General features: G+C 40.3%; 15 protein-coding genes, 8 long non-coding RNA genes and 3 other non-coding genes across 32 annotated transcripts in view; 17 read left to right on the forward strand and 9 right to left on the reverse strand.

The window, feature by feature from the left end:
- Positions 1-325: 325 nt before the first annotated feature.
- On the forward strand, positions 326-19,218 carry ngfa (nerve growth factor a (beta polypeptide)). The gene is made up of 3 exons (XM_087782370.1): positions 326-491; positions 17,262-17,364; positions 18,081-19,218. The coding sequence occupies exon 3, from the start codon at positions 18,092-18,094 to the stop codon at positions 18,920-18,922; it is 831 nt and encodes a 276-aa protein (XP_087638496.1). The 5' UTR covers positions 326-491; positions 17,262-17,364; positions 18,081-18,091; the 3' UTR covers positions 18,923-19,218.
- Positions 19,219-23,220: 4,002 nt separating this feature from the next.
- On the forward strand, positions 23,221-36,954 carry LOC148059279 (tetraspanin-2-like). The gene is made up of 8 exons (XM_087782371.1): positions 23,221-23,424; positions 31,793-31,895; positions 33,427-33,524; positions 33,609-33,683; positions 33,753-33,836; positions 34,911-34,967; positions 35,035-35,118; positions 35,178-36,954. Exons 1-8 carry the CDS (start codon positions 23,356-23,358, stop codon positions 35,241-35,243), a joined length of 636 nt encoding a protein of 211 aa, XP_087638497.1. The 5' UTR covers positions 23,221-23,355; the 3' UTR covers positions 35,244-36,954.
- A 2,459-nt stretch (positions 36,955-39,413) lies between these two features.
- Positions 39,414-46,186, reverse strand: LOC148059280 (mitochondrial glutamate carrier 1-like). Its single transcript, XM_087782369.1, has 10 exons — positions 46,118-46,186; positions 45,094-45,200; positions 44,029-44,154; positions 43,177-43,232; positions 43,026-43,116; positions 42,839-42,957; positions 42,578-42,773; positions 42,362-42,519; positions 39,824-39,899; positions 39,414-39,751 (listed from the first exon to the last, which is right to left on the reverse strand). The coding sequence occupies exons 2-10, from the start codon at positions 45,114-45,116 to the stop codon at positions 39,592-39,594; spliced, it is 1,005 nt and encodes a 334-aa protein (XP_087638495.1). The 5' UTR covers positions 45,117-45,200; positions 46,118-46,186; the 3' UTR covers positions 39,414-39,591.
- Positions 46,187-46,324: 138 nt separating this feature from the next.
- On the forward strand, positions 46,325-115,628 carry camkvl (CaM kinase-like vesicle-associated, like). Of its 2 annotated transcripts, XM_087782368.1 has the most exons (13): positions 46,325-46,396; positions 47,872-48,224; positions 64,918-65,014; positions 96,480-96,586; positions 99,464-99,595; positions 99,684-99,758; positions 101,333-101,471; positions 108,942-109,062; positions 109,343-109,418; positions 110,186-110,322; positions 110,456-110,534; positions 110,630-110,717; positions 113,957-115,628. In XM_087782368.1, exons 2-13 carry the CDS (start codon positions 48,073-48,075, stop codon positions 115,160-115,162), a joined length of 2,409 nt encoding a protein of 802 aa, XP_087638494.1. In that variant the 5' UTR covers positions 46,325-46,396; positions 47,872-48,072; the 3' UTR covers positions 115,163-115,628. The 2 variants fall into 2 exon arrangements, with proteins under 2 accessions (XP_087638494.1, XP_087638493.1); XM_087782367.1 differs by lacking the exons at positions 46,325-46,396; positions 47,872-48,224; positions 64,918-65,014; ... (7 more) ...; positions 110,630-110,717; positions 113,957-115,628 and adding an exon at positions 105,213-107,982.
- A 4,265-nt stretch (positions 115,629-119,893) lies between these two features.
- uba1 (ubiquitin-like modifier activating enzyme 1) lies at positions 119,894-129,794 on the forward strand. The gene is made up of 26 exons (XM_087781029.1): positions 119,894-120,097; positions 121,310-121,426; positions 121,512-121,570; positions 121,758-121,926; positions 122,621-122,755; positions 122,838-122,944; positions 123,023-123,113; positions 123,333-123,465; positions 123,541-123,638; positions 123,711-123,857; positions 123,941-124,117; positions 124,201-124,308; positions 124,390-124,470; positions 124,752-124,904; positions 125,168-125,333; positions 125,490-125,686; positions 125,793-125,857; positions 126,316-126,511; positions 126,813-126,887; positions 126,966-127,155; positions 127,219-127,301; positions 127,364-127,456; positions 127,528-127,719; positions 127,782-127,883; positions 127,963-128,063; positions 128,972-129,794. Exons 2-26 carry the CDS (start codon positions 121,310-121,312, stop codon positions 129,105-129,107), a joined length of 3,171 nt encoding a protein of 1,056 aa, XP_087637155.1. The 5' UTR covers positions 119,894-120,097; the 3' UTR covers positions 129,108-129,794.
- On the forward strand, positions 124,534-124,638 carry LOC148059283 (small nucleolar RNA U6-53/MBII-28). Its single transcript, XR_015709518.1, has one exon. It is a non-coding gene; the product is annotated as a small nucleolar RNA U6-53/MBII-28 (small nucleolar RNA).
- On the forward strand, positions 126,594-126,698 carry LOC148059284 (small nucleolar RNA U6-53/MBII-28). The gene has a single exon (XR_015709520.1). It is a non-coding gene; the product is annotated as a small nucleolar RNA U6-53/MBII-28 (small nucleolar RNA).
- A 1,756-nt stretch (positions 129,795-131,550) lies between the features above and the next one.
- Positions 131,551-138,061, forward strand: arhgef3l (Rho guanine nucleotide exchange factor (GEF) 3, like). The gene is made up of 13 exons (XM_087781827.1): positions 131,551-131,705; positions 131,779-131,818; positions 131,889-131,939; positions 132,492-132,545; positions 132,654-132,761; positions 132,992-133,147; positions 133,919-133,981; positions 134,035-134,131; positions 134,192-134,268; positions 134,322-134,579; positions 136,172-136,342; positions 136,406-136,592; positions 137,505-138,061. The coding sequence occupies exons 1-13, from the start codon at positions 131,674-131,676 to the stop codon at positions 137,726-137,728; spliced, it is 1,518 nt and encodes a 505-aa protein (XP_087637953.1). The 5' UTR covers positions 131,551-131,673; the 3' UTR covers positions 137,729-138,061.
- A 1,086-nt stretch (positions 138,062-139,147) lies between these two features.
- Positions 139,148-144,642, forward strand: usp21 (ubiquitin specific peptidase 21). Its single transcript, XM_087781435.1, has 12 exons — positions 139,148-139,336; positions 140,356-140,412; positions 140,497-140,614; positions 140,667-140,781; positions 142,429-142,548; positions 143,404-143,468; positions 143,530-143,711; positions 143,767-143,845; positions 143,927-144,034; positions 144,090-144,204; positions 144,266-144,383; positions 144,500-144,642. The coding sequence occupies exons 1-11, from the start codon at positions 139,148-139,150 to the stop codon at positions 144,351-144,353; spliced, it is 1,236 nt and encodes a 411-aa protein (XP_087637561.1). The 3' UTR covers positions 144,354-144,383; positions 144,500-144,642.
- A 735-nt stretch (positions 144,643-145,377) lies between these two features.
- LOC148059287 (tripartite motif-containing protein 16-like) lies at positions 145,378-146,937 on the forward strand (the record flags this gene model as incomplete). Its single annotated transcript, XM_087781436.1, has 1 exon — positions 145,378-146,937. A coding segment is annotated over exon 1 (1,560 nt), but the record flags the coding sequence as incomplete, so codon positions are not given.
- Positions 146,938-146,986: 49 nt separating this feature from the next.
- On the forward strand, positions 146,987-147,364 carry LOC148059288 (uncharacterized). The gene is made up of 2 exons (XR_015709352.1): positions 146,987-147,049; positions 147,245-147,364. It is a non-coding gene; the product is annotated as an uncharacterized LOC148059288 (long non-coding RNA).
- A 621-nt stretch (positions 147,365-147,985) lies between these two features.
- LOC148059289 (uncharacterized) lies at positions 147,986-150,805 on the forward strand. Its single transcript, XR_015709351.1, has 3 exons — positions 147,986-148,109; positions 150,392-150,456; positions 150,619-150,805. It is a non-coding gene; the product is annotated as an uncharacterized LOC148059289 (long non-coding RNA).
- Positions 150,806-153,710: 2,905 nt separating this feature from the next.
- Positions 153,711-155,674, reverse strand: LOC148059290 (uncharacterized). The gene is made up of 4 exons (XR_015709365.1): positions 155,614-155,674; positions 154,034-154,190; positions 153,900-153,973; positions 153,711-153,829 (listed from the first exon to the last, which is right to left on the reverse strand). It is a non-coding gene; the product is annotated as an uncharacterized LOC148059290 (long non-coding RNA).
- A 5,538-nt stretch (positions 155,675-161,212) lies between these two features.
- On the reverse strand, positions 161,213-165,310 carry LOC148059291 (uncharacterized). Of its 3 annotated transcripts, XR_015709385.1 has the most exons (13): positions 165,171-165,310; positions 165,033-165,068; positions 164,652-164,754; positions 164,274-164,376; positions 163,928-164,053; positions 163,702-163,851; positions 163,543-163,630; positions 163,320-163,474; positions 163,205-163,237; positions 163,116-163,142; positions 163,001-163,043; positions 162,800-162,900; positions 161,213-162,435 (listed from the first exon to the last, which is right to left on the reverse strand). It is a non-coding gene; the product is annotated as an uncharacterized LOC148059291 (long non-coding RNA). The 3 variants fall into 3 exon arrangements; XR_015709383.1 differs by having other exon boundaries at positions 161,213-162,900; XR_015709384.1 differs by having other exon boundaries at positions 161,213-162,910.
- Positions 165,311-169,848: 4,538 nt separating this feature from the next.
- LOC148059292 (uncharacterized) lies at positions 169,849-170,603 on the reverse strand. Its single transcript, XR_015709428.1, has 3 exons — positions 170,258-170,603; positions 170,099-170,186; positions 169,849-170,030 (listed from the first exon to the last, which is right to left on the reverse strand). It is a non-coding gene; the product is annotated as an uncharacterized LOC148059292 (long non-coding RNA).
- Positions 170,604-172,799: 2,196 nt separating this feature from the next.
- LOC148059293 (small nucleolar RNA SNORA70) lies at positions 172,800-172,932 on the forward strand. The gene has a single exon (XR_015709514.1). It is a non-coding gene; the product is annotated as a small nucleolar RNA SNORA70 (small nucleolar RNA).
- Positions 172,933-173,901: 969 nt separating this feature from the next.
- On the reverse strand, positions 173,902-177,653 carry LOC148059294 (uncharacterized). The gene is made up of 9 exons (XR_015709395.1): positions 177,326-177,653; positions 175,730-175,812; positions 175,106-175,208; positions 174,882-175,007; positions 174,656-174,805; positions 174,497-174,584; positions 174,277-174,428; positions 174,166-174,194; positions 173,902-174,015 (listed from the first exon to the last, which is right to left on the reverse strand). It is a non-coding gene; the product is annotated as an uncharacterized LOC148059294 (long non-coding RNA).
- Positions 177,654-188,759: 11,106 nt separating this feature from the next.
- Positions 188,760-191,461, forward strand: LOC148059295 (uncharacterized). The gene is made up of 4 exons (XR_015709492.1): positions 188,760-188,852; positions 190,926-191,071; positions 191,132-191,205; positions 191,283-191,461. It is a non-coding gene; the product is annotated as an uncharacterized LOC148059295 (long non-coding RNA).
- A 5,602-nt stretch (positions 191,462-197,063) lies between these two features.
- LOC148059296 (uncharacterized) lies at positions 197,064-197,529 on the forward strand. Its single transcript, XR_015709451.1, has 2 exons — positions 197,064-197,189; positions 197,271-197,529. It is a non-coding gene; the product is annotated as an uncharacterized LOC148059296 (long non-coding RNA).
- Positions 197,530-199,063: 1,534 nt separating this feature from the next.
- On the reverse strand, positions 199,064-252,908 carry LOC148059297 (arf-GAP with coiled-coil, ANK repeat and PH domain-containing protein 3-like). Of its 2 annotated transcripts, none has more exons than XM_087781063.1 (25): positions 252,753-252,908; positions 229,874-229,931; positions 227,442-227,561; positions 225,780-225,833; positions 218,340-218,398; positions 217,935-218,118; positions 216,199-216,243; positions 216,020-216,115; positions 214,876-214,950; positions 213,762-213,773; positions 210,155-210,267; positions 208,585-208,636; positions 208,348-208,448; positions 208,160-208,271; positions 207,346-207,554; positions 206,132-206,201; positions 205,980-206,074; positions 205,703-205,920; positions 204,843-204,934; positions 204,669-204,759; positions 204,390-204,610; positions 202,934-203,043; positions 202,732-202,842; positions 202,607-202,668; positions 199,064-199,584 (listed from the first exon to the last, which is right to left on the reverse strand). In XM_087781063.1, the coding sequence occupies exons 1-25, from the start codon at positions 252,797-252,799 to the stop codon at positions 199,478-199,480; spliced, it is 2,514 nt and encodes an 837-aa protein (XP_087637189.1). In that variant the 5' UTR covers positions 252,800-252,908; the 3' UTR covers positions 199,064-199,477. The 2 variants fall into 2 exon arrangements, with proteins under 2 accessions (XP_087637189.1, XP_087637190.1); XM_087781064.1 differs by having other exon boundaries at positions 199,065-199,584; positions 204,669-204,752; positions 204,845-204,934.
- Positions 252,909-257,916: 5,008 nt separating this feature from the next.
- Positions 257,917-261,132, reverse strand: LOC148059298 (PHD and RING finger domain-containing protein 1-like). 3 transcript variants are annotated; one of them, XM_087781789.1, is made up of 6 exons: positions 261,083-261,132; positions 260,310-260,473; positions 259,958-260,029; positions 259,752-259,900; positions 259,588-259,679; positions 257,917-258,063 (listed from the first exon to the last, which is right to left on the reverse strand). In XM_087781789.1, exons 2-6 carry the CDS (start codon positions 260,442-260,444, stop codon positions 258,026-258,028), a joined length of 486 nt encoding a protein of 161 aa, XP_087637915.1. In that variant the 5' UTR covers positions 260,445-260,473; positions 261,083-261,132; the 3' UTR covers positions 257,917-258,025. The 3 variants fall into 3 exon arrangements, with proteins under 3 accessions (XP_087637915.1, XP_087637916.1, XP_087637914.1); XM_087781790.1 differs by having other exon boundaries at positions 260,310-260,464; positions 261,083-261,104; XM_087781788.1 differs by lacking the exon at positions 261,083-261,132 and having other exon boundaries at positions 260,310-260,907.
- Positions 261,133-261,566: 434 nt separating this feature from the next.
- On the forward strand, positions 261,567-264,220 carry LOC148059299 (lysophosphatidic acid receptor 6). Its single transcript, XM_087781848.1, has 2 exons — positions 261,567-261,719; positions 262,449-264,220. Exon 2 carries the CDS (start codon positions 262,510-262,512, stop codon positions 263,476-263,478), a length of 969 nt encoding a protein of 322 aa, XP_087637974.1. The 5' UTR covers positions 261,567-261,719; positions 262,449-262,509; the 3' UTR covers positions 263,479-264,220.
- A 150-nt stretch (positions 264,221-264,370) lies between these two features.
- ints11 (integrator complex subunit 11) lies at positions 264,371-271,967 on the reverse strand. Its single transcript, XM_087781847.1, has 17 exons — positions 271,813-271,967; positions 271,508-271,605; positions 271,348-271,421; positions 270,421-270,649; positions 270,255-270,353; positions 270,146-270,180; positions 269,105-269,243; positions 268,961-269,025; positions 268,687-268,876; positions 268,544-268,627; positions 268,389-268,478; positions 267,549-267,711; positions 267,365-267,475; positions 267,235-267,296; positions 266,548-266,690; positions 266,352-266,481; positions 264,371-264,535 (listed from the first exon to the last, which is right to left on the reverse strand). The coding sequence occupies exons 1-17, from the start codon at positions 271,838-271,840 to the stop codon at positions 264,473-264,475; spliced, it is 1,803 nt and encodes a 600-aa protein (XP_087637973.1). The 5' UTR covers positions 271,841-271,967; the 3' UTR covers positions 264,371-264,472.
- A 260-nt stretch (positions 271,968-272,227) lies between these two features.
- Positions 272,228-274,158, forward strand: cptp (ceramide-1-phosphate transfer protein). The gene is made up of 2 exons (XM_087781555.1): positions 272,228-272,546; positions 273,102-274,158. The coding sequence occupies exons 1-2, from the start codon at positions 272,413-272,415 to the stop codon at positions 273,622-273,624; spliced, it is 657 nt and encodes a 218-aa protein (XP_087637681.1). The 5' UTR covers positions 272,228-272,412; the 3' UTR covers positions 273,625-274,158.
- Positions 274,159-274,654: 496 nt separating this feature from the next.
- Positions 274,655-279,164, reverse strand: ddx19a (DEAD-box helicase 19a). The gene is made up of 11 exons (XM_087781554.1): positions 279,006-279,164; positions 278,787-278,850; positions 278,521-278,713; positions 277,075-277,167; positions 276,854-276,956; positions 276,673-276,787; positions 275,960-276,137; positions 275,658-275,895; positions 275,403-275,565; positions 275,151-275,342; positions 274,655-275,025 (listed from the first exon to the last, which is right to left on the reverse strand). Exons 1-11 carry the CDS (start codon positions 279,066-279,068, stop codon positions 274,964-274,966), a joined length of 1,464 nt encoding a protein of 487 aa, XP_087637680.1. The 5' UTR covers positions 279,069-279,164; the 3' UTR covers positions 274,655-274,963.
- Positions 279,165-283,773: 4,609 nt separating this feature from the next.
- Positions 283,774-288,358, forward strand: part of vwa5b1 (von Willebrand factor A domain containing 5B1) — a 19,248-nt gene continuing 14,663 nt past the window's right edge. The window contains exons 1-5 of the mRNA XM_087782192.1: positions 283,774-283,923; positions 283,999-284,160; positions 285,683-285,902; positions 287,247-287,401; positions 288,216-288,347. Coding sequence (XP_087638318.1) covers positions 283,785-283,923; positions 283,999-284,160; positions 285,683-285,902; positions 287,247-287,401; positions 288,216-288,347 — 808 coding nt within the window. The 5' untranslated portion in view covers positions 283,774-283,784. The remainder of the gene's footprint in view (positions 283,924-283,998; positions 284,161-285,682; positions 285,903-287,246; positions 287,402-288,215; positions 288,348-288,358) is intronic.

Consider the following 288,358-nt stretch of genomic DNA (forward strand, 5'->3'; position numbering starts at 1 on the left):
ATCTAAGAGCAGCAGGTCATGAGATCAAACATCTTGAAGGAAAGTTTCAGATCCCGATGAGGAGAAGTGTTTCAGATCCGGGTCTGACGTCAAAGCCCGGACGCATCTTTGACTCATCAGAATGGGAAAGTTCTGGTCGGAGAATGAGAAGCAGTCGGCGAGGTGTAAATTATGAGCAGCTGTGCGTGTTTTTCCACGCCGGCGGACGGGTCGGCACTAGGACCTGCAGTCGAGCTCCAGCAGGAGGGAGGGAGCAGCCCTGGGACTCCTCTCACTAAACTTTTTTTTTTGAACAATCCATTTCCCAAAGAGTGAGGGAGGAGGACAGACTGGAGCGGATTGGGCCCAGGACCTGGAACCTTTGAAAAAAAGAAGCGGGATTTGGGAGTAGCTGGAAAGACGACCCCGGGACTGGACTGAGAGTCAGGTGGAATATAAGAGTTTCTCTGGAGGTTTTCAGACACCGGAGCGCAGGAGAGGAGACAAACCAGGTGAGTGCTGCCTTCAAGGGATCCACAGAGAGAGGGTCTACCTGGTATTAGGTGAAAGTGGAGCCTCTCATTTGGGATTGAGCGGCTGGTTAGTCCTGAGCTGCAGGGGGTAAGTGAGGGGGGCGAGTCAGGGGGGTGCATTCCAGCTGACAGTAAAACTCTCAAGACAATAAAAAGTTTTTGACATGGACTTATGGCTGCTGCTGAACTGAAGACAGAATAGATGTCAGCAGTTCCTCAAACTTCAATGAAAACCAGTTCTCGAAACTCCTGGGACATCAGGTTACCCCCCACCGCCCCCCCACCACCACCACCACCACCTCCACCTCTCTTTTTCTATCTGTCCGTCTCCCCGCTCAAGTTACACAACCCTCAAAGGACGTGTAGGATCCGATCGGCTCCGATGTCCGACGCGAGAGTCGAGGCGTGGTCCGGCCCCCGAACATGCGTCCTTGTTTTGATGATGACAATATTCTCATGGGTTCATTTGTGCGTTGAAGTCGCCAGTGTGTGTGTTTGTGTGTTTGTGTGTGTGTGTGCGAGCATGTGTTCTAAACCTCATGCCTGCCACTCCTACCAGGGAATTCCATTCGGGTGCTTTGACAGCGGAGGAATGTCGCCACATATCAACATTTACGCGCACAAACGATGGGGTTTAAATCCAATATTGAACTTTCACAGTCAATTTAAATCATCACCAGCGATACGGAGCTCATGTGCGGCTACATTTGGAAACGATCCAGACCAGGAATCCACAGGAGAGGAACTTTGTGTTGTGGGTCTACAGGGCATCAGTGACATTAGAAGTATCAGTAAAAAGTAAGAGCTGATTTTATGTGAACGAAACTTACTCATTCTGCTTATAAATGACTCCAAAATCAATGATTTGAATATACTTTTTAAGTAGCCATTAGTCACAGGCTTGTTTAGCCAAATAAGTTAAGCAGAAATATATTCTTCATACTGTAGCCATTAGTGCAAACAAAAAAAGAAAACAATAAAATTCGCTGGATACTTTCTGTGTACTTAAAAAAATAATAATAATAATTGAATTTAAATTTGATTGAACTCACCAACTAAGACGAGTGAATCCTCTTTATATTTAACTTGTGACATTTGATGCGTTCTTAGCTCGAAATGCACGAGTCAAGCTTCATGTCGGATAAATGCTCTTCAGGAAAATGGGATCTGGTTGTTTTGTTTTCTTGAGAAACAGTTTGTTGGGTCCTAGACAAAAATATTATGTCATTCTGTTTACGTTTTTATTGTTTTCAAGCCTCTTAAAAAAGAAAAAAAAATATACCACTTGAGGGTCAGTTGTTATATATTTATTTATTTAAGACTTTCATTCCAGAATAAACTTGATTTTTATCCAGTAATGATCCTTGTCCAGTTTCCTTTTCCAAGTTTTCACACTTGGGTGAGGAACCGAGGCTAGTTAGAGGGAGACGTTGGATTCGTTCATTCAATCTGACTTGCTTTGACGAAACCGCTGATCCACTGCCAGGTCAAAGGAGGTGTTTGTTTTCCTTTTGAGATACTGTTGTGGTCATATACAGAAGATTCAGTAGATGTTTGTTTCTCAAATGACTTCCCCCAGAAGAGCTTCTCCCAATCTTACTTGAAATATCCGCACAACGTTTTTACAGAGGTCAAGTAAATGTCATTTAAAAATATATATATATATATATATATATATATATATATATATATATATATATATATATATATATATATATATATATATATATCATCAATTTCTTGTTGTTAGCCAAATCTACTTTGGGCGACAAAAAATCTTTGATTTAATTTGACCTCACTTCTATATTGTCTATAGTATCAATTAAAGTATGTTTTAATGCTTCTGTATAATCAGTTAAAAGTTTAAGTCGCGATGATTTTCAGACAATCTTTTCTACAGTAACACAATTTCAGTTTCCGTCACTTCAGAAGAGACAGAAATGAAAACAAGTTTGTTCACTCAGTGGCTTTTAAAACAGAACGTATGGGGTAAACAACTAAATGTGTGTGTTTGCGTGTGTGTGTGTGTGTGTGTGTGTGTGTGTGGCAGATGGACAGTGCTGGTTTCCACACGCAGACAAAGATGTCTGTGATTATTCATGACCCTCTCAGGTTTCCCTTTGAAGCTGAATTACAGCTTTCCCTATGTTAGCAACAGTGTGTATGTGTGTTTGTGTACGCGGTGTGTGTGTGTGTGTGCGTGCATACAAACACAAAACGACAAAAGTGAAACATAATCCTCCCGCGAAGTTTTATCTTCGGGATAATCGCCGTCATGAAAGTGCCGCATTATTTGATTTTTTAATAATAGCTTGAGCGTTTATTCGTGCAACAGTAAACGATTCTCATGCGTCGTGGATCAGGAAGTTCAACTGTATCCTCTGGTCCATGGTGGCTGAACCCCCTTAAACAGTCTATGTGCAGGTGATGTTAAACTACTCACTCTGAAGCCTTAGAAAGTCAACAGTTTATTTGTTTAATGGGTCTTGAAGTGTTGCGATTCACATCGCCTTTTGATCAGACGTGACCCGGATGTAGGACCGGGTGCAGGTCCGGCTCAGACTATGCTGGACACCTGGACCTTCGATTTAAAGATCCCTCAGGGAAGAGCCGGTCCTTATTAGACGTCCATTGTTACACTGCGGTCCAGAACCCACCTAGTCTAGGTTTGTGTGTCAGAATATGGGAAAATACTAACCTACAAGAAACCCTACCTTTCTTTACTATCTTTACATGGTATTAGTACTTTTAAGAACTTTCTAACCAAACCCTAACCCTAAGAACTGCAATAGCTTTTCCACTCAAAACTCAAACTCATCCCTAAACAGGATACACACTTAGCATATAGTGATGTACCCCTGAAATTAATTCAAGATCTTATGGCTGTACATTGGTTTTAGATATAACTTATAATTCCATATATATATTATTTGTAACTTCTTTATTCAGTTGCATGTTCAGTTTTATCTCTGCACTTTACCTGACTTTGAACGAGCAATATAAAAAGTAATTTGGTACTGTATAGATTCTTGAATGACAACAAAGTGTGTAAAAATCCAAGTAAGTCTAACTTTTGGCAATAAACTTAAAAGTATTTTTTTGGGAGCCACATTAGTGGTTCAGAATCCAGCTCAGCAGATTCAGAACAATAGACCACATCCAGATCGTGAAATAAAGTATAAAGTCATGGATGAAATCCACAAAAAAACACTGGATTTTCTCAAAACCCTTTGACCCAAAGTTTCCCTGCAATCTGGACGACATACGAGATATCGTGGGGGACGTGGAAAGTTGATCTACAGTTACACGTGTGTGTTGACCGTGGCAGTAATCTTAGTGTATTTACGTGATCCTTCCAGAATACACAACAATTTCCAGTCAAAACTTCAAATTCCACAGAGTGGTCTTCGGCCAAAGTGGCGATCAGGTTCCATCATCTGTTCTTCTTCAGAGTTCTCAGGTGGAAGGAAACCATCGACATCTACCTGAGACGCTCTGAGTAAACGCAGTCGGAGTTCAGTAGGAAGACGTTACGTTCCGTCAGCAGTTGGATAGTTCAGTTCAGGAGCTAATGCATCGCAGCTGCTGAAACTTAAGTCAGTTGTGGTGAATTAAGTTATTTCTTTTCTGGATTGCTTCGTGTTTTAAGATGCCACGACTGAGTAGAGACATGTGAGAAGTAGATCAAGACCTCGTGGGACGCCAGACCGATTATTTTTGTGAAGTTGTTTTCAGATTACTTCTTAAATATTGTCAACGCTGATACCATCCAGGTCGTTTTCCAGTTATTACGAGGTATCTGGAGGGTCCGAGCAGAGCCTGGGCATTAGATCTGGATGCCTCGCTGGTCAGGTGTTCAGGTCAAGTCCCAGCAGAAGGAGACCGCGGGGGAGACCCAGGACACGCTGGAGATACTTTGTCTCTGACCCTAGATAATTGTCAGACAAATGAGAAACAACTGAATAGAATGCATGAGAACAACACTTGGAATTTTAAATAAGGTTTATAGTTTTAAAAAGCAACAGAAGTTTTATATTCATCAAATTTAAGCAAAAATGAAAGGAACAGATCTTTAAGATTCACACTTTCATTTAACTTTAAGTCCACCAGAGTTAATCCTGGTTATAATCAGGTAGATTTTCGAAGGTTTTGTTCTGGTACAGAACCTAAACTGAGTATCAGTAGATGTTACTTTAATGTAAACTTCAGGAGGTTTTCTTCGTCACAAACTATTGAACGTTGAAAGGATCAAAACTATGAGATCATTAAGCTCCAGAAAAGTACATACAATAATGACTTGATCACCACAAATAATACATTGAAATTGAATAAAAATTTGACACAAACTGGGCCTGATTTTCCAACTTCCGACTCCATGAACCACTTTAGTCGTCATTTTTGTATGATTACATTTTATAAAACTTAAAAATAATGAATAATTTGGCTGTTTCTGTTCAAAGATTATCCTCTTCCCTTATAATCTCGGTATTGTTGACTAAAATGTCATGTATTATGTGTTTATTTGAGGCAATTTTATTTTACACTTACGTACTTTTTTCTGTAAAATATGGCCAAATTATTAGTTTTCTAATTCAATATTTAAAAGCGCTTTCAGTAAATCTTATCTCCCGTTTATTCTTAATTGCTTCGGCATTCTCAAACTTTTAATAAATACTTTGGTGTCAGAAACTGCTGCTCTATGATACTTGAAGAATAGATGAAGGTGTGAGAGCAAAATAAAGAAGAAATTCCACTTTAAAAATTCTGCAAAACTCCTAATTTACACCCTTTTTAACTCAATATCATTGATTTAATTTGTATAACTTGAAACTTTTTTAGCACTTCATAGACAGGAGATGGGAGATATTTTCAGTAACATCTGTTCAAACATGATCATAATGAAGACAGTTTCCTGTGAAAGTGTCGACTCTGCGTCTCTCAAAAGCGTTTGTTTGGGGAGAAAACATGGAAAAGGATAATTCACAGGGTGAAAACAAACTCGGCGGCTCCTCGAGTTGTCTTTCGGGGTCACGGGAGCAGCAGGTTAGCACCTCAGAACGGGGTCGGAACATCTGGTGTGAAGCGAACCAGCCGACGTGTTGGGTGAGAGGTCGGAGTTTGAACCCGGGGTCACGTTTGTGTTTGGCAGCGAGAGACGGGGATTTCTGGATCAGCGAAGGTCAGCCAGAGAGCCTCGACAACGTGTTTGCATCCCCGCTAACTCTTTGTTGATGTGGACCTCTCCAAACATCCCGTCATGTTTGTTGAGGAGGATCACGGCTGATGTTGTTTGACAGTCGCCGCGTAACATATGTGTCAAAACTACACATGGTCTCAGTTTGGGCCTCAGCAGGTTCACCGAAGACACTCAGAAGTGGTTAGTCGGTGATTGACAGCTACATTGTAAAACATTAACCCTCAGATCGTGAGACTTTACTCTTAAGTGTTGCATCAAAGTCAGCGAAGAAGACGTTCTTAGCCTGAATCAAAACCAGCTTCAGTTTGTTATAATGAAAGTGTGTTTTTGTATTCTTGTACAAAACAAACCTGCTTTTTATCAGCAGTTCTACTACGACAACACATTATCACGCGCTGAAAACTAACTTGTTTAACATGTCCCACGATATAAACTGGGGCTGTTTATTGGCACGAATCTGCCGATACAATACTCATGACGATACGATATATAGCAATATATTGGTTTTGTCGAGTACTTGACTCTGGTGTTGTAGTATTTACAGACCACATGACTTTTGACGAAGTTGTAACTGATTTCATTTGTTTTTAAACCAAAATATGTCCAAACATCAGCTTTAAAAGCTGCTGGAGTCACTGTATCCTCTCGACCTCAGTCATCGCCAGATTTAGCGTGATTTCATTGTTCCTTTAAGTGTGGAGGAATTAATGACAACTGCCACCTAGCGGCCTGGGGTTAAATTGCAGCAGAAAAATGATCAAAGCTGTGAATATTCACATGTTAAAAAAACGGTGATAAAAATTAAATATGATTGGAAAGCCACTGCTGGTCAATGTTGATACAGTATCTTGAATAAAAATGTTGCAAAATATATCAGTGTAACAATATTTCCATTCACCGCCTCTCGTCCTCAGTATTCACCAGTGCTGTGTCTCAAATCGCATACTAGCGTACTAAAAGTTAGTATTTTTAGTACGTTAGTGTGTCTCAATTCTTAGTATGCGAAATTTAGTGCGCCATGCATACTAAATTGGCGTACTAACACGCCCACAAAACTAGCATGGTTCGATGGATACTAACCATACTAAACAGCCGCCATTTTAGTGACGTTTTAAACGGAAGTTACGTCATATATAAATGCATATATATGCATATACTTAAATGTGTATTTTCAGCAGCAGTAGGAGGATAAACACGTCTTCGCTGCTGATACCAGCTTAAATATCTCGCGATTATTTAGATTCTCATATTTTTTCTTTATTTCTTTTTCCAAAGTTGCAATACGTGCTGCCAGCAGGTGTCGGCGATAGCGTTCAAACAGCTGCTTGAAACATCGTTAAATAGAAGTAGAAGAAGAAGCTGTCATGTGATTTCCGGTTAGTGTGTAGCTTCAGGGTTTGATTTGAGACATACTATCTGCGGAGAATTTGCGTACTAGTTAGTATGCATACTAAACTGATGCATACTAACTTCTAGCATACTAAGATTAGTATGCGATTTGAGACACAGCACAGGATTTCACAGGATTTCATTCTGAATAAAATGCTGCCAACTAGTGGCCGGGAGTTTAATTTCAACACAAAAACGTCGCCGCGACTACTTGCATGTTGATTGTAAATACAATGGTGTTAAATATTGAAACAGTATTATTGCGATGTTTAAGTGCATCAATATTTTCTTACAGCCCTATTATAAACCCAGTATAATCCGGTTTTACCTGAAATTATAAACTTTTCTGTGTAGCTTGATCCGGCTCCAGACAGTTGGAATGATCCATTTACAACGCACAATACAAGAATGTCGACCCACTGACCGAAGCAGTTCTGAAAGTTGTTGTTGTTACTGTACAGGCTCCTGAACTCAGTAGCTGCTGCTGTCGTCTGATGAGAGTATTGTGTTGCTGCAACACAACTGAACGTGTGTGTGTGTGTGTGTGTGTGTGTGTGTGTGTTCTTCTCAACGTCGGTGTCGATCAGAAAACATGTTGTAATGACAAACATATTGTTTATGTGAACAGAAGTCGTAAACCACGCAGCAGGAATGTGGTCCATGTGTGTGTGTGTGTGTGTGTGTGTGTGAGTAACGCTGCTGTGTGTGTGTGTTTACGTTGGATACCCATCAAACACACCTTGGCCCCCGAGGACATGAGAGTTGACACGTACGTGCACTTATTCGAGAACATGTTAAACAATCAAAAGACACGCATCTGCGTCCGACACGAAGCTAGGAAACGACCACGAGGCCCGGCGGAGACGTCGCTCCGTCGCGAGGGGTTCACGGAACGATGACGCCGTCGTAGGAAGCCATCGCTCACAGCCGGACGCCACGTAAACATCAACTCACGGACACACACACACACACACACCACCCTCTGCTCGACATGGAATGCTGCTAAAAGACGGAGGATGGGTTTGGGAGGTCCCAGGAAGACAGGTGGTCCACGTCGGTTCGCAGGACAGAAATGATGGGGGGTTGGGGGGGATCAGAAGGAGACGACAGACCGATGCTCAGACCACACAGAATAGATGCATGACGAGAGGCTGCGACCACGTTTGGAGGCTCGATTAAATCATCACGGCGATGAGTCGCTTCCAAAAAATGAACCGAGTAGAACGTCAGGAATAGACGAGAAGATCCACAGTGAACGCGATGTCTCGAGTACTTTTTGTGCTGAGTCTTTGTCTCTTGGTTCAAGAAGTGGTTCAATCTGGAGACGGGTCTAAAGTTAGTGGAGAGTCATAATGGTAGTTCAGAGAGGCAGAATTGCAACTTTATATAATTTGGAAGTTTGTTTGTTGTTTGACCATCAGCTGCTCACATCACCATCAAATCTGCGCTCTGATTGGTCCATATGTCTCTTTTTTTAACCGTAAAATAATATTTTTCAGCTAAACGTTCAACTGGACCGGATCCAAGAGATGTTGCTTCAAAGAAATACATTTAAAAAAGCATATCATTTAGTTTCTTTCGATTATTATCTTCTGGAACTACGAGAAAAATGATGATATTTTCTCTAAAGTAACATTAGCACCCGACTCTAACCCTGTAAACTAGTAAAAACCAACTCTATATGAATCACTTTAACTGTTTATATTTAAGATCTCGGAGTATAACACACAGATATGTTGCTTTTTGTGAAGGCGTCAATCATCTCCAAGGTGGAGAATGTTTTTTAAGATATGCGGTGACGGACTTAACTCCTGCACGCTTCATTTGTCCGCCCCGGCTCGTCGCCGCGGAGCCGCAGTTAAAAACTCCTTTAATTCCCAGCGAGCGGGCAATTAAAACGGCGAGGAGTTTTGGCCAGAAGTTACTGGAAGCCGTTTAACGTTGTCTTGTTTCGACTTAACGAGTCTGCAGTTGTCGCCGCAGCTTCGCTCGCTCCGGACGTCAGGCTCGTCCCCGCAGGGGAATATTTAGGGAGCGCAGTAAAAGAAAGAAGTCCAAGAATGTGCAGAGCCGTCGCTACATAGCGCCGCGATTAGCATCAGTTGGACTTTTGCAGGGAAAAGATTTTGAATTGAAATATCACTTTCTTTTATTTACTCATAAATATGCAATTGATTATTGAGTTTTCATATGTTTTTTATACATCTTATCCTATAGAAACAAAACTGTATATGGAAGTGGAAATAATATATTTTCGTTATTTTATCTTAACTTTACACAACCAAGTGATTTAAGTTATACATTTAAAAAACAATATTTGGGGTTATTAACCGCCAAGTTTAAACTGAGAAACCACAGCAATGGAAATGTGAGAGACTCATAATCCTTCCCCCGTTGGCGCCGACAACGCACGTGCTGCCTCGTAAACGCACACTTCATGATTTGTTGTATTATTTTTGAGATTTTTCGGTTCAGGTGAGGAGCTCGGTTGCCACAACAGAAAGGTAAAAAACAATGTTCAAAGTACTGTAAAGGCTGAATCTGTTGGGCGTCTCCGGTGTGTGACACAAAAGCGTCACTGGAAAAATACGTTATTAATATTCCTTTCACGGTGACTCATGCCTCGCTTCAATCAAAGGCGCACACTCAGGTGAGGTGAAGGTCAGTCAAGGTCAAGGTGTTTGACGTTTGAGGTCGCTGAAATATCTCCTCTCGCCTCGTCTCTTGTTAATACTTCGGTGGGCTTTCGTCCACGAGATTGAACAACAAGTCTTGTGTCGTAAAACTTGAAAACATCCTGGACTCCCACGTCTGCTGGTCCCGGGGCGGGGGGGACGGGGAGCGGCGACTGGGAGTGGACCAGGATGTTACGGTGCGTTCCACTTCATCTCGAGAATTCCCATCAGGATCTTCTTCCCGGTCCGACCGGAGAAGGTTCGAGTATTTAGAAATTAGCGTCGGTAGCTTCTGGTTTACATTTTCGTTAAGACATTTGAGGATAATCGTGGATTTGTGGGGATTTACGAGGATTTCGATGCATCTCTGGAAACCTTCAATGTCGCCTATGATCCGCTGTAGGAAAGCAGGAATTGGAAAGAAGTTAATTGATGAGTGACTCAACGTTTTGACTCAAACCAAGGAAAGAATTTTACAGTAATTCGTGCCTTTGGTATTCGTAATGTGATTACCGGAGAGTCCTGCCGTCAACCCAGACCCTGTTTACTTTGGACGAACCTCAGCAACACCACAGAGACCCAGTCTTTCCAGGATGACAAACTATTGTTCGACCGTCTGCTGGGAAAGTCAGTCATGAAGTCATGAAGAATCTGGTTCATCTCAATATCTTCGGGTAAACGAAAACCCTCCAGGACCGCGAGTCCAAGACGTTGGTATCGTTGTGTAACCGGATTATAGGATGAGTTTTCAATCAGTTTGAGGATCTTCTCCATCTCCCGACGGGTTCCCAAATTCCTTCCTCTGGGAAGAGAAATCCGGCAGCTTCACTCTCTGGCACGTCTTGAGAGAACAACCCGTCGCCAAAATATTTGCTTTTTCCCGCAACAAAAACGTCTGATTTCGAATCAGCAGTTATTTGAAATCTGTCAAAACACTTTTCCACGCGGAGTAAAGACTTCTATAATCCTTCCCCCGATGGCGCCAACCACACACACGCCGCCTCGTAAACACACTTCTTGATCCCCCCCTCGACCGAGTGGCACCAGGTTCATTGGCGCGTTCATTACAGGTGAATTTGTTTGAACTGCCTGGTCATAAAGAACGCACGCTTCGCTTTACAGGATTTGCTGGCAGCGTGTTCCTCGGCTAAGTGGATGTGTGGAGAACATACCTCAGCGAGTCGCTGCCAGCCGAGGTGAATAAAAGGTCATTTTATTCTCGCGGCGATAAGTGAAAACTAACCGAAAGTATCTTTTAATTGTTGCAGTATTTCGAGAGTTCTATGGGGAACATCTGTATCTTTATCTTTACCTCTTAATGTTTTTTTCTTCTCTGCAAAGCTATCAATATTTCATAACTTTTAAATCTAAATTTATTTTCCTTTAATTATCTCATTGATTGTCATTGATATTCTCTACACTTCTTGTTTACGATGCATACATCTAAAAGCATGTCCATCATCGTGACTATGTTTTGAACTTATTACTTTATAAAGTTTGTCTGAAATCTGGGCGAACGAGAGGTTACGAGAGCAGAGTCCATTACGACATAATAATGGCTTCACCTGTTTTGTTTATACAACCAGTCCCTTGGTATCAGCGACTTCCATAGGATTGATGATGCGTGTGACAAACCTCAACATTTGACCAATCACAGCAGAGTGAAGATTTTATCTCCAGAAAACCACTCAAACACAGGCCCCTACAATCATTTAACAGTCATGAATAAACCTGTGTATGTTTGTGGTCTGTGGGAGGAAACCAGAGTACCTGAAGAAAAAAAAAAAAAGTTTCCTGGATTTCGAACCTTCTGCTTAAAAAATATCTTTATAAACTTCACAATGAATCCAAAAAAGCTGAGCTACAACTGATCCATATTCTCAGCTTCTCATTAACGAACAGTTAAAAAGTGAGGAAAAATTAATTTCAATGAAGATATGCTGGTCCTTACTTGAAAAAAAAAAGTTTTCATCTCGAAATTTATTTTAATCAATACATATATTTCTCATTCAATGTCGTGTTTATCAGTTGGATTTCTGTATAAAAAGTAAAGATTTTATTTGGTACTCGAAATTAAAAAAAAATTAGATTAACTTAGATAAAGATAGTTTCTCTGAACTGTCGTTTATTGACATCAAAATATAATTTATTTACTAAGACACGTCAAAGCCTCACATCCATGAATTCAAGTTGAAGAAAATAAACTAAAGATGAGTTTTTGACACAATTACGAGCAACAATTTAAACTTGACGTGTCATGGAGTGGAAGTGTCGAAATGTGAGTCCTCCTACTAGAGCGGTTTTCTATTATCTACAGGCGAGACAGCTCCTTCTTGTTTGGTCTAAACGCAAAGACTATTCTAAACTTCAAAATCTTGTACCTGTGAAAGGGTTTCTTTGTCTATCGACTTTCCAGGGTGTCCTCTGCTTGTACAGCCACTATTTTCCCCTCTTTAAAAGCGTGTAACTGCAGGCGAGCGTGGCGTGATAATCATCTCGGCGACTGACAGAAGTAGGAACTGAGCTCCAGCGTCGATGAGAGACGTCGTGAAACTGTTTACCTTCCTCTTCCCCCCCAAACACAGCTCCGACAGGCCCTCGTTCTCACTCCCTCATCAGCCGCCGCTGTTGTCATCGAGCGTTTGTTTCTGTTGTCATACGAGCGTGACTGATGCGCCGCAGAGATACGAGAGTGTAAACTCCCGGTGACAGCAGCCCCGACGCTGTGCAGAGCCGCTGGTGTTCTCTTGGCCTCCTGCCTCGGTGTCGACGCGACGATCCTGCACTTGATCGATGGGCCGGCGGTAAATGAAAACGGGCTGTAATAGTAGCGTATCGCTTCCAGTGGAGGCACGGCAGCTTCCGCCGCCTGCAGCCGAGTAATTAGTCAACGACGTCTCTCTCTCTCGTTTGCTAATTACTGCCTTTCCAGGTCGTCTCTCCTTCCCGCTCCCTTCTTCTGAATCTACTTATGTACCTGTTTACAATTGAATTCCAAGGAAAAATGGAAGTCAATGCTAATGTAGCGACCGGCACTAACTTGTCTACGTCTTTATCTTCGTCCATAAGACACTTAAAAACATGCAAATATTGCTGGTCTGTCACATCCCTCTTGTATTGAAGCCTCGAAGGAATTTTTCTGAAATAAAACATTAAATAAATCTATTTTTTAAGCTTTTTGTGGCGGAAGGTCCCAGGCTTTGAGTGTAAATCTTACTAACTGACACACACGTTGGTTTAAATGAGGAAAGACTTGACAAACAAACTTAAACTGTACATATAATAATGAGCGACTAAACACAAAGACCAACCCCTGAAAGCTGGGATAAACTCTGGCTTTATCCCCAGAAATTCACTTTGATTCTTTGAAAAAGTGGCGTCGACATGAAACCATTGATAACGATGTAGAGCCAAAGCCTGTATGTGGCGCTATAACGCTCAGAAGACAGGGGAGTAAAAAAAAAAGGGAAAAGGTTGACAACAATTAAAGGATCGTGGAGGTTGTATACGTCTTTATCTCCTTGAGAGACCAGACTAGATCTTTATCTGTCCCGGTTCTGTTGGTTTGTATGTCTTGAGTTGGTCTGGAAGGAACAGTCACACGCACTTTGATGACATCACTTCCACTTTGACCTCAGCACAAAAAATATAAAGAAAATTAAAATACATTACAAAATATTTATCTATTTACTGAACTTCAAGTGATTTAGCTTCAAATTAAATCAAAAATCTTGGTCTCAACTTATACATGTAACAACAACAACACAATTGTGTCAAACTGTTGTCACGTGAAACTCAACAAAAGATCCACATCATAAATATTGTATCAAATATAAGGAAAAAAAGTATTTTTATTCGTGTACAGTATGTCTTAATATAAGTGTACATAAAGGTCAAAATGGTTGTGAGTCGCCTGCTACACATGTGTTTGCTTCAGGTCCAATTTAGTTTGATTCTGGTTGATTTAATAAAATGTAAAGATTACACTTGTGCTGTTTTAATGTGGATCGGATATTTTAAGTTTTACTTATATTTACTCAGAGTTTTTATTGACAACTACAGATGTAAAAACACAGTGAAAAATACTATATTTGTGAGGGTTTGCTTCGAAAAAGTCCTTTGATTTTTTTTCACATGAGACGTTGAAAAGAACATTTTTAAAACACTAAACACGTGGCCTTGAAATAGTGTTTGTTCTCAGGTGAGTCAGCAGGTGCAGGGAAGGTGAGTAGATCAGCTCTGTGTGAACAGCTGAAGATGATGATGGTGATGATGATGATGATGATGATGATGATGATGATGGTTACAATTATCTGCAGCTGACAGCAGATCATCAACCCACTCGTGAAACGGTGTGATTTAAGGAGAACATATTCTTTTGATAAATATAAAAACCTGTGTTTGTAACTTCAAGATTTTGTCTTCATGTCTCAATTAAATCAGCAACTCACGGCTGTCGCCGAGTTTTCATTTTAATGTAAAAAGTCAAAGGTTAAAGAAAAGTGTCTCCAAATATCACTGACGGTCGAAAACTAAACTAGAAAAAACACTTTTTCTCATCCCCCTGATGTGACTATTACTCGATTCAATCGCTGAAAACGCCAACAAATTACGAAACTAGAACTCAGACCACGACAGGAATCATTCATCCATTCCATCATCAACGAGCTTTATCGTCCAAAAACAACTTTGCTTTCCTCTTTTAAATCTACGGTCCCCATGTTGCTATAAATTGTAAGCGTCGCTATGGTTACAACATCTCTCGCCGATGATTGATGTCCGTTTCAACACGCGGGACTCGTGGGAGCAGTTCTGGTCTCTCCTGGTCCACCATGTGGGTTTGGTTTGTCTGTGAAGAGCCTCTTTATCAGAACCACATGGAGGGTTTTTTATTTTTTTATTGTCCTGCTTGTTTGAACATGTGTGTTTAGTGAATGTAATCTGCGCTCGAGTCTCACAGAGATCTTCGCCAACACAACCCAGAATAGATTCGCACGACCAACACAAACCCGGAACACAACGTGGACTTTTTTCTTTTTTTTTACTAGAAATCTTGCTCATGTTGAGCTAAGAATCTGAGACTCAGTGTAGAGCCAGGTTTTCAGGACAATCCCTGATTCTCGACTCTAAACAGAAACTGGTGGTTTTTTAATATGTTTTTTAATCATTTTCAAGTCGTTTCAAAAGAGGATCTGGATTTGGTTTCTGAGATTGTTGAGGAAAAATCTGCAGTTTTATTAACTAATTAGTTTGACTTGTATAGAATCAGACAAGAACAACTTTTATATTAACATTAATTTATCTTAAACATTGACAACCATCCGACAGGCCACATAAAAACACTTGCCAGGCCAGATTTGGTCAAAGTTTTTGATTAGATACTAAAAAGAAAAAGTTTTTCTACTGTAACAAGTGGTGACGAGACTTGTCGTTTCATTGTCGAAGCAGGTTTGACATTTTCTTTTTAAACATGTACGTTTCTATTCTCTGGTCCAACATGTTTCTTTAAAACCAGATTTTCTCACTTTTGTTGGAACCTGTTGTGATATTTGACTAAAATCCACTGCTTCAGTCAAACAAATGTTTCTCACGATTGCATCACAGACACACACATGCCACGACTTAATCCACAGAAAAACGTCTCCAGAATTTGTCCCTGAAGCCAAATTAAAAAGAAAAAAAAAGAAACTCTTGATCAGGACACGCCCGGATGGATCTGTTGTTGGTTAGTCTCGGAGCTGCATCATGTGAGCGAGAGCCACACGTTTCCCATAAGTCAGAGGTGCCGACTGAACCTTCCTGACCTCGACACTGTTTACGCTTCCATCAAACACCAGCCTGGTCTTTCCGACTCGGAGATCCTCCTGCTGCTGCTGGTGCTGAGCAGCCGCGATCCATCCACCCACCGCTGGTCTGGACCTTCTGTGGGTGTGTGAATGTGTCGAGGACGGATGCCCAGACTGGTGGGTCAGCTGGTGACCCAAAATATGTTGATGACATCTTTTGATCCAAATGAACATGGACAGACTTATGTAAGCTTCGTTCTCACTGCAACAGTTTTCTGTTGGGCCACTGACCACTGCAGGGAAACCCTCAAGAATCTAAAGCAGCACATGGACAGGTGGTCATAATGTTTTGGCTATTGGTACTTATTTCACACACCTGAGATTAATAATGATTTGTGAGGCGCTTGATGACTGGAATTTAACACCTGCTGCCATTGAAGAGTTTAGGCTGCTGGAGTAGTTTTGCGGGCGGCACCGCCCCCTACTGGAGATGGTTAGAAATACCACTTCTAATCTATTGAGTCATAAATTGACTTTTCGTTCATTTTATTTCTACGTTTCTGAGTGATCCTATCACAGCCACTTTATCTCTGGTAATGAGAATTCATGTGACCTTACCACCTGGTCCCAGCTCTCTAGGGTAGTGTCCTGCTATGACTATGTAAGAGAATTGATCAATTAATTAAAAATCACGTTTTTTTTTCACGATTTTTAACTACTGTAACAGTTTTAAAATGTACAATTAACATTAAAATATTCACTGCGTTTGTTCATTTTTGTGTTGCAATGAAACTTACAACGGCTAGATGGCATTGGCATTACTTCTCAATAGCTGAAGGAAAAATTAAATCCTGGCGATGACTGAGGACAAGAGGATACAGTCAACTATAGAAGCTTTCAAAGCTGATGTTTGGACATATTTTGGTTTGAAAACAATTTAAAGCAGTAACAACTTTGCCATGTGGTCTGTAAATTCTGCAACACCAGAGTCAAGTACTCGACAATACTACACATATATACTTGTTACTGCAGTATCACAATATATCCTATTGTTGCCGCTGTATCGTGATATGAATTGCCAGATTCTTGCCAATAAAGGAAAGCTCTACGCAGAGTCTCAATGGTGGATGATGAAGCCATGATCTCCCCGACATTAAACCAACCTCTCAAAAATATTCTCATGACTCCTGAGCAAGTTTTCCAGTTACATAAGGAGCTCTTGAAGGACAATTCCCATGTAAAAATACTGACCCCTGCGACCTCCTGAATGCTCCGGATTGCGCCTCTGTAAGTGTGCGCTCACTAGGGAAGCATGCAAACCATCTCCGACATGCACACGTTTGACACGCGTGTCTAAGAATGACACTGGTTTGACAGGCGGAGGAAAAAGAAATGAAATGTGGAGGTAACGAGGAACGTCGTGTCAGGTGCTGCACATTCCTGTGGAAGGTCCGGCTAAACCCGGCCGGAGCGAGTGCGTTCTTACAGAGAGATCATGTCAGATGAAGGGAAATTGTGTTTGTCTGTGTGCGCGACTGTGTTGTAGGAAAGAGTGATGGAGAGCAAAGAGTTTTTCCAGAGAATGTATTTCCCGTGTTCGTCAAGTCAGAATCTAAATGCTGCACAAAATCGTAGATTATGACAAAATAAACTAATTTCTGTTCATAAAGACAAGCGTTTAAGTTTGTTTTTTGTGTTGCAGAGGTTCAGGGGGTCCAGAGGGCAGGCATGAGGGGCCCGGCCTGCACTGGAGTCTGGCTCTAGAGTCCACGAGGGCTCCCACTTCAACTGGACACATTCCACAGGTAAACACTAGGGGTTTGGACGATTGTTTCTACACGTGTAATGGAAGCTTCTTCTGTCGCGTAACCAGGTACACGACGGAGATTTAGGATCTTTCTATCGCAGTTGCGCAATATAACCACTAGAGGGTCCAGGTCCAATCAAACACCTTCTAATCCCATGATAGCAAAGCCCTTCCAGTAGCTATTAGACAACACTTTACCACTTTAAATAGTTACTAAATTATAGCCAACATAACCGATAAATAACAGAACTTTTACCGGGTTTTTCTTACTATAATTCGTACATAACATCATATTACTTTCTCAGAAATCGACAGTGTCAATGACATCGAACCAATTTTATGCGGTACATGGAACTTGTGGAACATGTTAAAATGATGGTTATCTACAAAGCTGCACTACAAGTCTCAAGCGGTATTACTCCGCAAGTCTCAGTAGTATTACTCCGCAAGTCTCAGTAGTATTACTCTGCGAGTCTCAGTAGTATTACTCCGCAAGTCTCAGTAGTATTACTCTGCGAGTCTCAGTAGTATTACTCTGCAAGTCTCAGTGGTATTAGTGGCTTAAACAGATTCTTCTAAACTTTTCTGATTTGATATTCGTGTTATTTGTGTTGACAACCCCAGTAATCATACCTTGAGTTGCTGCTGTTTCACGTGGTCATAATGTCAGTTCACTGGACAAGTCTTCTCACAGTTTCTTCTGTCTGGACCCAGGACGTGTGCCCATGAGGTCGTCACCACTGGTCCTGGTCCTCCTGATCGGTGTCCAGGCTGTGCTGAACATGGGAGGTGGACTGGCCCAGCACTCCGGGGCGTCAGGCCACAGGGCGGCGCAGCAGCTGACGGGGGACCAGCTCTCTGAGCACCACTCTTCCCACCACAGGACCAGCCACCACAGGACCAAGCGGCCTCATCGGGGGAACAAGCAGGACAGGGAATCTGTCGGCTCCGTCCCTGCCCCGGACCCTTCCAGTCCGGTGGTGGACCCCAAGCTCTTCTCCAAGAGGAGGTACCGATCCTCACCGAGGGTGGTCTTCAGCGAGGTCGTCCCTTCTCACGATGCTCTGGAAGGTGAGGGGTACGAGTCCGGGGGAGTAAGGGGGGCCCGGATCCGACGCAGAGCGGGGTCCCACACCATGCACAGAGGGGAGTTCTCGGTCTGTGACAGCATAAACTCCTGGGTGGGCAACATGACCCGGGCCACGGACATGGCCGGTAACGAGGTGACGGTGCTTCCCAACGTCACCATAAACAACGTGGTGAAGAAGCAGTTCTTCTACGAGACCACGTGCCGGTTGCCCACGCGCAGGGGCCCCGGGTCCTCTGGCGGTGGCGGGGGGCGACAAGGCGGGAGGGGAAAGCAAGTCAAACCCGGCAACTCAGGCTGCCTGGGCATCGACAGTCGCCACTGGAACTCCTACTGCACCAACACGCACATTTTCGTCAGCGCCCTCACCACCTTCAAGGAACGGACAGCCTGGCGCTTCATCCGCATCAACGCCGCCTGCGTGTGCGTCCTCAGCAGGAAGTCGTGGGCGGGGCGGGTGGGCCGCTGACGGGGTGAGGACCATTTCTGACCACATCCTCCTGAACCACCACTGCAGCTTTTATTGCCAATACTGTACCCCCCGCCCGGCCGCTAGGAAGACACACACACAACTCTGACCCCAGACCCCCTCCTGACCCTACCTCAGTCCGAGTCCTGGTCGTTTTAACTTATAAGGACTGCATGTCATATTTAAGGTTTATACAGTCGATATATACAGAAGTGTACATATACAAATGAGCTTTTAATGTTGTTGTGTTTTTGTTGTTGTTCATGCTGTTATTTATTAAACACCTCAGTACTTGCCTCTCGTGTCCCTTCAGTCTCTCCTGCTGTGAGAAACAGCGACACCCTCAGGTGGATTAGAGAATTAAAGGCTGAAAAACAATTACAATGTTTTGATTAAATAATGACATGTACAGTGACTAAAATAACACAACTTGAATACGTTTTTAGTATATTCTGATGCCAAGTTGATCATTTATTGTTTTTTATTCCATTTAAGATGAAACTTGAAACCATTTATTGCAAATTGGAAAATTTGGAGCCATTTCCTCCGATTTTCGGAAAAATAAAATTGTATTTTTGAGGGTTAAATTGAGTCTTGGCTAGACCAGTAATGTGAAATTAGTGAAAAATATTTTTTCTCAAAGTACATTTTTGATTAGTTGAGAAGTCAATAATATGTATAAATATTTTTTAAAAACCTTTCCACCATTAATCCAAGTTTCAATTTAAAGTTAATTTTTTGATAATATCACTTAATATTGGAGAATATTTAGATCAAACTTTCATGTACACACTTTATTCAAAAGGATGTAACACTTGGTTTCTGTCTGTATGTTCAGAAATGAAATGTTTATGAGAAATATATAAGATTTTTTGAATGTTTAAAAGAGAGTTTGTGGGACCATATTATCGGGGGCAGTGGAGATTGGTGTTGGATCTTCAAAAAAGCTGCGGGCTGGAATGCTGTTCCGACACTTGTACCATCCTCTGCAAACCTGCTCAACCATAACTGACGCAGGAATGTTGCTGTAAAGCTGCGTCGACCTCAACTTTATACAAACTGAGGAAGATGGATTGAGTGTAATGTTTCCAGCAGCGTGGCAGAATTCCTCTCATATTGGAGCGCAGCTGTGGAAGGTGTGTGTGTGTGTGTGTGTGTGTGTGTGTGTGTGTGTGTGTGTGTGTGTGTGTGTGTGTGTGTGTGTGTGTGTGTCATAAAAACTGATTTATTGCAGCAACATTTTCTCGTGTCGTTGTTAATGTTTACAAAGAGACTCGTTCCTGACATTCGTTCCCATCACAGGTCTTCTTCACCTGGTACTCCTCCATCGTAACACTCTAGTGTTTATTTGACTCCAGAGTTTAGAAACACGAGGCGTTTTATTAAACAACACTGACCTCATGTGGTGAAAATGAACGCTGCATGTACATTGAATACATGAATAATAATAATAATAAACTTTTTTTTATGAATAAACCTAATAGTAAGTAAGTAAGTCATGGTTATTTGTAAAGTGCCTTTCTAGACCAGGGTCACAAAGCGCTTTAACAATCATAAGCAATACACAGTTAAAATATATTCTATAAAAGATCAACACAAACACAGAGGGAGAGGAAGATCGTTCCAAAGCTTAGGAGCAACAGTCTGGAAGGATTTCTCTCCTCTGGTCCGGAAGCGTGTTCAGGAACCATCAGTAGATTCTGATCCACAGACCTCAGAGCCCGAGCTGGGGTGTAAGGTTGGATCAGATCACTGATGGAAGGTCTGACCATGAATAGATCTGAAAGTAAGAACCAGAATTTTTAAAGTTGATCCTGAAAGAAACTGGCAGCCAGTGAAGAGTTTTAAGGATCGTGGAAATGTGAGTTCTTCTACTAGAGCGGCTCAGAATTCTCACTGCAGAGTTTTGTATAAAGGCGAGACAGATCCTTCTTGTTAAGACACCAAAATAAACTGTTACAATAGTCTAAACAAGAAGACACAAGCGCATGGATTATAAGCTCCAGATCGTATTGTGACATAATTTCCGAAGTTGAGAGATTTCTCTCAGTTGAAACAGTTTCTTGTCAATTTTCTGCAGTGTTTTTAATAGATTAATAACTTTGTGTGGATAATAAAAAAAGGATTAACAATAATTATTAAAAACAATTAATACATTTTTTAAATCTTGTATGAAAAATATATATACTATATACCATTATTAATTTATCATTTTTTGGTCATAAGGTTTGTTGTGAGTCTAGACGAATGTTGTAACATTGATATAAAAAAAATATTTTCTCTGTTTGTCATCTGACAACAATGTTTTCTTTTCTCAATTTAAATGTAATTTTTTAACTTATTGATCAAATTTAAGTTTTATGTGTTAATTCTGGTTTCATCTTAATATATGTTTGTATTTTGGCACCTAAAAAGTGTACTTTTATGATTCTATCAGGATAAATAAACGTGATTGTTGAAGAGAAACAACCAACGATACGTTTAAGGTTTAATCAAATGGGTTTGTAAGTAAAGACGGAGTCAAGCGAAGATGTTACTCTGACGTGGGAATGTTACACGACGCCGGAATCCTTCGGTCTTTTGTTCACCGACACCAAATGTTTTCTCAAACCTGAGCCACATTCCAGCCGACTTACGTCCAATCACGGCGTCCAATCCCGTCTCCGTGCTGGACGGCGTCCAAGCCGTGGCGACTGCTCACATATCCCGCCTGGAATCAAACGTATAAATAGCTGCTCTTTTAATCTTCCATATATGTGGGTTAGATTCGCACCGTGATGGACGGCAGCAGCATTCCTGTCCCGCAGACGAGCTCTACAAGGACATCGCCGAGCAACAGTCACAGACTCTCAGGAAAACATTTGTGTTGAGAGTCCACAGATGGTGGCCGACCAGGCGTTGAACTTGGGGGACGTTTTTCAACTGTTCGGCTCCACATTGAGTCTGAGAAAAGTTCAAAGTGACATGTTCAATACTTTCTTATTGTCAATATTCCTGGTTTGTTCTCTTTCTCGTTGTTATTCCCAAAATAGTCAAAATACGTCAATACTAATCAATAGATAGTCATGACATCAATCATATAGTTAAATGTAAAATGAAATATTTAATGTCAAAATAAACAATTAAACTAAAATCACTCTCTCTAAGTTATTAAATCATGTTTTAAAATATTATTTATAATGGTAAAATGTAATGTTTACTTCACTGTGTTGCTAACAATGCTAATATTAGCCCTTACCTTCGAGTTTCCTGTGTCCTGTATATAATGTTCTGCTAAATTTAAACTAAAAACGCCTAATAAACGAACTTAACAAACGTATTGTTTTCAAATGAAATATATATTTATATACTGTATATACGGAAAATACGCTGCACTTGGTCCGTCAATATTTATGGTCCGTGTATAAACATTAACCGAGAAATAGTTCCGTAGGTCAAGATTTAAACGTTTTAATCCAAAACCAATAAATGTTAATGATAATAATATAATTATTACTTTAATATGTTATTTTATCGTCTTTTGTTCCTCTTTTCACTCATAAATTCTCATTGAGATTCATGAAATGGGCTCTTAAATACATAGATTGTTATTGTTATTATTATTATTATTATTATTATTATTATTATTATTATTATTATTATTATTATCATTATTATAGAGCATATTTCAGACATTCAGTGAAACTCAGTGCTTTCCAAATTTATAAAATAGCCCAGTACATTTAAAAAGCACAATAGAAACAACAATATGATGAAATACAAAAATAGCATATTATAGTAAAACACAGTAAACTTGTTGAAAGAACCGATTGAATAATTAAGTTAAGAGTTAATTATAAAAAAAATATTAATGATAGCAACAATTATTATTATTTTCATAATAACTTTGAATATCTGAATGTATTAAAATATAAAAATATATTTCACTGATAGTTTAGTCAATGAAAAATACATTTCGGTTGACTTCGCAGTACAGAAGTTCACGTTTAAAAATATAAAGAAAGAAAAAGAAAAAATGTTCTTAAATAAACACTTTATTCCACGATCACCTTTAAGTTAATTCACAAAAACCTGGAAAATGTGTCAAATTCAACTTTTAATTGTTCGTTCGTTTTGGTTCGTGGGAGGAAATCGGAGTTCCCGGAGTAGAACCGCCAACTTAAAAAAAAAAACATAAATATCTGACACGAGTTTTTGACTTTGGGGGCAGCAGAGAGCCATTGTCGTGCGGTCCCTCTCCCCCCTGCCTCCCCCCCTCAGGGGCGGTCTGGAAAAGAGTCTAAGCGGATCCTGTGGTGAGTGGCGTGTGCACGCGCGCGCGCCCGCGGCCACCAGACGGGCGCGAGAGGGAGACGAGTGGCAGTTGTTCGTGGACCGTTATCTTCACCCTCCACAGATCATCTCGTCCTCGAAAGCAAACCTGAGCTCCAGAGATGGGTAAAGTGGAAGGAGGGATGAAGTGCGTCAAGTACCTTCTGTTCGTCTTCAACTTCATATTCTGGGTGAGTTTCAAGTTCTCTCTCACCCGCTTCCACTTGTTCTTTTTTTTCGGGTGTCGGACGAGACTCGACCCGCTTTTTCGCTCCTGGTTTTTTCTCTCCCGTGCGCGGCAGTGAAAGGGTGACACGCGCGCTCGTCCTGAGCTCACATCACTTTTTCCACAGAAGGAAACAAACGCCCAGTTTCCTCGCGAGAGCGTGTTTTTGAACGGAAGACTGTGAATGAAAAGAGAGAGAGAGAGAGATGGAGGGATGGAGACACAGCGTGGAAAACACTGTTTCAGCGATTTCACTCTTCCATTCATTCACCCAAATATTTGACCGAGTGGTTCTTGGTTCGAATCCCACGCTGGAAGTGTTTATGTTCTACTTTCAAGAAGGACTTCACTCGCTGTAACTGTTCCAAGTGTGGGTTTATAGTTTGATTTACTGAATCAAAGCTTTTAAAAGAAATATTTCTAAAGATTCCTTAGGTTTTATCACGACTAAAACTTGATATTTACTTCAATATTTAAGTTTAAATTATTCGATGTAAAGTGGAAAAGACTAGGAAAAGTGTCAGGAGAAATAAATATAAGACCTTAATGAAAACAAAGTTAATACTAGTATTAAAAACATGCGTCTAAACAAAGTCAAAACACATATACACTGGTGATAAAATTGACAATTATTTAACTTAATTGTAATCAATTATAAAACCACTTAATCCATTTAATTATTTGGATCAATGATGCTAAAATATGTGTATACTTGAAAAAAAAACAAGCTAATATTGTACCTAACCACAAAACAAATGATGAATATTTAATGGTTTTAAATACATCCTGCTAACCTTCACTACGGCTTTATTGTGCTTTTAATTTTCCTTTAGGTTTTCAATAAACTAACAGAGAAAATAACATTGAAAGAAGAAACATTTACATTAGCTAACGTTTAAATGCACAGCACTGACACAACAATGTTGTTCCTTTACAATTTAGTTTTGAGACAAACAATGTAAAGCTGCATTACCGCCACCTACTGGTATGGAGTGTGGATCGGAATGAAATGTTTCTTTTAATTTACGAATAGTCGATAATGACTCATTACTATATTATATTTATTAATTTAGTTTTCCTAAGATAGTGCAATTACATATTTTACTAGAATTTCCAATTAATATGTCTTTTAAATCCAAATTCTTTAAATTATGAAACAACGTTTTCACGTTTTTTAACTTTTTCCCGATCTGTGCTTCTTCCTTTTAATCATATTTCAACCTTGACATAACAGTTTCTTTTCTTCGGGTTCTTGCTGTGTCCAATTTGTTTTTTGTATTTTGCATTATTTTTCAGTCTTTTCAAATAACTATTACTTACATACTTACTTGCTTTTTTTCTTCCTAACTTTTTGCCAATTTTCCTTAATTTTATTTCCTTAATCTTTGATTTTATTTCTATTTATATTAATGACAGTATTTTATTGTCCCAGGCAGAAACGTGCTGTCGTTTTCTATTAAAATAAACAAAAAACATGAATAACTTAATTTTTTTTTAAGTGAAAAAGAAGTTTTAACCTAAAAGATAAAAAACCTTGAAAACCAATATTCCTGGTGCAACGTGAATCTGAACAATTTATTGTCCCGTATCTTTTCTTCAAGACAAGTTTACAAGTTGTCATATAAAGATTTAACCGCGTTAATTTTGAGCAAACCACGATAAATGCCCCCTTGATTGACACATGTGCTCTAAAGCTAGCCACAATAATGCTAACGCTACACTGGGCAAAACCAGCGCTTATTTCAAATAAAGTTAAAAAACGTATTTCCAACACAAAAAGGACAAACAAATCTACTTTGCACGCTTGTTATTTTGTAATATTTCACGAACAACTTTTGGTTTTGAGTGAGCTAGGAGCAGTTTTCTGTGACGAACATTTTAAAAAGAGGGCGTAGCACGATGCTAACGAGGGTAAACCCAGATGTTTTAGAAGTTTTTATTCACAACTAATTACATTGTAATAAAAGATGAAAACCTTTAAAAAGTGATGCTGAGTTCAGGTTTTTTTTGGGGGCTCCTATCTGAGACAACCTGATGTTTCCACTTTAAGGTCCTTGAAGGCAACACAAGAGTCGCTCCAGACATCTGCACGTGAAAGGTGTCCAGCCTACACACACACACACACTCACATGCACACTCACATGCACACTCACACGCACACCTCGCACGAGTGTGTGCAGCCGACACTGGATAACCTTTGTGCTTATTTACGAGCGTTCCTCTCCGAGGGGGGACGTTCCTTTGTGTGCCTGAGGAGGGAGATTTTCCGAGCGGCATCTGTGGAGTGGATCAGGCCCGAGTGAAAGGATCCATTGTGACAGCGGGACAATAGCATAACTTCAGTCTCGCTGCGGTCTCAATGCAGGCGTGATTTATTATCTTTACTGGGGAGTCGAACCGGCGACCGCGTAGTTTGGTGACGAGGAAGGAAAAAACGGCGAGGGATGTTTTCGTGTTTTGCGCCGCACTCGAAAATAAGGACAGTTGACCCAGATAAGGATCGAAACTGGATCAGTGACGGGATGTTTCATCCGTGTCACAAACAGAGGGCGGCCGAGTTAAGAGGTTGTCATGGCAACAGCATCCAGATGCCTCCGGCGACTCCGCAGATGGGGAAGATGCTGGATCATGTTTCACTTTCAGAAGGGTTTTAAAAACTTCTCTGGTCCAGTTTTCATGGCCTGCAGGAGCTTTGAATTCAACACATATTTATAAAGTATCGGAAACGAACTTGATGTTGTGACCCAGAACTAAATTCAACCAGATAGTTAATGAAAAAACTGATATATATAAATATTGAAACATTTGTATTGATATTCAACAGCACTGTATCGATCACATTTTAAGTTTACTACATTGTTTTATCGTTTTTAAAATGTGTATGAAATTATATAATTTTAATCAATTATATATGATTTTTTTAACATTAAATATTTGCATGGTTTTTCCATTTTTCTATTGCAATTAAACTCCCGGCCTCTAGATGGCAGCAGTCATTAAGTCCTCCACCGCTAAAGTAACAATTAAACCTGTGAGATCACGGCAATGACTGAGGACGAGAGGATACAGTTGACTCCAGCAGCTTTCAAAGCTGATGTTTGGACATATTTTGGTTACAAAACATATTCTTCGATGGTTTATATTTCAACAAAGTGTGTGTATGCGACAATTTTATTTTAATTAACAATTTACATGCAAATATTTGCAACGTTTTTTTGTGTTACATTTAAACTTCAGGCCACTAGATGTCCGCAGGTCCTCATTAGGTCCACAACTTATTAAATCCTGCAAGATCCTTGCAATGACTGAGGACGAGAGGATACAGTTAACTTTTTTTGACATTTTGGTTTGAAAACAAATGAAAGCAGTTACGACTTCGTGAAGAGTCATGTGGTCTGTAAATACTACAACACCAGAGTCAAGTACTGGACAATACTACAAATATATACTTGTTACTAAAGTATCACAATATATTGTATAGTTGACGATGTATTGTAATCGCCAGACGATAAACCACCATAGTCATAAACACATGGAACTGTTTTCCTCAGAGTTCCCACTAAAGCTGGAGATTTTATTTCATCAAAACAAAATCAATCATCATCATCAGAGTGAGTTCAGAGCATTTAGTGCGTTGAGCCTGAAGCTAAGAGCGACAACACATGTGCGTGTGTGCTGGTAATAACCGACCCATTTATTAGGGAACACAGGCTTCAGTTTAATGTCAATATTTAGCCTCCACGGCAGGTGCTCGTGTGGTCGCTCGAGTGTTGAGTGGAAAACAATGAGATCATCCGCAAATTTTATTTCTTCAGATAAAATCTGATCCTTACGTGAAGCCAGAATTGTTTTTTCACCAACTTCCTCCCCACACACTTCCTCCATATGTCACCCCTGGGGCTACTTAGTCCTCTGCGACCTCGGGGCTCTCAGCGCACACACAGTCCCTCTTTCAATCCTCCAGTGAAATGAAAGTGTCATGTTCCATGCCACTCTTTGTCTGATCCTACATTTGTACCTTCACTCTCACTGACTTTGTAGCGTTCAAAGGCTCCTGCTCCAGTCATGGACCATCCTGACCCTACTTATCTTCACCCTACATCTCTAATGAAAGGTCATGATGAAGGTTCTTGATGTGGGGTTGAAGGTTCTGAGCCGACAGAGACCAGGAGAAGGATGGAAAAGGTCATGAGTTTTCAAGTGTGGAGAGTAATTGTTGAAGGTAAATCCATCAAACAGCTCCGGTGATGGAGGGATGATGGAGTGAGAAGCACTTCCAGGACCAAACATTTCCTTCAAAAGATGGAAAACAACCCCAACCCACATGAAGCTATAGTGCCGAGGTCGACGTGCATTTGTGGCTGTGGTGGTTTCGTTGCTGACTGAGGAAGTAATGAGTCTTGACCGTAATGTTGACGGATAGTTTCAGCATCATCGCACTAATGGTTCAGTATAATGTGAAGAAGCTGCTCGATGACTTAGACATCGTCGTTTTTTTGGATATTATTGCAATAATGTAGGGGATTAAGAAAATATCAATACATTTAAAAATCGCAATGGTTTTTGTTCATGATACTGTATCAATATTTGGCTTTAAAATCACATTTTTTCCTAGTTAATATCACAATATACTGTGTAATAAAATCATTTTTGTGTTGCAGCTAAACTTGTAAGATGGCAACAGTGATTATCCAGTAAGATTTTAGGGATGACTGGGGATGAGAGGATACAGTTGACTCGGGCCGCTATTCAAGCTTATGCCTGGATCACGTCCTCCTCAGATATCGCAAGATCCCGGCGGTGACTGAGGACGAGAGGATGCAGTCGACTGCAGAAACTTTTTAAAGATATATAAAAATTATATTTTGGTTTCAAAACAAATTAAAACAGTTACAACTTTGTCAAAAAGGCAAAAATGATATAATATTGAATATTGCAAAATAAATGCAAATATTCACGATGTTTTTTTTTTGTGTGTAAACCTCCAGACGCTAGATGGCAGCATTACATCCTCCGTTGCTAGTGGAACAATGAAATCCAGCGAGACACCGGCGATAACTGAGGACGAGAGGATACATTAGGACTTATTTCGGTTTAAAAACACCGTCAAGAGTCATGTTTTCTGTAAATTCTGCAACACCAGAGTCAAGTACTCCACAATACTACACATATAACCTTGTTACTACAGTATCACTATATATCGTATCGTTGCGTCTGTATCGTGATACGTATCGTCAGATTCTTGCCAATACACACCCCTGCATAAAAGTCGTAAAAAAGTTTGGTTAAAATCAAATAAGAAACTTAACTTAAATTTAACAAGAAAAATTCTACGACTAAATGACGTCACTTCACTTCATCAGCCGCTCTAACATCTGCTCTCCACGTGGATATATTTATGGAAAAACTCCTCCCACGACTTCATTTACAGTCACAACATCATTTGGAAAAAAAGATTTAACAGCCCTCATAAAAAGTGCTTCATTAGCCGAGCTTGAAAAAAAGTGTCAGGAAAGGACACAGGAAAGGACACTTTCTTCATCTTCCAGTGTTGTTGTTGTGTTGTTCTATTGTGCGTTGCGTGGAGAGCGCCGCGGAGACAGTCGAGTCTTTGTCCTCTGGGTGAAGTTGGAGAGAGCAGGGGGGTTAAGAAGAGCAGGAGGTGGTAGTGGGGTGTGTCAGGGAAGATAATGACGGCAGACAAAGGAGTGGGTGGAGGGCGGGGTGTAAGTAGTGAGGGGGTTAATGGGACCTCTGGGATGATCAGAGTAGAGATCTGGATGTTGTGTCAGCGAGTGGATGCTTCTGTTGGGATAAATCAACCCAATTTGTCTTGATTTGACTCTCAGTGGGTTCGATTTCCTCGTCCGCTGTATTAGCAGGAGATCAACCTCAGTTCTGATGTGTAAACACAGTTTTCACCAAATAATGAGGTCGAAAAGTTGTTGTTGTTGGTTTTAAATAAAGTTAAAATACTGTTTTTGAATTCATATTTGTACAAATGGTTCAGAATATTAAGGATATTTCACACAAAAGCTTTCTCTTTATGTTCTTGTTCTTATTTTATTTTGATTGTTTTTTTTTATTTATTTAGATTTATTTTTTATGAAAAATTGCTGCATTTTCTGTGGCTGTTGGAAAACAACAAATTCCTCCTGAGGGATCAATAAAATTTACCTTACCTTAAGAGGACATTAGAGGAAACAGCAGGTTTATATTAGTGGCGCTAGTGGCTACAGTGTAAACAAAGCATTTGTTCGCTTCTTTTTGCCATTCTGTACATTTTAATACGACACTGATATTAGTGTTTCTTTAATCTGGAAATTTATTATTCGTTCTTGAGCGACTGGAGCGAGTGGATTTGTGTGATGTCAGGTGGGATTTGGTCTTTGGCGAGCGTCGTCTTTTTGAGCTCTACGTGTTAGCATCAGTCCGCCGCTAATCCCGGGCTCGACTGTCACTTACGCGGTGACACACAAATCCTCGCTCCGGGGAGGGCGGGCGGCTTCTGTGCTCGGGCGCTTAACCAGGCGAGTCGCCGAGGTGTGAACTGGGATTTGAACAATCCGATTGAGTTCACAAAGATGCAGCTCGACGCCTGATTTCAAACTGAGTCATGCTGGTCCAGAAATGGAGTTAAACCACCACTTGTAACATTATACAATATACACTCAACCTTAACTAGGGGCGTGTATTGGCAAGAGTCTGGCAATACGATACGTATCACGATACAGGGTCAACAATACGATATATCGTGATAATGTAGTATAGTATTGTCCAGTACTTGACTCTGGTGTTGTAGTATTTACAGACCACATGACTCTTGAAAAGTCGTAACTGCTTTCATTTGTTTGCAAACCAAAATATGTCCAAACATCAGCTTCAGTCGCCTGTATCCTCTCGTCCTCAGTCATCCTCCTTGCGATTTCTGAGGAGGACGTAATGTCCAAACATCAGCTTTAAAAGCTGAACGAGTAGACTGTATCCTCTCGTCCTCAGTCATCCTCCTTGCGATATCTGATGAGGACGTGATGTCCAAACATCAGCTTTAAAAGCTGCAGGAGTCGACTGTATCCTCTCGTCCTCAGTCATCCTCCTTGCGATATCTGAGGAGGATCTAATGTCCAAACATCAGCTTTAAAAGCTGCCAGAGTCAACTGTATCCTCTCCTCCTCAGTCATCCTCCTTACGATATCTGAGGAGGATCTAATGTCCAAACATCAGCTTTAAAAGCCGAACGAGTTGACTGTATCCTCTCGTCCTCAGTCATCCTCCTCGCGATATCTGAGGAGGACGTAATGTCCAAACATCAGCTTTAAAAGCTGAACGAGTTGACTGTATCCTCTCGTCCTCAGTCATCCTCCTCGCGATATCTGAGGAGGACGTAATGTCTAAACATCAGCTTTAAAAGCTGCCAGAGTCGACTGTAGCCTCTCGTCCTCAGTCATCCCCTGGATCTCGCGGGATAATCACTCTTGCCATCTTACAAGTTTAATGCATCTTAATTGTACATTTAAAAAAATGAATTGTTATATTTTATACACACTTTATTGAAATATAAACCATGAAAGGACAATAAAATAGAATTTCAAAGCCCAGAACAATCAAAATCAATACAATTGTGTTGAATGTCGATACAGTATTGTAAAAGAGTATCGCGATGTTTAAGTGTAAAGATTTAGAGAAGAAGTTTTTAACACTAATAGTTTTAGCAAGACTTCCTTCAGGGTCGCTGTCGTCTCTCATTCCAGCGTTCGGCACCGACAGCTCCTGGAAACAAACATTGTTCCAGGATGACTACAGGTTGCAATAAGGCCAAGACTGCACTGAGCGCCGGAGATGCTAACAGAAACCACATCGCTATGGAAAAGCTGTGACGCAGCCCTCGCTCTAAACCTCCTTTAAATACTCTCCTGATTTATCAGAACCTTTGTCTGGATCCTGGTTTCAACCTACGTTGGAGGGAAACCCCCGGGGCGACCGCATTTCCAAACACAGCGGAGGGTTCCGTGGAGGCTGGAGGTGCCACATCTACTGGTCTCCCTGGAACGTATTAGTCCCAGTCATTAATGTGGACACGCAGCACTTTCAAGTCAGACTCCATGAAAGCGCCGGTGCCAGCGTGGAGGCTGGAAAAGTCGCCGTCATCTCTTTTTTGGTTCTTTGGTCGTGGAAATGTGTACTTTTATACAAACGTCGTTAAAGACACAAAACAACGGCTGTTTTAATGAGTTCCACTGACGCTCCGTGCTTTATAGAGAATGGAAAACATGAATAATAAATAAAAATATACGCATTTGTTTGAGCTGACTTTACTCTGGGTCTCTCTGCAGCTGATGGGCTCTTTTGTTCTGGCCGTGGGACTCTGGCTTCGCTTTGACCCGGAAACCGTGTCGCTGCTCAACGGAGATAAAGCTCCGGACACGTTCTTCATCGGTGAGTGATGGAAACACAAGAGGTTTTCTGATGATAACAACAAACACCTCCTTATGAATGATAATGAAACAATGTTCATTGAATCCAGTTTCTTATCAGAAACTTACTATTTAACAGTAATTTAACTATATTATATATAGAGAGAGAGACCACATGACTTTTGACAAAGTCGTAACTGCTTTTATTTGTTTTGAAAACAAAATATATTTATCATTAAAAGCTGCTGGAGTCGACAGTATCCTCTCATCCTCAGTCATGGCCGGATCTCTCTGGATTTCATTGAATTTCATTGAAGTTCTGAAGTTTATACGCAACAATTAAACAATTAAATGAAATGTTGCTAATATTTGAATTTATTTGCAATATATTCAATATTATATCTTTTTTTTTTGCAACATAGTTTACAGACCACATGACTCTTGATAAAGTATTGACTGCTTACATTTGTTTTTAAAATAAAACTTTAAAAAAGTAGCTTGAGTCGACTGTATCCTCTCGTCCTCAGTCATCCTCCTTGCGATATCTGAGGAGGACTTAACGTCCAAACATCAGCTTTAAAAGCTGCAGGAGTCGACTGTATCCTCCTGTCCTCAGTCATCCCCTGATTGAGGATTATTTATATCTTTATTTATATATTTAACACAAAATCCGAGTTAATCAGAACGATCATGTATAAATATTTTCTATTTTATTTCTTCATAATTTTCATAGTTTTTACTTTCAGGAGTTGTTTTTTTTCATCATTGTTTTATTGTGTCACTTTCAATAATTGTAGTGGATTTATAATCTCAATACTTTTAAATGCATGTTTTTACATTAATAAAAGATAAACAGATCATTTACATCTTAGGATATTTAGGTTTATTTTATTTATGTCAGAGTCAGAGTTGATCAGAACTTATCATTTTATTTTCTATTTATTTTATCCAGAATTTTGCTAGAAACAAAATAATAATAATAATAATAATAAAACTTGTGTTTATTCATTTTTTGGGGGAAATTTGAGTGATTATTGAGCTTTTTATATATATATATATATAAAGAGTTGGTATATATAATTGAATATTTTTACAATTTAGGATATTATTTCTATTTTATTTAATACATAACTCCTTGTCTTGCTCTAAAGAGCTCGTGCTTCACGTCAGGTCCTCACAGACTTGTTTGTTCCACGTGGATCTGACATGGAGAGAGTCCCAGCAGACAGTGAGAGCCTCTGCTGTTTTGTTGCGTCGCCATAGCAACAGCCTCACACGGGAGGAGAATGAAAAATCACTGCGGACACATTTATAGACATATATATATATATTTTAAACTAAACTTCTCAACCTCAGACTCACCCTCGGTCACGGTGGCGACAGTAGCCCAGGACCGGGTCCAGACTGAGATTAATGACCTAATAAAAAGTCTCTGATGTTTCTCTGCTTCCATCTAGTGGCAAACTGTGGAATCGCATCAATTTTCAAAGTTATTTTATTAGTGGCTTCTTGTGTGTGAGAAGTTTAATGATTTTTGAGAGTGATTTTCTCAGGCGTCTACATCCTGATCGGCGCCGGCAGTCTGGTGATGCTGGTGGGTTTCTTCGGCTGCTGCGGGGCCGTCAGAGAGTCTCAGTGTCTGCTGGGCTCGGTGAGTGTCCACGAAACAAACGTTCATATTTAAAGATTCAAGACATTTGTTCTGAACAAACTCATTTGTTTCTTTGGACTCTAGTTCTTTACTTGTCTGCTGATCATCTTCGGCGCTGAAGTGGCTGCTGGAGTGTTTGGATTCTTGAACAAAGACAAGGTAGAAATGTTTTTCCTGATGTGACGATGTTTTTTTATTTTTATTAACGCCTTTATTTTCCTTTTCCAGATCATAGAGGACGTTCAGAACTTTTATACAACATCTTACGGTGAAAACAGCAACAGCACCATGATTCTCACCTACCACAGAGTCGTGAGTCACACTTCATTTGACTTGATGAAGCTCCTTCTGTGCCTTAAATCTCTTGATGATTTTTTTTATTTCTTACTTACTTTTTACATCCTACTCTTATTTAGTTTTGTTTTTTTACTCTCTTAAACTTTATTTTCATTCTATTTTGGATTATTTATCAATTTATTAATACATATATTAGTATTTATTTAGATTTTTAGTGCAATTGCTTTTATAGTTGAGGTTTAAATACAAGACCTTTTTTTTTACCTCAACGGCAAATTTTTATTTTTCATAGTTTGCTTTTTTTTAATATAATTGTGCAAATAAACAATATTACTTTACTGAATATTTATAGCTATATAATACATATTCACACATATAATAATAATACATATTATTTAACGAACAAATATGACTTTTAGATTTATTAAAACACATTTTCTATTTTAATAAAATAATTATGTGTTTTTCTTTTGGATTTAATTCTTATAATATATATATATGACTGATATTTAAATAAATAAACAATTATCAATATTATATCATGAAAATTCAATAAATAAAAAAGGTATAAAAAGATACAATTATTAATTATTTATTAATCATTTTAATTACAGCGGATCACCACAGGACTTGTAGGGAATATGGGGGGAAAAAACAAGTGATTAATAAAGTTTTACCTTACCTTACCTTACCTTATATTCCAGTAACTGCGCTAATGGCTACAGTGTAAACAGAGTTTTTTGTAGCCTTTTGTGATTCAGTTAAATTGATTATGATATTAGAGTTGCTCGAATCCGAAAATGAATTAATTTAGAAGATTTTCTGGGCAAATTTTTGGGGAATTGATTTTCATTTAATAGCCAGAAAAATAATAATGAAATAAAATAAAATAAACTTTTATTGTCACTGAACTATAATAAAATGAAAATAAATCCAGCAAAAAAGATATAAAAACATTACAAATGAAATAATGGTATTATTTAAAAAAAAACATAATAAAATAATTATTATAACTCAATACATGTTTTAAACACAAAAATAATTACCTTTAAATAACAGAATTGACGTCAATAAACTGTATACTTTCAGCTCAACTGTTGTGGGACTGTGGCCAACCCCTGCCCCGACCCAGAACCAGCAACCAAGGTGAGAGTTCTGTCTTCTGTCCTTGACCCCGTCGTAGCCCGTGCTGACTCTCCACTGCCCCCCGCAGGACTGCGAGAGCGGCATCAAGGACTTCTTCAACAACAAGCTCTACATCATCGGCTACGTTGGCATCGGCATCGCCGGCGTCATGGTGAGTCGAACGATTCCCCGTCTCGCCTTTTTTTGCTCAAGCACGGCCTCTGCCCACAGATCATCGGGATGATCTTCAGCATGGTCCTCTGCTGCGCCATCAGAAACAGCCGGGAGGTCATCTAAGCTCCGCCCCCGGACCCCGACCGCCCCCCCCCCACACCCCGGACCCCGCGCCCGCCATGACTGTAAAAGCCTTCAGTGTCCAGAGACGCTGTTTTTCTTCTTCTCTCTCTCTTTTACTGTACGTTTCATAAGTGATTGACGGTGTTGGCCAGAGGATCGTGACCCAGATACTTTCGCACTCGCCCGCGACTCTGACCCCGGGCTGTGGGAAACCCGAGGCGGATCAAAAACTGGTGGTTGTGTAGATGTGTGTAGACGGTTTGTCGCAGGGTCTGTAACGTGCCTTTCTTCTTAGACGAGCGACTCCGACGTCCCAAACAAACGTACGAATTCTTAGAGCACTTTTATCGCCAGAGTCTCTTCATCACGGTTCACCAACGACAGATCCGACTGCAGCATCCTCACAACGTTTTGAGGGGCACCTCTGCCCCATTGCTTTTTATTCGAATTAAAACCGAATTAAACCTACTTTTTAAACAGTTTATTTATCAGATTAGGGTAAAAAATGTTCATTCAAAAGGTACATTGGGACAAATAAATACATTTACTTTAGTGAAACTCTTTAATACTTTTAATGTTTTAATTTTTCTGGAGCAAAAACAACAGTATATTGAAAGGTAGAATTCGATTTCATTGACTAATTCTGTTCAATAATTCATATATTTGAATGTTGAATTTGTTTTTATTCAATACTTTAGCCAAATTACTTATATTTTGAAAGGTCACATTTGTTTTTATTGAATAATTAAATGCAATTATTTGCATATTTATAGGTTGGATTCGTTTTTTTAAACAAACAAAAAGACTTAAATAAATAAAAGCTAAATAAGAAAAATTCTTTGAAGAATTTTCTTTTTTTTTTAAATGCAAAAGAAAAAAAAATGCTTCAGTATCACAACCTTTAAAATTCTACTTTCAATAAATGTTGTAAATTTTTGTGTCGTTTTCAAGTTAATTTTCCACCTGGTACTATTAATTTTTTTAAATATCCTAAAAATAAAAGCTATTTTTTTAATGATCAATCAAATTCCTCTGCATTTTTTCTTTATTGGTTTTAATATTCTCAAAGAAAAAAGACAGTTAAACACTAGAAAAGAAATACTTTAATAACAAACACCATCATTAGGTTAAATTAAAACAAGTTTTTAAACATTACGTTTTATTTAATATGAAAGAAGAAAAAGATTTCTCAAGTTATCCTCTCATGACCTTTCGACCTTTACTTTGCATTATAATTGGCCTCCAGGTAAAAATAAAACACCTCCAAATGACCTTCAAAATAAAAGCCTCTCCATTTAGCAAACACAGCTGGAAGCCTCAGTTCCAAGAGTCTCAGCTGTGGAAGCTTCTGTGGATTTTCTGAACCATTAGCAAACACGATGAAGTGACTCTCGTCATGAAGTCAGTGTGTGATGTTGTCTGTCGTGTTACTTGAAACGCCTCAGAGTCGTTCACCGAGGCGAACACATGGACTCTTGTATTTATTCCAGCGGTTGGAGTCAGAAGACACTGCAGGTGTGTTTGTTTGCTCCAAACTTAGACGAGGATCAAGAGAAACTCCTGCAGCTATTGGAACAACGTCGTCGTGAGCTCTCGCTGTTTACACGCTTCCGCCTTTCGTCGTTCGATTGTGAGCTTATTTATTTTTTAAAGACCATTCCAGACTTCTCAGGAAGATCCTGTAGCTGTTAATAAAGTGTTTGAATCTCCACTGGCTCTTGATTTATTTTCAGTAAACTGGTTTCAAATGTTGCAACTTTTTTTTTTTACTTGTAATGTTTTTTTTAACGTTATATTTATGTTATTTTTAATACTTGAATTCAATAATTTGTGTATTTAAAGGTTGAATTAGTTTTTATTGAATAATTTTAATAAATAATTTGTATATTTAAAGTAAGTAAGTAATTTATATTTGTAAAGGTTGAATTTGTTTTCATTTTAATCAATTATTTATATATTCCAAGGTTTAATTTGTTTTTATTGAGTAATTTAATTCAATTTTTGTATATTTTAAGATTGATTTTTTTATTTATTGAATCATTTAATTCAATTATTTATACATTTCAAGGTTTAATTATTTTTTTATTGAATCATTGAATCCATTTTTTGAAGTCTGAATTATTTTTTATTGACTCATTTTAATTAATAATTTGTATATTTAAAGGTTGAATTATTTTGTATTGAATCATTTAATTCAATTATTTATACATTTCAAGGTTGAATCAGTTTTTATTGAATAATTAAATAATTTGTAAGTTGAAAAGTTTGTTATAATTAAAATATGTAATTTGTATATTAAAAGTAATCGAAATTGATTTGTTATGTTTTTTGTTTGTTTTTTATAATTACATTTTAAAAAGAACATTTTCAAAATGAATTAGTATTTGGTATTCCACTTCCAGTAATCCAAGAAGAAAAAATATATAAATATATAAATATATATATATTTATATATATATATATATATATATTTTAGTTGAATATTTTTCATTCACAGCATTTAAATTCAACAGAAAAAAGGTTAGAGATGTAGTAATGGATACTGACTGTAAAGGAAAAGAAGAGATTGAAACCAACAATAAACAACAACAGACATCTTGAAACATGTCTCCTCACTAACAGAAACATAATTCACCAGAAGGATCAGTAAATTAATCTATGTTTGATAATAATAAGTCCAATAATTTAAAAATACATTTTCTAAATGCAATATTTTTTAAATCATATTCTATTAAATTCAAATAATAATGTTAGTATAATACTGCCACTGGACAATAGCTACTACTTGAATTAATGAATATGCAATAAACTAATTAAATGCTTAAAATATATAATATTGTAATATTTGATTCCCTTCTTCCTGCTGGTGGACGAGAGGTGATGCAGCTGAAGTCCTGCACGTCCGGCTCTGAGGAGACGAGACAGCTGGACATTCATCTGCAGGACTATGTGTCCATGCAGGCAGGAGAGCTTCAGGTGTAGAGTTTCCTCCTCACTGCAGCTCTTCAACCACCTCTGCTGAACCAGTCAAACTCTGTTCACCAGATCCTTATTCAGAGAACATTCAGCGCTTTGTTCTCAGAAGCATGAAGAAGGAGAAGAAGAAGAATTCTCAAACGCTGCACTTCGGGGTGACGGAGCCGATTTATTTTTAGAGCCTGAGGCGTGAAGTGAAGTCGGATGGAAGTGCATTTATTTAATCCTCCCAGAGACTCGTTTGACCTTAGAGTCATAGTTCAGCCAAAATTCACTCGTTTTTTTTTACTCACTTCTTTTCAGTAACTTCATCTCCGTCTAAAAAGAAACACTTAAAGTCAACCGATGTAACGTCCATCTTTTATTGAAGCCTCCACGTGTCGAAATTGTTGAGATAAAAACCTATAATATATATTTTCTATTTTATAAGTTATTTTGTAGCGGAACATCCAAGGCTATCAAGCGTAAAACTTGCTGACACTTGCAATGAGTTTCAATGAGGATAAACAAAATTAAAATATAGACTTGTTTTAGGTTTTTTTCTGAACAATTCCTTATGTCGAAGCTTCAATACAAGATGGACGTTACCGACAAACAATATGGAGGGATTTGGATTTTATTTTTAGTGTCTTTTTGGACAAAGATGAAGACGACGACAATTAGCGCCGGTTGCTACATTAGCATTGACTTACATTTTTGCCTTCAACTCTACTTTTTTACGAATTACTCTATAAGAAATAACTTTAACGACAAAACAGCTTCATCTATCTGTATAAACAGTTTTGATTACGATCCTCAGGAACCGTTAAACTGGTCTGCACGATCGCCTCACAGCAAGAAGGTTGTCGGTTTGCTTCCAGGCAACTTGTGACCCTTCCGTGTGGAGTTTGTATGTTCTTCCTGTGTTGCGTGGGTTTACTCCGGGCACTCCGGTTTCCTCCCACGGTCCAAAAACATACAGAGGTGGATTGAGAACTTGGAAAATTGACCATAGGTTTGAGTGTCTTTTGGTTTTGTGTGTGTGTGGTATAGAACATTAATAAACTTCATATACTCTTCGGTTCTCAACCTGAAGACTCTTAGGATCGAACCACTAACACTGTACTCCTCTTACCCCGTCGTCAATATTTGCTCGGCGACTCTCCGTGTGAACAGCCGAAGGAGAAGCTCCCGCGGATGAAACAGGCAGGAAGATGCTGTGATGCTTTTTTTATTTCTTCAGCATGTTCAGTGCGGTGGTTTCACGCTTGTAAACATTTGAAATAGAAACGACATCGCTCTGGTCCCTTGAGCGTCTTCATCCGGTGGGAGAGAAAACGTCTTGCAGTGAGTTTCCCGGCTGCACGGTGGAAGGTGTTCTCCAGGGTCTTGTTTAAGAAGAGAAGGTCTTGTAGGGGCCGCAGCCCAGCAGGAACTCCCCGACTCCCACGAAGTACACGACCTGAGCGATGCCAAAGAGAGGAGCGATGACCAGAGCTCGACAACCTGCGCCTTTGAGGAACGCTCCGGGGCCCTCCTTCCGCAGGATCTTCCTGCCATTCAGTCATAAAAAAAACAGATTATCTTCTACTCTTCATGGTGGGACATGTTTTTAAATCGTTCACCTGATGCAGTCCACGATCCCGGTGTAAGTTTCCTCGTTGGCTCCTTTCCTTATAGACTGTAACCTCGTCTTCACCACTGGAGGAAACAAGAGGTTTGGTTTGAACTCTTATTCAGAATTGTCCACTGACATGACTTGAAGTTAGATATATGACACATAATGATAGCATGACACACATAATAATCTCATGACACACATAAATGATAACATGACACACATAATGATCTCATGACACACGTAATAATATACAGACACACATAATAATATAATGACACACATAAATGATGACATGACACAAATGATCGTAAATGATGACATGACACATAATGATCTCATGAGACATAAATGATCATATGACACATAATGATGACCTGACACAAATGATCATAAATGATGACATGATACACATAATGATTACATGACAAACATAAATAATCTCATGACATATAAATTATCTCATGACATATAAATTATCTCATATCATATAAATTATCTCATGACACACATAAATTATCTCATGACATATAAATTATCTCGTGACACACATAAATAATCTCATGACATATAAATTATCTCATGACATATACATTATCTCATGACACACATAAATAATCTCATGACATATAAATTATCTCATGACATATAAATTATCTCATGACATATACATTATCTCATGACACACAACAATTATCTTGTGACATAAATTATCTCATGACACACATAAACTACTTTATGACACACATACATTATCTCATGACACATAAATGATCTCATGACATGCATAAAATACTTTGACACACATAAATGATCTCATGACATGCATAAATGATCTCATGACATAAATGATCGCATGACATAAGTGATCTCATGACACACATAAAATACTTTGACAAACATAAATGATCTCATGACACACTTAAACTACTTTATGACACACATAAATGATCTCATGACATAAAAATGATCTCATGACATAAATGATCTCATGACAAACATAAATGATCTCATGACACACTTAAACTACTTTATGACACACATAAATGATCTCATGACATATAAATGATCTCATGACATAAATGATCTCATGACATAAATGATCTCATGACACAATTAAACTACTTTATGACACACATAATTTATCTCATGATATATACATTACCTCATGACACACATAAATGATCTCATGACATAAATTATCTCATGACACATGTAAATGATCTCATGACACATGTAAATGATCTTATGACATATAAATTACCTCATGACACATGTAAATGATCTCATGACACACATAAATGTCGACATGAGACATAAATGTTCTCATGACATATAAATGTTCTCATGACATATAAATGATCTCATGACACACATAAATGTCGACATGAGACATAAATGATCTCATGACACACATAAATGTCGACATGAGACATAAATGATCTCATGACACACATAAATGTCGACATGAGACATAAATGATCTCATGACACACATAAATGTCGACATGAGACATAAATGATCTCATGACACACATAAATGTCGACATGAGACATAAATGTCGACATGAGACATAAATGATCTCATGACACACATAAATGTCGACATGAGACATAAATGATCTCATGACACACATAAACTACTTGACATACATATAATGATCACGTGACACACATAAATGACCATGTGAAAGACAAACTATCTTATCACATACGTAATGATCTAATGACTCGAGACGAGAACTCTAACGGGCAATATTAATTTCCAACTATTAACAACAACAAAAAACAATAGCAACAAAAATCTTAACTATATACTATCTATAACTACAATAATTACCCTAACCCTAGTTTTCCCAGGGTATAGATCAAACTTTATCTCCTAATCCATCATTCTATGGTCATTCACACAAATCAATATCTTGCCAACCAATACAACAAGAAGGAAACTGAGAATCAACGTTCAACATGATCACTGATAAACTCATTGACACTTAAATAATTGTTGTCTGTCAAAAGAAAGACGCTCAACCTGAGCGATTGTTTCCAAAGGGCGACAATGGAACATGACTAGTGAAGACAAATGTTGACCTGAGCCACAGATTGACGACTGTATTTAGGTCAAAGCACAAGAACACTTCATGAGTGTGAAGGCCTCATGGTCAACGTTGATTCCACTGACACCTGCTGTGGCAGATAGAACGGAGAAACCACACAGCTGCTCACTCACGATGCTTCTATGCTCAGACTCCACAACAAGAACACACCAAGATAATTATTTAACTGCACCTTTCTTGTTATTTTTGTAAATATGATTGTGTATATATAATATAGTGCAGATTTATTTTCTATTCTATTTAGATTTTTTTTTTTCTTTTTATTATTTTATTTCTGTGTGTTTTATTTTTTTTTTTGGTATATTGCTCTTGCTGTTGTTAAACCGAATTTCCCCTCGCGGGACAAATAAAAGGATTCTGATTCTGATTCTGAGACAGTTGTGGGTCTTCCCCCGAATTCTGTGTCATGTACCAGATGTGTTCACTGACCGTCACACGGGCTCACGGCCACAGCAGCAACACAACCGGCCGTCAGTCCGGACAGGAAGGACCAGTAGAACGGGACCGTTGTTCCTCCCGAAGAATGCGGTCCAAGTTGGTGGATGTGGGCGAACAGTGGGAAGTAGATGACAGAAAACGGGATGTCCCTGTGATAAGGAGGTTTTGAGTGAATCCACGGACTGATTTTAAACACGGACTTCTCACCTCATCAACGTGGCGCCGAGTCCCCGGTACAGTCCTGTGACCCCTTTGGTCCTCAGTAGCTCTGTTGCGATCTGTGTGGCCGACACTCTCCTGAGGACCGGTGCGGGGCTGGCGTTGTAGGCGCGACTGAGCACAGCACTGGTGCCGCCCATCTTCAGGGCAGCGACCACGCTGGGCATCACCCTCTGCTGGGCGGCTAAGCGATCCGCATCAAAGTGATTATTAAAAAAACTCTCACCAGCGACGGATGGGAGATCTTACCCAGCCTGCCGGCGTCCTGCATCTGAATCTTCAGCATCTCCATCGGTGTCGTGATGGAGACCTGACACATGCCTGCGAGACATCCCGCGAACATCTCCTTGAAGACCGTCAACTTCCCCCTGGTGGACAAACACGCGACATGTTACACGGAACCAGAAGTCGTGTCGTTGGCCGTGCTTGGACTCACCCGTCTTTGCTCAACTGGTGGCGGAAGAAGTCGTTGGCGGCGAGTTTGATGGCCTTCTCTGGGGTGACCAGGGTGAGATTGACAGCAGCACCTGAGACACAAGAAGAAGCGTCACTTCCTGAGCACCCCAGTGAAGAGATTGCGTTCTCACCTCTGTACATGCCGAAGTATCCATCGGATTTAAACGTCTTTATCAAGCAATCCATCCTGGAAAACAGACATGATAAGCTCCAGATCCTACTCTGATCTATCTTGGTAATAACCTCAACTGATCGATGCCGAATCTTTAGTTTTTCAGATCACATTTTCAACTACATATAATTGGCTAAATTAAAAGCTTGTCTCTGAATTGTATTTACAATGAGTTGCTTAATCCTTTGTGTCAATTTCTCCTCAGATTAGGACCTGGAATGTGTCCAAGCCCTCGAGAACCTTCTGAGCTTTTATGCAATACAAACTTGTTTGTTTTTTAACTGTTTACCTTTTGACTTATGTGGAAACTAAATGTGAAAAAATTGCTTTGTCAAACCTTTTTTCAGTCAGAATTCTTGACCAGAAAAACTTGCCTTTTGCCAAAGTAAGTCCTTAAACTTAGACCATCTCGATCCAAGTCTAATAACCATATATTTAACTCAATGGTTTTCTTCATTTCTTACGTTCCATTTGGTGTCATAACCCTTGTTCTCCGATTGACGGATTTCTGATCTTGCACTTTCTAGTTATTCTCATGAAAAATGTCAGTGTATTCATCTGAGTTCCTGACATCAGCGACTGCACTCTCTTCTTCACCTTCCTCACTCTGTCCATTACTCAATACTCCGTATTCGCTCGTACCCTTTTGTAAGTGTAATACATTATTATAAATACAGTTAACTCAAGTTCAAAACATGTTGCATCACATCGAGAAGATCTGTTTCAACGGCTAAACTATTCAAATGTATGATTGATAATCGAGGTAACGATTTGATTCATGACAAACTGAGCCGCGGGTGTTTTTCCTCACATGTTTCTGTAGAGTTGTTGCCCGTTGCGTTGGTTCTGAAGGCGGGTCTTTGCCAGGTCGATCGGAAACACGCAGGTGACTCCGACCATACCTGCCACACCTCCGTTGATCAGTTTGGCAGGAAGGCTGCGCGGAGACGAGCAAACATGTCAGTCATTATCCATTTAAAAAAAAAAAAACTTTTCAAAGAGGTTTTACAGCAAGACATAACCTGCGGGGCTTTTGTATATTACATAACTCTGTTACTAAAGAATAGGGCGTAGAAGAATATTTTATTACTATGGTTGCTCGTGTAAAAAACAGTAAAGTGTTTATATCTAGAGTTTCAATCTAGATTCTATGCCTGCAATGGTTACATGAAACGGAATGCACTTGATGTTTACACATAAAAACTGCTGAGTCATCATGAGGGATCCACAAATACACTGACGTGAAAAGGAAGTTACACATGATTCTTAAATGATCATTTTATATTGTATTAAACAGGCGTCAAACCTATTTCCTACTAACAATTTATATACATATTTACTCTAAAATGAATTAAATACTAATTTAGTAGTCAATGAAAAACCAAAACATCTATAATACTTAAATAGGTATTTTAAAAGTTCTTACGAAGTTATTTTGTTTGATCACTGTGACACAGACATTCAAATTGTTCTTTGGTTTGTTTATTTTTCTCTTTACTAGATGCCCTCAAGCTTTTTTTTTTTTTTAATCCTTCTCTTTGTGTTACTCACTTAAAATTTGAGAAAATGAATGACTTGTTGACGAATTCCACTCTCTAAGATATTAATTTAACTAGAATTATGTAGCAAATATTCTGTTCTGTTGCTGATTCCCTCAGAGTCCAGGATCAGACATTTCTGAGAAATAATGGAATAAAAGAATGTTGTTGTTTTCTTTAACTTGCCATGAACAAGATTCAACAAGTTCAAACTGGAAACTGAAAGTGTTCAAACAAAGAAGCTGCAGAATTGTTAAGAAACTAGTTTAAAATCCTTTGGAAGGAAAACAACACGATCAAACCGTCATTCTTGAGTCGATATTTCAAGTGGTTTTTACCTGATTTGCTGACGTTGAGCCATGGTTTTCTTGGTTGTTGGGTTTTCAGTTCAAGGTCAACGTGAAGGCTGGAGATGGAAAATCAGCCTGAGAGTCCCCGAGAGACACTGAGCAAGGCAAGAGGAGAGACCGGATCAGGGTTGTATATATAGACCAGTCCAGCTATGCAGATCCGAGGGATGAATCCGACTCCAATCATCCTCCCGTGCTCCCCCTTCGCTGCCCGCCAAAATATCAGTTATCACTCAAAGCTGCGCTCGCAAGAAGATCTCTTGGAGGGTGAGGACGACCAACTCACAGGGGAGGACATCAAACACAAATGTTATTGATCTCCACCGTTTGAGATATAAACACTGTTGCGGCGAATGAATGAATGCATTGTTACAAAAATACATCTATTATCATTCATGGTTTATTCGTTTAAAATGTTTTGAACCAATAAAACCCTAATAATAATGTTAATATCAAGAATAAATAAAACAAACAAGACTAAGGAATCCATTTTAAATATTGTGTAGAAAAGCATAGCAAATAAAACAATAAATAAAAATGTATTCCCTCCCTTCATTTCATACAATATAACCACAAATAGTTTTTTCATTACTTGCAAAAGTTCCCCATAACTTCAAAAATAATATTAAAAAATGTAATGTATTTCCACAAATTCAACTAAAATCGAAAGCACTTCTTAGTGAACCTCATATATATGAAATAACCAGTTAATTCTGCGTAAAAACAAACAAAACATAATAATAAAAGGAACTTTTCTGTGGCTACACTAACATAATTATTACATTATTACGTTTTTCTTGTTATTTTGCAGCAAAATGTATTTTTTTAATGCGTTTATGTTAATGCAGACTCGTTCAGACAAAACGTTCTAAAATAAAAATGTTTTTTTTTAATTATTATTAATAATAAGGTTATATATTAGTTATTAAATGGCGTTTATATTGTAACGTTATGCAAAAACAAGATAACAATAAAATGCTTATTTTTTTTAACAACAAAGTTTAAAAAGTACCGGCAAAGTCCTGGTTCTGCAGTTGTTAAGCGGACCCGCCTCTGTCTCCGGCTGCGAGAGGAACTGAAGCAGCGGGAGAACTTTTAGAAGCCAAACAGTGCACACCTTTTTTACCTGCAGCCAATCGCTCACCTGGAAAAGAAGGCAGACCCACTGGTCGACTCAGGTGAGTCTGATGTAATCCTCATGGCTGCTGACACCACCCACGCCCACCCGAGTGTGACGTCACGAGGCTGGCTAGCCAGGTCGCCTGATGTTTTTCTTGCATAATTCAAGCAGGTAAATATGAATATATTTGGGCTTTTATTCGTTTTATTTTTATTATCAATTTATAAATGAACCAAATGGGCCCTTTTTTTTGCAATTAATTTAAAAACAAACATGTGGCTAAAACGTTAGCAATGTTAGCTCAATGCTGGTACTTTATGGTGCATCGTTAGAAATATATATATATGTTTTAATACCTTTTTAATATTTACGAATCTAAACTATTTTTATTTTAAAACATTCTTTATTGGTCTCTGACGAAAAAATATGCATCATTTTAGCTGCATAATTATTTTACTCTAAAGTTGAAGTAGTATATTTTACTTTTGCTGGACAATAGTTCACAAATACTACACTGATGTACTCATATATAATATATATACTTCATATACTTCATGAAAAGTTCAGTATACTGCTATTTTCCTTTGGCAACTGTATGATCGTGTTAATCCAAAAGTAAACAGTATGACAAAGAACAAACTCATAACTGTGTACTTTTCTGTCTTGTCTTTGATACAGATTTTAACAAACTGTTTTTTTTACGTCCAAATTTCAGAACCATATGACCAGAGTATTCTTTAATTTACCAAAATAGATTAGAAGTGTATACGCAGTAGGGGTGTGTATTTGCAAGAATCTGGTGAAAATACATATCAAGATACAGGAGCAACCATTCGATGTATTGCGATATAGTATAATAGATTTATAGATAGATAGAATACTGTAGGAATGAGGATTTATTCGTAGTATTGTCGAGTACATGACTCTGGTGTTGCAGAATTTACAGACCACATGACTCTTGACGAAGTCGTAACTGCTTTCATTTGTTTTCAAACCAAAATATGTCCAAAAATCAGCTTTAAAAGCTTCTGGAGTCCACTGTATCCTCTCGTCCTCAGTCATCGCCGGGATTTAATTGTTTCTTTAGGACGCAATGACTGCTAATTGGTCGAAATCTTAATTGCAAATCAAAAGTAAACAAATGCTATAAATATTTGCAAGCTAATTGAAATTAAACAATTGATTAATTTAATTTTAGACACACTTTTGAACTGTAAATCATTAAAGTATTCAAAACCACTGCTGTCGAATATCGATAAATTATTGTGAAAAAGACTATCATGATATTTCGCCGTAACAATATTTTTCAACAACCCTATTACATGTTAAATTTGTATTAAAGAGAATAGTGCGTATACAAATAAAGCTTACTTACTTCCATTGAGTAAACTTGAGAACATTTTTGTAACTAAGCTATAGTGTGTAGTACACTTGTAGTATAGAGATGATAGTTTTCTATCCTGAAAGTAATCAATCTGTGATCTTAAAATGTTCCAGTTTAGTGCAAAGAACTATCAAACTAGAATACTTTTAGTACACTACAAATACATATACCTTTAGTTCACTTACACTACTTATACTTTATCTTCAGGTATACTACTATCTGCTAACAGTATCTTATCCATTCTCTTGTAACTGGATCTTAGGGATTTGACGCCCGCGAGAATCAAACGCTAAGGTCACCATCTGAAGACACCAAAGTACTGCTGGAAGAACCTTCTTATTCTTATTAGAAGTGATCCTGGGTTGGTTCGTTGCCTCTCTCTGCTGCCAGATACAACCCAACGACTCCGTCACCAACAAGCCCAGTCGTCAAAACCATCAACTTTGTATTAAGATAAGTATATATGAATGCTTTGGTCAGAGAAAAACTATTTTTGTATTTTGGTTTTCCAGGTTTTCAACCAGTCCAACCAGTCCATCTGGATGGAGAGTCACAGCAGCAAAGATCAAGATGGAACTGGAAGAGTCCGACCTTCTCAGATCTTCTTCTGACCCGGCAAGTAATGTCTTAATTTACTCACATGCTATTGATTGTTTACAAAAAGTTAAAATCCCCTCAGTATCTCATATCTATGAAATTTCAAATTGTTCATTTAACGTGAGAAGCTTTTTACTCCCAGTTAAAGTATAATTAAATGTCACGACACAAAAATGAATTGAAAAAATAATTTAAAAATGGCGATTCTGTTTGTTTTATTAATATTTATGGAAATGTTTATTTTATGATCATATCAGCATTTGTTTTTTTTTGCAATCATTTCTATTATCACACTTTTATTTGTAAATATAATAAAAATAACGTGAATTAGCGCAAGTAACAAATACAAGAGTTCTTGGCGGAACCAACAGGGGGCGGTATACGCGTGTGCGCAGTGTGAGCGTAGAAGTAGAACCTCTTACGTATTCAAAACAAAGGCTTCTTAACATACAACATCTTTTTTTAATTAATGGTATCGAATTACTTTTAAAAATATATCTTAACATATATTATGATTAATTATACATACATATAATATGATTAATATTATGATATTATGATATATGACAATGTAAATGTCGTGAGAACCCTATATGGACCAGTAATAGGCCGCAGTATCAGGGAATACAAAGAACTACAAATATGTCTGCGTTACGTAATTAAGGTCATCGCTAATTTCAAGCATCAATATTTGCATCTGACTCGAGACACACTCGCGCTGTCGCTCTACTGTCACGTCAGGCCGAGTTAATCCCAGTCACAGGTTCGGGTTGTACTTTATGTCGCCTGGTTCAGACACGAGCAGGTGATAACTGACATTTGGGAGAGTACACTTTACTGTACAGTGCAGCGTGAACTCCAGAACATATTTGTAGTACAGCAACAAAAACATGCTTTGGGGGAATGGGTTCGAATCCTTGACCCAAAGGCCCGAAAAAAAAGTGTTTCTGGTATCCCTTGTGTCGTTTCTGGTTCAAGGTGAACGACCTCTAGTATGGCATATGCATTTATGGAAGCCGGGGAGGTCGTTCACCTTGAACCAGAGACGACACAAGGGATACTACAAACATCTTAAATTTGTATTATAGAGAATAGTGCGTTTACAAATAAAGCTTACTAACCTCCTTTGAGTAAACTTTAAGAAAACTTTTGTAAACTAAGCTATAGAGTGTAGTACACTTGTAGTATAGAGATGATAGTTTTCTATCCTGAAAGTAATCTATCTGTGATCTTAAAATGTTCCAGTTTAGTGCAAAGAACTATCAAACTAGAATACTTTTAGTACACTACAAATACATATACCTGTAGTATACTAACACTACTTGTACTTTATCTTCAAAGGCCCGAAAAAAAAAGTGTTTGTGGTATCCCTTGTGTCGTTTCTGGGTCAAGGTGAACGACCTCCAGCATGGCATATGCATTTATGGAGACCCAGAGACGACACAAGGGATACCACAAACATCTTAAATTTGTATTATAGAGAATAGTGCGTTTACAAATAAAGCTTACTAACCTCCTTTGAGTAAACTTTAAGAAAACTTTTGTAAACTAAGCTATAGAGTGTAGTACACTTGTAGTATAGAGATGATAGTTTTCTATCCTGAAAGTAATCTATCTGTGATCTTAAAATGTTCCAGTTTAGTGCAAAGAACTATTAAACTAGAATACTTTTAGTACACTACAAATACATATACCTGTAGTATACTAACACTACTTATACTTTATCTTCAAAGGCCCGGAAAAAAAGTGTTTGTGGTATCCCTTGTGTCGTTTCTGGGTCAAGGTGAACGACCTCCAGCATGGCATATGCATTTATGATAGCCAGGGAGGTCGTTCAACTTGACCCAGAGACGACACAAGGGATACCACAAACACATTTGTTTTCAGGTCACTTTGACCCTGAGATAACACGAGGGTAAAAAACACAACTTGAGATAATACCGTCTGGTACATACTTAGTGTTGTAGCTCATATACTACATGCAGCCAAAAGGCAACATGTTCAAACCTGTAGTCGTGAGGTGATGCATCTGAATAGAACAGTGATGTGTGTGTGTGTGTCGAGTACATGTAGTTGTTGTGAGTCTTTAGTACCTCATTAAGTGCGATGCAACCTCACGCAGATGTTCCCAGAGGCGAAGTGTTCACCCTCTTTTTCCGCAGAACCATTGTCCCTGAAAGTCTCGCTGGAGATGAAAGCGCACGATTATTGAACGCACCGAAGTGGCCTTGAGCAAGTCAACCTCTGATTGCGTCTCATGACTGCACTGCAGCACCGCGAGTGTGTTTTCAGTGAAGAGGTTTGGAGACGAGTCACGGTTCCTTCCAGAGAAGCGTCGTTAAGAAGGCTTTTTAAGTGCCGTCGCAGGGATCGTCTTGTTCAGGAGCAGCGAGAGATGTGGAGAAAATAATCATATCTGATTTTCCTCATAGTTTTGTAATGCTTTATATTTCAATTAATACTTAAAACTCTACAATCTACAGCCCTAAAAGCAGCTTTAGGAAGTAAAACTGCTCATTTTCTTGGGTGTTTATAAATAATATTTGAACAATCACCTTGAACCAATGATCCTTGAAAAGTCTTAAAAGTTAAAGAATAAATTACATCTAAAAATAAGGCCTTAATTGACATTGAAATGCCAAATTTTCAAAGGTGATATTTCAAGTAATGATAAGTAAGTTTAAAAAAATACATTTATTTCATTTTTTGTATAAGTAAACGACTTATTTGAGCAGGAACATTTTCAAAATCAGCACAATGGGAGCAAAGTTCTTCAGTGGACCAAACATTCATGTTTATTTTATATTAAAATAAACATTTTTGCCAATTTTTCTTTAAATCTTAAGCTCTAATATCCTTGAACGTTGGCTTAGTAAAGTCAACTATAATTACGGTACGTACTATAAAAAAGGTTGATACATCTATAATGAACCAAATACTAGGGGTGTGTATTGGCAAGAATCTGTCTATACAACACATATCACGATATAGGGTCAACGATATATTGCGATACTGTATACTATATACTATACTGTACACTGTATACTATATACTATACTAGATACTATATATTTGTAGTATTGTCGAGTACTTGACTCTGGTGTAGCACAAAATTACAGACCACATGACTCTTGACGAAGTCGTAACTGCTTTCATTTGTTTTCAAACCAAAATATGTCTAAACATCAGCTTTAAAAGCGACTCCAGTGACCGTATCCTCTCGTCCTCAGTCATCTCAGGATCTCAAAGTTGCTTTAGCCTCAGAGGTCTGAATGACTGCGACCAGAAGTTTAATTGCAACACAAAAATTAAGACAGTTGTTTTATTTTACACACTCTTAATTGAACTATAAACCATCGGTACAGTAGCGTGGAAAAAAACATTGAGATATATTGCCGTATGTATATTTTTCTAACACCCAAACCAAATACACTTTTATTATTATTTAATACATAGAAACACTTTAATGGCTATCCTGTAAAAATAATATAAGATTGGAAAAAGAAAGTCAAATTTTTTTTACGCTGCAATTGAGAAAATATTTCTAGTATAATAAATAATAAATATACACATCATTCAAAATTGTTTTGTCACAACAGATTTAGTACTTTTTTAGATCCTTGTTTGCCCTGCACGTCCCTCTTTGTCCACCAGATGTCGCGGTGTCAGCAGGAGTGAGCGGAGTCTCTCCTCCAGGCGGCAGTAAAGCGAGCAGGATCAGCAGCAGCAGCTCATAACGCTGTCTGTGCAGGGATGTCATTTACCTTCAGACTCAGTGGGACTGGAGTGAAGTGAACATGGTTTGATGACACAGCGGCGTGAAGGCCGTCTGCCCACCAGGAACTTTTTATTTCCATGAGTCCAAGCTTCGATAGTTTAATAAAACACCTTTAATTACAGTGATAAGAAAACTTGAATTGGCTAAAAAACGTTGTTCTGCTTTGATTAAATCATTAAAAACACGTCGGAGGATTGGACCGACACCTCGAGAGGAGGCAGGAAATAGTGCGACCCAAAAAGATTCTCTGGTTAATAACCTCTGGAATCTTGAGACTCTTCCTCATTCTATCACTTTTGACTACTTTTTTTTTTTTGGGGTGTGCGAGCACCTTCGCCTTCCTTCACACGCTCGCTCATCCCCTCAGGACCACGAAAATCAATCTCGCAGACCTTAAAATAATAACCCAGTTTAAGCGGAGTTGGGATTTCGTTTAACTGTTTCATTCACTGAACTAGTGTTGATGGTGGTGAATGGACTGCGTTGATTGAGGAAAAATGAGCAGAATCATCAGATGAAGTCTCTGCTGACCTGCTGCTTTTTTTTGGTAAATCTCAAACCACCGTCGTCGTTTCTCCTCCATTCTTACTTCTGCTCGGCTCATTGAGAGTGTGGCCGTCGCTGTGCTGACCGACGGAAATCAGAGTGGCACATTACTGTCCACGGAGTCAGCAGATGGGGGCCAGCGTTTCGCCAAGTGCACAGTCTGTTGAAGCTGTTTCTGCCTCGTCTCCTTCTCCAGTCTCTCCGACCTGAATTCATTAGAATTGAAGGGATAATCTTTTTTTTGGGTATGTTTCCGTCATTACCGGAAGATCCACCACCAGTGACATCAATAAATAGGGGTTTGGCTGTAACATACTTCATCACGATACAGGGGAAACGATACAATATATAGTGATACTGTAGTAACAAGTATATATGTGTAGTATTGTCCAGTACTTGACTCTGGTGTTGTAGAATTTACAGACCACATGACTCTTGACGAAGTCGTAACTGCTTTAATTTGTTTTCAAGCCAAAATATGTCCAATCATCAGCTTTAAAAACTGCTGGAGTCAATGTATCCTCTCGTCCTCAGTCATCACAGGATCTCAAAGTTGCTTTAGCCTCAGAGGTTATAAAGACTGCTGCCAAATCGGCCGGCAGTTTAATTTGCAACACGAAACTTAACAAAGTTATTTTATTTTAAACAGTCACGATCATACTTCAGTCGATGGCATCCTCTCGTCCTCAGTCATCGCCGGAATTTATTTTATGCAGCATTTTTCAGAGACCACATGACAAAGTTTTAACTGCTTTCATTTGTTTTGAAAACCAAACATTATACAATATACACTTAACCTTAACTAGGGGCGTGTATTGGCAAGAGTCTGGCAATACGATACGTATCACGATACAGGGTCAACAATACGATATATCGTGATACTGTAGTAACAAGTATAGTATTGTCGAGTACTTGACTCTGGTGTTGTAGTATTTGCAGACCACCTGACTCTTGACATAGTCGTAACTGCTTTCATTTGTTTGCAAACCAAAATATGTCCAAACATCAGCTTCAGTCGACTGTATCCTCTCGTCCTCAGTCATCGCCGGGAACTCGCTGGATTTCATTGGATTTCATTCATTCCTTTAGCTGCGTATGACGTATTGACTACTGCCATCTAGCGGCCTGTTCTCGTCCTCAGTCATCCTCCTTGCGATATGTGAGGAGGACGTAATGTCCAAACATCAGCTTTAAAAGCTGCCGGAGTCAACTGTATCCTCTTGTCCTCAGTCATCTTCCTCGCGATATCTGAGGAGGACGTAATGTCCAAACATCAGCTTTAAAAACTGCTGGAGTCAATGTATCCTCTCGTCCTCAGTCATCACAGGATCTCAAAGTTGCTTTAGCCTCGGAGGTTATAAAGACTGCTGCCAGATCGGCCGGCAGTTTAATTTGCAACTCAAAAATTAACACAGTTATTTTATTTTAAACAGTCACGATCATACTTCATTCGATGGCATCCTCTCGTCCTCAGTCATCGCCGGAATTTATTTTTTGCAGCATTTTTCAGAGACCACATGACAAAGTTTTAACTGCTTTCATTTGTTTTGAAAACAAATATATATTTTTTAATATCTTTAAAAGCTCCTGGAGCAGATTGTATCCTCTCATCCTCAGTCATGGCCGGGATCTTGCTGGATTTGAATTTCATTGTTTCTTCAGCTGCATAGAATAAATAAAATTAATTTAGCGAATATTTGCATTTAATTACAATATTAAATTTAATATTTTTCAGCTTTAAAAGCTGCTGGAGTCGACTGTATCCCCTCATCCTCAGTCATCACATGATTTCAAAGTTACTTTAGCTGTGGAGGACATAATGTCTGCTGCCATCTAGCGGCCCCAGGTTTATTTGCAACCCAAAAATGAACATGTTTTTGTTTTTTTTACACACTTATTTGAACTATAAACCATAAAATAACTATGTTAACGCCAAAATTGAAAAAGGAAATGATACAGTGCTGTCAAATATCGATACAGTATCGTGGAGAAAGAACATTATGATGTATCACCATATCGATAATTTCTAAGACTGTATCCTCTCGTCCTTAGTCATCGTTTACTCTTGAGTATTTGATTGTTGCGTTTGCTGCGGAGGATATAATGACTTCGGCTGGAATTGCAACACAAAATATTTTCACATTAAATAATGAATAATAAAAAAATCGAATTAATTTATTTTAAACTATAAAACATTTAAATATATATATATATATATATATATATATATATATATATATATATATATATATAAAAACAACTATTGAAACACATACCATATTATTTGAAAGCCAAACATGTATATATAGTTATGATATTTGTATAATTAGTTATATTTAAAAAAAATGTTTACAATGTAATCCAGGCCAGGACTGAGGACAAGAGGATACAGTCGACCCCAGCAGTATAAAAATATATAAATTAATTTAATTGTTTTGAAAATTAAAAAAAAAATCAATATAGTGCTGTTGAATATCGATATCGTATCAAAGAAAATAATATTGCGATATGTGGCAACTATGTCCAAACATCAGCTTCAGTCGACTGTATCCTCTCGTTCTCAGTCAACGCTGGGATCTCGCTGGATTTCATTGGATTTAATTTCCTTCTTTAGAAGCTAAAATAAAATAACATAAAATAAATGTGAATATTTGCATTCAACATTATTTTAAATAATATTGAATGTATCAGTACTTTCTACCTCCCTTATTAATGAAGCAGTTTTCATACAAAGTTGCCTAAAGATGACCAAAGAAAGAAAGAGATGAAAGGAATGCAAAACTATTTCCCTGCCGTTCTTTTTCAAAGGTTGTCTTGATGTCTCATCCATCTTTCATTCAATTCCACTGTGTCACCATAATGGACGTCTGAATGAAAGACTCTTCACTTCCTTCCTCTTGTACAAGTCGTCGACTTGACAGCCCGGTTGTCACGTCTGGTTAGTTGTTGCTACTCTGGACTTTTTTATTAATATTCACTCTGTGTCTCCGACGCCTTTTCCTTATGCATCGCTCCGTCTTTACTGTCAGGGGTTTGAAGTCGGGAACCACAAGGCTGCACTCAGAGCTGAGGGTTGACCACCGGTATCTGAGTTGTTCTGCCATAATTACGACTGAATGGTCTGAACAAAGTTGATGGTGATGTAAGTAAGTAAGTAAATAAGTAAGTAAGTAGTATTTGCCACGGCTTGCTCTGTTGCAAGTCAACACTTAATGTAGCAAACGTGGATTTACTTTTGTTACAAAATATAAGTTGATGATACAAAATAATTATTGAAAACCAAGTTTCCCAGCATGCAATGCAGGACGAGTTCAGGTACTTAGCACATATGGTTGTTGCTAGTGATGGTATCAGCAAGAATGTAATGGTACGATACAGGGACAACGATATATATTACGATATATTGCGATACTGTAGGAACAAAGATATATTTATAGTATTTTCGAGTACTCGGGAGTCCACTGTATCCTCTAGTCCTCAGTCATCATGTGATTTTATCATTATTTAGCTACAGAGGAGGAATGACTGCCGCCATCTAGCGGCCGGGAGTTTAATTGCAACACCAAAATGAAGAAACCCTGTGAATATTTTCATGTTAATGTCTCTTTATTTTATTTTCAAGACACTTTATTGAACCGTAAATGATAAACAATTATGATTTGAAAGCAGAAAATAAAAAGATGTCGAATGTCGATACAGTATCATTAGAAACAAAAGTCGCCGTATCGAAATTTTCGAATCCCTAGATGTTGATGTAATACTTGATATCCGTTAAATACATATTTGTTTAAACAGAAACTAAATGTTCAAATGTGTTTAGTAATCAACTGGTTTTTATGCCATTTATTATAAAGTCGGTGCTAATTAAACAAACGTTTGGCTTTTAAACCAACTGTAAAGAACCACGCGACCTCTCGTGTGACCTTTAAGACGCGGCTTTTAACTTGACATTTCCACATAAACGTGGGATATTTCCGCGACACCTGAGCAGAGATACGACTCAATTTATTGCGCGTAAAACGTCGCTGCGCAGCGAAGGAAATAAAGGTAATGGTCGCTTCCTAATTGGTGGCCTTGTCTGGGTGGGTTGTGACCCTGAGACGGATGAAGAGCTCGCATCGATCAACGGAGATAAAAATAGAGCCTGAAGGTTGACGACGATACCTTCGCCGCGCCGTCTTAAATTGTGTTGTTTTTTTGTGCGGTCGGAGTCAAATTAAAAACCAGGAGGCATTAAACACCTGAGAGCTCTCGACTAAAATCTCCCGTCACCTGCTGTTTCTTAATAACCCTCGGCATCAATTTTTTAAGCTCTTGAAATATGCAGTGACGGGGTCAGGAAGTCATTTCCCCTCTTAACTGGCTCCAGCAATTAATGCTGTCCTTCCCATGCTGCGCTTAAGACGTTTCTGAATTGATGTCTTGTTTATTTCTGGATGTCGGACACGTTGACACGAGCTCTGTCAGGAGGTGGACGCCAACCAGTCATTAGAAAATCACGGCCTGACACTCAAACAGGATTCATGGTCGCCGGGTTGAATTATCTGGAAATTCAAAAAATATTGTTGTCACCATCTTTATGAATTATTTTTAACCAGCGGTTTGGGTTCGACTATTTTGACACATGGTTCCATTAGATCAGGTTAGAAACATAGAGGGGGTTTGATTTCCGAGTTGTTCTGTAGCTCCATCTGTATTCAGAAGGTGTTGCATAAGGATATTAAAAAATATTGATATGGTGAAATATCACAATACTGTAATGATATTCGATCGCACCAAATCGATTTTTATAATTTACCTTCAAATCATATTTTATTCTTGTTTACAGTTCAATAAACTTTTTAAAATAATATATTTTTATTTATTATGTTTAAATTAACAATTAAAAATGAACCAATGCTGTGAATATTTGCATGTTGTTTTGGAAATTAAACATTTCGGCCACTAGATAGATAGTCATCACATCCTACAGCTAAAGGGTAACAATAAAAAATCTTCAAGATTCAGCCATGACTGAGGACGAGAGGATACAGTCGACTCCAGCAGATTTTAAAGCTGATGTTGAAATATTTTGGTTTGAAAGCAAATTAAAGTATAGTTGAATTATAGAGATACAAAAATAGTTACTTAAATCAAGAAAATGGAAGTTTTTCATTTATAACTTAAAATAAAAAACGTATATTTAACGTATGTCTGTATATGTATATCTATTGATACAGTATGTTTTTTTTCCATGATACTGTATCAATATTCGACGTCAGTGCACGATTTGGTTTTCTCTTTTCTTTCAAATCCTATTTTATTTTACAGATCAATAAAAATAGCTTAAAATCAAATTCTATTTTTATTTACAATCAACCTGCCAATTTGAACAGGGTTTGTTCATTTTTGTGTTTCAATTAAACTCTATACCAGTATATGGAAGCAGCCATTATGTCCACCCCTGGTAGATTAATGTTAAAACCCCGGGCATGACTGAGGACGAGAGGATACAGTGACTCCAGCAACTTTTAAAGCTGATGTTTGGACATATTTTGGTTTCTAATGAAAGCAATTACGACTTTGTCAAGAGTCATGTACTCGACAATACTACAAATATATCCTTGTTACTACAGTATCACTATATATCGTATTGTTCCTCCTTTATCGTCATACAGATCGTTTCTCCACAATCGTACTAATACACACCCCTTGTGTTGAAGTCATTCACTTGTATGGCTTCACACTGCTCTCGCTCACAAATACATCTTCATTCAGAACTAGAAACAATGAAAACCTTCTTGGTCACTTCAAATATAGTAAAAAAAAACAGAAGTCACCGTTGGGTTTAACTCTTGGTCGGAGAACCTTTCCCATGAGCCAACACGATTCTCAAGTCACAGTAGATGTTTGACTCATTATTGCTTTCATGAAGAAGAGAGCTTCTTGATGGTGGTATGTGTGTCTAAGTACTTTTATAGCTCCACTTGATGGTGTTCAAGGCCGGAGGTGAAAGCAGGAGCGAAGAATTGACAAGTGAAGGAGAAAATGTGTGGATGTAGGAACATCTCAACGGAACGTTCTTTGAGCTCCACTGACATCACTGACTTGATTGTACGTTGGGTTTGTGTTTATTGATTTATCAATGCGGAGATTCAGTGGTTGAAGGCAACGTGTTCATGAACATTAAATCAGCGAAGACACAGTTTTAGGCCTGATGGTTCAGATCAAAAGTCCTTTATGCTTCTATAAAACTACTCTGGTCGTGAATACACCTGGAGGTTCACCAGCAGGATACACTGTTTATTTATTTACTATCTTTGAATTGATAATCTCGTTGTTTTTCTATGTCTCGAAGGGAAACATTTGCAGTTTAGAAAAGTAACTTTTATTTCTATTTCAGATCATTCTTTGTGTCCATCTTTGTCGATGTGTCTGATCTGTGGATGTTGAGATGTTGAAAGTTGAGTGGCTGCAGACACGGAACTTCTTCATTATATCTTCCCATTAACGTCCAGAGTAAGTGCACTTCTAAGTGCATATAATGGCACCACCGGTGCTTCAAACAAAAACGTAGACAACCTCACACTACACACAGACGGAACACAGTGTGTGGAAAATATCTCTGCATAACTCTGTTTCTATGCCGGATCAAAGTTAAAGATCAGTGAAGAATAGGGGTTTGAGAAATAAGATAATACATCGATATATATCATACTGAGATTCAACAGCCCTTTTTATATTTAAAGTTTGTTTAAACTACACAATTATTATTCATTATTTGATTTACAATAAATATGCAAATACATATACAGTGTATTTCTTTCATCTTGTTGTTGCAATTAAAAATCATCAGTTTACATCAAACATCAACTAAAGGGCCAAGATGTTGGTGATAACTGAGGACAAGAGGATACAGATGACTTAAGCAGCTTTTAAGTTGAATTTTTTACATATTTTGGTTTTTAGTCCTATTTATTTAACCACAATAGAGGGGAATTCAAGTTGAATTATATCGTATCATGAGCTGGATATTAAATTGTATTGTGAGATGTGTGTATCACTATAACCCTGGAGAAGAAATGTTGATTCTTTAAAGTTTATTTAAACCACAAAACTATTACTGATTATTTAATTTAAAATAAACATGCAAATACCGTTGTTTTTTTTCATCTTGCTGTTTCAATTAAAAGTCAGTAGTCATTACATCCTTCAGCAATTTAAGGACAAGATGTTGGTGATAACTGAGGACAAGAGGATACAGATGACTTAAGCTGCTTTTAAAGTTGTTGTTTTTTTGGACAAATTTTGGTTTTTCGTTCTATTCATTCAACCACAATAGAGTGGAATTCAAGTTGAAATATATTGTATCCTGAGCTGAATATTAAATTGTATCGTGAGATGTGTTTATCACTATAACCCTGGAGGAGAAGTATTGATTGTATACTTGTCGCTCCACAACTTTACTCGCACTTCTTACCTACTTTACTTCTCACATCGCGTTAAACTTCTTTGGTCAAAAATACAGAAAAGAAAAATGTGTCTTGCCCTCTTGACTGCAAGAACTAACTTTTTTAAAAAGATGGCAAGTTTCCCAGAAAAATAATCTTGACCAGAAAATTATATTTCAGGTGTGAATGGTGGTGAGATGGTAGCTCTCTCGTGACCTCGGGTCAACATCCCTTCTTTTTCCATCCTCTGATTTTGTCGGTCCGAGCATCCGTGGATGGGAGTGATCGCCACCTGTTGTGACTCCACTGCAAAAGCTGAGGTTAAAAAACGGGGGTGAAAAAAAAAGCAAAGGTTCAAAGTGTCTTTTTGTATCACGAAGCGGTGACGCTGAATGAAGGGAGGCAAGAGGGTGAAACGACGAGGCAGAAGGAGAGAAGGAGGGTGAGCTTCCGACAAAAGGAAGCTGGAGACCATCCAGTCAAACACATGGCGAGCGAGTGTGTGTTCCTGTGCCGTACACACACTCCGTGCAGGGAGAGCATTAGGCTGCTTGATAACAGCTTGTTAAATAGACCCAAGATAGATGTTTGCTGTAGGGACTTGAACACATGTATGTTCGTCTGAAGAGGTTGTGTGTGTGTGTGTGTGTGTGGCAGGAATACAGCTCGACGTGTCTTTTTGTCTTGCAGTACTTCTACCTGCTACTTGTTCGATTTTATCTAGTTTTGGCTGTTTTTTATTCAAAATACTTGTTATATTTATTCAGATTTCAGTGTGTTTTAGTGTGTAGTGTGTCTGTTCTTTGAGACATGAGTGTGTTTGTGTGTGATGTCAACATCCTCTCGTCGACTTCTATAGTGAATACAAGTGAAAATACAGCAGAAAAAGACTGGATATCATTTTTTTACTTGGTTTGAGTGAAGAACCATGAACCAAATCCTGATGATCAGAGATTTTCTACTTCACAGCCATGGACTCCATAGCAAAGACGTGCAGCCTGTGGGCCAAATGCGGCCGTCTAAGTGTATTTATGTGGCCTTCATGATGTCCCAGTAAAACTATAAAAATGATCAAATATAAATGTTTCCGATGGGTAAGAATTGCATTAGTTAAGGTCATTAAACATCTTAGTTTTAAGACTTTTTTTGAATTTGACCTTTTACAAGGCAATTAAAAAAAAAGAAAACAAGTTTAATTTGAATGTATTTAAAAGGAGCCTCATTACACCTTATCTTTTGCATTTTTTGTTACAAAATGTATAAATATTAAAAGTGTTCTTTTTCCTAAAGATCTTTAAATTAAATTAATTAGAAATTACAAAATGTGCGGTCAAATTACAGTTCAAGTTTATTTTATAATGTACTCTTTTTAAAAATATATATATTTACGTTTTTTCATCATATTAATGCCATTTCTGCTGTTCCTACTTTACTTTGGCGCCTCACGATATATGATTTATTGGACAATTACATTAAGTCTTCAAGAAGAATTCATATTGTATTCTCTCGATTATATGAAAACAAATCCAAGTTGTTTCATCCAACAGAGTTTCAAAACATGTTTTAAAGAACTGTTGAAATGGTCATTTGTTAATTTATTGAAGCTATATTGGTCTAAACATGTTAAAAGACTTAGTTACCAGTTTACATAAAACCCCTTCTTAACAATCCTTGCGTCTGTCAAACTTCACTAAAGAGTTTCTGACTGACCGTCTTCCATGGTTAATCAAAAGAGCAGCACCTTCTGTCGTAAAATCATCTTCATGCGCGACAATGTGTCGTCTGATGCTGCACAGAACACCGCCTGCGTCATGGCTGCGATGGGCATTGAACTCATGGTGTGGCCTCCATCTTCCCCTGACCTCAACCCTCTTCAGAACCCTTGAAACATCCTCCGGCGAAAGATCTATGAGGATGGGAGGCAGCTCACGTCAAAACAGAACCTCCGGGCGGCTTTTCTGACATCCTGTGAAGAAATTCAAGCAAAAACTCACAATTTTAAATAGCAAAATACAAAAAAATAGCTTTTCATTTCAATAAATAGCACCTGCTAATGCTGCAAATTGAATAAATTACTATTTTTATTTATTCAAAACCTAGGATGAAAAAGCTCTGTTTGGCGTAATAACAGTGCATGTTGTTTTCTTATTTTTTAAAAGAAAGTCTGATATAATTGAGAGGTTTGTTCAATAACATTTTATTTTATAATAAAATTGAAAACCTGTGTAGAATAACAACCCAAAATCATTGTTGTATTTCCCACTTCACCCCTGAGTTCCTAAGCTCTGTCTTAGTGTATCTATTGTATCTTAAACACAACATTAACAAGCTATAACATTATGACCCTGTCTACTGTCATTTTGACTGAATTAAACACATGAATCGGTTAATGACGTATTACAACCGTTAAAAACATCTATATTTGAAACTTAAAAGGCCACAAACGCTCCTGAAGATTTTTAGCCCAATGACAAAAAAGCCTCAAAGTCCAAGAATAGAGATGAAAGACGCGTCAAGTCAGAGCGAAGCAAAAAAAAACAAAAAAAAACTGTGACTGAGTGAGTGAACAAGTGCCAGAGCCGCCGCGTCGGCCTTGAATCCTGCCAGCTCTGAATGGCTCAAGGATGTTTGCTCTTATTCCTTTAAGCTACAATGAAGTTTACTTTCATCGCGGCAGCTGCGTCGCTCTCTGCCATCACTTCGCGTCACCATCGTCGTCACTTTTTGTTCGACTGGAAACATCGAGCGCTTTTAATGTCACGCGACTACGGCAATATTCAGACGTCATCTTTTCATCTCCAGAAAATGTTGATGAATTTGTATTTTACGAGTTGTTGTCATCGATGTTGAAGATTGAAGTCCTTGTTACTTCCTGTTGTTTAATGGTTGTGCTTGTAAACATTACATCCCAGTGTCCGCTCAGCAGGTCATAGGTTCCAACATCTCAGATGTTGTCTCTAGATCAGGGGTCTCCGACCATTTTCATACCCAGAGAAAAACTACAATTTTCATACTTTCCTGAAGGAACAAAGGTTGCTTTTTCAATATTACTAATGCCAATTGTTTATTAATACTCATTATGGATGAGGAAACATACAATCACGTCTTAAAAGTGTCTTCATTTCAAACAACGTGTTAAAATGTATCTCATTTTATCCTCATCCTCATGTCGACTAAGGGTCGGGATTATTTTCAGAGTAATCTGTTCTTTTTTTGGAGTTATAGACACAAATGAATGACCGTGCTAATGTAGCGACTGAAGCTCTTTATCTTCCACTCAAGATGGATGTTGCAGACGAGCAGGATGGAGGTGTCGTGTCTTTTTGGACGAAGATAACTGAGATCCAGTCGCTTCATTACCATGAATTCACATGTTTGCCTATGACTCTAAAAAGGAACAGATTACTCTGAAAATAATCCCAAATCGTCGAGATGAGGGCGAATAGACAACGAGTGAGATTTTGGGTGATCTGTCACTTTAAAGTTAGAAGGCCGCTTGCTACTCTCATGGGAGGCAATCCGTTGGTGACGAGCTTTTTGAAATGACTGTCAAGATAAATCAGACGTCACTCAGGCCAACAGCACATTGGACTCAAGTCAATGTGTCAATTAAAATCGATTATCGCTGTGAAGTCTCTCAATGAAGTCTCTTAAAGTCTCCAATAATGTCTGTGGTTTGAAATCATTTCTGTTTCAAGACCACAGACTTCATTTTGATAGTTTGATTTTTTATAAGTGTATATTTGAAGTCACCTATTTCACCTCTAAAGATTAAAAAAAAGTCTGTCTTTTCCACAATTGCTGCTTTGATGATTCCAAATTTGAAATTTCGTTGACAATACTTCTGCAAACTATTTTATCAAACGGCTGCAGCTATGGCTAATCTCACGATACTATATTCTATATATTTCGATACTTTTGCATGATTTTCGGAACGATTTCAGTTGGAACACTGAATTGTAATGACATAATCGATTGAATTTAAGAAACTGAAATCCAAAATATGTCCAAACATCGACTTTAAAAGCTGCTGTAGTCGACTGTATCCTCTCATCCACGGGGCGTAATGACTTCTGCCATCTGTTGGCTGGAGGTTTAATTGCAACACCAAAATACACCAACGCTTGTAAATAAAAAAGCAAATTATTTTATTTTGAAAATACTTTGAAACCCATTAAATAACTGTGATAATAAAATGTGATCCGACAATAAATAATGAGGTTGTTTTTTTTCCGCACGCCTGGTTGATGCTCGTTATATATCCCAGTACAAGACCAGCAACAACAGACACACAAAGACAGCGTTCTTGGAGTCACAGGAACCCTGTAGCTAGATCCTGCGTCATTATATCGGCCATCTGTCTGAAGGCTCATGCACCGGACATCAGCTGTTCCACATATCTACAAACACACACTTTCCCCAGAGAAGACCCACACAACTCCCAGCCTTCTGCCCCATCAGTGGCGTCCGTCACTCTGGGAGGTTAAAGGTACCCTCGCCCTACTTTCCCGTCCTCCAGCGTGAATCTGTTCACTGCTGCCAACGGCTGATGTCATTGTCCACCCATGTTTGGGATGAAATGATGAGGTATAATCCCACCGTTTAATCCCGGCCACTCCCAATCTGCTGCCTGCACAGAGATGCCATGACTGTCAGAAATCAGAATTGAAGGTTCGGATGGAGGCAACCACTCATTTCGGAGCTCCGAGTCGCTTCCAAAAAAACCATCTGAAATAGACTGGGAGATGGAAATGGAGCCAGTGTGAGACATGAAAGATTATTTATTTCTCCTGGGTGGGAGACCGTCAGTGAGTGAGTGAGTGGGAGGGACGGAGGGAGGGAGGCAGTCGGAACAAGCAAAGTAATTCTCACTACAGAACAGACAGTCGTGCCAGAGCTGCGCTCCACTTCACCTCTTTAACAACCTCATCACTGTCGTTGTTTCTCTCCCCTCCAGTCAAAAGGATCCGGAGCCGGACCCAGAGTTTCCATTTTGGATAAGAAGCTGCGCACACACACGCTCCTGCCGTTCTCCATCACAGCGGCCACTCCAGGTAAGACCCGGCCAACACCAATTGATTTTCCACAGCTGGCTCGGAGCGCCGCCGGCGTTAAGTAGCAACGTGCAGAGATAATGTTTTTCTTTTGCCGCTCGGCTCCGGATGATGGTGATGAGCTTGTAAAACAGCTGCACTCACATCCTCCATCTGGCTGCCGAGCGGGAAGAGAAAGTGTTTCCGCAGCCAGAGTCGAGTCCAGCGGAACTTGTTGATTTGTTTGCGGAACTTTTCCAAAGAGAAACGGTGAAATAAATGGGGAGCATTTAGATCTTCGATCCAAGTTTATTTTCACCTTGAATTTACATGAAGATGAATACACACCGTACTGAGGTGGATCTTAGATCAGCCACAGAACCAACTACCAACTGTTGGATAATAATCACTTACTAAAGTGACTTTATAGTATGAATATATTCATCAAAACCTCTTTCTTAATTTAATAATTTGCATCAACGAGGAGTTGAGTTTGTGCACACTTGTAACCATAAACTTCAGAGAGAACCTTGACGTTAGTAAAACATTCAACATCGTCTGGTCGAAAATTAATATTTTCTTAAATTGCTTTAAATAAAAAGAATGAACAGTCGGAGCGAGGTCATGGAAATATCCCTGAAATGCTGTTAAAAAAAACTGATAAACATCTTCTCAAAAGAGTCGAGCGTCATTGGAGTTTATTTTCATGTTCTCATTTCGTATTTTCTGTTGAAAGAAGTTCGACCTTGAAAGTTTTTCTGACCTCGGGAGAATTTCAGAGACTCTCACGGAAATATCAGATAATAAAATAATAATATTAGTAGAAAAATATTGCAGAAAAACACAGATAAAAAATAAAAATAATGGAGAGAGTGTAAATACAAGTCATTAACAGATGACTTGATTGATTCATGGTTGGAATTTAGCCTTAAAGGGAAACTAAAGTGAAAACTCTCCTGACTCACATCTGCAAGATCCAGTAAGTCCCTCATCGTAACCATGTTTTGAACTTAATACTTTGTAAAGATCATCTGAAATCTGGGCGAACAAGAGGTTACAAGAGTGCATTATGACGTAACAATGGCTTCACTCCTCCTCCAGCCAGCTGTAATCACGCCCTGCTTTGTTTATACAACGAGTCCCTTGGAGGTGGAGACTTAGGGGATCGATGACGGTCAGTGACAAACCTCCTTGCTTGACCGATCACAGCGGAGGGACTGTGGTTATGGTAAACAAGATTTAATCTCCAAAAAAACAAAGTGTTCTCAGTGGGCGGGGCTTAAGATCATTTAGTCAATATTTCAATTAAAAGAGTTTTGTACAAACAGACACTGATGATACAATAGAGTCAAACATCTATTTAAGACTCACTTGAATCAACACATCCGTTGCCCTTTAACAATAAAAAAAATATCTAATTTAAACCAGGGGAAATGTTATTCAAATGTATGCATTAAGTCACTTTTATTGGGTTTTAAGTCTCTATACTAGTTGACATAAACGATCTCTGTTACTTATCTTATCTGAAACATATATTTATAGGTCACGATATCAACACGAACACCCTTAACGTGCACGTGCATGAATCTAACTCGGAGGAACTGGGTCGCAGGAGGGGTTGTGAGTGTGTTCATGAGGGAACCAGGATCGAGCCTCATAGTGAAGGTAAAGTCGGGCCATCGTGAAATCACTTCTATTCTCGGAGTATAAAAACGAGAGGAAGTGCTTCCTGAACGTGTGTTCGATTAAACCCGAAATGATTTGTTCGTCTACGCGCTCGTTTTTTCGGTGAAGCTTACTCACCCCACCTCCCTTGGGCGTGGAGTCATACAAGCTGTTGTTGGCCTCTGACGTCACGCTTTCACATCACTGGAGGCTACAGTATATTTTTTTTCACAATAGCCAACGTGTGCGTGCAATCCTGTCGACGACACCGTCGTCTGTTTCATAAAACTGGTGGCGTCATATCATCGCACGCGTAAACAACCCCATCTTTCCTTTTTATCTATTTCCTTCCCCTCTTTTATCATCCTCAGCCTCCTTTCCTCGGACTCACTTTACTTTCTCAGTTCAGCAACCTCCTTCACTCTCTCTCCCTCCCTCCCGCTGAAGCGTCTGTGCTAGTTTTTTCCGTCGATGTTCTCTCTGCCTTTTTTCTCGGCTGCTCTCCGTGTTTATCAAATTGCTGGAGCTCCTATAAAACAAGTTAATGAGGCCAGTAGGGGGACGACTGTGCTCTCGCAGCAAAATAAAGAAATATGAGATAATCCGAGAGGCAGATTCGTAACGGGCTCCAGCTCCATATATTTGTGTTGATTGACTCGGATTTTTAATTCACCCCGGGGGTGTCGATAACTGACTTGATGTTACGTTAAATCATATGAAGGTGGAACAAACCTCGGCTTTAATTCACTTCCATTATGGAGGGGAAATGAACATGTAACGTTTTCAAATGATGAGGCTCAGCATGTTTTAATGGAGGCCTCGTATATGACTTCACCAAAACCGTACCCCTTTTATGAAAACAATTGTAAGTAATTGAAGAATTCATTTCAAATAAATAAATGTAGAATTATTTAAAAGGTGCTTTGATTGAGTGGAAGATAAACACCGTTTTAATAAAGACAAAAACTAGATTTTTCAATTTGTAACACGATACCAGCATTTTAAATTATTAAATTGAGAAGATGCATTTTCAATCGTGTGAAATATTTACAATAATAAACTGTCAATCCTTTTCACTAATCAGCATCCAGGTTTTATTTTTAGCTCACGTGGTGAAAACTTGAAACAAGATTGTCTCACAACCTTCTAAATAAAGTAGAGTAACTTTCTGACCCAATAAAAACTTTTTCGGACTTCAAACTTGCGTTTCAACACCGCTCGTATTTATTCTCACTCCCTCTCTGTGAACTCATCATGGCAGCTTCCTGATTTTTGAAAGACTCGTGTGCTTTTCTATTCTCTTCAGTGAACCCAGTGAAGTCTTAACTCGATCAAACACACGGCATCAAAGACTCGTCTGCCGGACTAATACATCTTTTATCCAACATTAAACAAAAGTAAGGTGTTCTTTCTGCTTCTCCAATTAAAGTTTTCTTGCTTGAGAATCGAATCCTCCGTAGTTTTACAGTTGGATACAAAAGTCAGTTGTTCAAGGTCACATTGTCGGTACCTCAGATGTTTCGCCCAAGTATCGATCCATGCAACAGAATCCATAGACTTTCATGATTTGAATCAGATAAGTTACCTGGAACAGTCTTCGTCGTCCTCATGTTTTTGTTACCACTGTCCCCCCGAAGCAAACCTGTGTGTTCCAGTGTTCTCAGATTGAACTCGTCTCTCGAGACCTCATTTAGAGCATGTGGAAGAACTGCAGCCTTAAGGATAAAATGCTCTTAAATCATTTGTGGGCCACATAACTGTGCAGTCCAGCGACTGGAGGGCGAAAGATCCACTGGTCTTGGACTCGCTGTGCTGTAGCTGCCAGCCACGAGGATCCATATCAGTGTATGTTCAGGTGTGTTTCTGGGCGTCCGTGCCATGTTTAGTTGGCTCTTTAGGTCGTGGACTGCAGCGACAGTTTTAATCTGGTTTCTGAAAAAGGGGACGACGCAAAGAGAGGATGAAAAATTTGCTTATCCAGCTTATGGATCAAAATGAGTTCTGTCTGGTTTCTCAAAACGTGTCTGATGTGATAAATCTGATGATGTGGTGATTTTGGATTTGTCATATCTGTCACTGAACATGACTCAGATGCTTTTGACATCAGGACCATTTGTTAACTCACCCATCGGATCAAGTCTGAGACCATGGTTCTCGACAAAGAATGTGTCACTCTTGTTGCATCATGTGTGCTTGACTACATAAATGAATAAGAGCATTTACATCAAAATTATCCTTCGCATTGGAAGACATTTTTCTTTGTAGAAGGTACAATCTTTCTGTGTCAAAGATGATTACAGAAGACCTGCTTCTCATAGTTCCAGTGTGTCGGTGCGATGAATGGTCAGTAAAGTCATCATGTTTGAACTCAATTTAATCTTGACTTCTTTACACAGTACTTGCTTGATGTATTCATTCATCCTTACGAAGGTACCGGACGAAGAGATGGCTCAGTTTTCAATTCATTTTCCTACCAACAATAGCCGGGTTTCCCAGAGTGGTTAAGAAGCTCTTAAGTGCTACGATCTTCTTTGGAGCGCTCTTAATAACGCTGTGAAAGAAGGATGTGTTTCCCATAGTCGCTCTTAGGTTAAGAAGATCTATCACAATAAGGAAATGTAAGATCGAGCTGACCCACTCTCAAGAGCCTTCTTAACCAACTTAAGTTTATATCCAAATAGTAAAACAATGCCCAACTTTTTATTGAATTACAGCGATGACTTTTCCACACACGTCTGCATATATGAGTTGATAGTACTACTACGACTAAACCGTTAAACATTAAATATCTTTGTGTGACTAAATAATCCATTTAAAAAAATAATCTCACACTTTAGCGTTCATGCACTGAATTAAATCAACAAATATGTGTATACGACTGGAAGAAAATGCCTTAATTCGCCGATAATGCGTTCCAGGGCGTAGGAATTTGTATAAAGAAATGAGAAAACACATTATATATTCAAGAAAAAAATAAAACATTTGGGCTTTCTCATAACTCAACACACTTAATTTAATTGAACTCAGTGGCAACAACTTAAAAAGGTTTTGCCAAAGTCTTGGCGCTTCTTATGAAGCATCTTTGGCTTAATCCGAAGATGGCAGTTAAGAAAGCGTCTGGGAAACACCTGTATCTTAAGAGCCTTCTTACGTCCTTTAGAACAATTAAATCTGTGAAAACCGGCCAATAATAAGATACTTTAAACCCTCATAGAGGTCAGTGACATTAAATTATTTTTACAAACTAAAATGAAATCAGTTTAGATGCAGTTTCTCATATAAAGCTGTAATAAACTTCTCTATTGAAATAGTAGTGTGTGACATTCGGAACCCTGAGCACAACTTTGTATTAATAAAAATTGATCGTAACTTGAGTGCACGGAACATTCTTACTGGGCCGCTTTTGAGATTTATGATTTGATCAATAAGTAACCTAACACCGTGATTGTGTGGAGGCTGCTGCGATGTGAACATCAATATCTCATTATAATCTAATGTAAAAGTAGTTGTAATGGCAGCCCAAGAGTTTTGGTGCAGCAGAAATATTGAAGTCCTCTAAAGAGGCTTCTCCATCTTCAAACATGTGAGGTTTTTTCCGAAGGTTGCTGCAGACTTTAAGCCGCGTACATCCGTCACTATGACTCCCCAAAAAAACCCTCTGTGCACTGTAACACAGCAGTCGCTCTGTGACACCACATTTGTCGGCCATTAATGATCTTTATGTGCCCCGGGGGCTTGGCGATAATGCTGCGGCTGCCAACCATGTTAGTGGCAAACGCTGTCTTGGAAATGAGAAAGAAATGAATAAGTGTTTACCATTAGTAAGACGACAACAACAAAATCATCCACAAATTTGCGTACTTGGAAACATGCGTTTAATGTTACATAAGTGTCAGCTCCAGGATAAAATGGCGCACACAGCATCTGTTTGCCGAAGTGAGTTCGGCGCCAGAGGTTTCTTGTGTCCTTCCCTTCCTTCTGCTTTCTTCCCCCCTTTCCTGTTACCCTCACACACCACAACGTTTACCCCAGGTCCCTCAAACATACCTCGATTGTTTCACCGAGCTCGATCTAGTCAAGGCGCCGGGCTGATGTTTCAGCGAGAGGGTCACGGCTGATGGAGCCGATGAGACTCTTCACACCTTGAAGCACAAGGATTCTTTTGAAAGATGTTCTGAACTTGGCACAAAAGGGCAGTCGGAGTGCAGTTCTCACTAGAAATAAATCAACTTTGAGAATCATCTAGAACAGGTAACGCTTGCAGAGGCAGAGAAAGTAGTCGGAGTGGTGGTGCAAACTCATGGAAACCCAGCTGAGAGCGAAATGTTTCTCATTCCGTCTTAAGAAGCAGGAGAGGTTGGTGTCTGTGCTGATGGTTTTCAATTCATATTGATGTTTCAGCGTTAAATTCTATTCATTTTATTGACCTAAGTTGGCATTTCTTTTCATTGACTGATCTATTTCTTGATCGAAGAAATTGATCAGTGTGTGAAACCAGTCGATGCTCTATTCAAAATTGATAGCTTTTTTTTTTTCTATTTCTGGGACAATCGGTGGAATCAGTCGGATAAAAAATAAGACAGCAGAACAAACCAGTGTCAGGTTGGGAAAATTACTTGGAGCTGAAAACTCATTGAACTGACTTGTTTTAAAGTTAAGATCATTTTACTTGTAAGGAGAAATCAATACAGAACATACTTACTAGTCTGGTTGATTTCTCTCTGAAGCACAGAGCTGTTAGTTCGCTGTTATATCTTCAGTAAAGTTTCACAAGCCGTTAATTATCTTAATCCAAAAGTTTCAACGAAACACAAACTCGAGTTATTATCGCTCAAGGTCAGGGGCTAGTACTTCTTTAACACACAGTGAGAGAATAATATTATATATGGTTAAGAACATTGGATGAACATACTGTAGTTCAGGTCTTTCCTATCAATAAGAAAAATCACTGAGTCCTGCAAGTAGGCTCCGGTCTGCACAGAATAGTTGTAGGCCAACGAAAAGTTCGTCATTCGGTAGATTCCATTACTCAGGTCTGCATTTATACGGCCGTTTCTTGTTGGTGGGATTGAGAAAACATCCCTGCTTTAGTGTCCTGGCATCACGGACGAGGATGTCTTGGCCTTTTTGTTAACTTTTGTGCAAACGTGTGGAGAAACCACTTCACTGCTCACTTCCCACGGACGAGCTAAGCAGTACTTTCTCATTACAGGTCATTTTATTCTATGGTTGCACATCTTATTGAGGGCCGTCATAGACGAAGATGACAACACATATATGAATACATCCTATCTATTTCTAATCCTACTTGGTTATCTTTGAAAGTGCCTCACTCTAACTGACGGGTCTAAGAGCTGGTATATGGCGCCTCAGATGTCGGATAAGTGCATGATAATTGACATTTAAACTCATGTGAGATAATACAGACAACATCGAGCCTTCGCATTAGCAGAGTGTTGGAGACACATTGCTGTGGGATCATGTTGCAGTTAAAAATAAACGTTTTCTTGCTGCTCTTCAACATGAAGGGAAACTTTTCTGTCTTGAAACGTATGCGGGAAACAAGACGGTTGTAAATTTCCGCTGCGTCACAGAAAAAAACAAACATGAAGGCACCGTTTAACTTACGCCTCTTGTTTGAGCGCAGTGTGGCGAGAGACACAATCAGATGAGTCAGATAAAATTGCTTTTCTGATACAACATAAAAACAGCCCAGATTCTTCATTCTTTTTTTTCACGAATCATGATGTATTGTCCATGAGGCGAAAACAAACCGATCTTGAAGGAGAAAATCCACCAGCGAAGGTGAAGCCACTGATGACGACAACCAAGCACAGTCGGAATAATACTTTTGCACTGCTTCACCCGTGTGATTCAGAGGAATAATAACAACCGTAGCCCAGCCGGGAACAAATCTTAAAACATTAATTATTGCAATAAATCAAGGTCTGCCAATGAGCGTGTTTGGCTCCCTGAAGGTGCACGAAAACAAGCCTGCACAGACTTAAGATTCAAATATGAGGTCTGAAAAAAATACTCCAACAAATCTGTTGGCCTGTTTTCTAATTATTTATGAGAAGAAATTAGAACAAAAACACTTCACTACTTTTTTCCAGTGTCAGTCCAGATAAATAGAAGTGTTTTGATATCTATCTTGAAAATAGATTAATAATGCAAATATTCATAAAGTTAATTCTTCCACAAGAAAAATAAATTATTCTCATCTACTGAACTGAACTTTTTATTGCGTGCAGTGGAACCAGGCACAAATGAGACGCCCGATCAATGTTTTCATTTCACATGAGAGATGCAGCCAAAGGAAACACTGGTTCTCCTGGTTTGAGTGACACAAACATCGTCATTCTACATTCATGACATGCACATCTTATCTCAGGTGATACAGAAAGAACGCACGTTGAAATAATTTTCCACGAGGAATATCTCAGAAGCCTCTTTAAAGCATCACAATTGATCCTTCTGACCTTCCTTAGCTCAACCACAACTTTTACTTAATGGCTCTTTGTAGTGTAACAATCGGTGTATTTTCCTCTGGAGGTTGGTTGCTGCTTTAAAGACAGAAATTGATTCTCCCCTCTGCACTTTTCCATATTCAAGGCTTCCTATATACATGTAGGGTTGTAGGGAGAAACAATGAATTAGTAATGAGTTTTACCATCGTCTTGACTCTGGAGTATTGGAGGGAGGAAGACACAGAGGAAGATGTGTGAAGGGGAAAAGAAGCTGAGCATTGAGAGTAAAAATGGTTACGGGTAAAGAAGCAATATTTTTAGCCTGTTATTTCATTGCTTGTACACTCTAGCCAGGAAATACAAAACCACATTCAATTGATTGTTTTTGGTCCCTCCCTTTCGTTACCACAATTGTCTGGACTTCCCAGGTTTTGCTATGTCTCAAATGTAGCTGAACTTGTGTCTAGCAGCAGTGAGAAGCCAAAAGGGTGAATGATGAAACCACAACATAGGTTTTTGTCCCATCATCAACGTTTCCTGGAGTCACGTTGAGTGGTTTTGCTTAAAGAAATACAGACAGCGGTTGCAAGTATCAAAAGCTAGCGATGTAAAATTAGAAAGCTAAGCCTTCATTTATCCACATTCCATCTTTGATACCTTAGTTCTGTGCATGTGTAGCATGGATTAAGTCTTTCTTTTTCCCATAAATGGTCAAAGAAACTGACCCTGACTAAACAGATATCATAAGAAATTGTACGAAATGCAAAATGATACTCGGATACCTGCACGTTCCTGGAGCAATGACTTAGCAATTAGATCGAAATAACTGAACTTCTCTTAGCTCGACTACTGACGTAGATTTCCATGCGTGCACACTAGTTTGTAAATGTTTTATACTGGTGGGATGAGCTACTTATGGCTGCCAGGAGTGGGAATTCAACGCTAAGAAATCCTGAAAGTTGTTTCAGCAAAACACATTGGAAACAGGCTCACGATCGATTTCCCCACATGAATGAAAGTAAAAACAATTGATACACAACCCTTGTCATTCCTCCTGCTATATTGCGCCCCTGAGCCTTTTCATCTCCGTATCACCACCTCTGTCTTTTCCTCCAGACAATCTTACACCTCCACCTTATTTATTTGTGTCATTAGACCATTGTGGACTCAAAAGGAAAAATGAAACCGGCTCTTCGTCTCGTAAATGCTTCTCTTGAGGGCGAGCGCCGCACTCCACCAAGAGCAATTTCCAATGCTGCGAGTCAACTCACTTCTGAATTGGGCATTTTATTTCCCACTCAACAGACTGGGCTGCCTTGGCTCACGTGTAAAAACTGGGCTAGAATCTGGGCCAGCAACAGAGATCAAGAAGAGATGAAACCCGCTCTAATCCCGCTTAGTGTTGTAATGGCGACGATAAAACATAAAAAGCCTGGGTATCAATCCGGTCATTATGCCAGTCACTTATTGCCGGCTTTCTATATTTGTATTCGGGATTCATTATTTGCTTCCCCCGCACAAGCCATCGCACAATTTGCTCGAACGGTGGATCCAACATGTCAGTGCCTCATCCTTGACAACCATGAAACCATCGTTGCAACGATCCTCTTTATTTCCCCTAGAATATAACATGTATACTTCATCTAAGAACACCAAGAGTGATACGCTTTACCATCAATTTAAAATAAATATGTGTACTTCATTAACAATACATTAAACTGAAATGAAAAAGAAAAGAAAGACCAACAAGAAGCTACTTTTTTTTAGCATTGATTTGACAAGACAGAGGTCGTATACCTGGCATATTATGAATAATATATTTAAAATAACATGAGTAATGCAGCAAATGTATGGAAATGTAGTCCAAATTATTAATGTGAAGAGAATTGATGAGGGTTGCCGTTTGTACTTGGTTGAAGCACAGCTACATGAAAATACACTCAGATAAATGCATATCAATAATAGTTTGAGTACATGTTCAACGATGACACGTTGTTAATTCGTTCCTCAGTGCTGCACAGAAAGAGAGCAGAATCCTTGACAGAACCAGAGAGAGACCGCACAAAGAAACAATACGTAAACAAGGATCCATAGAGATTCTAAGGGAAAATGTTAATATTTTAACTTAACATTCTTCGCATCATTGAATCCTGGGTATATTAGCTCTGTAAGGAAAAGTCCAATTAAATGATCAGAAATAGAAATCAAAAGCTCTTCGCTTGGATGACGGTGGAGAAAAGATTGGGATGAAGAAAACGAGGTCAGGACAAATCTGGATTTATTGGCTCAGCTGGTCATAATGGAGGCTTTATTCTGGCTTTGCATTATGCAAGCGGAGATCTCTGGCAGCTACAGGTGAAAGATGACTGCAGCCAAAGATTGTCTCCGTCTCTCCTCCATCCATCCCGTCCCTGCAATTCCTCTCTGGTTAATTCTGTCTCTTTGTCAGGATGGATGGCTTTAATACCGAGCTTGAGGAATCTTGTCCACCTCGGAATCATTTCCTCATTTCTTTAACCTTTACTCCTGTTTTTATGAAGCCGCTCTTCCCGCGGATGTTTTTCCCGTTGATTGCTCGTACGAATCGAATCAAAAACACAAAGATTGAAGCTAATAAAAGCTCATCCTCTGTAAGTCGTATCCCTGTTAGAATCAGTGGATTCTGCAGCTGCGCTGCAGCGAGGCTTATAAATGGCTGTTAGACAAGTGCTGCGACACATTAGACCAGTGGTCCAGCTTCTCTCCTCAGAAGTGTTTGGAGCTGGAACTTGAGTAAGTTAAACAGCCACGATGAAGCCACGAGGAAGATTAAACCTGCAGAGGGAGGTAGAGAAGTATATTACTTTTCTTTGTTTGGTTTTCATCAAGCAGAATCTTTTTATCCCGTATTTGCTCCCGGTGTCGTCATAGGGCTTTTGTTTTATCTTCTCTTGTGAATGTTGAGGTTATCTCAGGATTCCATGTTTTTTTATTGTATTTTGTAGAATTAGATCTAACACCCTGAACACTTGATTATTTATTTACACAAGTGTGTCGTCATTAGCCGTCTTTTTTTATTTGATCTCCTCACTTTTGAACATTCAATAAACATGGCTGTAGAAGAGAGAAGTGGATGGATGGATGGATGGATGGATGGATGGATGGATGGATGGATGGATGGATGGATGGATGGATGGATGGATGGATGGATGGATGGATGGATGGATGGATGGATGGATGGATGGATGGAAAATAAACCTGTAACGTGTAAATCACTTGAAAAAACCATGGCTGGCAGGCCAAATCCAGACGCCAAGTCAATTTGTGTGGCCTGCTGGATGTTTGGCTCAAGAGCAAAGATGTAAAATGTAAGATAAGATAAAGGCGCAAAGATTATTAATCTCAACAACTGCAGTTATTACAAGTAAAGGTATTTGATAGAGTCTCCAAGACGATATCACAATCAGACTATAGACGGTCAAAATGTTTTCCATCATGGGAATGACTCCCAAAACAATTATATTGATAAAGAACGTTTGATTAATTTTAAACTACATGATGAGTCTGTGATGACTCACTTTCAAATGATAATGGTAGTTATAAATGAAATTATTTGAATCCCCAAAATTGTTTATTGGCTTGTAAAGAGTGTTTTCTTTGCGATTGGGTTTGATTTTTAAAGTTCACATGGTTGTTTGTGGAGAAGCTCTTGAGGCAGAATAAGAAAAAGGTTCCTTGAGTGTCTTGGCGTGTGAGAAAGTTTTGCTTTAATCTCTTTATTGATGCACTGAAGTGTCTTAGGGTTGCAGTGGACTACCACACAGTGATGGGAGGGTTTGTTTAGCGACTGCTGTGCTAGTTTCAATGCATCCATGCTATTTTAAAGTGTAGTAAGGAAGCGTTGGAAAAAAAAGGATTCATGGTGGTATAAGAGACACCAAGTCAGTCAACGTCATCAGAAATAACTTGAGTTACGGAGACAAAAATATCCGTAGAAGCCGTTAAATAGGAGACGAGCCAAGGCTCGCTCTGCTTGTGCTCTGACCTGGTTCCACAGTAAATCCGCCTACTTTACACGCTTGCCATTACCTCCACACTGTATTTATAGAGCACTTTAGTGTGTAGAAGCCAGCGGGGATGAAGATGTTTTCTTAATCGGACTAAGGAAGGTATACAGTTAGTGTTGTCTGACAGGTGCGGCAGGTCTGATAACCTGCACAATTAAAGGAGTGAAACAAGTCTTCTTGGAGCCCTTTTTTTTAATAAGTATGGGTCCTGAAGGCATCGTAATAAACCCCATTGTGGAGCACGGCGAGCTTGCTTAACACCCACAGCTGCAGCAATGAAATCCCTAAATTGAAATGACTAACCAGGAAATGCAAATTTTTCGTGTGGGAATATTTCTTTTTTCAGGTAGCAGCCAAAAAAAAGAGTCTAATGCCAGTGTTTTGTATGGTTATTTCGCTTCCAAATCTCAAGCTGCAGACACACACCTGTCAGTCACGGCGCAAGCAGGAGTCAGTCCTGTGCCACTGTTAAGAGGCTAGTAATGGAAGACCGGACTGTGAGAGAAGGAGAGGTCAGACGGTTCGGTTCGTTTCTCCAGTAGCAGATTCGTCTCCAAGAGAAATAAATGGTGTATTGTACTTGAGTGAATGTGTCTCGACGAGAACTTTGATACCTGGCCTTGACTGACTCAGACACGTTTAAAGTGTTTTTCTGTGGGATTATTAGAACACTAGAGTCTGCTCTGCATTTAAGAGAACGACATTTATATTAGCAACATGATAATGGAAAAAAACAACAAAAAAACTATTTTATTATAGGTTTGAGGTTCATTAGGATTGTGCTACAAATGGTTTAACCATGTATCTGTCATTTATATGTTTCTGTGGAAACAATGATTTAAGTAAAGTGATTTCATCTCTTCGTCAACAGTTCCTCATCATGAGCATGTTTTGAACTTATTACTTTATAAAGTTGCTCCGAAATCTGGGCGAACGAGAGGTTACGAGAGTCCATTATGACGTAATAATGGCTTCACTCCTGCTCCAGCCAGCTGTATCACTCCAGCTTTGTTTATACAACGAGTCCCTTGGAGGTAGACTTTTGGGATTGATGACATGCGGTGACAAACCTTGATGCTTGACCGATCACAGCAGAGTGGGTGTGGTTATGTTAAACAAGATTTAAACTCCAGAAAAACTAAGTGTTTTCAGTGGGCGGAGCTTAAGATCATCTTCTAATGTCAATATTTCAATGAAAAGCCACCGACCGAAATCCTTCATGAGTATTAAAATAACTTTTGGTGCCAAGTTTCAGTTCAGATAAGTGATGAAGGAAGTAAACATTGGATTGATTTGTTCGTTGTCAGCAAATGATTTGTTAATTTTTATGTATAAATATATGTAATAACGGCTCAGAGTGGAAATTTAGCAATGCTAAAAAAAGTAACTAAAGATTTAAACCATGTGTGATGTTATCTTCTTTTTGGTAAAATCGATCTTTGGTATTTGAATTTGGAATTGGTTTAGAAAAAAAGTATTCACAGTGAAAGATTAGTATCAGTACTGGTACATTTTCCATGGATACCAGTAGCTATAACTTTAATATTTGCTTAATTTCCTGGTCACTTATTTCCAGCGTGAGTTTGAGTGTGCTGTGAGGATCTGTCGAGTTCGGGAAAAGTTCATCCAGTTCTTTGTTGTCACTCATTAATTAGGCAGTTTTAACAGCTCGTCCAATGGTTCCCTGCCACACTGGACAGCTTTTCATCATCTTGAAACTAAAGCGACGTTTTTTTGGCTATAGTCTCCCCTCCACAGATCCCCCCACCGAGGGGACCAATAAAGGATTATCTTATCTCGCCATTAATGAGGAGAGAAAGGTTGGCGGCTCCTTGTATTTCTCATCATGGAAAACATCCGAGGACGGCGCAGCAGGACCGTGTGAAGGAAGGTGACTGGATGGTGGAGCGAGGAGCGAGGGCCGGGCTTTGATTAAGATGTGCTAATTGCTCGCTAACAGGAAGTCCCGGCGGCTCCGTCGCTTTTTTTATGAAACGTTGTCACGTTTTTTGTGTCATTATCCGAGGCATCTCTGTGCACCTGCGAGCTCCACAGGTACGTTAGATATGCTATAAGGTGAGAACAGTGTACCCACACATGCTTTAAAATAGACGAGCCTCAACAGTCCCACACGAAGCTTCACAGCGAAGACCTCTCAGTGTTCCGATGGGCTCACGATCCTTATCCGAAAACTTCAATCAGTTTGGCTTTCTCTTGCTCCTCCGCCCATCCCTGCCTCCCCATTCTTCTCCACAGGGAGGGGATTTTGGTCCTGCAAAGTCTTCTATCTCGCTGAATATTTTACAGATTATTTTATCGCCCGCTCACACACCGCTTGTCTATCCCACATGACTTTGCACTCTAATTCCCAGGTGCTCTTCACGTACGGCGTCCGCCGCGCTCATCTATTCCCTCCACCTTATCTTTTTTCTGACAGAGACACCTTTATTAGAACTTCCTGGAGGGTTTTTCTCGTGAAGTCAAACCGTCCACTCGCTCGTTCTGCACGATGTCTAACGTCTTGCTGACGTGGTCAAGAGTGAAGACATGTGGGTCCAGATCAAGCAGGAAGATGATGATGATGAAAAAAAAAAAGAAGCGGTAAATAAAGTGTATCGCTGTGCAAGGAACGGTAGTGGAATTATTCATGTATTTATGCTGCAAATGTTGTCTTGTGCGTCTCTGTATTTGTTCCCAGTTATGACTCCGCCGCCGTTAGAGGTTTTTATATTGTGTTCGCTGTCGGAAAGATCTCCCAACGTGCCTCTTAGGAATCTAATCAGACCAGAAAGCCGGCGCTCCAGAATGTTCCGAGGCGTTAATGGGTATCTCATTTACACATCCTCCCTTTGACTTGTCGGGATATTATTACATTTTCTAATGCGCCTCATTTAAAGATACTTTTTTTTTTTTTTTTTTAAATAAGATCTACTGCACGTGTTAGCCTTAAATATGAGTCACAACAACAAGTTACCCCAATCTGAGCAGGAATTTAAGTGTGATAAGAAGGAGCTGCTGTAGAAGTCTTTTGCTGACATTCCTGCCCTATGGCCTCTTCATCAAATGGGTGTAATGTTGTGATATCACACCAACATGGTGTGTGTAGTGTCATGGAGTTGATTGGACTCGTGGAAGTCATGTTGAGACTCAAGGGAGCGTCAGAGTAGGTCCATGTTGGAGACTTCCTTCCTTCTCATTTTCTCCTTGTTGGTGCTAACAAGTCAAGTGTGTTGCATGACACCAGGAAGACTCGCGGGTTAATGGACTGTTAAGCTATCAGGGTTTGAACCAGCTGTGCCGAAGGGACCTTAGAGCGACGGAGGGTCTTTGGTTCACAGTCTTTGATTCATTTCCAAATATTCTCAGTTGATGATAATGCTCGATGACACAGGTTTCCTTCTCTGGACCAGTTTGACACCCCTGCTCTAGGACCAGGAGGTTGACATCGAAACTCATTCTCAAACCCCGATCGTAGAACCTTGATTATGAAAACAATGTGACACCAGATCTGTGACCAAACAACGGTTTTCCAGATCAGAATGAGGACGAACAAAGTCTGCTTTGTGTGAACTAACAAAATAATGGAAGCATTAGTGGACAATCTGTTTGTATAAAACAAACACAGATGGAGTTTTACTTTTGCAGTTTCCAAAAAAAGTTAAAGGTAGATAATTACCACATCTGCCAACTCCCTACTTTCCCATTTATTTGTCATAAACGCTTTTGCGAAATTCCCCAGGCTTGTGTGCTGAAATGAACCGGACCGACCATATGTGCGGAACGTGTGAGAAAAATCTCTGAACTTAGGAAAATGGTGTCACAACACGATCTGGAACTAATAATCCATACGTTTGTGTCTTCTCGTTTAGACTATTGTAACAGTTTGTTTTCATGTCTAAACAAGAAGGATCTGTCTCGCCTGCAGTTCATACAAAACTCTGCAGCGAGAATTCTGAGCCGCTCTAGTAGAAGAACTCACATTTCTCCGATCCTTAAAACCCTTCACTGGCTGCCAGTTTCTTTCAGGATCAACTTTAAAATTCTGGTTCTTACTTTCAGATCTATTCATGGTCAGACCTTCCATCAGTGATCTGATCCAGACTTACACCCCAGCTCGGGCTCTGAGGTCTGTGGATCAGAATCTGCTTATGGTTCCTGAACACGGTTCCGGACCAGAGGAGAGAAATCCTTCCAGACTGTTGCTCCTAAGCTTTGGAACGATCTCTGTGTTTGATGATCTACTGACTCCTTCAAGAAACATCCTTTACATACATTTTATTTGAGCTTTTTCCTAATTTTCTGGGACTCCTGGGTTTGTCTTAAGTTGTCTTGGCCTTTAAATTGTTTTTTAACTGTATATTGCTTTTGTTCGTTAAAGCGCTTTGTGACCCTGGTCTAGAAAGGCGCTTCACAAGTAGCTATACTTACTTGCGTACGTGATACAGTAGTTTCAGTTGTACCAAAGACCTAAAACTTGCACTGTGGAGTATATATAAAGAATTAGGAACGTATTGGGATATAGGGCTTATAGCATCGCTCTCACTGATGGGTTTAGAATAGAAGTTTTCATCCATGCCTTAGGAACGGCAGCTGTTGTATGATGTGATCAACCGTACATTTATACGTCTTCAGCGAATCTGCCGAAATAAAACTCGCCATCACACCTATTGAGCGCTGCCGCCTGCAGTCACCTGAGTGCACTCGCAGCGCATTCCACGACATAAGTTTGTGTTTGAAATGTGTAGCCTTTTTGGTTACATATTGAGTGTTGTGTTGCCGAGTGAAGCGTTATTTTTCGAAGACGTCTTCTCTTTGTCCTTTTCGTTAACCTTCCATCGCTCCTCCATCGCTCATACTCCAACTTTCCCACAAGACCAAATGACCTAATTTGCTTCCAACTCCAGCAGACGTCTTCTCATCACACACATCGCCCACGCGTTCGGTCTGGCTGTTGCTGGCGCTGGAAGATCAGAAATAGAAGTACAATACAAGTTTAATGGAATCAATGCACCGTCGGAGGAGCTCTTTATACATATTTGAGGAGCTAAATTTGATTGAGATGACCTCGTTTTAGAACAATAAAATATCACCGTGTCATCCTTTATTGACGATTCCTGTCAGCGGTCTTCGGATTTGTTACACGCACTTTAATTTACATCAAAGGATTATTATTAAAAACCATTCAAACGCCATCTCAAAGCAGATAATTGAGTCTTTGTGCTGATGTCATTACAGTGGGCTCCCAATAATCTTCTGCAGGGGGAATCACAGACCACCTACACGTTTGTCAAGCCTTGTCGTTCTAATAACACCTGGAAGATCAGGTCCGATTCAAAAATTCTAACTGTTTCTGGAAGCAGAAAGTGACATTTAACTAATGATGGCAGTATAAATAACAAACACAGCTGCAGAGATGAGTTCAATGAGGGGGAGTCAGACGAAGAGAGAGCCGTGTTTGATCTTATTATTAATCTTTATTGAGTTAGAAATGTAGTCGAGAATTGTATGTTATGTAATCGTTATGAGGCTTTTTTCTTCTTTATATGTATTTCCTTATTTAATTTATAGAATAAAAGTCATATTTCCAAAAGAGTTTACAATTAAAAGTTGTTTGTTTTGGTCGGTGGTCAGAATGTTCATAGAATCTTATCACGCCAGCAACAGGTTGTTGTTGTTTTTATTTATCACCAAGGGTGATAGAAACCCAATTAAATACTTTTTCATGTCCACACACTTAACTTTTACATTTTGTAATTATAAAGATAAAAAACCAGTTGAATTTTTGGTCTTAATTTGATTTAAAACGTCGTTGCACACACTCCTGAATACAAGCTGACAAAACTGCAATTCTACAGCAAGGTCGTCAAAATAGAATTGTATTGATAAAAGGGTTGGAGTGGGAGTTTAATAGATTCTACGTTGATAATCTATTCTATCACAGGTGTTTCTCTTTTTCCACTCGTTCAACTTTGATGTAGTGTTTGCATAAAAGCCGAGGTCCGGAGGTGTTTGGACGGGTTTCAATCCCACCATTGAAGTCTGGCGCTCGGCGCGGCTTCAGCAAAGACCCTGGACCACATGAATGCGTTCGTGTTCGTGCACACATGCAGACGATCCTATTTATCCTCGATGGTAACAATGAGACCAGTCGCATAATTCTGTTTGTGTGTAGTGGTGGATTTTTGGAAAATGCATTAAGGGGTTCCACATGTATGACATATCACACTCACTTTAATAACCCCGAAGTGGTTTAAGTGGAACTGATTGTCATGAACAAAAATGCTTATTTAGCTGACAATTGTGAGTTTTTGATACAGTATATGGAGTTTCACACAGTTTTCCAGGATTAATAATGCATTAAACCCGTTCATGCTTTCAGCGTCAGTCGTGTCAATTGTACGCGATGCAAGTTTAAGTCGGAAACAAGAGAAACAACTTCCATAAGTTTCTTTTCCCCTCGTCTGACTCGCGAAGGTACTCGTGTCTCACGTGACAGCGGACTGTCAATCCTCCATCACGGTGTATCTGCCTGGCATGACAATTATTTCCGCGTTACGAACTCTTCATGTTGCGTCTGCACGCATGAGTGAAGTGTGAAACACAGTTGTTGTCTGTGGCGATGAAGAAACACAACAAAGACATTAGAGGGAAGATCTTCTCCAGAATACATCTGCAGAACCTCAGGCTGTTGCATCTCCAAATTATCCAACAACCGATGGAGGGAATTGAGCGAAATAAAAAAAGATGAGTGGACTCCTGACACACCAGCTAAAACTTCACATGCTCAAGATGATTGATTTGACCCGCGTGACCTCTCGTGTTTACTGAACTCTTGACTGTCCACTTTCTTCCTCCTGCTGGGTTTGGAATCTCAATCCGAACCCGAGTCATCTATAATTCAGCGGCTTTTCTACGTGAGGAAATTGTTGTTGAAGGGTTTTTGAAGTGACTTGCTATAGATGGAAAAAAACATATGAGGGTCGTGCCTCTTGTCGCACACACGACCTCACACTCTGAAGGTTTTAACTGATGATATCTATCAGATATAAATCTTGTTGTTTGTTTTATCCAAATATTTTTAACGAAATTGTCATGTATTTCCGAAATAACTCCTTTTTATTAAACTCGTGACTCGAGCGGCTTCTGCCGTCGTGTGTGTAAAGCGGTGTGTGTGGCTTCCAGCTCTGCCTCGAGCGATCATCGTGTCAGAGAGCATCGCTGTCAGCGCTCGGTTGCGTCATCCTACAGAAACGGCAACAACACACGCTCAGGTCGGCGTCACGCACGGTGACCCTTCTGCCGGAGACGCCACCGACTGTGAGGGACCCAGACACATCCTCCTAATGAGAGGACCGCCACCGGAGGGTGCTCCATGTTAAATATCCTTTATTATACCACGAGCAAGTGTGACCGGTTCGAGGGAAACAGCGTGAATTTGAGGCTAGAAAAGATTTGTCATCAATTATTACATACTTTTACTATTAAGCCTGTTGAATTTGCTTCGTACAAACTTTTTTAATGTTACAGGTTTAAGTTATTCATGAGCAATCATAGAAATGTCACTGAAGAAAAACCTTATTTTTCCTTTATTAGAACAAGATTCTGAGGGAATATTAGTTTTAATATCTTTTGACACGCAAGCGTCGCAAATGCCAACATTTATTTGTTGTTTGTATAAAGTTTGATTCTTCTTTTTTTTTAGCATTTGAAATGGCAATGGTGTTCACTGAGTTTGATTGTACAACAGGCGGGAACTAGTACTAGGGAGTGAGAAATCCTTAAGAACATTTGTGGATCCAGATGGTAATTTACCATCCGAATTTTGCCATCAATCACAACAATATTGATATTTTTATACATATTAACTTGGTGGAGTAACAAGAAGGTTGGATCGAAAAGTGAAAAGAACCGTTTTTGTGTAGAGAAAGATGTGTTCTCCACTGATGTGTTCTCACACCGATGTGCTCTGAGGTTCTACTAAAGAAAGTGGAAGAGCCGGTGCAGTCCCACTTTTTATTTTTAGCTGTTCCACATTAATGTCTGTAGCTGTCGGTGTGAACCTCCTCTCTGCTAAAACTCTACCCCCCGAAAAGTTGATAAACTCCAAGTCTTTAAATAAGTTCCCCACCTATTCTACCCAGGACAATAACATGACGTCCCCCCCCATCTCAAAATAGACTTTTTAGAATTTTTGTGGAGTCAACTAGTAAAACGGCTGATCATCATACTATTGTGCTCTTATACTGTGAGAATTCTGCTCCAGGTTCAAGTATTTCTGCTCTTATTGGATGGTCTTATTAATGCATTTAAACTAGGAAATGCTGTTGCAACCGCTTTGTTACATCGTGAAAGATACAGACTTACTTCCTCACTGTGACTACTTTTGAAGAAAATGGTTTGTTCCTGAGTTTACACACAAAAAGAACCTTGTTTTTATGGTGGGCACCACTGGTTGAAAACAATATAAAAGTCTTCCTACTTGTGTGTAGAAGCAGAAAACCCAAATTATTTCTTTGAAATTAGCCAAACCAAAAGCTATTTTCTATCTTCATGTTAACCTCACAAGCAGCCATTTAAAGCGACATATAAATAACCTTGTGCTGTAAACCAGAAGCATCATCTTATAGCTACATGGTGGTCAAAGTGTCGGCGGTGGTTTCCTCGCCAAGAAGCTCTCGACTGACCACATGTTAACAAGGATCGACTTCGGCGACCTTCGACCCGACACTGTCCAGGTTCAACACTTGACGGGGAAATGACCCGTGAGACCTCGGCGTGTCGGTCCATCTTGATGTGTGACTCGAACCGGCGTCGACAGCTGAGGTCGAGGGCGCCGCTGTCAACCAGGAGGCGTTTTAATGAGCTCCTGGTGTTCTCTTGATCCCCCGACGCCTGTTTGACCGTCAGTGAAGGAACGCCTGGTGTTTTTGAACTTGTCGAAACGAGTGTGGAAATCCCTGGTGGAGCCGTCATACCTCGGTAGCTAACTGACAGTCGAACTGTTTGAAACCAGGCCTTTGAAAGAAGAAACATTTTGAACTTATTTTAAAAGGATTAGTTCCCCCCAAAGTTGTTCTACTCACCCTCATGTCATGTGAGGTTATTTTCAGAGTAATCTGTGTCTTTTAGAAGTTATAGGCTCACTTTTATTTGTCCATTTTAAAACATCCAAATACCTTTTTACTGCTCGTCTGTAACGTCCCTCTTGTATGGAAGCCTAGACAAGAGAAAATGTTCTGAAATTATTTCAATAAGTCTATCTTTTAAGACTAAATGCTAACATGCTACGTACAAGGAAAACACTAAGGGTTAGTCCCGAGAAAGCTCCAAGTGTATCTCACTATCCTCATAAGAATATGCATTTACATATATGTACATGAGGGGGAATAGAAAATTAGTAAAATTTCAATATTTGGATCAAATATAACTCTAAGCATTTAGCGCAATTACTGGAAAGGCAAGAAACGAGATCCACGAAATAGTGACATGCTTCAAATACATGTTGAGGCCTCATTAATCTTTCCAAAAATGTCCTCACCGAAGTTTATCTATTCCCAAAAACCCACATCCTTTAAACAACATGAAATGATTCACCCTGTAGAAATGACAGCTCCTCTGATCGCGCTGCTTCCCCACCTCCTTTTAATACACCTAACCAAGTCCATTTATTTTGAAGCGGTTAAGTTCAAGGTTTTTTGTACGTGGGTCAGTGAAGGTGTCGTGAGACTGAGCCACTGACTGACAGGCTGAGTTAGAAGAAGTGTGCGCTGGTCATCCAGGTGAAGGGGAAAGAGATTCGTCGTTGAAAAGCGCTGGACGAAAACGGCGTGTCTGCGTTTTGACGTTAGCTTTGGCTAACAGCAGCCTTAGCATCAGTTGCCATATAAAGACAAGTTGTAAAAACCAAAAGACGTGTCAGTCAGGAAAACCACCATGAAAATATGCAAAAAATCTACAAAAACACGGAAGGTGAACTGAGTTATGGCCACTGTACACGCTTATCTATTCCACTAAAATGATTGAAGATGGTTTTGTAAATGGTTCAAATTGTACTCGTGACAGTCAAACAAAAACCGTTTGATTGTATTTTCTTTTGACTTCCCATGTTGACCTCTTTGGGCCTAGAGTTTGTGCTCTCTTAAGCTCCAATCCTGTTATGTAAATCTTCATATGTTGCCGTAACAAAAGTAGGGGTTTATCTCGCACAGTTTCCACTCGGTTCCGACAGAAATCGGGTCCAGAGAATCTCTCCCCTGAAGACGTGGGGAGGTTGACCGGTCGATCAATGGACGTCTCGGGGATCAGTCAATTTAAAACAATATGCTGCTGTCACAGCTGGTTGGACACGGATGAGAGGCTTGATGCGGATTTAGAACAAAACCAAACGCACTCCAGTGGTCGGTGCGGAGAAAAACAAATATGTGGTAATGGTTGTTGATAATCTTATTAATCACTCCTACGTGAGCCTTTCAGCTGCTGAACATTATGTTTCATTTCAACACACGGTGCTTTTCTTTCTACGTGACAAAACCAGAGAGGACTATTCTGACTGTATCTGTCGATATCGTCGCATGTCGGCGTTCATGTGAGTAGCTCAGGTGCAGTGTGTTCCTCTGTCACGTCAAGCCTGCAAACCCTGGTGTACGGAGGCGGAAGTAAGAGGAGCGAAGAGGGATTTAGACGCTCCCGGGCTTCATTTAAAGACACAAACGCACCTTGTTGTCGACGCATCCGCCGGATCTGAACGACATCATTGATGTGACAGAGTCGAGGACGCGCCGCAGATGAAGCGGCTCGGCCGACAGTGAATTATTAACATTACATTTATCATCGCTAATTGACAGACAGGGCCTTTCTGGAATGTTTTTATCGCTCCATCGTTTCAAGTCCTGAGACGCTCGAGGGAGATGTTTACATACTCTGAAGTGAAAGCGTGAGCTCGACTCATTAACAGTGGCCGCACTTTGACAGACAAACAATGGAAGTCGAGCTCAAACGTTTTAAGTCGGTCAGCCAGCCAAAAAAAACAGGTAACAATTATTATAAAGTTGACTCAACTTTTTTTTTTAAGTTGCCAAAGTTAATCCAGGGTTTTATAACTATCCATCCCAACCTTGTTCTGTCAGTTGTCAGAAAAAGTGTGATTTTTACTCCGAATTCTGAGTTAAAATGGTGTTGACCTTACGTCCGTCATTCCCCGGACAGTCTGTCCAATCGCAGACAATTGTAACGTGGTGAGCTTGAGTAACCATGACGACAAGCAGATTGAGGTTTCACTGCTTTAAATCCAGCCGAGTAGACAAAATGATTTATTTTATTAAAGCTACAACTTGCATGTGAGGTTCTATATGAAGTCAGAACGGGTGCATAAGTCCCACATACCCTGACATGAAATGTGTACTATTAAGTTGCACTGACATAACTACATATTCAAACTCGTAATCCCGAAGGTACGCATGCGTAATTGATGACTTGTAGTCGTAAAAAACAAAAAACAAGCTTTGATTATATTGTGTAAGTGTACGAGTACAAGTTACGAAACACGACCTCTTGAATGTGACCTATTTTAGCAGTGATTGAAGTGCAAAACAAATCTGTGACTCACACCTGCAGATTCAAGAGGTTGTGTTTAGTAACTCGTACTCGTACACTTACACAATATAGTCAACGCTTGTTGTTTTTTTTACGACTACAAGTTTTAAATTACATGCCTACCTTCTGGATTATGAATATGTAGTTACATCAATGCAACTTACTAGTACGAGTACACATCTTATGTAACGGGTCTGTGGGTCTTATGCACCTGTTCTGACTTCAGAGTTCCATCCCTTCTCAAGGACTCTCTCGTAACGGTGACACAAAAGTAAACCTTATTTATAAACACAAGTTCTCACAGAGGCCTGATTCACTGAGAATATATGTTTAAAAAAAGTGTTTTACTCAGATATTACGGAATACTTTCACTGGATCCGTCAGAGCTACACTCCTGCAACTTTCATTTCTTTCTTTTTTCAATGGCTTTATGAAGCGAGTTGAGTCATTGTGACAAATGTTCAATACAAAAGTTTACCTGCAACAACTAGAATAACTAACACAAACCTTATCAAAAAAAAGAGTTAAAGACACATTATAGATCAACTAAGTGTGGCTGTGAGTTTTAGAACGATTTCTAAATTTAATTTATTAAGATTTTCTTAGGTCGGTTTGAACTTGATCGTGTCAAAACCTCTCCTAATTTCTAAAAAACAAACATTTTGATTATTAACTACTCGCCTTTGTATAATCTGAAGTGAATTGTGAATGGTTTACATGTACTTGACGGTGTAAAAGTGCACATTTAAGACACTATTACAGATATTGGTGTCGATCACTTCTTGCCTATAAGTAGTCGTGACTATAGAATTAAATGATATATAGTCAGAAAACCACATCTAATACTTGCTTAAAATCATTGATTATTTGTCGTTTGTGAGTTATTTACTACTCTTGGAACGTGTCATTTATAATGTAGGCGTAAGAATCACGTTTCATTATTTGGAAGAATCCGAAAATACGTTTTGAAAGATCCAATTTAAGTCAAATAGATGCTGAATTGTTGACAACACAACAACGATCGGCGTCTCAGTTTATTCCGATAAGCTACAAACAGGATTACGAGCGTTACCAGACAAGAGATTGAGGTTTCCCCTCGTCTTCCGCTGCTTCAGGAAAGTGACAGCTCGAGAAAAAAAAAAGAGATGTCAGTGAATAGCAAAGATTCTTAGAATAACCTTGACACCAAAACCTCTCAAACACTTTCCTTCCGAGCTGATGAAAAGATTGCCGATTGAATTTGAGTCGTATAAGGCCTGGTTGCTGCGGAAGCTTCACACTTGTGAAGAAGCACAAACACACACAGACGTGCACCAGACATTTGATGTGAGGTGGTGAAGATGAAGTGAGACGTCTGCGTGAACTCGGAGTGCGTTCACACCTCGGTGTCGATGCTAACAGATGTTTTTTTGGGGGGTTTTTCAGTTTCATCGTGTGTTCGTTGCACAGTGTTTCCTGTTGAATTGGTCATTTTTTTCTTGAGTGTCGTGTGTGAGTCAATGTTTGTGTTGAGCACATACTAGACACACATAACATATGACATAATGAATTTTTAGCCTTCAGTCATCATTTGTGTCAGTAAGTTCCTGGATAGACCAGTGTCCTTTGTTTACTACTGTATACTTTCATATTGGATTTTAAAGAAACGTATACTGTATGTTGGCAAGTCAATTTCCAGTTGTTTTTGGTTGCTGTGGTTGGACTTTTTTGGAAAAAATCTGGTGATACGATATGTCACGATACAGGCACAATGATACGATATATTTCCATATATAGGGATACTGTAGTAGCAAGTATATATGTTTAGTATTGTCGAGTACTTGACTCTCGTGTTGTAGTATTTACAGACCACATGACCCTTGATGAAGTCGTAACTGCTTTCATTTGTTTTCTAACCAAAATATGTCCAATTATCAGCTTTAAAAGCGAATGTGGTCGGCTGTATCCTCTCGTCCTCAGTCTGCTAGGATTTTGTAGTTCCTTTTGCCGCGGAAGCCGTAATGACTGCTGCTATCTAGCGGCCAGAAGTTTAATTGCGACACAAAAATGAACAAACGCTGTGAATATTAGCAGGTTTATTGTTAATAAAAACCCCTAATGGTTTATTTTCAACACACTTTATTAAAATATAAACTATATAAGAAATCTTGTAAAAACATGATTTCAAAGCACAAAGATATATGTGTAGTATCTGAGTACTTGACTCTGGTTTATCAGAATTTACATACCACGAAAAATCGCAAAAATATCGATTCAGTATCATGAAATAAAGTATTGCATGTGATATAACGCTGTATCAATATTTTCCAACATCTTCTACTTTAAACCTTTCCTAAACCAAAAGTTAGTAATAATGCTTCATGCATGGCTTTAAATGAGACTGAAAAATAAACTCGACTAAAATAACTTAGTGACTCACCCTTTTGTGGGTCGTGACAGATTAGTAAATAAAGGGTTAAGGTCTGGGAACAGCAAGACTGGAGTTCGACCCTGAACATACACTGAGTCCTTTTCCTGATGATCCTTTTATGCAAAACTCTTATATGTTAAAAACTGTTTTATTTGGGTTTTTATCAGGAGGAAGAGCAGGTCCTCAGATTCATCTTCAGGACCAAACTCTTCTCTGGAATACATCCAGTTTTCCAAGGCAACGCCGAGGCAACATTCGTATAATCTTCATTCACAAAATCCTAGACAAGCCTCAGCTGTCAAGAAGCGTCTCAACCTCACTCTCACTCTTTCCTGCAGACACTCCTCCAAACTGTACGTGGATCTCTTTCCTTCACTCATTCCTTCTGTCGAAAGTATCCAGAGCAAACTCTTCTGATGGACGCATCAGGAACGCGTCACTCGCCGGCGTCATCCTGAGGCTAACCTGACCATCAACGCTCCTTAATCCCAGACTTGATGAATAATAGTCCGATGCTAAAGTGCTTTTCTGTGTGACGCTGCAGCCGCACTTTAAATTACTGATGTGGTCTTGGAGTGCTTCCTGGCTTTGGGAACAACCCTTCATCAGCTCGCCAGGAGTCTTAACAAATCCAAACACATGCTCCTCCACACACCAATCACCTGTGAGATTCCTGTGGAGCTGCGAGGTTGAGAGGTTCTGCCTCTCCTGTGCCTGGAGTCGCACTCCATCCACCTTCTTCACCTGCAGTGTGACTCTCTCTTCTTTTTGCATTGTTTATCACCTCTTTTTATGTTCCCACTCCTCTGTTTTTATCTCCTTGTCTGCCCGTCTCCTCCCATACTTCCTCCTACCTTCTGTCAGCTTCAAGGTTCCTCCAGACTCAGTTTTTGGTGTGTTTTCTCCAGAATGTTAAGTTGTTTTTTACATAATAACGAAAATCTGTGAGACACTGCAGGCTGTTGCTGCTGAATTCAAATTTCAACATGTTTTCAGCCTTAATAATAAATCATTTCAGATGATATTAGATGGATGGATAAATAAATAGATTCATAGATAGAACGACATGGTACTAAAGATACGATCCGAAAGTTATGATATGAGTGATGAGATTAGAAACGATACAATTGATACAAGTCAAAAGACACGATACACTTGATACAAGTCAAAAGACACGATACACTTGATACAAGTCAAAAGACACGATACAATTGATACAAGTCAAAAGACACGATACAATTGATACAAGTCAAAAGACACGATACACTTGATACAAGTCAAAAGACACGATACGATTCAAAAGACACGATACAATTGATACAAGTCAAAAGACACGATACGATTCAAAAGACACGATACGATTCAAAAGACACGATACAATTAATACAAGTCAAAAGACACGATACAATTGATACAAGTCAAAAGACACGATACGATTCAAAAGACACGATACAATTGATACAAGTCAAAAGACACGATATGATTCAAAAGACACGATACAATTGATACAAGTCAAAAGACACGATACGATTCAAAAGACACGATACAATTGATACAAGTCAAAAGACACGATACGATTCAAAAGACACGATACAATTGATACAAGTCAAAAGACACGATACACTTGATACAAGTCAAAAGACACGATACACTTGATACAAGTCAAAAGACACGATACAATTGATACAAGTCAAAAGACACGATACAATTGATACAAGTCAAAAGACACGATACACTTGATACAAGTCAAAAGACACGATACGATTCAAAAGACACGATACAATTGATACAAGTCAAAAGACACGATACGATTCAAAAGATTCGATTAATACGATTCAAAAGACATGATATGATTAATTCGATTGAAAATATTCAAGTGCTACGATTTGAAAGATACGTTACGACTAATACGTTTTGAAAGATACCATAAGATTGATACAATTCCAAAGATACGATACAATTCAAAAGATACGATACAATTCAAAAGATACGATACAATTCAAAAGATACGATACAATTCAAAAGATACGATACGATCTGAAACAACAGACACAATGGATAAAATATTATAAGAAGATTAGATAAGTTAGAAAGATGGACTGATCCTTTTGGGAAAATTCCATTAGAAAATGGATTTATTATTTAGATACTATTTAAATATGTTACTTTTCCTGAATCAACATATATGTTAAACACAATCTCTAGCAGATGACACCAAATATATTTCAGCAGTTGTTTTTTTTTTTTATAATTATTGAATTCAAGCTTTTTTATATTGAAATGTTGAATTTGCGTTTGAATAATTCAATAGACATTTTTATAACAAATAGAGTTGGATATTCTTATTCCAATAATTAAAAAAATAATAAAAATTAATTCGATAATTCGTAGCCATTTTAATTCAATATGAAAATGTTGCTGTAATTCGTACCAAAAAGCTTCTCTCTTCTGGTGCATCAACATCTCGGGCGATAATGTTTCGTGATAACGCAACACAGTTTTAATGCTACACCGATGGGCTGTTGACTCGACACCTTGGCTGCCTCCCTCCGGGCACAGATTGTTCCCATAGTGACTCACGTCTACCCAGCATCACTTGCACCGTCCGGGCCGACATCATGTCGTGATGCTTACATAATCTAGAAAAAAAATGTTAATATTTCTTCAACCTCAACATTCCCCGCACACACACACACACACCAGACCCCTTGACATCACATGCACACACCAACCTTGCACTCACTGGCACTTTTTATGCGCGCACACACACACACACACACACACATATCTCAGTGCTCTAATCCAGATTACAGATTAGGGCCAGCATTGAGATTACATAGTATTTGACCGCTCCACCCCCACCATAGTTCAGAAGCACCTCTGGCCTGTCATCTGTATCACTGGTACACACACTCACACACACCAACACACACACACTGTTTGTAAGTGCTTAAGGGACAACAAAACAAAAGTTGTCCTAGTTATTCTGTAATAGCCAAGTTGGTTGTGTAATCACAAAAATAATCACACTTTAAAAAGGAATAATTGAAATCACGAGCGATGACGAATCGTCGGGCGTTAATTGGTTTTCTAATTGCCCGAGCGCTCCGCAATCAAAACCTGTAACTCATCCAAAGAAGCTGTTTGTTTTGCTCGGTGAGTAATAATTATTTGATTAAAAAGCTCCATCTGAAACTTGCTCATTAACAGTCTCATAATCTTTAATGAGCCGACGCCTTAATGTCTCTCCCTCCGAGATCCATCCTCGTTTTCTCACGACCGATTACGACGCTTCGTCGACGAAGACGTTCAGAACCTCCGTGTATCGCTTTCCTGAATCAAAGCCGCGTCTCAGATGTCCCTCCTACTACATCGTTTCCTCGCTTGTTCTGCTCGCTGGAGTGGTTTTTGATGTGGTTTGAAGCTCCACGGAGGCCCCGCAGATAAACGGAAGGCAGAGTTTCTCCACTAAATGAACGTCAGTGGAAACAATAGGGATGATCTTCTCGCCGGGAAAGTGTTAAATGTAGTATTTTAAGACGGGAAAGAGGCTGGAGCTGCAGCGTAAGAGGATGTGGGTGAGGTTTGCCTGAGGATGGCATCGATTGCTGATTCACTTTCTGGATTCTTGTGTTGTTTTTTTTTTCCTACCTGGGCCTTTGGAACCTCCTGTGGGGTTGAGCTCTATTCTCGCGGAGACATCATAACATCATGTCTGTTCTCGTGTTCGACACAAGCTGTTTTTAGCCGCTGAAGCAAATAGACCTTCTACACAACAGAAACACAACTTGTTGGTAAAGAGACGAGAGATGGAGTTGGTTAGAGATGCAGTGGATGGATACAATAAAAAAGATGGAGGGATCATTAGTAGAGGTGTAAGAAAATATCAATACACTGATATATTGAAATTCTCTTCTGGTCATGATACCGTATCTATTTTTTTTCCTCGCAAATCATATTGTTAAATATAAAATTAATTAATAAAATTAAATAATTCAACATGTAAATATTCACAGCGTTTGTTCATTTTTTTTGTGTTGCAATTAATCTTCCAGCCACTAGATGGCAGCAGTTATTTCGTCATTTTCCTTGATTTTCTGGAACTCCTGTGTTGTTCTCAGTATTATCTTGATCTTTAAAGTATGTACTTTTTTGAGTATTGTTTTGATTGTTAAAGCGCTTTGTGGTCTGGAAAAGCGCTATATAAATAAATATTACTTACTTACTTACTTACTTACTACTCAGCTAAAATCACAATAAAAGATCCTGGCGATGACTGGGGCTTTATATCAATAAAACAATATATATTTATAAAAATATAAATAATATTTTATTTTATGATAGTTTTGTAATGGTTACAGTTCAATAAAGTGTGTTTAAAGTAAATAATTCGATTTTTATTTACAATTAACATGATAAACAATATTCACAGCGTTTGTTCATTTTTTTGTTCCAATTAAACTTCCAGCTACTAGATGGCAGCAGATATAATGTCCTCCGCAGCTAAAAGAAAAATAAGATGCGACGAGATCCTGGCAATGACTGAGGACGAGAGGATACAGTGACTCCAGCAGCTTTTAAAGCTGACTGTTTTTACATATTTTGGTTTGAAAACAAATGAAAGCAGTTACGACTTCGTCAAGAGTCATGTGATCTGTAAATACTGCAACACCAGAGTCAAGTACTGAACAATACTACACATATTCTTGTTACTACAGTATCAATATATATCGTATTGTTGCATCTGTATCAACAATACTCAACCCTAATAACTAATGAGATTAATATATAAGTGGATGAAAGGTATTTGTAATGGATGCTTTGTCTAATTAATAAACTATTTCAGATTGATTGATTGACAGGTCTGATTGACACATGGTCATGGATCTATGGAAAGCTTGTGCATACGATCCGGGGATCAGCGTCGTTCAGGGGACACCGGGGGCCACCAGTAATTGCTGAAAAGCCGATCTTCCCGCACAAAGTTTCACTTGAACTTGCCAGACGTTGGACAGAATGTGCGAACGGGAGTGCAGCTTAGAGAGTAGCTTAGTATCTGTTGACAAGGTTGGCACGCAACCAGCTCCGCTCACTCCTCTGCACCGTTCTCAGACGAGCTGGGATGTTCTTCTCCAGGATCCCGTAGACGTCCCGACAGACAAACATCCCTCACTCGTCTCTTATTCGACAGCCCTGTCAGTGCAGAGCGTCGCTCGCGTTTACATCTCGAGCGCCGACACGTGTCGTCATGCGTGTGCCGGTGCGACCCCCCTGAGGTCACGTGTGTTTGCTTTCATTTCCAGGTGAATGCTGTCATGCCATTTGGGTGCCTTGCCCTGCGAGACGGGCGGACGTACAACACCTTCGCGGACGTCACGGACAAGTATGAGATCGGACAAGTTTTGCGAGCGTAAGTAAAGTCACGACTTCGCTTCTGTTGATGAATGAGTGATGGACAAGGTTACGTGCAAGAGAAAGTTTGTCCCAAACTCTCGGAATTCTGGTGTCAAGGATTTTCTCAGCGTTTCTAAACAAACAAACAAGGCCAGCTGAGACCAGAAGGACCTTGGATATCCAGACCTACTCTCTTTATAAACCTCTAATGGAAGTGACCGGATCAACCCTTGTTCTCCCGAGCGACCTTACGTTTCTCATCACGAGCTCTTCATCACCGTCGTGTTCGGCAGCACTCTGAGCTCACAAAGGCAGCAGGAGCCTCGTGAAGACTCCATTACATGGTTTACAAGTCCCTGTCCTGGAGTGTTGTTCACGACGCATCAATCCAGCTCCTACATCAGGGATCGCCAAACTTTTGTCGCACCAGCTTAATGTCGCCATTAAAGACTCCAACTCTGCGAAAGTTTATTCCATCTAGAAAAGTCAAACATCAGGGTTTTCAATGGACAAAAGCGCCGTCTAAACATAGACCAGATTCACCTGCACCTGCATCAAGTCCTTCTCAGTACAATAAGTCCTGAAAAATTGCGACATTTCAAACTTTTAAATGGTTTTAATGGAAGAGATTCTCATCAATATATGGGATGTACCTTTGTGTTGATGGTAATACTGAGCTTAAAAAAGTGGAATGAGTTCACTGAGAGGGAATGAGACAGAGACTGTCTTGGTTATCAGGTTAGACGATAGTGGGTTTATTTAGTTAGATGAGTAGTTGAGGAGTGTTGTACATTTTTGATCAAGATGTTTTTCTGTATTATCTAAACTCTTATACCCCAGTGCTAATAGAATATTGATTATTGAATATTTAGTTTTAGATCTCAAATGTTGAAATTATCTTTTTATGTTGTTGAATTCGATCATTTGAATCAAATAAACATAATTCAATTGAAAAAGTCAAATATTTTCTAAATTAATGGGGTTTTTTTTAAACATAGTAGTTGATATTCTAATTCCAATAATTAAAAATACAATTTCCTTGTAGATCCCGTCTAGTTTTGCTGCTATTATTATTTAATATTATTAATATTTTTGAAAATATCCACCTTTTCAATTCAATTATTTAAAAAAATATGTAAATTAATCCACCGTTTAAAATAGAAACTATTACATTTAATTGTTGCTTTAATAAATAAAAAAACAATATTACTTATTATTCTGATGTCACTGACATACTTCCATATGAAGCGCAAACACACTACAATAATTCCCCAAACAGCAGGAAAGCGAGAGCTTATTTTCACTTGCAAATATTCCAGATTGTAACGGTATGATTTATCTCGGGTGTGAAGACCGGAGGAGTCGTTTCTTCTTCATTCCTCAGCGACCAACTGAGCTGGTTTACAAAACAGCGATAAGATATTCTCTTTAATACGTCGGTTCCAAGAATATCTTGACGAGGAAGCCACAAAAGTCGCTCTGCTTCATGACCAGATGATCGGTGTTCTGCTGAGAACACACACACACACACACACACACACACATGCACAAAGCGACACACACCAATCAGCGAAAGAGGCCATATGGCGCATCAACATCTGCCCGGACCCATTATATAAGACACGCATAGCAAATTAAAAGGAGATGTGATTGTGAAGACTCTTAAGGAAGTAATCCCAGTGAATTACATATATAAATTCACAGAACCGTCAAAATGACACGTTTAAAATGGATATTATGAGATGAATTGATCCGAACCTTGTGTTTTTATTAAAGATCAAAAGGTTTCTATGGTCCTACGAGGAGTTACGTCCATTTGAAAATGTAAAACCCTTAATAAAGATTTAAAGATCGTCGTCCTTCTTAAAGCATGGATGTCATCAATACATTACGTCTTATTAGAGGTACTGACAAGAATCTGGCGATACAACGCGTATCACTATCCAGAGACAATAATACCGTATATAGTGATAATGTAGTATATATGTGTAGTATTGTTGAGAAGAATTTACAGACCATGTGACTCTTGACGAAGTCGTAACTGCTTTGATTTGTTTTGTAATCAACATTTTATCCGGACTTCACCTTTAAAGGTGCTGGAGTCGACTGTATCCTCTCGTCCTCAGTCATCGCTGGGATCTCAGATTAGGATTTCATTGTTGCTTAATTTAGGAGGACGTAGTGACTAGTCTAGCGGCCGGATGTTTAATTGCAAACACAAAAATGAACATAGGCTGTGACTATTGTTTATTATGTTAATTGTAAATAAAATATCGAATTATTTACTTTAAAAACACTTTATTAATCTGTAAACCATTACAGAACTATGATAGAAAAAGTTTGATTTGAAGCCAAAAAAAAAGTTTTCGAACATATTTATTTTTATTGATATAAAGCTGTGGAATATCGAAAAAATAATTATTGCCGCTACATTTAATGCAATTTAACCTCGTATAAATCTGAAAGCAACAGGATCATCTCTAGGTCTCGCTACTTTAGATGATGTGTTTTCTTAAACTAAAAAAATACTGTAGATTTCAGTTAAAGTCGTTGTAATATTATATGTATTTCCAGAGAGCGATCTGTTAAACTGACACCACTTCGACGTAAAGTAACAGACGTGGAAGTTGTAATTAAAGTCTGAGTCCGTCAGGAGAAAGTCGTCCACGCCTGTGAGGCAGAACCAGATCGTGTCCAGCTGTCGACGGCAAACAAACCCATTTGCTGTCGTCTGATATTTGCTGGCGTTTTATTCTCCCCAGCAGCTTTCCAGCTAATTAAACATGTCGGCTTCACACCATTAAAAACAACCTCCGCTAATCTAAACTTTACGATACGTCGTGTACATCCCGAAGTCCCAGAAGGTTCACGGACTCTCTCCGGGTCTCCGCAGGAAGGAGTTCTGCGAGCTGTGCCTGGTCAAGGAGCGACAGACCGAGAAGGTGTTCGTCTGCAAGAAGTTCCTCAAGAAGGACGGCAGGAAGGTCCGCAAAGCTGCCAAGAACGAGATCATGATCCTGAAACTGTACGTCAAGGAAGTGAAAAGCGTCTCCCTGGTGTGTGTGTGTGTGTGTGTGTACCACTAAAAACACACAACTGTCTCGTGGTTTCAGGGTCACACATCCGAACATCCTGCAGCTGATCGACACCTACGAGACCAGGAAAGAATACTTCATCATCCAGGAGTTGTGAGTTCTACACACACACACTTGCGTACTGAAAACTGTGAAGTACTGAGCATTTAAATATTATTTTTCCTTAAATTAAAAACATGTTTTTATACTTGCACGTGAGGTTCCATCGCTCTCAACCACACTCTCAGTAACGGTGTCCTGAACAGCCGTCGTAATGCTTTGCCGCCCAGCCAACCAATCGTCCTTGTCATCGCATAGACGTAGAATTTAAATAAAGTACTGTAGCGACCAATCAGCCGTCACTACATAGAGCAGTGTGAAGAAAGGCATCATGGGAGTTCACCGCTTTTTTGGCACCATAAATAAGGAGGGTGTATAATAAGTGCTTTCCACTGAGTTCTGTGGTTGTTTTGAATGAAAGTATTTCATTTAATACAATTTATTTAAATATGCAGTATAAGAAAAAGACCGTTACCTTTGATCGTCGGCCCCTGACGGTAGCGAGTGCTCCTGGAGGCGAGAGCGGCCTCTACAGGGAGCCGGGGATCGATGCGCCCGAGCGTGTCCGACGGAAATTAATTGCCTGGCGGAACAAGTGTTGACGTGTAATCCCGGCGCACAATTATGTCCGCAGCCCTCGGAGGAGGCTGGAACCGGGCCCTCGTTCTCCGAGTCAACAGGAAAAATGGCCCTCGCTGTAATTCCTGATTGCTCGCTGGAGCCACCTGAAGCCCTGAAGATCGTCTCGCTAATGGACAGAAGGAACAGAGTAGATCTTTTTTAACTTTATTACGGCTCCGTGAGGTTTAGTTTGCTGCAGCACGATAACACTTCGGTCTACACTTGTAATAAACACCAGAAACATCATCTTGGAAGTAAAATATTCTCCATTTGTTTATTAGAAATGTATATATTTATATGCTACGATCGTTCTTTTCTCAATTCAGCTATTGTTATTGAACTATTAAAGGCTAAATCCAGAACAAACAGATGCTAAATGTATTAAATTGTAAAACACATTGAAGTCAATATTAAATAGACAAAAATAAACAAACACTTTGAATATTTCAATTGTAAATAAAAAACTGAATTTATATGAGTGTGTGTCTGCAAGAATCTGAAGATAAAATGTGTATCATGATACAGGGGCAACAAGACAATATAGTGTGATACTGTAGTAACCAGTATATATGTGTAGTATTGTCCAGTACTTGACTCTGGTGTTGTAGTATTTACAGACCACATGAGTCTTGACGAAGTCGTAACTGCTTTCATTTGTTTTCAAACCAAAATATGTCCAAACATCAGCTTTAAAAGCTGCTGGAGTCGACTGTATCCTCTCGTCCTCAGTCATCGCGGGGAACTCTGAGGGTTTTTTATTGTTCCTTTAGCTGCCGAGGACGTAATGTCTGCTGCCATCTACAGGCCGGAAGTTTAAATGCAACACAAAGTGTGTGTCTCCTCCAAGATTGTATCAGTAAAAACGATTTGGCATAAGAGCTCAATCTGCTGCTGTGGTGGAGAAATCAAGCTCCTGTGGGTGTCTTCACTCCACTCGTGAGAAACTAGCAACAGAGCACAGAAGTAAAGAAAAACTCAAAAGTTAAAATATCTAAATATTCATGCAGTGCCACAGGAGGAGACGTCTTCGACTGGATCCAGGATCAGGGAAACTACACAGAAAAAGATGCGTCCAACGTCATCCGACAGGTGCTGGAGGCCGTGGCGTACCTGCACTCTCTCAACATCGTGCACAGGAACCTGAAGGTGAGTCTCTGCAGGGGCGTGTCAGCACCATCAGCACCATCAGCACCATCAGAACCATCAGCACCATCAGAACACAATGTGTCTATGCGTCAGTTGTTTGAACGTGACCTCGGGTACTAATGGTACAACAAGCCTTTCACCATCTGGAATGTTTAGATCTTCTCTGCAGCGAGTCATAAATGCATTAGAGGACCATCTTAAGTTAATGACTCAGCGTTTGATAACATTTTTGTCGAGGGAGTAAACACCGTCTTTATGACTTAATGAAGTCTCCAGTGATGCAGCTCCCTTCGACACGTTCACACCTCTGGCTCCCTCTGCTGGCGGAAACTGTAGCTTTCCTCTCATTTATCTAAATAAGAGTTTTTAAAAGGGTTCAAATTGACAGAATGCAGTGTTATTATTATTTTCCATTAAGATCAGAATCAGAAACGTTGTTTCTGGTGACTTTTCAGAATAAAAGAATTTAATAAATAAATGAAATAAAATAGAATAAAAAACTGCAATCCATAAAGAAATAAACTGAGACTCTTGACATAGTCGTAACTGCTTGAAAATGAACAAACGCTGTGAATATTGTTAATTATGATAATTTTAAATAAAAATCGAATTGATTTATTTTAAACACACGTTATAAAACTGTTTATTATGAAAAAAAAACTTTAAAATTAAATGTGATTTGAAGCCAAAGAAATGTTGTCAAATTGATATAAAGTGTTTTAATAAAATAAATAAATAAAATAAAATGATATTAATAAAATACAATTCAATTAAAATAAAACAAGATAAATAACTATAGATGTGTTTCTATTTCGTCCCTACTGACCGCCAGAGGCGGTGCTTCAAGCACTGAATGTATCCATCTCGCGCATGCGCAGTTCGAGTTTAATACCAACAAAGTCACCTGTGACCCCTGATGACCCCGGAAGGGGTATAACTTCCGGTGACATCAGAGGATCTGTTCCTTTTCATCTTCTCGCTGCGCAAGTAGCATGTCACCGGGCTAGCTCAAGGACTAGCTCTTTCGTTGCCGGTAGTCACGCGACTTCTGTCGGAGCTGCGAAACTTTCGCCCTCCAGAGACTGCAACGAACTTTCGACCCGGAGAAGTTGTAGCGGTTCGCCGTGGAAACGTCCGGAGATCGTCTTCGTTTGGCTGAGTACCAATTTTCTTTTCATTGAATATCATTACAACCTGTTGTGCTCGCCATTGGTTGTATTTTGTTTTATTTCGGTGACGAAGTGGGTTCGCTCCCTCTCCCGACTTTGTACTCTTTATTATATAGCTTTGAATATCAGTACAACCTGCTGTACTCGCCATTGGTTGTATTTGATTTATTTCGGTGACGAAGTGGGTTCGCTCCCTCTCCCGACTTGTACTCTTTATTATATATCTTGAATATCAGTACAACTTGCTGTACTCGCCATTGGTTGTATTTGATTTATTTCGGTGACTAAGTGGGTTCGCTCCCCCTCCCGACTTTGTACTCTTCATTATATATCTTTGAATATCAGTACAACCTGCTGTACTCGCCATTGGTTGTAGTTGATTTCTTTCGGTGACGAAGTGTGTTCGCTCCCTCTCCCGGCTTGGTATTCTTTGTTTATATATCGGTACAAACTGCCCTTGAGTGCCGGTGCAACTTTTTCACTCTTGGTTCCTTACATTTGTTGGTCAAGACAGTGTTTTCTCTTCCAACATTTGTACTGCTGCCTTCAGCTACCGAAGTGGATTCCTCATATTTGTTGGGGACGACTGCGTATTCGCTTCCTATCCCAGCATTTGTGCTACTTCATCCCACATGTGTAAACACTCGTTGGTGAAGGCTGTGTTTTCGCACCCGCTCCCAGCGTTTGTAATACTTCTCACATACATGTAAACACTCGTTGGTGAAGGCTGTGTTTTCGCACCCGCTCCCAGCGTTTGTATACTCCTCTCATATATGTAAACACTCGTTGGTGAAGGCTGCGCTTTCGCCCCCGCTCCCAGCGTTTGTTGTTTTTCTCTGTGTGGCCTTCGCCTGTTGCTAACATGCTTGGCGGCCACTCCTGCTCGGTCTGTATGGCTTCTCTGCAGCCCGAAGACGGCCACGATATGTGCCCCTCATGCCTTGGTCTCGAGCATCTGAGGGAAGGTCTTTCAGAAGATCCCTGCATGAACTGCAGCTTCATGCCCCGGGGAATAAGGGCTGCCAGACTTGCTGAGGTAGAGCAACTGTTGGGCCTCGTTTCGTTGCCCGAGCAGTTAACCTCAGCCCAGCGGCAGACTCCAGCTCAATCCCGCCGATCTAAACGGCGGGCTGCTGAGACTAGAGGCCCCACTTCTAGGAAGAAGGTTAGAGAGTCCGGACTTGCTTCCAAGGTGGACCAATTAACGGAGGAAGTTGATCAAATGAGATCCTTCTTCCTGGCCTTCAAGTCTGGGACTGGTGAAAGAGAGTTGGGTGATCTTGCTCCTCCTCCAGCCATCTTGGAACCGGAGGAAGATATAATCTCCATGGCAGCTTCAGCCACTGAGTTCGCCGAATATGGAGAGGAGGTGGTACCACAGCGTGTAGCCTCCCACGCCTCTGCGGCGGCCTCCCGTTCTTCAGCCCACAGCTCTACTGTCGGTTCTGGAGACGGCTCTATGGGGGCCATCATTCGTACGGCCCTGGCTCGCCTGCAGTTGGATATCCCGCAGGCTCAGCCAGCTTCGGCCAGTGCCTTTTTCAGACGCGGATCAGCTCCCGTCAACTTTACTGTGCCTCCATCTAACGAATATTTGAGAGAGTTGCATGCATGCTGGAGGGACACTAGAGCCCTCTCTCGTGCAAACTCAGACGCCCGGACCCTGGCAGCCATGCAGGATGCACCCAAGTTTGGGTTGGGCCGCATACCAGCCGTCGAGCCGGCAATAGCTGCGTTAATTGTCTCACCCGATGAGGCGCTGAGACCGGATGTGAGGTGTCCTCGTTCCCAGTGTCGGGTAACAGATGACCTGCTCTCCAAAACCTATGACGCAGCGGCACGCATGGGACGCATAGGTAATTCTATGTCCCACCTGATGCTTGCTTTATCAGCATCTATACAGGAGACCCCACTGGATGCTTCCGTCCATAATTTCAGCGACGCTTCCCTGCAGGCATTCGCGCTGATGTCTAGAGAGCTGGGGCGGTTGATGTCTACTCTTGTCCAGGCTCGCCGCCAGGTCTGGCTGGCACAATCACCTCTGACAGAGGCATGCAGGAGAACCCTCCGCAGTGTTCCAGTGGAACCGGGGGAACTGTTTGGACCTGCAGCGCTAGAGGCACTTGAACGAACTGTCCAAGCCAGACAGACTCAACAGCAGCTGTCCGGGCTTCACAGGAGTCGGCCTCCTCCGGGCAGACCTAGGGGATCTTCAGCTCCCCCCCAGCGCCGTTCTCAGCCACAGGCTTACCCCAGAGGCTACCTCAGGTCTCAGCGCCCAAGCCCACAGCCTGCTCAGCAGGCGGCACAGACCTTTCGAGCCCCTGAGCGGCTGCCCTCTAGGCAACCTCAGGCCCCACATACTGTCCGTCGTACCCCCAGAGCCTTTCGAGGCCGGGGGACCCAGCGCTGAGGCATTGGGGTCGGCCGTCGGCTGTTTTTCCCAACAGCAGCTCAGCTATTGGGCTGCTTCCACCCGGGACCCTTGGGTGCTCTCCACCTTGACCAACGGGTACAAGCTTCAGTTCCGACGCCGGCCCCCAACCATTGGCCGGGTCAAGATGACCATCATATGCGACCCGGCAAAAGCCCAAACCCTCACCCAGGAGTTGTCCGTCCTCCTGGACAAGGGTGCAATCGAGCAGATAGATCCCCTGTTACAACCAGGAGGGGTCTACTCGACTTATTTTCTGGTTGCAAAGAGAGATGGCGGACTCCGCCCTATCCTCGACCTAAGGGGAGTCAACAAGTTCTTGAAAGTCTTGAGATTCCACATGCTCAGCCCTGCAGAGGTTCTGCGCACTGTCTCCAGGCAGGAGTGGTTTACTTCAATAGACCTGAAGGATGCTTACTTTCATGTGCCCATAGCACAACACCACAGACGGTTCCTGAGGTTCGCCTTTCAGGGACGTCATTTTCAGTTCAGGGTGCTCCCGTTCGGCCTCTCCCTTTCGCCACGGGTATTTACCAGGGTTGTAATGGCAGCCCTTTCGCCCCTGCAGTCGCAGGGCATGAAGATCCTGCCCTACCTAGACGATTGGCTCATCTGTGCTTCGTCCCGGTCTCGGGCGACCCTGGACACCACAAGCCTCCTTTCCCATGTGTCTCGACTAGGTCTCAGGGTGAACTCTACAAAGAGTTGCCTAGTTCCCTCACAGAGGACAATTTTTCTCGGGATAACTCTCGATACAGTTTCAATGAAGGCCTGGCCTTCACCACAGCGGGTGGACGACATCCTCCGCCTCCTTCCCCTCTTTCGCAGGGGCACGTGGTTGCATTACGTGGAGTTCCTACGACTCCTAGGCAAACTGACGGCTGCCGCCACCGTGGTCCCTTTGGGGCTGTTGTCGCTACGCCCCCTTCAGAGGTGGCTGAACGACTTTCATTTGGATGTCAGGTGGCACCGGCACAGGAGACTCAAGGTCTCACACCGTTGCCTTCTTGCTCTGGCTCCATGGAGAGAGAGAGGTTTTCTCCTCCAGGGCGTGCAGATGGGTTTGGTTGCATTCCGCCGAGAGGCCATCACAACAGACGCCTCCCTCTCAGGGTGGGGTGCAGTGTGGCAAAACCGTACAGCCCAGGGGCTGTGGTCTGCTCGAGACTGCTCGGTGCACATCAATGTTCTAGAGCTACGAGCTGTGTATATGGCCCTGCACTACTTTCTCCCCTTCCTGAGAGGGCGACATGTGCTTGTGCGGTCAGACAATGTGTCGACCGTATCGCATATAAACCACCAGGGGGGCACCCGGTCTGCACAGCTGTTGCAAGCATCCCGGGACCTCTTGCTGTGGGCGGCTCCACGCCTGGCCAGCCTAAGAGCAATGTATTTGCCCGGGGACCGGAATCAGGTCGCAGACCTGCTCTCTCGGGGCAAGCCCCCATCGGGGGAATGGCGGCTTCACCCAGAGGTGGTGCTCAATATCTGGGACACATTCGGCAGAGCAGAGGTAGATCTGTTTGCCACAAGGGAGTCGACCCATTGTCCCCTCTGGTTCTCCCTGAAGGAGGAAAGCAGTCCTCTGGGCCAGGATGCTCTTGCGCACGACTGGCCAGAAGGTCTCCTCTACGCTTTTCCCCCAATACCTCTGATATTCTCAACACTGCAGAGGGTCCTCCAGCAGGGTCACAGGCTGCTGTTGGTAGCCCCCTTCTGGCCAGGGAGAACATGGTTTCCACTGCTGCGCAGGCTCTGCCGCAGCTCACCATGGCGCCTCCCCGACAGGAACGATCTCCTGTCTCAGCTAGAGGGCCAGATCTGGCATCCCGACCCTCTTCGCCTGCAACTATGGGTCTGGCCGCTGCAGGGCCCAACCCGCTTCTGACGCAGTGTTCAGATTCTGTCTGCGACACTATACTAAATGCCAGGGCGCCTTCTACACGGCTGCAGTATGCAAATAGGTGGCAACTGTTTACTGCATGGTGTTCAGACAGGGGTGAGGACCCTGTGCACTGTTCAGTCCCAAAGATTCTGGAGTTCCTCCAGTCACTATTGGACAGTGGCCGGTCTCCTGCCACACTGAGGGTATACGCAGCAGCCATTTCCTCTCAACATGCTCGGGTAGATGATAACACAGTGGGGTCCCACAGACTGGTGTCCCTCTTTCTAAAGGGCGCGTGGCGATTACGCCCCCCACGCACACAGCGCGCCCCAGCATGGGATTTGCACCTGGTGCTCGACGCTTTGTGTCTGCCTCCCTTTGAACCCCTGGCTCAGACAGAGCTGAAGTGGGTTTCTGCTAAGACTGCTTTTCTCCTTGCCATCGCTTCAGCGAAGCGTGTTGGGGAACTACATGCCCTGTCTGTGAGTGAGTCATGTCTGCGGTGGAGCTCAGACGGCTCAGGGGTTACCCTCTGGCCAAATATGGCTTTTCTCCCAAAGGTTCTGTCACTATCGAGCCTCAACCGTCCCATTCAAGTGGCACAATTTATTCCCCCGGAAGGGGAAGACAGGTTGGGACTGCTGTGCCCTGTGCGGGCTCTAAGAACCTATATAGCTGCAACCGCAAGTATAAGACGGTCGGACCAGCTCTTCATTTGCTATGGTGGCCCTAGGAAAGGCTCTGCTCTTTCCAAACAGCGACTGTCTCACTGGATCGTGGATGTGATTACCCACGCATATAAAGGAAGTGGTCACCCCCCGCCATTCGGGGTGAGGTGCCACTCTACCAGAGCGATGTCTACGTCATGGGCAGCCCTACGCGGGGTACCCCTGGAGGACATCTGTGAGGCAGCATCTTGGGCCTCACCAAGCACTTTTTTCAGGTTCTATCGGGTGAACGTCACCACTCCTCATCCATTAGGTGTGGTCCTGTTGCCCGACTCTGTTGCTTCCCCTCAATGAGGTACGTACTGTGATTCTTTGTGACCTTGTTGTTATGGGTCATCCAGTGCTTGAAGCACCGCCTCTGGCGGTCAGTAGGGACGAAATAGAACGAAAGTTACGTATGTAACTACGGTTCTATGAGTCCCGGATGACCGCCAGAGCGTTCTGTCACTCAGAATCCTTGTGTTTTCGCGAGAAGATTCTGCAGGAACAGATCCTCTGATGTCACCGGAAGTTATACCCCTTCCGGGGTCATCAGGGGTCACAGGTGACTTTGTTGGTATTAAACTCGAACTGCGCATGCGCGAGATGGATACATTCAGTGCTTGAAGCACCGCCTCTGGCGGTCATCCGGGACTCATAGAACCGTAGTTACATACGTAACTTTCGTTTTAAATAATTAATAAAATAAAATACATGAAACTAAGATGGTGGAAGGAAAACATTGATTGTTTCCATAATGGGGAGATTTGAGTAGTTGTTCACAGAAAAGATAAAAACATAAATGCATATTGTATTAATATATTTAGTACACATGTAAAAAAGTATTGCGAAAATAATAATAATAAAAACAATAATAAAGCAAATAATAATAATGATAATTAACAACCAAAAAATTGTAAAATAAACACAAAAACAAATAAAATTAATCAACAACAATAAACCGTAGTACAAGTATACACACTATTAAAGTCAAATATTGGGGGGGGGGGGGTATTAAACATTATATATTTTAATCAAATAGTTTGTTTGCAGTGGGGAGAAAGAAGCAGCAAGTTTGATTTTACGCTTCAATATGAATGATTTGACGGCCCTTCTGAGCAGGGATTTTAAATGATAATAAACAAATGGATCAAGCTTGATGATTAAGATCAACAGATGATGGAAGTGTTTGATTTTCACACTGAGTGGAAATGAAGCTCTGGAGAGAACAAGCACAAAAGTATTGAACCTAACTCTCTTCCTCCCGTCCTGCAGCTGGAGAACCTGATGTACTACACAGAAAACAACCACAAGAAAGTTGTGCTGAGAGACTTCTACCTCTCCAGGTTTGAGAACGGACCCATCACGGAGCCCTGTGGAACGCCAGAATACCTCGGTGGGTGAAACTTTCTGCGTGTTTGCATACGTCACTTTTTTCTTCTGAGGGAGTTGGAGGCGGTTTTTAATTAAACTCAATAAAAGCTGCCGTCGTCTCCTCGACCCCTGTCGTCTGCGGCTCTTAAAATGAACCCGGTGAAGTGCAGAGCGGTGCCTCGGCCCGGCCCCCCGCCGTGAGCTTCTTCACCACGTCCCGCCGAGGAATTAAGACGCCTGAATTAGTGATGGTTCAAACTCTTGGTCAGAGTCTTCGGCTCAGTTGTCTGTGTGTTCTTCAGCTCCTGAGGTGGTGGCTCGGCACCGGTACGGTCGACCCGTGGACTGCTGGGCGGTGGGCGTCATCATGTACATACTGTGAGTCTATTGAAAACCATTATGGTCTACATATTATATAACATATTATATAACATATTATATAACCCTTCAATAGCAGGAATGGAATAAATCTTATAGCAAGAATGGTTCAGAATAAGAATAGAAATGTTGTTTTTAAGAGTATATATAAGAAAGACACGTTTGCAAAAATCGTAACGAACAACTATTTGTAAATAAATATTGCAAAATATATGAATTAATAACTTGTATATCAAGTATACATGTGCACAGTGATATTGCATTTTTTCTCTTTCCTTTTAAAAAGCAATTAAAATCAAATACAACAAAAGGTATATAATATATAATAATATATCATTCTATGGTTATATAGACATAATAATCATAATAATAATTTAACTAAATAATTAAATAAATAAAAAAAACAACAAGAAGCCACGAGTTAAAATATTACATACAAATAATGTAACCCTTACAAGTAAATTTGAAGTATATTTAAAAGCATCCAGTATTAATATGTGTGAACTCTATTTCCCCGGCTCCTACCCCAGATCACACCTTGTCAAGTTGATACATAGTGCATATGAGCTTGTGGTTATTTTTATTATGTACTTTTATATCCTGTCGTTTAGTCAGGTAATGCTTCTAAGTCACCCAAAAATGAAACAAAAGGCTGCCATTGTGTATTTAATGTTCTCTAATTATATATAAAATATAGTTTCCCTTGGGTTTTTTTTTTTATAAGGAGAAGAAAATGATTTACTTTTTTTTATCCTCTGGTTCCGTAGTTTATCGGGAAACCCTCCTTTCTACGACGAGACGGAGGAGGAGAACACGGATCTGCACAATCGCATCATTTTCTGTCGCATCGTCGCAGGTGACTTCGAGTTCGACGCTCCTTACTGGGACGACATCTCACCTGCAGGTACGAGGCTCGGCCACAAGATGGCGGCAAAGAAGAAACTTTGCGTGAACGTCTCTCGTTATTTATCATCAATGAAAGAAGTTGAATGACATCATGAAGTGTAACTTTGAGATGTGTCACTTTTTTTCCCCAGCAAAAGAGCTGGTGTGTCGCCTCATGGAAGTGGACCAGATGCTCAGAATCACTGCTCAAGATGCTCTCTGGCACGAATGGTAACGATCAAGAAAGTTTTACCTTACCTTACCTTACCTTAAGTCGATCACAACGTCGACGGCGTCTCCTGCTCACACGTGTTCTTTCCCGCCAGGATCGCCGGGAACGGCGCGTCGGAAAAGAACCTGAAGGACGGCGTGTGCGCTCAGTTCGAGAAGAACTTCGCCAAGGCCAAGTGGAGGGTATGGATCCTTCTCTGTTTTACGGCGTCACGCGTCAGCGTTTCAGGAAAACCGAGGAAACGGTCGTAAAAGTCAACATAAAGTTAAACTGCGATGATTCAGATTCAAATTTGCTGAGATTAAATTTTGCACGATGACTTACCGACGGCCGATGAATAAACCAGGAGGAAGCAACGCTGAGTCGACAGCTTTGCTAACGGCCGTAAACCTCTTCTCTTTCTCCCCACGTGATCTCCAGGAGCTGAAGGTATCGTGGTGGGATGCGGGGGGTCCGGCGAGGACGGAGCACGGGAGGAAGCGACCTCACGGGTTCTTCCTCATTTCGAGCAGCAGGATTTCAATGTTCTCCCCGCCTGAGCCGTTCCTCTCGTGCTCCGGTCCGGTCCGGTTGTGGGTTCACTTGTCCCGGGAGAGATCCATCCTCACACTGCTCCGCTTCTCCTCCATTAGGTCCACGCCTTTCTCGCCCGCTCATCCTCGCGATGAGGAGGGGAAACGAAAAGGTGGTGCGGGAGCTCTTTATGTAGGCGGTCCACTCTTTTAAGGCCCTCAGTCATTCCTCCTCTGCAACTCCTTGGACTCACTGACCCTCAATGTTGCTCACACATGGCCGGTGACATCTTGTCCGGCGTCTGCGAGGGTTTCAAACAATCTCTCCGAGGGCTTTACATGCACACCGTTGTCATGGTAACATCGGAAAAAACTTATTTGCGGCCGATAAACTTTACAGGTGGATTCAATACGATTACATTTAAAAAATCACAGTTAAAACCATTCAATAACAATAGTCCAAATAAAAAAATAAATAGTCCAATATCTAAAAAAAAACAAAGTGTCCTTCATACTGAGGATGTAAACCAGAAAGAAAAGGATCTGCTGATAAGGTCCAGCAATAAGTCAACTGAAGGGAAAGGAAGTGAGAGAACTAAACAAAAAAAGTGGAACATGACTTTGGACTCTTTATGGAATGTAGCATAACAGGCTGAGCACGGCTTGTGGTCTGCTTTAGGTCCCAGTTTCAACATAAACAGGTGTCATTCCTGGTCTATTTAACATTCCAGGACATGTACAAATGGGAAGTTTGTTGAAAAAGGTTCGAAATATCGATATAAAAAAATGTCGATTTAATCGCTAGACACGTAGACGACGTCTCGTTCCCCTGATAATGAGGAGCAAACATTGAAGGACGGAGGTCACGTTAGCTTGGATTCATGGAGAGAAAAACGATTGAGAAGCTCGACAGGAAATTAGAAGCATAAGTTTCATATTTGGAGTGTATTTTTCTCAAAGCAGGAAGTGATTATAGTCGAGTCAAAAACACTCGCAGATAATAGAGACTCTTGAGTCGTTTCATGTTGAAAAGCTGCAAATAAATGGAGGTCAATTTAACTTAATATATCTTATTTTCCATCAAATTGTATCTTATATTAACTTTTGTGTTAGTTAAGTTAAATAAAAACATAAATAAAATGTTTATTTTTGTTTGTTTACACTCAAATAACCTAATAAATTAATATGTTAAACATCATTTTTATTTCATAGATACTTTAGCGTTAATTGAGTTAAATAAAAACATAAATAAAATCTATCTACAATATGTATTCATTTAAATTCTGTTCTTTAAAACTCAAATAATCTAATAAAATAAGTTGTTAAACTTCATTTTTTATCTTATATTTACTTTAGCGTTAATTTAGTTAAATAAAAACATAAATAACATCAAATATGTATTCATTTAAATTCTGTTCTTTAAAACTCAAATAATATAATAAAATAAGTTGTTAAACTTCATTTTTATCTTATAGTTACTTTAGCGTTAGTTGAGTTAAATACTATCATAAATAAAATTCAAAATGTATTCAATTAAATTCTCTTTTTTTTAACTCAAAGAAACTAATAAAATAAGATGTTAAACAAAATGTTTATTTCATATTTACTTAGTTGAGTTAAAAAAAAAAAAAAAATTATTATATTTATTCTTTTAAATTCTGTTCTTTACACTCAAATAATTTATGAAAATATGATTTTAAACTTAATTTTTATCTTATATTTACTTACGCTAGTGGAGTTAAAAAAAACATAAATAAAATATTATATTTATTCATTTAAATTATGTTCTTTACACTCAAATAATCTAATAAAATAAGATGTTAAACTTAATTTTTATCTTATATTTACTTACACTAGTGGAGTTAAAAAAATAAACATAAATAAAATACTATATTTATTCATTTAAATTATGTTCTTTACACTCAAATAATCTAATAAAATAAGATGTTAAACTTAATTTAACTCTATAGTGAAATTGCTTCAAGGCCTAACTTAACTTTTTGAACAGAAAATAAAGTGAATAAAATAAGATTTTTCCTGGAGGTTCTATAATAAGTGAAGCATGTGAACAGCTCCTTCTGTTTCAACTCCCGCCATGTTTGTTTGTAGTCCTGGAAGATAGTAACTCGTCACTCGTCTCCACTCGTTACAATGGATGGTTTATTGTCATCATACAGGGATATATATAACATCTTAAGACGTTCTTATTTGTTCAGGCTTTTCCTTGATTTTCTGGAACTCCTGTTGTGTTATCAGTTTTATCTTGACCTTTAAAGTATATCTTTTATTGAACATGTTTTGATTGTTTAAGGGCTTTGTGACCCTGGTCTGGAAAAGCACTATATAAATAAAAATTACTTACTTACTTACTTACTTACTTACATGGAAGCAGCTGTTACATCATAGGAAATACATGTAAAAGGTGTTAAAGGCTTAAAAAGGACCGTAGAGGTTCAACAGTATAATCCAGAGATCTTAAAATTAACATTTAAGGTATTTCAGATAATCCAGGAAACATTGAATTTAGTTTTTGATTTAGTTACTTTCATCATCCCAGCAAAAATAAACATTAGTTTGAGTTTTGTGCAAATAATCATCAGTCTGTCGGGACTTATTAGTGATGAAATGTGTTTAAAAACACTTTGAATTAAGTAGTTTATGTTGTATTGTGTGTTATTACACACCCGGGTCATAGAAAAGAGTTGTGTTTGGATGGAGTTACAATAGTAAACGGTTAATAAATCTGGTGACAGTTATGATCTTCCAGGCGAGACAACAAACGCGCTGAGAGTCGCTCAAAGCTCCTGAGATTGATTGAAACTCGGACACTTCAGGGATGTCATCGCGAGGCTCGCTTCTGTGGAACCGGATCTTCTCCGGATGAATAACTCGTTGCTTCTGACTTGCAGAAAGCGATCCGCGTCACCACCTTCATGCAGCGCCTGAAGAACTCCGAGGCGTTCACGGACAGTTCCGCCGAAGTCCACGGCGCCGAGGAGGCGGGAGAAGGGGAGGGGGGGGTGTCTCAGAGCGACGAGGGGGAGAAGGGGGCGAGCGATGGCGGGGTGACGTCCAGCAGCGTGTCCCTGGAGGTGCTGGTGGAGAACCGGCCAGTGGACCTGGACGAAGACCGACCCGGGGAGTCGAGGATGGATCCGAGCCCGTCCCTCGGAGTTCCTCCGTCAGACGTTCACCCCAGAGAGGAGCCGGACACGAGGAGGACCAGTGATGCAGCTCGGAAGGTGGCGGCAAGTCTGGGTCAGAACAAAGTCGCCCCCGAACCCAAAGCCACCCACGAGTCCGCCCGGCAGACCGGTGGTACCCTGGGGAGGCCTGACGCCCCGAAGGTGGGTCCCAAGGCGTCGCCGGAGAAGAGGAGCGTGGAGACGGACGCGAGCTGGTGTCAGACTCAGCTCCCCGAAGCCGTGGCGGAAGGTTCCGCGGTCGCCCCCGTGACCGGCGGCGGGGTTCAGCTGAGGGGCGACTCCAGCCCCGGGGTGAGACGGGACCGGGAGGCGAGGAGGACGGACCGACACAGCGCCGAGCTGAGCGTCTCCAGGGTCTCTCCGGGACAGGGCTGCTACGTCACGGGAAGCTCCGCCAGCCTGGGTCGCCATGTGACGCCGTACCCCTCCGACATGAGCTACGGATCCCCCTACATGTACGCCCGGGGCGGGCTGGGGATGTACGGGACCGGGCTGCACCCCCCGGGCGGCTCCGACTGGCAGATGGACAGCGTGATCGAGCAGATCGAGAAGCAGATGGCGGCGGTGCTGGAGAAGATCGAGGGCGACATGCCGTCGTTGCTGGAGCAGATCAGTGACTGCCCCCCGGAGCCGCCGCGACTCCGGAGCGCCAACGTCTCGCCCGCCGCCTCGAGGGCCCGCACCTCGCAGCATCAGCACCCCGCCGAGGTCTCGCCCTCTCCCCCGCCGCTCCCCACGTCGCCCCGGCCGGGGATGCCGTCCCTCCCTCGCCTCACCATCCCGCCCCCCACCTACCCGCCGCCCTCGCCCCCGACCCTCGCTCACGGGGAGCGCGAGGAGCGAGACGGACAGAGGAGGGTCCCCCGATCCAGCCAGTCGCCCCGGGCGGGGATGGGCCGAGGGCTTTGAAGTGCATGAACATCTGAAAATCTAGTCTTTCCTCTGAGAGAGAGGTGAAGGTCACGAGAGTTCATCCATCCGTGGACACTGACCTCCCTCGACCTTTAGCGGCACAAAGAAGTTCGTGTAAATACATCAAGTATATCTCGCTTCACTCGCACAACCCCTGGTGTACAGAAGCTCTTTTTTCACACGTTCATCGTAGTTCAGTATCATTTATGGTTGACAAGAGTTCACGAAGACTGAAGCCCTACTGAGTTCTCGTCCATCGTGTATTTAAACTTTAAAAAATCTCTTTCTCCTAGAGTTCTTTAATCACTACTACAAAAGCACATGTTTCTGTTTTATGTTTCTTTTTTGATTGAATAGCATTTGCAGCCGTCTCTGTTCTGCCCATGAAGAAGTCTTCACGCTGTTCTTCCCTCATGTGATCTGTACTGTTGGCAAGTCTTTCAATAAAAACAAGTTAATATTTCTCTGTGTCTTTTTATCTAGTATACTTTCAACCTGTTGTTGGAAACTAACTCTTAATATTTATTTATTTTCATTACTAGTTACTCGTTTTTTGTTATTTATTGCCCCTAACCAAAGATTTAAGTGGATGTAAAAACATATTAGGGGGAAAAAACGTGCAACAGAATTCCTTTAAAATAAAAGTTATATAAAAAAACAATAAAATATGTTTTGCAAATACTGTATAGCTTGATATGTTTTACTTTTGTTTGTTTCTTTTATTTTTCCTTTTTACAGGTATTAGTTTTATATTTTTAGTACTCTTTTTTTTGCATTACATGTTTTTCATTTTAAATTATAAAATATATGATTTTTTAAATTTAGAATCTCTAAAACAGCTTTTAAAAAAATAAATTATTAGAATGTAAGTAAGAGATATTTAAAATAGTACTCGCCACCAATATTTTTCAACAGCTTTGCTAAATGATACATTTTTTTAATATATAAAATAGTACTCGCCATATAGTGATAATATATATTATAGTTCAACTCTACATATTACTTTTTCGTATTTTTATTACTTCTTTAATATCATATTTCAGTGACATGTATATAACATGAAATATTGTATAATTTCTGGTATAATAACACTTGTTTTACGTTTGATGTATTTTATTTTAAATTCTGAAAATACATAAATCATACATTTTCTTCTTTATTATCTTCAAATACATGACATTGTATAAACTCAAAAGCCTAAATCTTATTTAAGAATTGATTTAAAAAGTATTAAAAACAAACCAGTCATCTACACGATTAAAAAAACATGCACGATACGTTTATATAACGTCTAAGGGAAAATCCGGCGTCTCGTCGAATAATTCGCGGGTCTGCCTACAAGTCCCATGATGCCATGCGGGTATATTAGACGAGTCCATTAAGTGCTGGGTATAAGAAAGTAAACTTAAACGCGTTTTATGATTAAACTCAACATTGAATCTTGTAAAATCAACATCTCATATATTTGTAAGGGCATTAATACGTTTTATAATGCTAGGATACAGTTAAGGATTATAGTCCCACCCCTCTAGACGGAGGGAATGGTAGGGCCTGTAACGTGCACATGTTGCTGCTTTGCTTTGCTCGCAGAGTCAGTCAGGGGGAACACGCTTCTGGACCAGCCGGGCAGTTTCTCCGTCCAGCGGTAAAAAAAAACAAAAAAAAAAACAAGAAAAAAAAGCTCTCTGTGCCCGCCAGCCTGACACACTTTTCCACATCACCTTCTCCGGCGGCGTCTCCTCGTCACACCGCTCCAAACCCAAGCCGTATTTTAACACTACAGACCAGGCCGGGCACTATCGGATGTGGTGAGTTCGTGCACACTTGGTACCGTCTCGGCGGTGTTAGCCCCCCGGGCTAGCGTTAGCCGCCGAAGCTAACAGAGGGAAAAGTGACTGGGTGGCTAGATAGCCGGGGCGCTTAGCCGCACACATGCTAACAACTACGCAGTCGCTTCGCACGCGCCGCGCTCCGGTTCTTTTGCGGTACTTTCCCCGCCGAACCCCGGCTCGGTGCAGCCCGCACCGGGTCGCGAAAGTACCGGACGGTGCACGGGAGTCTTACTCTCGGGAGGTTACATTCGTAGTGCAGCGAGCGGAGACGTGAGAGACTCAACTAGCGCAGCTGCAACAATGGATGTCGCTGGAGACTCTTGACACAATTTCAGCCAGTTTTTATTTATTTTTTTTTTTTTTTTTAAAAATCGCTTCACACGTGACTAGATAATGGGACTAACACGTAGAGTTGTGGCAAACAACGCTAACTTAATTTTATTATCATTTTTTTTTGCGATTGTTTTCAAAGTGGCTGATAATTGAATGTGTTTCGAGGCATGGATGAGAACCAGCATCACCTCCTCATGTACCCGGGAATATGCGGCCCACTCTTCCTGGGCCTTTGTCATCCATAAGGCACCCCCTCCCCCAATATACTCCTCCTCTGCGAGGAATGCTCACCCCTAACCTCGGTGTGACTCAAGCCTCAGCATCCCTGGCAGGCTGGGAGCCCATCCTGGCCGGACCGTAGGAAAACATTGGTCCATAAACTATGGGTTAAACCATTCATTTAGGAGCTAAAATAAACCAGTTAGTCTTTTGTGAGGGGTGTGTGTGTGTGTGTGTTGGCAGAAATCTACCGGTACAATGTGTATCACGATACAAGGGTCAACGATACGATGTAGGAGCGAGTATGTATTTGTAGTATTATAGAGTACTTGACTCAGACCTTGTGATACAGACAAACTTTCCGTTGTTTTCAAACCAAAATGTAAGTAATATTTATAGAGCGCTTTTCCAGACCAGGGTCTCAAACAATCTAAACAATACTCGATAAAATGTATAATTAAAAAGGTCAAGATAACACGGAGAACTACGCAGGAGTTCCAATATGTCCAAAAGTCGGCTTTAAAAGCTGCTGGAGTCGCCTGTATCCTCTCGTTCTCAGTCATTGCACAGGATTTCATTGTTCATTTAGCTTCTATCTAGTGCGTGGAGTGTAATTGCAACACAAAAAAATGAACAAACTGCATAATTTGTATTGCATTTTAAGTTAAAAAAAAAAAAGATTTTGTTTAATATAAACTTTATACAACTATAAACCATTAAATAACTATAGAAGTGTGATTTGAAAGCAAATACTCTAAAAAGAATCGTTGCAGTGCTGTTGAATATCAATACAAACATAGCGATATATCAGTATATTGATACTTTCTAGTGTTTTCATGTGAAAATATTACTAAATAAATAATTGAATCTTCACTATTGTTGAAGTAGGTTTAATAAAATGCACAGCATAAGTAAAATGTACTTTGATAAAATCTTACTGTTGGCTTTTCAGGTGCACTTAAATCACATCCTTGGTTTAAAGGTTTTACAAGTGGCTGCTTAACAATCTGTGTTCATTGTCATCCAATGGAGTGACGGGGATTTTCCAGTCCAACCAGGAAATGTACGTTACTGGTCGTCCCTGGAACCTCCCCCCCGATTGTGCACACCTGAAACATCCCAGAGGACGCTGCCGCCAGTAACAAACTATAACTCGCCTTGATTTGAAAAGATCTAAGGACTCAGGAGATATTCTGCTATAAATAATCGGGTCTTTTATGTGCGGTGCTTTTCATGTCCTTCGTGACAGGCTGTCTTTCTTATTGGAGCTTATAAAAGGGCCCTCGGAGCTGATGAGTCACTTAAAAGAGTATAAGGAGCGTTCGAGGTAGCAGGGATAACGGGTAGAGTTAACACGAACGTAAACCAGCAGGTCAGTTTTAAATCCAAATCTAATGATGCGTTTCATTCAGTGTCATGTGGTTTTCAGTGTGGAAAAGTGAATTTTGAGCCATTTATTTTTATCTACTTAGTTTAATTTGACAAGGGGCTGTATTTCCAATAAATCCAACTGTAGAAGTCTGTCTAAACTAAGCAGCTGCTGGTGTGTTTTGGTTGAATTGCTGAATAATTTAACAAATCTTTTTAAAGATGTCCCCTTCTAAAGTGAAGACTGAATTGGTTTTCCGCTACATAATAACTTTATCACACACTGACCCGGCTTCTTGGGGATCCTTAAAAAGTCTTATAATTAAGGTTTTATATTTAACTTTCTTTATAAGCATTACATGTCCTAAATCAGATTTTCTAAATTCCTAAAAGATGTGAATACATAAGATATTTGAGACTAACAAATCCTTCTTAACAAATCTTAATTAAAAAAAATAATTTAATGATGGCAGGACTTGCAAAAGAGCCCAGGTTTTGTTTTCATGACTTTGTTCATCTTCAGTAAGAGACAAGCACAGATGTACTTTGTTCATGAAATCTTTTAAAATCAAAGTTTTCCAGTGGACTTAAATCCCTGTTTTACTTGATTGAAATAAACATTTGGATAAAGAGTCCCTAAACTTAATGTAATGTATATTGTTTGGTTATCAAGTTGCTAAATTTAATTGAATTTAACCTCCTTGAGCAAGAGTTTTTTTTGGTTGATGAAGGTGGAACATCATGTTTGTTGAACTAAAAGTGCTCAGGTTCTGTGGTCTCTTTGTAAGGGTCCTGGAGCGTGTTCTTGTTGGGGGTCCTGCGGTTCATTGTACAGTGAAACACGCATGTCTCGTTTCGCCTCGGAGTGGGCGGGGCCGCGAGCGTCGCCGTCCAATCAGCGCCTCCCGCCGACCCGCTGAGCCTCTGCGTCACCAGCTCCCCCCGCCCCTTTCTACCAGGCTGCCATTTTGGTTTTGTTCCCGTCCGCTGCAGCTCCAGTCCACAGAGACTGTCCGACAACGGCACCGTGACTCGGCACTAACAGCCTCGACCCCCCTTTTTTTTTCCCGTCGCCGTTCTCGTAGTGGTCGCCACCACCGAATCAGAACCCAATCGCTGCCGCTGACAGTCGCGGGAGAGGAGCGGGTTCGCGTTGGGAAGGGCCCGAGAAAGATTATTGGTGAGCAGAGATCAATGGAGCTGTAATGGCTGACATGTTCCTTCTTCCTCGAGTACATCTTTTTTTTTTCCTCCGTCTGTCGAATGTGTCGCGATCGAACGCCGGGTCTCGAGGTGGCGGTTCTGAACGGGTCTCGTCGAGCGGGTCGTGTCATGGCTACAATAGCGAAGCTAGCTCGGAAAGTTGTGTTCCGCACCAGCGAGGCTGAAGGCCGCGGACGAGCTGCCGACAATCCTCGCCGTTTTTACGGCTTACGGGTTATGAAGGTTTGCCGAGTCTGAGCACGAGAATGGCCGCTTTATCCCGGGCCAGGATATCTCGGTTCGAGGACTCGATCTTACCCGTCTGATGTCCCGAACTATTTTATGTATATTATTAATTCATAACGTCTTAAATATTCCGCTCGGTGTCACCACCCTAAAAAAAAAAATCACGTTAACACATTCGATTAAACTTTATTGATTTTTGTAAAAAAGAAAAATAATTAAACGGTAAACTACTGTATCCAAATTGTCGTGTGTGTTCGATACATTTACTGCCTCGGTCGTATTTAAAGTCGAACTTAAACCAATATTCGAAATTAGTTTCATTTTCACTTAAAAAATCTTGACTGGTCTAAGGTTCGTCGCCTTCTGTGACCCGTGAGGTCGGTATTAAACGCCGTCTCATTTCTTCCAGTGTACTGTATAAATGTTTAACTAGAATGATGGCACATGTTTCCTTGATGCATAATACAGGAAGTGGATGACAAAGGCTGGTGTCTCCACCTGCAGAGGTGCAGCTCGGTTTACTGCAGTGGACTTCTAATGATTCAGCTGTTTCTGTTGAAACAATGTCCGGGCGGCTTTAAATATCGCCACAATGGCCGACGGAAACGTAAACAAGCCCTGCACTGTCCGTCGCACGTTAAAGGGACGAATGGTGCTGCTTTTCGCTTCTCTTCTTAGCACGGGTTCTCTTCCTAACAGATTTGTTTTTGGATGGCGGCCAGCCCAGCTGCTCCCTAGATAGAAATCCTTTCTATCATGGAGAGGATTGGCGGCTTTGAGTGAGGCAACATGAAGCCGTAAATAATTCAGACTTTAATTTATTCAACCTGCCTTTCTGAATAAATGCCACAAAGTGTGTGGTATGGGAACAGTTTAATACAAGGGTTGGTGTTGCTTTCTTTTTTTTCCCCCTCATCTCCTTCTAATGTCCGGTGACTTGCAGATGTCCAGCTCGCCGCTGTCCAAGAAGCGTCGCTTGTCAGGATCAGAGACGAAGACGGGATCCAATTGCAGCTCCTCAAACTCTGTCAGAACTGATCTGTCCCACACACCTGCCAACGTAAGCACTTCCTTCCACACACACACATGCTGCACTGCTGAAGCTGGGTACATTAACTGATTAAATTGTCGTCTTATCTCTCCAGGGCATGGCTAAGAATGGCAATGATGCTGAGATTGATGAAGGCCTGTACTCCAGACAGCTGTAAGTTTAATGTTCTTTTGAGACCAGAACCTCCTTATTAAAAAAAAAAACTCCTATCCAAATAAAATGTGTTTAATTATCACATATTGAGTGAAAGTCAGTTGAGTGGCAGATGAAATAAAAATGGCGTCAATGTGCATTCGTCGTGTGTTCAAATAATCTAAAGAAATCTGATGTCTTTGTTCAGTTATGTGTTGGGCCATGATGCGATGAAGCGCATGCAGAACTCCAATGTTCTCATCTCTGGAATGCGAGGTCTTGGTGTGGAGATTGCCAAGAATGTTATCCTCGGAGGAGTTCGCAGCGTCACCGTCCACGACGACGGTCTTGCAGAATGGAGTGACCTCTCCTCCCAGGTATTGTTTTTGCTTGTTGGAATATCATTTTAATCGCGCTTACAAAAGGGATTGTACTCTTTATTTACCGTTTTTGTACCAACCCCCAATAACTGACCTATATTTGTCCATGGGGGGTCTAGCTGGTTTTAATCACAGCTGCTTTCACGTTTTGTTACTATTGCTTTCGGCTCGTGACGGGCTATCAGTGAGCAAGGCCACATAACTAGTTGTTTTGTTTAATGTTTATTCAATGTTACTGATGAGTGTTTCCACAAATTATTGCCCATAACTCATCGGACATATTTTATTCTTAAATACTTTGGTGCCTTATGCTTCAGGGGTCTTGCTAGACAAGAATCTTGTTGGTTACCATGACATTAAAGATATCGTCTGGTCTGAGTGATCTGAATAAATTACACATAAAGTTGTTTCATATTTAATTTGTGGTTCATACCAGCATCACTTGTGTGGTTGCCTTGTTGTGTGTTCTGTCCTCAAGTACCCTTGTGTTTGTGTTTTTGTTCCTGTCCCTTGTGACTTGTTAAGGTGGTTGTCACAGGAAGTGTGTTCTTTAAATAGTCGACTTTGTATTCCCTTCTCTGAAGGAACAAAGGGCAGCATTACAAATGCAAATGTTTAGTTTTATAAGTTGATATTTTTAGCCACTCTTCATTCTTTCTGGATGATGACATTTGGGCATTTTTCTTCTCAGTTTTATCTCCGTGAAGAGGATCTGGGAAAGAACCGGGCTGAGGTCAGTCAGTCTCGTTTGGCTGAACTCAACAGCTACGTACCCGTGACTGCCTATACGGAAAAACTCACGGGCGAATACCTGAAGAATTTCCAGGTAAGTGTGACTGAAGAGCGCCTGATAAGACGTACTATTTGAAGTGATCAGGTTAGTTTCATGACCCGTTTGTACTCGACAGGTCGTGGTTCTCTCCAACTCCTCACTGGAAGAGCAGAAAGTCCTTGGAGAGTACTGCCACTGCAAAGCAATCAAGCTGATCGTGGCAGATACCCGTGGCCTCTTTGGGTACGAGACTAATATTGAAGCTTTTCTTATCCAGTTTTATATTCTGTGTAAATCTCTGACCCGCTCTTTGTGTTCCAGCGAGCTTTTCTGTGACTTTGGAGATGACATGTTGGTGTTTGACACCAACGGAGAGCAGCCACTGAGTGCCATGATTTCCATGATCACAAAGGTGCGTTTCTGTGAAGTTCTGATATTTTCGCGCATGCGTTGAGTCAAATGTTCACTCGGTTGGCGCGTCAGAATATGTATTCAAACACTGAATTTAAATATGTCATACTTTGAAGATGCTGAGGAAGGATTGGAAAATAATTTAACCTCTGGGGTTTATCGGTTAGTTTGTGGACAGGAAGCGTCTTATTTTCAATTCAATGGATACTTTTCTGTCCAGGACAATCCTGGAGTCGTGACATGTCTGGACGAAGCCCGTCATGGTTTCGAGAGCGGAGACTTTGTCACATTCAGTGAGATTCAGGGAATGACCGAGCTGAACAGCTGCAAGCCCGTCGAGATCAAAGTTTTGGGTAAGTTCACTTTTATTGTGTTTTATCGTTCAGTTTGAGCATTGGTCGTTAATGTCTTTGATTTACTCCTTCCAGGGCCATACAGCTTCAGCGTCTGTGACACCGCAGCTTTTTCAGACTATGTTCGAGGAGGAATCGTTTCCCAGGTCAAAGTGCCCAAGAGCATCCAGTTTGTAAGTGTCTGCTGCGACTAGAATACTGTGCATTTTTGCCCTTCAGTTTCTGAATGAAGTTTCTTTGCATAGAAATCTATCTCTGCCTCCATTGCTGAGCCAGAGTTCATCTTGACCGACTTTGCCAAGTTTGACCGTCCTGGTCAGCTGCATGTGGGCTTTCAGGCTGTTCACGCCTTCCAGAAGAAACGCAACTGCCTTCCTAAACCCTGGAACCAGGTATGTGACGATTGTTACCTAAAATGCTGGATGAGAAACATTGGAAATGATCATAAATGAAACGTTTCCCTGTCCTGTCCCAGGCTGACGCTGATGAGCTTCTTGCTCTGGCCAAAGACATAAACTCTGCCCAGACTGGATCAGCCAAACAGGAGCAGTTGGATGAAGATCTGATCAAGAAACTGGCGTTTGTCTCTGCTGGAGATCTGGCTCCGGTCAATGCGTTCATTGGCGGTCTAGCTGCACAGGAAGTGATGAAGGTACATGTCCACCAGTTTTGACAAACGTGTCGCTGTCGTGGCTCATATATATGATGCTGACATTTCTTGTCCATCTTCCTCAGGCTTGCACAGGGAAGTTCATGCCGATCAGGCAGTGGCTTTACTTTGATGCCTTGGAGTGCCTTGCTGAGGAAGACGGAGTCTTGCCCACAGAAGAGGAGTGTGCCCCGGTATGTTTGGAACTAGTCACTTGTGTTTTCTTACTAGCTGAACAGTAAATTAAACTATATATTTTTATTCACAATTTTCAGAGGAAGTGCAGATATGATGGACAGATCGCTGTGTTTGGCACCAAACTGCAGAGTCTTCTGGCCAAGCAGCGTTACTTCCTGGTAAGAAAATCAACTCTTTTTAAAGAACCTTTTGTTATCTCTTGCACTTTGTCTTTTATTTACCTCCAATGATGATCCCGCCATGCTAATACTGATGCACCAGACATGTCTGGGTGCAAGTGAGTTCAACTGACCTTCTCACGCTGTCGTCAGTGTGTGCTGAGGAGAAAATGTACACTTTGTTGATTAAATGACATTTACTTTGTTATTGTGAAAACATCGTTCAGATGAAGCCTTGGAGTCATAATTCTAAATTATAATTAAATTGCTTTTCCTCTTAGGTGGGAGCTGGAGCCATCGGCTGTGAGCTCTTGAAAAACTTTGCCATGATCGGACTGGCAAGTGGAGAAGGTGAAGTCATCGTCACAGATATGGACACCATCGAGAAGTCCAACCTGAACAGGCAGTTTCTCTTCAGACCGGCTGACGTGACAGTGAGTCATCTTTTTATATACGCTACTGCTACAACAAAAATAGAGGGTGGAAAGGAAAATTGAGCTTAACCCATCAGTGAGATTATGGGTCATTACTTTACTGGTTCTAACAAGTAAAACATACTTTAATTATGGTAAAACTTTCCATTTGTGTAACATTGAAAGAGTTTGTTATTCCATAAATGATTTGGCTTAATTAGGAGCTCCATGCTCCTGAACTACTTCTGTTTCCTCACTGACGAGACACCCGCTTCTTTTCTCAGAAAATGAAGAGCGATACTGCCGCAGCTGCAGTGAAACAGATGAACCCATCGATCCGGATCACGGGCCACCAGAACCGCGTCGGCCCCGACACAGAGAAGGTCTACGACGATGACTTCTTTGAAAAACTCGACGGGGTGGCGAATGCACTCGACAATGTCGACGCCCGTGAGTTAACTTCTTGGTTTTTGAAGAGGATAATATTTTTGGTGTTTGTTATTCCATATCATTGAAAACTAGTACTAAAATGTTCAAATGAAGAACATACTTTTGTTTTTTGTTTAGTCTTCTCTGACTCCTGACGTTGACTTGTTTGCTCTGCAGGCATGTACATGGACAGACGGTGCGTGTACTACCGCAAGCCTCTTCTGGAGTCGGGCACTCTCGGTACCAAAGGAAATGTCCAGGTGGTGATCCCATTCCTCACAGAATCCTACAGCTCCAGTCAAGACCCACCAGAGAAGTCCATCCCCATCTGCACTCTGAAGAACTTTCCAAATGCCATTGAGCACACTCTGCAGGTTTGTACAATAAGCTTGCTTGGGAAGACCCATTTCCCGGAGCTGTAAACTTCAAATGAATCTCGTGCCCTTTGGAATACTGATTTCTTGACTCCTCTCTTTGCAGTGGGCACGCGATGAATTTGAAGGACTTTTCAAACACCCACCAGAGAACGCAATGCAGTACCACCAGTGAGTTGAGATGCTAATCAACTGATACAGAAATATATGGACAATGAAGTTTTGTTATCAATCACTTTCTTATTGATTTATAAAGGTTACTCGTATAAAAAAAATACAAAATGTATATTTAAAATATTGCTCTGGCTCCTCAAGTGTCCGAAAAGTGTAACTGCAATGATGCAATTTCTACATTGCCACATTTGTTTACCATGATATAAAGCTGCTGTTGTCTTTATTTATAGTTTGAACTTCTTAGTAAATGGTCTCCAAGTACTTCAGCCATATGAAACACTGTCTCTGTCCCTCTGTAACGGAGGTAGTGACTCGCCACATTTAAGGCATTCTGGGAAAAATGTCATGGTGAAGAGAGTTGATATAATCGAGATCAACACTAATTGTCGTTTGTTGTATGCGTTTATGTGATCACTTTATTTTTAGATTTGAACTTTTAATACTTGTCCCAACAGCGACCCCAAGTTCATGGAGCGGACTCTGAAGCTTCCCGGCGCTCAGCCCGTTGAGGTCCTGGAGGCCGTCTACAACTACCTGGTCCGGGACAGTCCCAAAAGCTGGGCTGACTGTGTGGCCTGGGCTCGCAAGCACTGGCAAGTCCAGTACAGCAACAACATCCGCCAACTTTTGCACAACTTCCCCCCAGAACAGGTACCAAGATGAATATCTCTTTAGTTTGAGCTGCTTTTGGACTAACACTCGGATTAAACGATGCATTTGTTCATGTCATGACCTCCAATGATGATCCCGCCATGCTAATACTGATGCACCAGACATGTCTGGGTGCAAGTGAGTTCCACTGACCTTCTCACGCTGTCGTCAGTGTGTGCTGAGGAGAAAACGACGCTTGTGTGCTCTGTCGATTAAATGGTTACTTTATCGGATAATTAAAATGAAAACTCAAGGGCTGAGAAATTTTCATTTTTATTCATTTTCTTTGTTCTTTTTTCAGCTGACCAGCTCTGGCGCCCCCTTTTGGTCAGGTCCAAAGAGATGTCCACATGGCCTTGACTTCAGCACTAGCAACGTAAGTTGATGCTTCATTTTGTGGTGAAGGTGGGATGTCCGATGAGACTTGATCGATCGTTTGACACCTTGTGTTTAGGACCTGCACGTGGATTACGTGATGGCAGCAGCCAACCTGTTTGCTCAGACATACAACATGAAAGGAAGCCGCGACAGAGAGGGTCTGATCAAGATCCTGGAGGAGGTCGATGTCCCGCCGTTCACGCCTCGCTCGGGTGTCAAGATCCACGTCTCGGATCAGGACTTGCAGAACAGCAACGCTTCAGTCGGTCAGTTTCCAAACTTCATCTGCTGATGATAAATCGTTGCTGACATTTGTTTGTCCCACACAGACGACACCAGGCTGGAGGAGCTGAAGGTCAAGCTGCCCTACCCAGACACCCAGTTCAAACTGTGCCCCATTGATTTTGAGAAGGTATTAGTCAACAAGTTGTATTTTAAAGAAGAGTGTGACTCATAACTGTTTGGCTCCATCAGGACGATGATACCAACTTCCACATGGACTTCATTGTAGCTGCATCAAATTCCAGAGCAGAGAACTACGACATTCCTCCCGCAGACAGACACAAGGTGAGCCTCGCTTTGAAGGCAACCTCTCCAAAACGTTGGCGGGAGGTTTACGTTTGTTTTTTTCCACGCAGAGCAAACTGATTGCAGGAAAGATCATTCCTGCCATCGCCACAACAACGGCTTCCGTCGTGGGGCTGGTTTGTCTGGAGCTCATCAAGATCGTTCAAGGACACAAGAAGCTGGAGTCCTATAAGAACGGCTTCATGAACCTGGCCCTTCCTTTCTTTGCCTTCTCCGAACCCCTCACTGCTCCCAAACACAAGGTAACTCGTCTAATTGATGCTTGATCGTTTGTGTTCCGTCTGACCCTGTGTGGTTCTTCCAGTACTATGAGAAGGAGTGGTCATTGTGGGACAGATTCGAGGTGACGGGACTACAACCAAGCGGAGAGGAAATGACCCTTCAGCAGTTCCTGGACTACTTCAAAGTAGGTTCTTCAATCCACAGTTCTGTTGATCATGACGCGACCATGAACGGTTGATTCAAGTTTACCTTTGTCCTCCTAGAATGAGCACCAGCTGGACATCACCATGCTTTCTCAGGGAGTGTCGATGCTCTTCTCCTTCTTCATGCCTGCTGCCAAACTCAAAGAGAGGCTGGAACTGCCGTGAGTACACTTCTGTCATGAGTACGATGGATGGGTGATTACATTTCCCAGAGGGCCACGTTAACACCAGGGTGGTTGTTAGACTTTTGGACTTTAGACTTTCTTTATTGTCAATGCGCAGAAGAACACGGCAGTAAAACATATGGCAACGAAATTTTGTTGCTTGGCAACCGTTTCAAAACATAGCATAGGGTGATTGTATAAATATTCACAAGTTATAAATAGAGCAATATAAAGTAAGAGTAAATAAATGTTTTAAATATTGCATATAATAAACGTATATAAAAGTAAAAATATAAATAAGTAAAAAATAGTGCTATATATAAATGACAAATAATGTTTTAAATGGTGCATTGCTTGTAGTTGTATTGTTTTCAGCAGTCCGATGACCAGAGGGAAGAAGCTGTTGTTGTTGGGGGTAATAGGAAGCAATAATAAATCATTTTTATCACCATTGTCTGTAGGTTAACGCAATAAAACTGCTACAACTTTGCAACAGCAGTTTTATTTCTTTACAGACTTCCGGTCAGGGTCGCAAAAGTGCAGTAGAGTACTTTTTTTTTTGGTTGAAGATTGAACACAACACACTAAACGGTTTTCCATTTTTATTTTATTTCGGGGGTAACGTTCTTTGAAATTGACTTTTCCACAAGTTAAAATTAACATTTATTTGTAAACTCAACATTGCGTACGAGGTATCCTCCCTCTTGGTGCCATTACCTGAACTGCTCCCCTAATGCCAATCACGTCTGACGGGTACCTTTGTCTTGGCAACACGTACGATTTAAATTCAATATCGTAGCGACGCATCAGCTGTCACCGACTAGATCAATGTGTAAAGGGTGTTGTAAAGGGTGTTGCCACCATTGGCCTCTTTCCTTAAACGTAACGTTGGCTCCCTCTTGCAGGATGTCCGAGATCGTCACTAAAGTGTCCAAGAAGAAGCTCGGCAGGCACGTGAAGGCCCTGGTGTTCGAGCTCTGCTGCGACGACCAATCGGAAAACGACGTGGAGGTCCCCTACGTCCGATACACCATCCGCTGAGCGGCCCACTCGCCCGCCTGTGTAAGGGTGTGGGGGCTGGAGGGGCGAGAGGGGTCGATGTTTTTTCAGAGTTGATTTCTTTGGGGGGAGGGGGGAGGTGGTGGGGCGACCCTGGTCGGCTGTACTTCGGCTCAGTCGCGTTTAGGCCTGAAGGCGCCTGAGTGTCAGTGGTCAGCTGACTGGAGGACTCCTGTTGTGTAGAGGATCCGGCTGTGTTGGGGGTGCTGCAGGAATAAGGGGCACATATAGCAGTTTTCCCCGTTGATTCCAGAATGGTCATAAGATCTGACTTTCTGATGCGTCACTGCGCCCCCTAGTGTCCCCTTGAAGCATCGTCACACTCCTGTGCTCCACCTTGTTAAACCACGCCCTCTACTGGCATCTCCTTTCAAAGATGCTCCTCGTTCAGTAATTTATCTGTCGGGAAACTTAAATTTGTCGACACGACCTGTCCAAAACAGAAAAAAAAACTGGATCACCTGACACTGGCGTCCCGCAGCTCCGAGATCGAGCTCTTGCACACGTTTCCTACTTTTGTTCAAGTTCTCCTGATTTTTGATTTGAAGGGCAGTTTTGTTTCACACTCACCTCGTAGTTGATAAACGGCGTTGCTCTTTCTGTCGGCTGAGAGTGACACGTGTTTGTCGGGAGCACTTAGTGTGATAGTGAATAAACGTTAATAAAACATCCTTCAGTCTCTTCGTTCTCTGCGTCTTTCTTTCGTCTTTTTCTTGCCTCCCCAGGATAGACTCGCAGTGACGTCACGACAGCGAAGGTATGTCGGCCAGTGTTTCAGATCGAGGCCGACCTCAGTTTAACTCTCATTTCCCCACAGAGTTTAACGTAGACGTCACTGCAGACGTGATCTAGCTCGGCTTCGAGGCCCAACTGAGGTGACGTGCGATTGAAACGCATTTTCCTCCTGCTCTTACAAGCATAGACGTCACATCTTTGTGAGGGGGCTGCAGTGATTCACCTCCAGGTCTGTCTGAGCTGCTCTTACGTGGATGAACGTAGTTAGAAAATAGTGTGTCAAACGATGAACAGCTTAGTCGTATTTAAGTGGTCGGTAAAACTATAAAACCAATCGGTAGAAATTAGAAAAACTACAATTAACTAACCGTTATATTACAATTTCTAATGTAAGATTAATCTATAACTATGAACTATAATCATTTCAAGCAAGACTTTAAAAAAAAAAGAGGTATGAAACTTGGTTCAAGCTGATTATGTGCCTTACATTTTACAAATGTTAGGATATATCTATTTGTGAGTCGTTACAGCCGTTCACACATAAACCATATCGTACACCTTTAGAATTTGTAAAAAGTCTTAAAATAATGACTCTACTGTGTCAACAAACTTAAGTACACATCCAGACACTACAAAAAGGGGGCTGATGATATAAACGCGGTTATTTTAAATGTTTGTTTAAAATAACTCATTGAAATTTGAATTTATTTTGCACCGTACAATAAACAGGCGCTGATATTCTTGAAATGTACCTGTAGTGGAATTAGAAATACATCATTCATTGGGTAAGCTTTGGAACGATCTTCCTCTCTCTTTGCGCTTGATGGATCTACTGACTCCTTTAAGAAACATCTTAAGACGTTTCTATTTGTTCAGGCTTTTCCTTGAATTTCTCGAACTCCTGTGTTGTTCTCAGTTATATCTTGATCTTTAAAGTATGTACTTTTTTGAGTATTGTTTTGATTGTTTAAGCGCTTTGTGACCCTGGTCTCGAAAAGCGCTATATAAATAAATATTACTTACTTACTGTACCCCTGAAGTTTTAATATGGTGGTCTGAGGACGAGAGGATACAGTGACCCCAGCAGCTTTTAAAGTTGATGTTTGGACATGTTTTTGTTTCAAATCAAATGAAATCAGTTACGACTTCGTCAAGAGTCATGTGGTCTGTAAATACTACAACACCAGAGTCAAGTACTCGACAATACTACACATATATACTTGTTACTACTATATTGTAGAGCTGTCCCTCTATCGTAATATTTATCCAATAGCCAGACCATTGCCAATACACAAACCTAGTGATGGTTCTGATGATTTAATATTCCTCTCCCTCTGTGTTTGATGATCTACTGACTCCTTCAAGAAACGTCTATTTGTTCAGGCTTTTCCTTGATTCTCTGGAACTCCTGTGTTTGTCTCGGTGTTATCTTGACCTTTTAAGTATATATTTTCTTGAGTATTGTTTTGATTGTTTAAGCACTTTTTTTGTGTGTCTAGAAAAGCGCTCTACAAATATTACGTAATTTGTACGTCCAACAGGACACTTTGAATTCAACCGGTCACAATGATCATCAGTAGATGTAAGTTGACGACGAGCAGGTTGATGTCAAAAGTGATGCGTGGATGTGCTCAGAGCAGATGTGAAAGGATGTGGTCGAGTGCGAGATGAGGAAGACGGTGAGGAGGAGGAGGAAGAACGCTGTGCAAACAAACTCTGCAGCTGCCGCTGAAGCATCGAAGCGCCTCTTCTCGCCCGGACGGCTTCGTTACACTCCTTGAAAACATGCGTGACGGGACGCGCTGAGTCCGACATGGACGTGGGAGACGACCAAGTCATGACCTGGTCGGTAGATTTAGTGACTCCAGCCTTGAAACTGCCGGAACTCATCTGTCTTTTTTTTTTTTTTTTTTCTCAGGAGAGAGTCTGCGGAGGCCAACAACTGCGACCACACTGCCGTGAGCCCTCGAGCACGTCTGCACCTCCGACCCGAGAGGAAAGTCACTTTACACTCTTTCTATGTTACAGAAGAAGAGGAAGCAGGAGCAAATGCCTGGCCTGGTGATCAGAATCACAGAGGTGTGTTTGTCGTCTCACTGCAGCAAGCGGAAATTGGTCAACCTAACTCGTCGCTTAAGATGTTCTGCTTAAGAACAACGCTTGAAACTTAGTGTGTGACAATAACAATAACCGGCTTGTCCTTTTTCACACACTCTCATTACTATTCCCTCTTTTTTATTTATGTATAATACCTCCTTCTTTCATCACTTCATTTTTAAAAGTTTATCTAAAACTGGCATCACTTCCCACAGTGTGTAGGTGTGATTCCCACACAAGATGAACTTTTAACTTCCTGTCAATGCAATCATTAAAAAATTAAAATTCCAAATGAGATATTTTACAGCCATAGATGGATATGATCTCATCAGGAATGAAGGTGAACCACAGCAGGGCTGTGATGACTCTGCAGCACAATTCTGGTTAAAGAGAAAGAAGAAAAAAAGAAACACATTTTCCGTTTCGTTCATCGAACTTCCTTCCCCTTTACGAGACTCACACCGGAAATCCCAGCCATGCACCCAGTAACTTCTCACTTCTCTCTCTCTCTCTCTCTCTCAACTCTGACTCCAGGACGATGAAGATGGAGGCGAAGGCGAAACGGAGCACCAGGTGAAAGATCCCGAGGTGAGTGTTGGTCCTTCCTGGAGTCGGCGTCGATGTGTTGTGTCAACACTCGAGTCGGAGATGCACACTTTCTTCGATGAGGTCGAACAAGTCGTGTGTGACTTGCAGGAGCCGAGCAACAAGCGGGTCAAACCTGTGGTCAAGTCCAACAGTCTGAGCGCAGTCATCAGTCCGGTGAAGACGCCGGCGCTGAAGCGCATCGGACTCTCCATCTCGGTACTTTTTACTCCGTTTCTGTATGAAATCCTTTTCTCCACGATACAATTAGCTGCTGTGACTGAATATATCTAAGTTGATTAGCACTCTCTTCGTCCCACTCCCTCTCAGTGAACTCATTACTGCAGCTTCATGTTTAGTTTATTACCGTCATTCATTATTGTAGACTCTTATTTCCTGCTTTAATTTATACATGAATGAGGTCTTTTTATTTTCCATTTGTCCTTAAGCGCTCCATCAGCTTTCGTACCGACGTGCGGCCGCTGCCCACGCCTCCTCTCCGGGCCAGAAAAGCTTCTTCGTTTCCACGGAGACGCAACAGCCAGTGCTGGAGCGACACGGTGGAGAACCCGGACCTCACGGCCAAGGAGATCAAGAGACAAGAGGTGAGCCCGGTCAGGTGTCACGATGATGAAGATGTAGACAATGATGAAGAAGAGGATGATGATGGGGATGATGATGATGATAATGATGATGAAGATTAAGATGATGATGATGATGGTGGTGGTGATCATTATAACGGTGATGATGATGATGACGATGAGGAGGATGAAGATGATGATGATGATGGTGGTGATGATAATGATGACAAAGATGAAGATTAGGATGATGATGGTGGTGATTATGACGAAGATGATGATGACGAAGATGAAGATTAAGATGATGATGATGATGGTGGTGATCATTATAACGATGATGATGATGATGAGGATGATTATTATGATGAAGAGGATGATGAGGATGTTGGTAATGATGATTATAAAGATGACGAAGATGAAGACGATGATGAAGATTAAGATGATGATGATGATGATGGTGGTGATTATGACGAAGATGAAGACGATGATAACGAAGATGAAGACGATGAAGATTAAGATGATGATGATGGTGGTGATGATTATAACGACGATGAGGATGAAGATGTTGATGATGAAGATGATAATGGTGGTGATCATTATAACGATGATGATGATGATGATTATTATGATGAAGAGGATGATGAGGATGTTGGTAATGATGATTATAATGATGACGAAGATGAAGACGATGATGATGATCAATATGATGATGATGATGACGAAGATGATGATGATCAATATGATGATGATGATGATGAAGAAGATGATGATGACGACGAATGGCTGGTTCTCCTGCAGGTCATCTACGAGCTGACGGAGGGCGAGCGGCAGCTGATTGCAGACCTCAGTCTGGTCAAGAAGGTCAGTGATGCGACTCTGGTCCGGTTGAGTCCTGGTCTGACGCGAGTCTTCAGGTCTACTACGAGCCCATGCTGAAGCTGGACATCCTGACGGAGAGCGAGCTGGGTCAGATCTTCGGCACCCTGGACTCTCTGATCCCGCTGCACGAAGGTGAGCCAGCAACCCTTTGACTTCCACAGACGTCTATAAGATCCTCCCTCTCTGCTCCAGATCTTCTGAGCCGACTGGAGCGTCTGCGAGGGTCTGAGAAGACGGTGGGCGAGGTGGCCCCCACGCTGATGCACTGGGTGAGTCTCCATGGTAACCAGGGTCTGAACGTCTGACCAAACATGTCCCTCAGTTCCCGTGCCTGGAGGCCTACGTCACCTACTGCTGCAACCAGGTGGGAGCCAAGGCTCTGCTGGACCAGAAGAAGAGCGAGAAGAGAGTCGAGCACTTCCTGCGTCTGTGTCAGGAGTCGTCCTTCAGCCGCAAACTGGACCTCTGGAACTTCCTGGATCTTCCCCGGAGCCGACTGGTCAAATACCCTCTGTTGCTGAAGGAGATCCAGAAGTGCACGCCCGCAGATCACCCGGACGAAGACACACTGCCTGATGCTGTACGACAACACACGCATCTGACAGCACGCACACACACACATACACACCACCGGACAACACACAGACACCTGGCAACACATGTACACCTATTAATATACATACGTCTGACAACACACATGCCACAAAATACACACACATCTGACAGCACGCACACACACACACAGACACCTGGCAACACATGTGCACCTATTAACACACATACGTCTGACAACACACATGCCACAAAATACACACACATCTGACAGCACGCACACACACACACAGACACCTGGCAACACATGTGCACCTATTAACACACATACGTCTGACAACACACATGCCACAAAATACACACACATCTGACAGCACGCACACAAACACACATACACACCACCAGACACCTGGCAACACATACACACCACCTGACAACACACAGACACCTGGCAACACATACACACCACCTGACAACACGCGGACACCTATTAACACACATACATCTGACAACACACATGCCACAAAATACATACACATCTGACAACTCACACACACAACTGACAACACAAAAAAACTCAACATAGATACACATCTGACAACACACACATCTGTCAACACACACACACCTGACGACACATACACACCACCTGACAACACACGGACACCTGACAACACACATACCTCTGACAACACACACCTGACAAAATACATTCACATCTAACAACTCACACACACATTCAACTGACAACACATACACACATCTGAAAACACACACATCTGACGACACATACACACCAACTGACAACACGCGGACACCTGACAACACACACCTGACAAAATACATTCAAATCTAATAAATCACACACACCTGACAACACACAAACCTGACAACACATGTAAAACTGACAACACACATACACATCTGACAACAATTACACACCTAATGAAAAACACATCTGAAAACACACAAACACGTTCATACACTGAACACAACACACACATATCTGACAACACATACAGCTGAAAACACACAAACATCTTACAAAACACAAACACGTTCATACACTGCACACAACAGACACACTAACATACATATACCTGACAACACACACAAACACATGCATACACAGACGACAACACACACACCTAACAACACACATTAACATACATACACCTAACAACACATTCAAACACGTGCATACACAGACGATGACACACACACTTAACAACACAAGATATTTTAATTAAAAAGAAATGTTTATTTCTCTCCATGACAGATCAGTGTGTAGAAAAACAACGTATAGTAAACACTTTAAGAAACATCTTAAGACGTTTCTATTTGTTCAGGCTTTTCCTTGATTTTCTCGAACTCCTGTGTTGTTCTCAGTATTATCTTGATCTTTAAAGTATGTAATTTTTTGAGTATTGTTTTGATTGTTTAAGCGCTTTGTGACCCTGGTCTGGAAAAGCGCTATATAAATAAATATTACTTACTTACTTACTTACTTCAATACAAATATAGTGTAATTGCACTGAAGCGCCGCCAGAGGGAGACATTGCACATGCTCATGATACAAACCTGTTTAAACATCTGCATCAAACTGACTCTTGTCCACAGCTGGAGTTGATCCAGAGCATCGTGACGGAGGTGAACAAGAAGACCGGCGAGGCCGAGTGTCAGTTTTACCGACGAGCCCTGAACTACTCGGAGAACCATCAGAGGCTTCCGGAGATCCAGCAGTCGCGCTTCCTGTACTGTCACGGCGAGCTGAAGAGCAGCAAAGGCCAGGTGAGTCCTGCAGGTGAGTCGCACCTGCCTCAGTCCGTCACGCCGTCTCTTGACGCTCCGCAGCGTCTGCACGTCTTCCTGTTCGAGCTGGCGCTGGTTCTGACGCGAGCCGGGGAGGACCGAGACGGAGCGAGTGTGTTCCAGGTGTATCGGCAGCCGCTGCCCAACGTCCTGCTCAACCTGGAGGAGATTCCTGACGGAGAGACGAGCGGCAGCTTCAGAGGTCACTTCAGCAGCAGCAGCGACCGAGGTGATCATCGCAGGGATGCGTGCGCTTGTTGCTGGAATGTTGCATTTTATCATGATTAAATAATAAATACGTGTTTATTATTATATAACATAATTAAATGCAATACTTTCTGTAGTGACAGTTGTTTTTTTTATTCATTAAATTGAGGGTTTTTTTTTTAAATGTACATTTAAATATTTTTATAATTTAATCTTTTTATTATTATTATTTTATGAATCAATTTTTAATCATAGAGTTTGATATTCTTATTCCAATATTTACAAAAAAACGAATTAAATATAGTAATAAAAATATAGTATAAAAATGTTGGTAAAATAATTTAAAAAAAAAAAAATTTTAAATCATTTATTAGGGAAAAATAATCAGAATTGTTTGTCAATTATATAGAAAATGGAATTTCAATCTTTCAATATAAAAATGATTAAATTAAATAAATAAATATGAAATGCTTTAAAATATAATAATGAAGAAAAGTAGATAAAGATATTGTCTTCTCCTCAAATCTCCGAGCAACTTAAACACCAACAAAAGCCACTATTTGTTCTAATATTGATCACACAAACTATTCAACATCAACAATAAACACAACCACCTTTAATCGATAATTAAAAAACCAAACGATACAAAACGCTGATGTTAAATAAAACAAACTTAAATAACACGTCCAGACAAAAGTGAACTAAACAAACCCACAATATAAACTTAATTTTTAACTTTTATAATTTTGATTTATTATTTCAATAACTGCATGTTTGTCTTCAAATTGTGTTTCTTCCAGTAGACTATTGTTGATTTAATTTAAAGGAGTAATAAAGTTCTATCTTTTCATCTTCTTGTATTAATATATATTATTAAATGTTATAAAATAAAATACAATTTTCCTTATATTTCTCCACTCACCATCTTCTGCAGTGAAGAACTGCTTCCGCGTGAGCAGCAGGGGGCGCTCCAAAGCCACCTCCTACAACCTGCAGGCCAACGACTTGTTCAGTCGGCAGCAGTGGACCACGAGCCTGCGTCAGGCCATCGTCCAGGCCAGGGACCGCAGCGTGGCCCCGACCCATGACCCCGCCCTCTACCACATCGCCGACCTCAGCCTCAGCTGCGACACCAAGAGGACCGAAGCGGCTCCGTAGACCACAGGTTGTCACTCTCCTCTCAGGCCCCGGGACCAAACTTTAGCTTTTAAAACATTGTTTGGCGACCTCTAGTGGCGAGACTCACGAACTATTCTTTCAGGCAGATGAAGGTTAAAAAAAGCTCTTTTTCTCTGGTTCTCAGAAGCTTCTTTGTGTTGGAAAATAAACATTTGCTGCATTAATAGATGTTGAATCTTAAAAGAGAACACATACCTCAGTATTCATCAGTCAAGAGACATTCCTGCGCCAGACTGAAATAAGAAAGACTTTCAGGATGTTTTTTCTTTTACTTGCATGTGAAATAAAGTCAACGTTTTTATTTTTACTTTTTATGATTTGTCTTATTTGTTGTTCAGACTTGAGCAAATGATCAAATGATATATGACATTATTATTAATTATTAATATAGTTTAACAAAGTTTATAGTTTAAAATAGTGGAAATATGTCCTGAAATGTTTTTTTTCTACTTTTGTTTTTGTCCTTCTTACTCTCTTTTTTTTTCTTTTTAATTTCTTAGTGCTTTAGTGTTTTTAAAATGAAGTGTATAATAACCCTTATCTTATCTCTGGGTCAGTGTGACCCGAATTATTTTTGGCCCCCGGGGTCACCTTGACCCTGAGATGACACAAAGGTTAAATTAGGTTTTATTTTATTATTGATTATGGTTTTAATATTGCAGTGGAAAATATAAAAGCACTGAAAATAAAATATCAGACCATGTTACATACATCATCATTTTTTAGAAAGTAATATATATTAAATTAAATATTAACAGTTATTTTTATTCCATTAGATTAGATACTTCTGTTTATATTATATTATATATTTGTAACGTTTTATTCTAATTTAATTGTAAAATATATGAAAAATGATTCTTTAGAATCTTTAAATCAAATAATGTTTAAAAAAAAGGGGCTTATTTTAGAATTTCATTCCAATTATTTATGTTTCACATCCTATTAAATGCAGTGTTTAGCGGCGTTGGCGGTTGTCGGTTAGAAACCCTGAAGGTCCGAGGATCGACACCTGGAGCCGCGACACAGAAGCGTGAGGTTTAAGTTTAGAACGAGCTGCAGAGAGAAAGATTAGAGATGATTATCCTCTCGCTCTTACACACTCACCAATGACAGAGAGGCCGGCCTCACACACACACACACACACACACACACACACACACACACACACACACACACACACACACACACACACTCGGTGAAACCGTAGACGGCGCCTCATGCATTTTTCACAGCTCAGCAGGTGATGGCGTCGGGACAGTGTGTCCGCACCGAGACCAGACTCCAGGTCAGTGTTCTTTCCTCTCGTGTCTGTTTCTCCGTCTTTTAAAAAGCTCTTCTGGTCCCAGTGAAGTCCTGCATGGACGCTGTGGTCCCGGGACGCGCCGCGAGTCTCGAGCCATGCCCGGAGCCGGCAGCAGCAGCAGCAGCAGCAGCAGCAGCAGCAGCGGGGTCAACGTGGAGCGCTCCTGCCAGGACCTGTGCCGGACCCTGGTGACCCGGAACGGCCTCGAGAAGGAGCCCACCGACATCTCGCAGTCGGTGCTGTACACGTCGCTGATGGGTCTGCTGCTGGTCACCGACACCCGGGTCAGTCACTCGTGTCTCGCTCGCCGACCCCGGGTCACTCTAGAACTCCACGACATCACTGGTCCTCCTGCAGGATCGTTGCTTTATTTAAACATGAATAGAAATGATGAAGGGTTTGTTGCTGCAGCTCCTTTTTCCAGTCTTTTTTAACATAAATAGAAAAATAAAAAGTAAAGAATTGAGATAATAATGAATAAAATAATGATAAATATATCCACTCTTAAAAAGAGGAGAAGAAAAAGCGACTGAATCCAGGAAGTCAAACATTGAATGGCTTTAATTGTGAAGAACCAGATGTTGGTGCTGAGTCAGCATGTTCCTGGTCATGATGAAGGGATGATCCATTATCTGGAGAAGAAAGTGAGACTGAAGCGACGTCCAAATGTCAGAACGAGAAATGACTTCCTTGCCATTGATGTAGAGAACAGATGATGGAAAGAACGATGGATGTGAGAAATGAACGACAGACAAATCTGATTGTCAAGTTTCAAACAAACGAAAACAGAAAGTATTTTACGTTTTATCGTTACATGAACAAAAGGACGAGCGAGACGAACGGATGCATTGAAACGAGAGAAACACTTGCAGTGAAAGGAAATTTCTGATTTTGAGAGAAAAAAAAACGTGAAGATGTGAGTCAGGAAAGATGGAGGGATGACTGAGGACGAGAGGATACTGTCCATGTTTCCTCTTTCAGTTCAATTAATTCAACCTTAAACCGGTTCAGGAAATAATGCAAGTGTATCGAAATATATGGTATCGTGAGATCCGGTGTGAAATACACACTTGATTACACACACAGACACACACACACACGTGTTCCTGCACATGTCAGCACTCCTAATAGGATGACGACCTTCGCTGACCTCCTTCAGGTCTGTTATGTTAACCAGATAAGACGACTAAATCCCTGTCGCGCGCACACACACACACACACACACACACACACACACACACACACACACACACACACACACACACACACACACACACACACTGAACCTCTGTTGTCGTCTCAGAAAGAGGAGCTGTCGTTCGGGAGCGGGCGAGTCGGCCTCAGGAACATCGGCAACACGGTAGGAAAAAAAAAAACCCTCTGGTGCGTCTCAATGTTGGCGCCATCTTGTGGCGAGACGTAGAACGACTCTGTCTCTGTCCAGTGCTTCCTGAACGCCATCGTCCAGTGTCTGTCGCACACCTGCGACCTGCGCGACTACTGCCTCCTCAAGTCGCACCGCCGCGACAAGTTCTCCAAAGACGAGGCCCGGCTGACGGAAGGTTAGAAGCCGCACTCTGACGCCGCCGCTCGCTAATGTCTCGTCTGTCCCAGCGTTCTGTCAGGTGCTGTCCTGCCTGTGGAGCGAGGACGACTGCGGCGGAGACGTCAACCCTCGACGCTTCTACAACCTCTTCAGAGAGGCCGTGCCTCACTTCAGCGGATACAGGTTTGTCGGCCAGAGGAACCATGAAATGATGACTGAGGACGAGAGGATACAGTGACTCCAGCAGCTTTTAAAGCTGATGTTTGGACATATTTTGGTTTTAAAACAAACGAAAGCAGTTACGACTTCGTCAAGAGTCATGTGGTCTGTAAATACTACAACACCAGATATACTACACATATATCCTTGTTACTACAGTATCACAACACCAGAGTCAAGTACTCCACAATACTACACATAAATACTTGTTACTACAGTATCACAACACCAGAGTCAAGTACTGGACAATACTCCACATATATACTTGTTACTGCAGTATCACAAGACCAGAGTCAAGTACTGGACAATACTACACATATATTCTTGTTACTGCAGTATCACAAGACCAGAGTCAAGTACTCGACAATACTACACATATATCCTTGTTACTGCAGTATCACAAGACCAGAGTCAAGTACTCCACAATATTACACATATATTCTTGTTACTACAGTATCACAAGACCAGAGTCAAGTACTCGACAATACTACACATATATCTGTGTTACTGCAGTATCACAACACCAGAGTCAAGTACTCCACAATACTACACATATATTCTTGTTACTGCAGTATCACAAGACCAGAGTCAAGTACTCCACAATACTACAAATATATTCTTGTTACTGCAGTATCACAAGACCAGAGTCAAGTACTCCACAATATTACACATATATTCTTGTTACTACAGTATCACAAGACCAGAGTCAAGTACTGGACAATACTACACATATATACGTGTTACTGCAGTATCACAAGACCAGAGTCAAGTACTGGACAATACTCCACATATATACGTGTTACTGCAGTATCACAAGACCAGAGTCAAGTACTGGACAATACTACACATATATACGTGTTACTGCAGTATCACAAGACCAGAGTCAAGTACTGGACAATACTACACATATATTCTTGTTACTGCAGTATCACAAGACCAGAGTCAAGTACTCCACAATACTACAAATATATTCTTGTTACTGCAGTATCACAAGACCAGAGTCAAGTACTCCACAATATTACACATATATTCTTGTTACTACAGTATCACAAGACCAGAGTCAAGTACTGGACAATACTACACATATATACGTGTTACTGCAGTATCACAAGACCAGAGTCAAGTACTGGACAATACTCCACATATATACGTGTTACTGCAGTATCACAAGACCAGAGTCAAGTACTGGACAATACTACACATATATACGTGTTACTGCAGTATCACAAGACCAGAGTCAAGTACTGGACAATACTCCACATATATACGTGTTACTGCAGTATCACAAGACCAGAGTCAAGTACTGGACAATACTCCACATATATACGTGTTACTACAGTATCACAAGACCAGAGTCAAGTACTCCACAATACTCCACATATATACGTGTTACTGCAGTATCACAAGACCAGAGTCAAGTACTCCACAATACTCCACATATATACGTGTTACTGCAGTATCACAAGACCAGAGTCAAGTACTCCACAATACTCCACATATATACGTGTTACTGCAGTATCACAAGACCAGAGTCAAGTACTCCACAATACTCCACATATATACGTGTTACTAGCTAAACTAGCACTGGTTGTTGCTCACAGTGTGTCTCAGTCAACAGGACGCTCAGGAGTTTCTTCGCTTCTTGTTGGACAAACTTCACACGGAAATAAACCGCAGACCTTACGTACGGAGGAGCGTGAAAGAGCCGGAGCAGAAATATGCCAGATTCAGGTGAGAACTTTAGAAACACTGCTTCAGTTCCTGGAAGTGTTTTAGTTCTTAGAGTCTCTTTGAGTTCAATGAAAAATGAGCGAGAGATCCTTCAGTTCTTTCTATGGAAGTTCATCAGTGTCTTCAGAATATTGAATATTTGAACATTTTAGATGTTGAAACTTTATTCTTTTTCTGTTACTGAAATCTTTTTTCTTTTTTTTTTGACATTCAAAACAAATAAATCTTCAATTAATTTGTGTATTTAATGGTTAATATATTTTTATATATTTTAGTTAAATACTTTTGAATATCTTCAAAGTTATTTATTATTAATTGACAGATTTTGTCATTTTATAAATTATTAAAACGCAATGATTTCTAAATTATTTTGAACTAATTTTTGGAATAAATTAATTCAATAATTATGATGTATTAAGGTTGGATTTATTTGTACATTGATATATATACATTTTATTTATTTATTTGTAATTTAAACATTTTAATATTTTCAAAATGGATTAATTTTTTACACATGGTTTGATATTTCAATTCCAAAAATAAAAGTTTTTTTTTTTAATATGTTTTATTTTAAATTTAAATAGCTTTGAATTAAACATGATTTAATTTAGAACATTTATTGTTATTGTTACGCTAGAATTTTTACCTCAATGTGTAAAATTATTTTAAAAGAAAAATCAAAAACCATTTAACGTTTAAATGTAGAAACTACTTAATTAAACTATTTAAAACATTTCAACGTAAAAGTTTAAATGTTAAATTCATTTTCAGCAGATGAACGTTCTCTCAGGTTCTGGGAGCTAAAAAGGTTCCAGTGTAATGGTTGCAGTACGTTATGGGACCGTGTCTCTGCAGGATCTCCGAGGAGGCCGCAGCCATGTGGAAGAAGCACCTGGAGAAGGACGACAGCAGGATTGTGGGTAAGAAGACTCGAGTCCGCCACGGACGACGGCCCTGGACTCAAACCCGTTCTCCTCTCAGACCTGTTCTCCGGGCAGCTGCGCAGCTCGCTGCACTGCTCCGTCTGCTCGCACTACTCCAACACCTTCGACGTCTTCTGCGACCTCTCGCTGCCCATCCCCAAGAGCCGGTCCCAGGTGACCCTGAAGGAGTGCCTGGACCTCTTCTCCCAGGAGGAGCGCCTGGACAAGGACAACTCTCCGGTGAGTGGTCACGGGTCCCAGGGTCCAGCAGGGGGCGTCATGGCGTGTGTTGCAGATGTGCGAGCGCTGCGACCGTCACACCGAGAGCACCAAGCGTCTGTCGCTGCAGAGGTTCCCTCGCGTCATCGTCCTCCGTATCCTTGCTCCCCACTGTGTCCTCGCTCTCCTTCTGTATCCTCGAGACTCCCTCGTCCCATCCTTGACCCGGAGACCAGACCTGAACCGCTTCACCACGTCCCGCTGGTCCATCAGCAAGAGCGCCGTGCACGTGTCCTTCCCCGTCGCCGGCCTGGACCTGGGCCCGTACGGACCCGCCGACTGCGGTGAGCGAACATTAGTTCCGGCGACGGCGCCGTCGTGACGTCTGCGTCTCCTCAGGCGCCGTGTTGTACGACCTGTACGCCGTGTGCAACCACGTGGGGACGGTGAACATGGGTCACTACACGGCGTGCTGCTGCGACGACCACGGCTGGTGCTACTACAACGACTCCAGGTGCTCCACGCCGCCCTCCGTCGCCCCCCGGTGGCGCTCACCGTCTCCCGTTTCTCCGCAGCGTGACTCCGGTGTCTCCGAACCAGCTGCAGAGCAGTCAGGCCTACGTGCTCTTCTACCAGCGCAGCAGCGCCACCAGCAGGGAATAAGCCACGCTGAGCTCACGGTGGCGACAGGAAGTGAGGCGCGACGTCACAAGGGGGCGTGTCTTGTGATCAGAATCAATGACATATTCACAACAACGATATTTTTAAGATGATTTCAGTGAAAAGATCTTTTTTTTTTTCTTCCGCAGATATTTTTTATTATCAAAATAGTTCCGACTTGTGGTCATTGTGTTCAGTGCTCGGTCATCACTGTAACCCACGGCAACGCATCCGTCCATGTCTCCGAGCGACATCCACTTCAACTCTTCTCCTAAATAAAGCGTTAACATGATCTTGTGTTGGTTTCATTTGCTTCTGCTCACGAGCTCAAGCATTAAGTTCTGCATCGTGTTTGTTTCTTTTCTCAAGAGGTTGAACTATTCTCTTCGGGAGAAAGGGCGCCCTCTGGTGGAGACGAGAGAAAACCGCACTTTATATTGATGTTGGAAAAAAGAAAACTGTTAACCTCTATTTCTGCAGAAATAGGTGATGTTGAAGCTGGGTTTTGAACCCAAGACCTCTGGATGTCCACACAGAGAGTGCGACCACTTCACTAGATCAACTTTGATGCCGTTTAGTTTCGTTTGGACACCTTTGACCTTCACTCTTGTAACTCTGAGCATCAAGTAATGTCTGTCAGTAGCTCAGTCAGTTAGTTAACTGGGTTAGTAACCGAGTGGTTGTCTGTTCGATTGACCTTTTTAGTAAATGTTTTTAATAAGCATAAGTCATTAATCTAGACGTGAATGATTCATAAGACGTAAGGTTATAAAAGTGTTACTACACTATCACAGTATATTGCAGTTTATTGAATCGTTTCCCCTGTATATGAGACGTATTCGCTGGTTTGTGAAATGTATATTCACACACACACACGTGAGAATCAAGGTGTGTCCAGGTATTTGTCCTGAATCATCAGGTGGTTTTATAAGTTTAAACATGTGAATCAACAGGTTGATCAGATTATGGCAGCAACATGAAACTATAAAGAGTTCAGCTGTGAAGGGAGAGTTTCAGTGGCAGAGACATGGAGACTAGAGTTGATCTGAGCAGAGAATCTCTCTCTTGTTCCATCTGTCTGGATCTAATGAAGGATCCAGTCGCTCTTCCATGTGGACACACCTACTGTAAGACCTGTGTTGAAGGTCACTGGCAGGACAAGAACATCTACGAGTGTCCTCAGTGCAGACATAGCTTCAGACCGAGACCTGTCCTGCAGAAGAACATCCTGTTGGCCGAGCTAGTGGAGGAGCGTAAGAAGAAACAAGCAGCTGAGGACGTCTGCTCTGCTGGACCTGAAGATGTGGCCTGTGACGCCTGCACTGGGAGGAAGACGAAAGCCCTCAAGTCCTGTCTGGTGTGTCTGGTCTCCTACTGTCAGGAACATCTTCAGCCTCATCTAGAAGCTCCGGCCTTCAGGAGACACAAGCTGGTCCAGCCGTCCAAGCAGCTCCAGGAGATGATCTGCTCTGAACACGAGGAGGAGGAGAAGAAGATGTTCTGTCGTTCTGATCAGCAGCTCATCTGTTCTGTCTGTGTGGACCAACACAAAGATCATGACATCGTCTCGGCCGCAGCAGAGAGGAGGGAGAGAGAGAAAGACCTGGGTCAGAGTCAAGGAAGGATCCAGCAGAAGATCCGGAAGAGAAAGAAGGAAGAGAAGCTGCTCCAGCAGAAGAATAAGAAGATCAGAGTCTTTGCTGATGAAGTAGTGAAGACCAGTCTGGAGACCCTCAACCAGATGATCCAGATCCTCCAGAGAACATATTCTGACGTGAAACAGCAGGTCAGATCTCTGCAGGAGACTGAAGCCGCTCGAGTCCGAGGACTTCAGGAGCAGCTGGAGCAGGAGATTACTAAACTGAAGAAGAAAGATGCTGAGCTGAAGCAGCTGTTACTCACCGACAGTCACATCGTGTTCCTGCAGAACTGGACCTCACACTCAGAGGTCAGTGAAGACACAACCTCACTCTCAGAGGTCAGGGAAGACACGACCTCCTCCTCGACCCTTGAGCAAACTTACCGCCGCTTTGAGGAAGTGACAGCAGACCTTCTGAGAGACACGTGGACCAACATCTCACTGATGATCCATCCAGAGAGAGAGCAGTTCCTCACACACTCACAGGACATCACTCTGGATCCAAACACTGCACAGTCATTGTTGATGTTGTCTGAAGGAAACAGGAAAGTGACATACATGGGAGACGATCACTTTTATCCTGATCATCCAGATAGATTCATAGAATATTCTCAGGTCTTGAGTAAAGAGTCTCTGACTGGACGTTGTTACTGGGAGGTGAAGCTAACAGAAGATGGTGAAGTAGCAGTTTCATACAAGAACATCAGCAGATCAGGAGATGAAAGTGGATTTGGATATAATGACAAATCCTGGAGTTTATATTATCACGACTCTGGTTGTTCATTTATACACGACAGCATCAAGACTTCCATCTCCAGAGTTAGACCCTCCACAGTGGGGGTCTACCTGGATCACTCTGCAGGTCTTCTGTCCTTCTACAGCGTCTCTGAGACCATGACTCTCCTCCACACAGTCCAGACCAGGTTCACTGAGCCTCTTCATGCTGGAGTCTATTTTAATCTATCATCCTCGTGTGAGTTTGTGAAGCTGAAGTAGACGACAGTGAGATCGTGTCTCCAGGAGTGACATCATCACATGAAGCTTCAATGTTTGGATGAAAGTCTCTGAGAACGTTTGTTGTTTGTGCTGCAGTGAAGACACAGTGACGTCATGTGACTCGACTTGATCCGATTCTCTGGGATTTGATTCTCACTCACGATGACGAGTCTTCTTTAAATCTTCTCCACTGAACACGTTCATGATGGATCTGGTGTTTCTCCTTCTCTGAAGAGTCAAACCTGTCAATCCTGAGAAGATAACTTTGACCTTTAAACTGATCACGTTCAATCTTGTTGATGACAAATAATTACTTACACACACACACACACACACACACACACACACACACACACACACACACACACACACACAAAAACCTTTACAGAAAGACATCAACATGTAACAAATATGTTTTATTGTAAATGATGTTCGTCAAAGTCATTTTATTTCTGGTTGTTTTTCTATTTTATTTTCGTTTTGAGTATCAATTACTTTATGTTTCAGACGTTCGGGCTCTGTTTTCTTTTCAATTGAAATATTTTGTTACTGTTTAATTCAAAATGTTTGGCATGAAAAATGATTTCTGGTGTTTGTTTTTATCTGTTTATGAATAAACATGAATGAAAATAATGAAATACTTCCTTGTTGTTACGCATCACTGCCGTTTGAGGGCGCTGTGATTACTACAGGTCTCGGAGCCGCATTTAAATGAGAAGCGAACAAGAAAGTTGTTTATAGCAACACAAACACTGATTTAAGTTGAATACAATGTTTTTTAACCTAATCATCGCAGAAAATTAACATTTTTGTTTCCTTTAAATCCTTCAAAGTGTTTCAATATATTATTTAAAAGATCAATTAAACGAGGAAGTTTCAGATGATTCCCAATGAACGTGCGCGCGCATGTGTGCGTGTGAGAATCAAGGAGAACATGGACTTCAGGGTGAGGATCTGCTGCTGTGACTGTCGTATTTGACCTTTGACCTGTTCTCCACCACAGGACCATCGGACGCTGCTGCATGGAGAACCTGAGGAGTCTTTTCAACTTCCTGGACGACAGGAAGTGGTTCGATGGAGTGTCTGTGACTTGAACCATCGAACCACTTCCTGTGGGAGATCAGGTGTGTCTGCAGAAGAGATAAAATTGTTATGTTACGATCTGCAAAATAAAAAAACCCCTCCTTTTGCTCTCTTCATCTTTCGGGGGAGACACGGCCCTAGAACCCCAACTCACGCCCGGTCTGGTTTGCTCCCTTGAGTGAAGGGTGGGATTCGTTCAACTGATCAAGAGACCCTTTGAATCTATGCTCAGATTTACCAGAGTGAAGGTCAAAGGCGTCCAAACGAACTCAAACAGAGTCGAGCTGTAGTGCAGTGGTAGCACTCTCTGTGTGGACATCCAGAGGTCTTGGGTTCAAAACCTACCTGTTACTCTTGTCTTGAGATTTTGACCAGGTTTTGAAGGTCAAATAGAACGAAACGAAAAGAAAAGATTTGCTGTGAAGGTGATCTGGTGTAGTGGTGAGATGAACAACCCTTAAGTGCGCGTAATGCTTCAATTCTCACCTGTCGCCGGGGATCTGGATCAAATCAAACCGGGGGTGCGAGCCAGGGTGGAGGGTCTGTGTCCTCCCCCCGGAAGCTCAAGAGACAGAAGGAGGGGGTTATGCCAGTGACTTAAAAAGTTATCTCTCCTTTTACTTTACACGTTAATGGTGAGTATAAATAACAAGTTACTTGCATTAATAACTTGACACCTGCAGGTTTAGTGACAACAGCGCCCTCAAACGACAAAAACATGTGTTGTCTGATTTTAACCAGCAGGCTTTCTTTCAAACGTATTTTTTCCACAAATGACTAACCTTCATATATATATTAAATGCACTATTCATTACCCATTTTTTTTTATTACAACTGTTATGGGCAGCACATGTTGTCACAATCATCCATATCATGTTACTTTACTAATTAGTTCTTATTAATTTCTTCTAAATTCTTTCATAAAAACGTTGTAATATGAACGTATTGAAAGCGCTGATGGTCACCAAATTCATGTCACTTATGCAGTACCTCCATATCAAGTTACTACACTCACTAACTAGACTTTTTTTTGGTTGGTAAAACTCACAACAACTGACCTGTTTTATCAGCAACACAATACAATAAAAATGTAAGGTTTATTTCTGAAGAAACAAATATTGTAAAACTTGTAATTGTTGCAGAGCATTATGGGAATTCTCATCATTTAAAATTAATTATTGTGAAATTAGGTTCTATGTTCTGAGTAGCCCTATAGTTGCTTTATAATAAAATAAAATAAAACAAACAACTATGTAGTACTTCACGAATAACAATCAGAAACAGGACATAATAACGTTTTCAAGTACAATTCAGTAATATATACTTTGTGAAGAACATAATATGTTATAAGTAAGTATAAATATCTGTGTTTCACCCATTTTTAAATGGAAAAAAAAGTAAAATGAAAAAATATGTTATGTAACACAGCACCGCTAATATTATTTGACCCTTGAATTAAAACTTTTTAAATAAACTTTATTAATGTATACATGTCTCCTGCCCGGATCAGAAATTTTGTTTTATTTTGTTTTAATTTTATTAATTTTCTACTCGTCTCAATTTAATTGATTATTTTTTAAACATACTGGTCTAGAAAGGCGCTATATAAATAGAGATTATTATTATTATATATTTTTTAATAATTATTCATTTTTAATGACACTTGTGTAATCCATGTTATTTAATCTAATTTGATTCCATTTATATTTATTTCATTATTTACTCTCGTCACCACAAGAACAAATCTTCATGAGTTTTCATCTGAGATTTATCATATATTTTCAAGGTAAAGAACGAGAGAAGATACTTTCATTCACTAAATCAGACACTCTCTTGTATTATTGTGTTGTCATGGTAAAAAGAAAAACATGTCAACTTGAATTAAATACACAACTGAAAATCAGCATAAACACATTTGATTGACGTTAAAGACACATTTATAACACCAGGGTGAATTGAAACGTAGTCCACCTACAGGGAGGGCCGACCCTGTCCCTACTCAGTTCGTTTTTCCCAAATAAATCTGCTTATATTGTCATCCATCCATTAATAAGATTTGAAAAAAATACGGAGCGAATCCGGATAAAAATCCCAAATAAAGGGCAGAGAAGCAAAATAAGAGGTTCTTGTGACTCGACTGCCATCTAGTGGACAAACACTGCACCTGGAAATGGAGTCGTGAGTTCAACACAATATGTTTTTGTTTTTTTTTGGTGGTTCAGCCTCAAAAATCCTCGAATCAATATTTCTGACTAAAAGTAGAGATTCTCCGACATGTGGAAACTTCTATTTTAAAAAATGATGCGTTCTCCTCAAACACTAGGGTGTCTTGCAGCACCTGTCCAGCAGGCGGCGCTCTATGGTACCGACACAGACCAACAACTGCAGGTGGGTTTATTTTAATGCTCCAGAAATATGTATTAATGAGAATAAATTAAACACTTTAATTCTTAAATACAATATTTTTAGTTCATGTTTTGTAATGTTTTCTATTGTTGTTGCTGGATTGTGAGAAATGAACTGGTGTGTGTTTCACAACATGACGTGGAGTTAAGTCCGGGGCAGCCACTGACCACTGCAGCCCAGCAGGAGCATCAGCCTCGTCACACGTTCGACTTCCATCCACAGCTGCTTGTTCGTCGTCTGGTTGTCAAGGAAACATTTTCTCAATACTTTTTGTTCCAAAAAAAACCACCCCATAGTACATATCTTGTTCAACGTGACGACATCTACTGGACAATCGCGGAACTGGTTTGATCAGTAAACAAAAAATAAAAGCTGAAAATGTATATAATGTTCTATCTTATTTTAGAAAGGTGCAGCATTTGAATCTTCATGTAGGTTCTCAATCTTATTTGAGGACATGAGCATAAGAATTCTTATTGAGCTCATGACCTCCTGTGGTCTGATAGTGTAGTCTCTGCTCAATGCTCGGTGGGTCGTGAGTTCAAGTCCCTGTCTGGTACATTTTAACAATCGGATTTGTTCATGTTAGTTGGACAAATATTAGAATCGAAAATTCACTTGTGTTGCTGAAAACCTCATTGTGACTAACATCTGCATCTCAGAGTGGAGGTGCAGGACAGCTACCGGTTCAAATCCTTCATTTCACTCAAATTTTCATCAACTATTGAATTGTTGGGAAAGAAAAGTTTGCAGAAAGACATCTATGTGGTGAATTAGCTCACTGGCAAAATCTCTGCAAGTTCCTTACTTCTCTACCAACAGATTTACAAGAGTGAAGGTCAAAGGCGTCCAAACGCAACTAAACAGAGTCTAGTTGATCTAGCGTATTCGCTAAATTCTTGGCTTGAGCAGCCAGAGGTCTTGGGTTCAAGACCCAGCTGCTACTTTAGTCTAGATTTTTTGACCAAGAGTGAAGGTCAAATAGAACAAAACCGAAAATCTTAAGTTGGAAGGTGATCTAGTGAAGTGGTCAGACTCTCTTCATTGTCATCCGTAGGTCTTGGGTTCAATGTCTCTCTTTAGTCTTATATTTTGACTGACAGTGAAGGTCAAATAAAACAAAACCAAAAAAATGAATTGTGAGGTGATCTAGTCTAGTGGTTTGACTCTCTCCTCGAACAACCAGAGGGCATTGGTTCAAGACCCAGCTGCTGCCTTAGTTTTGAGATTTTGACTGAGAGTGAAGGTCAAATAGAACAAAACCAAAAAATGAACAGTGAAGGTGATCTAGTCCAGCGGTTTGACTCTCTGCATGAACAACCAGAGGTCGTTGGTTCAAGACCCAGCTGCTACCTTAGTTTTGAGATTTTGACTGAGAGTGAAGGTCAAATAAAACAAAACCAAAAAACAAAGTGTGAAGGTGATCTAGTCTAGTGTTTGGACTCTCTCCATGAACAACCAGAGGTCATGGGTTCAAGACCAAGCTGCTGCCTTAATTTTGAGATTTTGACTGCGAGTGAAGGTCAAATAGAACAAAACCAAAACATTAGCTGTGAAGGTGATCTAGTCCAGTGGTAGCACTCTCTGCATAGACAACCAAAGGTCTTGGGTTCAAGGCCTTGCTCTATTTTTAGTCTTGACAGTTTGACTGAGAGTGAAGGTCAAATAATACAAAACCAAAGAACAAAGCATGAAGGTGATCTAGTCTAGTGGTTTGACTCTCTGCATGAACAAACAGAGGTCATGAGTTCAAGACCCAGCTGATGCCTTAGTTTTGAGATTTTGACTGAGAGTGAAGGTCAAATAGAACAAAACCAAAAAACAAAGCATGAAGGTGATCTAGTCTAGTTGTTTGACTCTCTGCATGAACAAACAGAGGTCATGGGTTCAAGACCCAGCTGCTGCCTCAGTTTTGAGATTTTGACTGCAAGTGAAGGTCAAATAGAACAAAACCAAAAAACAAAGCATGAAGGTGATCTAGTCTAGTTGTTTGACTCTCTGCATAGTCAACCAAAGGTAACGGGTTCAAGACCTGGCTGTATTCAGCTGCTACCTTAGTTTTGAGATTTTGACTGAGAGTGAAGGTCAAATAGAACAAAACCAAAAAATTAAGAGTGAAGGTGATCTAGTCTAGTGGTTGGACTCTCTGCATGAACAACCACAGGTCATGGGTTCAAGACCCAGCTGCTGCCTTAGTTTTGAGATTTTGACTGCAAGTGAAGGTCAAATAGAACAAAACCAAAATTTTAGCTGTGAAGGTGATCTAGTCCAGTGGTCGGACTCTCTGCATGAACAACCAGAGGTCATGGGTTCAAGACCCAGCTGCTGCCTTAGTTTTGAGATTTTGACTGAAAGTGAAGGTCAAATAGAACAAAACCAAAAAATTAAGAGTGAAGGTGATCTAGTCTAGTGGGTGGACTCTCTCCATGAACAACCAGAGGCCATGCGTTCAAGACCCAGCTTCTACCTTAGTTTTGAGATTTTGACTGAGAGTGAAGGTCAAATAGAACAAAACCAAAACATAAAAAATAAAGAGTGAAGGTGATCTAGTCTAGTGGTCAGACTCTCTGCACAAACAACCAGAGGTAATGGGTTCAAGGCCCAGCTGCTACCTTAGTTTTGAGATTTTGACTGAGAGTGAAGGTCAAATAGAACAAAACCAAAACATAAAAAATAAAGAGTGAAGGTGATCTAGTCTAGTGGTCAGACTCTCTGCACAAACAACCAGAGGTAATGGGTTCAAGGCCCAGCTGCTACCTTAGTTTTGAGATTTTGACTGAGAGTGAAGGTCAAATAGAACAAAACCAAAAAATTAAGAGTGAAGGTGATCTAGTCTAGTGGTCGGACTCTCTGCATGAACAACCAGAGGTCATGGGTTCAAGACCCAGCTGCTGCCTTAGTTTTGAGATTTTGACTGAGAGTGAAGGTCAAATAGAACAAAACGAAAATATTTGCTGTGAAGGTGATCTAGTGTAGTGGTGAGATCAACCGACTGGCGGTTCTCTGAGCCTCACAAGCTCAGGGTTCGAATCCCACCCTTCACTCGGGGAGCTGAAGCAAACCAAACCGGGCGCGAGTCGGGGTAGTAGGGCCGTGTCCTCCCCCGAAAGATCGAGAGAGCAAAAGGAGGGGGTTATACTTTTATTTTGCATCTGAAAAACTATGGCATCAAAAATTGGTCTCTCCTCCCCCCTCTGCGGCCCCCACTATACCCCCTCCTCCCCAAACAGGAAGTGGTTCCATGAAGATCAAGTGAGGGATACTTGATCTTCATCGAACCACTTCCTGTCACCCAGGAAGTTGAAGAAAAGTGTGAAGACTCCTCAGGTTCTCCATGCAGCAGCTTCAGATGCTCCTGTGGTGGAGAACAGAGGACGTCACAACTCTGCAGGTCAAATACAACAGTCACAGAAGCTCATCCTCACCCAGATGTTCCTGAAGTCCATCACCTGCTTCTCCATCATGTCCTCGCACACCTTCTCCTCTTCAGTCTCACCACCTGTTCAGGAAGGAGACATTAGGACCAAACCAGAGTTGATGGACGACTGAAGACACTCACACAGGTGGTGTTAGCGAGCCATGGATCTCATGACGACCTTGAACGTTTAATCTCCGTCACATATGTTCCACGATCTTCTCAAGAGCTGGACTTCTGCTCTTCGTACCCAGTACCAGTGACCTCCAGCAGGGGGCGGACGAGCTGAGCCAGCTGGAGACTAAAGAGAAGAAATTAGTGAAACTACACGTTTACAACAACAACAGAATCTAATAAGTGAAGTCTCAATACATTCAGATGTTTCTAAGACACTAAACACAACTTTAAGATGTTTGTTACCATGTTATCCTAGTTTTGTCCTCAAAAAACAAGATATTTACTTAAACGAGGGAAACAAAAAAACATGGACCAAAAACATTTTGTGTTCAACTTAAACCAAAGTCTGTTGCTGTGTCTCAAATCGCATACTAGCGTACTAAAGGTTAGTATTTTTAGTGCGTTAGTGCGTCTCAATTCTTAGTATGCGAAATTTAGTGCGCCATGCACACTAAATTGGCGTACTAACACGCCCACAAAACTGAGCATGGTTCGATGGACACTAACCACCCTAAACATCCGCCATCTTGATGACGTTTTAAACGGAGTTACGTCATATATAAATGCATATATATTCATATACTTACAGGTGCAAATCAAGTACAAATCATGTTTAATGGATCAAATGATCCAAATTTCAGGATCACGACAAAACTAATTCAGTTTATTGGATTTGTTTACATCAGTTTTATTGTTGTAATATATGATCATTTTATTCACGTTTATTTGCAAAACCTACTCTATGTGTAGCAGAGAAGACGATGAGTTGCTCTAAACATCTTCATAACATTGTTGTTCATAAAAGTCTGATCAGTCCCTTATTATCGTATTATCGACACCAAGATACAAATACTGAACTTCTTATAAACCTTTTCTTTATCCTCAGCAAATATCAAGTCTACATTTAAAACATTTATATATATATATATATATATATATATAATGTTGTGTTCATGTGGTTCCTTGTTCAGGCCTGTTATAAATTAACATTTCATTCTCTATAAACCAATATTCATTTTGTTTCAATCTTTAATAAATAAATGTGAGAAATGAACGTATTTTCAAGTACACAGTGATTTTTCTTTCTCATCCTTTAAAAAGCTTTTTGACACATTTAAGACCAGATTTAAAAACATTTAAATGCGATAAATAAAGTGAACAAACGTAAAAGTAAAAACCTTGAAACATTTTTCTAACTTTAAAGCTTAAATAATGAATAAACTTCTCCCTTACAATATTTGACCTTCTGCACATGTGTGGATAATGTGCTCCTGACCTTTGACCTCATTAGTGTCAGGTGTTCGCATTAGCTTTAGCATTAGCAGCGACTACAGTTACAGGGAAAGTGACTTTAATTCGACACATGCATGAACGAGAAAGACTCAGTTCTATTGTTTTATTTACAAACTTCAGGACAAAAGTTAATGAATATAAATATAAAATAGAATCACGACTTTTAATAAACGCTAGTTTCGTCATTAATATGAATTTAAGTTCACAACATGGTTCTCAGCTGCTGTAGTTGTGTAGAAAGTCAACGTTCTCACCCGCAGATGTCCCAGTAAGCCAGGGTCATGAGCATGTTGGAAGTTTTCATCTTCAATGTTGTTCAAGCTGGAGCATCAGATGGTTTGGTCACGTGACTGGGACGGCGCAGGTGGGCGGAGCTAACCTGGCGGCAACGACATCCGGTTTGTGATTTCTTAGAGCGCCCTCTGGTGGATTAAAGAAAACATACATCGTCCATTGCGAATCAGCTGAAACTTCGATGTTTAATTATTATATAGATCAGATGAATTTGAATCCACGTCAAAATTATTCATTTACGTAAAGATTTGAGCTTATTTGAATTATCCGTAGAACAATGAAAAATATAGTTGATTCTGTACGTGGTTTGGACGGAAGTGAAAGATATTTCAAAGGTTGTTTAAAGGTTTAAAATAATGTAAACTTCTTATTATGAAAGAATCATTTACTAAATAATCTACGAAACGTTGTTCGTAACTGAGTCATTTGAACCCACGTAGTTCAACTGAAGTGAAAGACAAATTATAATCAAAGTTTGAGAAAAAAAAAAAGCGTTTGTATTTATTAGCTGTGTTGTTTTATTTATATTGACAATTAAAAATGTATGAAAATTGATGAAACTATCAATTCCAACTTATTTATTATAATCACAGCATACCTTTTTAACATACTACCCATTTAAATACATGTCTTATTCATTACTGGCTCAACTCTTAATGAATAAGGGTTTACAATACGAGTCTTTTTTTTCTTTCATCTCATTCAACTTTTTTGTGAGTATAACAGATTGAGACCCCATTTTTCAACCACTAGCAAGAAGCCCCTTCTAAGTGACTCTCTGTAAACCCTGGGATTCGAACCTATGATTTGACTTCAGGTTCTCACACGCTTTTGACAGATTTTGCATCAAGATAAAAGGCTAATAAATAGCTACAGTTTAGATCCACTTTGTTCTTAATGTGATACATTTGTTTTTGAAGGAACATTTTCAAATGGAACGTTCACGTCATGTCAGGATCACAAACAGTGAGTGAAGCTTCACAAATGTTTGCTCCAGATGTTTTCTTCTAAACTGTCTCCACTTGTCTTTGTAGATGTTCAACATATCTACGAGAAGGAACTATTTCTTCTGACTCTGTATGTTTGACACCAGGAGGAGTGGCTGGAATTATTATTGCTGTGATTATGATCGTTCTACTGATCACATGTTCTGTAGTTTATTGGTTTATTAAAAAAAAAGACAAAGATGTGAAGAAAGTAAACTATAAAATCACATTGTTCCATTGATTCATTCTCATTTGGTCTTGTTTGTTTTTTCATCTCCATTTTTTTACTTTTCTATTCTTATCTTTTGTAGCTACACTTACTGCTCTCTTGTTTCTTTTCTTAGTTGATTAATTTAACACAACAACATTTAAGTAAATAAAGACAGAATCGTGGATCATACAGTCATTAGAATGTTTTATTTTTATTTTTTATAAAAGACGTGTAACAAAAAAAATGTTGGTTAATAAATGTGCTGTACTGTGTGTTTTCATTAAAAAATGTCATTAAAGTTGTGTCTCTAGATTTTTTTTTTTGTCAAACAAGCTTCAAATACTTGTTTAATTCTATATTGTGTCTTTTTGTATCATTCTTTAAGTGAATAAAGGTCAAATCTAATCATAAAGAGTCCATTAATAACACATAAATGAATTTACGTATATAGGGGTCAAGATTAACCCTTTAATTTAATCAATATTAAAGTCAGATTTCAAGACTAAACCCTTGATCGCTGCATAACTGAGTAAATTGCCAGTTATTCCATTCTTTCAGTTTGTTATGTTTGTGTTAATGCACAACAAGATCTAATATTTGTTGTGACTTATTTTACAATGTAAACCTTATTGCATCTATTTAATTAATACTTTCTTTTGTTCCAAGTCGTTTTGTAATATTTCTGATGCAAGTATTTATCATTAATATCATTTTCTTCGTGAAAAATTAAACGTGTTTTTTCTGAGTCACATGGAGGAAGCAGAGTTTTTATCTTGGACAGTTTCTCTGCAGTGTGTTTGGAATGTGTTGTATTTTGTCTGTATTGATGTATTTATTTTTGGGGTGAATTTTGTGTTTTTTTGTTTGTTTTTAATACGATGATTATAATACACGAATATTCTATTTTTATTTGTATGTTTTTTAGTTTAAAACACTGCACTGCATTATGACGGGCTTGTTATCTGATAGACGCAGATATTTATTTTTAAAACGAAGAAATTGCTAAACTAAATTGATTGTAGTTACACAAGTCTACCACAAACGTTACGTACGTTTATTACGATCAATTATGTTAAATAATATTAAATTCATTCTTTCAAACTATATTATTCTGACTGATTGACAAATAAATGAAGGTTCATGTTATAATATACATTTTGGAAACGTGTTTTCTCTACTTTCTCTCGTAAGACTGGATCTTACCTGTGATACACCTGGACAAGACTTTTCACCTTTGTCTGTCCTCAACAGGTATTAATGATCATTGACCTTCTATATCAATGTGATCTGGATTCTATTCGTCTATAACATACACACACACACTTAAAAACATACCTTTGCAGCAATAATTGAACTCAAAATACAATTTAATGGTTAGTCTCTTAATTTATTTGAAAATAAAATGTGTTTAATTTCTATTAGAATAAATCATTAACATGTCGACACTCTTTGCTCCTGATCGTTTGAGACACTTAATACAGAAAAGAAATGTTTAACCCTTTGACATGCTGGTTCTCATCCTCCATCAACCAACACCTGCTACACACCTGTTCTTCTTCCTCGTTTCTCTGAGAACATTCAAAACGTTGTTTGTTCTGAACCTGCAGCTTCTTGAATATCCTGGAGAGTCAGGGGTGTCAAGCTCTTAAAGCAGTCTAAGTGACAGGTCCAACAAAATGTACATTTACCAAACAGGAATTGTTATATTGTTTTTACTTTACCTTCTTTTTAGTCACCAGTGCATTAAGTTCCTATGTTAGGATACACGTGTCTCTCTATCTGCTAAATCACTGTTTAACAATGTTGGATCTTGTTCTATGAAAATGAGTTCTGCTGAATCAGTCAAATATTTCTGTGTAGATCCACATCTCCAAGAAGTACGGCTTCACCAAGTTCAATGCTTGTGACTTTGATGAAATGATGGCAGAGAAGCGTCTCATTCCTGACGGCTGTGGAGTGAAGTACATCCTCAAACCTGGCTGATGTTTAAATGATCAGCCATTTATGAGATTAATGAAAGGTTTGACAGAAACTGGATGTTTTCTGTATCACAGACTAAGATACACACACATGCAAATGAAAACAACCAGAAATATGTTATGTTCACTGAACAGATAATTCTACTTTAATCTCCTTTAATATCCTCGTGTCCATTTCACAGCATTTAAAAAAATGTCAAATACTGTTCAGTTGTGAACTTCCACCACAGACATTCACACTGACTCAGTTCATATTCAACGTCTGCTGTTTCTCTCTTGTCTGTTTATCTGGATTCTTGTCACGGGGGCAGCAGCTTCAGCTTCTTTCGGCTGCTGGTCCGTCTCTTTCATACACCTGCATTAGTTTTTCCAAATTTCCAATTTCCTAAATAGAGTCAAATGTTATTAAACAAGATTCAGACTAGAATCGGATTCATTATGAATTAAACATATTTAAACGTAGGTAGGTAACAATTGCACTGTAATAAAATAATTTTAATGAGTTAGATTAAAAATACTGAAAAGGAAAATCAGTTCTTACATACAAAATAATTGACCACTGTCAACATGTTTCTTTCTTCATTGTTGTAAGTCTGAACCTCAAACAAAGTCAAGGACCAAGACTGGATCTTACCCGGGATACACTTTGGACAACATTCTTCTTCTTCGTCTGTCCTCAACACATATTCAGTTGAGTGACAGGTCAGTGCGTTTACCTCCATTATAGTAGAAAACAACTGTATAAACAAAACAATTATGAACCATCTTCATCAGTCTCAACATATTTAGAAAGTGAGAGTAGATGAGCACAATTTCATTTCAAGACGTCATTCCTGGAAGATTCGTCTTTTTATCTGTGTTACTGTATAGTTTGTTTTATACTTTATTAATGCTTGTGGATATTGTCCGTAGGTTTTGCCCGTAGATCAATCGTAGGTTCGAATTCCACCTTCCGTGACAAGGCCGTCAGACTTCCTTCGAGAGCTGGTCTACCGTGATCAGGACTTACCAAAGATGGGTTCACTGAATAAACTTAAAAGAGAACCCATTTAAAAAATGCAACAAAACGGTGCAAATAAAAAACAAATCCATGTAAATATGTTGAAACATTGTTAGGGCAGTGACCACTTGTGATGGGACAATACGATACAATGTTGACACTGAGAAAAAAATGTCTTCTACTAAACATGCAAAGAATCAAACTTTGAAACAACTGCAGCAGCAACACGTATTGTTAACAAGTAGATAGTTGTTATCTCACCAGCATCAGCATCACTACTGTTCCCCACATCATCTTAAAAAGACATTCCCGGTCCCAGGAGGAGAGATCCACCATCTACTATCTGAGGAAACAAAGGAGACAGTTTGATTGCAGAGCTACGACTGTATTCGCTTTTAGTTGAAAAATAATGTGAGGAGTCTGTGTGTTTTTAGAATTCTTCACACTGATAAACTATATTTGCATTTATTCACTTTCTGCTAATAATCTTGGTATGGTATAAAATGGTGTTGTATTTGTGATTTGGCCTAGAAGATTTAACTTAAAAACATGGGGTTCTTCTCCCCGCCTTAAAGTTTGAAGCGCTTCTATACACAGTATTACGGTAGTGACACGCTTGGGCGTTCTCGTCAGAGGTTTAGTTCGGTTTAATTTTTAATTTCGAATAAGGCTATGCTGGGTTTGTTTGTTTGTTTTTTTATCTATACCTCCTCCTGCACCAACACATGTTTGCGACCCGTTTTTGCTGTAGAGTTTAAATCTATCATTACTACAGTAAAACCAATTGAGATAAATGAAGCATAAATCTAGTTTATATCTTATTTATTTAGAAGATAGCTGGGAAGGTCTTGATACCTTCACTTAAACTCAGCGTTACATTTACCGATGTCAATAAAATGAAAAGAGACTTTAATAAACAACAACATGTACCTCTGCTCCTTCCAGCTGGACACTCAACATCCTTATCCTTCAACAGTGGACACTGTGACGTCACTCCTTCAACATCCTTATCTTTGAGAGAAAACATCATTTAATATCAGATGATTTTTGAGAATCTATCAGTGATAGTTTCGTAGATTCTTCTGCGTGTGACTTCTCTCTCTTACTGCCGTAACACCTTCACAAATGCGCAAGTTTTTTTTTTTCTTTTATAGTTGCGGTTGTCGTAGTGACTTTGACTGTTATAAACCACCATGTAGGTGGACAACGTATGTGCAAATGGATTGTTGATTTCCAACATCGTGTTCTGTACTGACACTAATATAATGTTTTTCCATTTGTCCATCATGATAAAACGGTCAAAACTAGAGTCTGTTCCATCGCTCCAACACGCCGTCACCGCCGGGTCTCAATTCTTTGCTTTATGGAGAAAAAAGGTCAATGCAGAGTGTCATGGGTCGTTTATTCGCCGCTTCAAGTCAAACAAAATACAAGCTTTTACGATAGATCGAACGCACTCTTTGCCGGCAGCTCTTCAGGTCGATAGCTCTGGGAGAAACGGTCTCGAACTGTAGAAACATCGCTATATTTAAGGCCAATTTCCCGCCCCGGAGGTCGTCTCTTCCGGGGCAAATGGCTCTTTCATGGTTCTTGTGTCTTCATCAGCCGCTGGGAAACTTCCCAAATTCCCTCTTGCTTGGCTGGAAGCTTCTGTCTTGGGTGTGTCCCGCTTCGCTCTTTGATCCACGACCCCAGGTGTGAAAAGGCAGACGAACAGATGTTAAAATAATCCAGTGTCATTTCTCTAATTCTGATCCAAGCTTGTCTTGAAACAGTATAAAACAGTCTGAGTGAAATTGTGAATGTGTATTCAAACATTTAAACTCTTAGATGAAGCTAGTAATTTATACTTTATATTTTGATTATCTTTTAGCATTAATTTAAGTATGACGTATAGTGTATAATCATTTTTAATCTAACAACTCCCCCTCTGGACGTGGCCTTTAGAGGTCACGTTATAAACAAACAAGTCCAATTTTCTAAATCAATGGTTGTTCCGCAGCAACATTTAATCGTTTTTTATCTAATATTATCTTCCCAACAACATATTATCATCATGTACCTGCACACGCTATATGCATAACCGAAAGTATAATCATCTGTCTGCAATATTAATTTATTTATTTTTTAACAGTGACACAAGGTTTGGCCTTATTCAGAAGTGGTCTTTCATCATATTTCTCAGTAGTCTAGTACATCAGCATTATCGTTATCATCATCATCTGCAGTCGGTCTGTTTGTTCTTCATCTTCCATAGTCGGTGTGACTGTTCTTCTTCGTCATCTAGTCCTCTTCGTCCATGTCCCGATTCCAGGCGTGCAGAGGAAAAAACGATCCCAGAAATCCGTCTTCTTCGATCTTCTCCGAGTCCATCTTCTTGAACCTACACACAAACAACCTTCATTCAGGAGTAGCTCTGACCAAATTTTTTTATTTTTTATTAATGTAATAGAATTGGGTAATTTCCCCTTGTACTTATCTGCTCGTTTCTTCGGATAGGGGAAGGTGTTTGATGATACTTCTCTTTTGAGTGCGTCTACTCATCCAGGTCAGAAAGTCCTGCGTTCCCTTGACTTGATCTTTTATATCCTCCACTGATTTTGACCCTGGTTGGAGAGAGTAAAACACACGTCCAGTGCCCTCGTGCCTGTTATCTGGCAGTATGAGCCGACGATTTTAAATCTAGTTTAGTTAAGTTTTAGTTTTAATCTAAATGAGTTCATTTTTATTGTTAGTGTAGTTTAAGTTTTAGGTTCATTCTTAGTTTTTGTTTGCTTCTCTTTTCATTTTTCTTTTCTTTTTCACTTTGATTTACCCGGGGCGTCCCCCATTAGGACATTATACCAGGAATCCCCAAATAAGGAACATCACTTTCATCAATACTGTTCACTGTTCATTCATTTCTTATTGCATTCATTCCATTCATACATCAACCTCCCCTAGAGGACACATAACATATTTTTATGTTACCTGTCCTTTGGGCTACTGTTGTCTGATCATCTCATAGATCACCTTGATCCAACTCCCCTGTTTAACAACGCCGTCTCTGCTGTAGTCCTTCTTGTGGAACCCTGTGAGAGTCTTAAGATGTTATTTTTACCAGGTTTTCTTCTTATGGTGGTGAGACTGTTCTGCACTTAAAAGTTCCATCAAATTCATTAAGATTCTCACCGATGCTCATCAATGAAGATTTATTTTCTTCCATCACCTTTTCCTAATTAATAACAGTCAAATGTTATTAAACAAGATTCAGACTAGAATCTGATTCATTATGAATTAAACATACCTTAAACTTAGGTAGGTAACAATTGCACTGTAATAAAATTAATTTAATGAGTAAGATTAAAAATACTGAAAAGGAAAATCAATTCTTACATCTCTGCATTCTTCTTCTGTGGTCTTTTTTGTCTGGTTAAGAAGAAAATAATTAAAACAAACCTGCCCAGATTTTCATAAATCAATGTACAAATGTGATTTCATGGACTTTTACCTCTTTGTCTTTTTATAAACCAAACTACAGAACATGTGATCAGTAGAACGATCATAATCACAGAAACAATAATTCCAGCCATTCCTCCTGGTGTCAAACCTTCTCGACATACAGAGTCAGAAGAAATAGTTCCTTCTCGTAGATATGTTGAACATCTACAAAGACAAGTGGAGACAGTTTAGAAGAAAACATCTGGAGCAAACATTTGTGAAGCTTCACTCACTGTTTGTGATCCTGACATGACGTGAACGTTCCATTTGAAAATGTTCCTTCACTGCAGGTTCCACACTCAGTGTCTGTGGAGGACGTTCCTGTGAAGAACATTGTGTGTGTCTTATAGTTTCTGCACTCTTGCATTTCACATGTTGGATGTGAAACTCACCTGCTCTGATGAAGAACTGTCCTGGTTCACATGTGGAGTGTTGCTGTGCTGCCACACATGTGTCCACTGAGCCGTCCACACAGAAAAAACCCTCCAGAGGTTCACACTTGGTGTTTGCTGTGAAGGTACAGGATCTGATCTCTCTCAGTCCTGTTAGTCAATAACAAATTCTACATCACATCTACATACTGACCAACTCATCATTCTAGTGAAGAACAAACTTTACCTTCAGTACAGACCAGACACTTGAAACAATGTTTCTCTCCGCTATATTTGTTCATGTAAGTTCCATCATCACAGGCAGTGCAGGACGTACCTTGAAATTCTGTGCAATCAACTCTTACTATGTGACCTGTTAGACAAATAAATAAATCACTAGTCTAAGTGACAGTTTAAGACTTGATCTCACTAGTGTCTGAGAACTGATAATAAAGTCTCGACCACTTCTTACTTAAAATGAAAATAACAATGTCAACATTCAGAGCATGTTTAAATTAAAAGTCAGAAAATAGGTCACAAATACAACAAGTCATAAATCACACTTCGAGTCGAGGATCAAGACTGGATCTTACCTGGTTCACACTTTGGACAACATTCTTCTCCTTGGTCTGTCCTCAACACATATTCAATGTAGTGACAGGTGAGTGTGTTTACCTCCGTTATAGTAGAAAACAACTGTATAAACAAAACAACAATAAATAAATAAAAATAAATGGTATATTTTTTTGTCTTTAAATTGTATTTTTCTGTTGACATACTTTGCATTATACTTCGCAGTTTTAACAAGATAAAGGACTCATTCCTGGTTTTACCTTCAACAAAATACCTTCATATTAAGAACATGTTATAGAATCACACACACAGTAACTATTCTGGTTGAAGATCACACTAAATTATTGACTACAAATAATCTCACAGTGAAAATTGTATCATATAAAAACAAAACTCACCAGTAAAAGAAGAATCGACAGAAATCCACTCGTCATGTTTTCAGGACTTTATCCAGAATTCATTCATGATCTCTGGTTTAAAACATTTGTCAACAAGGAACATCTGGAGTGAAAAAATAAAGTTCAAAAGGATTAAACTGATATCATGTTTGTTGTTTACCTTTATACTTCATGTGGACCTTTGACTGCTATAAACACTGTAGGTTGTCAGTTAAATAAAAGATAATAATCTTCAATATCAATGCCAGTTGGTTTCTGTTTCTATCTCATCCATGCACACATGGTTAATATTTAAACTCTAACAAATACAAAGTTGAAAATGTTGATCTGCTAATTTATTTTCAAATGTATTTACCTTCTATTAAACCAAAAACATTTTACCTGGTGACTCTACTTTGCTCCTGGTCCTTTGTGACGCTGAATACAGGAAAAAAAACTCTTAAATCTTTAACATCCTGGTCCTTGTCTTACATTAAAAACACAACACTACACAACAACTACACACTTTTACTTGCTCACCATTTCTCTGAGAAAATTCAAAAGGTTACAATCTTGTCGGTTGTGTTGGTTCTGATCCTGCAGCGTCTTCCTGAAAGTCTTGTGGAGTCAGTTCTAGAATCAAAGTTCACAACATTTAAAGGAGGAGAGACAGAGTTAATGTTTCATCTTGTCGCACATGCGCAGATGTATCATTGATTTCTCTGATAGTTTAGTGACACTTGTTTGTAAGTTATATATATTGATTCGTTTTAGTAACACTAGAGGGCAGCAGAGAGTACAAGTTGCTTTGCGTGCAGGTGGAGAGAGAGGAAGATCTTATCAGATCACCTGTGCAGGTGAAGCTTCTGTCTACAGAGCATGACTGCAGCAGAGGGAGAAGAGAGAGATAAATCTCTCTTATACTCGTATTGTTTTCTCGTTTATTTCACTCAGTTTTACACGTATTCTTATACAACCGTAATACGTTAATGTTGTCATTTAAATTAAAACATCCAATTGAGATTAAACTCAAACCATATTTATTAGATACGAAACAAGGAAGATATCAATGATATAAACCCCATTTGTTGACTGAATGACGTATCTAACCGGATGTTTTAAAATGAATATAATAGGATTAAACAAAATTAGTTATTTTGAGTAGACACGCACCTTCTCGCTACCTGTAGGTCAAGCTCTGATGAAGCAGGAGATTCAAAAGAAACTATTCTCTACCGGCGTGACAAGCTTCAGGTACGATATGATCGCGGTTAGATAATTTTTTTCTTTTTATATATCATACTTTTTCCATTTATGTCCCTTTTAAGTACTTTCTTTACTCCCTGGGAAGTGCTAAGCATTATTTATTTGTCTAACAGGTCACAAAGTAAGAGTTGATTGCACAGAATTTCAAGGTACGTCCTGCACTGTCTGTGATGATGGAACTTACATGAACAAATATAACGGAGAGAAACATTGTTTCAAGTGTCTGGTCTGTACTGAAGGTAAAGTTTGTTCTTCACTAGAATGATGAGTTGGTCAGTATGTAGATGTGATGTAGAATTTGTTATTGACTAACAGGACTGAGAGAGATCAGATCCTGTACCTTCACAGCAAACACCAAGTGTGCCTGAAGATGCTGCTGCTGTTGATAAAGATGGTCAAGACAAGGAAGCTCCTCATGAAGCAGTTGATTATTTCATCAAACCAAAGCCACAAACATTAGAAACTCTTCCTTCGTTTTCACCCACAGCGAAAGTCAGACAACCATGTAGTCAGAGGGCATTTTTCCTCAAAGATGGTTCAAACAGGATAAGGCTATGGTACGATAAGGACACAGGAGCACTCTTTGTTTCTTTGCATGGTTTATACTAATCCTAGGGAGAGCGGCTCCTTCATCATTGGCATGACCAACTTAACACACCTTAGAGTCGATGAGCAAATTGATATTCACCGAAATTGTGCCGAGGCATACTTCCTAAGGTCCTCTAAAAAACCTTTAAGGACCTTCTCCTGGGACCTCAGGTGTCTCTTCATAGACAGCAAGTCCTCAGGAGGCGAGAAGTGTTGGAGCGTCATAGACGTCATGAAGCTCATCGGCAAAAGGGGTTTGATCTACAGAGTCAAGCTGAGGCAGCATAGACTCTGACTATGACACTATTGATCATGGGACATTTTTAGAAATAATTGTTTGAAATAACTTCTAATTGAGTAAGGTAAAAGTATGTCTATTGACATTGCTTTAATTATTAATTAAAATATTTATCTCTCTGGTTTTAACTAAGGCTTCGGGATGTTTTAATTGCATTTCTGAATGTACTCTCAGCTCATGATATATTGTATTTTGTGATGTAAGTAATATTTTTGTTTCTCATTCATATCTTTCAGAGGGGACTCCAGAGAGGACTCGGACCAAAAGGGACTTCTTCAAATGTCAAGTTTTCATTTTTTTTTCTCCAATATTATTTTTCTGTTTTCACTTTAGTTCTCATTTTCATAAATGTTGTGGGTTTTGTTTTCATGTACTACATAGTTAGCTTTGTTTTTCCATCTATTGTTAAATAACATGTGCTTTGTGTTGAAATTGTGTTGCCATCTAGTGTCTACTCAATGACCCCATTAAAACCATGATTAAACTCACCACGCTACTGTAATTATTTAACTGCATGCTACTTTAGGGTTCAGGTAAATGTTTACTGTGTGATTTAGGTACAAAACAACGGAAAATGCTTTTCATCAATGTACAGGCTTGATAGCCTCCCGTACCACCCATAAAGTGGGCCGGTCTGTCATTGACTCCCGGACCACTTCACCGTCCGAGTCCACCCTTTATTAAGACCTGTTGTTTAAAATAAACAAATGACAATTTTTGGAAACTATACCGGCCATGACAGGCACAAATACAGGTGTGACACGTTCCATTTTTGTTTGTTTTTCGTTGTTTATGTCCTGCAGCAAGGGTTACCATAAACAAGTACTTATTGTATTGCTATGAACTATTCACTCACTTTTTTATTTTTACCATTATAGAGAATCCCTCAATGTTTTAAGAAAAAAGTTTTGGGGTATTGTCTCAAAATCAAACATAAATTAGTGTTCATTGGTATAAAAGCCTACACAATATCTTGTCATTGTCATTCTTCGTATCTGAATAAAACCTTGCTAATATAATGCTTAAATATGAGACACCTGCAACAATAGTTATCATCTGATGTATTCATTTTTGCATTGCTGTGAAGATTCATTTAGATGTTAAAAACGCATATATATTAATATTAATGATAATTATTGAAAGACACAGTGGCACTGTTCATAAAACTTTATTTACATAAAACATCCACACAACAAAAAGGAACAAACAAACCCTCTCACCAAAACTATGAAATAAAAAAACGAATCTCTGTCATCATAGTTTTCTGTCCTGCAGTGAGTTGGTTAGACGTGGGTTCTTCACACAGTAATTCAATGTTGAAGAACTTGTCTTTCATGGAAGTCCCCAAAGTTCTCCCTCAGAATCAGGCTCCAGCATTTCCTTATTGTTGGAAGGTCAGACTGGAAATCAAATATGTATTGGAAGAACTCAATGTTTGTTTGAAAAAAAAAGAGGTTAATATATTCATTTGCACATACTGCTGTGAAGTAGTACGGTGCCGCAAGGCGTACAAAAAAAAAAAGAAAAAAGATAAATTGGAAACAAGTTAAATGATAAACGTGTTAAGTAGAACCCGAATTTGAAATACTTACAACCATATCTCACCATCAGTATGCAGACTCCACAGTCAAGCCCAACAATTTGTTGTGGAGTGTGCTATATAAATGTATATTACAAATTATATATATTTAAAAAAAAAGAAAGGTAAATGATAATGTGAGCTTTAGCACTAAAACGGTCAAAACTAGAGTCCGTTCCGTCGCTCCGACATGACGTCACTTCCGGGTCTTAATACTTTGCTTTATGGACACAAATGGCCAATGCAGAGTGTCACGGGTCATTTATTCGCTGCTTCAAGTCAAACAAAATACAAGCTTTACGATCGATGACATGCGCTTTCTGCCGGCAGCTCTTCAGGTCGATAGCTCAGGGAGAAACGGTTCTCGAACTGTAGAAACATCGCTATATTTAAGGCAAATTTCCCGACCCGGGGTCGTCTCTTCCGGGGCAAATGGCTCTTTCATGGTTCTCGTGTCTTGATCACCCGCTGAGAAACACCTCCATGATGATTGCCTTTCTGAAGTGGCTTTGTATGTGCTGTTGGGTTTTGTCCAGCCGTGCTGGTCTGAATTTGGTGACCTCACAAAAAGAGCAGTGATAGAACAAGCAACACTGACGGCTGTGGAGTGAAGAACATCCTCAAACCTGGCTGATGTTTAAATGATCAGACATTTATGAGATTAATGAAAGGTTTGACAGAAACTGTTTTCTATATCACACACTAAGATACACACACACAGAGGCTAATGGAAACAACCAGAAATATGTTATGTTCACTGAACAGATCATTTACAAACACATTTTTCATATTGTATAAAACTGAAACATTCTATTGAATGACTGAACAATCTACTTTAATATCCTCGTGTCCATTTAGTTTATATTCAACGTCTGCTGTCTCTGGTCTCTTCATCTGGATTCTTGTCACGGGGGCAGCAGCTTCAGCAGAGAGGTCCATACTTTCTTCTCCCCAGTTACATCGTCCAGCTCTTTCTGGAGGACCCCCCTGTGTTTCCAGCCCAGTGGAGGAACATGGTTCTTCAGTGTGTCCTGGGTCTTCCCCGGGTTCTCCCATCAGTGGAACATGTTTGACTTCATCTGACTCATTCTCAGATGAATAATTTGATCTAAAACAAGAAAAAAGAAGTCAGTTTAGATAAAAAAAAGCTCAAACAAATTTTAATTCTCACGGATTCTCCGCTGAATCCATACATTCAGTCATTTCCACTGCCACCTCCTAATAAGAGACAATGATAGTTTCTCTGATGCACAAATACTGCAGTGCTGAAGATATTAAACCAAAATTTACATTAATTTTAATTGTAAAAGTGATGACATCTGCAAAATTAACATTACATTTAAACATTAAATCACTTTAATAAATGACTAAAAAACGTTCTTGCATACCTTCATTCTTCTCGTGAACTGTTTTTGATCTGGTTAAGGAGAAAAATAATTAAAAGCAAATGACTCCAGATAAACACAAATCAATATAATAATGTGATTTTTATGAATGCATTTGTTTTTTACCTCTTTTTCTTTTTTTATACCAATAAACTGGAGAACATGTGATCAGTAGAACGATCATAATCACAGAAACAACAATTCCAGCCACTCCTCCTGGTGTCAAACCTTCTCCACATACAGAGTCAGAAGAAATAGTTCCTTCTCGTAGATATGTTGAACATCTACAAAGACAAGTGGAGACAGTTTAGAAGAAAACATCTGGAGCAAACATTTGTGAAGCTTCACTCACTGTTTGTGATCCTGACATGACGTGAACGTTCCATTTGAAAATGTTCCTTCACTGCAGGTTCCACACTCAGTGTCTGTGGAGGACGTTCCTGTGAAGAACATTGTGTGTGTCTTATAGTTTCTGCACTCTTGCATTTCACATGTTGGATGTGAAACTCACCTGCTCTGATGATGAACTGTCCTGGTTCACATGTGGAGTGTTGCTGTGCTGCCACACATGTGTCCCCTGAGCCGTCCACACAGAAAAAACCCTCCAGAGGTTCACACTTGGTGTTTGCTCTGAAGGTACAGGATCTGATCTCTCTCAGTCCTGTTAGTCAATAACAAATTCTACATCACATCTACATACTGACCAACTCATCATTCTAGTGAAGAACAAACTTTACCTTCAGTACAGACGAGACACTTGAAACAATGTTTCTCTCCGTTAAGTTTGTTCATGTAAGTTCCATCATCACAGGCAGTGCAGGACGTACCTTGAAATTCTGTGCAATCAACTCTTATTTTGTGACCTGTTAAAATAAATAAATCACTAGTTTAAGTGACAGTTTAAGACTTGATCTCACTAGTGTCTAAGAACTGATAATAAAGTCTCGACCACTTCTTACTTATAATGAAATAACAATGTCAACATTCAGAGCATGTTTAAAATAAAAGTCAGAAAATGGGTCACAAATACAACAAGTCATAAATCAACACTTATGACCAAGACTGGATCTTACCTGGATTACACTTTGGACAACAACCTTCTTCTTCGTCTGTCCTCAACACATATTCAGTGTAGTGACAGGTGAATGTGTTTACCTCCATTATAGTAGGAAAAAACTGTATAAACAAAACATAAAATCATCTGATCAGAGAAATAATGCTCAGTTGCTCATAAAAATATTAAACACTAACAAAAGAGCGACTAATATTTAAATAAAAATAAATGGTTTAATATTTGTCCGTCTTTATATCGTATTATTCTGTTGGCATACTTTTCATTATACTTCACAGTGTTAACAAGATAAAGGACTGATTCCTGGTTTTACCTTCAACAAAATACCTTCATATTAAGAACATGTTATAGAATCACACACACAGTAACTATTCTGGTTGAAGATCACACTAAATGATTTACTACAAATAATCTCACAGTAAAAATGTTATCATATAAAAACAAAACTCACCAGTAAAAGAAGAATCGAAAGAAATCCACTCGTCATGTTTTGAGGACTTTATCCAGAAATAATTCATGATCTCTAGTTTAAAACATCTGTCAACAAGGAACATCTGGAGAGAAGAGAAAGAAAGTTCAAAGGATTAAACTGTTATATATTTCTGTTTTTGAACTTCCTTTTTTATTTGGACCTTTGACTCTAATAAAACGTTGTCCAATCAATAAGTTGTCAGTTTGTAATAAATGTTAATGATCTTCTAGTAAGGTGAGCTGGATGATATTTGTCGTCCATGCACACACACTTACACACGGCCTCTTATCACAACATTTGGTACATCTGTTAATTTATCTATTTTTTTATTTATTTACTTTCTATGATTATAAATCATGTGTCTGGTGATGAGACGTTGATCCTTTGAGATGGTGAATTCAGGAAAGAAACGTTAAAACCTTCAACTACCTGGACCAGAAGAGAGAAGAGTTACATTCTCGGTTATATAAATAAAGTTGTGTTGTTAAATGCGACGCACATGCACAAATGCATCGTTGATTTCCAACATCGTGTCTTTACTGACACTAATATAATGTTTTTCCATCATATTTGTCCATCATGACGAGTGCCATGGATCATACATGAACACACATGTTTAATGATAAATATTTGTTACCAGAGAACAATTGTTTCAACTGTAATGAAGCATAAATGTTTGCTATTTACCAATTGGTGTTAAATATTAGTTATATTGATGTTTGAGACAAAATGGGGACACTTGGAAAAAAAGAATGACCCACACTGTTAAGTCTTAGTAGCACTAGAGGGCAGCAGAGAGAACAAGTTGCTTTGGGTGCAGGTGGAGAGAGAGGTATATCTAATGAGATCACCTGTGCAGGTGAAGCTTCTGTCTACATAAAGAGACACCACTGGTGTATTTAGTAGTGATGGATCGATGACGTCTCGTGAACCATTGCATTGATGCATATCACCGGTGGAATGCTGTTATCAATATATTGCTAATTGGTTCTATAGTCTTAGTTTTGTGTAGTTGATCATCAGACATGTTTAGACAATGTGTAATTGTTTATAAGCATGTAGTTTACTCTAGCAAATATGCATCTGTTAATGGTTTTGTTTTGTAATTTGGTTTCTTGCTAGTTTCACCAAGTCTTCCAGTTCATCTTAAATATGTTTCTTTTTCGCAGCTACAGATACTGCAAGAACAAGCTCTACCCCAAGTCCTGCTTCTGCAGGTATGTAACAAACTTGCATTAAACACCTTCAGTTTTTAGAATGAGTTACCTTGTGTGAAAGCTTATTTCCAGGCAGACCAATGTTAAACTCTTCTGTTAAATTGTTCACATTTGGAAGGAATGTCTAAAGATTTGACGTATAAACTTGTAGTGTGACTGCAGTTCACTTTTAATGAGGTCGCCATTAAGTTTTAAAATGATAAATCACACATGTATGACCTTCATAATTGATCTACATTCATGTATTGTAAATCTAAAATGTATGGCAAATGGAATTTGTAAATTAATTTTCCTGCAGTCTATTAAGCCGACCAGTTCTGCTGCTGTGTGGCTCTGGTGTGCAAAGGCTGCAGACATTGACTCTGTGGCTGTGTATGTCCTCAGCTGTGTGGTGCTGAGTGCTTTAAGGGACCACTGATACAAATGGTTTATCTAAACTATTTGACTATTTAAATGTATCTTTTTAGTCACCAGTGCATTAAGTTCCTATGTTAGGATACACGTGTATCTCTATCTGCTAAATCACTGTTTAACAATGTTGGATCTTGTTCTATGAAAATGAGTTCTGCTGAATCACGGTCAAATTGTTTTGTGTAGATCCACATCTCCAAGAAGTACGGCTTCACCAAGTTCAACGCAGAAGACTTTGACGAAATGATGGCAGAGAAGCGCCTCATTCCTGACGGCTGTGGAGTGAAGTACATCCCCAACAGAGGACCTCTGTCCCGCTGGAAGGCCATCCACGCCAAGTAAAGCAGTCGCTCTTTAGTTCACAGAGAACCAATAAAAGTGGATTTGATCACACATTTGACTGTTGACCTTTTTATTCTATGAACTACTAGATGAGTCTAAATGTGCTCTTGTATAGCAAGACATTCAGCAGTATCACTTCAATGTACTTGAGAAAAATGAATGTTCGTTTGAAAACTATATCTCTGGCCACACGTAGAATTCTACTGTTTCTGATCCCAGCATGAAGGGAATCGCAGGGTTGTTATGAATTGATTAATTGAAGATATGTTTCTCTTCACATTAAGACTAAATCAAAGAGTTTGGAGCCTATTTTACTTTTTACTAAAATTATCTTTAAAACTGTTTATACTGAGTGGATCTTGTATAACGGTGAACAAAAACAATATTTTACACTTACATTTCCCCAGTTAAGAAGCTCAGGCGAAAAGGAAACCTGGCTGATGTTTAAATGATCAGCCATTCATGAGATTAATGAAAGGTTTGACAGAATCTGGATGTTTTTTATATCACAGACTAAGATACACACACAGGCAAAGGAAAAAAAGCCAGAAATGTTATGTTCACTGAACAGAATTTATTAAATATGTTACATATTGTATTAAAGAGATACATTCTTTTCAATTACACAGAATCTACTTTAATATCCTCGTGTCCATTTCGCAGCATTTTTTAAAATATCAACTGTTCAGCCGGTCCGGCTCTTTCACCAGCTGGTGCGGCTCTTTCTGCATTAGTTTTTCCAAATTTCCAATTTCCTAAATAGAGTCAAATGTTATTAAACAAGATTCAGACTAGAATCGGATTCATTATGAATTAAACGTATTTAAACTTAGGTAACAAGTGCACTGTAATAAAATAATTTTAATGAGTAAAAATACTGAAAAGAAAAATCAATTCTTACATACCTCCTTTCTTCTTCTGTGGTGTTTTTTGTCTGGTTAAGAAGAAAATAATTAAAACAAACCTGCCCAGATGTTCATAAATCAATGTACAAATGTGATTTCATGGACTTTTACCTCTTTTTCTTTTTATAAACCAAACTACAGAACATATCAGTAGAACGATCATAATCACAGAAACAATAATTCCAGCCTCTTCTCCTGGTGTCAAACCTTCTTGACATACAGAGTCAGAAGAAATAGTTCCTTCTCGTAGATATGTTGAACATCTACAAAGACAAGTGGAGACAGTTTAGAAGAAAACATCTGGAGCAAACATTTGTGAAGCTTCACTCACTGTTTGTGATCCTGACATGACGTGAACGTTCCATTTGAAAATGTTCCTTCACTGCAGGTTCCACACTCAGTGTCTGTGGAGGACGTTCCTGTGAAGAACATTGTGTGTGTCTTATAGTTTCTGCACTCTTGCGTTTCACATGTTGGATGTGAAACTCACCTGCTCTGATGATGAACTGTCCTGGTTCACATGTGGAGTGTTGCTGTGCTGCCACACATGTGTCCACTGAGCCGTCCACACAGAAAAAACCCTCCAGAGGTTCACACTTGGTGTTTGCTGTGAAGGTACAGGATCTGATCTCTCTCAGTCCTGTTAGTCAATAACAAATTCTACATCACATCTACATACTGACCAACTCATCATTCTAGTAAAGAACAAACTTTACCTTCAGTACAGACCAGACACTTGAAACAATGTTTCTCTCCGTTATATTTGTTCATGTAAGTTCCATCATCACAGGAAATACAGGACGTAGCTTGAAATTCTGTGCAATCAACTCTTATTTTGTGACCTGTTAGACAAAATAATTGACCACTGTCAACATGTTTGTTTATTCATAGTTGTAAGTCTGAACCTCAAACAAAGTCAAGGACCAAGACCGGATCTTACCCGGGATACACTTTGGACAACATTCTTCTTCTTCTTCTGTCCTATACACATATTCAGTGTAGTGACAGATGAGTGTGTTTACCTCCGTTATAGTAGAAAACAACTGTATAAACAAAACAATTATGAACCATCTTCATCAGTCTCAACATATTTACAAAGTGAGAGTAGATGAGCACAATTTCATTTCAAGAGGTCATTCCTGGCAGATTCGTCTTTTTATCTGTTACCGTTTTTTTTTACTATATTAATGCTTGTGGATATTGTCCGTAGGTTTTGCCCGTAGATCAATAATAGGTTTGAATTCCACCTTCCGTGACAAGGCCGTCAGACTTCCTTCGAGAGCTGGTCTACAGTGATCAGGACTTACCAAAGAGGGGTTCACTGAATAAACTCCTGATTTAAAGAGAACCAATTTAAAATATGCAACAAAACAGTGCAAAAAAACAACAATCCATGTAAATATGTTGAAACATTGTTAGGGCAGTGACCACTTGTGATGGGACAATACGATACAATGTTGACACTGAGAAAAAAATGTCTTCTACTAAACATGCAAAGAATCAAACTTTGAAACAACTGCAGCAGCAACACGTATTGTTAACAAGTAGATAATTGTTATCTCACCAGCATCAGCATCACCACTGTTCTCCACATCATCTTAAAACATTCCAGTCAGGTCCCAGGAGGAGAGATCCACCATCTACTATCTGAGGAAACAAAGGAGACAGTTTGATTGCAGAGCTACGACTGTATTCGCTTTTAGTTGAAAAATAATGTGAGGAGTCTGTATGTTTTTAGAATTCTTCACACAGATAAACTATATTTGCATTGATTCACGTTCTACTAATAATCTTGGTATGGTATAAAATGGTGTTGTATTTGTGATTTGGCCTAGAAGATTTAACTTAAAAACATGGGGTTCTTCTCCCCGCTTAAAGTTTGAAGCGCTTCTATACACAGTATTACGGTAGTGACACGCTTGGGCGTCCTCGTCAGAGCTTTATTTATATTTCATTTCATAATTTCACATATAACGTTGCGTTCCGGAAATGGTTTCTGTTTATTTTGTTTGCTACTGTTTTATTTCAACGTTCGTTTCCCAAGACTTTAAGCAAAGTTAGAATTGAAAGAGTGGTTTAGTCACCATGACTGAAAGAGACGGTGTCACTCTACATATTGTAGCCACACCCGTTTCTAAGAATCTCTTGATTGTGCACGTGATCTAAGTTTGTTCCTCTTTTCACGCGCCATATTTTTTCCAAAGAATTATTTGTAATTATCAAACTTTGTTATTTTCTTCGTTTCCTTTCTGTTATTTTTAAATTATCAACACATTAATAAAAATGGATAAAACACTTGTTTTTCCAAAAATAGCTCAAGTTATTATTATTATTTTGATGATGGTTAATAAAAAACATCTGTACTGACCAAGTACAGTATTGTGTATCGACTCCTGGTCCTTATACTCGTTTGACTTTCCCTGTGTTGTGTTTATTTTCTTTATTTATTGTCAAAAGAAACGCATGTATGAGTTGCGGCTCCTCACGGGTGGCTCAACTGAAACACACGCACACGCACACGCACATGATACATAAACCTTTATTCGACTAAACTTGGTCTCAAGTTTCACATTTAAACCCACAGAGTTCAACAATACTTTTAAAGTATTTAACACAAGAATAAATGAAGTTTTACAAACCTCCTCTCAGCTGTCTGCTCGCGCTGGAACATAATACAACAACTGAATACAATTTTTTTATATAAACCTCCTCCTGCACCAACACATGTTTGCGACCCGTTTTTGCTGCAGAGTTCAAATCTATCATTACTACAGTAAAACCAAAACAACAAGAATGTTTATTCAAACATCAGTGATGTTTAAGCGGAGAAAATCAAATTCAAGTCGTATTAATACGACGTATTATTAATCATGTTATTTAAAAAATCATAAGTTATTAAAAAAAATACGATCTATTTTAATTCAACGTTTTTAACGTCAGGCTTTAGGGAGATATAGAAGAATAAATAATCACAAACAAGGAAACATCATTTTGTGAATTTCTCTACAGAGATAAATGAAGCATAAATCTCGTTTATATCTTATTTATTTAGAAGATAGCTGGGAAGGGCGACAGGTCTTGATACCTTCACTTAAACTCAGCGTTACATTTACCGATGTCAATAAAATGAAAAGAGACTTTAATAAACAACAACATGTACCTCTGCTCCTTCCAGCTGCTATCAGTCATAGTTTCGTAGATTCTTCTGCGTCTGACTGCTCTCCTCCTACCGTAACACCTTCACAAAAGCGCAAGTTTTTTTTTTATAGTTGCGGTTGTCGTCGTGACTTTGACTGTTATAAACCTCCATGTAGGTGGACAACGCATGCGCAAATGCATCGTTGATTTCCAACATCGTGTTCTGTACTGACACTAATATAATGTTTTTCCATCATATTTGTCCATCATGACGAGTGCCATGGATCATACATGAACACACATGTTTAATGATAAATATTTGTTACCAGAGAACAATTGTTTCAACTGTAATGAAGCATAAATGTTTGCTATTCACCAATTGGTGTTAAATATTAGTTATATCGATGTTTGAGACAAAATGGGGACACTTGGAAAAAAAGAATGACCCACACTGTTAAGTCTTAGTAGCACTAGAGGGCAGCAGAGAGTACAAGTTGCTTTGGGTGCAGGTGGAGAGAGAGGACGAGCTAATGAGATCACCTGTGCAGGTGAAGCTTCTGTCTACAGAGCATGACTACAGCCAAGGTAATGTTAAACTCTTCTGTTAAATTGTTCTCATTTCGAGAGAATATCTAAGGATTATGGACATAAACTTGTAGTGTGACTGCAGTTCACACTATTAATGATGTCGTCATTAAGTAGAAAAATGATTAATTACATACATGACCTTAATAATTGATCCAGATCTACTGTATGTTCATGTGTTGTAAATCTAAAACGTGCAGAGACAGTAGAATTCTAGTGTCTCTGATCCCATCATGCAGGGAATAGCAGGTTTGATATAAATGTACATGAATTGATTAATTAAATATATTTATTACATTTGTCTCTTTTGACATTGATCCCCAGAGGGGAAACACACTTTTACAACAGCACAGTTGAAAAAAAATAAAGTGCAAGGAAAAAAGAAATAATAAAAGAGATAATAAAAAAAATAAAACGATCTTAAAAATATACAAATTATTTACAATATTAGAAATTTAACACTATTAACAAAATAAAATATAAAAAAAATAAATAAAATAAAACACACGAGAAGAAAAACACTACGGATTAGCATCAGGATATTTAAAGTAGAGAGTTAAATATCCTGACACCAGTTGGGATGAAGGACCTTCTATAACGCTCCTACACTGGGGGGCCTGAGCCACTGAAGGAGCTGCTCCTCCACGGTCAGGTGCAGTGGGTGGAGAGTGTTGTCCCTGATGGAGGATAGTCTGGAGAGTGTCCTCCTCTCTCCCACCTCCTCCACCGAGTCCAACGAGCGGCCCAGCTGAGGCAGTAGGGCATGTTGGGGGGGAGAGAGGTGGTGAATAAAATAACATATATTAAAACAAAAGTGATGTAAACAAATCCAATAAACTGATTTAGTTTTCTGTCGTGATCCTGAAATTTGGATCATTTGATCCATTAAACATTAAAGTGTTTAACATTGTTACGACCTAAACTTGTGTCATATATATATATATAATTTTTATTTATTTAACCTGTATTAAACTCACTGTTTAGTGAATTAAAGCAGATTCTAGTGATGACAGGCGTCGTCTAAATTACTATTGAAATACTTCCTTGTTGTTACGTGTCAATGCCGTTTGAGGGCGCTGTCGTTGTTAAAGGCCTCGGAGCAGCATTTAAATGAAAAGTGAACAACAAACTCTAGAAACACATTTAAGTTGAATACAAGATGTTTTTGGTCCATGTTTTTTTGTTTCCCTCGTTTAAATAAATATCTTGTTTTTGAGGACAAAACTTGGATAACATGATCAAAGGTTTGGTAACAAACATCTTAAAGTTGTGTCTTAGAAACTTCACTTATTATATTCTGTTGTCGTGTAAACGTGTAGTTTCACTAATTTCTTCTCTTTAGTCTCCAGCTGGCTCAGCTCGTCCGCCCCCTGCTGGAGGTCACTGGTAGTGGGTACGAAGAGCAGAAGTCCAGCTCTTGAGAAGATCGTGGAACATATGTGACGGAGATTAAACGTTCAAGGTCGTCATGAGATCCATGGCTCGCTAACACCACCTGTGTGAGTGTCTTCAGTCGTCCATCAACTCTGGTTTGGTCCTAATGTCTCCTTCCTGAGCAGGAGAAGGTGAGCGAGGACATGATGGAGAAGCAGGTCATGGACTTGACCTGTAGACTTATGACATCCTCTGTTCTCCTCCACAGGAGCATCTGAACCTGTTGCATGGAGAACCTGAGGAGTCAGACATTTTTAAGCCACTTGTTCAGCTGCAAAATAAAAGTATAATCCGTGTTCAAGATGTTTTTAAACATGATACCTTTAGAAAATTAACATTTTTTAAACCATTTCATAAAACTTAAGGATACCTTAGTAGGTCAACTTCATGTAAGTCAGACATGTAAGACACTTTTATAACTCTTGCCAGTGTTGTTAACTTGAGCTTGTGCTAATAAAAAAGAATTGAACAAAAGATTAACCTGGTTACTGACCGAGGGGTCGTGTACCATTTATCTCTGAATAATCTAATTGTCTACATCTATTTAATAATTGCATACTTTCAAGAGACATCTGAGGACAAATATTTTACCACGTTTACCTTCCCACCTACATTTATCATTAAATGTAATCTTTTTTAACAAACTCTATGGGGGGGTTGACCCCTCTCCAGCAGCACCAGATCACTGACCCTGTAGCACTGGGACTCTAACCGTTGATCCTTGTGTCAGTAACCAGGTGTTGAACCCACTGAGCCATCAACACACATGAGTCCGTGAGATCCAGAGACTCTTTGAACCTCAGGTCGATCCTCCTGCTTTAAAAGAACCAGTGACTGTAGCAACATGACCGTGTGGGAATTTAACCGACAACCACTCAGTTACTAACCCAGTGCTCAACTGACTGAGCTACTATCAGACATAAGTTCAACTGATCAAGAGACCCTTTGAATGCTCAGATTTACCAGGGTGAAGGTCAAAGGCGTCCAAACGAACTCAAACAGAGTCGAGCTGTAGTGCAGTGGTAGCACTCTCTGTGTGGACATCCAGAGGTCTTGGGTTCAAAACCCACCTGTTACTCTTGTCTTGAGATTTTGACCAGGTTTTTGTAGGTCAAATAGAACGAAACGAAAAGATTTGCTGTGAAGGTGATCTGGTGTAGTGGTGAGATGAACAACCCTTAAGTGCGCGTAATGCTTCAATTCTCGCCCGTCGCCGGGGATCTGGATCAAATCACACCGGGGGTGAGAGCCAGGGGGGAGGGTCTGTGTCCTCCCCCCGGAATTTCAAGAGGCTGAAGGAGGGGGTTATGCCGGCGGCTTAAAAAGTTGACTCTCCTTTTACTTTACACCTTAATGGTGAGTATATTTATGTAAGCAACGTAATCTTAAAATTACAGACTCAATATAAGAGGTTTAAAGGTAACAAACCAAGTAACTTACTTGCATAAATAAAGTAAAGTAGTTTTATAGCAGAGAAGATGATACATTTACTTTTATTTGACTCGTATCTTTATAATAAATAAAAAAGTTCAAGCATTTAAATGCATATTACAAAAATACTCTGATAATAATTCTTAAGTTCACATTTAAAAACCATCTTATCCTCACAAAGAAATACGTGTGAATTTCAAAGTTAGTTCTAAATAATCATCTCTTGATTTAATCTTTAATAACCTGTAACCACATTTGAAAGATGAATGTTTACATTTTTACCGTCTGCTCTCAACACTGTTATCATTGCGCAAATAATTAAGATGATCAACAACTATTATTGATTCCAACAGTGATAGTAAAGAACATGTGTCAATAAATCTACAAATGTTTATTATACTTGAAGGCTGCGAACTGTTGGTTTACTATGAGGAAGAAATGTTTCCACTCTTTGAATGTAAAATGATCAATTGATGGTATTGTATCAGAATCAGAAAACCTTTATTACACCCAGAAATAAAAACGAGAAAGAAAATCTAAATCTTTATTTATGTTAGTTACTTAGCAAATTTAACTTAAGGCAATATTATTTGAGTCTATAATTTTTTGCTTACGTAAAGTAAGTTACTAAAAGGATAACGAAAAACAACGAATGGAAATAATAAACTTGTTGTTGCGCATCAATGTTATTTGTAAAGTTGACTCGATATTGACAGATTCGATCTTTGCGCGTTAATAACTCGCTAAGGTGTTGAATTACAAATCTTACCTCTTTCTAACCAGAATCACCTGCTGAATTGACTTCAAGCGTTTGAACCTGAATATTTCTAAATATTGTCCTGAGAAAATACTCTATGCAGGCGGCGTATAAGGGACCGTCCTCCAATAGACGAACACCGAAAAAGGGTTGACTTCTTAATAACTCCATGTTCACGTGACTAAAGAAGGGCCTCCATATATATGTTAACACTCATTAGTTTTTTACATTTATTTTTGAAATCACTATTTTCATGCAATATTTCACATATATTTTGTAATTACAATTGTGATGGTTTTACATAAATGTATGTGAAATATCGCCCAAAAATGGTGATTTTGAAAATGTATAGAAGAAATTAAAAGAACTAATGAGTGTAGTAACTTGATATGGAGGTACTGCATAAGTCAGTGATTTTCAACCAGTGGGAAATCATCAATGAATGTTCTATTTTCGAACTTCATTACTTCCTGCATCTGTCGCTTTAAGACATGACATCTACCGACCGATCGCGAAGCAGATCGCTTGATATAAGAAAAATAATGAAGACGTAAAGTTCATATGAATCGAGAATAAAAAGAGCAAAACGTTCAGACTTCCCGACAGTCATTTTACGCAATTCAGAAAAATGATATAGAATTAAAAGCTTGTTTTTTTAATAATATATCGAACAAAATAATGCGCGTTTGATCGCTTCACGTTCTTCTAGAGTCACAGAAACATGACGTCAGTTCCGTCAAACTTCCAATTAAAAGCGCAACAAATACTTGTTTTCCTCATGATCACGTGATCGAGGAAACATCCTTAAAACACACGTGTTTAATACAACATCACGTGATGACTATTTGTTAATTACCTTTATCTCACGAATATAATAAGAATACATTCAAACCCGTGCAGGTGAGACACATTCTAATGACGCAAAGTTACTGATGAACACTTTTATTCTCGTTAAACTTCATCTGAAGATGTTTTAACATTTAAATAATCCATTTCTCGCCTCGGTTAATAACCGTGTATGTAAAATATAAACATTTACACCAGAGCACTCATTTACAATAGTGTGATTCATGTCAGACATGTTTAAAATTAACAAATATAAACTGTTAGTTTGAATTCTTTTTCATCATCACAGAAAGGAGACAAGTCTTGTGCTACATTTAAATATGATTAAAATGTAAAAACAAATAACGATTGGCGTGACAAAATATAAAGGTTATTTGTGGAAAAAATACGTTTGAAAGAAAGTCTGCTGAACACTGAAGGTTGAGAATGATGGAGGAAAATACTTCAGTGTTTGTTACTTTGTTATCGTAACAAGTTCATGATTCAAAGTATTTTCATCATCACATGATTCAACGAGAACTTTCATGTTCACATGTTTCTAAGATGTTAACTTTAACATGTTTGTTACCTTTGATCATATTAATCATCACAGTTCAAACTAAGTAACTATTAATATATTCACTTAAACCAGTTCAATCATTGATAAAGATACACAAGATGATTTATGTTTATTTACATCCTTTTCTTTATTCTATAAAAGTGTTTGTTGTATTTAGTTCTGTTTTCACTGACAGACGTCGACATTTGTTTATGTTGTTGTTTCTTCTTTTCCATCAATAACTTTGTAGTTCCATGATATTTGAAGAATTTTACTGAAAGTATTATTTATAAATTACTCGACTATGTTTTCTGTGAATCATTTCAGGAGCAACTTTAGATAAATCCATGGTTCTCAGCTGCTGTAGTTGTGTAGAAAGTCAACGTTCTCACCCGCAGATGTCCCAGTAAGCCAGGGTCATGAGCATGTTGGATGTTCTACGTCATTGGTGCTCCGCCCTCCAACGGCTTGAGATCTGGACGAGATCTGGGGCTACGCGCGGCGAGGGTCTGCCTCTCCCATGGCTTCAGGGCCTCCCGTAGGATCCTACGGACCCTATTGCCGTGTGGACGGGGTGGACTGGCGGCGCGGTGTCCCGGAGCCCTCGGATACGGTACGTGCCGCCCTCGACCCGGGAGCTCGACTGTGGCCATGTGTTTTGTTTACAGACGAGCAGAGGTCCGCGAGACCGGCTGAGTCAGCTGTGTTTACTTCCGCGTCGACCAGCGCTCGTGCCCGACAGAGCGTGACAGCTGATGAGGTGAGTGGAACTAGTCCGGACATGTCTATGTTGACCGGAGGTTGTTCCTTTTCCCACAGCGCTGTCTACAAACACTGGCACCGTGGAGGACGTCACGTTTGGCGGCGGAGAAGTGTCATGGAACTGACGCAACCTGGTGTTTTTACGCGCGAGTTTTCTCGCCGTTCTGAGACCAGGCGAGGGCGAGGAACTTCCGTCCCGTCTGGTCGATCAACTGGAGAGGTGCGTGGCGGTCGGATCTCACGAGTGACGAACAGATCGGGACCGCCAGCGGGGCTGGAGAATGTACGGGACCGGGTGAGTGATGCGGTGCCGACGCGCGCGCGACCTAACTCACTTCAGCTCCGGGTTAATTCTCCAGCGCATTCCTCCACATCGCGGGTTTTGTCAGCTCCGGTGACACTAAGAAGTGCTCAGGGAGTTGGGAAGACTTCCGGGGGGGGAAGGGAACACGCACGACGCGCATCTGAGGTGTCTCACGCGCACTTGCGCGCTTCTCCCACAGAGCCGGCTTTTATGTATGAGAGTGGGGGTTCTAGTGAATCCAACTCGAGTACATGCTCTGTGGATTCAAGAGATAGAGACGCGGCTTGTGTGATGCCCTTTCGTCTACGGCCCGTCCTTGGGGGGCGGGCCGGAGGACTACCCAAGGTTCGCCAGGGCTGCGGTTCTGACAGAACATTATTCGGCTTGGAGTCGCCTGGTTTTACTTATAAGACCCACTTGGCTGGGGGGAGTAATCAGGCGGGGCTATGCGCTACAGTTTGCCCGTCAACCCCCGCGTTTTTCAGGGATTCTCTGGACGCGTATGGCGGAGCAGGAGAAATTATCCTGTTTGAGAAACGAGGTGTCTACTCTGCTGCAGAAGGAGGTCGTAGAACTGGTCCCTGCAGCCGAGATGATGACAGGGTTTTACTCCCGGTACTTCCTCGTGGCGAAGAAGACCGGGGGTTGGAGGCCCATTCTGGACCTCAGCTATTTGAACAAGTTCATAGCTACCCGCCCGTTCAGGTGTATGTCCAGGAGATTGGATGACATCTATCGACCTGACCGACGCGTACTTTCACATACCAATAGTCAAGAGACATCGAAAGTACTTGCGTTTCGCCCTCGAGGGTCGGGTGTTTCAATACACTCGACTCCCGTTCGGCTACTCTCTGGCACCCAGGACCTTCACCAAGTGTGTGGAAGCGGCAGTGGAGCCTTTGAGAGTGAGTGGGGTAAGGATCTTGACCTATCTGGACGACTGGTTGATCCTTGCCAGGTCAGAGGCAGAAAGTTACGCTCACACACAGAAGGTGTTGAGCCATATTGCCACCCTGGGGTTCACAGTGAACCTCAGCAAGAGCGCTCTGACTCCAGTTCAACAGTTAGTTTACCTGGGGGTACTGTTGAACTCGGAGGAAGGATACGCGCGCCTCCCGGACGTGTGTATCCAGCCCATTCTCCGACTGACAACACAGTTGCTGGAAGCTCGGTGTCACGTGACAACAGCAGGCACTGTTATGTCCCTCCTGGGGCTCATGGCGGCAGCCCACACGGTTGTTCGGCTGGGCTTGCTGCACATGAGGGAGCTTCAGAGATGGTTTGGTCGTCTCAAGCTAGACCTCAAGCAGGAAAGAGGTCGGAAAGTGCGCCTTCCCGCTCGGGTTTTGCAGGACATCCAGTTTTGGAACTCTCACGCCAACCTCAGGCGGAGAGTTCCATTGGGTTGCGTCCTTCGTTACACTCAAGTGTTTACAGACACTTCTCTGACAGGTTGGGGAGGCACCTCGGGTCAGGCCTACGCCAGTGGGGTCTGGAGCAGTCCGGTGCTCAGACACATAAACTGGCTAGAGCTGAAGGCGATTCACAATGTCCTGCTTCACCTCTCTCCCCAACTGTCACGGTCCAACGTCCTAGTACTATCAGACAGCTCCACCGCCGTGGCGTACGTAAATCGCCAAGGTGGAGTCAGATCCCCAGCCCTTCTGAGTGTGGCAAGGAAGATTTGGCTGTGGCCGGACTGTCACCTGCTTTCGCTCAGAGCCCAGCACGTACCGGGCGAGCTGAATGCAGTAGCGGACAGACTGTCGAGGGGGGCCGTCCAGGACGAATGGGGTCTGTCCGAGGCAGTGGCAAGCGAGATCTGGTCTCGATTCGGTCACCCGGTTGCAGACCTCTTCGCCAGCAAGGAGAACTTCAAATGCCCTCTTCGGATTGCCCCCCACTAGGCGTGGACTCTTTAGCGCATTCGAGGTGGCCGGTCGGTCTGCTGTTCGCCTTCCCTCCTCCGCGGCTCCTTCTCCCCTTGATTCGGAGGACGAGGTGGGGGGGGCTGAGGTTAATTCTAGTGGCACCAGACTCCCCGGGGGCGCTCTGGTTCCCAGAGCTGGTGCGCATGGCGGTCGGGGCCTCGGGGGCCATCCCTTGGGGCCCCGCTGCCCTGTGTCAGGCGGGGGGACTCTGACAGCGCCCCCGGTGCTGGGCCGGCCTCTCAAGGTGTGGCTCCTGCACGGGACGAGCTGATCGGGACTTTGGACCCGGACGTTCTCCACACGCTGGAGAACGCCCGGGCCCCGTCAACACGCAGGCTTTATGCCTCAAAGTGGGGGATTTTCTCCCGCTGGTGTTCAGACAGGTCCTTGGACCCCAGCTCTTGTTTGGTCTCCGCTATCCTGTCTTTCCTGCAACATTTGCTGGATAACGGGCGGACTGTGGCGACACTGAGAGTGTTCGCATCAGCCATAGCGACGAGGCATGTCGGTTTTGAGGGTGCTTCGGTTCGCGCCCACCACTTGGTGGCGCGTTTCCTGCGGGGTGCCTGCAGGCTTCGACCTCCTGCAAGGCCTTCCAGCCCTCAGTGGGATCTCCAGTTGGTACTGGACTCTCTCACAGGCCCGACCTTCGAGCCTCTTGACCAAGTCCCACTGGATGTCTTGTCTTTCAAGGTATCGCTCCTTCTGGCACTAACAACCACGAAGAGAGCAAGTGAGCTTTGTGCCCTCTCCATTAGCCCTGAGTGTCTTTCCTTTGGCGTCGAGGAGTCTTCGGTGTCTTTGCGTCCTAACCCAGCGTTCCGCCCGAAGATTCTGAGTTCCTTGTTCCGGGCGACGACCTTCACGCTGCGGGCCTTTCACCCGCCGCCTCACTCGGACCCGGGTCAGGAACGTCTCCACCTGTTGTGTCCAGTGAGGGCGTTGGCCTGTTACTTGCGGCGGGTGGCCGAGTTTAGGCGCTCTGATGCCCTTTTTGTCTGCCACGGTAGATGCCGGCGGGGAGAGGCGGTCTCCCCCCAGAGGTTCTCTCATTGGGTGAGATCGGCCATTATCCGGGCCTACCGAGCAGCGGGTGGATCCGCTCCTAGCGGTCTGAGGGCACATTCCACCCGTGGCGTGGCAGCCTCAGTGGCTCTTTTGCGGGGTGTGGCAGCAGAGGATATCTGCTCAGCTGCCTCTTGGGCGTCCACGTCTACCTTCGCTAAGGCCTATCTCCTCGACGTAACGGCGGGATCAGTAGCTCATACTGTTTTGAGCGCTGCTGTGCCCCCCTCAGGGCCTACGGCTCAAGTGGGTTTGGACCCTGGGCCGGCGGGGCCCTAGCGATGCTGCTCCAGGAGCGGCGTCCAGCTGGGGGTACATTTATCCCGTCAGGCTTCGCCTTTTGGGTAAACCAATAGCGAAGCCGTTGGAGGGCGGAGCACCAATGACGTAGAACCCCTGAGTTATCTATCATAACCTCAGGTTCTACGAGTTGGTGCGAAGCCCTCCAACCTCGTCGCCCAGCGGCCGCCCTTCTCGCTGAGTTTTCAGTTGGAGAAAGTGCGGCGGGTGCTTCCCGCCTTTATAGGAAGTGGACTGCCCCCTGCTGGGTGGCGAGTTCATTAAGCTTTCTCAGAGACGAGGCGGTGCCTCGGGGTAAACCAATAGCGAAGCTGTTAGAGGGCTTCGCACCAACTCGTAGAACCTGAGGTTATGATAGATAACTCAGGGGTTTTCATCTTCAATGTGGTTCAAGCTGGAGCATCAGCTAGTTTGGTCACGTGACTGCGCAGGTGTGCGCACACACCGGGCGGCCACAACATCCGAAGTGTAGTTTCTTAGCGCGCCCTCTGGTGGATGGAAATAGTTACTCAAAGTTGAATGGAGATCTCCTTCAATCTACTCCTTGTTTATTAGGATTTAGACGTTATTTTTATATGTGTATTTACAACTTCATGACAACAATAGTGTTACAGACGTGTCACAGAATCTCCCAGTTCAACTCGAATCATCCAATGCATGTATTTTTTTTCAACATTAGACATTAACACAGTAAAGACTGTCAATGATGTCGAGGAAGAAGCAGAAATTAATAACAAGGTAGGTAGAACTTTATTATATTACTTTACTATAAAACTTTACTATATTATATAATATAAATAGAACTTTACTATATTAAATTATATTAAGGAAACCTCAGTCTCAACACTCTTTTGTCCAGAGCCGCTCGATGACGCCCTGACCTTCTCTAAGGTCATAAACTAGGTCATAAACTACAATTTTGGTGGAAATGTCCCTTAAGTCGTTGTGAGATTTTGTTCGAGAGTTAAATATAGACTCAATAGAACACAGTTGAAACATATATAAATGAAAAGTTGGCCATTAATTTGGGGATTGTTTCAATATGTGGAAACAAAAGTGTAACATTGTAAACCTTTATCTAGGATCAATAAATAGAAGAGCGTCTGGATCTTAATTCTGGGAGGTGTGTGTCTTTTGTCTTGTAGAGTTTTCAAATTTGTAGGAATTTTTAAACGTGTATTGCTTTTTATTGTTTAACAATTTGTGACCCTGGTCTAGAAAGCTCTTCACAATCAACTATAACTTACTTACTTGGGGTTGAAGGAGATCAACTACATGTTTCATTGTTCTACAGATAATTCAAACAAACTTAAATGTCCACGTAAACTAATAATTTTTGTTATAGTTTCAAATTAATCTGATCAATGCATGGATTCAAATATAAATTAAACTTTGAAGTTTAACGAATTCTTAAACTTCAACTTCCATCCACTAGGGGGCGCTCTAAGAAATCACAATCCGGATGTTGTGGCCGCCCGGTGTGTGCGCACACCTGCGCAGTCACGTGACCAAACTAGCTGATGCTCCAGCTTCAACAACATTGAAGATGAAAACTTCCAACATGCTCATGACCCTGGCTTACTGGGACATCTGCGGGTGAGAACGTTGACTTTCTACACAACTACAGCAGCTGAGAACCATGTTGTGAACTTAAACTCATATTAAAGACGAAACTAGCGTTTATTAAAAGTCGTGATTCTATGTTGTCTATTTTATATTCATTAACTTTTGTCCTGAAGTTTGTTTGTAAAGTTAAACAATAGAACTGAGTCTTTCTCGTTCATGCATGTGTTGAATTAAAGTCACTTTCAGTGCAACTGTAGTCGTTGCTAAAGCTAATGCTAAGGAGCGCACCTGACACTGATGAGGTCAAAGGTCAATACATTATTCACATGCAGAAGGTCAAATATTATTCAAGAAAATGTTGTTAAATATTCTTAAAGGTCATTTGAGGGAAACTTTTATTCATGCAAACTCATTCAAGGTTTAAAGTAAGAAAAATGTTTTACTTTTACTTTTGTTCACTTTGACAGATTTAGGGCTGGATTTAAAAAAAAAAAGAAAATAAAAATCTCTGGTCACTTAATATTTATTTTGAACATTTTGTCTTCACACTCATTAGTTTAAACAGAATGAGATGTTTATTTATAACGGACCAACGACAAAGAACTACTTGGAAAAAAAGATAATATTGAATTGAAAATAATGGATACATTTAAGTTTGCTCATGAAAATAATTATAAATTCCTGTATAATTATTTGAGGAAATCACAAATATTTCTTCTATTTACTTTGAATCCATTTAATACTTTAAGTAAATAAAAAAAAATTAACAACTTCTCTGGTCCAAATTCATTTAGTATCGACTGGTACTAGTGTTAAAATATCAACTTTATTACCAACTTTGAGAGAACTCTGCTCGTGCTTTGAATAAAAATAAAAACCACATGGAACCACAGTTTTTTATTTGAATGAAGAAGAAAGTGTTCAACAAGATTTCATAAACAAAGTAACAATATTGTGAGGAACATAAAGCATTGCAGGCATCATGATCTTTAAGTCAAAACCAACATTTTAGAACTAAATAAAAAATACTTTTGTAAAATTAAAAGAGGGATGTAACTGTCTCACAACTTTATGTGACGATCATTGTGATCAAAATCATTACAGGTATCATTATTATCACGGTGTTGTTGCAACATACTCAAGATGTTCAGAAAGTACTTAAACGTGGTGAAATAGTTTAACATTGTTTTATTTAACTAAAAATTACAAAAACATTATGCAGGTGTTTAGAACAATACAATTTAAATGAACTGGAAGTTAAATAAAAGCAAAATAATAGTCTTCGCTGCTTCAAATTGATTAGGTTTTGCAAATGTGAAGATTTTATTGAACGCTGAAGAGTTTTAGATTATTTTTAGATCGATGCGTCCCTAACAATAATATCTCTTTCAGTTTAAGATGAAGAGAAATATTCTTATTTTTATTCACTGGAAATGCGCTATATAAATACAAATTACTTACTTACATTCAATATTAATTTCAATGGATTTTTTTCGACATGACAAATTAATCGGTTAGAAATCATGTTTTTTATGTTTTATTATTGTATTACAAAACTATTTTATTGTTAAAGAATAGTTTCTGATGTTTATCTCAGCATTTATTTTTATTAATGAATGTACACGAATGAAAATATTAAAATGCACTATTTGCTTTTTGTTACGTGTCAATGCCGCTTGAGGGCGCTGTTGTTACTTAAGGTCTCGGAGATGCATTTAAACGAGAAGCGAACAACAAAGTCAATCGTTTAAAGAAACGCAGACATTGATTTAATAATAATAATAATAATAATAATCTCTATTTATATAGTGCCTTTCTATTTAAGTTGAATACAAGATGTTTTATTACTTAATCCCTGCAGAAAAGATACATTTTTGTTCCCTTTAAATCCCGAAAGTGTTGATTTAAGTCTATAATTCCAGCTCAGATCTGTTCATGAATACAAAGTATTACAGAAAAATCTAAGTTTATTTTATATAGGTTTTAAAATTATAATATTAATGATTTAAATCAATCAAACAAGTGAAGTAATTTTATAACTTTTTTTTACTTTTATTTCTATGTACATTTTTGTATTAATTGGTAATTTGTTCTTCTCTTTAGTCTCCAGCTGGCTCAGCCCCTGCTGGAGTTCACTGGTACTGAGTACGAGGACATGAAGTCCAGCTGTGGAGAAGATTGTTGAAGATGTGTGACGAAGATTGAACCTTGAAGGTCATCATGAGATCCATGGCTCGCTAACACCACCTGTGAGTGTCTTCAGTCGTCCATGAACTCTGGTTTGGTCCTAATGTCTCTTTTCTGAACAGGTGGTGAGACTGAAGAGGAGAAGGTGTGTGAGGACCTGATGGAGAAGCAGGTGGTGGACTTGAGGAACATCTGGGTGAGGATGAGCTTCTGTGACTGTTGTATTTGACCTTTGAGCTGCAGAGTTGTGACATCCTCTGTTCTCCACCACAGGAGCATCTGAAGCTGCTGCATGGACAACCTTCGGACTTCATGCTTTTCTTCAAGTTCCTGGGCAACAGGAAGTGGTTCCATGAAGATCAAGTGTCCCTCACTTGATCTTCATGGAACCACTTCCTGTTGGTGAGGAGGGGATATAGTGGGGTCCGCAGAGGGGGGAGGAGAGACCAATTTTTGATGCCATAGTTTTAGAGATTTTCCATATGCAAAATAAAAGTATAACCCCCTCCTTTTGCTCTCTTGATGTTTCGGGGGAGGACACGGCCCTACTACCCCGGATTCGCGCCCGGTCTGGTTTGCTCCAGCTCCCTGAGTGAAGGGTGGGATTCGAACCCTGAGCTTGTGAGGCTCAGAGAACCGCCAGTCGGTTGATCTCACCACTACACTAGATCACCTTCACAGCAAATATTTTGGTTTTGTTCTATTTGACCTTCACTCTCAGTCAAAATCTCAAAACTAAGGCAGCAGCTGGGTCTTGAACCCATGGCCTCTGGTTGTTCATGCAGAGAGTCCACCCACTAGACTAGATCACCTTCACTCTTAATTTTTTGGTTTTGTTCTATTTGACCTTCACTTTCAGTCAAAATCTCAAAACTAAGGCAGCAGCTGGGTCTTGAACCCATGACCTCTGGTTGTTCATGCAGAGAGTCCGACCACTGGACTAGATCACCTTCACAGCTAAAATTTTGGTTTTGTTCTATTTGACCTTCACTTGCAGTCAAAATCTCAAAACTAAGGCAGCAGCTGGGTCTTGAACCCATGACCTCTGGTTGTTCATGCAGAGAGTCCGACCACTAGACTAGATCACCTTCACTCTTAATTTTTTGGTTTTGTTCTATTTGACCTTCACTCTCAGTCAAAATCTCAAAACTAAGGTAGCAGCTGAATACAGCCAGGTCTTGAACCCAATACCTTTGGTTGACTATGCAGAGAGTGCTTCCACTAGACTAGATCACCTTCACAGCTAATGCTTTGGTTTTGTTCTATTTGACCTTCACTTGCAGTCAAAATCTCAAAACTGAGGTAGCAGCTGGGTCTTGAACCCATGACCTCTGTTTGTTCATGCAGAGTCAAACAACTAGACTAGATCACCTTTATGCTTTGTTTTTTGGTTTTGTTCTATTTGACCTTCACTCTCAGTCAAAATCTCAAAACTGAGGCAGCAGCTGGGTAGCTAAGTAACTATTAATATATTCACTTAAACCAGTTCAATCATTGATAAAGATACACAAGATGATTTATGTTTATTTACATCCTTTTCTTTATTCTATAAAAGTGTTTGTTGTATTTAGTTCTGTTTTCACTGACAGACGTCGACATTTGTTTATGTTGTTGTTTCTTCTTTTCCATCAATAACTTTGTAGTTCCATGATATTTGAAGAATTTTACTGAAAGTATTATTTATAAATTACTCGACTAGGTTTTCTGTGGATCATTTCAGGAGCAACTTTAGATAAATCCATGGTTCTCAGCTGCTGTAGTTGTGTAGAAAGTCAACGTTCTCACCCGCAGATGTCCCAGTAAGCCAGGGTCATGAGCATGTTGGAAGTTTTCATCTTCAATGTTGTTCAAGCTGGAGCATCAGCTGGTTTGGTCACGTGACTGTGACGGCGCAGGTGGACATCCGGATGTGACTTCTTCTTCTTAGAGCGCCCTCTGGTGGATGTAAGGAAACATAACTCGTCCATTGAGAATCCGCTGAAACTTCAATGTTAATCTTTCAAATAATAAAGACAAGGATGGGAGTTGAACTTGCAACCTCTCACAGGGTTGGCTGGAGTCTATGCTTTAAAAACTTAAACTAAAACGAGGACGAGACTGACGTTCTTCCATGTTTGTCACTTTCTTGTTGATTCTCACACGCACACATGCGCGCGCACGTTCATTGTGAATCCTCTGAAACTTCAACGTTTAATTGATCTTTTAAATAATATATTGAAACACTTTAAAGGATTTAAAGGAAACAAAAATGTTTATTTTCTCCAATTATAAGGTTAAAAAACATTGTATTCAACTTAAATCAATGTTTGTGTTGCTATAAACAACTTTCTTGTTCGCTTCTCATTTAAGACCTGTAGTAATCACAGCGCCCTCAAACGGCAGTGATGCGTAACAACAAGGAAGTATTTCATTATTTTCATTCATGTTTATTCATAAACAGATAAAAACAAACACCAGAAATCATTTTTCATGCCAAACATTTTGAATTAAACAGTAACAAAATATGTCAATTGAAAAGAAAACAGAGCCCGAACGTCTGAAACATAAAGTAATTGATACTCAAAACGAAAATAAAATTGAAAAACAACGAGAAATAAAATGACTTTGACGAACATCATTTACAATAAAACATATTTGTTACATGTTGATGTCTTTCTGTAAAGGTTTGTGTGTGTGTGTGTGTGTGTGTGTGTGTGTGTGTGTGTGTGTGTGTGTGTGTGTGTGTGTGTAAGTAAGTAAGTAAGTAATTATTTGTCATCAACAAGATTGAACGTGATCAGTTCAAAGGTCAAAGTTATCTTCTCAGGATTGACAGGTTTGAGAGAGAAGGAGAAACACCAGATCCATCATGAACGTGTTCAGTGGAGAAGATTTAAAGAAGACTCGTCATCGTGAGTGAGAATCAAATCCCAGAGAATCTGATCAAGTCGAGTCACATGACGTCACTGTGTCTTCACTGCAGCACAAACAACAAACGTTCTCAGAGACTTTCATCCAAACATTGAAGCTTCATGTGATGATGTCACTCCTGGAGACACGATCTCACTGTCGTCTACTTCAGCTTCACAAACTCACACGAGGACCAAACATTGACTCCAGCATGAAGAGGCTCAGTGAACCTGGTCTGGACTGTTTGGAGGAGAGTCATGGTCTCAGAGACGCTGTAGAAGGACAGAAGACCTGCAGAGTGATCCAGGTAGACCCCCACTGTGGAGGGTCTAACTCTGGAGATGGAAGTGTTGATCTTGTTGTGTTTAAATGATTAACCAGAGTTGTAACAATATAAACTCCAGGATTTGTCATTTAATCCAAATAAACTTTCATATCCTGATCTGCTGATGTTCTTGTATGAAACTGCTACTTCACCATATCCTCTTATCTTCACCTCTCAGTAACAACGTCCAGTCAGAGACTCTTGACTCAAGACCTGAGGACAAATATTGAATCTGTCTGGATGATCAGGACGAGGCTGATGTTCTCCCATGTTTGTCACTTTCTTGTTTCCTTCAGACAACATCAACCATGACTCTGCAGTGTTTGGATCCAGAGTGATGTCCTGTGAGTGTGTGAGGAACTGCTCTCTCTCTGGATGGATCATCAGTGAGATGTTGGTCCACCTGTCTCTCAGAAGGTCTGCTGTCACTTCCTCAAAGCGGCGGTGAGTTTGCTCAAGGGTCGAGGAGGAGGTTGTGTCTTCACTGACCTCTGAGAGTGAGGTTGTGTCTTCACTGACCTCTGAGAGTGAGGTCGTGTCGTCACTGACCTCTGAGAGTGAGGTTGTGTCTTCCCTGACCTCTGAGAGTGAGGTCCAGTTCTGCAGGAAGATGATGTGACTGTCGGTGAGTAACAGCTGCTGCAGCTCAGCTTCTTTCTTCTTCAGCTCAGAAATCTCCTGCTCCAGCTGCTCCTGAAGTCCTCGGACTCGAGCAGCTTCAGTCTCCTGCAGAGATCTGACCTGCTGTTCCACATCAGAGTATGTTCTCTGGAGGATCTGGATCATCTGGTTGAGGGTCTCCTGACTTGTCTCCACTGCTTCATCAGCAGAGACGCTGATGTTCTCCTGCTCCTGCTGAAGCAACTTCACTTCCTTCTCTCTGTTCTGGATCTTCATCTCTTTCTCTCTCTCCTTCTTCTCTGCTGCGGCCGAGATGATGTCATGATCTTTGTGTTGGTCCACAGCACAGAGATGACAGATGAGCTGCTGATCAGAACGACAGAACATCTTCTTCTCCTCCTTGTGTTCAGAGCAGATCATCTCCTGGAGCTGCTTGGACGGCTGGACCAGCTTGTGTCTCCTGAAGGCCAGAGATTCTAGATGAGGCTAAAGACGTTCCTGACAGTAGGAGACCAGACACACCAGACAGGACTTGAGGGCTTTCATCTTCCTCCCAGTGCAGACGTCACAGGCCACATCTTCAGGTCCAGCAGAGCAGTGGTCCTCAGCTGCTTGTTTCATCTTCAGCTCCTCCACTAGCTTGGCCAACAGGATGTTCTTCTGCAGGACAGGTCTCGGTTCGAAGCTCTGTCTGCACTGAGGACACTCGCAGACGCTCCTGCTCTGCCAGTGACCTATTTTTAAATCAGAGTGAAGGTCAAATAAATCCTAACCACAATATTTGCTGTGAAGGTGATCTGGTGTAGCGGTCAGACTCTTGGCATGGGCATCCAGAGGTCTTGGGTTCACAACCCACCTGTTACTCTTGTCTTGAGATTTTGACAGAGTGAAGGTCAAATAAAACAAAACGAAAAATTCCATCTGAAGGTTTTCTAGTGTAGTGGCCAGCCTCTCTGTATTGACATCCAGAGGTCTTGGGTTCAATGCTCAACTATGTCTTAAGTCTTGAGATTTTGGCTGAAAGTGAAGGTCAAATAAAACGAAACGAAAAAAAAATCAGTGTGAATGTAATCTAGTGTAGTGGTCAGACTCTATGCATTGACATCCAGAGGTCTTGGGTTCAATGCCCAACTATGTCTTAAGTCTTGAGATTTTGAATTAGAGTGAAGGTCAAATAAAACGAAACGAAAACATTTGCTGTGAAGGTGATCTAGTGTAATGGTCAGACTCCCTGCATAGACAACCAAAGGTATTGGGTTCAAGGCCTGGTTGTATTTTTAGTCTTCAGATTTTTGACTGAGAGTGAAGGTCAAATAAAACAAAAACATAATATTTGCTGTGAAGGTGATCTAGTGTAGTGGTCAGACTCCCTGCATAGACAACCAAACGTCTTAGGTTCAAGGCCTACCTGTAATTCTATTATTGAGATTTTGACTAAGAGTGAAGGTTAAATAAAACAAAACCAAAATATTTGCTGTGAAGGTGATCTAGTGTAGTGTTCAGACTCCCTGCATAGACAACCAAAGGTATTGGGTTCAAGGCCTAGTTGTATTTTAAGTCTTCAGATTTTTGACTGAGAGTGAAGGTCAAATAAAACAAAACCAAAATATTTCCTGTGAAGGTGATCTAGTGTAGTGGCCAGACTCCCTGCATAGACAACCAAAGGTCTTAGGTTCAAGTCCTGGTTGTATTTTTAGTCTTTAGATTTTTGACTGAGAGTGAAGGTCAAATAAAACAAAACCAAAATATTTGCTGTGAAGGTGATCTAGTGTAGTGGTGAGATCAACCGACTGGCGGTTCTCTGAGCCTCACAAGCTCAGGGTTCGAATCCCACCCTTCACTCAGGGAGCTGGAGCAAACCAGACCGGGCGCGAATCCGGGGTAGTAGGGCCGTGTCCTCCCCCGAAACATCAAGAGAGCAAAAGGAGGGGGTTATACTTTTATTTTGCATATGGAAAATCTCTAAAACTATGGCATCAAAAATTGGTCTCTCCTCCCCCCTCCGCGGACCCCACTATGGCCCCCTCCTCCCCAACAGGAAGTGGTTGGATGAAGAGCAAGTGAGGAACACTTGCTCTTCATCCAACCACTTCCTGTCGCCCAGGAAGTTGAAGAAAAGCATGAAGACTCCTCAGGTTCTCCATGCAGCAGGTCCTGGGTGGAGAACATAGGATGTCACAAAAATACAACAGTCACAGGAGCTCATCCTCACCTAGATGTTCCTCAAGTCCATCACCTGCTTCTCCATCATGTCCTCGCACACCTTCTCTTCAGTCTCACCACCTGTTCAGAAAAGAGACATTAGGACCAAACCAGAGTTCATGGACGACTGAAGACACTCACAGGTGGTGTTAGCAAGGGATGGATCTCATGATGACCTTGAAGGTTCAATCTTCGTCACATATGTTCAACAATCTTCTCCACAGTTGGACTTCTTCTCTTCGTACCCAGTACCAGTGAACTCCAGCAGGGGGCGGACGAGCTGAGCCAGCTGGAGACTAAAGAGAAGAACAATCAATGAAACTACACAACAACAACAGATTCTACTATGTGAAGAGTTGAAATACATTAAAGGTTCAGAATGATGGAGGAAAATATTCAGTGTTTGTCATTTTCCTCCGGAGTTCATGATTCAAATAATTTATTTTCATCATCACTTGAACGATTAAACATGTCATGAACTTTCATGTGTAGATGTTTCTAAGACACCGTGAACACAACTTTACGAGCTTTGTTACCAAACCTTTTATCATATTAATTATCACAGTTTTGTTCAAACAAATTAACAATTAATACAAAAATGTACATAGAAATAAAAGTTAAAAAAAAGTTATACAATTACTTCACTTGTTTGACTGATTTAAATCATCAATATTATAATCTTAAAACCTATATAAAATAAACTTAGATTTTTCTGGAATACTTTGTATTTATGAATAGATCTGAGCTGGAATTATAGACTTAAATCAACACTTTCGGGATTTAAAGGGAACAAAAATGTATCTTTTCTGCAGGGATTAAGTAATAAAACATCTTGTATTCAAATTAAATCAATGTCTGCGTTTCTTTAAACGATTGACTTTGTTGTTCGCGTCTCGTTTAAATGCATCTCCGAGACCTTAAGTAACAACAGCGCCCTCAAGCGGCATTGACACGTAACAAAAAGCAAATAGTGCATTTTAATATGTTCATTCGTGTACATTCATTAATAAAAATAAATGCTGAGATAAACATCAGAAACTATTCTTTAACAATAAAATAGTTTTGTAATACAATAATAAAACATAAAAAACATGATTTGTTATTTTTAGGAGCAAATTTAGATAAATCCATTTATTTTATTTCTATATTATCTTTTTTTTTCATGTGTGTCTTTGTTTAATAAGTTATAAATAAAAGTCTCATTCTGTTATTATATTGAATGAATATGTTGTTTTAATCTTTAATAAAGGAAAGTAAATACATGTATGTTCCAAGTGTTCAAATTAAATATTTAGTTTAAATAAACACTGTTTGACAGATTTAAGGGTGGATTTAAAAAAAATGTAAAAACTGTAAACAAAAGGAAAATTTAAACCTTAAATAGATAAGTTTGAAACTTTCCCTTGAAAGACTTTTTACAATATTTTACGTTCTGACCTTTGACCTCATCAGTGTCAGGTGTTCTTCTTAGCATTAGCTTTAGCTTCAACAACAAGTACAGTTTCACTGAAAGTGACTTTAATTCAACACATGCATGAACGAGAAAGACTCAGTTCTATTGTTTTATTTACAAACAAACTTCAGGACAAAAGTTAATGAATATAAAAGTTCAACAATAAAACGGATAACTAAACGCTAGTTTCGTCATTAATATGAGTTGAAGTCACAACATGGTTCTCAGCTGCTGTAGTTGTGTAGAAAGTCAACGTTCTCACCTGCAGATGTCCCAGTAAGCCAGGGTCATGAGCATGTTGGAAGCTTTCATCTTCAATGTTGTTCAAGCTGGAGCGTCAGCTAGTTTGGTCACGTGACTGTAACGGCGCAGGTGGACATCCGGGTGTGATTTCTTCCTCTTAGAGCGCCCTCTGGTGGATTCAAGGAAACACAACTCGTCCATTGAGAATCCGCTGAAACTTCAACATTTTATCAGATTAATTTGTAAACCCTAAGAAAGTATTAGTTTATGTGAACAAGACAAATGCCACAACAACGTTTTTGACACATTTTTATTCAACGTTTACAGCAAAATGGTTGTCACTTTGATCAAAAGTTCCTGCTCAACATTTGCTTTGATCCCCTGGTGAGCTGACCCGCCTCGACCAGTCTGTACAAAAATATACTGACATTCTAAAGATGTCATTTAAACTCAGGAAACATCTCCATTGTTGCTTTGAGCCATTTCTATTCATAGCTCAGCAACATTTGCTTGAAATATAAAAGCATTTGATTTGTAATTTTCATGAAGTAAAATAAAATAAAACGTTTTAAATTGAGCTTGTTGTTGGTATAGTACTTAAATAAAAAGTACTCTAGTATTTCCTGGGTTTAAATGCACTGCCGTAACTACTGAAATAAATATTCCATCTTGTTTTCTGGTGAAGACTGAGATGAAAGTCCAGCATGAGCCGGTCCTGGAGCGTGTCCTCCTGGGCTACCTGAAGGAGTGTCTGAAGTGGACGCTCCTGCGCTTCAGCTTCTCCGGGTTGTTGGACGCCATGTGGGAGAACTCTCGGAAGATGTCCAGGTATGTGGCGTCGCCTGCCGAGCGAGAGAACATCGTCAGAGATGGTGAGAAGAAATCACAACACAAGGGTTGGAATAATTCCCAGCCTCATGAATAAGAGGCGCCGCTGAAGCTACTTTTTCTACTTCAAACATTCTCAAGCTTCTGCCGTCGCCACGGCAACTACTGGATGCTCAGCCATAACAAAGGGAGGTTCGAGTCTATTGAGAGTCGGACTCCAGACTCTGATGATTAGAAACAGAGCCTTGTCTGTGTCGGAGATTGAAACTGAGTCACTTTGCTCAGCTTAAAGAACCTCATTATATGTATTATTTATCTATTTTGTGTCTTTAATTTTGCTTTAATACTATTTTACTGTCGTTATTAACAGTGTTTTTTGTCAAGAACCTTACGATTTGATACGTAACATGATACAGGATCAACTATACGATGTACTATGATACTGTAGTAACAAGTATATATGTGTAGTATTGTCTAGTACTTGACTCTGGTGTTGCAGAATTTACAGAACACATGACTCTTGACGAAGTCGTAACTGCTTTCATTTGTTTTCAAACCAAAATATGTCCAAACATCTGCTTTAAAAGCTGCTGGAGTCTATTGTATCCTCTCATCCTCAGTCATTGTTAAGATTTCATTGTTCCTTTAGCCGTGGAGGACGTAATGACTGCTGCCATCTAGAGGCTGGGAGTTTAATTGCAACACAAAAATGAACAAACGGCATGGTAATTGTAAATAATAATTTAAAAATGTATTATTTTTTTTTCAAAAACATTTATTGATCTGTAAACCATTAACTAACTATGGTTAAAAAAAGGATGATTTAAAATCAGCTGTTGGATATCGATATAGTATCGTGAAAGAACACGAATATTATTGTATTTCATTTTAATATTTGTGTTGTATTCCTCTAAATACAACGTTTGTTAGTTTAATCTTTTTTATTATATATCTGGGAAGAATGAATGAATATCAATCAATCAATCAGACATGAGTGGATGGTCATGTTTTTTAAATCATTGATTATATGGCTGGTTCTTTTGAGGATTCTGCCTCTAAAGACATTTTTTTTACTGCAAATAAAACAGTTATTAAAACTCTCCAAACACAAGGAAGAAAAAAAAGATTCATGTTACTGGAAAATATTAAATACATTAAAAAGCAGTGAATTAAACTTGATGAAAGAGAGAAGGTTAAACTCCCAGTAGAGATGAATTAAAAGAGAGAAGAAGAAGAAGAAGAAGAAAACAGGTTCAATGTTAAAACAGTTGAAGACGAAAAACAGCAAAAGAAGCAGAAGCGAGAGAAGTTAATTCATCACGAGTTTATTGAGAGACAAAACAAGTTGTTCTCACGAACAGGTCACAGTCAAGAGACATGTTAGAAGCAGGCAGCAGTTCAAGTGTCGAGTGTCAAAGAATCTACACAACAGTCAACACACACAAACACACACACACTGTACAACGACGTAGAAAAACAGTCGGACCTGCAGCGATCATGCTACACCGTCTACTGCACATGCTCAGAAGGTTCACAGGAAGAAAAGTGCTTTGAAAACGGAACGGAAGTTCATTTTTGTGTCGTTTTTCTCTTGAATCAGCAGAGAAATGTTGCGTCAAATGTAATGTAAAAATGCTACGTTTGACAAATGATTGTCCATTTAACGCGTGGTTGCGACGTAATCACAAAACTTTATTGACACCTTTCCTGATTGGTTACCTTTGACATCATGTGATTCAAACAGGAAGTAAACGCCGTCACTTCCTTAATAAAACTGAACAAATGTTTTCAAAATCTATAGTTTAATATTGAATTGTTTGGACTGATTTACAGTTAAATAAACTATTTTTTCCACAAAAAAAACCCATCGTTTTTGTTGAACTATTTCGTGATTAAATCGCAACTACGACGTCACATTATCATCGTATTATTGCTTCACAGTCGAGAGCGCAGCTCGTGCATCAGAATTAAATAGAGATTTTATTCTACAGTATTTACATCTTCTGGTCGTCCATGCACCAGAATCAACACGAACCATCTATTTACAATAAAACCACGGTTCAAATGTCGTCCAGAGTTGAACCCACGACTTGCTCAAAGGCTCTGGATGCGTCCACTCTTTAGGGAAAACCATCTGCAGGAGCGTTTTGAGCATTAATGTTTTGAATCAAACTTTATTTATACTGTGAATCAGCCGATGTTCTCGATTTGCTTGACTTTACGTCCGTTTTGGATTTTTTTTCTTCTCACATATTAGCAAAAGACGAACGTGTATTGTGTCATTTAAAGACTTAATTTAGAACTTAATAAAATACAAAGTGTAATTAAAAAAGTTATAATATTATCCGTCGAAGCAGAGGTGGAAAGTAAGTCGGTAATATACACGTGAAGTACTATTACTCCGATGTACTAGAAAGTGATGCTAAAAGTCTCTCTGAGAAAATGCAAAAAAGTGGATTATTAAACATGAATTTAAAGTAAAAATATCTTTACAACAAGAGGTGTTAAGACTCTCTTGTGTGGCATTGAAATAATTTAAATAAAGCTTTACTTAAACTTAACGAATAACATGCTATGAACAGAAGACATGTTATGTTATTTCTATCTTTTGAGAGTTTTAAAAAATGAAGAACAAACTTGAGTTAAAGTAAAATTACAGTTTTGAATCAGTCATTTTTAAACATGCAACGTTCTTTCATTCCATCTCTGCGACGAAGGAAAATAAATCCCTTGTTATTTTAAGTAAAAACTATAATAAAAGAATATTCTAAAAGTACAAAGTGACACGTTTGTAGTATTTAACACTTGGATCTGGACGAGTCGTACACGTGGCACAACTTTGGTTCTTATTTCCCTGTTCAAGATTGGCAGATTAAACGGTCGTCATGACGACGTGACTCCTGAGGTTTAGAAACGAAGCCCCCGTGGACTGGAGCCCGAGGACGCTCCTCTAACACTCGGCTATGGTGATACAGATGAACTCCTGAATGCACTTCCTGTACTGCTGCTCTGTGGGGCTGCACGAGGGGTATTGACCTGGCTGCCCGAACGGACCCTCCGACTCCCGCATCTCCTCGTTCATCCGGGCCAGACGCAGCCTGCACAGAAGCCAACGTTAACCTTGACGTGAGGGCGGCGAAGCGGAAGGTTTTTCGACCTACAGCGTGACGATGTCGGCGTTGGCCTGTTGCACCGCGATGCTCAGAGGGTCTTGTCCGTCCTCGTCGCCGTCGTTCTGCGTCGCCCCTCGTTTGAGGAACAAACACACCTGCCTGTGACAGGAACATGTGTCACTACAGTGTGTGTGTGTGTGTGTGTGTGTGTGTGTGTGTGTGTGTGTGTGTGTCGGGCACCGTGACTCACCCCGTGTGTCCCAGATACGTGGCGTGGTGCAGGGGGCCCCGCCCTCGTGCGTCTCGCTGGTCGACGTCAGCAGCGTTCTGGAGCAGGAACTCACAGGCGATCAAAGACCCCTGAAATAAAGTCCAACCGTTCATGTGGTGCTTTGAAGTGGGGGGACGGTGGGGGGATGGTGGGGGGACGGGGGGGCAAAATATATATATTTTTTCAAAACTCTATTGATATTAAAAAGCACTGGATCGATTTTTTAAAAGTGTGGATTTCAAATCTTATTTTACTTTTGTCATCGTTCTCTTTTGGTTTATATTTCAATAAAGTTTGTTCATTTTTGTGCTGCAATTAAACTTCGGGCCTCTAGATAAGGTAAGGTAAGGTAAGGTAAAACTTTATTGATCACTCAGGAGGTCTCCTTCGGGAAATTGTTTTTTCCAATAGCCAATACATACAGCAATTTAAAAAAAAATAAAAATAAATCAAAATAAAATAAGAACAAGAACATAAAGAAGAACAAGATGACACAATCTAAGTCTAAAGATAACGATAAAGAACATGGATCAAAGAAAAACAACAAAGACAAAGGATACAAAGACTAACAGAACAGAACATCCAGATACTCTCACTAGCAGCAGTCATTACGTCCTCCGCAGCTTGACTACTGATTAAATCCCGCTGATGACTGAGGACGAGAGGATACAGTCGATTTCACGTTGAGTCCTTTAAATCTTTAATTCAAAGTTTGGTTCCTCATTTCATCCATTCAGTGTCATGTTCTTGTACGTATTGAAATCTTGACACTCTGGTTAGAGTGTAAGAAAGTATTGATACACTTAAATAACACAATAACCTATAGATTTTCAACAGCACCTTTTTTGTGCTGGTCTTACGAAGCTTCATGAAGCAGTGTCATTGTTTTCAGAGTCCACTAGATGGCGTCTCTGCACTATTTTCCTTTTTTTATTACATCACCCACATCACGTCATTTTTAAACTCATGGCGCCACCTACTGACCTCTAAACAACCAGACACTGCTTCATGAAGCTTCATCAATACATGTATATAATTTATTTAAGGTTTATAGTCCAATATAGTGTGTTTTAAAATACTTAATTTATCTACAAATAACATGCAGATATTCACAGTTTATCGTTTCCCCGCTGCTAAAGGTTAAATGAAAACCCGCAAGATCCCAGGAGACGACTGAGGACAAGAGGATACAGTGACTCCAGCAGCTTTTAAAGCTGATGTTTGGACATATTTTGGTTTGAAAACAAATGAAAGCAGTTACGACTTCGTCAAGAGTCATGTGGTCTGTAAATACTACAACACCAGAGTCAAGTACTCGACAATACTACACATGCATACTTGTTACCACAGTATCACTATATATCGCAGTATTTAGATTCTTGCTAATACGATTATAATAGTAATTGATGGAGCCCTTCATTAACGTCCGTCTCACCCCGATCACGGCCTGGATCAGCGGCGTCTTCCCTTCATCGTCCTCGTTGACCAGGTTGACGTCGGCGCCGTGAGCGAGCGCCTCGGCCATGACGGGGAGGTTCCGGGCCCTCGCCGCTTTGAGCAGCAGCGCCCCCGGGTGGAGGTCACGCAGGTCCTCCTGGTCCGAGGTCTCGGGCTCCACCTCCAGCTCCGCCTCGCCGCTGGAGTCCTCGGACTCTTCTGAGAACCCAAAACAGGGTCACGCCCGCCCGACGCCGGCGCCCTCGGCGAAACCCACCTGTGACGCTGTCCACCACCGACCCGAACACCAGGATGTCCGTGCTGCCGTCCGTGCTTCCCAACCCGCTGTCGCTGCTCAGACCTGCCGGACCAGAACACGCCGCCATGTGGACAAATTAATTAGCGCTTGTACCGACAGCGGCGATCTGAAGCCGAGGCGGGCGAGTGGCTCACTTCGGGGTCCGGCGCCGGTGTCGAAGTAGGAGAAGAGCGAGTCCAGCTCGTCCGGACAGAACAGAGATTCTCTTCGGAATTTGGCGACAGCTGCGGAGAAGTTAATGTAGTTAGAAAACTAGTTAAGATTAACTGAAGGTTAACTTATGGAAGTGTCATCAGGAGATTATATGGTTTAACATTTTTGAAATGTCATGTGAAATGTTGTTTCTTTAAGAATTTAATTTGTATATATAAAGGTTATATTTGATATAAAAAATAATTTAATTCAATATATTTAATTAAACTTTAAATTGAATAACAAAATTCGAAATACTCCAAACAAATATATATAATTTTTACACATAGTTTCATATTCTTATTCCAATAATTAAAAAATAAATGATTTAAATTCTATATTTTTCAATTCTTACCCTTTTAAATTCAGTATAAAAATGTTGGAATAACAGCCACCAGACAATACTAAAAGAGCCCCGAGATACTCGATAGAAATTTCAGCCAATCACGTGACGCTCAGACGGTCATGTGACGACGTAGAAGCACTGCCGTGTCCAGCAGTGAATTTTAAAGTTAAGAGCGAGAGGCTCTGGGTTCGATTGGATTAGTCTGGACTATTAAACCAACATTTTTTATTGAATTTAAAAGGCTACAAATAAAAGAAAATTGAATTTAGAAAATGTATTTTTTGAATATTTGGAATCAGAATATTAAATTCTATGTGTAAAAAATGTATTTTTTATTCAATTATTCAAAAAAAAAGAACAATTTCAACCTTTAAACATAGAAATGATTGAATTGATTTGTAAATTATTAAATTTGTTTGTAGTATTTAATACTGGGGTCAGTATTGTGACGGACCTGAGGAGAGCGTGCAGGGGGACGTGCTGCCGGGCTCGGGTCTGTATCTCCTCCTGCCCTTCGACACGGTGGTGGCGCTGTTGTGCCGCCGACACTTCTTCACGCTCCAGCGCCGCTCCGACTTCCTCTCCCCGTTGACCAGGATCTCGGTGGTGCCCAGCTTCTTCAGGAACTTCTTCTCCACGTACTTGGCCTTGATCCAGGCCTCCTTCTCCTGCCTGCACGAGTCGGTCGTCAGTCGGTCCACGTGGAACCCCGAAGGTTCTGGAGGCGTTACCTTGAACTGGTGGGCAGCGGCTTCTTCAGTCCCTGGTCCTGGTGCGAGCCCTCGTAGATGTGGTTGATGACGCTGTTGCCCAGTTCGCACATGAGCTGCCGGAGAGAGACGGATCAGATCGGAGACGAAGGACTTGGACTTGAGATCCTCACCTTCAAGAGTTCTGGTTCCCACGAGTCCAGTGTGAGAGAACGCACTTTGGAACAGTGCACGCCCAGACTTCTGCAACCAGAGGGTCAGAAATGACCGTTAGATCTGAGACGTTCCAGGCTCATGTCAAGCCGTCTGGTATCTCGGCAACAAAAAAGTGCTTCGTAACAAAAGACTCACAAAGAGTGAGATTAAAAATAGATTAATTAGATCAATTAATTACACAGTTATAATTAGTGCTTTTTTTAAAAATCACATTAATATCATCAAGATCTCTAACTTTACCGTTTATATTTGCGAGTTGTCTTTTTGCAAAATCTTTTTTATTTGCTATTTGTTCTAAGCAATGTTAGGTGAGATTAAAAATAGATTAATTCGATTAATTAACTACAGTCATAAATAGTGCTTATGGTAATGATTTAATCTTATTAAAGATCTTTGAATTTCCCGTTTCCTATTTGCAAGATGTTTTTTCTCTAAATCTTTTTTTGTGTTGCTGCTTTTGCCAAGGAATTTTAGGTGAAAGTAAAAATAGATTAATTCGATTAATTAACTACAGTCATAAATAGTACTGATGGTAATGATTTAATCTTATTAAAGATCTTTGAATTTCCCGTTTCCTAATTGCAAGATGTTTTTTCTCTAAATCTTTTTTTGTGTTGCTGCTTTTGCCAAGGAATTTTAGGTGAAAGTAAAAATAGATTAATTCGATTAATTAACTACAGTCATAAATAGTACTGATGGTAATGTATTAATCTTATTAAAGATCTTTGAATTTCCCGTTTCCTATTTGCAAGATGTTTTTTCTCTAAATCTTTTTTTGTGTTGCTGCTTTTGCTAAGCAATTTTAGGTGAAATTAATAAATAGATTAACTCGATTAATTAACTACAGTAATAATTAGTGCTTGGATTTTTTTTAAATCACATCAATATAATTCAAGATCTCCAACTTTACCGTTTATATTTGCTAGTTGTGTTTTTGCAAAACATTTTTTATTTACCGTTTGTACTGAGCAATGTTAGGATTAATTCGATTAATTAATTACAGTCATAAATAGTGCTTAGTTTATGGTAAAATTGTATTAATCTTATTGGAGATCTTTCTGTTTGCAAGTTGTCTTTTTGCGTAGGAATTTTAGGTGAGATTAAATATAGATTAACTCGATTAATTAATCACAGATAATGATTAATCAGTCTCTCGGCAGCACTAACCCACCTGTGGATGCCGGAGCACTCGATGCACAGCAGGACTCCCAGGTTGATGGAGGCCCAGCGAGGCTCCAACTGGCCGCAGTCGCAGCACTGCTGGTTCCCGGGCAGACACTGGATCCTCTGCAGGATGGTCTCGCCGCGAACGCTTCGCTCTCTGATCTCGCTCGCCGAGTCGATGCTGCTGGTGGACGGAGACGCCGTCCGGTCCAGGTGCTGAGCCGCGACAGGAAGTCACGTGACAAGTAAGTAAGTAATATTTATTTATATAGCGCTTTTCTAGACCAGGGTCACAAAGCACTTAAACAATCAAAACAATATTCAAAAAAGTACATACTTTAAAGATCAAGATAATACTGAGAACAACACAGGAGTTCCAGAAAATCAAGGAAAAGCCTGAACAAATAGAAAAGTCTTAAGATGTTTCTTAAAGGAGTCAGTAGATCCATCAAGCGCAAAGAGAGAGGAAGATCGTTCCAAAGCTTAGGAGCAACAGTCTGAAAAGATTTCTCTCCTCTGGTCCTGAGTCGTGTGCGTAGAACCATAAGTAGATTCTGATCCACAGACCTCAGAGCCCGAGCTGGGGTGTAAGGCTGGATCAGATCAGTGATGTAAGGAGGAGCCTGACCATGAATAGATCTGGAAGAACCAGAATTTTGAAGTTGATCCTGAAAGAAACTGGAAGCCAGTGAAGAGTTTTAAGGACCGGAGAGATGCGAGTTCTTCTACTAGAGCGGGTTAGAATTCTTGCTGCAGAGTTTTGTATGAACTGCAGGCGAGAAAGTCCGGACCACGAGGGTGCGGCGGCGGCGGCGACTCACCTCGATGTAGTAGGAGTCCGGACTCTCCCTGTAGGCCGACGCGATGCTCGCCTGGACCGCCTGGATCCAGGCCTGCCGCAGCTTCTCGGACTCGGCCTGCAGCATGCAGCTCCTGTCGGCGGGAACACGTCAATGATGCAGGAACACGAGGAGGTGAAGCTTCTCTCGTCAACATCATCTCGGCCTACTTTGTGGGGGAGACGACCTCGAAGCAGAACCTCCTCTCGATGTCCTCGCACGGCTTCACCGAACACAAGCGCAGGTCTTCCACCACCACTGTGAGAGAGTCCTGCACACACACACACACACACACACAGTGTCATCACACGACAATCCCAGCTCTACACACCGGATGATAAATTCATGAAGGTGTGTTTGAAGATGTCCATTATCTCTGGAGAAGCATCAAGACCACGTGGACTTGCCTTGAGCTTCTTCTGGTAGACCAGCTGACTGTTCTGGATGGAGAACCAGCGCCTGGGGACGGAGAGGAGAGGAGAGGGGGAGGAGAGGGGGAGGAGAGGAGGAGGAATGAAAACATGTTTCAGATGGATCTTGAGAGGAAAGTGACGAATAGAAACATCCGAACACATCGTTCAACCGTGATCTAACATCTCAAACAAGCTGATGGAGTCGACGAGTTCGAATTAAAGCTTCTTAATGAGGTTCATTCTGTAAAAAAGAAGCATTTAAACCTTTTATAATTGCAATTTTCTGAAATTATTAAAAAAGTAGTTCCAGTATTTTTGCCTTTTTACATGTCGCCAATCAACAACGCTGGTGAAAACGTTACAGCAGGATTATTACTCTCTTTAGACATGAATAATCAAACTCAGATGTTGAATTTTAACCATTTATAATTTCTGAAAATAAACTAAACTATTTTTTCTTCACGTTTGCGACTCAAACATGTGACAGAACACATCAACAAATAACTTTCTGACTTATTCAAAATCATTTTAGACTCAATTTTAAACTTGCCTTCCAACAAAAAAGCAATTAAAATCACTTCCTGTCACTAAACCGTCAACAACTCACTCTCTCATCGACCCACCCCCCCTCAGTGAACTCATCCCTGCAGCTTTATGCACGGAGTGGATTTTTACCGTCAACATCTTTATCGTATCTTAAAATTTGATTGCTCAGGAGTTACTCTTTAATATACATGTAATTATTGACAACAGCATGATGACTTCATGCATATCTTTTCTTCTGTGACAGAAGCTGCAGTTCAACAAAAATCAAGGATTAAAATGTACCTTCAAATGACTGAAAATTAGTGATTTCACATCGATAAACAGGAGTTTGGAAATAATTGTTAGTAGAAAAACAAGCGAAAGAGACGAGTCAGCACTTATATCGATGATGTATGACGCCTGCAAGTTCTACCACAGCAGCTACACACACCTGGACGCTTGTCAACAGGTGAAAAATACACACAAAAAATCAAAAATCAAAATGAAAAGTTCTAATTAATCACGTCAAGTTTGAATATTCATGTCCGTTTAGAGGTATCTCCATGTTACAAATGAAATAATATACTTTCTTTTTTTTGTCTTTCTCCATTTAAACAGTCCAAAAATATATCCTAGCCCAGTTAAATAATGTGTACTAATAATAATAATGTAGATATTAAAAATATTCAAACTCGGTCTCACATCTTTGTAGTATTTATAAAATTCTCATTTATAATATGAACAGAACTTAATCTAGAGTTTTATATAATAAAATATAAAATATCACATTTTTCGTAACAGAAAAGTTAACTTAGACTTGCATACAGGTTAAATCAGAAGATAAATCAAAGATTAAAATTAAAATAAAAATGTGTACTAAGAAGGCCTACTCTTGACTGGTCTGAATCTGGTCTGGGTTTTATCAGGGGGACTATAGAACCACAGGAGAAGAATTTTTAAAATGGAATAAACCTTTCAGGGGTTTTGATATTCGCGCGTCAAACATCTTCAGCAGCATCAGGGTCGTCAACACGCTCACCTGTTCCAGGTCTTGAAGGCGTTGCTGGCCCTCTTGAACAGGTAGCCCTCCATCACCACACCATTGGGCGCGTCCACGTTGAACTCCACCTTGGAGTCGTCGTAGGAGAAATCCTGGAAACGGAAAAAACCAAAGTCAATCCCTGGAGTGAAGGACGGAGAAGATGCCGCGAGAGACTGTGGTCCTCACATACGTGAGCGAGGACACGAGGAGCCGAGCATCCATGTGGAAGCGCGTCACATGTGGCTCCATGTATGATTCTCGCTTCCACACATGTCTGAACTCAACAGATGCCAGCGTGACGTCCACGCGTTATGTAAAGCAAACATGAGTCATCGGCCCGCGGACGTCCTGATGACCCAACAACCACTGCAGGGATCGCGAGCTCAGAGGCTCCGACACACTTCGACCGTTTCAACACGAGCCGTTTAGTTTAAGACATTTTCAACTGGATTCAGAAAGATTTTTAAAAGTTTAATTTCACTCTATTGCAGAACAAAACACTCTTCTTTGTCGTTTACCGTCGATAATATTTCAAAGAGGAATTCAATTTAAATAAATATTGAGCAGTCATTTTTGGTAAAACTCACCATTCGGTACAAACAAGCTGTTTGGCAGAGGTCTGCGCTCTAGAGGTGTTGAGTTTTAGTACTTTCTTACACCTCAAACATGTACAGAGTGTGTTTATAAACCAGACATTGTGTAGAAGTTCTTTTGTGTTTTTACTACAAACGCAAATCTTCCCTCTATGTGCTGCATTAAGAACCAGACATTCTTTGGCCAGAGTGAAAATACGTTTCTCAGATCAACAGCAAACTGACCATGGGAGGGTCCGTTACGAGGTTGTATTCATCCATACCAATACTTTTTTTTAAACACGACCAAGTGTTGAAGCTAACTTCTGAAAACACTGAAAACGTTTTCTTCTATCTTTCAGACCTGGATGAATATGTAGATGCTTTTATTTTGACGTTCTGAATGATCTTATAAAAAAAGTTTGGACATATAGAAGTCCCTTGAGCTGCTTTTCAAAATTTAAAGTATTTGAGAAATGCTAACAAAGTAAATGTCCTATTAATACATTTTTGAATATACGTATCACGATACAGGTACGATATATATATAGTGATACTGTAGTACGGAGGATGTAATGACTGCTGCCATCTAGTGGCCGAAGCTTAATTGCAACACAAAAATTAACAAATGCTTTGATTATTTCAATACTAAATAAAAAACTGAATTATACGAGTGTCTATACGTGTATACAACGATACGATATATAGTGATACTGTAGTAACAAGTATATATGTGTAGTATTGTCGAGTACTTGACTCTGGTGTTGTAGTATTTACAGACTACATGACTCTTGACGAAGTTGTAACTGATTTCATTTGTTTTCAAACCAAAATATGTCCAAACATCAGCTTTAAAAGCCGCTGAAGTCACTGTATCCTCTCGTCCTCAGTCATCGTATAAAAAAATAATAATGTTAATTGTAAATTAAAAAAAATAAAGAATGATTTTATTTTGCAAACACTTTATTGAACTATAAACCTTTAGAGAACGATGGTAAAAATAGTGCGAGCCAAAATAACAAAAAACAAATCAATAAAGTACTGTTGAATATCGACATAGTATCGTGGAAAATAATATTTGGATACTTTCTAAAACTTTCTAACAGAATTCAATTTCTACCACGAAAAGAAGAGGAATTGAAGACAGAAAAATGAAATCCACGCCTCAGAAGAATCTGCTTCATTGTTGTCCAGGTGACAAAAGATCTTCACCGTCAAAGACTTTTAAAAATGGTTCAAATAGAAACAAGTCCGTTGCGATCCAGAGCCAGGACCTGGAGCCAGGACCTGGAGCCTGGACCTGGAGCCAGGACCTGGAGCCATCACGAGTTCCCTCAACGTTGTCACAGACAAACTCCATCAGGTCAGTTCCAGCCGAGGATTAACTCTCATCATCTTACAGCTGTGGAGGAACAGTGGAGACGTGGATCTGAGTCTCCACAGGCTCTTCCCTGTAACACAGTCTCACTTCAGGAGGGTCGGTCCCCGGCCTGGACACACTCGCTGACCTTCAAGAAGGCATTTTTCAAACACTTTCAAGGTCGAAAAGAAGCTGAAGGGACTTTTGTGTTGCCAAACCTTTTTTGGAAGATCAGTCAGAACTTCAAAATAAAAGCGTCTACATATTCATCAAAAACATTTGTAGTGTTTTCAAGATAAAGTAATCCTTAAAGCAGTTATTGAGGAATTCTATTGTCTTAATACCTTTAAATAACATTATTGTCTGGACTTTTTTAAATACTTTTACTCTGAAAAGCTATGGTCATAGAGGTCACAGGACAATACGCTGGTGATGAATTTAAAAAAAGTGTAAAATGTTGTCGTTTTTAACTTTTCTAATGCGACACAATGTTATGTTCACGACAGAATGTTGTTGATGTTCTTGAACACTGAGAGCAGAACATCAAGTTAAGTATTAAATCACATGTTCATGAATGTTGTATTGTTTATGTTGCTCTGATTGTGGCTCCGGTAACAACATCCTGGACAAGGTTTGTCCATCAGTCGCTGTGTTAAAAATTAATGATACGACAGCGTGTTGGACGACGAATTACACAAAATCTCTGGCGGAGCAGAATTACACGAGACTTACGTGAAGGTCACACTTTTGTGTCGGGTGTTGGTTACATCTACACACTTTTTAAAGTTCAACTAGTGTGTTGATGTAAGTGTGTGTTGTTGTGATGTGTGACTCTATTGTGTCATCACTGTCTGTTTGTACACTTTGTTTTTATGGAGATGCAATCTTGTTGACCATAACCACACCCACTCTGCTGTGATTGGTCAAACATCGAGGTTAGTCACCACGCATCATCAATCCCAGTAGTCACCACCACCCAGGGTGTTTCGTTGTATAAACAAAGCAGGGTGTGATTACAACTGGCTGGAGGAGGAGTGAAGCCATTATTACGTCATAATGGACTCCGCTCTTGTAACCTCTCCTTCGCCCAGATTTCAGACGGAGGAGAATTTTATAAAGTAATACGTTCAAAACATGGTCCGGTGAGGGAATAACTGCATCTTGGAAGACTTCAACATTTGTAACAAGTGAGTCAGGACAGTTTTTGTTGCCCTTTAAATGCTACAGAAGTAGTTGTTGCGATTTTCTTTTACCCAATATTATCACCTGGGTTATTTATACAACTATGGTTCTACGAATACGTGCGACACCCTCTACATGGCGTCGCTATGGGGGAGCCTCAAAAGGTTACCTAACCATCAATCGCCTGTAGAGAGCATATATTGAGTAGAATCACCCTATATTTACTTAATCATTTGTTAGCATCGTATTCTTCAAAAGATCTATGGATCCAGATGGGAATAACAAGCTCATATGCATCTTGTCCTTTCATTAACTTTCCTTGTTTTTTAGTCAGGAATAGAAAAAATGTAACCTCCTCATGTGAAATTAACAATATATATAAAGATACATTTGATCAATAATTTTGGAAAATATCTTTGGTTTATAAACCAAATCCAAAGCTATTAATAACAAATTAATTGATTAATGAAAACGGTGCGTCTTTACTCACCTGCATGAGCGTCTGCAGGTCCAGAGCGGCGGTCAGCGTGAAAGAAGACAGAACATGGTGATCAGGTAACATCTCCTCCAACAGATCCCACATCAGCCGGTCACTGTCGTCTCAACCCCAGCTCAGACATGACTGTTTAAGCGACGGTGCTCGTCTGGGTCCTGGACTCGCAGCTTAGCCGACCCTGGTCCCGGCAGATCAATAACTGCACGTGTGACTCCGCCCCCCCCCTCAGCATCCGCTGACCACTGACCGACAGATGGTCCCCGAGCCTGCAGGACGGAGGAGCCCCGAGTGCGAGGTTCCTGAATTATTGAGGAGACCCCCCCCCCCACCACCACCACCCCATATCTTCTCTACCCTCGACCGAGGGGTCAAAGGTTAACGTGATAACGAGCCGCCAGAAACGTCTGCTCAGCACCTGCGGCCGACCACAGGATTAAAAACATCCAGATTAGACACTTAAACGGCTGGACCTTGTTAGCGGGATTAATCAAACACTTCCCAGACGCCCGGCCCCCGATAATCCGGGGCTCAGTCACGACGCCGAAGCAGCAGGAAGATCCCGGGAGAGCAAACCCAGAAGTTTGACTCAAGAGATGAACGGTGGGTTATTTTTAAATCAAGACTCATGAACTCCTGGAGCAAAATATGGAGCGTTTTATCAAGAACGTAACAATGAGGAATGTGGTTATTGAAAAAAAAATTTAAAAAATTGAACGTTGACCACTAGGGGGAGCGCTAGACAGATAAAACACTGCTTTGTTCTGAACTTGCGCCTGAATTTTAACATTTTTAAAAATTAAAAATAAACTTTTGAAAATATAAAACAGCTTCTGTTTAAAATGATTTCAGCACCATTACATCAAGATTAATTTGTTTCATTAATATCGTGTGATCAAATCAATATCGAAATCATTTATCGATGTGTCGTTACCATGGCAATACTCGACCTATACAGAGTAGAGAGTGATTTGTACTTCACTCACATGTTCAAACGGACCTGTGACCGTCACACATGTGACCCCCCTCCCTCGCACTCCCCTCCCCCACCACCCAGCACCCCGGGGTGAATCATTGGAAAAAGGGATGGATGGACTGAAACTGAACTCACCCTCTGCTGAATCGTGGCGTGTTTATGCTCCATTTCCCGTTTCTCCATCGCTGAATCGATCACCAGTTGATCCAGCTGACACGGGAGGAAAAAACAAGGTCACTCCTCGGATCAGACGGTTTTCAGGTAAATAAATCGACTTCCACTTGTTTAGAGACTTTCTTCTTTTTTTTTTTTGGTGGCTCTGATGACCTGAAACTAATTCACGCTTGTACTGTCGCGCATCAATTATTCAGCACAAGTTTTGGTGATAAATTATGAACCTGACGCTTGTTAAAAAAAACAAAAACGGGTGAGATCAGAACCAGGGCATCGGGAAACCCGTCTATTTGTTGTGGATATTTTATTGAATTCTTACATCAAGCGAAAAAAGAGGGAAAAGTATAAAATTGAATTATAAAATCAAGCTAAATATGCTAAAAATTACTATTCTATTTTAATTAACTTTTTTAATCAGACTTGAAAGCTCTTTTTTCCCTAAATATTTTTTTTATATTCAGAAAACATCTGTTTAAAGGTCAATAAATACTTTACCAACAGCGACCACCCGCAGAGGGCAGAGCATGCATGAAGTAGAATCACCCTTTATTGACTTAAGCGCTCTATAAATATAAATTACTTATTTACTTACTTACTTACTTAACCATTTGTTAGCATTGTAGCCTTCAAAAGATCTATGGATCCAGGTGTTAATAATAATAAAAAAAGACAAACTCATTTGACTTACAAAAGTCCCAAAACAAAAAACCTTTGATCATATTTAGACACAAGTAGAGAATAATACAAATAAATACAAAATAAATTGTTAGTTTCTACGTAAATAAATAAAGGCTTTTCCCCAGGTCTTGGATTCGTGGACATAATCTTATTTTAAGGCTAATTTGTCGCCTTCATGGTCCTTAATCGAGTCCAGGGTTCGGTCCACTTGCTCTAAAGGCGGGTCTAAAGTTAGAGGAAAGTCAAAATGGTGGATTCGAGGAGCAGGATTTGACGAATTAATCAACGTTAATAGTTTTGTTTTAGTAAATTATGGTTTGATTTTAATTTAGTTATGGTTTTAAGGAATTATTAAAGTATTTTTTTAAACCATTTTTAGCACATTAAAACAGAACAAGTGGCAGGTTTGTTCAGTTCCTCTCCTCACCTCAGCAGCCAGTTTCTTCATGTACGGGTCGATCTCGTCCAGCAGGTTGTAGCTCTGCTGGAACAGAGAGTACTGGGCGTGCATGAAGGACAACATCTGCATGACAGGAAAAAACAAATCAGAATTCTATATATATTTGGGGTAGATGATTGGTCGAATGATGATCAAACAAAGCTTACAGCATCAAGTATCTCAAACTTCTTCTTCGCCTGGAGAACATTGATCTGTCGAGACAACAATGATGAAACGGTGAGAAAAAAAAACGGCTTCAAAAATCTCCCGCTGTTCAGTGAAGGTTAGTCTGGCGTCTTCCCTCCAAACACTCTTAGATCACGGATACTGACAACTATCGCACTCAAACTCACGCAAGAATTTGGGTTAAACTTAAATTAAATTAAAGAGCAACTTAAAAATCAACCAAAATTAAACTATCATCATTTAAAAAATTCCATGTAAATGATTGTGAACCTAAAATAAACATATATAATGATTTAAATCCACTTAAAATATTTCCATAAACCTATGATTTTAAAATATCCTGCAAAAAGCACACCAAGCCTTAGTAACGTTTTCATCCACGTAGAACATGATGGTCAAATTTTAATTGAATTAATTCCCATGTTTGTTTCTGTAATTTTTTTTTAATAAATAAAAAAGAAAATACTTCTTGAGATTTAAAACTAAAATAAAATCTTACTAATCAGACTTTTTTTAAAATTTGATTTAAAAATCAAGATCCCTGATGTAACGCCTTTTAAGGAATTGTAAAGATAAATAGGAAACCTGTGCTAATATGGTTAAAAAAAAAAAACTTGGCAGAAGATGTTGGAGTTAAGACTTATGGCCTAATGAGAGTTGACGTTGTTTTCAAAATAAAAGCACAGCTTGGCAACACTTCTAAAAACAATCGTGGCTGTCACGTTGTGCCTTGAGTGGTGTTGCCATTAAGACTGTAAAAAGGGTAAAGAAGGAGGTCACGGCGGTCGCGGCCGTCACAGCCAGTCAGTGCGTTCGTCGCCGCCGGCGCTCGTTCCAGCAGACGACGACGCCACTTGTGTGCACAACAAACTGTGGCAGCGTCTAAAGAGAAGATGAAGACACTGGATGCAGATGCTGCTGCAGGCTGAAGACGGTTGTGCACTTTTTTTTTTCTCTCTCTTTCTCTCAGCATGTTGTCTGTGCTCGTCTATTATACTGCGGTGCTTAAGGAAAGCATGAGAACACTCGCTGAACCCTGCAGCTGTTTAATTATGGAGCGTTTTGTGCATCGGTTTGTGTAGATGTTAGAGTAGTTGATGCTCAAGTTGTCGTTAAATTCGAAGCGTACTTGTTTATATAATCGATATTTGAAACAATTAAAACGGAGCATTTATTCCTCAGAAATGCTTGTACTTTTGACATAAAAATTTGGTTTATTCTGATTTAATTTCTGTAGGATTGAGAAATGCTTTGGAAAGTAGATTTATTGCAATATTTGCAGTAGTTTAAAATCCCTTTGAGTCAACAAAACGGGCCTTTTCAGGTTTATAACATGCTAATAACTGAATAATCAACGTCAGGTGTTTAAATTAAACTAATTTGTGTATTTACAATAACGATCTTTCACTCAGTTAACTTGAAATATTCCAGGATGGAAACCTGAACTGATATTTCTTCATGATGACTCTGAACAACTAGTCTTCTAACTCAAATACTTTCAGACTCGCTTTATAACACAATAAATACTCTACAACTCTTTACAACCCTCTCTTCGTCTCACCCCCTCTCAGCGAACTCATTTCTGCAGCCATTATGCATATCATATATAAAGACTTTTGTGATTGTGCTTGGGTGCTGAGGGTGACCAATAACAACAGTGTTAACTTGAAAACACACATCTTAAATCTCAAACCCGGAGAAATGCTGGAGTTCTGACCTGCAGCACGTAGTCCAGGGCGAGGTGTCGGAAGCACTTGCGGGTGATGCTGAGCGTGCCGACGGCCTCTTCCACCTCGTGCGGCTTGTGCCTCGGGGCCTGAGCGTTCTTCACCTGAGCGATCTCCAGATCCTCGCGCACTCGGTCAAAGTGCTTCTTGGTCTCCTTGAACTTCCTCACGTCGCTGTCACACACACATTTTTTTAACACCCTCGACAACGCCGCCCGTCAACACGCAAAACAGTCGAACAAATCTGGGCGACTTGTTCTGTGAATAATTCAACGCCTTAACACACATTTAAAGGGTCACAACTTTGCCCTTCTTTTTTAACCTGCCTCCCTGAATTTTTCATCGCCCTAAAAAGTTCCTGCGGAGAACAAGTCATGAATTATAAGTTCACTCACTCTTTGACAAAATTGTGCAGCTGCTGCTTCACACACCGCTGAGCCTGATCGAAGAGGATCTGAAAATAAAGACACAAAAATGTTATTTATAAACATGTTCCATGCACCATCCCACTTGTGACGCCAGACGAGTGAGATTTAAGGTAGAATAAATATATATTAGATGGTGTTATTGAAGGGCCATCCTACTTCTGACACCCTGGTAAAGAAGATGGTCAACCTGGTAAATATGTGCATGTGCAATTTACCATCACACAAGGTGTGTGTACTATGATACATATCACGATACAGAGGCAACAATACGATATCTTGCAATACTGTAGTAACAAGGATATATTTGTAGTATTTTCGTGTACTAGACTCTGGTTTGCAGAATTTACAGACCACATGACCTTCATCAAAAAAAAAATCAAAATATGTCTAAACATCAGCTTTAAAAGACGCTGGAGCCCACTGTATCCTCTTGTCCTCAGTCATCGTTGGAGTTTCAATGTTCTTATAGCTGAACCGCTTTAATCTAACAACCGGAAGTTTAATTGAAACACGGATCAATAGCGAACCGACCATGTGACCCTCACAAGCTGCCAGTAAATGTCCTACACTTAAACACAAATAAAAAACATAGAGGTATCATGATACAGGTAGAATATATTGTGATATATTTAGATACTTTAGTAACAAGGAAGGATATACTGTATGTGTAGTATTGTCGAGTACTTGACTCTGGTGTTGTAGTATTTACAGACCACATGGCTCTTGACGAAGTCGTAACTACTTTCATTTGTTTTCAAACCAAAATATGTCCAAACATCAGCTTAACATGCAAATATTCTCAGCTGCAGCTTTTGTTTATCTTTATGTTGCAGTTAAACTTCCATCCACTAGATGACAGCAGTTATAAGCTCCATAGCTAATGGAACAATGAAATCCCGGCGATTACAGAGGACGAGAGGATACAGTCGACTCCAGCAGCTTTTAAAGCTGATGTTTTGACATATTTTGGTTTGAAAACAAATGAAAGCAGTTACAACTGTGGACGAGAGGATACAGTGAATCCAGCAGCTTTTAAAGCTGATGTTTTGACATATTTTGGTTTAAAAACAAATGAAAGCAGTTACAACTGTGGACGAGAGGATACAGTCGTAACCAAACATCAGCTTTAAAAGCTGCTGGAGTGACTGTATCCCCTCGTCCTCAGTCATTGCCAGAATGTAATTGTCCATTTAGCTGACGAGGACGTAATGACTGCCGCCATCTAGCAGCCAGTATTTACTTGCAAAAAAATAAAATATGAGCTGACGCTAATATTTGTATTTTAATTGTAAATATATAATTGACACATTTCTGCTGAATATTGATACAGTATTGTGAAAAACGTTGCGATATCAAAGTGTATAAAAAAACACTTTTAGGTCACAGTACACAGCAGCTCTCATGTTCCCATGAATCAACACGTGCTTCGATATCAGGTCCAAGTAAGACTTTTGACGGGAAAAAACAGCTGAAGAATCCTCCAGCAGGGGGCGAGATAGATGGATAACCGTGGCTGTGGACGGATGAATGGAGTGAATAGAGGAGGAATGTGGCTCCAACACAATAACCTCGTCTGATTTAAAAAGGTCCTCGACTCTGGCAGCAAACGCTCAGATCTGCTGCTGCTGCTGCTGCTAAATAGGTCACTCCGGCAGCGAGGGAGGGGGAACGACGGAGGAAGATGAGAGGAGGAGGAGGAGGAGGAGAAGGAGGAGAAGGTTTTTTTTGGTACACCGAGACTCTGAAGGAAACGAGCTCATGCACTCTCCGAGTGGAAGCGAATGTGAGCAGTCAGATGTTTGGGGTCAACGTCCACAGGCCGATAATTGGATCCAGACGACATCGTTTGATAAACAAATGTTTGTGCGTTCATGTGCACGAGCGGATGCTGCGTGTCTCGTGTGTGTGTGTGTGTGTGTGTGTGTGTGTGGGTCAAATATGCGCTTACATTTATGGAATATGTGTTTTTAATAGTGTCTTCATAGTGTCTTCAAGTGGATGCGAGTCCGAGTGTGTGTGCGTTAACATCTGTGTGTGTGTTTGTTTTCGTGGTACTTCACAGCAGCTGATAATGAGCGCGACACGTTCTCCGCTCGTCACCGCGGCGACCGAGGGGAGGAACCGTGTCTCCACCGCGACACTTGTTAAATACATTTACAAAGAATTCGGCGACAACAACTTCAGCCAAAAACCTTGGTGTGTATTCCACCAGTGATCCTCGGAGAGTGACCCCGAGGCTTGGAAGGTACATTATACCTTGTATAAAACACTTTAAAGACGAGTTCCCAATATTGTTCGGGGTTTGTCTTAGCAACCGAATGTTGACATACTTGAGGCCGAACGACAGATCCGCACCTGAGGTGATGCAACAAAGACGACACTGTCTGACGTGAGATCAAAGTTTAGGAATGATCCGAACAACACAAAGACCATTCACCGGGAACACGGCCGCGGACATGTCGGGGCGCAGCGAAACTGATGATGTCATCGACAAATCAGTCCGACTATTATTATTCCAGTCCAGTCGCTGCTGGTCTCCTCGACGACCGTCGATGTTCTCATCACGACGATCGTTGAATCTTTAGAGATTCAGAAAGAGGGTGATTATGATTGTTGTTCACAGCATTGGGAGTGAAGGGACGTGTGGAGAGGTTTTAAGTTTGGAAGGAAAGTTAGGGAGGACTTATAGTTAACATGGAGGCTCTCGGTTAGACAAGTATTGAGACTCAGGGATGTGAAGAAGGAGAAGAAGAAGAAGAAAGACTAGAGGATGCACACGATAGATTAAGGTTTATCAGAAGGTTAAACCTGGTCATAATTCTGAGCAATTTACATCAGCCGTGTGCGAGTAAGATATGTTTCTGAAAGAGTTGTGTATTTGTTGTAGTTGCGATCATCCTGGATCTTATTCATAAAAACCCTGATTTTCGATCGTTCTCTAAGCCCCGCCTCTCGGGCTGCAGCTCGATCTGGATCGACGGCGGTAGTTACGCAAACACGGGAAGACATTGTCCGAGCACAGCTGTTGTTTTTCCAAGCAGACGTTCCAGATTATGAACCGCTCAAAAGCCACTTGACCTTGACTAAACTCTTTGAAGGTTGGCGAACTTTACAATGTGAACGGACCAGAAATATCACCGTCTGGATGTTCTTGCAATGAAGAATCCACATGGCTAGCATCTGTTGGAACTAATCAATATAATGAAATATTCAAATATACAAATGAAGTTAAGAGAACGTGGGATTTTGGAGGAAAAATCTATTGAACATAAAGTTCTTTCAAGGACCATATACAGCTTTAATCTAAAGCAGATGAAAAGAAGCTGGTTAATAACATTGGAATATAACGTATCTTTCAGTAAAAAACATCCATAAATATTGTTTTGAACCCATTATCAAAAAGGAAGTTGTAAAAAAAAGAAACCAACACTTTAAGACATGACTTCTACTCGCTCTCTGGTCAACTTTGTCAAGTATTTATTCAAGAAACGACACAACAATCATCTTTCTTTGTTGCGTTAATCGATCCTGGTGGAGTCGTTTGAAAAGGCTCCGTAGGAATGTATCCCAACAACATGGACTCCACTTTCAGGAAAATGGGGTAAAATTGAAAACACGACTTTGTGCTAAAAATAAAACAAACGAGTCTCCAAACAAAGGATGCAGCTTGAGAGGAATAATAAGCGGCGCACGAGTAGACAACCGTACTTCCTGCTCCGTCTCTTCCACGTTGGAACAGCAGCATTTGCATCACGTCGGGGAGTTCTGAGCTCACACATCATGTTTTATAGAAAGAAATGAATATGACTGAACGATATTTGAACACAAACTTGTTTTTCTATCCGTCGCCCCTCAAGCCTCGAAGGATCATCCTCTACGAGGGAGACCTGGCAGCCGAGATGTTCCTCTCCATTTGCATCGGTGTGTGTCAGACTCATTTCTAATGGATGCTCAGAGAGTCAAACACGGATCAATAATTCACACAGTGTTCATATGGAGTTTCATGCCTGATTTAAAGAGGGCGGCTCGAGCCGTGGCCTGGTTCCTCCATGTGGGGGTTCCTTCGACGGAAGTCAAAAGAGCTAAACCCGGATTCAAGGTTTGAGGAGAGGCAGAGGAACGAAGAGGTCTGGTCACCAGTAACTACTGACCAGAGGAAGGACACTTTGGTCAACCAAAAACAAATGTTTTTTCTCTTCTTCAAGTACTTTTCCAAACAGGGTTATCGTCCACAAGAAGGTAATCAGTGACTAAAACCTTTTTAATCCAGTGGACGGATTCGACAAGTTTCACATCCTTCCTTTCAACGAAGCTACAACTTTTAAGCTCGACCAACACAAGCTCCACCGTCCCTGGACACTCTCTATTGTCTTTCTGTATTTGTTGTCAAGTAAGACATAACAAGTGACACCATGATTGTGTAGTTAATTTGTGTGTCCAGCGTGAAAGCTCTTAATTTTGTTTTTTTTTTGTTTTTAAATCTGGGAATTTTTCAGGGAAAGCTATCAGACAGGAAATGATGTAAGAGTGCAACATCCGGTTTTCCCAGTGAACCCATTGTGGAAGTGGAAAAAGCTCATCGAAGGTCCACTTAAAGCAGGGGTGGGCAAACTCCCATGGGGCCGCAGGGTGTGCAGGTCTTTGTTCCAACCGATCCAGCATGCACATTTTAACCAATGAGGTTTCAGCTAAAACAAGCAACACCAGACTGTCAACTGGTTACACTCCTTAGACACCCGATTGGTCAAAATGTGTCCTCTTGATCGGTTGGAACAAAAACCTGCACACCCTGCGGCCCTTGAGGACCGAGTTTGCCCACCCCTGACTGATAGTTCACCCAAAGTTCAAACTTCACTAATCTTCTACTCAACCTCATGTCGACTAAGAAGTTGGATTATTTTCAGAGTAATCTTTTTTTTTTTTTAGAGTTATAGACAAAAATCCAAGTCAATTTTAATGTAGCAACTGAGCTCCCAGGGACAAACTTAAAACATCAATATGCTTTCTTCCATACTGCTCGACTGTAACTTCCTTCTTGTATTGAAGCCACGACGAGAAGAATGGTTCCGGAAAAAATTTAACAAGTCTATATTTTATATGTGGCAACCGTTTGTGGCAGACTTTTGAACATAGTACGCCACATAAACCCGAAGTACTCCGGGTAATATCGCGAGCGCTTCTAGCGTAGACAGTAGTAGTGTGTGCTTTGAAAACAGTAGTAAGCTAATTCAGATAGTAAAAGACGAAACGTCCTGATGTTTTAGAGTAAAAGTACACAGACTCCATCAACTGTTTCCTCTTCATCTTTATAAAATTGAGGTTTGAGACTCAAAAAGACAGGAAATTCTTGGCTATACTAGTAAAAATATGTTTTAAAATACAACACATGCATACATATGGATTGCTGATGATTTCCCAGATCGTGCACCGACACTAATATACAGAACTCAGTGTCCGACTCAGTAGAGAAAGGTGCTGGAGGGGCCTGAGAGAGCAGATAGATGTCTGCAAAGTAGGGGCTTGAGGGGCTTCAGAATGAATCTTTGCAACCAGACTCTTTTGACTCAGTTTGCCATGAAAACATGGCGAATCAAAACAAGCCATTTCGAAACGATTTCCCCGGATCGTACCGACTTCCCTGATCGTGTACCGACAACGACGAGTCCCGACGATCCAAACACTCAAGTCCTGGTCGAATTAAGTATTAAAACCTGATGATTCAAATATTAACTTCAGGTTAAACGAGAGCATCTATATGATGCCACATGTTTCCACTGTGGACCGGTGATGCTTCCACTGACGGAGCAGTGAGCGCTGCGCCCATTAAAAGCTGTGCTGGAGCAGCTGCCAGCCGTCAACCACGACCATATATAATCTTTGGAATTACATGGAGCCCACATCCATTTGCTCACATATATCTGATGAAACATACATTGCACGCGAGCGCGCCTGCAGCCGGCTGTCGTCTCCCATTCGTTGGGAGCGACGGCGACTCCTTGCCGTCGTCGTTCCTTATTCATCAGCGAGTCCATCAGCGCTGTGCACTCAGCCGCGCCTGATGTCCTTCCTGACTAAAACATGAACTTGCCAAATATCACCGCTTCACACCGGAGCACCGGAGCCACAAGCTGAACTCCAGGTCACCGTGACGCCGATGTTCACAAACGTTCGCTCTCGGGGGGGATGGGGGGGGATCGCTCTGATCGTTACGGGCACTCGACCCACTGGCGTTTCCATTCCCATGTTTTTACATGTAGGATATCATACTTTTGGACAAGTTGAGTCAATAATTAACGTCGTAAAAGAGGCGACTAAGACCTTCACTAGAGTGGCAACACGGAGGAAATGTCGGAATCTGCAAGTTTCAACTGGAAATACCTTTTTATAAATATTCATTACAGTTGCTCATAGAAAACAGTGGCAGCTTGAAACTGTAATATATGAAGTTAAAACTACTTTTAACCCATGTGTTATCTCAGGGTCAAGGTGACCCGAAGGCCTGAAAACAAATGTGCTTGTGGTATCCCTTGTGTTATCTCAGATCCAAGGTGACCCGAAAGCCTAAAAACAAATGTGCTTGTGGTATCCCTTGTGTCGTCTCTAGTTTAAGGTAAACAACCTCCACCACTGCATATTTATTTATGGAAGCCAGGGGGGGGTTGTTCACCTTGATGCAGAGACAACACAAGGGATACCACAAACCCATTTGTTTTAAAGCCTCCGGGAGAATTAAGAGTATTACGTAGATATTTTCAGTATTACAAAATAATTCTCTGTCAGTCTTGGGTAGGTCACATGTTACCGTCAACGGGCCGTCACTGGGATGTTGCGTGTCATGGTGGTTGCAACTTTCCATGAGCTAATCCAAACAAGCAAGACCTCGCCCTCTAACCTCCATCAGTGATGCCCCCCGCCCCCCATTCTCTCTGGGACAGGGTGTTTGGCTGAAGGGAGTGGCTGATTTGTGGCGACACATCTTTGTAGCCACTTTCACAAAAGAATGTGACGCACACAAACACACACACAGACACACATGCTGTGGGTTAATGTACTTCAAAGGGGGTCAGAAGGCCGGGAGCCTTAAAGAAGACGACTCAGGAAGTCTCTGGATCATGTTCCCCGTATCATTAGAATTTTGGGAGCGTCCGGTAAAGCTACCGAAAGAGTTCAACACCAAGTAAATGGGGAAGAAATAGTGTTGACTTTGAATAGGGCTTGAAATTCTCTTCCTAAAAAAACTGGTCAAGTAACGAACAACATGTTTTTTCTGCCCAGTTTTTAGGAATCCAGATTACTTCAATATTATTGAGTACAGTGTTAAAAAAATGACTTTTTTCTTCCTTTGTACACTTTGAATCTCCATGTTGTGCAACCGTTTCAACGACTTGACAGCGTGTTTAGACTTACCATATGGTAGTTGATGATTTCCTGGAGACTTTCCCCACATTTTTCCAGACATTGCTGCAGAAACAGACACAACTGTGTTACTCACTGTCATATGAGGGGGGAAAAAAATACCCCAATTGCCACTCTGGCTTTTGTCAAATGTTGTTGTACAGACATCATAGCAGTTGTTCCACCGGACAGACAGTAGAGACGCACACTGTGAACTAAAGATCAGCAAATTCCTCATCGTGGAATCAGGGGTTTCACGGACGGTCCATTTACAGCAACAACTTTGGGAAAAAAACATCTTAATACAATGAGTGGAAAACACACAAAATGTTGTGTATGTAAACAAAAGTTGATGTATTTAGTCTGCGCCGTCTTATTTGGTGACAGTGTTCCAGGTTCTATTGTCCGACACGACGTTCCGCATAATCTGTGGCGTCGTACAAAGACGCCACACGGGATGTTATCGTTGGATTCTAAATACTTCAGTTTGAATCAATCCTGGTGTTGCCACCTCAGAGTCCATGACTTCTGCTCAGGCTGGTGGATGTGGAAGTGGTTTCCACAGACGGCTAATTGTTGCATATTTCCATTTACAACGGAAAATACCGATGCGAGACTCCAGTATTAGTCGAAAACTGTTTTGGCCAAAAAGGCTTTTAATGGAACGTCTGCAGCGACGGGAAAGAGACAGAAATGGTCCAAAAACATCTGCCGTTCAAGCTGCTGGAAGCCAAGTGCATGGGCTGATTCTGGCATGCTAATCTGTTAGCGATCAGCTTTAGTCACACAAACAACGAAAACATCAAACAGATGAGGAAAGTCCCCGGAGACACTCTGGAAGATCCTAAAATAAAAACAGTAGAAGTCGCATGAATATTGTAATTTTTTTAAAATGGGTTTATCTTCTCATGCCTGAGTTGTGAGGTAGTGACGACCTGACGCCGGGACAACGGCACAAACTGAAGTATTCAGAGCCATAAATAAGTCATTTCTGGAACTCACAAAACACCACAACAATGTGTTATTGTAGTTGTGGGAGGGTGGGCTACGTCTACATGTGTAAACGGTTACACAGATACAAAATTTACAGCTCTCAGAAAAATCAATAACCGCAATAAAGTTTTGAGGACTAATACTCCTACTCACCTTGTAGTTAACCGACCGATTTCTTAGCTCTATGTGTACCACATAACATCAGTTACAAGTAGAACCAGAATTAATATTAAGTACATATTTGAAGTGGGTCTACAAGAATAAATGTCTGATAACTACTGGAAGGGCTTTGCTGTGATGGGATTAGGAGATTAGGAGATGTTTAAATGGAGACAGAACCCTAAACGTTGTCAACCTCTATGTAAGACTCCTTGCATGTTTATCAACTAATGTCAAGTTAACACAAAAAGCAAACTTGGCTTCATAGACACGCAGCTCCGATGGTTGAAGACGTTTTTTTTGATCATGATGTTGTTGTTCAAAGCTGAAGTGGAAGCAGATGCAAGTCCTAAAATTGGCAGGTCCTCTCCAAACTTTCCCCAAACATTTGCACGCTTATCAACTTCAAGGCCCGTCCTCTGGCAGGTTGCGTTTACTGTTGCGATAACCACAGCAGCTGCTCTCCCATTGAGAAGCGCCGACGCTGAAATGATGCCACGGCTGATGCGGCTTCGGACTCACCGAGATCATCTCGTCCTTCTTGCACTGCTGGGAGAGATCGCGTATGCCGTTGACGAAGAGCTTGTTGGCGCTTACGTACGCCTTCCCAGCCTCGATCATGCCACTGCATAGTTTCACCAGCTGTGGAGAAATCAACACAACATAGTAAGACGTCTTTGATGTGAATGATGTCGAGACTCACTGCAGCATTATGGGCGTATAACTTGCGTCTACTTCATCCCCCCATCAGAGCCCTTAATGATTACACTGGACATCTTGTTTTGTGCCAAATGTCCTTGTATGCGGATGACATGCCGATGATTACATACGATCAGAGTGATGGGTATTGTCGGCTCGTAAAGGTCAGGTCACTCTTAATCGGGCCCTCGGACCATTTCTATAGCGGATGACTCAACCCAAGACCACCAGGATTAAGATATAAGGTGTCAGTGGGTGGTCCGGTAGAGGTCCAGGACTGGTCACGGTTGGCTGGTATCAACCTGTTAACAGGTTGAATCAGGTGGGCTCCATGTGTGAGAGTTCAGTGTGAGAATTTCTCCACAATTGGCGTCGTAGCTAATAAAGAACAGACGCCGATGATCCCGCTGATGCGAGATTTTCTCTGTGTGGTCGTCGGCAACAAGGACGACGGCGTCTGTGTTTATTTTGATTCCCGTTTCACGAGAGGAAAATTCAATTCTTTTTTTTTGCTTTTCACTCCCGACGCCAGACATTGTTTTTTCGGCCACATCTGCGAGCCAGACGTCGGCCCGGGCTAATTTTTCCTGCAAAAATTATTTTTGTGAAATCCTCTGCTTTCACTTTCTCAGGTCTTTAAAAAGAGACGGCAGGTTTGAGGGTGAGGAGAGAAGCCAAAGTGCAAACGTGTAAAACCTTAACTGGCATCCCATAAACACCAAGACCGGAGTCAATACAATGAGAATCTTTTACATATATATGTTCATAGTGAAACCATTAGTTAAAGAAACATTTTAGTCAACTTTAAAACAAACAGAGGTAGTTTGGTTTTTGCTCTTAAATAAAATCCATCTACGACAAGTTTAAAATTATTTTAAACTTCATTGGCACAAATTTTTCCCAAAGGTTGTATAATTCTGAACAAAAAAAATCTAGTTTAGGTCTCTTTTTTATAAAGCAGGCTTTGAGTCTGTGTCTTCATGGCAACAGATCAACAGTCTACGATGCAATTTTCAGGGGAAAAGACAAAGAAGAAAGTGCATTCAAGACAACCTTAGAGTAAGTTTTGAATATCAAAAGTTCTGATGGATCAGCCGCCATGTTGGCCGTGATGGATCCTGGACAGGTCTTAATATTTCACTCCAGAACTGCTGATTCAATCGCATTTAAACGCGTTGCATAAGTGGCTTCTGTTTTTCCCTGATCTTAAAATAACCTTGTGGATTCTCTCCGCCAACCTTCGGATCAACAGTGATTAACGTCGGACAGGAATATGAACCTCGGTGGAGGTTCTCCAGCCCCGACCGCCTGATTGCTCCTGGAGCAGACGCACACCAGAGTGCAGATGCGGCGGGTCGACACCAGCGGAACCGGCGCCAAACATCTGGACGGCTCGTTGAAAGCTCTTTCGCTGCCGCCACGTCACTTCGGCGCGCCGTTCTCTTTGCGTTGTGCAAACGTTGGGCGACTATCATGGAGCGTGAAGTGAACCTCAAAACGTGACTCAGCGGAAACATAGGTTTTTTGTAAAGGTTTGATCCGGTTCTACTGCCGTACTTTACCGATCGGGCTTCGGAGCGACAGCTAGGATCCTCTCGCCAACTCATACTTGAGTCTGCGGCTCACAGCGTATAATCAACGTGTCAACAGAGCTATCTAGACGCGTCAGGGAACGAATTGTAGACGATAAATAATTGAGTTGCTTGTTAAGTATTATTGATTGAATCAGACATGATGTTTGGCATCTAATAATCACGTGATTGATACGTGTAACAGGATCTTCTAAGTCTGAAACCTTCCACTGGTGGAAGAGGTCAAGTATGTGGTGATCAAGTCAAGAACCGTGAGTCAGAGTCTTCAGTCATTTTCAGTAATAGGTATTGTTATGATTTTATTTGGAACTAGTGCCAAACCGGTACTTTCGGTCCCGGCGCTCAAAGAAAGAAGACAAAATATTTGTCTTTTAAACATTTTTAATAACACAATTGAACACAGATTGTCTGAGTAATGTTCTATTATTTTGGGTGTGCCTACGACGACGCCCATGAGATTGAGAGTGAGTTCTGAGAATCAGTGTCATGATGTTAACTTTTGGACAAAAACAACGTCAAAACTGAAACGATGGATCGAAAATCTGTGTTGCTTCTTGGTGACGATTGGTGCCAAGATGGTGCCAGAGTGTCGGTGCCCACCCCGAGTCATTGGTATGTCAGAGTCTGGGGGTTAAAGGTCCGAGTGAGGCTCCGAGAACTCACCTTGTCGAGTTTTGCTTCGATCTCCACGACCTCCGTTTCAACCTCGTCGATGTTTGCCCTGAAAGCAGAGACGATAAAGATGTGAGATTTTCATCCTTGAGCTCAATCTTAAACGGGTTGCGAAAAGTATCAAAAAAGTATCAGTACTACAAAGTTGTATCCGGATACTATGATAATTTTCAAAAGTATGGATACCTACCTCTGCACCTGCATTTAGTTTAAGGCCATGTGTGTAAAAGTATGTTTAGATATTATAGTTGCAGTTTCTTTCCACTGTTTTTTAAATGTATGAATATTTACACACTTGTGGTTCTTTTAATTGTAATATTATTGATTTTTTGCTTCTTTTTTTTTACATTTAATTGTAAATTTTGGTTGTTCTTTTTATCCTTGTGGTTTTGAAAATAGTATTAAGTATTAAATACTTTCCAGAGCATCTGTATTGAGTTGAAAATGTTATCGTGACAACCCTAACAAACCATAACAAAGACACTCAAATAAAAAGTGTCTTTTTTTAACAGTACTAGGAAGCAAATTGTACGAGTTCTTTTTATACATTTTGCCTGGAATTGAATCAGTATGAATCAAAAATAGTAGTTCAAAAAGAACCTTCGTTTTTCTTGCCCAACAATGATCTTGAGATAAGCTAAGTGAGGATCACAAAGTTAACACAAAGATTCCCGTCCGTGTTCCGGAACGGTGGGTGGATTATCCGGCAGCTCTGGGGACGAAGGCGACACGTGCCCTCCTCCATGACCCTCCACCCATCCTTCTGCGGGCACCAGACAAAGTGGGGAAACACCCCCGGGAGAGGGAACACCCCTCGACAGCTCTGACGCATCGGAACATATTCCCCTCAATCAATTCCATATGATTCCACATGTGGGCCAGCGTAGCTGTAACCTCCACCGAGCTCCCAGGGCAGCGCCACACCCGTGGATAATCCCTCCGTGAGCCAAGCTGTGTTCGCTGCCGATGTCATTTTTCATGTGATAATGCGAAGCTTAAGCTCTTCAGGAGGCGAGCGGACCTCATGCTGCCCGGCCGGCGGGCGAACGTTCTGGAAATGTCACGTTTTATCTTTGGAAGATTTTGAAATGAAGCTGGCTTAGAGCAGGATTTTGGTTTGGTCTGGAATTGGTTCAGATAGTTGTGTTGGCCCATTATTGTTCATCAGAAATCCTGTAAGAGCATTAGAACTCACAGAGAAACCCAGTCCTGTGTGCGGCTGCAGAAACATGGTCGTGCTCACCAGAGTGAACTTGTTAGAGATAGTTCTGTCTGTGACACCAATAATGCTTTAAGTTAAGGGAGTTATTCACATTGTACTGGTCGTATATTTTTTTTACTTTAGAAAAAAAATAAAGTACTACATTTTATGTATCATAAGGAGCATTGGATTATAGGGCTCATCGTGGAGTAATACTACAGAGCATCGTGGAGTAATATTACAAAATAATTGTGAAATTATATTATAGAGCATCATAAAGTATTATTACAAAGCCTTGCGGAGTAATACTACGGAGCATCACGGAGTTATACTACGGAGCTTGTGTAGTAATACTAAGAAGCATTGTGGAGTAATACTACTGAGCATCACGGAGTTATACTACGGAGCTTGTGTAGTAATACTAAGAAGCATTGTGGAGTAATACTACGGAGCATCACTGAGTTATACTACGGAGCTTGTGGAGTAATACTAAGAAGCATTGTGGAGTAATACTACAGAGACTCGTGGAATAATACTAGTGAGCAGCATAGTCATACTAGAAAGCATTGTGGAGCATTACTACGGAGCATCATGGAGTTATACTAAAGATCATCATGGAGTAATACTACTGAGCCTTGTGGAGTAATAATACTGAGCATTTTGGAGTACTAATCCAGAGCCTTGTGGAGTAATACTACTGAGCAGCATAGAGCAATATTAGAAAGCTTTGTGAAGTAATACTATGGAGCATCATGGAGAAATACTAAAGAGCATTACGAAGTTATACTATGAAACATCGTGGAGTAATACTACGTAACATTTTTGTAGTAATACTACAGAGCATCATAGAGTAATACTACTAAGCAATTTAGAACAATACTACAGAGCATCATGGAGTAATACTACTGAGAATGATGGAGTAATATTACAGAGCCTTGCAGAGTTATACTACTGAGCATTTTGGAGTACTATTACAGAGCCTTGTGGAGTAAAACTACAAAACATTGTGGAGTAATACTACAGAGCATTGTGGAGTAATACTACTAGCAGCATAGAGTAATACTAGAAAGTTTTGTGGAGTAATACTATGGAGCATCACGGAGAAATACTAAAGAGCATCATGGAGTAATACTAAAGAGCATCACAGAGTAATACTACATAGCATCGTGGAGTAATACCATTGTAAGTGAGCCTTATAGTCTGAAAAACCCTGTAGGACTGTGACACGATGACGTGAGACTAATCTGACGAACATTTCCATCAACAATGATGGAGATAAAACAGTGACTTTAAGTGACTTTACGTCCAGGTTGAGCACGAGAGCCAGAATGTGTTGAACAAACAACATAAATGATTCAACAGCAACAGTGAGTGATATACAAGTTCTGTGGCATCAGACCAGCTTTGGTGTCGGGACCAATGAGGCAATCCAGATGTAGGTGCCAGGCTTACGACATCTGTCCCACAACCTCGGGCGCTAACCCCCCTGCTGCCCTGTGCCACTCGCACATGCCTCCAATAATGGATGCACACGGACCCCGAGGGCTGTAGCCACAGCAACCATGGCCTAAATGGGCCGTCAGGGTCTCCCATGTGAGCTGACCCTCATTCACACCAGGGAGGACACAGTGGACAATAATGTGAGTCCAAACAAAAGCTTCTGTGACACGGGATGACCATCCAGGAACCATCACTCCAGCTATGAGTCTATGAACCCGACAGAACCCTTTCTTTTACCTCGGATCAGATGACAGGAAGTCAGACAATCGGATTAACACGCTAGTGTCGAATCATTTCAATTGAAGTCGAGTCGAAATTAAAAGTACATCAAAACATGTTTTTCTCAAATAAAAATGACATTTTTTAATTCTAATTTTTACACACTCTCTTCTCTTCCTCAAAAATAAAAGGAAACAAGAAGAAAGAAAAACCCCATTGTATTACTAAAAAGAGTGTGAGATGAAAAACAAACAAAAATGTTAAATAATATGGAACAATGAGACGCCCAAACACATTTGAAACGTTATTTCAAGCATTTTCTTTTGAATAATTTAATTGAATTATCGTTACATTTATATTGAAATTAAATGGCTGCAAAAACACTGTTATTTTGAATTATTGTAATTACATATATCTATGTGTAAAAAGAAATCCATTCCTATTGAAAATAGTCATATTTTTAATTTAAATTATTTTTAAAAAGACTAATTCAATCTTTCAATATACACATTTATGAACTAAATTATTAAAACAAATGCTGAAATAGAAGAAAAACGACAACAAATTTTCTATAAAAAATGGGAACGTTAAATTCAACCAGTGAATATTCTGATGCCACTGACATATACTTGTATAAACCCTGAACCTCTGTATTAGGAACGACTAGTTGGTTTTAAAACTTTTAAAGTGCTCTGGCGTGACAGTAGACGGGCTTGTGTTAGCAACTGAAATATTTATTTTCTCTTGAACTCGTGCCCTCCAAGTGCTGCCCTGGGATGTTTGCGAATGTTTGGCATTGCTACCCGAGGTGCCACCTTGACCCCGCCGGAGATCGTGTTGTTGAGGGAAGTGGGTTATTTGAGGCGCCGGAGCTGAGAATAACACGGAAGAGAACAACACTCTGGAAGCCTTCGCTCCTGCTGCCCCGCCTCAATTAGGACAGTCGCTCAATCAATGCTTCTCTGGTCAGGAAGTCTCTTTGCCACAAAAGGGTCCTCAGACAGACAAGTCTAGCTCCCCCCGGGGGGGTCCCTCCTCCTTCCTGCCGTCGGCGGCGAGGCCTCTCGTGACTTCTACGCGGATAAAGAGTCTTTGTGAGGCCAGTTAGGATCCAGACTGATGATGGATGAGGATGTCTTTGGGACCTGCTTCTGTCTGATCTACAGCTGTTCTTGTTTGATGAAGCCACGTCACAGCATCACTCACCGGCGAATTTTACCTTCACCTCGTCTCAGCTGGTGGACATTAGGGACTCCATGTCACACTACATTTACACTAGGACAGTTGAGATACACTGATCTCACAGTACGATTAGATACGATATATTCAGCTCACGATATGATTCAATGCGATATATTCAGCTCACGATACGATTAGATATGATATATATTCAGTTCACGATACGATTAGATATGATATATATTCAGCTCACGATACGATTAGATATGATATATATTCAGCTCACGATACGATTAGATATGATATATATTCAGCTCACGATACGATTAGATATGATATATATTCAGCTCACGATACGATTAGATATGATATATATTCAGCTCACGATACGATTAGATATGATATATATTCAGCTCACGATACGATTAGATATGATATATATTCAGCTCACGATACGATTAGATATGATATATATTCAGCTCACGATACGATACGATATATTCAGCTCGCGATATGATTTGATACGATATATTCAGCTCACGATACGATTTGATACGATATATTCAGCTTACAATACAATTTAATCAGGTAACGATACGATTAGATACAATATATTCAGCTCACGATATGATTCGATACGATATATTCAGCTCACGATACGATTTGATAAGATATATTCAGCTCACGATACGATATATTAGGCTCACAATATGAATCAATATATTCAGCTCACGATATGATATATTTCGATATATTTCCATACTGCAGGAAAAAAGATATGGTTCTTGAGGAAGTCTTAACTTTAATACCTGTAATATACCAAAATATGTGTAAGCTGCTGGAGTCGACCGTATCCTCTTGTCCTCAGTCATCTATCTATCCATCCATCCATCCATCTGATTTAAACGCCCAATTAAAAAATACAAATGACAACCCAAAACAAACAAGGTTCACTTGATTCGACTTAGACACACAAACTTCTGTTGGACTTCTGTTTAGTTTATTTGCTTTTAATTGGTCCGACATCACTTCCTGGCCGCTGGTCGCCACCGCACTTTCAGCCGAGTCAGCAATCACAGTCTCATTATCGGCGCTGCTTAACAACCCGGTTGAAGGTTTACGACCCGAGACTGGTCCTGCGCCCGCTGTGTTGTGTTACTGTGCTGCTGTGTCGACACACCCACACACTCCACACTGTTACATCTGTGTATTCAGGCTTTCTTTTTTTTCTCCTCCTGGCATTGAGATGAAAAAGCTAATTTAAGCCATTTTGTCAGTTTGTGCAGTGAAAACCGACACCTCGGCACCGACCTCCTGTCGTCAGGGTCCACCGGACATTCTTCAAAATTAAAATTCCCGATCTTTTCCGCTAACTTCCGTTCAGCCGTCAATCACACATGATGTCATTCACGACCTTGACCTCGTCTCACGTCACATCTGCTAATCCCCCGAACGCCCCGTAATCTGCCGCAACTCGACCCTAATGTGTTCAAGGTGCAGGTGGAGTTCAGACGTCTCCGGTGATTCCCTCGCCAGCGTGTGAGCAGATCACCATTCTTCCGTAAACCCCGGATTTTCAGCTCCTCTCGGAGGCTCAGACTACTTCCTGCTCTCCTCATCGGAGACGAAGCTGTGCCAGAAATATCGCAAGATTTCCTGCCCGAGACTATTTTTTGCAGCCATTAAACATGGAACCAGAACTTTTAAGTAAACAAAGAAATGCTGACTGACGTTCTCGAAAGTAAGTGAAGTAAGTAGATATTTAAACCGGCTTTAACAACAACAATATATATATATATATATATTTTTAAAACAAACAATCTTCAAATCCAATAAATGATTGGCAAGAAACTGGTGATTTACAATATATCACAATAAACTGTATCATTTGAGGTCATTGTGCAGCTCACTAGTCTCTCTCTTAGGGGTGTGTACTGACAAGGATCTGCAGTACGTATCACGATACAGGTGCAACAATACGATATACCGTGATACAAGGGCATATTTGTGTAGTATTGTCGAGTACTTGACTCTGGTGTTGTAGTATTTACAGACCACATGACTCTTGATGAAGTCATTACTGCTTTTGTTTGTTTTCAAACCAAAATATGTCCAAACATCAGCTTTAAAAGCTGCTGGAGTCACTGTATCCTCTCGTCCTCAGTCATCACTGACCTTAAGGGAATCACATACTTTGAAGATGTTGATTTATCAACAAAACTGCAAATACATTATAAGTTCAACACAAGAACATGTGAATGAATAAGAGAAATAAAAAACAAAACTTTAGATTTAAATATTAAAAAGACTAAACATAACAACTCATCACTGATCGTCACAACCAAACATAAGAAAATCACTAAATATCAAATAAACATGTTGCATCACTAGATCTTTATGGATCACAAACAACTCACACCAAATTAAACACCAAATTTAAGATTGTTGATATGAACCTCACAAACAAACAAAGCTGAACTAAAGATTCATCAATCGATGACCACTAATAATAAACGAATCACTGGAAATAATAACAAATAAGCAACACAACACCAACAACAAACCACTTAAAGAAAACAATATGTTGTGGATTTTAGATGGTATTTAACGCCCCCTCCCCCTACTGGGAGAGCCAAACAGCTGAGTGTCAACCATCCTCCTTCACGCTCTCTGTCGGCCCACCCACCCGCTCAGAGGACCACCAGCGCTCCCACCAAAGCTATTTCCTCACCGGGGCCCCCCGTCTGCTGATCCGGCCAAAGATGTCGTCTGTGCGAGCGAGTTCAGGAGGGGATGTCACCTCAGAACCCTGGTGTGTTTTTGGCATCGAACTTAAGACCGAAGCCTTCATCTGCAGCCTTGAGACTTATTTTTAGGTTGAGGAACTGAACTTATCTTAAGGGGGGTAGGAAGATATTGATACCAATGTTATTGGTGTGTATTTGCAAGAATCTGCAAGTATTACTCCACATCTGATATTTACCATACGTATTACGATACAGGAGCAACAATACGATGTACTGTGATACTGTATTAACGAGGATATATGTGTAGTATTGTCGAGTACTTGACTCTGGTGTTGCAGAATTTACAGACCACATGACTCTTGACGAAGTCGTAACTACTTTCATTTGTTTTCAAACCAAAAAATGTCCAAAAACAAGCTTTAAAAGCTGCTGGAGTCACTGTATCCTCTCGTCCTCAGTTATTGCCGTAATCTCCTAGGATTTCGTAGTTCCTTAAGCTTTGGAGGACGTAACGACTGCTGCCATCTAGCAGCTTGAAGTTAAATTGCAACACAGAAATGAACAAACAACGTCTAAATGTTCATGTAAGTTGAAGGAAAAAATTGGAATCATGTTATTTTAAAGACACGTTATGAATTGTAAACCTTAAAAATATACTTATTGATACTTCATCTCTTTTATATCATGACTCGATTCAACTACAGCACGATTTATATTAATACAATATTATAAAATATTAACAATTACCAGGTAAATATTCACTTGGTTTTTCTTTTATTTCTTCTCTTGTGAAATTAAAATATAGATACTTCTGATGGAACTCAGTAAGATGATGACGATTGTGTGTTTACTATACTATATCCTGCAATTAACCCTTGCGTTATCTCAGGGTCAAGGTGACCCGAATGCCTGATAACAAATGTGTTTGTAGTATCCCTTGTGTTGCCTCTTGGTCGCTCCTGTATCGTGATAGTATCGTCAAACTCTTGCTACTACACATCCCAGCATCTAATGATACTTTCAACACATCAAAGCACCTCCAGAAAAGAAGAAGCTCATTATGTCTAATATCAAGCATCACAAAAGAGTCAACGATCTTTCCTCAACGAGACTACGGAATGCAAAAATAGCCGAGGTTGCATAACTCAACCAATTAGGGCTCTTTCTGCAGTTTTGCTGCTTTATTGAAAGACTTTGAAATGCTAATCAGTTTTGACGGAGAGTCTTGAAATGTGTGCTCGCCGGAATATCCTCTTGCTGAAGACGCACTCGGAAGTCTGCGTTTCAATTACTCTCATTTGTTTTCTCCTAATCAGCGACGGGTCCCAGCGTGGCTAGTTTTTAGGGTAATTCTGGAATATTCGCTACTGATTGATGCAAAGTGTATTCAGATTCTTCTCCGGGAGTCCAGCTTCGAACCCAGATGTGTGAAGGTCCCAGCAGAGAAGGACTCCGGGCGAGAAGAACAGAAAAAGATGTGTGAGAAAGTTCTGAAGGAGCCAGGGCCAAAGACAATACCACGGATGTTGTTTCTAAGTGAAGAGATACCAGCCCTGACTTAAGGTGTCTCTCTGCTCACGCTGAACTTTTGACCGTCTGCTTTTCTAAAGCTCCATCCATGCATTACTTGATTTTCTGGAACTCCTGTTCAGTTTTATCTTGATCTTTAAAAGTATATACTTTATTGGACATTGTTTTGATTGTTTAAGCGCTTTGTGATCCTGGAAAAGCACTATACAAATAAAAATTACTTACTTACTTACTTTCGGAGCATTTTAACGTTCACTATCATATATATTTTGGTATATTTTTTCAGTACTGCAGGAAGAACGACATGGTTCTTGAGGAAGTCGAGACTACTTTATTTACTTTAATATAGCAAAATGTGTCAAAACATCATTTAAAGCTGCTGTATCCTCTCGTCCTCAGTTATCACCAGGATTTCATGTTTCCTATAGGTGCAGAGAAGGTAGAGATTGCTGCCACCTACTGGCTGAATTACATACATCCTTCCTCGTACTTCACAACCTTCCGTCTTCTTTTTCCGAGTCTACTTTCTCACATATCGCACTCTTTACCGAGAAGAAACTACCTCCATCTGTATTACATTTACTTTCTACATGATTGATTCCTTCTTCTCCTCCTTAAGGCAACAATGGCTTCCTCCCTTTATTAACCCTCACTCCTGACTTTTTCCCCATTCGTTTCAGTCTTATTCCAAATCCGTCCTTCCACATTTCAAACCAGCAACATCTATTTGTACCAAACACGTACTTTAACCCAGAAAACGGTGGTTCTTTTAATCCACACAAGATGCTTCGATTTGTCCAATCCCATCTGATATTCTTGGGGATTGTACAAATCCTCTCCTCAATCAGAATGTTTGGAGTAGGAGTTCATATTTTAGGATCCCGGAGGAGGGGTCCGTCCCTGAGCCGGGATAACTCTGCCATCTAATCCGGGGCCAACCAGTCCTTATGCATGTGAAGAGGACTAAAGCGCTGAACTTCTCCACAGATTATTTTGGCAGAACATATTTTGAGTGTGTTCTGGGATCTCTAAAAGTTGGGAATTGTTTGGTTTTTGTTGGTCCAATTGTGCAGCTGGGTGATAAAACTGAGTGTTTGTCGAAACGTTCCTGAGTCTCCAGGAAATATTCAGAAAGAAAAGTCGCTGAACTTCCTGACTCCAGCACTCTTGGAAGTTCAAGCAGGAATGCTGCTGAACAATGGACCGGGATCTTGGCCAGCGAGTCCTGTGTGAGTTAATGCAGGTCAATGTTGGAGCGGTTCGGGAAATCCCATAATGCACCACTCCCACTTTGATACAGTCTGGATTGACTGAATAAAACATCTGTAGCCTTCTGAGTTGATCAATGACTGGTTGATGCAACACAGGGAAACAGGATTTTATTTTTAATTAATCAGGACGTCTTTCTCTTCATCTTCGACGAATACAACAGATCCTCTATAATCCAATAATTATAAGATTTAAGTCTTTGTCTGAACAATATTTACAAATGTGTTTGTGATAAGTAGGGGTGTAAGAAACAATTGATACATTTTTTCACGGTACTGCGGCTACAATTTAAAAAGAAGATAATGTAGATATCATTTTTTGGCTTTCAAATCATATTATAGTTTTATCATGTTAGTTATAGTTTATATTTCCATAAAGTCTGAATACAATAAAAATATTTCCAATTTTTCTGGAAGAGTCAAACAGCCGACTGTCAATTCACGGCGTATGTTCCTCTTTGTGTAGCAATTACATTTCTGGCCACTAGATGGCAGCAGTCATTACGTCTTAAGGAACAATTAAATCCTGTGAGGTCCCGGTGATGACTGAGGACGAGAGGATACAGTGACTCCAGCAGCTTTTAAAGCTGATGTTTGAACATATTTTGGTTTGAAACACAAATGAAAGCAGTTACGACTTCGTCAAGAGTCATGTGGTCTGTAAATACTACAACACCAGAGTCAAGTACTGGACAATACTACACATATACCCTTGTTACTACAGTAACAAAGTATATTGTATTGTTGCATCTGTATCGTGATGCCTATGGTCAGATTCTTGTCAATACACACCTCTACAAGAGAGACTAGTGAGCTGCACAATGACCTCAAAGTCGGGCGATGCTGCTCGAGGGGTCTTTAAATTCTGCAACACCAGAGTCAAGTACTCAACAATACTACAAATATATCCTTGTTACTACCACGGTTTTCAAGTATGGATGGGAAAACTTAGTGTCCAGATAGGATGCTCATTTTCAACAGTTTCGAAAGTGGATATGTTATTTAACTTTTGCTTCTTGTTTTGAAGTTGTTATCATAGTTGCAGTTTCTTTATTATAAATATACAACATGTGGTTCTGTTCATTTTGCATTTTTCTTATTGATAGAAATATTTAGTTCATATTTGTGGGTCCTTTTCTAGTCCTTATGGTTTTGAAAATGAATATCTAATATCTTAGAAAGTATCAGTATCGAGTTGAAAATGGTGACGAACCTACTTACTACAGTATCCAAAAATATTACAATATATCGTGATGCCACACTCTCTTGCCAATACACACACCTAGTGATTACCAGGTTTTACTGCATTCAGGGAATTTCTGATCAGAACAAATGTTACCCTGGAATAATCAATGCTTTTGTCGGATTATTTGCTGCAACCACGATTCAGCCAGTGACGACGACTTCAACAAGAATCTTCCCGATTCAGACCCGACATCCTTCCTCGACTGAGCATCTAGGCTCGAGAATGATCATTCTTTTTTAACAGCTGGGTTGAGCTTCCAATCATATCGCAGCGATCCATCCATCCTCCCCCCATTGAACAGACGAAGAGCGCAATTAGGTCACAACAGCCAGCGAGGAAATGGCACCGGAGACAGAGGCAGCCGTCGCACAGATGAACTACAGCTTCCATGACACCCATGCCAGGCTTTTCCACGTGTTTATTAGTTCATGTGGGGTTTGACGTCAAACGGGGAACAGCTAGTCATGGGGGGGGTACAGGATAGGAAGAGCCAGTGATAGGAAGAGATAATGGACGGGATGCAGGTTTACTTTAGACTCCGGGTGGTCCAGAAGACAAAATAATGAAGTTAATAATAAGAGAAAAGCTCAAAATACAGAAACGAGAAACCTTTTTGGATAAAAAAAGACCTATGATTGTCAGATAATAAACCTACTTTTTTGATCAAATTCAAGTATAAAAAGCTCTCCAGTCGATGGTTAACATCCCTCCTTCCGTGGAGCTGCACCCGGACCTCAGGTCAAATAGCTAAATCCCCTCGGTGAGAATCCCACGCGTACACAGACGCGACGCGTCGAGCAGAGCTGGGAGTCTTCCCGGCATTTTTGTGGGCGACACAAGCAGCTTGGCTTTCACTAGAAAGACATACCAGAAGTGTGAAGCATTCAGCTCCTTCCTGTCTGCGAAACCCCTGACGATGAGGGAACAACAGCCCTTTCACTGGCCGACCCCGCTGACGTTTGGAGGTTTGTGTTCCACGCTGGATGGACCGAGGTGTCGACGCTACTTCTATCTCAGCTGATGGGGATTTTGCTTCCTCGGGGAGTTCCTGCAGGTGTTTCCTGGTGCGAGACCTTTCTCTGCGTGACCTCTGCTCATCAATCCATCAACCTGTGGCTTCACGTGTCGCCACAGTTTGCGGAAGAAAAATAGACAATAGTTCAATATATGGAACTGTATCGCGCAACTTCCTGTTTTATGCAGCTTCCCTACGGTCAAGTATATCTAGTCACTGATGCATTTGTATAGTTTTGCCCCTAAAATATAAATAATCAGTTGCATTTTATCAACAATCATGTAATTAACCATAAAAATTGAAGACGCTCCAATCTAAGCTACGATATGTTGTTATACTTTAACAACAAGAATGTAATGAGTTTCTATTTAATTATTTAATCGCAGAAAACCTGTAATAACATAGTAATCACAGAATGTTAGAGCTGCTGGAGTGTATCCTCTCGTCCTCAGTCGCAGGATTTTGTTGTTCCTTTGGTGAAGAGAACGTACTGTATGCTGCATACTAGCGGTTGGAGGTTTAAATAAACCTATTCTCGTTTTTTTAAAGGATACAGTGCAGTTGAAAAACTATAAGGTTAAAAAAAACATTGCGATATTTAAGTGTTTCGATATTTTCTTAAAACCCTAAAATCAAACCACTTAAAATTCTTATAATGATTGAGTGAATGGTTTTCTTCTTTTGTATGTTTATTTTATTTATCTTTTTTCCACTCACGACTTTAGGAGCCACTGCTTAAGGACAACTTCATTATATTTAAGCCTGTGTTAAATTAAAGTTTAGTCTCACCTTCCATAACCGCCTGGTACTCTGCTGCAACTGTCAAGTAAGTCTATTTTAAGAATATTTTTTAATTAAACTAAGCAACACAATACTACATATCATATTAAAATGATGATTCAATGATGCATCATGGATATGAGTCAGCGTCTGAACAGTGTGGAGTAAACTTTACCACGTTGACTCAAGTCGACCCTCAGACGGCGGCGAAGGAACCGAACGCTTGTGCGACGGCTGTAAAAACCAGGTCAGAGTGCAGTCAAGTGGGCCGAGAGATTCAGCTGGAAATGACTCTCCGGAGACTTGCAAATACATTTGTGTTGAATTATTCCCAATCCTCCCCTCGCGACCACATCCTTCCTTTAGCAACCACAACACACAACAGCTTGTGAGAGAACAACAAGAACCAAGTGAGGCAAAAATGTGGGGATTTCCACAGTGAAAGTGTCGAACATGAACTCAAAGTTATTCTGGTCCCTAAAGTGGGATTAACATAGACCAGCTTCACCTGCACATCCGCCCAAAAAATACACAAGTCACAAAGTACAACAACTCCTAAACGGTCAGTGTGTACACGCCTGATGACGGTTAAACTGCATTGATGAGTTCACTGAGAGGGAGTGAGACGAGACCATGTTTATTGGGTGACTAACCCCAGCTTATTTGGAACTGAAGAAGCTTCTCGGATGAGAGGTGAAACGAACGCTACACTACTCGAGTTTACTCACTTTCGACCAAAATATTTTAAATTCATCATCTCAGTTTGATTATTCATGTCTGTTCTGAGTCATCGCCATGATATTAAGTTGAAAAATCAATAAAAACTAACCTTAAAGTTGAATTACGGCAGATGTTGAAACATTATTTTGTGGAAAAAGGGGCAAGAAAACTCTACTTATACAAGTTATTATAGTTTTTATACATTTTACAGCTGTGAAATCTAAATAACTCTTGGATCTAAATGTCGTTGAACGGTTAAAAACCTCTCAAAGCTGCTGAATATAAAGAAGTGGAGTTTTGAAATAAAAACGTCAGCTCTCATTACAGGAAAAGAAATAAAACCATTCGAGGCGGATTCACGACGTCCACATCACCTCTGCGGTTCTCACCCTTCCACGCTAAACCTGCGCCCGAGTGACGCATTTCCTGACCCGTCCCTGGCCCCGGTTCTGGCCCGGCCTGCCCTCGCTCTCACAGGACGGAAAGAACGGGAAGCGAAGTGGAGAGCATGAGGCGGAGAGAGTCGGAACAAATCAAGAACAGATGCTGGTACACGTGTGAGTCAGCAGTTCAGAGGAGACGCAGGAATGCGACTCTTGCTCTTCACTGTTTGTGTTGGACGTCCTCGCCGCCGGCAAACAGCCCACGTCCAAAAACGCTTGAAAACCTTCAGATCGATCCATAACTTCTTCCCCGTTTCCTGACCCACCGGGGCGACACACATGTTGCCGGGGCTGATGTTGACACATCTGGAAACCGATCCACCGCTTTTCCTCTCCGGAGAGAAGCTCGGAACCTGGAATAAGTTTCTCATGTGGAACATTCTCACAGAGATTGCTCAACGTGTCGTAAATCTGAGGGATATGTAGTGACCTGGCGTCCGGGAAGTGACTTGATCGTCTTGATTAAGGGGTTCAAATGTGGGAGAGGAGACCACGGGGACCCGCCTGTGGAGGGACGTGGCCTCACCTGACTTGGGAAAGTCAACAACATCCATCTGGTTCTTCTCAGCTTAGATTCCTCGTCCAGTTCCTGCAAACTCTTCCCGACGATAAGGAAGCAACGATACCATATACTGTGATACTGTAGTAACAAGTATATATGTGTAGTATTGTCGAGTACTTGACTCTGGTGTTGTAGTATTTACAGACCACATGACTCTTGACGAAGTCGTAACTGCTTTCATTCGTTTTCAAACCTATCAAAATAGGTCAAAAACATCAGCTTTAAAAGCTGCTGGAGTCCACTGTATCCTCTCGTCCTCAGTCATCGCAGGGATCTCGCTGGATAATTGCAACACAAAAATATTCTTCGTGCATTTTAATTGTAAATACAAAGATCTAATTTATTTAATATCCAAACATCTTGAAATATAAACCATATGAACCATAAGAACTGTGACTAAAAAACAAACAATATATATATATATATATATATATATATATATATATATTTTTTTTTTTAATGATACAGTGGTGTTTTATGTCAAAAAAAGAATTGTGGAAAATCATGATTATTTTATTTTATCATGGTTTCATATGGTAGTTTTGTATTTAATCTAAAATAAATCCATATTTAATATATTTAATTTCATTACTTATATTTTAACAATCCTCATGTTTAAGATTAACTGTCAATTTTCCATAAATGATTTATATTATTATCTAAACTATTTCACTTTTATCCACGTCGTAAATATGTGCACGTAAATCTAAAAAAGAAATTGAAATATAAATCATAGAAATAACTATGATGAAAATAAAAAAGGTACTTTTGAATAGAGATGCAGTATCATAGAAATATATTGCGTAAAATAAAGCGATATTTTCTCACACCCCTACGAAATCTTAGTCTTCTTATCGGATCATTGAAAGTATCACAAACGCAGACACTGACGCATCCCGTGAGTCAACAGACTCCGAGGGATCGAACCCTTGATGGGAAAGAGACACGAGAGGGAATTGAATCATTTCCTAATCTGTGATGAATGCTAAACCAGGTCTGTGATACAATGAGAAGATCGGACTCACATGAATCCGATTTTAATCTCGCAGCTGCGTCATATTTCCTCTCCTGACTGAGCAGACGTTTCAAACCATCCGACCTCTAGATCAGATCTGAGAGCAGCACACACGCCGTCACATCCCTCGCAGCAGCCCAGATAATCCAGCAGGAACATCAGACTATTTATTTTAATGCAGATTTATGGTCTTCCTCCAGTACGACCGGCCGCGGAGTCACGTTGGGAAAGGCTTAGCTCTCTTCCCACGGGGTCTGCAGAGGTCACGGTGATAGTACGTTATAGCCAGAGCCTGCTGAACCTTTTCCACCGGCAGGAGCCGGTGTTCAGATAAGAAGGGTGACACCCGTCGCCACGACGACCATTGTGTAGACGTGACTTCTGAGATTTCATGCATAAGAAAATCCATCCAATGAAGGGAAATCCTAATGAAAGTCCTCTTTATTCAACGACAACATCACGACCACTCATAGGAACGTGTTCCGACTCGAACTGTACAAACAGTGAAGAGGAAAGAAGATTTTGATGCCTATTTTTGGTTTTGGTGTTCTTTCCCTGATAAAACATGTTGCCCCAAATTATACTGAAAGAATGCACCTCAGAGACTGTCACAAATTACAACATTTCGCCACAACATTATACTGAAAGAACGCACCTCAGAGACTGTCACAAATTACAACATTTCACCACAACATTATACTGAAAGAACGCACCTCAGAGACTGTCACAAATTACAACATTTCACCACAACATTATACTGAAAGAACGCACCTCAGAGACTGTCACAATTTACAACATTTCACCACAACATTATACTGAAAGAACGCACCTCAGAAACTGTCACAAATTACAACATTTTGCCACAACATTATACTGAAAGAACGCAACGCAGAGTCTGTCATGACTGACAGCATTTTGCTCTAAAATTATACTGAAAGAACACAACTAAGAGTCCGTCACAATTCAAAACATTTCGCCACAACATTATACCGAAAGAACGCAACTCAGAGTCTGTCAGGATTGACAGCATTTTGCCACAAAATTCTACTGAAAGAACCGACAGTCAGTCAGCAGTCAGTCACAGTTGACAACATTTTGCGCCAAAATATTCCTAACAGAACACAGCACAGAGTTTGCCACACAAGATTATACAGACAGAACACAAATGACAAAATTCTGCCACAAAACATTCCCGTCAAAAAGTATCTCGTAGCCTTTTTATAATTGACAAAGTTTGCCCCAAAAAATAACTCAAGCTCAACTACAGCGTCAACTTCAAACGTAGCCATTAGTTGGGTGATGGTATCTTCCTTCATAGATAGTACTTGTTGACCTAGAGTTAGTGAGTATTGAACTCACACCATGTCACGAGATGTTTGAGAAGGAACAAGAAGATACTTTTGTTTCCACTAAACTCTACTTTGTTCAGGGAACGAAAACCTTCCGTCTGTGAGGAACGTTGTTCTCGTTTCTTCAACAAAGAAGATCAGATGTTTCCACCGGAAGAATGGGATCTGAGAGGAGAAGCTTGTTGAGCTGCTTTGAAAAGAGAAGCAGACGAACTCTTCATCGCTTGAGTCCGCCGTCTGCGGCGGGAATGCAAATGTAGCCATTCAGGATTTGGATGGTTGCCATGGCGATGATTCAACTTATGCAGCGTTGAAGAAAAAAGACACTCTCCAGACACACACACACACACACACACACACACACACACACACACACACACACACACACACACACACACACACACACACACACACACACACACACACACACACACACACACACACACACACACACAGACACAGACACAGACACAGACACACACACACACTTCTTTGGAATATGATTAAAACTTTCACGTATTGAGAGTTGGACTCAAACCATGATTTTTTATTTTCATCAATCATTCATCAACTTCTTGACACGGAGCAGTTTGATATCGTTACACATGAACTCACTAATAATTAACACTCGTTTAATTTCATACTATAGAATAATCTGTCAATAATTCAAATATAATCAATTATATACACTTTAATAAAGGAGAGTATCGTCAAGATTGTGACAATACGTATCGTGATACTTTGAGGTCATTGTGCAGCTCACTAGTCTCTCTTGTAGAGGTGTGTATTGACAAGAATCTGATGATACAGATTCAACGATAGGATATATTATGATACTGTAGTAACGTGTATATTTGTGTAGTATTGTCCAGTACTTGACTCTGGTGTTGTAGTATTTACAGACCACATGACTCTTGATGAAGTCGTAACTGCTTTCATTTGTTTTCAAACCAAAATATGACCAAACATCAGCTTTAAAAGATGCTGGAATCGACTGTATCCTCTCGTCCTCAGTCATCACCGAGATCTCACAGGATTTCATTGTTCCGTTCAGGCTTTTCCTTGAATTTCTCGAACTCCTGTGTTGTTCTCAGTATTATCTTGATCTTTAAAGTATGTACTTTTTTGAGTATTGTTTTGATTGTTTAAGCGCTTTGTGACCCTGGTCTCGAAAAGCGCTATATAAATAAATATTACTTACTTACTTACTTAATTACTTAAGACGCGGAGCATGTAATGACTTCTGCCATCTAGCGGCGGGGGGTTTAATTGCAACACAAAAATGCCTCAAATATTTGTCATGTTAAATGTAAATTTAATATTTATGTAAAATAAAAATAAAATCTAATTATTTATATTTTATAAACACTTTATTTCAATATAAACCATACAAAACTGTGATCAAAATTAAATATGATTTGAAAGCTGTCTTGGAAGTAGAGGATTGAGCTAGAAATGTTAATTCAATGAAGAATTGTGAAAGAAAAATCAAGATATATCCTTATTTTCTAACATCGGTACAATTAAATGATTTTATTTTATTACTCTTTAATACTCTTTAAAACTACTGTCCATCATGGATGATGACAGTCATCCTCTCAACACTGTCATCAGTGAGCAGAGAAGCAGAATGAGTGCACGAATGCTCCTACCCAGGTGCAAGACAAATAGACTCAGGGACTCATTCATCCCTCGGGCTATTAAATTGTACAATTCTGAGTTTGAGAGTATCTGGATGTTCTGTTCCATGTTAGTCTTTGTATCCTTTGTCTTTGTTGTTTTTCTTTGACTCTATGTTCTTTATCTTTAGACTTAGATTGTGTCATCTTGTTCTTCCTCTTATGTTCTTTTCTTATTTAATTTTTTATGTATTATTTTTTATTGTTTATGAAAAATTGCTGGCTATTGGAAAAAAACTATTTCAATAAAGTTTTACCTTACCTTACCTTTAATATAACACTTAAATTAAAATAAATAAAGCTGTAATTGCATTAATTTTATTAATTCTCATGTTAAGGATTTACTTTTAATTACTACTTAAGTAATTTCCATTTTTATCTCTTTATTCTTATCAAATTATTGGACTTTATAGGATTTTAAAACATTTGTGTACCATTTTTTGTTTTAATTTGTGATACAGTATATTCTTTCAAATAATAACACATAATATTATATATTTATTTTAAACTTCATATAAATGTGATTGAAGTTACAATGATCGTCGTACAGAAAGTGGACGAACAGGTCACTAAAACGGAGGATAAGGAGGAGAAAACGATATTCCAGGTAGTAAAACCTGCAGGTGCCAGAGAGTGTGGGAATGTGGGACAATCCCGGATTACGAGGCGGCAGCCGCCGGCTCGCCGTAATCCCTCACTCTCATCACCTGCGGGTCTGAGGGCGTGAAGAGGCTGACGGAGGGAGTACCCGGAGCGGAATCCAAACAAACACGGCGTTAATGAGCGGCGCGCTTTTAATTGTCAACACACGGGGAATAATCCCTGCACGGCTGGATTAGGAAGCAGTTTATCAGTGGATTACATCAGGAGAACTGGTTTAGTCAGTAATGATGTCAGAGATGATGAAAATGGAAAGACATTTGATTAACGGTGATCAGCCAAAACATTATGACCACTAACAAAGGATCCTCTGGTAATGTTTTTTATGGGGATTTTTCTCCTTAAAGTACATATTTTTGTAATATGACAATAATTTACCACATCATTTTGTACAGTTATTATCGTGTAATTATATGACAGATATTTTCCAAATGACGATTACACTTTTTTTGCTTTAGTCTTATGAAAAAAAGTTAAGTTTTTGAAAATATCAGAATCACAATTTTATACTTTTATTGCCAGTGTTGTAACTACAACAGTTTTTGTTTGTGTAGTTTTGGTTCATAATAGAAGAATTAAATAATAAAACACACAAAATAAGCCATAGAAACATTTGTATTATGTTAATTCAGTGTAAAGTTAATAATTAAAATTCAAGATCAATTAATTTTAACTTACGTAATACCATTTATTGCACAACATTTACCTAATAAATTTGTATATTATATATATTTTTTAAACATGCTTTATGATTTATAAATAAAAAATATACATATTTTACCTCATATTGCATTTTATCTATACTTTTCTCTATGAATTCCTCAATAATAACTAATTTTTCTTCAACATATGACGTCCTAAAGCTAATTATTTAACAAATTAAAGGTAGATTTACAGTGTGACACTAGGATATATGGAGAATATGTGACAAAAATGAAGTACATATGAAGTAAAACTACTGATGGACGTAGCATCTGCGCGTACACGCCGCTGACGCTACGTCAGGATGCGACCACATGACTCGCCGCTACAGAAACCGGCGTCTTAATGTCTTAACCGAGCAGAAGCAACGTTGACACATTTCCTCCCAGGAAGGAGGTCAGTCTGAAATAGAGCAGAAGCAACAAGAACCGTCGAAGAAAATCCCTCCCAGCTCCGAGCAGCTGGAGCTCCGGATCCTCCGGAGACCATAAACCTCCTCCTCCAAAAAAAAAAATCTGTCACAAGCAGAAGCCGGAGGAGCGTCGGGGGAGCCCGGTCAAATATTCATGCTAGTACTACAGAGGTGGAGAACATGGGGTCACGACGGCGAACCGAGGATTCTCTCGCCAGATGAGCATGTGGCAGATTATTTGGTAGCTTCAAAGTAGGGGCCTGAGGGAGCGAGTGGAGGGGCCCGAGAAGACTGGTCTGCAGCCAGAATATGTTGAAACATTCAGAGAATTCGTTTAATTTTTGCGTTGCAATAATGAAATCCTGGTGATGACTGAGGACAAGAGGATACCGTCGACCTCAGCAGCTTTTAAAGCTGATGCTTTGATTCAGATGGTTGAATACGCAAGTACATATTGTGGAATTTTTATTTCCAATTAGCATGCTAATATTGACGGCGTTTGTTCATTTATGTGTTGCAATTAAACTTCTGGCCACTAGATGACAGCGGTCATTACGACTCCGCAGCTAATGTATCATTAAAGTTTCAGCGATGACGAGAGGATTCAGTCTGCATTTTTGGGTTGCAATTAAACTTCCGGTTGCTAGATGGCAGCAGTCATTACAACCTCTGCAACTAAGTGATAAATGAAATTCAGTGATGACTGGGGACAAGAGGATACAGTCGACTCCAGCAGCTTTTAACGCTGATTTTTGGACATATTTTGGTTTGAAAACAAATGAAAGCAGTTACGACTTCGTCAAGAGTCATCGGGTCTGTAGATTCTGCAACACCAGAGTCAAGTACTTGACAATACTACAAATATATCCTTGTTACTACAGTATCACTATACCTCGTATCATTGCATCAGAATTGTGGGCGCTTTGTGACCCTGGTCTATAAAGGCGCTATACAAATAGACATTATTATTATTATTATTATTATCATACGTGTCGTCAGATTCTTGTCAATACACGCCTCTACAAGAGAGACTAGCGAGCTGCACAATGACCTCAAAGTCGGGCGGCGCCGCTCGAGGGGCCAGATTTGTGAGGTCACAGACAAACACCGGCGAGCCGAGGGGCCTCACAGGAGTGTGTCGGCACCTCGGTGGAGAGTGAGAGCTCAAACATGGAGTGTTAGCGAAGAGCTTTGGGGAACAAACACACACCAGCGTGGCTCTGTCAACACTGCAGACTGGACAAACACAGGGGCCACTGCCAGACCTCATGCTCCAAAACCCCCAAAACTTATAGAACACTGGTGGTTAATTACATTTACTCAGGGGCCACATGTTATACTATGGCTGCTGTGAGGAGCCAAAAAGACAGAAAAGTATACAATCCAGTCATAATACAGACTAGAGTCTATCTTAACCCTGAAGTCATAAAAAATCTATACATCACGGAGGTTCCTTGAACTCTGGCCATGCTGACCTTTGACCCCAGGGACACCCTGGCCTGTGTCATCACATGCTTGTCACCTGTTATCATGGAGCAGATTTACACGCCGACCTCGGCCACCATGAGGAGCCTTCATCTGGATTCTCCTGGTCTTCCTCGTCCACTTACATAAGACTTGTTTTTTAGCTTCACAGAGAAGTCCACGTGTTTGTCAACAACAACAACAACAGCAGGAGCACGAGATCTTTGCATCATATCGTCCAGGTCGAGAACCACATGAAGATGCAACACGATCATGTGACGATGAAGATGTTTTGTAATCCACAGTACAACGTCCGGATGAAACTTCACAGGATTGACGAAACTAACACACAATTTATGTGGAATTATTGGATTTTACTACTTAAAAAGCAGTTTTTTACACAGAAAGGTAGAATGTGAATTCTTAAGAGTCGTTTCATTAAGAAGTTCAAAACGAAAGCTCAAATGAGCTCCTAGTTCCTCACAAAGTTGTCAGTTTGTCCGAACAGTTAGCAGCTTCACTCTGTGGTGTTTTCCTTTGACTGTCGTTATTAAAAACCTTGTCTAACATTTTAAAATGTGTACAATATTTAAAATCATCTGGTTGAATTGTATATTTAATAAAGGGGACAGAGGGGCCACATTTAATCTGCAAAAGGGGTCACAAATGGCCCCCTGGGCTGCACAATGGAAATAGCTGTGATAGTAGAAAAAACACGAGTTTTAATAAAAGTTTATTTTAAGGAATTAAGTGAAGAATTTAGAGTCAATAATGAAAACGTAGTGTCATGACATCACGTTATTGTGTGATAGAGAATCACTGCATCATTGTTTGTGAGGAAAAGGAATACTTCATTTCTAATAAAAACTTAAGAAAATTCTCGGTATTTTCTTTTTGTAACCAAAAAGTATTTTAACCAAAATAAACTAACAATTTTAACTTTGAAAATGCACTTCATTTTGAGTTTGCGTCTAAATTATTAAACGTTTGTGATATTCAAGTTAAATGCCTTAATACAATAATACAATACAATACTATTGAGGATTAAAGTGATGCAAATTGGCTAATAATTAATAAAATAAATTAATCCCGTAAATACGACTTTCACGTCTGGGTAGTGTTGCGTTCGCGGTGTTCTGCATCTTTGACCAGCAGCTGGGTTCGTGTTCTCTCGCTCACCTGAAACGTGGCGAGTCCTTCACGCAGTCCTCGAAGTCCACCGTCATCTTGGAGCCTCTGGAAAGTTCAGCAGTCGTCGCTCATGTCCAGAACTCTGGCTCGTATCCGCGAGGGTCTGTGCGGCCGCTGCCGAGCGTCTCTCTCTCGGGTCTGAGGACCGTGAACGCCTCTCTCCTCTCTGGAGCCTGTGGGGCGTTCAATGAAGCTCGGGAATTACATACAGACGTTAAAACAGTGCAACAGAAAAACGTGGATATATCACACAATTTTAAGATACATTTACTACTAAATCTATATTAAACGTCTGCTGGAAATTTTTCTTTTTTTTTACGTTTATCGTATTTTTTTTGTCTTTTTACCATTTTTAACATATCGAATGAAAACATTTATAAACGACTCTATTTTTATACGACAATATCAATACGAAGCGAACATCATCAGCCTAGTATTAAAATATATAGTACGTTAATAATAGAGACAAAATGACAGTGTCGCCGATGATAGATGCGAGTTCCGAAGGTCCCTGAACGCAGCACGTGCCCATCCCACGACGAGGGAATGAATGAACAGTGACGTCACGACACGGCTCGTTTGAGCGGGTAAACTATTTTGGTGCCAAAATCTTCTGGTTCGGAACAATTTGTCCGAGATTTGTGATCATAAATGATTCACGTTGAGTCTGATTCTTGTATTTAAATATTTAAAAACCTAAATGAAGTCACGTGTATAAATCATAAGATCCTGAAAAACAACATCTTGTGAAACAAAGAGCTTTTAGTTTAGATTTAAGATGAAATGATGAGACTTTAATGAACATTTGTGCCTCCACTGGTTCCCAGAAGGACAGGAGGAGGAGCTTCTCCTGATGGTCCACAGAGCTTCATTGTTCCTCCTTATCCGGCTTTTCAAGCCGTGGATTTGAACTCCTGAATAGAAGGATGATGTCATCGAGCAAAGACGTCATTGATGGACCAGTTCTGGAGGAATGTGAAGGATTTAACCCAAATCTTCGTGGAATCATTGAGGAAACAAAAGATTTTAGTGGGTTTAAGTTCACTGGGAATCATATTGAATGCATGTTAATATCATTATATTTTTATTATTACGATTGGTGTTTTATTATTTCACTATTACTATGATTTTATCTATTTAAAAAATAAAGTGTTTCATTTTTTGTTAAATTAAATTAGTCTGTGAAAAATAGAAAAAAAGAATTTCACTGTAGACGTTTGTACTTTTACTATTATTAAGTCTATTTTTTTTAAATTAAAGTATTTCATTTTATTAATTTTTTTTCTATTTAAATTAAAGTAATGTCATTGTGCAAATTTATTATTTTGCTTTTATTTTATTATTTCTTAATTAAAGTATTTTATTTTAGTCATTTGTCTTTAAAAAAAAAAAAAAAAAAAAGGAATTTCACGGTGAAAATTATTATTTTTACTATTATTCTGTCTATTTTCTTTTTAATTAAAGTTTTAAATTTGGTCGTTTGTCTGTTAAAAAAAGAAAACAGTAATTCCACAGTTCAAATTAATATTATAAGTATTATTTTGTCTATTTTCCTTTTAATTAAAGTATTTAACTTTAGTCGTTTGTCTGTTTAAGACAGAAAAAAGTAATTTCACAGTGTAAATTAATATTATTTCTATTATTTTCTTTTGAATTAAAGTATTTGATTTTAGTCGTTTGTCTGTTTAAAACAGAAAAAAGTAGTTTCACTGTGTAAATTAATATTATTACTATTATTTTGTCTATTTTTCTTTTTAATTTAAGTTTTAAATATCGGTCGTTAGTCTGTTAAAAACAGAAAAAAGACAAGTTTCACTGTGTAAATGTATACATTATGATTGTATAAAATAAAACCGATAATCATCCATATGCAGCTTCAAAGTTCCTCAGACTAGTACAAGGATCTTCTCCTCCTGCAGCAGAGGATCTTCTCCTCCTGAAGCAGAGGATCTTCTCCTCCTGCAGCAGAGGATCTTCTCCTCCTGCAGCAGAGGATCTTCTCCTCCTGCAGCAGAGGATCTTCTCCTCCTGAAGCAGAGGATCTTCTCCTCCTGAAGCAAAGGATCTTCTCCTCCTGAAGCAGAGGATCTTCTCCTGCAGCAGAGGATCTTCTCCTCCTGAAGCAGAGGATCTTCTCCTCCTGCAGCAGAGGATCTTCTCCTCCTGCAGCAGAGGATCTTCTCCTCCTGCAGCAGAGGATCTTCTCCTCCTGCAGCAGAGGATCTTCTCCTCCTGCAGCAGAGGATCTTCTCCTCTTGCAGCAGAGGATCTTCTCCTCCGGCAGCAGAGGATCTTCTCCTCCTGCAGCAGAGGATCTTCTCCTCCCTCCTTCACGACAAATCCTCCTCAGTTCTGGGATCAAAGCCCTCGACTAAAGTGCTGAGTCGGCGCTCGCTGAAGTTTCCTCAGACTTGGAAGTCTCATGAATATTCGTCCACCATTAGAATCGGGATGAAACGATCGTTAACATCCCAGCGAGCCGGGGTCACAGGCTGCCGGAGACTCACGGGACACCCTGGAAAGCGCAGGAAGAGACTCAAACTCTCCCCGAAAACACATTGAAATGGCCTGCAGACGCCGAAGCGAGTGTGAAATGAAGGCAGAGCTGATGCGTACGAAGGCGTCTGCGATGCCGACGCTAACTCGGGTATTTTGGGAAGCGATCCGACTCGGAGTCTCATCCTCTCGACACAGTTTGTCATCCAGCAGACGCAGAGAATCACTGCGAGGCTGTTTGACCTACTTTCCTGCTGCTGAGCTCACACTTTTGCTCTTCTGTGGAGCTCGTCTCTGGATTATGCACGGACTCCTCTCCCCCAGAACCTCCACTAGTTTAAACACATCTTAATATTAGAGCAGCAGGAAAATGGAAGGAGCAGAAAAACGCTGATGGAACAAGGAAGACAAATATTCAAGATTATTCGGTTAGAAATCATCAACATAAAATGTAATAAATACATCTAAAATAAGGTGATTATCCCATCATTCTATGCAATATTTGGACGATCCAGTGATGATTCATTATGATTGACGGATGAAAAATTATTTTCAATTATTTTAAGAGTTGAATAAAATGAAAGAGGGAACTTAAAATCAAATAAAAATTAGATCATTCTCTTAAAATCCATTATTCTAGGTGATATTTGATCTAACCTAATGAGAAATGATGTTGAAAAATAAATATTTATTGTTTAGTTGCAATAGTTTGTACAAGGTAGTGATATTTAACTTGATTCAAAATAATTTTAAGATGAAAAATAAACTCCTAAATAAAGGACAGTCGAATCCTTTAGCAAAATAATGAACTTAAAAAAATCTATATAGATATGATATATTTCTATTTCTTTCATTATTGAACAGCACTGCAATTATCTTTTTGTTTTTATCATAATTCTTTTACGGTTTATATTTCAATAAAGTGTGAATTAATCAAATCATTTGTTGATTTCATTATTTTCAATTAACATGCTAATATTGACGGCGTTTGTTCATTTATGTGTTGTAATTAAACTTCTGGCCACTGGATGACAGCGGTCGTTACGTCTCCGCAGCTAATGCATCGTTAAAATCTCAGCGATGACTGAGGACGAGAGGATACAGTTGGCGTTTTTGCGATTAAACTTTCGAGCGGCTAGATGGCCGCAGTAATAAATCCTCCGCAGCCAAATCCCGGCGATGACTGGGGACGAGAGGATACAGTCGACACCAGCAGCCTTTAAAGCTGATGTTTGGACATATTTTGGTTTGAAAACAAATGAAAGCAGTTACGACTTCATCAAGAGTCAAGTGGTCTGTAAATTCTACAACACCAGAGTCAAGTACTCGACAATACTACACATATATACGATATATCGTATCCTTGTTCATGAATTGTGATACGCATGGTATCGACAGATCCTTACCGATACACTCCCTTAAACACTAAAGGATAAATAAAGGTTATGAAGAATAACCTGTTGTACTGTATAGTATCGTAAGAGTATTTTTAAATGGTTTCTAAAATAATCTTTCGGACCTAAAAGATATGTTTTCGTGGCATGAATCATAATTGAAATACAAACTTGTCCCCGGGGCCACGCTCTGGTAGTTGAACTAAATAGGTGAAAAACAAACGCGATCAATAAAAGATGACCGGATCACAAGTGTGTTCTGGTGTTTACACTCCTTTGTTTTCGGGGGAAAGTAGGACAAACGGGAGCTGCAGGCGAGAGCGAGACACACGTCTTCATCACATTTATCTTATTCCAAACTTCCACTCCCTCCTCTGACGGCGCGCTCCGGCCGCCTCTGGACACGAGTGGACGGATTAGAGATGAAGGCGGATCAGAGGCGGCGGCTCTCGGGGGGTTCCTGCGAAACCGATGGAGGGGATGTGGTTGCTAGGCGACGGGAGACGGAGGGAATCCTGCAGACGGCGCATCCCTGGCTTTTAATTAAGAGTCTTTGATGAAGACGAGTTCGAGGACCTGCCGCGCGAGGAGACGTCCCCTCTGGTGTAATTACCACTGATGATGTCATCAGTGATGGACACGATTACATCACCTGTCGCGCGTGTGAAGTGCTGGATTTTCATGTGAATCCTTGGAACAAACCCACCGTTGTTTCTAAGTTACGAGCTGCAGGACATGATCAGTGTGTGCACATCTGTGCACATGTTTGCATGTGTGTGTGTGTCATTCAATTATGTGCATGTCCATCACTCACATGTTTGTTGTGCACGAGTAGATGATGTAAACACGTCAATAATCAATCCCCATGTTCCATCGCTGAAGCTTCATATTCACTGTTCAATCGGGAAAAATAGCAATAAAAGTAACATTTTCAATTGGATTGATTCAAAAACAGTGTTTGGGGGAAATTCTTCAAATAGTTTTTAAACAAAGAAAGTGTTGTTGCGATGTTTCAACTGTGGACACGCTGCCCTCTAGTGGTGTCTTAAAGTAACTGCCCTTTGACCTCTTTATTTTCCTCCATTTCTTCGATAATTATGAAAATAAATACGTATTTCACGATTATTAGTTTAGATTGGAAACACTTTCCTCTTGTGCAGATGATTTAAACCACATGAACCTATTTTCTTTCCAAGATCTCAACCATTCTTTTCACAATTTAAATACATGAATCCAATTATTGTCACTTGATGCTCCAAGAATTACGATTCATTTGACTAATTTATTGAATTAAAATGTCAGTTGGGTTGTTCTCCGTACTTGCTGGATCCTGTAGGTGAAATTCTGATGTGCTGGAGCTTCAACTGACGCTCAGATCTCACGGCACGGATCCAATAACCCGGGACATGCTGAAAGAAAGAAGACAAATTATATATATATATTCTTTTCAACCTTAATTCCAGAAGAGTATTTAAATGGATAAGGAAAGACGTTAATTCTGATACATTTTTAAAATGTAAACCAGTGTTTAATATAAGATGGGAATAATAGATCATTGATATAAATGATTATAGAGAGGATTCTGCTAAGATCATGTATTGATGAAGGAAAATTATGTATTTAGTCTTCGCTGAATGCATTTAATTAACAGATTAAATACAATTATTTTCATATGTATCCCTTTAACTGATTTAAATCCATTAAATAAAATAAATGTTGCATGGTTTACACAACAGCAATCAAGTAGTAGTATAGTTGTAGTATATTATATATATATTATATATATATTTTTTAACATTAGAAACCATTAGAAAGCCTTAAAAGGACTTAAAAGAATATTGCTTTGCTGCTGTTGGACAATATTTCCCTGTCATTTTAGGACTCGAAAAAACAAAATAAACCTGCAGATGTAGACGTGTTGAGATGGGAGGCTACTTCAACACATATACAAAATGAAATACCTTCGTAGTGGAGAAAAACGTGAGGGAAAATCACAAACAATTTCCAGCATTAAGTGCGTTAAGTGTTACTAAGTGCAACATTTCAGATGATTAGTTAGTTTCTTATTAATGTTTTTTTCCTAACCTTGTGATTAGGATAAATATTTTGAGAGTAGGTTGTCGTTATGGGAAATAAGCACAGATAACGTTTTTACCAAAATACCGATGAGATAACGTTGAGAGCAGGAAACCATGAAGTGTTGAGTAAAAGTGTCCAGGAAGTCATGAGATGAAAGTGCGGTTAGAAGATGCAGTGAAGAGAACCTCAGACGACGCTTTGCAGAGATAGAAAGTGAAGAATCACAATAGATGAAAACTTTCTTCTACCAACTGACATATATATCTTTGCCTGATTATTCTTTGGTGGCATGGTTGTAAAATAAACCCTATCATGTTGACGTAAAGTCAAATTTGAATTATATATATTTTTATGATTTAGGGTGTCAAAATAATAATTTAAATTTTATCTTTTGTTGGACTCGCTGTTTGATTTTTTGCAGGGTTTTATATACAACTTGAAATATTGGAACTAGCCGGGTTCATTGACTCTATGTTTTTTATTAGTGTGTGGCTGATTCTTTTTTGTTTTTATTTTATTTGATTCTTTTTAATAATATTTTTATGTTTTTTTGGAGTGTTAGAAAAATAAATATATACAGTTCTGAAGGTTTTTCTTTTTCCAATAGGATTTAAGTTCTAAAAGTTCTTATGAAAATCTTATATTTTGATGCTAATGTGTTAAAAATTCTGTAATAAAAATAAAGTTATTTGTTTTGTCATTGTGTATAAAAGATATTGGACTCATGGGAAACAAACATTTTTCCCCAAATGGACCAGAGCAGGTCATCATGTGAAAGATTCTCGAAAGCAAACAGGAAATGTCCATGTTTGAGTCCAAAGAAGTGAAATGTTTGTAGGAGGAGAGGAACGAACCTGGCGTCCTCGGGGTGATCATACACTCACAGCAGCTCCAGTCACCGTTGGAGTCCCAGCCTGCTGGACGTTTCACACAACGCAGATGAAAGCTGAAGAAGAAAATCACCACGTCAGGGAAAAAAAACATTTGAAATGTAGTGTTTTTTCATCTGTATCTTCACCATGATTCACAATGAGCGCACACCAGAAAGTTGTACCGCGGCAAACACTGTCCACATTCGAAACAGTTGATTTCATCATCGTCGTCGGGGTCTTCCTCCTCGTCCGAGGAGTATTCGTCTTGAGCCTTCACCGGTTTCTCCACCTTGATCTGCCCGACAGATGGTTTTAAAGATCGAAGGATATTTCGATCGGTGACGCCATCAACCTTTTTATCAGCGTCGCCTCCGGGAAGGATGAAGTTGAAGCTGATCCGATCCAGCGGGCAAACGTTGGCGGTCTGAGGACGCAGAGGATGTTCTCAGTGAGCAGAGGCGTCGTCACAGTTGCCCAAACAAAAAAGTAGTTTAATGTACCTGCAATCCATTTTAAAAAGTACATTTGAGCATCTTTATATGTCATATTTGTGAAGCAAATCAAAGGTTAACTTAAAGTATACTACTTTAATGTTAGTATTGAATAAGTTAACTCGTGGTACACTTGAATATACTTCTTTCTCATGTATTTTCTTTACAACTTCACATGAATTAAATGATTCAACAGGGATTCGAGACATTTACCTTCGACCACTTCTGGATGCACTGAAGACAGAAGACATGATGACACGAGTCCAGAGAAGCAACGGTTTCGTCTCCAAACTCACTCAGACAAATGTAGCACTTGTCGATGTTTGAGTCGGAATCATTCGTCTCCATCGCCTTCTTGAGCACAATTCCTGGAAACACTGAGTTCATTCGATTGGATGTTTTTTAAAAAACAATTTGATTAAATCACAGTTCAACACAAATGTATTAAACTAGCTTAGCATGCTAGCAAGATATTCAGTTAAAAGTAACTTTAATTGTCACACTATGTTGAAAAAAATCGTAGTAATGGGGATTAAATGCATGTTATGATATCAAATAGCATAATCATAATACTATTTTTAACAACAACTGCAAGCTTTCGTAAACTTAAATAGCAGCTACTATTGTTTCTATGAATTAGCTCATAATTAGCCAACATGCTAATTTCCGGTTTTCCTTTAGTATGGTAAACAGGACTTTGATAAACATTTCTGTTAATGTTATCAAAAAACAAACTAACGCATTAAGAATATTAACAATAATTACAACACAATATAAACAGTTGAACAAGATAATACGTTTTAAAAGCAAACCATTTAAACACTTAGCTTGACCAACGCAGCTCATTTCCGGTTTTGATAAAGTTTTTTATTTAATTCGTTTTATTGACAAACGAAATGCACAGGAAGCAAGACAAATAGCATGACACAAAAAACATATTAGCATATAACATATTATAAATATATATTACTTACTTACTTACTTACACTTCAGTTCAAGTCTTGATTCTGATAAAGACCTTTTTTTAAAAACAGACAGTTTTAAAAGTCTCAAGTCACTTTCAAACAAAGGCAGATCATTGACAACGAAACATGGAACAAAGAAAACTCTTCCCTTTCTTGATGTATATGTAACATTTTACATCAAGAACATTTGATTGACACATTTCTTGATGTGTTAATGTAAATAATTAAGCTGTAAATTCTTAAAAATAAAGTCATAGTTTGTGGGCGTTTTATTCAAATTATTAAAATGTTATTATAAATAAAGTTTCATGTTGACATTTCTGAATTGTATCATTAAACAACTTCCCTTTTCCCCTAATACATAACATTACATAACTGTTTAATTTGAATTAAAAATAACAACGATCAGCTACATCTTTGACCTTTTTTTTCGGTTACAGTTGACCTTTAACTCTATTTATAATTCCATACACAGGCGTTCAATCATTTTGAAACCTTCCTACGCTCTTGATAAACCACGCAACGTCACAAGTTTCCTGAGGCTTCTCTCAAATCTACACCACCTGCTCACTTCCACAGGAAATTCAACACAAAGCAGACGGTGCACACTGTCGAGACGGTCCGACATCTACCTGCAGACTTTGGACCAGAAACATGAGTGAGTTTTGCAATATTTCAACTGATTCTGCTGATATTAGAGAATACAAATAACAGAATAAATGACTGAATTGTTTGTTAATTAAATTAGATTTATTATGTAAGAAAACAACCTTTATCCTGATGTTTTATTTCCCAAATTTGCTGTTTAAATAAAAATCAGATATATTTTAATAATTACAGTATAATTAATACATATTTAAATGTTTTAATTTCTATGTTTGATTTCTTTAAAAAGCCAAAAACCTATATAAAATCAGCAGTTATATATTATTACAAAGTGAACTATTACAAAGTGATGCAACCAATATGAAAATGGTTTATTGTGACATCACACTCAGTTTGGATCCTATTAATAAAAGAAGTGCATTAAAATTCAAGGGGAACTTGTGTGAAAAACTCCCCTGACTCACTCACTCACATATTCAAACGTTGTTCCTCTGCAAGACGCAGTAAGTCCTTCATCGTGACCATGTTTTCGACTTGTTACTTTATAAAGTTGCTCTGAAATCTGGGCGAACGAGAGGTTACGAGAGCGGAGTCCATTATGACGCCATAATGGCTTCACTCCTCCAGTCAGCTGTAATCACAACCCGCTTTGTTTATACAACGAGTCCCATGGACGATTTATTTTATTTTGAATGTAATGTTTTTCTTTATTTAGTCGTTTGTCTGATGTCATTACGAAATATGTGGAAAAAACTAAGTTGCTGCTTGTGTCTGTTTCCAGCTGTTCCCTGCGACGCTGCAGCCGAGACGACGCGTTGACTGACTCGAGCACCAGCGCAGCCATGGAGGCGACAGACGACTGTGAAGACTTTGTCGCCGACTTCCAGCAGTACTACTTCCCCACCATCTACATCTTCGCCATGATCGTGGGCCTCCCCGGGAACCTGGCCGCCCTCTACTACTTCACCCTGAGGATCAGTCCGCGCACCTCCTTCAGCGTCTACATCAGCAACCTGGCGCTGGCCGACATCATCATCCTGTGCACGCTGCCCTTCTGGATCCACTACCACCTCCACGGCCAGCGCTGGGCGTTCGGCGACGTCACCTGCCGGGTCACCGGCATCCTGTTCTTCGCCAACATCTACATGAACATCTGCTTCATGTCCTGCATCTGCGTGGACCGCTACCTGGCCACGGTGCACCCGCACACCTACCTGCGGGTGCGCAGCGTCTGGTGCGCCCTGGTGGTCAGCGGGGTTCTGTGGATCCTGGCGGGCGTGGCCATGATCGTCTTCGTCCTCATGGGACCTCTGGAGACTCTGAAGCCCTCCAGTCATAGGTGTTTCGAGAACTTCGCCAAGGCGGAGTGGACCACCAGACTGGCCGTCTACAGCCTGCTGAGCCTGGTCTTCGGGTCCCTGCTGCCGTCCCTGGTCATCCTGGTGTGTTACCCCATCGCCGTCAGACGCATCTCCAGGATAAAGACCAGGACGGCGCAGAAGGCCGTGAGGATCATCTACATCATCCTGGCCATCACCGTGCTCTGCTTCCTGCCCAGCCACGTGGCCTACCTGCTGCACCTGCTGCGGCGCATCGGCGTCATCAAGAGCTGCTCGGCCGCCCGGGCCATCCACGACGCCCGCCGGGTCACCATGGGCCTGGTGATCCTCAACACCTGCCTGGACCCGCTGCTCTACTACGTCACCACCAGCCACTGGAAGTGGAAGCGGCTGCGCTTGGGCCGGCGGCTGCGCTTGGGTCGGCGTCTGTGGGGGTCCAGGGGGGTCTACACCATAACAGGCCGCCAGTAGAGACGCGTTCACGTTTGTGTCAAAATCAAACACTTTTTTTTCATATACTAGAGTTTAAGTATATAAAACAAGTGCTTAATTACAGTAACACAGGGACGGGCGATTTAATTCCTCAGGGGCCAGTCATTGTATACTGACTGTTGTTAGGGGCCGTCAAGAAGAAAAAGAGAAGAAAAGCATAAATATGATGGAATAAAAATGATTATATTTAATTGTATTTCAAAAATATTATCTCAATAATTATCAACATTATCTTATATTGACAAAGAAAAACTAGAAAGTTGCTCTGAAATCTGGGCGAAAGAGTCCTTTATGACATAACTGTCATTGCCGCTTTGTTTATACAACGAGTCCCTTGGAGGTGGATACTTCCGGGATTGATGACCTCCATTCTTGACCAATCACAGCAGATGTCAGAGTTTCACATCATATACTGACTGTTGTTAGGGACCGTCAACAGAAGAAAAAGAGAAGAAAAGCCTAAATATGATGGATGGAAAACATCAACATACAAGTAACTAAGTAATTATTATTTGTAAATGATATCAATTCATCGTTTTTAAATATTAAATAATTAAAAATTATATATAGTAACTTTTCATTTATAAATATTATCTCAATAGTTCCCAAAGAAAAACAAGAAGAATAAAAACATCCTAAACAAAGTTTTTATTATTTAGAATTAATAAAATAACGGATACAAAAAGAAGTTAGAAATATTTCCTACATGTTTAAAGTGGATCAGTTCTACTCTGTCCTCAGTAGGGCTGCTTAATAACAGTCAAATGTGGCCCATGTGTGTTCATGTCATTAGTTCTATTGTGTTCTATACTTAGAGCGACTCAAATTGATGTCATCGTTGAGCGAACAGAAAGGACACTAGTGACGTATGTAACTGTTGATCACGGGATTTTAATGTTGATAGAAAAATATTTTTGGCTCCCCGATCGTTCGACAACACAGAGTCACCTTTAAAATGTCCGAGCGAAAGATTCTAGAGTCCGGAAGGAAGTCCCTTCTTCAGCAGATTCGACAAGAAGCTGCCGAGGTCTTCGTCCTGTCATGGAGAGAAGACCCGAAAGGAAGAAACTTTGGTTAAAAATGTGTATTTTTAAACGATGCGAGTGAGTCACTAGTAACACATGCGACCACAGAGTTCCTGTCACCTGACGTCTCACTCGCGAGTGGGCGCCGCTGTGCGCCGAGGCTGGAAATACTGTCGGTGGGTTCGAGACATTTTTTTAGCTTCTTGTTGTTGTTGCTCGTCTGGAAATCACCACGACTTACAAGCTTGGTCGCGATGATTTGGAGCAAATCGACAGTAAAACAAAAAAAAGATGATCTAGAGATGAGTCGAGCTGCAGCTGCAGTCTGAGGCCCCGGGATTCATGTTCATGTAAAACAGTCCCATGTATAGAGTCTCTAGGTTTAAAGTATGTTGTCATTAGAACAACTTGGTTTGTGTACTCAATATTGTGTTATTCAGGCATGTAAATAATAGTGTGTAGTACTAGTAATAGTGAAAAGATACAGCGATTTATCAGGATTTTATTCTTTCATTATACTTTATCGATTTTCAACTGCACTGTATCCATTTTTTATTTTCTATTTCTTATCTTTTAAATAACCTTCTATTTGTATCAAAGTTCTTCTTGTATGGTTTATATTTCAATAAAGTGTGTTTGAATCAAAAAAAAAAACTGGATTCATCAACATGCAAATATTCACTTTCATTCATTTTTGTGTTGAATTTATTCAACAATTTTTTCACTGGGTTAAAATACTCATAAATACACACTCAATTTTTTTTTTCACAATAATAAGTAAGTAAGTAAGTAAGTAATATTTATTTATACAGCACTTTTCGAGACCAGGGTCACAAAGCGTTTAGACAATCAAAACAATACTCAAAAAAGTACATACTTTAAAGATCAAGATAATACTGAGAACAACACAGGAGTTTGAGGATATTCAACACTGTTGTATCAATTTAAATGAAAAAATATGTTTATCAAACTTATTTTTACAGTTTATATTTAGATAAAGTGTGTGTAAAATAAAATAGTTCAATTTTTTTCAATTTACCATTAACATGCAAATGTTTACTGCAATTACACTTCAGCCACTAGATGGCAGCATGTATCACGTCCTCCGCAGCTAAGGGAACAAAGAAATCCCGGAGAGATCTTGGCAATGACTGAGGACGAGAGGATACAGTGACTCCAGCAGCTTTTAAAGCTGATGTTTGGACATATTTTGGTTTGAAAACAAATGAAAGCAGTTACGACTTCGTCAAGAGTCATGTGGTCTGAAAATACTGCAACACCAGAGTCAAGTACTCGACAATACTACACATATATACTTGTTACTAAAGTATTGCAATATATCATATTGATGACACTGTATCATGATATGCATCGTATCATCAGATTCTAGAAAATGACACACTCCTATTCGTTAAGTTTTTACATACAATTAAAATATTCAAGAATTGTTATGTTGCAATTAAACCTCCGGCCCCTAGAGGGCAGCATTCATCACATCCTATGCAGCTAAAGAAAAAATAGAATCCTGTATATCCTGGAAATGACTGAGGACAAGAGGATACAGTGACTCCAGCATCTTTTAAAGCTGATGTTTGGACATATTTTGGTTTGAAAACGAATGAAATCAGTTACGACTTCGTCAAGAGTCATCATTTAATTCTGCAACACCAGAGTCAAGTACTCGACAATACTACAAATTAATCGCAATATATTGTGTCGTCACCCCTGTATCATGATATGTATGGTATCAGAACGTGACAAATATATATATATATATATATATATATTTACTGCAGACAGGCGGACGAGATATCTTAAACGTCTGACCTGATAGCTCCAGGAGAGCAGGATGACCTTGGTGTTGGCGTCCTCGGCGGACGAGGACACTTTGATGACGATGGACTCCACCATGACGGTGCCGTCAGAGAGGTGCTGGATGGTGTAGCCCTTCAACACGCTGCAGCGGCACAGAAGTGTTTTAACAACTGGAGGGGAGAGAAAACAAACCCTTGACCTCTCTCACGTCTTCAGGTGCGTGTAGACCCGGTGAAGGGTGTCCGAGTCGCTGTGGGGGTCCTGCAGCTGCACGTGGCAGGTGAAGCGTAGCTGATGCTCGTTGAGGCCCAGCTCCTTCAAGGCTTGTTCTGACGACACCAGCTTCAGACTCTGGAAAAAAAACAAACGGTAAGTCCCATGAGACCGAAGCTCACGGTCGACTGTGCTGCCATTTAATCCTCAAATCAAAGTGTTTCTTTGATCCGCAGTTCAAAGTCTACTGACGCCTGAATTACATGTTCATAGTATTAACTTAAACCATGAATGGTAACGTTTTCAAAAGTCTCATTGTGTGCTTTGACATTTGACATTTTTGGGGAATTTCTGACAGATTTATTAAAAAGGGAGGATAATAATTACTGGCAACCCAGACGTTTAGGAATGTGAAAGATTATAAAAACTGGACCTAAGATGTCATGTGACTCTGCTCAGAGAGAGAGAGAGAGACCCAAAAACTTCTTGTTTGATGTTTTAACAAAGAAACAAATCAATTCCATCATTTAATGAATGAATCCATATATTTTTAATGTGTTAAAGCGGATGTAAGACGATGATGCAATAGATCAAAATGAATGATCGCAACAATGATGCTCAGAAGTTAAAAAAAAAGCATTAAAGTCATTTAAAATACGATCAATTATGAGCACAAACTCACGTTCTCCTTCATGATGAGGGTTCCGTGCATGGTTCGGGGTTTCTTGGGGTCAGGCAGAGGACCTGTAGGTGTTATCAGATTTAATCATTTCTGTGTAAAAGCCTTTCTACAGTGTATGTGACAAACGAACCTCCCAGAGCCATCTCTCTCTTGAGCAGGTTGAGCGAAATGTCCACAGGAACGCTGGGGTTCGTCGTCACCATCGCCGTCTCTCCGTTGGCAGGCATGTAGCAGTCGATGCCTGGTGTTCAGAGGGCAGATATGTTAGGGATTCAGGAGGAAAACTATGACACCGAACATGTTGAAGAACTCACTAAACTCCTGCTCGATCTTCCCCTTCAGGAACTCCATCTTCACCGCCTCACCGTGCACCAGCAGCATGTTGCGCGGCTCTGCCATGCGGATCAACTGCATGATTCCTTTGGCGTCGGCGTGAGCGCTGAACGACATGTACTCCACCTGTAGCTTCACGTCCAGCTGTTACCAACAAAAATAGTTAGTTAAATAGTTATTTCTAATTTCCCCGAGTGCTTGTTAAGTGAGTTTGTAAATTTGTTTCCTGAGTTTGGAAATTTAATTCATGGGTTTGTAAATGTGTTTCAGAGTTTGTTAAATTTGGTTCACAAGTTCTTACTTTCAGATCTATTCATGGTCAGACCTTCCATCAGTGATCTGATCCAGACTTACACCCCAGCTCGGGCTCTGAGGTTTGTGGATCAGAATCTACTGATGGTTCCTGAACACGGTTCAGGACCAGAGGAGAGAAATCCTTCCAGACTGTTGCACCTAAGCTTTGGAACGATCTCTGTGTTTGATGATCTACTGACTCCTTCAAGAAACATCTTAAGACCTTTTTATTCAGGCTTTTTCTTGACTTTTTGAGACTCCTGTGTTTGTCTCTGTGTTGTCTTGACCTTTAAAGTATATACTTTATTAAATATTGTTTTGATTGTTTAAGCGCTTTGTGACCCTGGTCTGGAAAAGCGCTCTAATATAAATTACTTACTTACTTTAATGAGTTTGTAAATGTGTTAAATTAATTTGCAAATTTGGTTCACAAGTTTGTAAATTTGGTTCACAAGTTTGTAAATGTCTTTAACGAGTTTGTAACTGAACCGACTCCTTCAGCTTGATTTCAATGAGTCAAAACACACCGTTGCTCGTCCTTCCATCTCCAGCTTCCTCTGACCGTTAAGGATCTTGTGACCGATGGTTCCTTGGACACAGTAGCCAGGCATGATCACCTGGACGAAAAGGATCACTTGTCATCTTGATTCCAGTCCAATAATAACACTCATGACACACTCACCATGTTCTTCTCATGCCCGGCCCACTTCTTGAAGATCTGCAGCGACTGACCGGCGTGCAGCATCCCAGGTGTGGCGAACACCACCTGGAACGGAGAAGCCGTCGGTTTATGACCGTTTTTTCAAACCAGACGACGTGACCCACCATGGGTCCGGGGTTGTCGGCGTAGGAGCGATCGAACGGCTTGATGTGCTTGAACTCAAACATGTTCCTCTGGACAAAGGTTTTCCGGATCTTCTGGTTCGTCCAGGTGATGAAAAGTTTATAATAGTGATTGGCCTTCTCCGTCAGCCCGGTGGAAAAGTAGATCGGTGCTTTGAGGTTCATTCTCTCCCTGTGGACCAACATGATCACTTCATAAATAGTTCAATAATTATTAAAGTTCAATAACACGTTTTAAAATCCAGTTCAAACTTACCAGAATGTTTCCAGAAGGATGCAGAGTTCTTGAGCTCTTCCGAGAGCAAACACTGGGATTAGCACCTGAAGAACACGACAATATCATTTTATGAAGGTCAATGAAGCTAAGGTTAGCAACAGCGAGTGAACCCGGCAATGATACCTTTCCTCCTCTGTCTATGGCATCGTGCACTTTCTTTAGGAAATCTCTCTCCCTGCAGCGTTTGGAGTCGCGGATGGTTGTGGCGTAGGTGGACTCGGAGATGAGAATGTCGGGGCGACACTTGTCGATCCAGGCAGCACTTTGGGAAAAATGGATGCAGACATGAAATTAAGCTTTTTTAATTGATTTTGTCGACTAATAAACTTATTTTCAACCAGTTTGTAAATTTGTTTAGTGAATTTGGTTCGTGAGTTTGTAAATGTGTTTCATGAGTTTGTAAATTTCGTTCATGAGTTTGTAAATGTGTTTAATGAGTTTGTAAATTTGGTTCATGAGTTTGTAAATGTGTTTAATGAGTTGGTAAATGTGGTTCGTGAGTTTGTAAATGTGTTTAATGAGTTGGTAAATGTGGTTCATGAGTTTGTAAATGTGTTTAATGAGTTTGTAAATTTGGTTCATGAGTTTGTAAATGTGTTTAATGAGTTTGTAAATTTGGTTCATGAGTTTGTAAATGTGTTTAATGAGTTGGTAAATTTGGTTCATGAGTTTGTAAATGTGTTTAATGAGTTTGTAAATGTGTTTAATGAGTTGGTAAATTTAGTTCATGAGTTTGTACATGTGTTTAATGAGTTGGTAAATTTGGTTCATGAGTTTGTAAATGTGTTTAATGAGTTGGTAAATTTGGTTCGTGAGTTTGTAAATGTTGTTCATGAGTTGGTAAATTTGGTTCGTGAGTTTGTAAATGTTGTTCATGAGTTTGTAAATGTGTTTAATGAGTTGGTAAATTTGGTTCATGAGTTTGTAAATGTGTTTAATGAGTTGGTAAATTTGGTTCATGAGTTTGTAAATGTGTTTAATGAGTTGGTAAATTTGGTTCATGAGTTTGTAAATGTGTTTAATGAGTTGGTAAATGTGGTTCATGAGTTTGTAAATGTGTTTAATGAGTTTGTAAATTTGGTTCATGAGTTTGTAAATGTGTTTAATGAGTTGGTAAATTTGGTTCATCAGTTTCTAAACTTGGTTCACGAGACTCTCCATTACCCCAAATGTCTGTCTGGCGTCATATTGTAGTCGCCCTGAAACACAAAGATATCAGCTGTCGTTTGTTAATTTGAATGAAATATCTCTTTGTGAAACGTTTCCTACTCACAGTGTACACCACAGACTCAGAGCCCACTTTGATTTGAACCATGGCTGCTCCCAGAACGTGGCCAGCATAGTAAGCCTTGATCTCCAGTTCGTCATCCACCTTAAATCAAAAACATTTGTCAACCATCATGACCGCCCTGAGACTATTTTAATGTCAGAAACTGCACCTGGACGGTCTGATGGAGGTTCAGAGGGACTACTTTCTTCATGCAGTCCTTGATCATTTGTGAAGTGAAGAAGTTAGTTTCCCCCTTTTTGTCCACGGTGATCTTCCTGAAGTCCTCCAGCAGGATGGGGCAGATGGCTTTGGTGGGGTGGGTCATGTAGATGGGACCGTCGTAACCCACCATCTCACTCATGTACGGCAGCGCGCCACAGTGGTCCAAGTGGAAGTGACTGAAAGCACAGGAATGTTAGTAAGTAAGTAATATTTATAGAGCGCTTTTCTACACCAGGGTCACAAAGCACTTAAACAATTAAAAAATAACCAATAAAATAAATACTTAAAAGGTCAAGACAACACTGAGACAAACACAGGAGTCTCAGGGAATCAAAGAAAAGCATAAATAAAAGTGTTCAAGATGTTTCTTGAAGGAGTAATAGATCCATCAAACACAGAGATTGTTCCAAAGCTTAGGAGCAACAGTCTTGAAGGATTTCTCTCCTCTGGTCCTGAACCATGTTCAGGAACCATCAGTAAATTCTGATCCACAGACCTCAGAGCCCGAGCTGGGGTGTAAGGCTGGATCGGATCACTGATGGAAGGTCTGACCATGAATAGATCTGAAAGTAAGAACCTGAACTTGAAAGTTGATCCTGAAAGAAACTGGCAGCTAGTGAAAGTTTTAAGGATCGGGGGAAATGTAAGTTCTTCTACTAGAGCGGGTCAGAATTCTCGCCGCAGAGTTTTGTATCAACTGCAGGCGAGACAGATCCTTCTTGTTTACACACAAAAAAAAACAGTTACAATAGTCCAGGTCGAGAAGACACAAACACATGGATTACAAGCACCAGATCCTGTTGTGAACTAGAGACATGTCTTTGTACAATAAATGGTGCTTTTTGTCTGACACTTATTCAAAATGAAAGCCCACCTGATGATCACACAGTCCAGGTAATCCGTCAGGCGATTATTTTGGATGATGTAAGAGAAATCTGGGAAGCGTCTCTGAAATTAGATTAAAAAGTGGTTTTCGCAAAACGACCTTTTTCGCTCTCGTTGTCCGTTGCAGACTCAGGGTCAGATTGTCTTACGTCATCGTTGTAGCCCATGTGCATCCCACAGTCCAGCATGATGTTTTTCCCACCGATGGAGACCAGGATGCAGCTGCGACCCACATCTTGTCCAGCACCTTGGAGAGAGAACACCAGACAGGCTTCATCCACAACCTCATTCACGCAGCAAATCCATAGATTCACTGCACTCTCTCGCTTTTAATGTATATATTAAGTTGAGTACTAGTCTATTAAACTATGTTTCGTTCGCCAGAAAACCCCTGAAAGAATAAACAGTTGCAAACTAAAGCTAGCTTCAGATGCTAAATGAACAACAAACTCACCCAGCGGTGTTACTCTTATTTCAGGCATGTTTCCTCCGCCTCAGACTCTTGCTGGGAATGTATTGAGCTTTAATAAAGAATATAGTGAATAAATGTTTAGAAGGTTAATTCATTGCAAACATGGGAACTACGATCGTTTTTCAACGAGCACACGATGGAACATATAAACACGGAAGTGACCGCCGGCGACTTCCAGGACTTCAACATAAACGCGAAGAGAATAAAAGGGCGTCCATTTCAGTCTTTTATGATTACGTATCTGAATTCTACCAATCTAATTATACTTCGTGGAACATTTTCTCTGTTATTTGACTCTTACTTTATTCTGTACTTTTGATTTAAAAAAACGGTTCTCCCTTTAGAACTTTTATTCTGAAGCCCGTATTCGCCACCCCTCACAGTGAGCGCATGCGCGGTGCCGCGGGATCAGATGAAGGAATGGACCCTCGTTCCATGTTTGATGCTCCATCAGATCATCTGATCACTCGTCGATATCGATCGTCATAGGTAAACGTTTGTTTACTTCAGAACTGACGTCACGTCCGGGGGAGCACACGACTAGTCTCTCTCCCGCTGGTCTTTTTTCCTCGTGAGGAAGTAATGGCCGCTCCCGTGACCACAGAGGAGCAGAAGTTCTCCCTGCAGGAGGTCCTGGACACTTTCAAACTGTGTCTGTCCCAGGACAAGGAGGTCTACCTGGAACACTACTGCGCGGGCTGGAGGGGCCTCGTCAAGTGAGTCTACGGAAGTTACGCTTCTGTCTTTTATTATTTATTAATGTTTAGTTTAAGTTTAATGTGACGTAAAGTGAATATTTGAGTAACACTAGAATCAAGTAGAACCAGTTTATAAAAGACTCCGCCTTGACACCTTCAAAGGTGAGTCAGTCTCCTGAGATCTCTGCTGACCCCTAGTGAGCAAACCGGTGAATTGCAGCACATTATACGCGTCATGCGTAAACTTTGGCACAAATCTTTGACTAGGGTTCCATCAGATTCAAGACAAGTTCAGTACCATTGGGTATTTAATTGAAGAAAAACTTCCACCAAAGTGCATAGATTTATAGATTTTATTTTAACATAAATTAAACTTTTTATTCCAGCAGAAACATAACTTAATTACCATTTGGAAAAATGTTCTCCACAAAATACACATACTCGTCGCCTGGTACAGCTTCCAGCCGTGAAGAAAGATGTTGGTTCTACAGAAAATTCTCACTAAACGTAGTCAGTCGAACTTCAAAGTCCTGCAGGATCGATCCATGATCCAGTTTGTCGATGTGTCCGCAGGTTCCTCAACAGTCTGGGGACCGTGTTCAGCTTCATCTCCAAAGACGCCGTCAGCAAGATCCAGATCCTGGTGGGCCATATGTCCGGCGAGAACGGCTCTCGCTACCTCAGCGTCCAGTCCATGGTGGAGTACGAGCTGGGGGGCGGACTGGTGGACCTGACCAAGCGCGGCGGCCACCCGGAGTCCGGCTCCCGGACACTGTTGAGGCTCCACCGGGCCCTGCGCTGGCTGGAGCTCTTCCTGGAGCGCCTGCGCACCAGCAGCGAGGACGACAAGACGGCGGTCATGTGCGCCGAGGCCTACAACCAGTCGCTGGCCCAGCACCACATGTGGGTGGTCAGCAAGGCCGCCAACATGGCGTTCTGCATGCTGCCCGCCCGCCCGGCGTTCTTCGAGGTGATGAACGTGGGTCCCCCGGAGCAGGTGGTGGCCATGCTGGGAGAAGCTCTGCCTTTCATCTCGGAGGTCTACCAGATCACGGAGGACCTGTACGCCAAGAACAACCTGCTGAACCTGCCGTAGACGCCTTTGAATGGTTCTGATCCGACTCAAGTCTGTGTTTAGAAAATGACTAACTTACACTGTTAGGTTGACTTCACATCATGTAAAGGGCAGTGCAGAAGTAAATATATTTAAATGGTCAGAAAACTTTAAATATATTTATGAAGCATCTTAAGACCTTTTTATTTGTGCTGCAGGCCTTTTCTTAATTGTCTCGGTGCTGCTGCTGTTATCTTTTAAAGCACGTCTTTTAACTGTGTATTGTTTTGTGATTGTTTAGGATCTTTACAAATAACACTTACGTACTCTATATGAAATATTTAATAGTTACAATGACGCACATTATTTCTGCAAGAACGATTTAAAAGAAATTGATCTTTATAGAATTCTGATATTTAATTGACATAAATTACGATTGTAATAAACTGGGACCATCTTGGATTCATTTGTGGAAAGTTTGTTTAAAAAAACAATTTACATTTGAACATGTTTACCAAAAAACTTGACTGAAACAATATTATTTTTTTCCAAATAATAAAATATACTTAAACTCTAGTTTTATTTATTTTGTGATTAACATCACGACGTGGTTGAGATCTCAAAAGACCCGCTTTCAAGGTACCGCAATTTCACAAACTGAAGAAAAGAGAAGTATAACTGGGTAAAAATACTTTTTATACTTTGAGTAAGAGAGAAGTATCCTCTTTATTTACCAAGCAGGCTCACTATCAAGTTGACAAAATGGTCCACTCAGACCTTGAGGTGATTAAGTTGCAGAAAAGCTGGACAAGAATACATTTTGATCGCACGAGCTTGTAATCCATGCATTTGTGTCTCGTTAAGACTATTGTAAGTTTATTTTGGTGTCTAAACAAGAAGGATGTCTCGCCTACAGTTCATACAAAACTCTGCAGTGAGAATTCTGACCCGCTCTAGTAGAAGAACTCACATTTCCCCCGATCCTTAAAACTCTTCACTGGCAGTTTCTTCCATCCAAAAATCTCAGTTAATACATATTTAATTTTCTCAAAAAACAACCAACCTCAGAATCTTGTCCGGTAGCCAATGTTTTTATTTATTGTTTTATGTACAACACTGCTGCAGAGGCTTCTTCAGTCAACAAAATTAAACTTTGAAAAGACATTAACAACTCAAAACAGGTGCAAAGACATGCAGCAAATAAAACACAGCAAACCAAAAGTGCAGAAGTTCAGACCACTCCAGTCAAACGAGAGCATTAAAGTGACTTCAGAATCGAAGAGCATCAAATGAAAAAAAAGGTTCTTAAACATTAGAACTTTTTTGTTGTTGTAAACAATAAAATGTAAACTGCATGAACACACGTCAAGAGTCGAGAGCTTTAGTTGGCGACGCGCTCCATTTCTTCAAGGTTGGCCGGGTCCAGCTTCTTGATCCGTCGATCTGAAGGAGACGTTACAGTTGAGACGCATCAAGAACGTCACGACGCGTATGGACTTTACAAGTCAAATAAATGTTGAAACCAAGAATCCAAGAGATGAGCCACGGAGTCCTGAACACATACGTACTGAAGTGCATCTCGATCTGGTTGATGAGCTCCATGCTCGTGTCATTCTCCACCATGTTCACCGCAAACCCTTTTTTGCCAAAGCGCCCGGTGCGGCCGATCCGGTGTAGGTAGGTCTCGTTGTCTGCGTTGCCCTCAAAGTCCACGGGAAGGTCAAAGTTGACCACCAGTGAGACCTGCTCCACGTCGATGCCTGGGGGGGCGTGGACCAGACTGAATTCCGATGCCGAAACAAAAGACCACGTGATCTCACCTCTGGAGCAGACGTTCGTGGTCACCAGCACCTTCTCCTTTCCGTTCCTGAAGCGCTCGATGACGGCGGCCCTTTGCTCCACCGTCATCTCTCCACTGAGCAGCGCCACCTGGTGGCCTTCTTCAGTAAGTTTCCCAGCCAGCCAAGAAGCGATTCTCCTGGTCTGTGAAGACCCAACACAGCACAGATAGCCATTGTATAAAGCAGCACATCCAGGTCCATTATTCAAATGATGCACAGTTGATTGGGACTGACATGGCAGAAGACCATGGCCTGGGCGATGGTTAGAGTCCCATACAAGTTACAGAGGGCTGCGAACTTGTCCTCCTTATTCCTGCAGTTGATGTAGAACTGCTGGATGGTGTCCAGAGTCTCTTCCTCCCGCTTCAGACGGATGATATTAGGATCTGGAATCACCTGCTCTGCAAACTTCCACACAGAATCCTCGAAGGTGGCTGAGAACAGGAGCATATGGCAGTCTCTGCTCAGCTGCCTGTGATGCGCAAGAACACAAGAAGTCAAAACCAGGTCCAGTCCGAAGGAGGCGGAGCGCTCACCTGTGGATGCGGATGCTCTGATCCCGGTGACCTTGCATGGCGATCATTACGTCGGCCTCGTCCAGAACAAACATGGTGATTTTCTTGGGGTCGATGACCTTGAACTTGGTGCACCAGTCCAAGATGGTGCCCGGAGTCCCGATGACGATCTGCTCCTGCAGTGGGACACCTCGTGGAACTAGGAGGCAGATTAGAAAGAAACCTTTCGTTCTTCAGGGAGATTGAAAACGCTTGAGTGACAGTCAACGTCTACACATTCAAACTGTTACAAAGATATCAAAACATGAGCATTTAGAAAAATTTAAATGAAAGACAAGGATTGTGGTTTCTATTAAGTTTTGAATATTTAACAGCAATGAACAATTGCTAAAGGACAACAAGTAAAACATACTTGAATCATACACAAGTGTTTATTGTACTTATACAGGGTTTAAAATAGACTATAGTGCGGCTCCAAGTGTAATTCTATAGAGTGATACTACAGACCTATAATTTAGTATCTATGTCTGATAGCTAGTGGAAGGGATTTGCTGTAATGGGATTATGAGGTTTTTGAATGGGGACAGAACCCTGTAGTGGTTATACTGTATAGTGGAACTGCGATAGAAAGATTGGAAATCAAAGATTCAGTTACAAGTTCTAAACCTAGGTTTATGTGTAGAAAGAATCATGACAGTGACGCCTTATTGAGTAATAGGATGACGAATGAGTACCTCGGTTGCCCCTGATACCATACGCCACTTTCAATTCTGGACAAAACTTCCCCATTTGCTCGATGACTTGACCGATCTGCAGAGCGAGCTCGTAGGTGGGCGATATACAAAGACACTGGTCGGAGGTCAAGAAAGGCGTCATTGTGAGACCTGGTCTGAGAAGGAGTTCTGACCGTCTTACCTGTGGAAATTGCTTCTCAGGGTCAACGTGGCTCAGCATTGCTAATGAAAAAGCAGCAGTTTTACCGGTGCCAGACTGCGACTGTGCAATTAGATTCTGAGGACTTGTCAGGAAGAGGAAAGGAATATTCTCAGTTTGATTATGAATTTAAAAAAACTTGATAAACAACAGCAGTTTAACAGAATTAATGATCATCACAAATGTAAATATTGGATACTCACGGCTGTGCCAGCATCATGGGAAGAGCATTTTCCTGGATCCTGGAAGGTCTGTTGAAGCCCATGGTATACACTCCCCTAAGTAGCTCTGGCTTGCTGTTCAACGAAAACATAATTTTGCCTTTTAATGGATTTTAAAGTTATATAGATGGACAGACTTCATTAATCCCTGTGGAGATCTCCTTCAGGTAATTGGGTTTCCAGTTCACAGCTGACAATAGTTTCATTAAAACAAGAACAAAGTGCAAATAAAAAAAATAAAAAAACACGGATCAAATGAAATAAAGCACAGAAATTGTAAAAAATGAACATAGAATAGATCTCCCTTTCACTCCGTTAAAAAGTTACTTAAAAAAACCCATAGTAAGCTTGTGACAAAAAACTTCCCAGAACCTTCAAAGTGGTAGTTCACCTGAAATTCAAACTTATTTTCAACTCATCCTCATGTTGATTATTCAGAGTAATTGGCAGAAATGTATGTCTATTATAATGTAGCGACTGGATCTCAGTCTTCTTCGTCTTCCAAAATGACTAACTTAAGAACATCTAAATACCTCCATACTGCTCGTCTGTAATGTCAATCTTGTAGTTTCATCTACACCTTGACAATCACTCGGAACCTTTTTTTTTTTTAAACAATTACTGGCGACATTTACCCAGAGAACTTGTGTTCCATGTTGGCAAACTACAAACAAGCTTAAAATACAGCCTTGAGCTGTCTCGTCTGCAGTTGATTCAGAACTCTGCAGCAAGAATTCTGACCCGCTCTAGTAGAAGAACTCACATTTCTCCGATCCTTAAAACTCTTCACTGGCTTCCAGTTTCTTTCAGGATCAACTTTAAAATTCTGGTTCTTACTTTCAGATCTATTCATGGTCAGGCTCCTCCTTACATCACTGATCTGATCCAGCCTTACACCACAGCTCGGGCTCTGAGGTCTGTGGATCAAAATCTACTTATGGTTCCACGCACACGGTTCAGGACCAGAGGAGAGAAATCTTTTCAGGCTGTTGCTCCTAAGCTTTGGAACGATCTTCCTCTCTCTTTGCGCTTGATGGATCTACTGACTCCTTTAAGAAACACCTTAAGACGTTTCTATTTGTTCAGGCTTTTCCTTGAATTTCTCGAACTCCTGTGTTGTTCTCAGTATTATCTTGATCTTAAAAGTATGTACTCTTTTGAGTATTGTTTTGATTGTCTAAGCGCTTTGTGACCCTGGTCTCGAAAAGCGCTATATAAATAAATATTACTTACTTGTTTAAGTTTTACAGGAACAATTCTTTCTTCACGTCGAGGCTTCGAGACAAGAGGGACGTTACAGACGAGCAGTATTTGAGGTATTATGATGGTTTTTTGTTTGACAAAGACAACTGAGAAAATGAGTGGATTTGGGGTAAACTGACTGAAGAAAAGTTTAATGAAATAAAAACCTCCTTCAAACTGACTCACAGTCTGAGCTCCTCGAAGGTCTTCACGGAGTACAGAGGAGACGAAGGGTCTTGTTGAAGAACCTCCACCTGGTTCCTGTTCCCCACCAGACTCCGGCGAATGATCTTGTTCAACAGCGACTGTTGAGCGAGATCCGGCACTTCTTCCTTCTCCTTCGCGGCGTCATCCCGGGTCCAGCTCGGCAACACGTTCCCTGCACAGAACCGGAAGTCACCGACGATGACTCGGCAGAAAAAAAAAGTTTTATGAAAGTTTTTAAAAAGTACCATTTATGTCTCCCTTGAGCTTCACCAGGGCAGGGATTCGACCAATCTTCTTTATCACGGCAGGCTAATCCAAAAAAAGGGAGGTTAACATTAACTTTTTAAATATATATTCGAGAGAAAAGTTTTGACGTTAGCCACACGGCTAAGTAGCCGCTAGCTAGCCGCACTAACGCGCCACGACAGGTCATCCGCCCGTGATGAAGGTCTTCTCGGACTCACCTGTCCAAACTTACACGAAGCCTCCTGAACATCCACCGCACGCGACCAAGAGTCACCGGACATTTTTCCACACGTACGTGGGAATGTTTTTCCAGGACGCGAGAGACAATCGTGGGCTAAAGAAAACTTTAGCTTCGGCGCGTCAGACGAACCTGCCAGAGTGACCAGGCTGCTAATGACGGTGATGCCTTCAGGGTCACCGCCGAGCGACGGAAATTCATCGTTTAAGGCCAGGAATCAACGACATGTACTTTTTACGACTTTACTCTAGAAGTAAAATTAAATTATTTTTTTTCGAGTGGCCCTTATACTCGATAAATTATGAATGACATTTTCATATCGCCAATAAATAAAATAACAAATAAAAATAATGGTGGATAATGAATTTTAGAGAAGACAACGTGGATTAAAAAAAACCTATAATGTTTCCACGTTTATTTTATATTTAAATGCTTTGAATTTTGTTGAAAAGTATTGTTAGTTCATCCACTGACATTCATATTAATTTAATTAATTCTGTTTTATTTTGTAAAAAAAATAAAATAAACCTTTCTGAATAGAAAAGAGTTGAACTTTATGAATGAGCATTTTTTTTTCTCCCAATTTAAACTATTCATTAATTCTTTTTCTACAGCTTTATCCCTTTCAGGGTCGCGGGGAGACTGGAGCCTATCCCAGTATCACAGGGCGAGAGGCAGGGGACACCCTGGACAGGACGCCAGTCTGTCGCAGGGCACACAAAGACAGACAACCATTCACACACTCACACCTATGGACAATATCCCAAAGTTCTCAATCAACCTCTGTATGTTTTTGGACTGTGGGAGGAAACCGGAGTAAACCAACGCAACACAGGGAGAACAAACTATAATGTGTTTTGGTAATTTTGTTCAAAAGTATTGTTAGTTCATCCACGGACATTCATATTAATGTTAATGTATATCACTGGACTACAGTATTAATAAAATATTTTTGTGAAGAATGTTTACCATAATATGGATATATAAATTATAATGCATTTAAATAACCAATATAAAAACATTTTTAAAATGCAACACCCAAGAATGATTGGATTAGTTTTCTCGCAATAACATTATCACTGATTTTTGTTCTATAACTGGATCAACATTTTTCTTTTCCATTAAAAAACCCTAATCATGGTATCTAAAATATTGTTTCTGGCTTCCCCTAGTGTCGGGGATGTGTAACTGCAACGATGACCACACGTATTTCTGTAATTGTTTTGAGAAAACACAACACAAAATTGGGAAAAGGGCTTTTATCAGATTTAAAATGGAATAAAATAATATAAAGTAATACTTTTAAGCTTGATTTTATACTATTTGCTTATTTATTTTCGCCCCTCACCACTGTTTGAATCGTGGCCCCTGAGGAAGTTGAATCGCCCGCCAGCGTTACGACTGCATGATTGGAATATTTCTTCGCTCTCGCCATCTGTGCTCGACGTCAACCACTGCTCTCGAGACGCTTCCTTTGTCTCAATTAAGCAGGAGGCGCTCGGATCTAATTAAAGTGGGCGACGAACCCGCGTCTGATCGTGTCGGTCGGATCAGAACCGGAGGAGGAGGAGTGATGGAGGGAGGAGGAGGGAGGAGGAGGGAGGAGGTGCAGTCTGAGCTTATTGGCTGCAGGTTAATTCAATTTGGAGGCGGATGCTGAGTGTCAGCCAAACTGCCCACACACACACACACACACACACACACACACACTCAGGGACCCACACACCCCCACACACACACACACACACACACACACCCCCCCCCCCCACACACACACACACACACACACACACACACACACACACTCAAGAGCACTTTCTCAACATATATTAATTGTCATGGTAACACCCACGAAGAAAAACAGATTGATCAAACCGAGTGATGGCACAACATTGAGACGGCTAAACACCCACGGCTTTGGAAAAATAAAACCCCCCCCCCCATCCCCTCCCGAGACCCCCTCAACGTCTCCTCAATGTATTTCCCTTCTTCGCATGCAGCCACATGTTGATGCTGCAGGTTCATTCATCCAGAGAATGAGCATCATCAGCCTCCAGAGCTCCAACCACCTGTGGACGCGTCACCGAGAGAGAGAGGGAAGAAAAAGAGGTGCAGCAAGAGAGAGAGAGTGAGAGAGAGGGAGAGAGAGAGAGAGAGAGAGAGAGAGGTCGCCAAAGAGCAACAGGAGAAGAACAAGGGAGATATCTTACAAGTGTCTGAGGGGGAGACTCTTCGCTGCACATCCAGATGACACAAGGTAAGACTTGACAGCAGCTAACGTTAGAGAGAGAGAGAGCGAAGCATCAGGATGAAGCTTTATTGACTGCAGAGCGGCGGACAAACAGCTGATGGTTCAGATGCAGATGCTGTCAGGAGAGGAAAACCCTCAACGTTTCATTACTTCAGACCGAGGGGAGAGAGAGAGATGCTTTTAAGTGATGCTTTCATTTTTTTAAAAAAATGCTTGTATTTCAAACTGATCAAGTTGAAGTTCAACCGTCTTCTTACCTGTTGCCTCTGCAGAAAAGAGAAAGGCTTGTATGTCTGGACACTTGATGGCACTGTTGGCACGGATCTTGCTCGTAATGGCATCAATTTTTCATTGATAATCTACAACACAAGTCTCTCGGATCAGTTGGGATCAGATAAATGTCTAAGAATAGTTTAGACGTCACCGGCTCTGCGTTCAAAGTGAGAGAATTCTGGGTTTTATCTCGCCGATCTGCCCCTGTTTCATGAATAAGGGAAGACTTTTTTTTACTGGTCAGTCTGCAGCCGAGAGTCCATCACACACACAAACACACACAACACACACCAGAGCCGTCTCTATGGAAATTGCTTTCGTCATAACACATCAAGCCCAGGCTGCAGCCCTGATGGTGCTGCAGACCCTTGACAGCACCAGAGGAGAAACCAACTGTCGCTCCATCATATTGCGAGTGTCAGGAGGACAAGCGATGAGACAACGTCACACGTTTCACTGAACTTTTGACGCAAAGACAAGAGATGTGAAGGTTTAAACAAAAGTGTTCATATGTAGGTCGGCTCAGTCACTGTTAATACGTGTGTGAATATATAGATTTGTATGAAAAAAACTAAAATAAAGTAAGTAAGACATTTGAACTAGTAGCTATTTATGAGTAAATCCATGTAAAAACTTTACCTGCTCGACCTAAAATGATCATAAAGTTGAATCCATTATGTCATTTTTGCCTGTTCATAATTTAAAGTGCCTCAACACTCACTATATATTCCTCACCTACTAATACATGAAGAATGTATGCGACACTCTCTCTCAAATTGGATTTGTCTTCCCAAAATAACTTCTTACATAACATTTTTAATTGCAATGGTTTCACTGTTCTATAATTTGATTTAAATGTATTAGTCTTTCACACATGTTGGAAAAAACCCTATCCGTGGGATTTAAAATGTTGTTTCTGGCTACCCCTAGCGCTGGGGAAGTGGAACTGCAACTGTTCAAAATGGGAAAAATCATTACAGAAAATTAAAATAATAATAATAGAAATGCCAACATGATAAAAGTTGTTGCTTTAAGACAAATTCTTCTTCTATAATAATCAATAACAACTCCCCAAAATAAACCCTTTCAATCAACACCAACTCCTTTTTTTTAATGTTTCTGGAGATTATGTCCTAAAAGTATTTGACCTTTGTGATATCTCAGGGACAAATGTGTTCGTAGTATCCCTTGTGTTGTCTCTGGGTCAAGATGAACGACCTCCCTGGCTTCCATGAATACAGTTGCAGTGGTGGTGGTCATTCACCTTGACCTAGAGACAACACAAGGGATCCCACAAACACATTTGTTTTCCAGGCGTTCGGGTCACTTTGAGCCAGAGATAACACAAGAGATACCTCAAACACATTTGTTTCCTGGGGCCTTCGCGTCATTTTGACTCAAAGATTACAGAAGGGATACCAATAACACATTTGTTTTCCGGCTTTCGGGTCACGTTTGACCCAGACCCACAAGGAATACCAAAAACACATTTGTGTTCCGGCTTTCAGGTCACTTTGACCCAGAGATCACACAAGGGATACCCCAAACACATTTATTTTCCAGGCGTTTGGGTCACTTTGACCCAGAGACAGCCGTTCGGGTCACTTTGACCCAGGGACAACACCAGGGATACCACAAACACATTTGTTTTCCAGGCCTTCGGGTCATTTTGACCCTGATATAACACAAGGGTTAAAGTACCTTTATGTCATTGAAAAAAAAGGTTGGGTTGAAAAAAGTGTTGTCGATCGTAATTGAACATTTTATTTCAAATGTTTTATTATCTTAAAGGAAACAGCAGCAAAATATTTAAAACATACTCGCTCTATGAAGCCGTTTCCAACCATCGGCTCCTTCAGACCTAAAAAGGTACTTTGACTCGCTGTAAAATACATCATGTGACACCTGGAGGTGAAGAAAGAAGTGCGAGAACGTATAGAACGGAGGGTTTTTTAATATAATCCGTCGTTACACACTCGGGTCAATAACACGCGTTAGCTCCGTGATTACCTGGTGAAATGAGTTTTATCGGGTTGACATTTGGGTCAGCGGCGAGAACCACCTCCCCGGCACCGAACAGCGTGAAGACCACTACTTAGAAACCCCCGCCTGCTCCGCTTGACAATCCATCAGGGAACCTTCAGCCCCGAAAAGGGCATCCAGCGATAAAACCCTGACGATGTAACGACCGTCCGAAATCATGTCCGTCCGCCAGGATCCTAGACTGACGCCGCCATGCCTGGACTCATCAACAAGGAGAACCGGGGCGCTCTGCCTCTCAGCGTCTCCGACATCACTTCCTGCGTCAGAGGCTACACTCTGGCCATGACGGCGTCGCTGACCTACGAGAGCATCGAAGATCACGCCATCGAAGGTGAGCGAGACCCCCGAGAGGGTTTTTTAATGCCGTCACGAAAAAAGAAAAAATGCATCCATCTCTGTGTCGAAGGGATCTTCATTTATCCCCTGGAGGAGAACTCTATCGTGGTGGGCTTCGAGGCCATGATCTCCAGTCAGATCATCACGCTGCAGATCAAAGACAAGGCCAAGATTGACGACTGCGTTCTGGACTGTTGCAACCCCTCGAGCGGGGCCCTCCAGACAGGAATGGGTAGGATTACAGACCTGTTTTAAAAATACCTTAAAAGATATTAGAACGTTACGCTCTCTGTTCTGTTATCGTCTGAACATCTGCTGCTGATCTTCACCGTACAGTTAATGTTTGCCTTGGAAGCCGCAGAGATTTCGACCGCAGGCCGCCGAGGAAAGTGAATTCTACTCATTACATGGTTACGATCCCACTAATGGTCGATGATGATGATGATTATGCTGGGAAATCATTAACTTAGGCCAATGGAGAATAGAAAAACCCTTTAGTTGTTCACTTTGGGCCATTAATTTGATGTTAGATGTGAGTTTAATAGAAGAAGAAACCAATAGATTGAGCCTTAGTTTAAGATACTGTACAGGCCAGAGGTTTGGACGCACCTGACAGACTAGTTCAAAGGTTTTGAGTGGTCAAAAGTATTGATGGTCACTGGTTTCTCTTCAATTTTCTGATTATTGTCGTCCAGTAAAGCTTTGTTTCAACCTGACTTCTGCACAACACAACCGATGGACACAACTCCATTAAAAAGTCAAGGAATCCCCACAAAGTAACCAAGACAAGACACACCTGTGACGTGAAAACCCTTTTAATCAAGAACAATAAGAGTCTGCGAAGCATTAATTAGAAAAAAAAAAGCTGCTAGAGTCACTGTATCCCCTCGTCCTCAGTCGTCGCGGGGAACTCTGAGGGTATTTATTGTTCTTTAGCTGCGGAGGATGTTATGACTGCTGCCATCTAGTGGTCGGAAGTTTAATTGCAACACAAAAATGAACGAATGCTTTGAATATTTCAATTGCAAATAAAAAAAACATAATTAATAGGAGTGTTTATCGTAAAGAATCCGGAAATAGAATGTGTATGACGATACAGGGGCAACAAGACAGTATATTGTGATACTGTAGTAACAAGTATATAGTTGTAGTATTGTCGAGTACTTGACTCTGGTGTTGTAGTATTTACAGACCACATGACTCTTGACGAAGTCGTAACTACTTTCATTTGTTTTCAAAGCAAAATATCTCCAAACATCAGGTTTTAAAAGCTGCTGGAGTCACTGTATCCTCTCGTCCTCAGTCATCGCCAGGATTTAATTGTTATTTAAGCTGCAGAGGACGTAGTGACTGCTGCCATCTATTGGCCGGAAGTTGAAATGCAGCACAAAAATGAACAAATGGAGTCAATATTACCCAGATATTTAAGTATATCAATATATTTTAAAGCCCTATGAGGAACCAAAATCAAGAGCAAACCAAGGAAATTCTCAAGGTAGAAGGTAAATAGAAGATAAAAGATCAATAAAAGATTTTGAGAATTTCAAACATACAGTTCTTTTCCAAGGCTACAACAAAGTGTGATTAAAATTCTCTGAAAACTTCTTACTCGAGGTCTTGTTGCTCTCCAAGTATGGCCTTGTTGCGAGGACACAAGTGTAGAATAGTTGTACAATAAAAAACTCAAAACTAAACTCACTGATACTCAAGATCAGTTTTGTTCCTCTATTAGTTGGTAACTCGATCTGCTGCAGGTCACGTGGTCATGGACGAAGATCTGGAGAGGACGGTGCTGGTGGTCCACCTGGGTCTCATCCCTCCCATGGAGACGGTCCACATCCTGGTCAGCACCTCCTCAGAGCTCTGCACGCTGCCCAGCGGGAGCATCAAAGTGTCCTCGCCGCCCGTGTGCACGCCTCGCGTGGAGAGGACCCTCAACGAGGAGCAGGGACTGTCCCCCAACTTCTCCAGGGTGTAGGTTCAACATCTTTGATGCGTTTCAATGTACATTATTGAAAATGTTGCAGCAGCTACGTTGGTGGTTGTGGATCCAGAAGCTTCTGTGGAGCTGTCAGGACCAGCAGAGTTCTGCTGACATCTCCATTCTCAGTCACTAGAGCTGCAGATTTCACCGCAGAGGCCTTTTGTGTCCGAACAACACGGCTGAAGGGAAACTGCAGCACAAAAGTCAATATCTGGCTGGAAAGTTAAGAGTTGGAAAGCCTGGGAAAAAAAAGTTTGAGCTCATACTGACATGCATTGTTTTTCTATTTCATAAGTGCCATTTTTGGTGTCAGTGCCATCCAAATAATGTAGTTTTTAAACCATTTTAATATTTTTCTGAGTACTTAAATTCAATCATTCCTATATTAAATAGGTTGACATTTAAAAAAATGTAATTACAATTCTCTAAATCATTTTAAATACACAAAGAATTTGATATTCCTATTACAATTATTTAAAAATAAATACTCTAAATTCAATATTTATTCATCTATTCGTCTGTTTGATGTAAAATTTGTGAGTCGATAGTTGGATCAAGCAGCTCGGTACTCTATTGGTATTGTCTGGGGTGGCGCTGTTATACCAACTTTTGTATATTGAATTTAAAAGGCTACGAATACAAACCTATTGAATTCACAGCTTTTATTTTTGAATAGTTGGAATTAGAATATAAAACTGTATGTATAAAAAGAAAATCTTTAATTTTGAGAGCATCAACAAAATGTAGTTTAATTATTTTAAAAAAGCAAATTAAATCTGTGAATATACAAGTTAAATAAAATTAAAAAAATCTAAAATGTACTACAATTTATTACACATAGAGTTTGATATTCTAATTATAAGTATTAAAAAAGAAATACTCTAAATTCAATATTTCAAAATTTGTATCCTTTTAAATTCAATCTAAAAATGTCGGTATAAAAGCTCATGACGTGCCAGTGCTTTTCATGTCCCATGATTATACTATACTATACCAACATTTCAATATTGAATTTAAAAGCCTACGAATTAACAAATATTGCATTTAGAAAAAGTATTTTTGAATTATTGGACTTAGAATATCAAACTCTATGTTTAAGTGAAAATAAATTCATCTTGAATTTAAAATTATATTTGTTAAAAATAATTCTACGAATTGAACCTTTGAATACAGAAATGATTGGATTCAACTATTAAAGAAGAGAATGGATCAATGAAATGTAATCTTCTGATTAAGAAACACTCATTTCTAGCCACCTTCACTGATGACTGTACGTCAACACAACCCTCTTCTGCTCCATCTGCCTCCAATGACACCAAACTGTCACTCTCCAGGCGGGAGCGACACCCGTGCGCCTCCAGCCCTCACGACCCGTCTCCCGGCGCCGCCCAGCTCTGCCTGGCGTCCCTGCTGGAGGACGAGGCCATCAACTCCATGGACTACGAGTTCAACTTCCAGCTGGAGATCCGCGCTCCCTACCTCCTGGCAGGTCGGACGACGACTTCTGAAGTGTGACTCCATGTTGAAAACGCTGCCGTTGTTGGTTTAATGAAACAGTTACTAAGGACATTTAAATGTTCATTTTGCAGTATCATCTATTATAGATGGATTAATAGAATAGCACAAGGAATGAATGAGTCCCTGAGTCTATTAGTGTTGCATCTGGGTGAGCTCCATTCGTGCACTCTTTCTACATTTCACTCATTTTATTCACACATTTCCTGGGTCCGTCTAGGATAACCCCCCATTTTGACATACCTGGAGGCTAAAAAAGATATATATATATATATATATATATACTGTATATATATATATCCCCACTTTACTTATGGTGCCAACAAAACAGTGAGCTACAGCTAGAACACTATATTTAAATTCTTTGTTACTATGTCAAAAGGGGTCCACGGCTGTGAATGGTTGGCTGGGCGGCAAAGCATTATGGGAGCTGTTCAGGTCAGACCTTGAGTCTCTCATGGATGACGAAGCTCCTCCTTGTCTCTCCGAGTCTCATCTAGTTCTTTTGGTCAAGACTCCAAATTGCCTTGTGGCTCAGCTCTATTTACCACAAATCACAGAGACACTCACTATTCTTTGTTTATCTGAACAAAATGGGTTTTAAATGTGTTTCTAAGCTGCAGATTTAACCCTTATTTTTTGATATATAAGAACCTCGAGACCCCGTGAAGACGACTTGATTTTCCAGCTTTGTTTGCGCCAAAAGCCTCGGTCAATAATCCAGGCCTCGGTCAACATCCCATGTTTCCTCAGTGCTGAGGTGTAACCTGTCGGTGGATGTCTTGCAGGCGTGGAAAGTCCCTCTCATGCGATCAGAGCAGACGCCGACCCCGAGGCTCGCTCCGCCACCAGTGTGGTGATCACTCTGGCCGACAAGTACACCTACGACTGTCCTGTGGAGATCCTCATCTACCCCAGTGGTGCGTCCACT

The sequence above is a fragment of the Callionymus lyra genome, chromosome 19 (genome assembly GCF_982586985.1).
Source record: "Callionymus lyra chromosome 19, fCalLyr1.hap1.1, whole genome shotgun sequence".
NCBI lineage: Eukaryota > Metazoa > Chordata > Actinopteri > Syngnathiformes > Callionymidae > Callionymus > Callionymus lyra.

Coding starts and splice junctions, on each gene's coding strand:
- ddx19a (XM_087781554.1), bottom strand. CDS start 279,068: ATGTCCGGTGACTCTTGGTCGCGTGCGGTGGATGTTCAGGAGGCTTCG. Junction 275,896..275,959: donor CAGAGCATCCGCATCCACAG/GTGAGCGCTCCG, acceptor TGCGCATCACAG/GCAGCTGAGCAGAGACTGCC. Junction 275,343..275,402: donor CACGAACGTCTGCTCCAGAG/GTGAGATCACGT, acceptor ACGCCCCCCCAG/GCATCGACGTGGAGCAGGTC.
- LOC148059298 (XM_087781788.1), bottom strand. CDS start 260,483: ATGAACTCAGTGTTTCCAGGAATTGTGCTCAAGAAGGCGATGGAGACG. Junction 259,901..259,957: donor GAGGCGACGCTGATAAAAAG/GTTGATGGCGTC, acceptor TCTGTCGGGCAG/ATCAAGGTGGAGAAACCGGT. Junction 259,680..259,751: donor TGCGCTCATTGTGAATCATG/GTGAAGATACAG, acceptor TTTCTTCTTCAG/CTTTCATCTGCGTTGTGTGA.
- LOC148059280 (XM_087782369.1), bottom strand. CDS start 45,116: ATGGCTCAACGTCAGCAAATCAG. Junction 44,155..45,093: donor GCTCAACGTCAGCAAATCAG/GTAAAAACCACT, acceptor GTCTCCGCGCAG/CCTTCCTGCCAAACTGATCA. Junction 42,774..42,838: donor GCAGGACGCCGGCAGGCTGG/GTAAGATCTCCC, acceptor CGGATCGCTTAG/CCGCCCAGCAGAGGGTGATG.
- LOC148059297 (XM_087781063.1), bottom strand. CDS start 252,799: ATGACGGTGGACTTCGAGGACTGCGTGAAGGACTCGCCACGTTTCAG. Junction 206,075..206,131: donor GGGAACCAGAACTCTTGAAG/GTGAGGATCTCA, acceptor TCTCTCCGGCAG/CTCATGTGCGAACTGGGCAA. Junction 204,935..205,702: donor CCCCTGCACGCTCTCCTCAG/GTCCGTCACAAT, acceptor ACTTCTCCGCAG/CTGTCGCCAAATTCCGAAGA.
- LOC148059279 (XM_087782371.1), top strand. CDS start 23,356: ATGGGTAAAGTGGAAGGAGGGATGAAGTGCGTCAAGTACCTTCTGTTC. Junction 23,425..31,792: donor TCTTCAACTTCATATTCTGG/GTGAGTTTCAAG, acceptor GTCTCTCTGCAG/CTGATGGGCTCTTTTGTTCT. Junction 34,968..35,034: donor ACCCAGAACCAGCAACCAAG/GTGAGAGTTCTG, acceptor TGCCCCCCGCAG/GACTGCGAGAGCGGCATCAA.
- LOC148059299 (XM_087781848.1), top strand. CDS start 262,510: ATGGAGGCGACAGACGACTGTGAAGACTTTGTCGCCGACTTCCAGCAG.
- camkvl (XM_087782367.1), top strand. CDS start 105,213: ATGCGACCCGGCAAAAGCCCAAACCCTCACCCAGGAGTTGTCCGTCCT.
- ints11 (XM_087781847.1), bottom strand. CDS start 271,840: ATGCCTGAAATAAGAGTAACACCGCTGG. Junction 270,354..270,420: donor ACCTCCATCAGACCGTCCAG/GTGCAGTTTCTG, acceptor TTTTGATTTAAG/GTGGATGACGAACTGGAGAT. Junction 268,479..268,543: donor CCGGGCATGAGAAGAACATG/GTGAGTGTGTCA, acceptor CTTTTCGTCCAG/GTGATCATGCCTGGCTACTG.
- uba1 (XM_087781029.1), top strand. CDS start 121,310: ATGTCCAGCTCGCCGCTGTCCAAGAAGCGTCGCTTGTCAGGATCAGAG. Junction 125,858..126,315: donor AACGCAATGCAGTACCACCA/GTGAGTTGAGAT, acceptor TTGTCCCAACAG/CGACCCCAAGTTCATGGAGC. Junction 127,457..127,527: donor CTCCCGCAGACAGACACAAG/GTGAGCCTCGCT, acceptor TTTTCCACGCAG/AGCAAACTGATTGCAGGAAA.
- arhgef3l (XM_087781827.1), top strand. CDS start 131,674: ATGGACGTGGGAGACGACCAAGTCATGACCTG. Junction 131,706..131,778: donor GACGACCAAGTCATGACCTG/GTCGGTAGATTT, acceptor TTTTTTTCTCAG/GAGAGAGTCTGCGGAGGCCA. Junction 134,132..134,191: donor TCTGATCCCGCTGCACGAAG/GTGAGCCAGCAA, acceptor TCTCTGCTCCAG/ATCTTCTGAGCCGACTGGAG.
- usp21 (XM_087781435.1), top strand. CDS start 139,148: ATGCCCGGAGCCGGCAGCAGCAGCAGCAGCAGCAGCAGCAGCAGCAGC. Junction 139,337..140,355: donor TGCTGGTCACCGACACCCGG/GTCAGTCACTCG, acceptor TTGTCGTCTCAG/AAAGAGGAGCTGTCGTTCGG. Junction 140,413..140,496: donor TCAGGAACATCGGCAACACG/GTAGGAAAAAAA, acceptor GTCTCTGTCCAG/TGCTTCCTGAACGCCATCGT.
- ngfa (XM_087782370.1), top strand. CDS start 18,092: ATGAGGTCGTCACCACTGGTCCTGGTCCTCCTGATCGGTGTCCAGGCT.
- cptp (XM_087781555.1), top strand. CDS start 272,413: ATGGCCGCTCCCGTGACCACAGAGGAGCAGAAGTTCTCCCTGCAGGAG. Junction 272,547..273,101: donor GGCTGGAGGGGCCTCGTCAA/GTGAGTCTACGG, acceptor ATGTGTCCGCAG/GTTCCTCAACAGTCTGGGGA.